This window comes from Leptodactylus fuscus, chromosome 8 (genome assembly GCF_031893055.1).
Source record: "Leptodactylus fuscus isolate aLepFus1 chromosome 8, aLepFus1.hap2, whole genome shotgun sequence".
NCBI classification, from domain to species: Eukaryota; Metazoa; Chordata; class Amphibia; order Anura; family Leptodactylidae; genus Leptodactylus; species Leptodactylus fuscus.
Window position 1 is genome coordinate 43,364,685 of NC_134272.1, and position 288,358 is coordinate 43,653,042.

The following is a 288,358-nucleotide window of genomic DNA, read 5'->3' on the forward strand; positions in this document are numbered from 1 at the left end:
GTCACTAAGACGTCAATGTACAAGCCAAAAGCATGGATCCCTAATCCTATTAATATTATAAATGTGAAAGTTTGTGGGTTTGTGAGTTTGGATGTTCGGATGTTTGTTCCTCAATCACGCAAAACCCGCTCGACCGATTTGGCTGAAAGTTTCCACAAACATAGTTAATACACCCGATTGCGCAATAGGCTACTTTTCGTCACAATAGCGCACATACGTTTGTGCCAGGACCCCCACAAACCCCAAACTCACAACACCATCTCTGCAATCTCACACACTTTGGACCATAGCAAGCCACAAAATTCATATTACCCTCTACAGCTTAGCCCCTAACCCCACACAATCACATATATATATACTTTACCACTTTGCCCCTCACCTTAACGATACTCCAGGAGGCGCTCTATAACACTCCGGAGCAGCCATGTTTGCCGACCCCCACCGCTCTGACAATCCGCGACACTGCCCACCCATGTCAATACCCCTAGGCGGTCTAATAAATACAAAAAAAAAAGTTTAAAAAAAAGTAAAAAAAATCTAAAAACAAATAAAAAGGATTAATAATTCAAATCACCCCCCTTTCCCTAGAACACATATAAAAGTAGTTAAAAACTGTGAAACACATACATGTTAGGTATCCCCGCGTCCGAAATTGCCCGCTCTACAAAGCTATACAAATATTTTTCCTGTTCTGTAAACGCCGTAGCGGGAAAAATAGTCAAAAGTGCCAAACCGCCGTTTTTTCACTGTTTTGATTCTGATAAAAATTTGAATAAAAAGTGATCAAAGCAATACCATTTCCCAAAAATGGTAGAACTACAAAGTACACCCGGTCCCACAAAAAAAGACGCCCTATGCATCCCCGTACACGCACGTATAAAAAAGTTACGGCTGTCGGAATATGGCGACTTTTCAAAAAAAAAAAATTTTAACATAGTTTTGGATTTTTTTAAGGGGTCAAAATGTAAATAAAACCCTATAAATTTGGTATCCCCGGAATCGTAACGAAACACAGAATACAGGGGACAGGTCATTGTGGCTGCACAGTGAACGCCATAAAACCAAAGCCCGTAACAAAGTCGCAGAGATGCATTTTTTCTTCAAATCCACCCCATTCTGAATTTTTTCCCTGCTTCCCAGTACATTATATAGAATAAATAATGGTGGCATCATGAAGAAAAATTTGTCCCAGAAAAATTAAGACCTCATATGGCTCTGGGAGCGGAGAAATAAAAACGTTGTGGGGTTTAGAAGGAGGGGAGTCAAAAACTAAAAACCAAAATCACAAAAATGCCATCGGCGGGAAAGGGTTAACTTCAAATACCTCTGTCCCAAAGTCACTATGTAAAGTTTCTCACAACACCGTATATATAGCGGCTCAAATACAAATGAACTTCAACACAAAAGTCTCACGTATTCTCTGAATTACAGCAACAACAAGATACAAAGTTACGTTTCATATCCCATACCTTATACACAGTACGAAAACCTTACCCACGCCTGTATATACCCACTGCTACAATCACCGCAGACGAAGTCGCAGGTACCAGCTAGTAATATATAAGTTAAAACTTAACATTTAATATGTCTACTCTAAAATTAGACCAAGAATCCAATAATTTCCAATAGAAAAGGAAAATGGAACCGTCTTACCAAGATGATGGTCAATATTAGGGAACAACCCATTTGATTAACCTGGTAATAGCTCTACCCTGACATACAGGGGTGCTATGTTCGTCCTACAGTGGTCAATGTGCGATACAGCTTCCAGCTTTCATGACACCTGCAAATACTTGTATATAAGTGTATTTGGTGCTACAATAGCTGGTGAGCCTTGAACTTTATACCCCCAGCACATAAATTAGAGAGCAACTAAACTTGACCCCATGACCACCAGGGTATTACCAAAGTGATAGGATGAGGAATCACGGGTATGAATTGATGTTATGTACCACCTGCCCTATCCTGAGCTTTGATACACACAGGACTAGGAACACTCAGGAGCAATTTTCATGAAACTGACTCATCCATCTCTCATCCAGGCTAATAAGCGGCAGCCATCTTTGTCCTCTCACTTGAAATGAAGAGCAGCCATCTCACTATACCCCCAGCTGGTACCCACTGGTACCCACCCGCCCACCCTACCGCTATTGGCGTCACGTCACTTTCCTGGTCCCGTTATATTTATCATCATTTCTGCCAGTGAATTTTACACCAGCAAGGAGCTGCTGTGGAATTCTGTTTAGGTCTATAGACTCGGAGGATGTGCCTGATTTATGACAAAGTGTAATCTTCATTATAAAGAGGTGGAAACTCCGGCTGGTGGAAAAGATTGTTCTTGATAAACCAGTACTTAAATTTTATATATTATTCTGTACTGACTGTGGCGTCTGAGGGGTTACATGACTGAGATTGTTGTTTCAGCCATTAGAGCAGACACTATCACTGCGGCACAATGGTACAACAATGAAACTACTCTCAGCAAGAAATCACAGAACCAGGACCAATTCAAACTCCACAAACAGTGTAGATGAAATGAAAGAAATCCGCGCTTACCGACCATAGTCTTGCCAATGAATCTTTATTAAAACCTTTCCACACAACGCGTTTCGAAACCTATGACCGGTTTCTTCATCAGGTGTACATAAGGGTACCCTTATGGCTGGGTGGTAAGGAACGCCCCCTCTCACAGTACAGCGCTATAGACTTTTCTGTCAGGAGGGGCGTTCAGACTGTCAGAAATGCCCTTCTGACACTGAAGAGCTACGGTACCCTTTACTGGTCCCACGTGGTATAATGCCACCATTACTGACCGTCACACAGTGTAACACATAACACACCCTTTACTGGTCCCACATGGTATAACACAGCCTTTACTGGCTCCCAAACTGGCTCCCTTTTTTGACTCCCAAATGGTCTAAAGCCACCTTTACTCACCCTCACTCAGTATAACACACTCTTTCCTGGTCCCCACGTGGTATAACGCCTTATCTCTTGGCCCCCACACGGTATAGCGTCCCCTTTTTCAAGCCCCCACACAGTATAATTTAATGCTTACTGACTCCCCAATACAGGTATATCACTCCCTTTATAGTCCTATAGGACCATAAAGGGAGGTCCCAATATAGTACAGGCTCCAATACAGTAAGTGCTCCCATACAGTAAGGATCCCTTTACAAGCCCCCATACAGTGACAAGGCCACTACCTCCTGGGGTAAAGGCCGCTATTAACTTACATATCGCTGCTCTTGCCCACAGACGCCTCCTCTGCTGCCTGTTTATTTTTCAGCCTCCAGCAGGTCCTGTGCGCTGCACATTATACTCCGACATGATGATGTCATATATGGCTTACAGGCCCCCACGAGGTTGAAGAATAAAGAGAAAGTGGTGTAAGCTTTTGTGGACAGGAGCAGTGATAGGTAAGTTAATAGTAGTTGTTACTAGCTGGAGTAATCGCCTATTAAAAAGTCAGCGGGAGCCTGGCTGGACCCCATAAAAGCATGGAGCCACCAGGGGAATTCCCATTAACCCAATGGGCCAGTCTGAGCCTGGCCTGTATAACAGATGACGCAGGAGACCTGTGTAGTGACCTCTGTAATTCTGTATTGTGTAGGCAGTGCTGCTCTTGCGCCATCTAGTGTTCACTATTTATTACTACCCTAAACAGAAGCAGCTTATCTGTAAAATTGATGCAAGTTATGTCCAGAGACATTTAAAAGGTTTATTCCATAAAAGACACTTATACCCTATTCACATGTTAGGGGTTAAGTGTCAGATCCCTGTGGGTCCATCTGTTGGGATCCCCAGCGATCGGGGGAATGGGGACCATAAACTAACTGTACATATACATGCAGTCGACGATCATGGTACATGACCTGCGCTCCATTCACCGATATGGGGCTGTCAGGCAAAATGGAAGCAGAAGCCCCATAGCGGTGAAAGGAGCTCAGGTTATGGTACGCACCTGTGTTACAGTCACGTAGAGATGGCATGCATAGGGGATTTGCAGATCCACATTCTCCGGATGAATAGGCGATAATTGTCTTTCATGGCAAAACCTCATTGAGAGCAGGGATCAGCAATCTTCTTCACTCCAGCTGCTGTGAGACTAGAATTTTCAGCGGGCTCAATTCACTTCTATGGGTAGCTATAAGAAGAGCAGAGCAAGTAGGCATTCTAGGACTTAGTTCCCCAAAAGCTGGAGAACACAAGACTGCCAACCCATGTTCTAGGGAACATGAACCAAACCCGTCATTACACCAGTCATCTGTAGCCTACAAACGTCTAACGTTGAGTCCACACCAGCGTCTGGTCTCCGTTCTGAGGTTTCCTTCTTCTGCATGCAGAAGACGCAAACCTGTCATGCCGAGTCCAGCCGTGAGCACCAGTGAGCATTTTGGGCTCTCCGTGGTGAAACCATTTTGTTTTTTAAACCGGACACAAAGTCCTGCATGTCCAACTTTGTGTCCAGTTAAAAAAAAACAAAAAACAGTTTTGCCGCGGAGAGCCCAAAACGCTCACCGGCGCTCACGGCAGGACACTTTTCAAACCCCTTCATTTGAATGGATTTGAAAAATACCTGCAGGTTTCCGTTTCCTGCCCAGTTTCAGGCAGGAAACGGAAACCTGCATAACGGAGACCGGGCGCAGATGTGAATGAGCCCTAATACAAGACATGATATCCCTATAATGATAAATCTATACAGGACAGGTCTGCAAATGATATTCTATCATAGAAATCAGTAGAATATTCACCCAAATTCTACAGTAGCAAAAATCAGACCAAATGGCTTGTGTGTTTCTAGGGGTATTTATAACATAATGTGGTGGGTGGGCCGCACATTTCACCCTATAAATTGTAAATGGTGAAATCCATGGTGATAACTGAAGAATAACTTGATATGGAGCAGAAAGAAAACCACAGATCAGGTTACACAGCAGATGTAGGAGACCATTGTACCTGTAGGAGGAGCAATCCTTTACAGATGTAGCATACAATGTATAGAACCCAGGAGTGTAGTTGTAACCACCAGGGGCACTATTACAGTTTGCTGGGTCCATTACAAATTTAATGGTTAAACCTTCCTACCGTACATAGTAAAGGCTTTTCTTAAAGGAGAAAGTGATGCTTCCGGTCTGTGTCAGTCATTGCATTGGCTGGCTATTCAATACAGAATACAATATAAACTTATCACCCCCATCCACAAGGCTCTCCCTAATGCTGCACCTCCATTTCCTGCCTCATCTCTGTCTATTGCCCAACCTGAGCTCTCCATTCACTCAATGACCTAAGACTAACATCCTGTTCTCAAAACCTCCCGCTCCCGTATCCAAGACTTGTCTCGAGTTGCACCACATCTCTGGAATGCTCTACCCCAGACAGACTCCCAATTTCTACAGCTTCAAGCAAAAACTAGACACATCTTTTCAGACAGGCCTATCACAATTCCTAATATAATCTCTTCTGCAGTTAGAATCCCTAAAACGAACCCTCCAGTTCACACTCCCACATTACCCTACAGGATATGATGTATCAGACTGTAACTTTATTAGTCCAGGCACCATATGCACATTAGAGGGCACTGACTGGTGACGGCTCATACAGCTTTATCTATGTGTAATGACAGTAACCTCTATCACATAATATGTCTGGATCACTATATAAGCCATGTTACCTCTGATGCTGCCCTGTTACCTCTTGTGTCACTCCCTCTACCTCATAGATTGTAAGCTCTTGCGATCAGGGCCCTCAGTCCCATTGTGTGAATTGAGTATTAATCTGTAATGTATATACTTGAACCCTACAATTTGTAAAGTGTTGTGGAATATGTTGGCGCTATATAAATAAAATGTATTATTATTATACAGTATTATTAACATTAGAGCGCCCCTTTAACCATTGCCAGCACACTTTAAAAATTATTTTTATTTTATAGACACCCAGGAGCATGTATTATAGAAATATTCTTTCCATGCATATTAGTAGAAAAACTATGTATATATATTAGCTATATATGAACTATGGCACTGCCAGCCATGATATACCAGTCACTTCATCCCCCAACTACTGATAACACAGCACTAGCAGTCACCATAAGGTTCTCTCTCAGTCCTCTGGACACTACAAGGTCCCCCATGATGCCAACACCACAGAGTATATGGCAGTGCAGGTCAATGGACCACTGCCTGGCAGGTGCCACCTGAGGATTCCATGACCTGACATGATGTCACCTGCACACGGCCAACTCACATTCAGTTTCTAACTGTCGACGGCGGCGATTAGAAGTGTTTCTATTTGTTCGGATTTTTTTTGGATTGTGCGAGACAAGGAGAATGGCGTCCACTGGACGAGGAGAAGATGGAGAGGAGAAGAGAGAAGAAAAGAAGAAGAGGGAAGAGGAGAGCGAGACTGGGTTGAAGAAGAACAAGAAAAGAAGAACTCAGAAGAAAGGATCAGAGAACCAGGAGCCAACCCCTGGGAGCAGCCAAGAAGCTGAAACATCAGGCCCCTACCCTGGGCTTACCATCAGCCACTACAACCTCCACAAGATTTTGGGTAGGGGCAACTTTGGCAAAGTAAGTTTTATAACTTCTAATCTCATTTTGACCTAGAAATGTCCATTTTATCTCCCTCTATTGATCTCTGTTATCAACTATTTCAGGTTGGGTAGATATTAATTGCTATGTACTTCTATGGGATGACTGGTGGGACATCTAGAATCTTCCCTGTCCTCATGTCCCATATTTCATTAGCTCTTTGTATCTTCATAGTTAGGTCTTTGGGTTTAAGTCTAGGAAGCTAGAAGGGCAATACATCCATTGTTCTATATGTCTTCATTACAGCTTTACAGTAACTTGGAACTATGAATAAGCCTCCATTTAGATTACATTTATATCCATTTAATGTATGCGAAAAAGGTACAGATAGCCGTCCGATTATATAGAGATCAAAACAAATCCATTTATTGGAAAGACACAAAAGTATGGTATGCTGTTTGAAATGGATCCATGTTTTTTTAAATATTGATCTCTATGTAAACGGATGGCCATCAGATAAACGGATGTAAGCCAAATGCTAATCCCAAACAATCAGCTCAAAAAGTAATCTTTTACATATTCTGTATTTTTCCCATATTGTAATAGTAGAGTACCCCTTTAACCCCTTAGTGACCAGCCTGTTTTGGACCTTCATGACCAAGCCAAATTTTTGAAATTTGGCCTGTGTGACTTTATCAGTGAATAATTCTGTAACAGTATATTGCATCCAAGCGATTCTGATATTGTTTTTTCGTGACATGTTGTACTTTACTGAGAAGGTAAAATTAGACTGATATAACTTGCGTAAATTTATTAAAAAACCCGCAAATGCTGAAAATTTTGAAAAATTTTCAATGTTTTCCATTTTTAGCTGCGATATCTCACATATACACAATAATACAGGGCAAAAAAGTTAGTAGTTATATATTTCCAAATGTTCCTTTTGTGTTACAAGCATATTTGAGATAATTTTAGCATATTTGAGTAACTTAGACAATTTACAAGTTTATCAAGTTTATAAGCAAATTTTGGAAATTTTGAGTGTGTGATTTTTTTTCCTGTACCAAGCTATGTTTGCAGACAGGAATAGGTGGCATAATGACAGAACTAGACCCCTTCAGGTATTCTTTGAGGGGTATAGTGAGCATTTTGATCAAACAAATATTGTTTTGCAAGAATTATTACAAATGCCGAAAAAAAATTACATTTTCATTTTCTTCAAATATGTGTCATTTTAAAGCCAGTTTTTTTGCACACAACACATCAAAAAGAAGAAAAACACCCCAAAATATATCACCCCACTTCTTCCGTGTTAAAAAATGTCCATTTTGTGGCCTTAGTCCTATATACGCACGTACAGTAGGGACCAAGAGGTAGGGAGGGCCAAATGGATTTCAAAACACAAATTTTGCTTGCAGATATTTTATGTCCATTGCACATTTAAACAAGATTTGAGTTACCAAAGCAATTGAAAACACCCATAAATGACACCATTTTATAAACTAGACCCCTTAGGGTATTCATTGAGGGGTATAGAGAGTACTTTGACCCTATAAGTTTTGAGAAAATTTGCGTCAAACAAAAAAAAATTCATATTTTTTACACAAGTGTCATTTTATAGGCCGTTTTTTTTTGCACATAACACAAGAAAATGAAGAAAAACACCCCAAAATAGATGACCCCATTTCTCCCGTGGTCAAAAATGTACAGTTTGTGGCCTTAATCCCATGTACGGACGCACAGTAGGGCCCAAAAAGAAGGGAGCACCAACTGGATTTCAAGACACAATTTTTGCTTCTAAATGTTTCAGGCCCATTGCTCATTTAAACAAGATTTGAGTTACCAAAATAATTGAAAACCCCAATAAATGACCCCATTTTATAAACTAGACCCCTTGAGGTATTCATTGAGGGGTATAGTGAGTATTTTGACCCCATAGGTTTTAAAATAATTTGCGTCAAACAAAAAATTCTCATATTTTTTACACAAAAGAGTAATTTTAAAGGCAGATTTTTTGCACATAACACATGAAAATGAAGAAAAACACCCCAAAATAGATGGCTCCATTTCTCCCGTGTTCAAAAATGTACACTTTGTGGCCTTAATTCTATGTACGGACGCACGGCAGGGCCCAAAAAGAAGGGATCACCAACTGGATTTCAAGACACAAATTTTGCTTGCAGATATTTTAGGCCCATTGCACATTCAAACAAGATTTACGTTACCAAAACAATTGAAACCCCCCATAAATGACCCCATTTTATAAACTAGACCGCTTAAGATAATCATTGAGGGGTATAGTGAACATTTTGACCCTATAGCCGTTTCACAGATTTTACTACCTTAGGGATGTGTAGGTTAAAAATTACTAAAATGTCCCTTTATCCCCAAAGTTTTCATTTTCACAAGGGGTTAAAGGAGAGAAAGACCCCCACAGTTTGTTACACAATTTCTCCTAAACACGGCAATACTCCATATGTGGCCATAATCTGCTGTATGGGGACATGGTGGGGCTCAGAATGGAATGAGCGCTATTTGGCTTTTGGAGGGCAGATGTTGCTGGAATAGTTTTCAGGTGCCATGTCGCATTTGCTGAACCCCTAAAGTATCAATACAATGGAAACCCCTCAAAAGTGACCCCATTTTAAAAACTACACCCATCAAGGAATGTATCAAGGGGTATTATCACTCTGAGCCTAAAAATGCTTCCCAAAAATTAATGTACAAAATGAAAATTGAAATTTTTAAAGAAATATGCCATTTCGGTGCCCAATACGTTGCCCCCACTTTATGTTGTCAGAGACTTGCACTCCTAAAACTATTAAGGAGCCATCCCGGGTAGAAAAAATTATATATGTGGGTGTACACTGCTGCTTGGGCACACAGCAGGGCTCAGAAGGGAAGGAGCACTGCGCTTTTTAGCTCTTAGGGTACAGTGTTAGAGGGACTTTCGGGGCGCCATGTTGCTTTTGCAGAGCCCTGTAGGTGCCAGTAAACTGGAATTCGCCAAGAAGTGACCCCATTTTGTAGGGGAAATTTTAGGGTCTCGGCAAATATGACATGGTGTCCAAAAACCAACAATCTAAATCTGCACTCCAAAAGCACATAGCGCTCCTTCACATCTGCGCCCTGCTGTGTACCCAAATGGCGGTGTATGCCCACATGTATGACACTGGTGTACCCAGGATAACGTACTTAATGCCATATGTGGGTAGAAAGGCTGTTTGGACACAGCCGGGCACAGAAGGAAAGGAGCGCTATATTGGTTTTTGGAGCACAGTTTGGTTTTAGGACACCATGCCACTTTTGCAAAGCCCCTGAATTGCCAATAAAGTGGAATCTGCAGACATGTCACCCCATTTTGGACACTACCCCACTGATGGCATTTATCAAGTGGCGTAGCGAGCATTTTAACCCTTGAGGGTTGCATTTATTTGGTTTCCAGAAATGAAATTGCAACTGATAATGAGAAGTTAAAAATGAAGTTTTCCAGAGATTCGCCATTTCAGTATCTGATATGTTGTGCCCAACTTATGTCAGCAGAGATACACACTCCAAAAACTGGTAAGCGGGTATCCCGGGCACAACAGATTTTAGAGCGTTCATCTCTGATACAAGTCGGGCACAACATATTACGCACTGAAATGACGGATTCCTGGAAAAATGGTCATTTTCACCTCTCACAGGCAGCTTTGTATTCATTTATGGATAATATGTTATAGCAACACTTGGGGGTTAAAAATGCTCTCTGTACCCCTGGATAAATCCTTCAGGGGTGTAGTTTCCAAAATAAGGTCTCATATCAGGGGATTCCACTTTACTGGCGCTTCAGCTCTGCAAAAGTGTCATGGCATCCAAAAACCAAACCGTCTGTGCTCCAAAAACCCAATAACCCTTCTTCCCTTCTGTGTCCAGCTGTGCCCTAATATCAGTTTATACCCACATATGACATTACGTCCGTTATCCTGGGTACACCAGTGTCATACATGTGTCATACATGTGGCATAAACTGCAGTTTGGGCACACAGCAGGGCGCAGAAGGGAAGGAGCGCGATGTGGCTTTTGGAGCACAGATTCAGATGTTTGGTATCTGGACGCCATGTCATGTTTGTAGAGCCTATAATGTACCAGAAAACTGGATTCCCCAAAGGAGTCACCCCATTTTGAAAACTGCACCCCTCAAAGAATGTATCAGGGGGTGTAGTGAGTATTAGTATTCCAGACATGACTGCACAGCGGATGGCAAAGGGGAATATATAAGCGGTGCGGAGAACATTGCAAACACCACATTCCCTACTATGTCCCATGATTGGGGAGTCACTCTGGGGTCACTTAGGGGGTCACTTCCGGTGTCTTTTCCCTCGTAAGCTGTAAATCTGGGGTGTCCGCTGATATTCGCTCGCACAGCTTATATATTCCCTTCCTGCTGCAGCCAGTTGTATTCTAATGATTTGGCGATTTTGGGGTTGTTTGTCTTCACATTGGTAGATGCTATATTTTCTTTATTTTTCTGGTGACGTGGCCATATAAGGGCTTGTTGTTTGCGGGATGTGATGCATTTTGTAATGACACCATTTTTGGGTGCCTACAACTTATTGAATACATTTTATTAACCCTTTTTTGCAGGATTTTTTTTAAAGAAAAATCAATCCTGGCATTGCATTCTACCTTTTAAATTTTTTGCCATGTAGCGTACAATATAAGCAACATGTGACCTTTATTCTGCGGGTCGGTACGGTTACGGCGATACCTCATTTATAGTATTTTTTTATGCGATACTAATTCTGCAGAACAAAAACACATTTAGGGACATAAATCAATGTTTTTTGCATCGCCATCTTCTGAGAGACGTAACATTTTTATTTTTCGGTTGACAGTGTTGGTTGAGGGCTTATTTTTTGCGGGACAATGTGCGCTTTTTATTGGTACTATTGTGGGGTGTATATGACTTTTTGATCACTTTTTATAGCATATTTTGTAAGGTGAGATGGTGAAAAATCACTACTTCTGGCGGGTTTTTTCCGGGTTTTTTTCCGACGTTCACCGTATACATTAAATATTGTTGGAGTTTTATTGTTCAGATTGTTACGGACGCGACGATACCAAATATGTATTGTTTTTATTAAGTTTTAGGGTTTTTTTTAATATAATTTATTTTTTATAGAAAAAAGGAAATTTTGGGGCTTTATAAGTTTATTCATTTTTATCAGACACTTTATTTATTTTGCACTTTTTGTTTTTTACTTTTACACTTTTTACTTTAGAAAACTTGAATTAGTGATGCTTTGATAAAAGCATCACTAATTCTCTATTAGACGCTGCAGGACACAGCTGTCAGTGTCTTGCAGCGTCTGGAGGAAGTCAGACGCAGGGGCTGCCTGCGTCTGACTTCCTCTTAAAGCGGCAGGATCAACCAGGTATTGGGGGTCTCTTGGAGCTTGGGGTCACTGGCCAGACCCCAGGCTCCATGTTAGAGACATCGGCACCCCTCGATCTCGCCACGGGGCCACGATTCGGCCGGCACCGTCACGGAACCGCTTCAGTTCCGTGATCATGTTTGATCACGGGACTGAAAGGGTTAAAACCCCCCGATCGGAGCCCCCTCCGATGGGGGGTAATGGAGCAGGGTCTTAGCTGTTAGATACAGCTAAGATCCGCTCCAATGACATCGGCACTGACAGGGAATCCTTCCCTGACTGCCCGACGTAATTTTACTATAGGGCAGTCAGGAAGGACCTGCAAGTGCCGACGTAATTTTACTATAGGCCGGTCGTTAAGGGGTTAAGGCCTCTCCATGCAGAATCCAGGAGCAGACAGTACATTATGCTATAGCTTAGCTTTGCTCCTGGGCAGGGCCGGTTTTAGACAAAATGTGGTGGCCCGCCTGCCGTGTTTCCATCCTAATCCCTGGAGAAACTGCATAGGGGACGACTTGGCAGCAGTCAGTTTAAAAACCCATTTATTTGAATGGGTTTTTAAAGCAAACCACCGCTGTCCGTATGCAGCCTCTCCGCGGGAAAACCATCTTATTTTGCACAGACACAAAGTCAGACATACAGGACTTTGTGTCCGAGCATAAATACAGGGTAAACATTATTAGGGGGGCTATTTATAAGGAGGATCTATCACTATAACAGCTAGGGGAACTATTACCCCCACCCAATATATAACAGATCCTCCACTAGATTTACTATTAATAGTTCCTTTTTAAACATACCCCCTTATATAATAGATTCCCCAGTCTTATTAATAATAGTCTCTCCTTACAAATACATATACAAAGATATATATATATATATATATATATATATATATATATATATATATACTGTATATACAGTATATTGTAAGCCGATGGCCGGCCAGATAATGGAGGGGGTGTAAATCTCGCCCAGACTACTGAGGTGGGCAAGATGAGGAAAGTCCAGGAATTATGTTTGTTCTCAGCAGACCACTTTCGTCTGCTGAGCATTTTGGTAAATGCTCAGTATTGGACTGGAGGGGGTAGGAACGACAGGTAGGTTGGCAGTGGGACCTGTCATTCCACCCCCCTCCAGTCCAATACTGAGCATTTATCAAAATGCTCAGCAGACGAAAGTGGTCTGCTGAGAACAAACATAATTCCTTGACTTTCCTCATCTTGCCCACCTCAGTAGTCTGGGCGAGATTTACACCCCCTCCATTAACAAGCGACTAAATTTAGTGGGGGAACTATTTTAAATATGTGCCCCCCTTTCTTTAGTAATAACACCCTTTTAATTCTCATAAAATAATGAAACCTTTACTCACCTAACCACGCTTCCCCGCTGAGCCCTGATGATGAAGCCTTTCCTTGCTTGAGGACTCCAGAGCAGATCCGGCGCACAGGGCATGATGTAGTGACGTCATTGCGCCCTCGTCTTTTACCTAGTCATCTGTGACAGAGCAGGGATTTTGTAACTCCTTGCTCTGGCATAGATGTCCATAGTATATAGCACGCTGATACACTTGTTATTAAAGCTGCCCCGATCTGGATCACCAGACCAAATGTCTGGTGCTGCAGATCCTGGGGCCCCTTAGGAGACGGGGGCCCTGGGCATTTGCCTGTTTGTCCCCCTAACGCTGGCCCTGGGTACTAGCAGTCTGACAGCCCTTCTGTTCACCCCTGCTCCTAAGGCTGATATATAACCAGACCTCATTTCTTTGTAGATGTCCTCCATTAAGCATTTTCTATTTGTCTCAGGTTTTCCTGGCATCAGTCCCTGGCCGAGACATCTACATGGCCGTCAAAGTCATCAACAAAAGAGGGGACAATATGGAAACCATCATGAGAGAGCAGAAGATACTCGTTACAGCCAGAGAATGTCCGTTCATTTGCCACCTCTATGCCGCACATCATTCTGAGCAGCGGGCATATTTCATCACAGAGTATCTGTCTGGCGGCAGCCTGGAGGCTTTGCTCAGGATGTGCGGCAGACTGGACATCGGCAATATAAGGTAAGAAAACAGAGAAAGTATCAAATAAATTAATGTGAGTTGGGTGAGAAATGAAAATTGTGGTCAGGGGTATAGTTAGAGATTTGCTAACACTAAGATTTCTCTCTTTTCTCCCTATGAGATTCTATACAGCAGAAATTGTATGCAGTCTCCAGTTCCTCCATGGACACAACATCGTTCACCAGTAAGAAGAACTTCCTCCATTCTCTGTGGTCTCCTTTACATGCTGGATTTCATGCACCCGGCTTTCCTGGGGTCCTGCCTGGCTATTCTCTCTGGTTACGTAGTGACCCATTCCTCGTCTCCTGTATAACTGTGCAGATTATCATTTTCTTCTCTAATTTCATTGCAGAGATCTAAAGCCGGAAAACATCATGCTGGATGCAGATGGCCACATCCGTGTCATCGACCTGGGGCTGGCCCAAGATGGCGTCACCACCTCCAATCAACTCTGTGGTGTGACAGGAACTTTCCATTATATGGCCCCAGAGGTGCATTTCCAGAAAGGATATGGCGCAGCAGTCGACTGGTGGAGCCTAGGCATCGTCGTGTCCAAAATGGCAACTGGACGCCTCCCATTTTACGATGGTCCTATTAAACAGAAGGCTTTTAAAGCAAAGCTCACCAAGAAGCCCAAATTTCGAACTGAGGTTGATGCCAACATCAAACATCTTGTAAAAAATCTGCTGCGCAAGAATCCTGAAGAGCGCCTGGGTGTGTGCGGGAACATTCGAGAGCATCCATTTTTTTCCACCATCGGCTGGGAGGAACTGGAACAGAGGAGAGCACAGCCACCATTTCGACCATTTCAGACAGTTCTGGAGGAGAAACATCTGCAGTGGCCAGAGGACAGGAACGCCCTTCACCACGAGGACCAATATAAGTACATGTCACCAAGCTGGACCCGGTAAGATCCTCCTATCATAGGATGTTTTTCTTACATTGTGGTCATCGTCATTGTTCATGTCTTCAACCTTTGTTTGTGTCAATGACTTTGTCTCTGCTTCCTCTTAGATGGATGAGAAGATCTAGAAGGTGAAGAAATCCACAACCAACTGGTAAGTTTTTCTTTTATTTCTTGTAGGATGTACCTGCAAGAACCTGCGTCCACCTGCGTCTACTACCCAGAACTTCATGCCTCCTCCACGTCTACATGCTGCTGTGTATGATCCAGGCTGCCTTAAACATCAACTCTCTCCAGACATCTATGTGCCGCAATTTGCCATTACGTTGCTGCCCCAGGCTGTTGACTTCTACGTCCCCAGGAGAGGCCTGTGCTTAGTTCCATCTGGTGAGCAGAGATATGTACCAGAGCGGCCATTATTCCTGAGCTCACCTTAGCACAGGCCTGGTAAGTATTACACACAACACACATCACATGTACATCACACACACTACATGATAAGTATAGACGCCAACACATAGATACTTAGTAGATATATAGATAGATTGGCTTTTGATCCAGGGATTTATTCCGATTGCCATATTTGGGGTCAAGAAGGAATTTTCCCCTTAAATGAGGACAATTGGCCCAATCCTCACAAGGGTTTTCGCCTTCTTTTGGATCAATACACAGCCTTAAATAGGTTTAGACGATAGAGAAGTAAGCTGAAAAATATAAATGTCTGAAAATGTTAATCTAAAAAATAGTATAAATCTAAGAAAAAAATTCAAATAAAATTTAAATAAGATATAAGTTATAGGTCACACCAAACACACAGTTTAGTACAAGCTTAGTACAAATAGAAAAAAAATAGCAAAATACTAAATTATAGATTTAAAGGTAGTAAAGAAATAAATAGTGCAATATAAGACACAGACCTGGTAAGAATTACACACAACACACATCACATGTACATCACACACACTACATGATAAGTATAGACGCCAACACATAGATACTTAGTAGATACATAGATAGATTGGCTTTTGATCCTGGGATTTATTCTGATTGCCATATTTGGGGTCAAGAAGGAATTTTTCCCCTTAAATGAGGACAATTGGCCCAATCCTCTCAGGGGTTTTCGCCTTCTTTTGGATCAAAACCCGGCCTTAAATAGGTTTAGATGATAGAATAATAAGTAGATCACACAGAAGCTGAAAAATATAAATGTCTAAAAATAGTATCTAAAAAATAGTATATAAATCTAGGAAAAAATTCTAAAAAATTAAAATAAGATATACCGGTAATTTGTAGCTCACACACAAACACACAGTTTAGCATAATACACAATTTTATTATTATAAATTTAAAGTAGGTAAAGTAATAAATAGCGCTATAAAAAAAAATATATATATATATATATATATATATATATATATATATATATATATATATATATATATAAAATTTAATTATAGCTATTCATGTTAATATATAGTAGTTTTGCACAAAGACAAAAATAGTATAGTATAGATTTAAAAAAAACAAACATATTACATAGGTTAGATATCAGCCTTTGATCCTGGGATTTATTCCAATTGCCATATTTGGTGTAAAGGAATATTCCCCCCCGATATGAGAACAATCGGCTCTTTTCACACAGGGGATTTTCTCGTTCCTCTGGATCAATACGGCCTAACTTAGTAAATTAGTTTAGTAATTGATATAGAAATAATTTACACGTACACATACATTTACACAGTAGTAAAATAGAACAGTAATATTGTAATAAAATGTAACCGCACCATATCTAGAAATAAGTTTAGTATTATTTAAAAACAGCTCCTAGACATAGATAGTATAATATAATAGGAATATAGTAGTAAAATACAACCCCACCCCATCTATAAATATGTTTAGTATTATGTATAATTTACATGTACACATACATATAATATAATAGGAATATAGAAATAAAATATGACCCCACTCCCGCCTATAAATAAAAATGTCCTTTTGCCCTCTTATATCTTTGTCCTTGTCTTTATTCCCATTGGGTTTATATGTAGTAAATGTTGCCTAAATGTTCTTTTCTCCAGAGCTATGGCTCTTGATAGGTTTTCAGTTTCATTTAAATGAAGTTCTACTGATAGATATCTGGTGTAAAGACCAAGTTTTGTGTGTTTCTGCTGTTGTTATGCTTAAACTGGTGGAGCAAAAAGTCCTTGGTGCAGGACTTTTCACTGATTTTTGATGGCATCTGTGGCAGAGTCTCATACAAAGACACCGATGCAGATGTGAACGTTTTTTGGTTACATTTTCAAAAGTGAGGGTTTGTTTGTCACTAGAGATGAGCGAGTAGTATTCGATCGAGCAGGTATTCAAAAGAATACTACGGTATTCGAAATACTCGTACTCGTTCGAATACTACTCCTATTCGCAGTAAAGATTCAGAACCAGCATTGATTGGCCGAATGCTATACAGTGTACAGCAGGGGTGCTCACACTTTTTCAGCATGTGAGCTACTTTATAAGATGCCCAAGTCCAAAGATCTACTACCCAATTCTTGTGGGCAGGGCTGGGACGGGCCTGTGGGCAGGGCCGAGCATGTGGACGGGGACAGCTCGGAGCGTGAGAGCAGGAGACAGCTGCGTTCTGTGGCCACCCAGGGATCCCTGCTGTCTGCTTGTTCCAGCGCAGGCTGAGAGTTATCTCTGGACACTGGCAGGCTAGGGCCCCACCTGCCAGTGTCCATAAATGACTCTCAGCCTGCACTGTGAACAAGCAGAACCCCGGCTCCCTCCATCCCTAAGAGCGGGGAGCACATCATCCCCCGGAGCTGCTGCGTCCAGGGTAGAGAAGTGCAAGACTGAACTACCTGCAGCGTCTCCCTGTGTAAATAGTAACACATGTCTGTGTGGGGTGAATGCAGGGCCGGCATTGGGGGGGCAAACTGGGCACTTGCAGGGACCCCAGCGATGGAATACTTTCCCTATTAAGATAGGCAAAGTATATGTCACAAGCACACTGCGTGTAGCTGCAGCGGCTCATACATAACAGCCAGCGCAGGAGCTGAAGGTATTGATTGAGGATGCTCCACTCACCGCTCTCAGGAGGCTTCCCCCCCACCCCCCTTCTCTGGCTGCCCTCTGCCCACCAATGAGAAGGTGAGGAGATTCCAGGAGGCGGGGCTTATCCCTACACGGATGATGGACCCTGCCGAGCTCCTGCCGTCCTGCAGAGGAGAGAAGGAAGAGAGGACAGCTCAGCTAAGTGAAAGCAAAAAAATGACAGGTACATGCTGGAGTTACTACTGTATGGCTAGTACTGTCAGGCATTTGGGGTGATTAAATTAGTTTCAGGAACTCTATGTGCCTCACATTAATAGCAGTTAACCCCATCATGTCCCTCACACAGGGTCGGACTGGCCCGCCGGAGCACCGGGGGATTCCCCGGTGGGCCCCTGAGCCTGACTATTAATTTTATCTAAATGCACTTGTCAGGGGCCCGATCGGGATCTTCAGGGGCCCGATCGGGATCCTGACAGTGCCAAAATGGGCCCCTGTACCAATCGCTGGGAGTGTGTCTCTGCTCCCTGCACTGCACACTGCCGTCACTAGCAGGAGCTGTGCTGCCCCTCCCCCACACAGATCGGAGTGTGCAGGGGGAAGTCTGCGGGCTGCTGTAAACAAAGAGCTTTCACCACAGCCAGACAGGACAGACAGGACACAGCCAAATGTAAGTACATTTTTTGGGTAAAATATGTATATTTAATGTGTGTATATTTGTGTAAAGTGTCTGATATACTGTGTGAGTCCTGTATATTTGTAGATAGGTGTGTGTGTATGTATATGAATGTATGTGTGTAAATGTATGTTATATGTATTAGGCCTGGTTCACATCTTCCCTTTTCGGGAAGTCCACTGTGGGGAATAATACAGTATGCAGGGGCCACTATGGGGCATAATACTGTGTGCAGGGGTCACTATGGCACATAATATTGTGTGCAGGGGCCACTCTGGGGTATAATACTGTGTGCAGGGGTCACTATGGGGTATAATACTGTGTGCAGGGGCCACTATGGGGAATACTACTGTGTGCAGGGGCCACTATGGGGGATAATACTGTGTGCAGGGGCCACTATGGGACATAATACTGTGTGCAGGGGCCACTCTGGGGTATAATACTGTGTGCAGGGGCCACTATGGGGAATACTACTGTGTGCAGGGGCCACTATGGGGGATAATACTGTTTGCAGGGGCCACTGTGGGGTATAATACTGTGTGCAGGGGCCACTGTGGGGTATAATACTGTGTGCAGGGGCCACTGTGGGGTATAATACTGTGTGCAGGGGCCACTATGGGACATAATATTGTATGCAGGGGACACTATGGGGTATAATACTGTGTGCAGGGGCCACTATGGGGCATAATACTGTGTGCAGGGGCCACTATGGGGCGTAATACTGTGTGCAGGGGCCACTATGGGGCATAATACTGTGTACAGAGGCCACTGAGGGACATAATACTGTGTACAGGGGCCACTATGGGGCATAATACTGTGTGCAGGGGCCACTATGGGGGATAATACTGTGTGCAGGGGCCACTATGGGGCATAATACTGTGTGCAGGGGCCACTATGGGGGATAATACTGTGTGCAGGGGCCACTAAGGATTAGGCCCTACTGAGCAAAACACAGTTAACGCTGGGTTCACACCAGCGTCTGGTCTCCATTCTGAGGTTTCCATCTTCTGCATGTAGAAGACGGAAACCTATCGGTTCGAGTGTTTTATGCTCTCTGCGGCAAAACCGTTTTTTTTTTTTAAACCAGACAGAAAGTCCTGCATGTCCGACTCTGTGTCTGGTTAAAAAAAGAAACGTTTCGCCGCGGTGAGCACAAAACGCTCACAGGAGCTTACGGACGCACACTTTTCAAACCCATTCATTTGAATGGGTTTGAAAAATGCCTGCAGGGCGGAGACCCCGGGCGCAGATGTGAACGAGCCCTTAAAAACACTTTCTATTTTTTTAAGCACACTGCCGATCGGAGTGTGCAGGGGGAAGTCTGCCTGTCTCAGTGTCTCCCAGTGCGGTCCAGTCCGGCATGTAACTACCAGCAGAACTGCAGGACCGGAGCACTGGGAACAGATGAGTGTGGGTTTTTTTTATGTGTACTTTGTTTTTCACCTCCCAGGACTAATTATAAACAAAAAAAAAAAAAATTATGCTGGACAACCTCTTTAAAGTGTGGGTCATTTGGGGGGAAAATTAAAGGGGTTGTCCAGGCATAATTTTCTATGGTTTATCGTCAGGATAGGCTATAAATGCCTGATCTGTAGGGGGCCCACACCCAGCCCTCAGACCGATCAGCTGTATGGAGCCACTTCTGGTACCAGTCCTGTACACAATACGGGGCCAGAAGCAGAAAGCTCTGTCCACTGTATATCAGCCGGCACCTTCTCTGCATCTCGGCACTTATTGAAGTCAGTGGGAGCTGAGCTGCAGTGAATCTGCCAGGCAACTAAAAGTGGATGAAGCTTTCTGCTCCCAGTCCTGTGTCGTGTACAAAACGAGCGCGGAAACGGAAACCTCTGTGGAGTTTCTGCAAAAAGCGCTGCAGGAAAAACTGATGTGTCGGCGCCGGGGGTTTTCCCGCAGCGTTTTTTTGCTGTGGGACGCTGTGTTAGGCCTTATCCTTATAGTGTGGTGTGCAGTATGTTGAGATGGTAAAGAGGAGCTCTCACCTCCTGGGGCAGGTGCGGTTTAATACACCACTAGAGAGCTGACAGTGTGATGATTTCAGCGCACTTTCAGCTTTCCCATTCTGTGCCCCCGGTGAGGAGCTATCAGTCCGTAGCTCTTCACTGTCAGAAAGGCGTTTCTGACAGTCAGTCCGGAACGCCCTTCCTCACAGCAGCGCCTATAGTGCTGTACTGTGATAGCGCTATAGGTGCTCAGCTTCATCGCTGGCTGGTAAGCAACGACCCCTCTCACAGTACAGCGCTATAGACGCTACCGTGAGGAAGGGCGTTCCTGACTGACTGTCATAACGCACTTCTGACGATGAAGATTTACGGTACCGGCACAGAACGTGAAAGCCAAAAGTGCGCTGAATTCAGGGCACTCTTGGCTTTCTAGCAGTGTATTAAACCTCATGTGCCCCAGATGGTGAAAGGTCTTCTCTAAGGATTAGGCACAACAGCGAGATGCAGCTAAAAAAACATTGTGGGAAAAAATTGCAGTGAATCCCAATATATTTTTTTCCACAGTGTTTTTCATTGAGCTTTTGTCCCCAGCACTCCGTTGTCCCCGCCTGTGTCTGTTAGATACAGGATTTCCGGAAATGAGACGTAATTGGTTTCAGTGGTCCCATGAGGTGCAGGACTCCCAGCATGGAGGCACCGGCACGAGACTGAATGGACACTGGCAGCGGACAACGGAGCAACAGGAACAGGTGAAGGCGCTTTTTATTTTTTATTTTACACCTCCCTCCCAGCACATGGGTCGCTCCAATTCCTGGACAAATCTTTAAAGGGCTTATCCATCTTTGTAATATTGATGGTCTGTCCTTGGGATAGACCATCAATATTACATCTGTGATGACACAACAGCCAGGACCTCTGCAGATCAGCTGTTCCAGGACAGCGCAGCTATAGGTAATGCTAACATTTCTAGGAGCCACGCTGTTCACTTTCCATACAGTATGTGGCAATAAGTTTAGGTAGTGCAGTGTTGCACATCGTATGGCGGGAAAGCAGCATGGCTCCTGATATGTTATTACCTTCAACCGCCCTGTCTTGGTATCGCTGGTTTGCAGGGATCCTGATGGTGGGCCCCTAGAAATAATTCCACTGGTGGGCCCTAGACACCCCAGTCCGACACTGCCCTCACATTAACCCCTGTGTGCCTGACATAAGGGTTACTGATGTGTGAGACATATGGGTGCAATAATAATGAAGATACCTAATTATTACCTCCATGTCTCTTGCATATCAGTAGCTGTTATGGTAGTTAAAGGGGTTGTCCCATCACAAGGATCCTATCTATACTGCTTGTTAATGTGGATGTAAGACTTTTCCTAAATACACTGCTTCAGCAAAACTGCTTTGTCCACTATCTTACATTATTCTTTTTTTTTTTTTACACATCCCTTGACTTATTTGGTCATAAGTCAAGTGATGTATCTGCTGCTCTGAGGGAGGAGGGGCGCGGAGGAGCAGAATAACAGCATTGCTCCTGCCACTGCTGGCTTCATGCAGGGCAGGAGCATAGCGATGTTGCAGGCACCTGTGTCGGCGTCTAACCCTCCCCGGCATCCGCCTCTCTATTACAGCAGATGCCGGGTCTGTATTCGCATTGTGAAAGCTAGACTGGTCTCACCATCTATGAGCATGCATGCAGGGCCAGCGGCATCTCGCCGCTGGCTTTGCATATGTAACCCCGCCCACCAATGACGCAACAAAGCAGGAAGACAAAAGATTTTACAGCAACGAAGACTGGTGAGTATGCGACGTGGGAATACCCCTTTAAAAAGGGGCTAATGTGAGGGACACGATGGGGTTAACTGCTATTACTATGAGGCACATGGGCCTGGGTTACTTAGGGCTCGTTCACATCTGCGCCCGGGACTCCGTTATGCAGGTTTCCGTTTCCTGCACAAAACAGAGCAGGAGACGGAAACCTGCAGGACTCTTCATACCCATTCATTTGAATGGGTTTGAAAAGTGTCCGGCCATGAGTGCCAGTGAGCGTTTTATGCTCTCCGCGGCGAAACCGGTTTTTTTTTAACCAGACACAGAGTCGGACATTCAATACTCTGTGTCCAGTTTAAAAAAATCAATTTAGCCGCAGAGAGCATAAAACGCTCACCGGCGCTCACACGGCATGACAGGTTTTCATCTTCTGCATGCAGAAGACGGAAACCTGATAACGGAGACCCAAACACTGGTGTGAACCCAGCGTAACTTGTAAAGCACATGACCATATTTTTTATCCACAATTGTGGCTAATATTGTGGACTATTATTATTTTAATGGTTCCGTACACACGGTCGTTGTCTTTGCAGTCGTGTGTCCAGGCCAAATTGAAGAGCTGCAAATTATGGAGCAAATCCTATAGCTGTCCTAGAGGTGTCCTATACCTAGACCTTTCATGTCCTCAAAGATGGGTGGTATTATATACCACTAGAAAGACTGAATTCATTGCACTGCCAGCTTCCACGGTTTGTTCCCCTGTGCTGGAGATATCGGTGCCATTAATTTCGGCAGCAATATGCTTTATTCATGGGACTGCCTGCAGGATGGAGCTGAAGCAGGCAGAGAGGATAGTGCTGTCTGCATGCAGTCCCATGTTGTAGGTGGGGGAGGGGAGAGGGGTAAAGATTTTTACATGAGACTGCATATTGGGAGGTGGCTAAAGGGAAAAAGTGAAGCTGTACATGTGTAGTGTGCGGGGATGTGGAAATTAGGGGGTATTCACATGGAGTAAAGTGGCGCTGATTCTGCCATGATAAACCGCGGCAGAATCAGAACTGATAAAAGAATCTCATTGATTTCAATGTGTTCCGCGCGGAAAACGGAACCTATTGAAGTCAATGGGAGTCTTTATTCGCTGATTCTGCCACGAGTTATCATGGCAGAATCAGCGCCACTTTACTCCGTGTGAATGCCCCCCTATTGGAGTATGTGTATAGGCAGGTGAGAGGTAGGGGAATTAGATGTATGGCTGTGGTGTACAAGGGACACTAGCTTCACACCTGCGCCGCACATTTTGTCCCTTTTTCTGTTCTTCAATAGTTGTGAGGTATGCTATAGCAGGGATGGAAGAGTAAAGCTGCCTGCTCACTCAGAGGTTACAGCTTGTAGACTTAGGCTTCACACTACTCTGCAAATGAAAATCACTGTGACAGTAAAGCAAACATTTGGCTGTCACTGGCAGGAGGCGGAAGTCCAGAACACCGGCAACATGGAGGCGACAAATCAGGAGCGGATGACGGCCCTTCTCTAGCACGCACCGGATTGGTCGGGCGAGTGAGAACCGTAACGTGCCATGTCTTTACCTTCCATTGGCCGAGCGATCCCGGAAGCACCAGCAGGAATACGCTGATTGGCTGACATTGCGCTGCTGGCGCCGACGTTGTGCTGTGTGATTTGCTGTAGCCGGTTGAATGCATGGTGTATAGGAAATCGTGAGCTGTGTGTGGAGCGCTGGGTGAAGGGACCTGTGGCAACGGCAGAAGTGACAACCTGAATCCGGAGGGGTCTCCACATACGGAACCATGAGGATCGGCCCTTTATCGCTGCACAGTGTGTGCCTGCTGCTGGTCTATGTGCTGGGGATGGTCGCTGCCGGGTAAGTGCGCTGTGACTGGGAACTAGTGCTATGTACACGTCTTCTTCTTACGGCGGCTTCCTGTGTGACAGGGCGATGTAGCTGCTGATATTACTACTGTATAGTGGACCTATATAAGTCCATACAATGCAATTGTTGGCTGGTGGTCTCAGTTGTATCTGACCTGGGCTAGATGGGGGTATTATTCGCCTACACACCTGTATCAGCTATCCTTAACCATATCAGGTGAGTGTGGTGTACACTGCTGCATTGTGTAAAATCCCTCACAAATCAGAATTTGTTACCTGCCATAGACTTTAGCGCAGAGTCGCTCCATGATAATGGGATACATGGACTAGACTGCTCCTCTCTATATGTTGTAGGGGTCCCTGCGGTCAGTCCCTCCCTAGTTTGAACTAAGAGATATGCCATAAAACGTTTTTGTTGAGAAAATACATCTAAGCATCCTACGGGACGAAAACGTCGCGATTTGCCCGTGGTGGAATTGCTGGGGGGAAAATTGCAACATTTAACAGTACAGGTAAAGTGGATGGGAATCTAGTGAATCCCATGCCCACTTTGCGGTAAAAACCACCGTGTGGACACGCTACGATTTCCAAAATCTGCGCGGTTTTGGAAATCACAGCATGTCAATTATGACTACGGAAATGCTGTCAGTTTCCCCATAGGTATAATTGTAACAGAAAGTCCACGGAGAAAAACTCTGCGAACTTTCTGTTTAAAGCGCTGCGGGAAGAGCCACCATGTGTTCCTGCCACAGTTTTTTCCCACAGCGCTCTTTTGCTGTGGAATGTCTCGTGGAGTCTTAGCTTAAAAGGGTTTTGTAAGACTTGTGATCTATTCAGAATAGGCTGTCGTCATCATCAGATTGGTGGCCCCCTGCCATAGTCCCACTGTGCGAGTGCTTCATTGTAGACTAGGAACAGCACTTGTGGCATTGCCTGGTGTTGCAGCACAATCCTATTCCGCTGTATGGGACTGAGAAAAGGCAAAGGTTACAGATCTGATGTAATGACCACAGTGCTTACCAAAGGGGCACAGCCGCTTCAGCAGTGAGCCGAACCCTCACTGATCTAATATTGGTGACATTGTAAGGATAGACTATCCAGGTTGTTAAAGGGATCCTATCATTCAAACGTATTTTTTAATGACTAACATGTTAGAATAGCCTTAAGAAAGACTATTCTTATCCTAACTTTTGTTGTCTTCTCCGCGCTGCCGTTCGCCCGAAATCCCGTTTTTTGTCGGTATGCAAATTAGTTCTCAAACAGAATTACAGGAGCGTACTGCGCCTGCTCGCGTAAGTGGCCACAAAAAAATGGCCGCCCGCATGTGAAGTTGGCCGCGACCCACTGGCAGAGCCGACTTGCGCATGCGCTGAATTTTGACTTACCGCGCGCCGGAAGAAGAAGAAGATGATGAAGAGGCTGTTGCTGACGAATATGGAGGCGGTACTGGATAGAGTTCTCTTGCAGCATTGTTGCTCCCCCAGTGCTGCGAGAGAACTCATTTGCATACTGACAAAAAACAGTATTTCGGGCGAACAGCGGCACGGAGAAGACAATGAAAGGTAGGAGAAGAATTAGCCATTCTTAAGGCTATTCCGACGTGTTAATGATAGAGAAAGAAAAAAAAAAAAAGCGTTTGTATTGTAGGATCCCTTTAAGGCCATGAAGTATATGCTATAACTAGCAGGTGATCAGTTGAATGAAGGACCTTGTGTTCTAGTAACCTACAATGTCCTCCCCCAGTTGGCTACACTTACTGCCAATATTTTACTCGTCAGCAAGTGTAGTTAATATTTACGTCAGCTGTTTGTTCACCATTTGGCCCATTCCCACCTAAATGAGAACAGAGCACAAGCAGAATGTTACAGCCTCATTGTGCAAGCATAGTGTAGCATTGTAAAGGGAAACCTCTACAGTAATGTGTACGTCACCTATATATGCAGGTGAAATGTCATTCATGTGTTAAATGCTGCTCCGTGCACAGAAGGTAATTGACAGGAACACAGTCAGGGGAGAGCTAAACCCTTTCCAGGTTAGGGGAAAAATGTCACTTGGTGACATTGCAACAAAGGGTCTGAGGCCAGTTTCACTTAGCTGTAAGTCTAGGGCTACACAGTGTTTTTGGCCATGACTCCCATCGTACAACCAAAGGTTGCCAGGCTGTCCTGTGACTCCTTTACTTGTGTTACAGAATGGAGTACATTGCAACCCCGAGGTTGATGTGACTGCAACTTCAAACCAAATATTGCTCAGCTCTTTTGTGACTTGAAATCACAGTCATGGCATTCTTGGGGTTGCACTGTGACATTCCTACAGATTAGTGAAGAAGTGGCAGGGCAACCCAGCAATGTTTGGTGGGGCGATGGCAGTTATGACCAAAATTATTGTGTAACCCTTGCCAATTACAGCAATAGTTTAGCAACTATACAAGAATGCATTCAGATGGCCATAGACCAGGGGTGGGCAATTAATTTTCCCATGGGGCCGCATAATAAATTGAAACTATACTAGAGGGCAGCGCCGTGGCAAATTTAGCTCCACCCACTTCTACATTGACTCCGCCCATTCCCAATCATCTTTCCATGTGCCCCCACAAAGTATAATCCTCCTACAGTCACCTGTACATTATATGTCCCCACATTATAATGTTCCCTTCCAACTGCCCCACAGTATTAAGTCCCTCTGTTGGTGTCCCAGTTTAAACTGGTGGAAACTAGAAGAGGACACAAAACTGGAGCAGCTGGAGGGGGACATTAAAATCAGGCAGTTGGAAGCAGACATTAAACCGTAGCGGTAGCTGAAGGGTGACATTAAACTGGGGGAAACTAGAGGCAGACAGGTCCCCCTCCAGCTACCTCCACGGTTTAATGCCCCCTCCAGTTGTCCCCAGTTTAATGTCCCCCCAGTTTAAGTGCCCCCTTCATCTACTCCTAGTTTTGTGTTCCCCCCCCTCCATCTCTCCCCCAGTTTCATGTCCCCCCCCCCCTCCATTTGCCATCTCTGCCCCAGTATAACATTCCCCTTCCATCTCTGCCCTTAGGTTACTGAGACACACACATACCGATACAGACAGACACATATAGACACACACACATTCTCCACCCTGCATCTCACAATCTCCACCCTGCATCTCACATTCCCCTCTCAGTACCTTAGGACACACCACACATCTCCATCTTCTTGCACTGTCCTGCCGGCACTAAGACACACCTCTCTAGTCAAGCTATGCAGGCCGGACTGAATCAGTCAGAGGGCCGGATATTGCCCGCGGGCCGTGCTTTGCCCAGGTCTGCCATAGACCCTACTGATGATTTGAATTATCAGCATCTAAGTATCTGCAGTGCTGTAAGTTCTAGTCATTAGAACTGTGGTCAGAAGGGGATTTGCTGCTATAATATGGCATTACTGCCGTCTGAATGTCACCTTATAGCTACGATCCTCATATTACTTGCATTTCTGCAGAACAGAACTTGAATCTTCGTAGTTTTAGTATTATAGCCATAAACTCTCACTACATATGTATATGTATGTATACATAAGTATATGTGAAACTGACCCAACCAATAAGGTATCTAGGCATCTTGGGACTAGTTCATACAGAGTTTTTTGGCAGCGGATTTTGACACGGAATTCGCCTCAAAATCCACTGCCAAAAACGGCTCCCATTGACTCATTTCTTTTTTCCGCTACCTAGTAGCGGATAAAAGAAGCGACATGCCCCTTCTTCCCGTGGATTCCGTGGTGCGAGACTCCCTTCCGATTAGGCCCATTCCTTCGGGCCTAATCTGGAGCAGAAAGCCACGACGGGATACTGGTGCACTGCATCGGCATTTTGTCGCAGCTAGCTGTGCGGTATGTTCACACGAGGAATCCATTTTCCGCCAAGTGAACATAGCCTTAAAGTAGTTTTCTGTATGTGCTTTTATGTCCCTTGCTTGCAAGTTGTTGCTAATCTTTCCATGGTCAGTCATTAATTTAGTTGGGTACTATGTAATTCTAGACTGTCCCTGCATATATATGGAACTCCCAGGTTAACAACTGGTCATTAGCATGAAGAGAACTTGTTACCAGGAAAATATAGGGCAAACTGCAGGCAGCAGGTTATAGATCAGGAGAGCAGATTGATATATAGTTTTGTGGGAAAAGATTCAGTATAACCTGTCACTTGTTTATTAATATCTTTGTTCTTTCTATGTATAGTAAGAGCAATTGAGTCCAGTGGGTGATCCCAACAGTCATTGATCGTTCTCTCTGTATACACATAGAGAGGAGGCTGTCAGTCACTAATAGGATCGCCCACTGGACTCAATTACTTCTAAGCTTAGAAAGAACAGAGAAATAGATAAATGTTATACTGAATATTTGCTCACACAGCTATATATCAATCTGCTCAAATCCTTCTGTCCTATAACATGCTGCCAGCAGATTAGACTGCATGTTCATGGTAACAGGCTCATAATGAGTTAGTATACTGCCGGGGAATTATAGATAAATAGTTAAGAAATTACAAGAATTTTTCATTGCTTTTTATTTTGCTTGTAGTAACATTTAATTTTCTTATTTTAGACGTGATTTCTATAAAATCCTAGGGGTGTCACACGACGCTACTGTGAAGGAAATAAAAAAGGCCTATAGAAAACTAGCATTGCAGTTGCATCCAGACCGAAATCCAGATGATCCACAAGCACAAGACAAATTTCAAGATTTAGGTGCTGCTTATGAGGTTAGTGACAAGATGATAAAACATTAAACTGTGATCTAGTCCTTTGGCAGGGAAAGCTTCCCTATGGATTGGTACCCAGTGAATTGAAACTGAACATTGTTACATACGACTTATTAGAGATGAGCGAGTATACTCGATCGAATACCTCGGACGCATAGCTCCCGGTGCAAAAACACTTCCGGGGCATCTAATTTTTACTGCCCCTCCCACCTTCCCTGCCGCCGGGAGCTATGCAGCTGAGGTATTCGATTGAGTATATTCACTCATCTCTACTTGTTATCACAGGCTGTGGTTGGCAAGACAGTTCACTTAAAAAGATGATCCATTAGAAATTCGGAATGACACCTTATTGATGCTTTGTAATGGCACACTCTGAATGTTATAGTAAAAGGGTTCTGCAGGACTTCAAAAACATGACTACTTTCTTCTTCTCAGAAAGTGACATCATGTCTGTTGGTCACGTGGCAGTGGCACATCTCCATCCAATTAAAATGAATGGGACTGAGATTCAGCATGGCCATGTGACCAATAGACTTGTCATCTCTTGAGAAGAAGAAAGCAGCTATGTGTTCAAAGTCCAGTACAACCACTTTATGTTGTGTTTCTAGATTCCTTCCTCAGTTCATGCATCCAGTTGTATTGCATTTTAAAGGGACTCTATCAATGGCATATATTTGCATAGCCTTTAGAAAGGCTATTCCAGACATACCTTTTGTTTCGTAATCCTCTCAGCCATTTTTGAATTAGCCCCCTTTTATTGATATGCTACTTAACCAGCACGGAACACCTGAAGTTCACTGAGCACTGTGTGCTATGTGTAAACGGGGAGGTGAGAGCAGGGAAGGCTACTGCTCATGACTCTTCAGCCTTCCCTGCTCTCACCTCCCCCTATTTACACATAGTGCTCAGTGAATTTCCAGTGCTCCGTGCTGGTTAATTAGCATATCAATAAAAGTGGGCTAATTCAAAAATGGCTGAGAGGATTACGAAACAAAAGGTATGTCTGGAATAGCCTTTCTAAAGGATGTGCAAATATATGCTTAGCTAAAAAATCACTATAGCCAATGATAGAATCCCTTTAACAATTATGGTAAAATAATTTTTTTTTTTTCTTTTTTTAAAGGTCCTTTCTGATGAAGAAAAAAGAAAACAGTATGATGCCTATGGTGAAGAAGGACTTAAAGAAGGCCATCAAAGTTCTCATGGTGATATATTCTCACAGTAAGTAGTTATAGTCAAGTAATTTTTTTTTTTCATTTACTAACATTTTGTATTCTTTGATGTCATTTTTTTTTTTTAAACTGTAATTTTTATTGAAATTTTTGAATAAAGGAACAGGAAAAACAAAAAGGGAGAGGCGGATAGCCAATCCCCACAATGTACAAAGAATCAAAAAAGAAATCAAACAGCTCAAAAAGAAATAATCAAGAAAAAACAAGGGAGGGAGACAGCCCTTTGATGTCATTCTATGAACTAAATGGCACAAATGTTTTTATTTTCTGCTTTTGAGGCTATTACACCACCTCTGACTCTCTCTATAACTAAGCCACCCTATTTATGTTATCAGATACACTTTAACAGCATGCTAATGCTAGTAGATACAAAGCATGTAAAACAGTAAGCAACATTACAGGGAGTCTGTCAGTTCCAAAATATCCCCCAAAGCCAAATATATTGCAGTTTAGAAGTCTTTAAAGGGGTTTTCCTACAAAGCAGGATAAGGGAACAGCTTGCAGATCAGTGGGGGGGTCTGACTGCTCAGACCTCACTGATCAGGAGAATAGGGGACTTTCATTTCCCGTTGCGACAGGAGCGGTGGTTGGGTAGCGTGTGCACTGCTCCATTTATTTCAGTGAGTGCACATGAGATAGCCGAAACACTTTACTTGGATAGGGAACACCTTGCTTTCGTGAGCAAACCCCTATCATAGGAACAGAACTGTGCCCTTGTATCCACAAGCTGATAAAGCGATGCAGAGATAAAGCATCTTTTTTATGGATGGCTATGTGCAGACAACAGTGATGCAGGTAGAAGATGAAATTATTATTCACATCCAAAGGTGCCACACTGGCTGGCGATTCCTGAAGAGGGCCGAAACAGTGTCTGTTTGTTAGCAAATCAGATTGTCCCTGGTGAACTTACAGACTGAGTTGCATATGTATAAAGATGATCTCTGCATTGCTTTATTGTAGATACCATATGAGAAACTCCGAGCTATAGTATACAAAACTCATTGGTGTAAATTCTTTCAATCATTTTGTTTTATTGATTTATTTGCAAAAAGAATTCCCAGGTGTTAAATGTTTATTTTTCATCTTCTCAGTTTCTTTGGAGATTTTGGTTTCATGTTTGGCGGCAATCCACGTCAGCAAGACAGAAATGTTCCACGTGGCAGCGACATAATAATCGATCTGGAAGTGACATTGGAGGAAGTTTATTCTGGAAATTTTGTAGAGGTAAATTCCCCCCCCCCCCCCCCTTTTTTTTTTTTTTTTATAAAGGGTGTTAGTGCTATTAATGGGTTAAAAGCACATCCATATACTTTTAGCAGTGATTTCTAGGGGTCTGTGGGAGCTCCTGGAATCTTCTGCATTTGTTTATGTGGTGTTAGCTCTTCTCATATCCATGGGGTGATTTATTTACTTTATTTATTTATTTACTTATTTTTTAATAGAAGTAAATTAGAAGTTAGGTGGGGGAGGAGGTTTAGTTTAGGGGATAACCCCTTTAAAGAAAGGGAGCATCTACTGGCATACACCTGACTGCTTAACTTTATAGGAATGACTGTGTATATGTCAGGAGTAAAGCAAACAACTGTGACAGAAATGCACTTGATATGTTGTCTCTTTTTATGTAAAGTATTCAGTACTTTTCCCCACTCTTTAGGTGGTAAGAAATAAGCCTGTGGCACGACAGGCACCAGGCAAAAGAAAATGTAACTGTCGGCAAGAAATGAGAACGACACAGCTTGGGCCCGGACGTTTTCAAATGACACAGGAAGTTGTTTGTGATGAATGTCCTAATGTCAAGTATGTATGGCCAAATACTGGATTAAGCATCAGTAATGTTATTCAAAATTATAACCTACATCGAAAAATATCTTGCTTCAGCAGTGCCAAAGATAGCTAAGTGAGGGGGTGCTCAGACTTGCGCCCATGTCCTCCTGCCGGGTCTCCATCTTATTCCCCAGAGAAACTTGATATAGGACAGCTTCCCGGCAGTCATTTTTAAAACCTATTCATTGGAATGGGTTTTGAAAGCAAACCGCCGGTCACCTGATGCAGCCTCTGCAGTCCTGCATGTTTGACTTTGTGCCCAGTCAAAAAAATGGTTTCCCCGCAGAGAGGCTGCATATAGACACCGGAGGTTTGCTTTTAAAACCCATTCAAATGAATGAGGTTTTAAAACTGACCACCAGGAAGCCGTCCTCTATCCAGTTTGATGATGGAGACCCAGTGGGCAGACAAGGGCGCAAGTGTGAACGCCCCCTGCAGTGTTTCTTCCATCCTGTCCCTGTTGAAAGCATCACTTGGTGCAATTGGCTTAATCACCGTGTATAAGAAGGTGTAGGTTTCGGCCATATTCACATATTGTTGATTATGTTACAATTTAAGGTTGAATTCCTCAACTGCATCTAGAAAAATCTGCAACAGCGCTCATAGAAGCTAGAAATGCTTTTAAGTTGGGTATTGCATGTGCCTTTGTTCGGTCTAGAAGAAAATCCATGCAGAGTAATGACCGCACCACTGATCTTATAACCTTATTATTGAAGGAGGTTGTGCCTCTTATTAGCCACAACTTCAGAATCCATGGCCTACTGCTAAACTTCATTGTATATGGACTTTTGTACTACTGATGTTTGCATATTGTAATGTTTTTTTTTCTTTTTAATGAAATTACATTGCCTTGGTTTTTCTCTGCACTTTAGACTTGTAAATGAGGAACGAACGCTAGAAGTTGAAATTGAGCCAGGTGTTAGAGATGGTATGGAGTACCCATTCATTGGAGAAGGTGAGCATATTTGTTTTGTGTGTTTTTGTTTGATATGTTTTCCTAATGTTCATTAAAGGGGGCCTTTCACCACCTCATTTAATAGGCACTAATCCACTGATTCTGGAACAGTTGGAATTTTTTCTCTTCCTGGTGTCTGGTATGCTATTTAGGCTGTGTATTGTCAGGAGGCTTCTGATTCTGAGCTCTGACACTGTCCACCTCTGATTGAGGCTCTGAATCACACCCCCTTCTTCCTTCTGTCTGACACGGTCACTTTACACTACAGAGCCCAAGTAGTATATCAGACACCAAAACTAACTGCACTGATTGCTCAGGAACGGTGGGGGCTAGAGAGAAAAATTTTAACTGTGCTGTAATCAGTGGATGCTAGGAACTGGAGTTGGTGGAGATGATGAAAGATTTCCTGTAAACATTTGTGTTCAATCTCTACAATTGTTTTCTCTTCTAGGTGAACCCCATATTGATGGAGAGCCAGGCGACTTACGGTTTCGAATCAAAGTTCTCAAGTAAGGTTTATATTCAACTTTTTCTTTACTGAACAATATTTTTTTTTAAATGTAGATTGTGAGCCCCATATAGGGATCACAATGTACGTTTTTTTTTTCCATTCAAGTATGTTTTTGTAGAATGGGAGAAAATCCACGCAAACACGGGGAGAACATACAAACTCCTTGCAGATGTTGTTCCTGGCGTGGGATTCGAACCCAGGACTCCAGCGCTGCAAGGCTGCAGTGCTAACCACTGAGCCACTGTGTTGCCCCTGTACTGAACAATATTTGGAGTACATTATGTACCTTCCTAGTGAATAATATATAAGATGATCGTGGTGGTGATTCTGTTACTAATAGTTGAAGACCAAATTCTATTTTATACTCACCCGGTACTATTTTACACTACCTGCCTAGTAGTTGTGCCTTTCTTATACATCAGTGTCTGAGAAGAATTCTGCATCTTTGACACTGTAGTTTATAGTTTTGATTTATTTTATCGCAGATTTTTAATTAGGATTTTGACCAAATATTCAATCACAATATTGCTTTAAAAAAGGAGGCACTTTTCCAGTTGGTATAACCTGTGTTAACTACTTAAAGATGCTGGAATTTTTTAGTGGATGACATCACTCTATACTTGTGTAGATGACATGTATTAACCATCACAGTCACAATTCCAGGGTTTTCTTGCTTCAGTTTAAAACTGCTTTATTTAAAATGATTTTGTTTGATTTTTAATAGACATCCTATATTTGAACGAAGAGGGGACGACCTTTACACAAATGTAACAATTTCTTTAGTCGAAGCCCTTATTGGTTTTGAAATGGACATTACACATCTGGATGGCCACAAAGTAAGTTAAAATGCTAATGAATAAAGAATAAAATGCGCCTTTCATGTGGTTTATCAGCGTCGTCTTCAACAGTAGGAAGTTGTTAAGAGTGCAACACAGATTTGTCCCATCAATATTTGAGAAAGGTGTCTAAGCAGTTGAGTTCACATGTTGTCAGTGACCTCACTCTTTGCTCTATACTCAGTTTGGATGTAACCATCGTGCATGGAGCAATATTATTTTATTATTACATTTTCTGTGAACACAATGAAAAACAGCCTTGGAATTATGCACTTATACATTTGAAAAGTGAACACGTTTCGGTTTTTGCGCGGCATCCATAAATGGATATAAAAACAATGCATTCAGTATTTATCTGTGTTATGCTGGAAGACAACAGATAGCACAACTGAGACAGCTGAGCAAAAAAAAAAAAAAAAAATTCCCTTAAGAAACTATAGGGCCTTTTAAGACTGTACCTGGAGCTTTGACTCCCTGGTATTCCTGAATGCTCAAACAACTATGGTGGCATAAATAAAGATAAATATGATAAAGAAAGAGCAGCTGTGCTCTGTGATATATAGATTTAACATTTCAGCATATCTTATCACAGAAGATGATAAAAACCAGTAATAAACTTGCAAATGACATGTCGCAGCTGTGGTTAATGAGCTGATAATAAATCAGATTAACGGAGCTGAACTTAAACATTATATTTACTGCTTGTTTTCTCATTTTATTCTCAGGTTCATATAATGCGAGATAAAATAACAAAACCAGGAGCCAAGCTTTGGAAAAAAGGAGAGGGCCTTCCAAACTTTGACAATAATAACATTAAAGGATCCCTCGTTATTACTTTTGATGTGGAATTTCCAAAGGAACAGCTAACAGAGGAGCAGAAAAATGGTAGGCTGCTGTTAAATTATAGGAAGGCGATTTCTGCTGATTAGATAAGGAAAACTTTTCTCTACTAATGAGAATTTCAGCACGGAAAGCCTTTGCAAAAATCAAGATTAAGTTTCTTCTGAATTAAGAGTATTGGCAATATATATTTTCCCACATTCTCATCACAAACTGTGTGGTATACCTGTCTGGAACATGGCTGCTGATGGATGTGATCAGACTCGGCCATCAGTGGCCTCCAGGTTATACTTGCTGCTTTATCACAGTGTGGACTGGATCAGGTTGACATATGTTAATTTTTTAAAACTATTACTAGATTACTTATTAAGTAATACTTATTGAAAGTTCTGTGTTGATTTCAGAATTTATAGAATGTGTTTATTAGAAGTGGACTAGATTGGATATGAGCATTTTTTTCTTCTCTACTATCCAAGGGAGAATATTTATCATTCCAAGTCCAACACTTTTCTGACTATATTTGTGCCAAAATACATAGTGCACAACATTTACGGCATACTTATGAGCAGTGGGCACCAGAAAGAAAATAAAAATACGACAGACTAGACACTTTCGAAAAATGTGCATTAGAATTGGCGTAGTTTAGAAATGTCTCACTTTACGACACATTTAGGAAACAGACGAGAATGAATATGGTGCAGATTTCCTGCAAAGTAGACCAAGTTTAAAATGTTGTAAAGAATTTACTTTGTGCGCTAAAGATTTCTGTTGTACGCCATCTATTTGTCTCATTAAGTGAGAGATGATTATGTTCTGCTTATGGTATGCCATTATGTCTTGCGCCAAATATTTGTCTCATGGGGAGACAGAATTTTGGAACTTCTAGAAACACTCCATATTTATGCAGGTCTGTATGACAGATTCATAAATGTGTCTGAACTTCTTTATATTTAGTCTTATAATTTTGTGCTTCTTTTTTGTGTTTTAGGTGTGAAGCAACTCTTGAAACATGGATCAGTGCAGAAGGTTTATAATGGACTTCAGGGCTATTAATAATATATGACTTCTAGGCAAGGAAAACTGGTTCTATTTATTCTGGGTTTCTTTTTGTGTTTTTGTTTTTTTAATATAAATAAATGTTCCATTTGATTGGTCTTAATATAGTTTGAAGCATTTTTATACTTAAACCTATGAAGCCTTCAACAGGACGCAGAATTTTGTAAGTGTAATAATGAAAAGGTGTTCTGAAGAATTTATGAAGTACATCATAGTTCACATGCGACTGCTTTCTTTCATAAACAGCACCTCACCTGTCCACAGAACGTGGGAGGTATTGTAACTGAGCCCACTTACTTCAGTGGCACTAAGCTGCAGTACCAGATACAACCAATGGACTGATATGTTTCGGTTTCTGGAAGAAAGTTGTCTTGAATAGCATGACTATTGACTAGGTGCTTTAAATTGAAAATTATCATGACTTGTATTCCTCCAAAGTATTTTGAAATTTTCTTTTTACAACTGTGTACAAACTGTACATGTTTCTTACTGGTTTGGGATGTTTTTTCAATCTTTTAGTCTGTCCTTTGCCTGCTCTGCTGAGTACAGTTGGTAGGAAATCGGAGCACAATAGAGGTCAGATTGCTGTGTTTCTGTGGCCTAACACTAATAGGCTAAAGTAATAAAGTACATAGGCAATTTTCTTGTAAATAAAAAAAAAAATACCAGCTTGGATTTTAAAGGGAATTTGTCTCTTGAAAATAACATATATATATATATATATATATATATATATATATATATATATATCAAGTATTTTTGGTGCAGTTTTTTTTATATGTTCCATGTTATCACTATTTAAAATAATTCTTAAAATTCTTGCAATTCATACTCTGGCCATGTAATATATTGGCACTTCCAGTTTTCTGCAGGTAATTTTAAGCAGCCTCCTTACTTTTTCACACAATGATGATCCCAGCCATTATGTGTATATATGAGACAGAATCCACCAGATACAAGAAGTTATTTCACAGCTTGTCTACTTCCCTCAACAAAATGACCTCTGCCCGGGTCACAGAGAATACCTACAAAACTCTCCCATAGAAGTCAATAGGGTCTGCTTCAGATGGTCCAACTACAGGACCGGATACAGGAAGTCACAAGCTACCGTATATTAGGCTTAGTGCTACGAGTTGGAATTGCAAGATTTTTAGGATTTTTTTGAAATGTAGATAATAACATAGAAATTTTTAAAACAACATCACCAAAAATATGTAATTTCCTTGTGATTTTTTCCCTTTAAGTGTATAGAATTTGGTACATTAGTGATAATCACTAGATTAAGTGTCACAATAGCTTGGTGATCCACCATGAACATTGAGTAGGAGACTACGGCTTCTCTTTGCCAAAACTTTATAATAAAGTATTTAGCATGTAGAAGTGGTACATATTAGGGATTTTTATAAACCCTTAAAGCAAAGAAAGTGATTTGAACAAAATAAATAAAAATTGCATTACCACGCTCAATAATGGTGCATGATCTTTAATTTTTTTTTTTTTTTTACAGTTTTATATTTTCATATGCATTAATAAACAAACATTTTGTTAAAATATGTCAATATAACATAACATACTACATTGTAGTATTTCATAATATAGCAATATATTCAGAAATAGGATTTTCTCAGTTTGTTTTAAGATGGGCACACACTGGAAATTTCAAGGGGACATTTTCTGAATGATCTTTTTATGGTTGGTTTGTCAAGGTTGAAATTTTAGATGATAAAGCTGTAAGTTAAAATGAGGAATTGCTGGTCAATCGCTGCCAAAGGTCGATTGCACATGACTGTGTACTTCCAGCCGGCTGTAAATTAAAGGGATTCTACCACTAAAGCAACATTTTTTCTAATTACCACGTCGAAATAGCCTTAAGAAAGGCTATTCGTTTCTTACCTTTAGACGTGGTCTCTGCAGCGCCGTTCCTTAGAAATACCGGTTTTAACCGGTATGCAAATGAGTTCTCCGCAGCAATGAGGGCGGGCCCCAGCGCTCAAACAGCGATGGGAGCTTCCTCACTGCTGCCCCAGAGCTCACTCCAGCGCCGCCTCCATCTTCAGCTGCAACCCCGCTTCTTCTGTCTTCCGTTTCGGTCCAACTTCCGACACCTGTGCAGTACGCTCCTGTATTGAACTACAAGAGCAAGAGCGGCCATTTTTGGGAGGCCGCTCTTGCTCTTGTAGTTCAATACAGGACCGTACTGCGCAGGCGTCGGAAGTTGGACCGACAGAAGAGTTTGGGTTGCAGCTGAAGATGGAGGCGGCACTAGAGTGAGCTCTCGGGCAGCAGTTGGGACGCTCCCATTGCCGTTTCAGCGCTGGGGCCTGCCCTCATTGCTGCAGAGAACTCATTTGCATACCAGTTAAAACTGGTATTTCTAAGGAACGGCGCCTCACTGTAGTATCCCTACTGAATCTGATCCAGTAACAGGGTTATAAGAATATTACTAGCCAGCTCTCTTGACAACCTATTGTATTCAGTATATACATTTTCAAAGAGCAATTTTTTGATAGGCTATCTCCATGATATGATCGAAAGGGGACAACACCTGGCCGCTGAACTGATCATGTGTACGGAGCTGCTTATGGCGCCTATACAATACACAATATGGGGTCGGAAGCTGAAAGCTCGGTACAGTGTTTTGTGAATACAATACAATACAATACTAGATGGAACTTTTTGGTTCTGGCCCCGTATTGTACTGGAGGGGTTCCACAAGCGACTTCTTACAGATAACTGGTTCAGGGGCCGGATGTAACCCCCTTTTGAGCATAGGCCATAAAAAAAAAACATTAGAGAGATTACATAATAATATGGAACCTCTTTTAATATGAATAAAATTCAGTTTCTGAAAAATTTCTCTTTTTTCAAGCCCAGCAGTATTTTCTTTTCTTTTTCCTCCTTTTAAGTATTTAGTACTGTGTCAACAGATGAGCGGTGTTGCTGCAGAGGAAGTGTTATATGTCTCTCCATTATTTATAGACAAACACAACAGCCCCCAGCTATTGTAAATGCTTATTCTGCATAACACATTAGTTACTGAGGTGGATTAGAATGTGGAAAGAAAACTTATGGCATCTTCCTGGAGTGCCCCCCCCTTTGTATGAAGACTCACTTGCATGAAAATATTGGGGGAGAATTATCAAGATTTTTTTTTTTTTTTACATTAAATTATAAAACCTAGATATTCTCAATCTGCTTCAAAATACAGCACCCTGAATCACCCCAGTGCCACTCTTCGCACCCATGACAGACACTTGATATTGCCAGGGAAATCCATGGTCAGGTAGGGGATATTTAGTATTGCATGACAGGCCACACAACTGAATGGCAGACCTTATATTACATGCTCAGCTCATGTCTGTCAGTTCTATAACGCCCCTAAAACTGCTGGTAGTCTCACAATAAACTGTACAGCTGCTCGTACCTCAAGGCTCCTAGCTGTGTATTCATGGGCCCTGTAAACTGCAGAGCAGTAGTTTTATTGTCCATAGGAAGAAGACCGCTGTCTAAGGAAAGGACGGGAACAACTACTGCAACCTGTCCACAAGTGGCTGCAGAGACAGCAGTCCTAAGGATAAATCATGTGACCACCATCATGTGGCTTTGCAACGTTTACGGAGCCCACTGAAATGTCCGCCGGTGACATTTATAATATTTATTTGTTTTTGAGACTCCACCTTCCAAACCCCATAACTTTTATATTTTTCTGTTCCCAGAGCCATATGAGGGCTTAATGTTTGTGGGACAAATTGTTCTTCATGATGGTACCATTTACTATTCTGTACAGTGTACTGGGAAGCTGGAAAAAAAAAATTCAGAATAGGGTGGATTTGAAGAAAAAGTACATTTGTGCGACTTTCTTAAGGGCTTCGTTTTTAACACTATTCACTCTACAGCCAAAATGACATGTCACCTGTATTCTTTGTTTCAGTACGATTCCAGGGAAATCATTTGATTGCAAGTCCCACAGACTGCAATGCATCTGAGAAAGTGACATTGTTATACTCTGGGGTCTCATCAGATCCCACAGTATAATAGATGGAGACCCAGGATAGGTGTTCAAAATAAAAAATTCATACTCTCCTTCCCTTACTTGTTTTGGACCTCCTTGTTCTGTCCAGTGTCCTGCATGTGATTTCTGCAGCGCTCTTCTGTAGCGTAATAGGCCCAGAGACACTGCTGAGTTCTGTGATTGGACCACCATTAGTCACATGGGGCCATGTCATCACTAATGCCCAATCACAGACCTCAACAAATCTCCATTTGTTCGGTTTCATAAAAAAATGAACATTTTGGAATATTTGGGTTGAGGCTGGCTTGGTACAAACAGGTTTGCCCAATTCTAATAGGGAACATCATGAAGATGACACCAGCTGAGGAGTAAAAACACTCTTTGTGGCCGATTAGCCCCTTAGAAGACAACATTAATAGTGATGGTGGCATCTAAGGGGATTCTTTGCATTCCCACCAGCACCCTCCATCCCCCGAAGCGACTGCAGGGTGCCGTTATGTTGACACCTCAACACAGGAGGCCCAGTGGGTCCCCACTTCCCTCTTCTAGCTATACTCACTCATGTAAGCCTTTTCAAATATTTCAATGTGCTAATGAAGCAATTGTGCCACCTATTAAGTGTGACTGAAAAAAAAGAAAAAAGTTCTAAAGTATGAAAAAAACATAAATTGCCATTTTTACAAAATATACATGCATCTGTAACAACCTATATAGAAAGTTATTTATCCCACCTAGTGAAGACCATAAACTATAATAATAAAAATAAGAACAAAATTGCTGGGTTTTTTTGTCATAATGGGAAAGCCGACAGTGCACTCAATACAGCGCATTGTCGGATTTCTAGCGGTATGTATATAAAACCACAGGTGCCTGAGGACATGAAAGGTCCTCTTTAACACAAGATGGTAGAAAAAAACAATCCCCCTAAAAGCTTCGACGATGGAAAAATAAAAAAAAAGTTAGGGCACTAAAACAAATTGTATTATGCAAAGTAATACAACATAAGAAACCAATATAAACTTGATATTACCCTAATAGTACTGATTACGGTGACGTGTCATTTATATTCCCCAGTGCAACACACAAAATTTAAAACTTAAAAAAAGCAAAAGTGACTTAGTTTTATGCCATCTTGCTACAAAAAGTCAATAAAATTTGATTAATACGCTAAATACTGTATATCCCAAAATGGTGCAATAGAAAAGTACAACTCATTGTCCTCAAATTGCTATGTCAACAATAAAAGGGTTATCTGTTGTTTTTTAACAATTGATGACCTATCTTTAGGGTAGGTCATTAATATTAGATGTAGTTCTGACTCCTGGAGCCTGCAGATCGCCTGTGCAGTTTGGTATTAATCTAATTGTCCAGGGTAAACCATTCTAGAGCACCGCTGCAGCTCGACAAAAGTCTTGGGGTCAGGGGTGAAATGTTGAGATAACAGATGTCTAAGGTCATTGGGAGAATGTAGAGCACTGTTAGGACACATAGGTGACCAGGGAGGAGATGTAGGGAGGTGCGGCACTATGGATGGAGTATTGGGTGAGTGTGATCATTTTATATTGGATTCTGTGGTGGATGGGCAACCAACACATCAACTGAAACAAGGTAGATGTATTTGTGCACTGGTTTTACAGAAAGATGACTTTGGCGACTGCATTCAGAGGGGAGAGTTTAGTAAGAGGAAGAGAAATTGGTAAAGAATTGCAACAGACAAGAGAGAATGAATGTAAGTTTTTTTTTTCCAGGTTTCCACAGTGAGAAAAAAATGCAGCTTCTGGATTTGGTGTAAAATATTAATAAACTTTCCCCAATAAGTTGTATTACATAATATCAGAGGTATCAAAACTGGCTCTGAGGAAACATGGAGTGGTCACCCATAGCAGCCAATCACAGCGCTGCTTTCATTTTCCACAGGGCTGTTGAATACCAAACCGCTCAATGTGATTGGCTCCAGTATCGGGGTTTAGTCTGGTACATTCACAAACAGCCCAAACCCCCTCTGCCCTCTATCCACAGAGATAGCCTGATATGTATAGGCGCTGATATGTATAAGTGCTGTTATGTATAAGTGCTGATATGTACAGGCGCTGATATGTATAAGTGCTGATATGTACAGGCGCTGATATGTACAGGCGCTGATATGTATAAGCGCTGATATGTATAGGCGCTGATATGTATAGGCGCTGCTGTGAGCTCCTCCAGCCAGAGAGAGCGTAGAGGCGCCCACAGTGCCCTGAGCTCAGCACAACTCCCTCCGCTCCTGCTAATGAGGAGGGGCCGAAGGTCGCTCCAATAGGAAAGAACGCGTGCGGATGCAGCACGTACATTCCAGGGTGCACTGCCTGCCTGCCTGCTGTCTGGGCTCTATGAACACGGGCTCATTCTTCTCATCGGCTGGTCTGTAAACAGCAGCTCAACATGTCCGCTGTAGAGCTGGAGAAACTGCGGATGTCAGGGGCCGGGAAGGCTATCGCTGTCCTGACGAGCGGAGGAGATGCACAAGGTCAGTACAAAGCATATTATCCTCTTATGTGGCTGCTACATCAGGAACCAGTGCAAACCAGGTTGTGTCTACAGAGGCCACAGTGGTTCAAAATACTGCAAGATACCGTGCGCAACAGGAATGTGCAAATACACCGGGCGGGGGGAACAGCTAGTAGAGCAGGCGACTACCCCCAGATCTGTAGCCAGATGTCCCCGAGTGATAGTCACAGAGTCCTGACTAACCGAAGTCTAAAATAAAGGTCCCATATGCAACTATACGTGTTTCTGTATACAAGCTTCATTAGGTTCTATTCACACAACCCTGCAGAACACCGCTGTGTGGGCTTTTTTTTTTTTTTACTTTGTAGATGTGAATTTTTTTGCCTAATTTTACTGTGATGTCTATTTATAATGTAGACACACCTTCCTTGTTATAGGGCATCTGTCACATCGATTTGGGACACGAGACCACCTAGAGGTCCCAAATTGACCTCATATGTTCCCTTTTTTTTTTTTTGAGCCAAAGCCAAAAAACGGCTACAAAATTAATAGGAACTATATGGGAAGGACTTCTACTTCTACCTTCTGTTCAATCCACTTTTAGGTTTTGGCGCAAAAAGTAAACCGCAGCAAAATCTGCCACAAAAAAAAAAAGCTGCATTTCCACAATGTGGCGCCTCAGCCGTAATGTTGTGCACATCTGTTAGTTTAGAAGCATTTTTATAAGCTACATGAACTTTGCCCCTTTTTAATACTATCTTAGGATGTGACCGGCTTGTTTTTTTTACTCCGCCCATGGACTGGAGAGCATTTGCTCTTTTTTTGCAACTTTTTTTTTTTTAATAAAAATTGCAAGTTATAAATACAGCGTGAAACGGATCTCCATTTAGACCACGCCCCTTTTCCTGCCAAAAACAAACGTGGCCAGGATCTCGGATCACACAACAGGAATCGTTGCTAAATTCTTGTAGCACTAGCTCTAATTTTTCACAGGTCATGGACAGAGATCTAATCCTCTCATTAGACAGTTGACTGTGTTGGGCACTTTAGCCATAGAGTTTACTTTGTGTCTGATTTTTAATATAAATTAAAAAAAACAATACTACAATGGTTCAGTTTTTTTTTCTTTTGTTTTGTTTTTTTATTTCTAATGTGATGTGATCTTTGTAATGGAGCAACCTCATGTTTGACATCCTTTTTCATAAATTTTTAAAAAGGACCTTTCATGTCCTCATCAATGTGTGGTGATATATACCACTAGAAAGCAGACAGTGCACTGAATTCAACGATGACTTTAGACTGTAAGGCCCGCCCTTCTGACGGTGGGGAGATATCTGTGCCGAAATTAATGGCTCAATATCTCCAACACTGGGGCACATACCAGGAAATCGACAGTGTGCTGAACTCGGGGCCGTGTCAGCTTTCTAGTGGTATATAATACTGCATGTTTATGAGGATACGAAAGGTCTTCTTTAAATAGATACGTAAAACATGATCAGAACATTCACCATTGTTTGTGGGCCGGATATATGGTCTGCACACAAAAATATTATGCAATAACATAGTTTTTCTTTTACAGGAATGAATGCTGCAGTCCGTGCTGTGACTCGCATGGGTATTTATGTTGGAGCTAAAGTCTTCCACATATATGAGGTATTTGATGGTTCCATATACAATGAATCTATATAATTATTTCAGTAACTATAAATATACTCACTTATCTTATACTCGGATGGAAGTACAGCCTGTATAATAGTCCAAAGATACTTTTACAATGCTAGACGCTTCTAGGGCTAAAATATGACTATGGCCCTATTCAGATGACTAAGTATTGTCTGAATTTGCCAGCCATCATGCAAGGCTGAAGGACTAGACTCAGACTTTTCATGGACCCATTGATTTTAATAGGGACAAACCGTGCACACTTCAGTTTTTTTTTTCACACAGATCCTCAGCCCATTTGAAAAAAAAAAAATAAATCATTACCTATTCTGATCCAGAAAAAATGGAACAGAATAGGTAATGCTTTATTTTATTTTTCCTGGATCAGAATAGCACGTCCGGATGCGCCTACCCCAATGTCACTTTTCAAGAATGTGGCAAGGTAGTGCAAAAATTACACCTAGGGGTTCCTCAAGCTAAAAGAAGTGAGTTATCAAAAAGTCATAGGTCATGTGATGTCACATTTATTGGTTATATGGCCTGTTTGCAGCTCAGTCCCATTCACGTAAATGGGGCTGTGCTGCAGTACCAAGCACTGCCACTTTAAAAGGTACAGCTTTCAGACTGTTTCAGAGTGGTAATTGCTGAAAATGCCTCATGTCAACCACCACTGGTCTGATACTGATGATCTTATTCTCCTGGAAATATCCCTTTGAATTACACAAAAAGACCATGAGTGGTGTTTTTTTTTTTTCTTTTTGTATGCGTTCATCCATTTAAAAATAAAATTTAGAAATAATCTAGCTTTAATTCTGTACAACAGCAGGGGTGTCACATCCGGAGCAATTCTATAATACCCCATGGTAAAAGGTCTGAAGCTAGAGTACAGCAATAACAGTCATCTCTTTCTTATACTATCAGAATGCACCAAAACAACCAGAATACTTCAAAACAGCTTGTTTGTCACAGTTAGAGTTCCCCTTTAGCAGAAAAAGTGCATTCATAACACTCAGGCTCCCGGATCTTCAAAGCAACAGTCCTTATCCTTCGGCCATCATGCTGCCTCAGTAGCTGCAGAGACTGTACACTGATCCCAAGAATTCAGATGTCCAGTCTTCTATTTGAGTTGCCACTCTCCATTGGGAAGTCCAGCCAAGTGTACTTATTTGGTTGCTTTTGTCGGATTATTATGTATTAAAACTGCTGCACTGACTGACTAACATGTCTCATGTAGTGTGCCGTCACCTTTCCACCTTTGTGAATCAATGTGTAGAGATTGATGGGGATCACACTGATCATAAGATGTCGTAATTGTCAAAACAAACAAAAATGTCGTAATTGTCAAAACAAAAGACCCCCCCCAAAAAAAAAAAAAAAAAATCCCCTCTTAAGTAATATAAAACTTGAAATCAGTAAGCAGCCTATACTTTTCTACATGCCCCTGCTTCTTTGAGGTAAATAAATTAAATTCCAGCAGGCCTAGTTATGGACGATTTTACGGTTTTCCACAGCAAAGAATATTGATTGGTTATACTGTATATATACAATATAGCTGGCAGAGGTAACTGAAGACAGCACATGGTTTACAATAAAAGACATTTAAGACTGTTATTGCTAAAACATTGAAGACTGAGGCATCTGCAGTTTTGTTACATAATGTAGCAGGAAGTGGTTTATTTTGCAACACTAAATTTTATTTTTAAAATCCCAAATTATCAAGGTGGCTCAGCATGTGACTTAACAGACAGTGATATGTACAAATACAAGGATAGGGCATGTTAGGTTTCAAGATGGTCACTTTGTCCAGTTTCCTTTTAAAATTAAATGGTTGATGTTTTCATTGGCATTGTTTAAGTAAGTTTATATTTTCATCCTAGGGTTATGAAGGTTTGGTTGAAGGTGGCGATTGTATCAAACAAGCAAGTTGGCTAAGTGTGTCAAACATAATTCAGTTGGTAAGTTCAGTAAAACTGAGTACGAGAATTTGCACATTTCAGCTTGCATGTGGTACTATTAAATCAATCTATCTATCTATCTATCTATCTATCTATCTATCTATCTATCTATCTATCTATCTATCTATCTATATCGGGCACATTGATGCTTTTCTAGTACACTACTAAATGACTTACTCAGACACAACATCATGTATCAAAGTCTTTTTGGCACATGTATATTGTGTCCTGTAGAGAATCCTGTTTCTAGTACCTAAGGTCTCTGTCTGTTTCCTTCTTCTCTAGAACCTGCCATTCATCTCAATGTTTAACACTTTAAGTTATTAACTGAAAATTAAAAATTCACATGAGCCGATCAGGTTTTGCTCACCTTTTGATCTAGAATATGTGTTTAGTGCTCCTTTTTGTTTCTTTTGTAGGGTGGCACTATCATTGGCAGCGCCCGGTGTAAGGCTTTTACGACACATGAAGGACGTTTGTCTGCAGCCTTTAATCTTGTCCAGCATGGTATAACAAACTTGTGTGTCATTGGTGGTGATGGAAGTTTAACTGGGGCAAATATATTTCGGAAGGAGTGGGGAGGTCTGCTTGAAGAGTTGGTTAAAGAAGGTAATTACATGTTTTTAGAAGTATAACTTGTCAAGACTTTTTTGCCTTTTCGGAGCAGAACAACAAAAATGACATTAGTGCTGTATCCATCACACTTTGGAAACCAATAGTGTCTAATAGACCACATTTACTGTAACTGGGTGCTTTGTTTTTCTGTCACGCTGCCTTATTTTCTATGCCATTTGTGATGGAGTTCCTAAATGAAGCCTCCAGTAGAGAGATATACACAGCTTTACACTGGCAGCAAAGTTTATGTGATAAAGAAGAATAATGGATGAAATAAGTAAGCAGACCGGTCTAGACTCTAGCAGCACTGATGTCATAGGCCTGTTGTGAAAGCTGGATAATCCTTCTCATAATAGTCCTGATTTTAATGTCTGTTGTGTAATCTGTATCTGAGATTTCACATGGACCCAGTAAAGTTAATGGGATCATATATGCTTTTTTTTTTTTTTTTTTTTTCCCTTCTCACGGATCCTAAATCATGTCCCATTCTGATACACCATGGAAGATACAAAAAAAAGTTACTGTATATACTCGAGTATAAGCCGAGGCCCCTAATTTTACCACAAAAAACTGGGAAAACTTATTGACTCGCGTATAAGCCTAGGGGGGAAATGCAGCAGCTACTGGAAAATTTTAAAAATCAAAATGGTCGGAGTTTTTGGGTGCAGTAAGTGCTGGGAAAGGGGAGGGGGTGTTTTGGTTGTCTGTCTGCCCCTTCCCTGAGCTTCAGGACTGTTTTTGTTCCCCCACTTGGAATTCAGTCTGGCTGAATATAGGGGATCTGCAGTGCTGCTATTAACAGGAGCACTGCAGATAACCTATGTTCAGTAGACCGGGCACTTTCAGACACAGGGATACCTAATGTGTATGTGTTTCACAGTCATTTTCTACTTTTGTATGTATTCTAGGGAAAGGAGTGATTTAGAACATTTATTTATTTTTTTTAAATCTTTGCACTATTTTATGGGAGACCCCCACCTCCTAAAATAAATAAATAATTTTTTTTTTTTTTTTTTTTTTTGGCTGACTCGAGTATAAGCCGAGGGGGGCTTTTTCAGCTCAAAAACTGGGCTGAAAAATTCGGCTTATACTCGAGTATATACGGTAGATCACACATTAAATCTGCTTTATAATCCAGACATAGATCTTGGATGCTGCAATTGTTGGATACATTTTCCATATGACATTCATATATGTGAGATACCTCTGTGGGTCTGTGTATGAAATCCTCATGGATTGTGTGTCTGAAGACAGTTATAATGCTCATTACACAAATAACTTTCTTTACTAACTTGACGTTACTGCAGTAATATTTCTTGAACGCCGTATGTTAAATATGAGTATTTAATTGTATATTTTCACCCAACTTATCAATTCTACAAAAATGTATTGTCTATTTGCAGTTAAATCCCGGCATTATGTATTTGAAGTGAGTGTTTTTCACTCCTAAACTTTGCTAACTGGGATCTTATTTTACAACAGAGAAAATAACTGAGGATGTTGCTGCAAAATATTCTCATCTAAATATTGTTGGAATGGTTGGCTCCATTGACAATGACTTCTGTGGTACTGACATGACAATTGGAACTGATTCAGCTCTTCACAGAATAATGGAGGTTATTGATGCGATCACTACTACTGCACAGAGGTAAGTGCATGTTTTAATTGTACACCTTGTGTTATTGTTTGTTGTCTTGCACATTCTATATGGAAGCCGCCTACCCGCACTTGTCTGTCATGAACGCCCACTATATAATTACTTCCAATTAAAAGCACTTGCTTATCTGTTGGCTGTGCACTGTATGTGAATGAGACCCTCTATAGCATCTAGTGAGTTTATATAAATTATAAAAGAGTTAGATAAAAATTCACATGATATTCCAGCTCTGTTCTCAAGAAAAACTGTCATTGCATAGAGCACCTCCTTATCTGTTCTGTGTCTGTCTTCAAGATCTGTTATCCCCTTCCTTTCTTTATAGATTTTTATTAATTGCAGCTTATGGCTAAAGGCCTTTAAAAGGCCTTGTTTTTTGCATTGCTGCATGGGACCTTATCATAAAGGGAATTTCCCCCAAACATATCCATATTTAAATACCCGAAATCTGCTCTACATATGTGGCAGTTCTACGAGAAACTCTGTGACAACAGTGCAGCTGACAATACTCATTAGTAAGCGTGCGGTCATCATAATCCCTCCTCCACTGTGCAGTATCTGATCCTAGCCACTAACTTCACATGCTCTGTTATATACATAGTGCATAGTATCTGATGCCTATAATATTTGTATTATTGAAAGACAGAGTTCCTTTAAAGGGGTTAGCCAGTTGCTAACATTGATGAGCTGTCCTTAGGATCAGTCATTAATATTAGATCTGCTAGGGTGACAGCCGATTTCTGGTAATGTTTGCATGCCACAAGCAATGCTGGTCACTGAAGCGCACAATCACAGACTTCATTAAGAATAGGCTATCAATATTAGAAACTAGTTAGCCCCCCCCCCCCCCCTTTAAAAAAAAAAAAAAGTTTACCTTGAGATGACCTTCATTTTGCCTAATCACATTCAGAGCTTATTATTTCTGCAGTCCAGTAGTGAAAGGGTTAGTTCCCTAGTCTGATAGCGTCTAACCCAGTAAAGCTATATTGTGTACGTGAAGAATGTGACTTTTACAGCTTTAAAACTGAGCCAAAGTTCAGAAGTAGACTATAGATTAGTGACAAGCAGAATGAATAGTATTACAATTTGTGTTTGCCACTCAGCTACATAGTAGAAGGATCTTATCCGTAGAAGCACTCGCATTTTATTATTCTAGAATCCTACCATGTCAGGAATGTATGGCTTATTCGTCAATCACCCGATATTATTTAGCACTTCATGTCCTAAGATCTACTGGGTTAGGGTTCGCACAATAGCATTGATCTGTTACTGTGCTGGAACTTGAGCAAGCGGTAAAGACACTATTACAGCCATTTAACCCCTTAGATGCCACAATCAGTAATGACTGCAAAATCTTAGGGCTTTGTAACTCTCTCTGCCTCCACATGAGCACAGTCACAACGTGATTGCTGGATGCCCATGTGTTGTCACTGCAACGGGGGTCTGCTTATTGTTTCTTAATCCAGCAGAATAAATGTATAATTTAATTCTAGGACAACCCATTTAGTCATCTCATCTGTGGGCATGCCAGGAGTCAGACTGCAGCAAAATTGATATGTTATCAATATTCTAGTTGTAACACCACTAAAAAAAAAAAAAAAAAAATCGCCCTTTGGTCAGTCATATGGAGCTTTGCTTGTTTTTTTTCACTTACTAGAATAAGATCAATCGAAATTTCCCGCACTGTCCTCAACAAGGCTGCAGATAAAGTCTGAGCTCTCCATGACAGTTGGGTATCATTGTCACGAATCACTTAGGAGTTTGCGGATTGTCAACTGTATAACACAATGACATTATGTCAGCCTCCAAGGAGTTTGTGTGATAGTACTTTAACATCTGGAAAGAAGGAGGCATTAGAAAATGCAGATAATAATAATAAATTTTATTTATATAGCGCCAACATAATCCGCAGCACTGTACAATTTGTAGGATACAAATACAGACAGATGCCGGTATTTGTAAGGGGAAATGTACATAAGAGAGGGTTTTATTATTTTTGCAAGTGGGATTATGTTTTACAGAAACTTTTTTTTTTTTTTTTTGATCGCTCTTCACTGCTGACAGATGAAGAACTTTGGATTTGTCTCTCAAGCATTGAGTGGTGATCTGAAAACATTCAGAGGGCCCCAGGGTGCTGTACTTGAAGGGACTGACTAGTGGAGATTTTACATAACTTCAGTTTCAGACTTCTCTAGCTAGTATGAATATCATCCCTACAATATAGTGCGGACAGATTTCCTTTAAACCTGTTAGAGCATAGACTCACAACAGGGCCTTGTACTCAGCTGTGAAAATGTGTATTTTATCATGGCTGATTTACATTGGAGGGTAATCTGTATCGAGGGAATCCAAGAAAACTGCTCATTTTATAACCCATTGGTCAGTGTTATCAATACATCCAATATTTTCTATGGGGTACTATAATATCCTTTAAAAAAACAAACAAACAAAAAAGTCTAGCACGCAACTGTGAAAGTCTGACATGTGAATAAACTGTTAATCACAGAAAATTTAGTAGGGTTAACAACCATAGACCACCACTACAGCTCCATGCGGGGTGTCCCCATTGAATTAACTTTCTTACTAGCCTATAACGCTTCTCAAAACTCCTAATTCAGGACGGCTAGTCTTGCTGTAGACCTGTCTTTTTGCCCACTTTCTTGATTTTGTTCCTACCTAAGGCTTGTGTAAGCCTGTTACACTTTCATACGCTGTAGCTCCTGCTCTTCATAGTAACATACTCCAAGGAATGCAAGGCACAGTCAGTAGTTAATGGGTGATGGTGCTGGAGGGCAGGGAAGCTTCTAGTTTCCAAAGATCCGGAACTTTTTTAGAAGTGTTACTCATAAATATTCATTACAGTTCTATGGCTCATAGAAGCCATTTAGAATATATGTAGAAACTATACCAGCTTTCTCTACATGCTGAGTGGCCAGTCATAGGGCCTGTCATGCCTGTCAAGCCTTTATCAGGGACGTCCTCTATTCGGTACAATAAAATCTGTTCTACAATAACATTACTTGGTCATTCAGAAGAAATGTATATGCACAAGTATTGTCATTTATAATTGTGTTGCAGCTGCTGCTTTATACTCTCTATTATAATTGTTCCTTGATATACTCCTTTTTATGATTAATTCACCATTTAATACAAAACAATTGTGTTTTTATCATTGTAGCCACCAGAGAACATTTGTCCTGGAAGTCATGGGAAGACACTGTGGGTAATGATATCATTTTTGTGCTTCTCATTTATCGGTATCATCTTGTAGTGTTTATTTAATATGGTGTCTTTCTATAAAGCGCAGACTCTGCTTCTGGAGGATAAAGGAAGTGGGTACAACATACATTATGCACATGACTACTGCAATACCCAGCACAGTCTCAACAATATGTACAGCATGCAGAGTTTACGGTGCACAAGCTTCTAAAAAATCTAATGTTAGTTAATTCACATTGGAATATTCATATAGACTGAATTTCAAAAGTAGTAGCATGTTTCTCTTTCTTTTAGGTAAATTACTACATACTATTAAAGAGAAGTATCTGAACAGCTATTGTAGATATGAGACTGTTGGTGAATAAAAAGGGGTAATGTGTCTCATTGGGGAGGGACTATTACAGGGACTTATTAGACCATGCATTATGGGTGAATAAAAAAGTTGTAAGTTAATTTGGCTGCACTATAAGATTGGATAAATACAGTCAGAGGGAGTCAATAACATTGCATTTTTGCATCTTAGAACATTACTAATATTTGCTTATTTTACATTGTAGATTTCAACGTAGACACTGTAGTCTCATGTTTTTGTAGTATGAAATGTTGACCAAAAGTCGTTTTTTTTAATTTTGTTTTTTTCCACTTGTATGGGTAATACAATGCTGTCCTACTTGACTAAACGTATAACTAACATATGCAACCTATTAAATGTTAAACTTACTTTTCTTAATTTCCTATTCTTTATTTTCTTCTTGACAACATGGGGCTGTTTTTCTTTCCAATAGGTATTTAGCATTAGTGTCCGCTTTGGCATCTGGAGCTGACTGGCTTTTTATTCCAGAATGTCCTCCTGAAGAGGGCTGGGAAGATACCATGTGTGCAAGGCTTGGAGAGGCAAGTATTTTCCAAATACAAAGTCATTACCATGATAGACCCTTTTTGCAGCGTTTAACCGGTTAAGGACCGCCGTACGTAAATTTACGGCCTGCGGTCCAGGTACCTAAAGACCGGACTATTGTAAAAATACGTCCTGTCTTTAGGTACCTATTTCGCGGGGGGAGGGGTGCGGGGAGGACGGGGGTTAGGTGTTACTAACACCTAACCCCTTCCTCAATAACGTCCAGTCGGAACTGAGTCCGACTGGAAGTTTTAACCCTTTCGATCGCGCCGTGAAACATCACGGCGCGATCGAAAGGCATCCGCCGACAATTGAAGTTGATCGGCACCCCCCGCGGCGAGATCGGGGGGTGCCGATAGCAGTAAAAGGTAGTCTGGGGTCTGGCCAGTGACCCCAGACTGCCCGGAGCCCCCACATACCTGGTGATCCTGCCAGGACCTTCTGATGTCAGGCTGTGCGTCTACACAGCCTGACATCCAGCTACGGAATGCCATGTGGGACACCTGCAGGCTGTGTCTCACATGGCATTCTATATCAGCAAAGTATTGCTGATTGAAGTGTCCTAAATGGACACATGAAAAAGTAAAAAAAAATGAAAAAAATTAATAAAGTTATAAAGCCCAAAAATCCCTTTTTCTCAATAGAAAATGAATTATATAAAAAAAGAACTAAAAAGTAATAAAAACAATGCATATTTGGTATTGTCGCGTCCGTAACAATCTGTACAATAAAACTGAAATAATATTTAATGTACACGGCGAACGCCGGAAAAAAAAAACGGAAAAAACTCGCCGGAAGTAATGATTTTTCGCCATCTCACCATACAAAATATGCTATAAAAAGTGAGCAAAAAGTCATATGCATCCGACAACAGTACCAATAAAAAGCGCAGGTTGTCCCGCAAAAAATAAGCCCTCAACCAACTCTGTCAACCGAAAAATAAAAATGTTACGCCTCTTAGAAGATGCGATGCAAAAAACATTGATTTATGTCCCCAAATGTGTTTTTCCTCTGCAGAACTAGTAACACATAAAAAAATAATATAAATGAGGTATCGCCGTAACCGTACCGACCCGCAGAATAAAGGTCACATGTTACTTATACTGTACGCTGCATGGTGTAAAATTAAAAAAGTAAAACTCAATGCCAGGATTGATTTTTTTTTTTTTTTTAAATCCAGCAAAAAAGGGTTAATAAAATGTATTCAATAAGATGTAGACACCCAAAAATGGTGTCATTACGAAATGCATCTCATCCCGCAAAGAATAAGCCCTTATATGGCCGCGTCACCAGAAAAATAAAGAAAATATAGCATCTCACAATGTAAAGACAAAAACCCTCAAAAATCGCCAAATTATTAGAACACAACTGGCTGCGTCAGGAAGGGAATATATAAGCTGTGTGAGCGAATGTCAGGGGACATCCCAGATTTACAGCTTATGAGGGAACAGACACCAGAAGTGACCCCCAGAGTGACTCCCCCAATCATAGGAGCTACGGGGACATAGTAGGGAATTTGGTGTCTGCAATGTCCTCCGCACGGATTATACATTCCCTCTTCGCCATCCGCTGTGCAGTCATGTCCGGGATACTAATACTCACTACACCCCCTGATAAATTCTTTGAGGGGTGCAGTTTTCAAAATGGGGTCACTCCTGGTACCCCATGGAATCCACTTTTCTGGTACCTTACAGGCTCTACAAACATGACATGGCGTCCAGATACCAAACATCTGAATCTGTACTCCAAAAGCCGCATAGCGCTCCTTCCCTTCTGCGCCCTGCTGTGCGCCCAAACTGCAGTTTGACACGTATGACACATGTATGACACTGGTGTACCCCGGATAACGGACATAATGTCATATGTGGGTATAAACTGATATTAGGGCACAGCCGGACACAGAAGGGAAGAAGGGATATTTGGTTTTTGGAGCACAGACGGTTTGGTTTTTGGATGCCATGACACTTTTGTAGAGCTGAAATGCTAGTAAAGTGGAATCCCCTGATATGAGACGTTATTTTGGAAACTACACCCCTGAAGGATTTCTCCAGGGGTACAGAGAGCATTTTTAACCCCCAAGTGTTGCTATAACTTTATATATATATATAACTATAACTGTAGCGGATTGTGAGAGGTGAAAATGACCATTTTTCCAGGAATACGTCCTTTCAGTGCGTAATATGTTGTGCCCACCTTGTATCAGAGATGAACGCTCTAAAAGCTGTTGTGCCCGGGATACCCGTTTAACAGTTTTTGGAGTGTCTCTGCTGACATAAGTCGGGCACAACATGTTGCACACTGAAATGGCAAATCTGTAAAATTTTCATTTTTAACTTCTCTATCAGTTGCGATTTCATTTCTGGAAACTAAATAAATGCAACACTCAAGGGTTAAAAATTCTCGCTACACCACTTGATAAATCCCATCAGTGGGGTAGTGTCCAAAATAGGGTGACATGTCTGCGGATTCCACTTTATTGGCAATTCAGGGGCTTTGCAAAAGTGGCATGACGTCCAAAAACCAAACTGTGCTCCAAAAACCAAAATAGCGCTCCTTCCCTTCTGTCCCCGGCTGTGCCCAAACAGCCATTTCTACCCACATATGGTATTAAGTCCGTTAACCGGGGTACACCAGTGTCATACATGTGGGCATACACTGCTATTTGGGTACCCAGCAGGGTGCAGATGTGAAGGAGCAATATGTGCTTTTGGAGTGCAGATTTAGATTCTTCGTTTTTGGACACCATGTCACATTTGCAGAGACCCTAAAATTGCCCCTGCAAAATGGGGTCACTTCTTGGTGAATTCCAGTTTACTGGAACCTCCAGGGCTCTGCAAAAACATCATGGTGCCCAGAGGGTCCCTCTAAATCTGTACCCCAAAAGCTAAAACGCACAGTGGTCCTTCCCTTCTGAGCCCTGCTGTGTGCCCAAGCAGCAGTTTACACCCACATATATAATTTTTTGACCCCCGGGATGGCCCACTTAATAGTTTTAGGAGTGCAGGTCTCTGACAACACAAAGTGGGTGCAACGTATTGGGCACCGAAATGGCATATTCTTAAAAATTTCAATTTTCATTTTGTACATTAATTTTTGGGAAGCATTTTAGGCTCAAAATGATAATTTCCCTTGATACATTCCTTGACAGGTGTAGTTTCTAAAATGGGGTTACTTTTGAGGGGTTTCCATTGTATTGATACTTTAGGGGCTCTGCAAATGCGACATGGCCCCTGAAAACTATTCCAGCAACATCTACCCTCCAAAATCCAAATAGCGCTCTTTCCATTCTGAGCCCCACCATGTACCCATACAGCAGATTATGGCCACATATGGGGTATTGCCGTGTTCAGAAGAAATTGTGTAACAAACTGTGGGGGGCTTTTAATTCTTAAACTATTTGCAAAATTAAAACTATGGCGCTAAATGGACGATTTATTGGGAAAAAAAGTAATTTTTCATTTTCACGTCCCAATGTTAATAAAATCTGTGAAACAGCTGTGAGGCCAAAATACTCACTCTACCCCTAGACAAATTCTATGAGGGGTGTAGTTTCCAAAATGGGGTCACTTATAGGGGGTTTCCACTGTATTGGTACTTTAGGGGCTCTGCAAATGCGACATGGGACTTGAAAAATATTCCAGCAAAATCTGCCCTCCAAAAGCCAAATAGCCCTCTTTCCATTCTGAGCCCCGCCATGTTCCCATACAGCAGATTATGACCACATATGGGGTATTTCTGTGTTCAGGAGAATTTGTGTAATGAACTTTAGGGAGCTTTTTCTCCTTTATCCTCTTGTGAAAATTAAAAATTTGGGGCTAAATTGACAGTTTGTTGGAAAAAAAGTAATTTTTCATTTTCATGGCCCAATGTTAATAAAATCTGTGAAACAGCTGTAGGGTCAAAATGCTCACTCTACCCTTTCATATGTTCTGTGGGGGGTGTAGTTTCCCAAATGGGGTCACTTTTAGGGGGTTTCCACTGTATTGGTTCTCTAGGGGCTCTGCTAATGCGACATGGCACCTAAAATTATTCCAGCAAAATCTGCCATCCAAAAGCCAAATAGCGCTCCTTCCATTCTGAGCCCCGCCATGTTCCCATACAGCAGATTATAGCCACATATGGGGTATTGCCGTGTTCAGGAGAAATTGTTTAACAAACTGTGGGGGGCTATTACTCTTTTAACCCCTTGTGAAAATGAAAACTTTGGAGATAAAGTGACATTTTAGTAATTTTTCATTTACACATCCCAATGTTAGTAAAATCTGTGAAACAACTGTAGGGTCTAAATGCTGACTATACCCCTTGATGAATTCTGTGAGGGGTGTGGATTCTAAAATGGGGTCACTTTTGGGGGGTTTCCATTGTTTTGGTACTCTAGGGTCTCTGCAAATAAGGCATGGCGCTGAAAATTATTCCAGCAAAATCTGCTGTTCAAACACCCAGTGTCGCTCCTTCCCTTCCATGCACTGCTGTGTGCCCAAAAATCAGTTTACACCCACATGTGGGGTATTTCTGTGCACGGGAGAAATTGCACAATAAACTGTCAGATGCATTTTCTCCTTTAACCCTTTGTGAATGTGTTAATTTTGGGTCTAAATGAATGTATTAGTGAAAAAAAATGAAATGTCTAAATTTCACTGCCATATTATTTTTATTCTTATGAAATGCTTAAAGGGTTAACAAACATCCCAAATGCTGTTTTGAATAATTTGAGGGGTGCAGTTTTGAAAATGGGGTAATTTATGGGGGTTTCTATTATACAGGCCTTTATAATTACTTTCAGAACTGAAGTGGTCCCTAAAAAATTGGTTTGGAGAATTTTCTTGTAAATCTGGAAAATTGCTGTTACACTTGTAAGCCTTGTGACGTCCAAAATAAATTAAAAGACAATCAAAAGATGATGCCAATATAAAGCAGAGATATGGGAGATAATATTTATTCATGTATTTGGATGGTATGACTATCTGCCTGAAAAGCAGAGAATTTCACATTTTGAAAATTGCAATTTTTTTCAAATTTCCATCAAATTTCCTAGTTTTTTTTATAAATAAATGCAAAAATATTGATTAGTGTTTACCACTAACATGAAGTATAATGTGTTACGAGAAAACAATCTCAAATTCATTTGTGTAAGTTAAAGCGTCTCAAAGTTATTGCCATTTAAAGTGACACATGTCAGTTTTGAAAAAAGAGGCCTGGTCTTTAACATACTTTTGGGCCTGGTCCTTAACCGGTTAAACATCTGTAATATTTTGGGGTTTTGGTATTTTTGGAAACCTAGTTTGGTGTAATGTGCAACTACACCGCTTTTTCTTTGCACCATTTTTAATGCAATTTCATTATTGGGCCTCTCTTATCCGGGCTCAGCTTTCATTTCTTAAAATGTTCTAAAAAAAATTGAAAGCTGCCCTGCAATTGGTTGCTATGCACATGGCCAGTTTTTCTGATAGACCTTATTGATCGGTGAGACCTGTTGAATGTTTTTACTGTTTTACTTTAGGTTTTTTTTTCCTCTATACAAAACAAATATGCATCTCTTAGGTCTTCTTTATACAAACTTGCTTGTTGCATTTAATCCCACAGAGTGACAATAAAACTCCACAAACTAAAAACCCATGTGTTCTCGTATTTTGCTACAGACTACCAACAAACATCTGGTCACAGCGTTTCTACCTCCCCAAAAACTAGTGCTCTAAACTGAGCACATTAGGTTTTGCTGCAATTTGATGGGTTGTCTGGGACTCTACTATAGTCCACCAGTTAACATAACACTGAAAAGTTTTGTAGAGTTTACAAGACAACAATAATTTGAGTATACTAGCATATCATGCGTTTTGCTGATTTAAAGGGATTCTACCATTAAAACAACTTTTTTTTCTAATTACCACGTCGGAATAGCCTTAAGAAAGGCTATTCGTGTCCTACCTTTAGATGTGGTCTCCGTCGCGCCGTTCCTTAGAAATACCGGTATGCTAATGAGGTCTCAGCAGCAATGGGGGCGTCCTTCTTCATCTGCCTCCTCCCTTTGTCTGTCGTCTTCTTTTTTTGTCATGTCTGACGCCTGCGCAGTCGTCTCTGACAGCAGAGACCCTGCTAGAGCCGACTGCGCATGCTCAGTAAGGTCCGTACAGCCCTCCGACGCGTGAGTGAACTCATCCAGGCGTCGGAGGGCTGTACAGACCTTACTGAGCATGCGCAGTCGGCTCTAACAGGGTCTCTGCTGGCAGAGACGACTGCACAGGTGTCAGACATGACGAAAAAAGAAGACGACAGACAAGCTGAGGAGGCAGATGAAGAAGGAGGACGCCCCCATTGCTGCCGAGACCTCATTAGCATACCGGATAATGAGGGATTGGTTGTAAATGAATTACCACAGTATGAAGCTGATGTAGCAGAGCTGGATTTGAGTCCGCTTGCATTACATACAGAGGTAACGGACTCCCTATCTCAGCCCTTATCAGCCCATGGCACCGGCAGCACACATGTGCAGCTAGGCCGGAGGAGAGGGAGACCTTGCTGTCAACTGCCTGAGGCAGCTGACAGCAAGGAGAGGTGATCGGAGACCCTCATAGAGGGTCTTCTATATGCTGATCACCGGTATACACTGTATACCGGTGATTATCAATGTGTAAAAAAAAAAAAAGTGAAAGTGAAATAAACATTAAAGTAAAGTTTATTATTTCTTCCCTCTCCAATCAGTCGGGGAGAGGGGGCAATAATAAACTTTACACAGGGCCCCTCACACAAAACGCACATAATAAAGTTTGATTTACAGAACTATATTTTTGGGTCAGCCTTTGCATGCTGGTTTACCTGGCCTGCATATGATATTACTAATTACCACTGTGTATAGGTACTATACATCTACCCGTGAGATTCTGTTCTGTTTTGTCTTGTCTTGTTCTTCTGGCTTCTTTTCATCTAAAGGCGGGTTCACACTTTTCTTTTTTTTCAACCGGACACAAAGTCCTGCATGTCCGACTTTGTGTCCGGTTAAAAAAAACAAAAAAAAACGTTTAGCTGCGGAGAGAACATAACGCTCACAGGTGCTCATGGTTGGACAATTTCCAAGTTTGAAAAATGACTGCAGGTTTCCGTCTCCTGTCCGGTTTCGAACAGGAAACGGAAACCTGCAAAACTGAGCCCGGGGTGCAGATGTGAACCCGCCCTAAGCTCTGCTATACTATTTATTTTGGTTTTAATTTTGATCACTAATAAATTTATATTTTTATAGAATCTGATTGTGTGATGGAGAATTTTTCCTGACCGATACTTTTTCCAGTTTTGTTTGCATATGGGGGGAGCAAAGGCTAGCTTGTCTGGTCCAATCCCACAAAAGAAGTACTGAAGCATAAATTGCTGGAAAAGCTATGCTGACTACAATACAAAGGTTTCAGAATACATAGTACTTCACAGTCTGCTGTATATGGGACAAGGGTCGTTTCATACTCACTCCTTTCATGAAAGTGATCAGTTAAAAATTATTCATGATGGAAGATGGAGGTCTTTAGTTTGCATTAGTTTTCCCTTTTTTTTGGTAAAGTTTGGTAAAGTTTCCTTCAGATTGTTTAAACAAAACAAAAACTTTTTACATCAGTTTGTGTTCACTTTGAAACGGATGTTTCAAGTAAAAAATAAAAATAATTTAATAAAACCTGAAGGCAGCTTTAGTGTGAAGCTGAGAATCGCGTTGCGACACAGCTATTTTGTTACAAATTTTGAGTCAAAGCCGGGAGTGGATTGAAAAGAAGGTAGAAGTATAAGAGCTCCCTATAGAGTTCTCAGTCCTCTTATAGCCTTTTTTTTGGCTTTGGCTGTAATAACGGCAACATTAAGGAGCTGCATTTACATAATGTGTGGCCTCAGTCTAAAAGTAACTTATTTGTGTCTATTAAAATAAGGTGAGCAATTAAAGTAGCTGTCCACGTCTTTTTTTTTTTTTTAAATAAATTTTAATCCTCTCACTCTTTTCTACATTGATGGTTCAGTGTGGTGGTATAAGGATTAATGTTTGTATAGTTTCATACTGTAGGGTCACTAACTCTATGGAATTACAATGTAACCCTTAAATTACCCCTCTAAACCATCAATATAGAAAAAAAAATGGGGCAATTAAAGGGAGAAAAAAAAGGACTGTTTGGCTCTTTAAAAAAAAACAAAAAAAACCCCAAACTATAGATATCAGTCTGTATTATGTATTTTTTCTTTTCCCTTTGTTTCATGATCATGATGTACATCTGGGTCAATTTTTTAAGTGGAAAAACTCTGTCAATTTGAATCAAAAGTTGATGCTCTGTTCACACTAGCATTGGCCTATCCATTGTTCGGGCCTGTCAAAGGATTGCTACAACAACAGTCACACACAGAGCCCAATAGACCCCTTTAGCTATAGTGGGATCAGTCAGGTGTCTGATCTTTTAAGCTGAAAGTGCCCGATGAGTAAGTTGAACTTGCAGCACTTTTACATCCAGGCATTTTCAATACACACTGCGATGGAGACTCCAAGGCACATGTGAACATAGCCTGAGGAAAGAGGGTGAAAGGATCCTGATAAGTGGGGAAAAAAGAGGGAAAATTGTGTCTCCTCATCAGTTACTTCTAAAAGTTTATTTGGTTATTACTTTTTTACATTTTTTAATTTTCCTTCTTTCCTACTCTTATGTTCATAAGGTATGTATCAAAGGAAATGCGTAGTTTCAACGAATTATACACTCTTGTCGTATAACTTCATATATATATATATTTATTTATTTAGGTGTTAGTACTTTAGTATTATAGATATCTTAATCTGTTTGGAGACAATTAAAATGTATTCCAGGACTTAACATTGATAGCTTAACCTTAGGATAGGCAGTATAGGACACAACAATATCTAGTACTGTAGTATCTAACCCCTCCTTGTATGACATTATACTGTTAATGTATATGTCCGTATTACTACTTTGAGTAGCACATTCCATAGCTGGACTAAAAACTCTATACTATATTGGTAAAATATAGTATAGCTGCACCTTTTGCTGATTATGTGGGTCAGACTCCCAACAACACTAAGGTTAGAGCATCAGTGTGACGTTCTGGAAACCCTTTAGGGACTGTAGTTGTTCACCGTCCTATAGTTGAGTCTTCGCAAATTATAAAAAGCAATTATATTTCATTATGGACAAAAAGATGTTCTACCTTTCGAGGAGCTGCATGTTTCAGCATCCCACAAGTATATATGCAGTATAGCAACACGTGTACACACAGCCAAGATGTATATATCTGTGGACACTGTAATACATGCCACACTTGGTGCTGGATTGACAAAAAACCCTCCGGTATGGGTCTGCTGCAAAAGCCTTAGAGCCAAAAGTGAAGTCAAACCGCATCCGTAGTCATGGTTTTCTTGATTAAAACATCCTTATTTATTAGTCCATAACAACGACAAACTGGGTGCCTACGCGTTTCAAGGCCGTAGCCCCTTCCTCATGGGTCTTGCCATGAGGAAGGGGCTACGCCATCTTGCTATGATGAATATGTAGTTTGTGCTAGATCTCCTATTTACATCAGTAGTTTCTCTGTAAACTTTATTATACTTGGAGGCATACTATAAACCCCTGTTTTATTGATTTTTTTTTCCCTCCATGTATTTCTACCCATAGGGACTCTACATTTTAATTTTCTTCACAGATATCAACTTTCAAGGTAGGTTGAAATAGAATATGCTTGCATAAAACCCATAACCATTTCTATTTTTCTGGACTATTCTAAACATAATATGACCCATAAACGAATTGGCCAGGATTTTTTTTTAAATATCTGATCAGTGTATAAGGGTGCGTTCGCACGGAGTAACGTGCCGCGTGATGTGGCACGTATCCGGTGTATGAGACTTTGTGCGCCATATAACGCAAAATAACGCGGCGTATACGATCCGAACTCCCATTGAAATCAATGGGAGAGTATACGGCACGCAAAGTCTCACGCCGTATACGTGCCAGATCACGCGGCACGTTACTCCGTGTGAACTCCCCCTTAGTCCGACAGCTGGCCCCTGCGCACCGATGCACAGCTACTTTCATGCCCTGTATAGTGGCCAGGGTTACTGTAGCTCAGCTCCCACCTGCAGATGGGCCATAAAACAAAATCTTGGGCAACCCCTTTTAAATTCAGTACCAGTTTTAATCCAGTTGTGGTTTTTCTTCATAGTTCTGGTTTGTTATCTTTAAGGTGTTTTCTTAGATTAGTAATGGTACATTCCTAAGATTGTGGGTAACCCCCACCAATCCTGAGAATGAAGTGCCACGTGGATGGACAGAGAACTGCAGCTGGGCCCATTTATTTGATATTTGTTCCTAATGGATGACTGGGACCTTGTAGTGCAGGGAAAAACAGTAATGGTTGCAGCCCTAGCATGATATTATTGCCATGTAAATCAGAAAATGTATTAGTTTGAAGCTTTGAGCATTTGGTTCTGTTGAGTGATACAAGGCAAAAGTGAAACAGTCACTCATGACCACCAGTACTATGCCATCTCTGAGGTCTCTTTGGAAAATACATGGAGCGACGTAATTGTACCATTTGCCCTTAGGGTTTGCTGTATATGCAGTAGAGCCATACACTATGATTGGAGCTCCACCTCTGCTTCCTTCAAAGTCTTTTTTACTGTGGATATTTCCCTTTTGCGGCGAAGGTTTCCTATCTAAAAAATGCAATTTCTTTTTCCCACACAATTTCTATTTCTAGTTCCCAAATTATTAAGCTCCCACTGTCTACTTGGCATGGTTTGTGACACCTAAGTTTACTTTCTCCTCCTTCCTCTTTGTCATTGCTAGCTGTTTTCATCAAGAACTTTGAGTTGTCACTAGCTATTATATTTGTCAACCAGATCCACTATATTCCAAAGCCAAGCAAAATCTCCCTACCCCCACAAACAATCATTTATTTGCCATCCACTTGCCTGTTCCTGCAGTCATTTTGATGCTAGACATACAATTTGTGCTTTTTTTCAAATGTCTGTTTAGGATGCGCTAAATTATTTAGATCTAGAGGGAAAAATCAGTGAAGGGAACTACTATGTCTTATGGGCTCTAGCATATACAAGATTAGTCTAATAATCAGATCTAAGCAAGAGAACTTAAAGAGGTCCCGGCACCGTAGCTCCTCACAGTCAGAAGGGCGTTTCTGACAGTCAGTCAGGAACGTCCTTCTTCACAGCAGCACCTATAGCGCTGTACCGTGTAAGTGGGGAGGAACTCCCCCTCCCCTCCTGATAATACTCGTCTATGGACCAGTACTGTAAGCAGAGGAGAGGGGGCGTTCCTCCCCACTTACACAGTACAGTCCTATAGACGCTGCTGTGTAGAAGGACGTTCCTGACTGACTGTCAGAAACACCCTTCTGACTGTGAGGAGTTACGGTATTGGGACTGATAGCTCTTCACCCGGGGCACAGATCGGGTATATAACACCACATGTGCCTAAACCCATGTAAGGTCCTCTTTAAGCCCCCTCTAAATTTCCTAAAAGCAAGCCTCACATTTTGGTGGTGCTGAATGGAATAGATTAGGGAATGATGTAAAGTGTACCTCTGAAAGTTATGTAATATAATATATATAGGATAGGAGCTGCTATAGAATCACAAATTCTGTTTGATAACATTTTTATTCTAGTTACAGGGGGACTTTTTATTAAGACTAGTGTTTTCTACTCCAACCTTTAACCAGAACTATTAAAAGCTTCTTAATAATTCTGGAATATCTCACAAGATGTCCTGTGACAGAAGGAAGTCTGATTGGCTGAGGCTTCCCCTCTCTGGCCTGTCATGGTCCCCATCCCACTCCATCTACTGTCATTAACAAATAGCAAGTAGGATAGAAAAGTAACAAAGTGAAACATATTTGAAGAAAGCTAGCTGTGTCACCCTGCGACTCCTTCACTAATAGAAGTGATTGGCATGCCCTGAAGGCACTGCGACTTCTAGTTCAAAACTAATCAAATAGTGCTTGATCTTTTTGTGACTAGATTTTGGAGTCGCAGTGTGTTCTGTGGTTTTCTTGCTCATTACTGAATTCTATATTTTTATTATGCACAATGTGAAGCTTTAGGTACAGTGGCATATATCACAATACAGTTGGACTGAAGCCGTAAAAACGTGCTCTAAAGTGCTGAACTTTTGGCAGTTTTTGACCACTCGTCACGAAATGTTGCATTTTTCACTGCTTTGTGACTTACTGTAAGTCTATGAGAAAAACCCAGCATTTCCACAGATTTATCATGCTCCATGTGTGAAAACACAGTATTTCTGCATTTGTTGTGATTTTTTTTTTTTCCTGCAATGTGTGGAAGAGGTTACACTTCTAATTCTCTTTACTGTTACTGTAAAACAGCACATTTTTTTTTTCTGCAACAGACAAAAACGCAGCTTTTTTTCCACAATGTGTGGCCTCCGCCTAAGTCAAATTTTTAGATGGATGACTATTGCCCAGACAAATACAGCAGAAGACAGCTGTAAGGTGCGGTACAAGAAGGAGGAGTCTGTTTTTCATGGTTTTGGAAACAACTTATATGGTTTCAAGATGTGTCTGTGGTCGGATTGCTCCTCTTGTCGTTTGCTGGAACGCAACAACGCTCAATTACTTGGATTATAGTGCAATGGTGAACTCCTGCACTCTCTCGGGGAAGGGAGGTCTAGAGCAGCTCAAGGGGTTAATAATATTAATGTTAGGGTGTGTTTTGTTTTCTGACTTTTTTTTTTCTGTAAAATTACTAAATCATTGTCCATGGCAAAGTGTTCAGATTCACTTTTCAATCTGTGGCCAGTTGAATTGCAGATGACTTGGTGGAGGTGTGAAAGAACTTGACTGGGATGCGCAGAGCTTTTGCTCATGACCAAACATGATTAAAAAACTGACATCACTGTTCCAGAATTTATTATATTACCTTCCCAGAATGTTTGGATCGGTTTTAGCAGGATTCAGATGGTTGTGGAGGGGTGCTCTGTATTAATGATCATAGTTTCGTTTATAGGATATTCAAGCGTGTATGGCTGTGGGATTCGGGTTTCCACAAATTCTTGCCCATATTTTTAAAATGCAAAAGGGACAGGGTTGTTTTCCAGCCCTTACTCTATTAAACCTTAGTATCTGAGGTTTTCATGTATTCCATTTTTTTTTCCTTCTACAGTTTCGAAGTCGAGGTTCAAGACTGAACATCATTATTATTGCTGAAGGAGCTATTGATCAGAAAGGAGAGCCGATTACTTCTAACTATGTGAAAGAGGTATGTTCTCTGTCACATTCACTTTTATAGCTTTAAAGGGTAGACCTGTAGATGTGCAACATTTATATTAATCCTGTGTGCTCCATTTTGTTAAAGAAGAAAAAAAAAAAAAGCTACATCCGCCTATATTTGATGTTTTCTTTGTCCTTTTATTTTTCTTCCCATTTGTTTCTCTGTAGAACTCGGGGGGTGGGGGTGGTAAATGCTGTAAAAATAAATTAAACCCCAAATTGTGGAAACAAATAATTTTTTTTGTTGCAGATTTTGCTACATTTTTTTTGAGACCACTCAGAGTGGATTAAGCAGATGGGGAGTATAAGAGCTTCCTATATTTTTCCCATTCCTTTTGTAGCCACTCTTGACTTTGCCTCAAAAAACCACAATGAAATCTGCAAGAAAAAAAAAAAAGCTGCTTAAGGCTAAGGCCCCATGGGTCATCCCACAGCTAAAAATCGCTGCGGGAAAAACTCCGGCAGCAATGCAATGCGGTTCTTCCCGCAGTGCTTTAGACAGAAAGTTCGCCGAGGATGCCTCTGCAAACTTTGTTTACAATCATACCTATGAGGAAATTGCCTGCGTTTCTGTAGGTATAATTGACATGCTGCGATTTCCAAAACCGTGCCGGATTTGGAAATCGCAATGTGTCCACACTGCTGTTTTTACCGCAAAGGGGGCATGGGATTCGACTGTAAAACCTTCAAATCGCAGCATTTACGTTCTGTGGGTTCCCAGCCTAAAGGTATTAACGAAAAAAAAAATGGTGGTGACTTGTTTAAAGGGAGTCAGTCAGCACCAAAATCATTATAAAACCAGCTCCATCTTATAGTTTTCAGAGCCATGAGCACAGGGTTATAATTTGATTGTAGAATGGGTGCTTTATTATACCATACAAATCAGCTAGGAGTGCATGGGGGGGCCTTTCTAGGGTGGCTGATAATCTTTCTCTTACGTAATATCCTTCCCAGAAATACTGTAATAATCGGAGCTTTCTCTGCCTGAAGAAGATCTTGGCGCAACGCTCCCCTGATGCATTCTTAGCTCATTTGCAAAGGAGTAAAAAAAAAACAAAACAGCCTTTTGTCAAAATGAATCAGCCATTCTTAAAGCAAATTATAGCACTGCGCTCACGGCTGTAAGCACTGTACAGTACTGAGCCTGGTTTAATAATGTTTTTAGTGCTGATAGACTCTCTTTAACGCCTCCCATTTAAAATAATTGTGAATTTTTACTCTCTTACCTTTATAACCATGTTTTCAGATGTTTATCACTTTGGAATGTCACAGAAGATTTGTCTAAATGTACATGCTGAAAATTGTAAGGTGAATGTTTTCTTTGAAGGTTTAAATCTATTCAGCTATCATAAAACTTTCTCACCTGAAACTCGACATTTAGGTATAACACATATCATGTAATATCACTGTGTGTCTGTGTAAAACACAAATAATTTAAAAAAATATATACTCTAATATAAGCTGAATTTTTCAGCACAGTTTTTGTGCTGAAAAAGTCGCCCTCAGATTATACTCGTCAAGAAAAAATTTTTATAAATTTTTTTTTTTTTTTGGGGGGGGGGGGGGGTGTCTACGACCAGCCGCAATAGTATAGAATCTTCCATAAAATACTGGGAAAAAAAAAGAAGCTTTAAAAAAATAAAATAAATAAAAGTTCTAAATTCCTCCTTTCCCTAGAATACATATAAAAGTAAAAAATTACTTTGAAACACATTATACACATTAGGTGTCCCTGTGTCTGAAAGTGCCTGGTCTACTGAATACAGGGTATCTGCAGTGCTCCTGTTCCGTCGGGAAGGGGTTAATAGGAGCACTGCAGATACCCTATATTCAGCCAGGCTGAATTCCAAGTGGGGGAAAAAAAAAAAACAGTACTCAAGCTCAGGGAAGGGGCAGACAGACAACCAAAATACCTCCTCCCCTTTCCCAGCAACTACTGCACCCAAAAACTCTGACCACTTTAATTTTTGAAATTTTCCGGTAGCTGCTGCATTTCTCCCCCCCCCCCCCCTCAGCTTATACTCGAGTCAATAAGCTTTCCCAGTTTTTTGTGGTAAAATTAGGGGCCTTGGCTTATATTTGGGTCGGCTTATACTTGAGTATATACGGCGCGTCTGTGTCTTTGTGTGTGTGTGTGTGTGTGTGTGTGTGTGTATATATACACACATATAGGCCAGACAAACTTATGAAATGACTATTACCAAAAATGTAATGTATATACATTCACATGCTTCGTTTAACCTACATCTTCTTTAATTTCACCTTATCATGGGTCTATTCTCGACCTTATTTCGCTTATGGAAGGGAGTTTATTGCCACCATAATCTCTTTCATGTGTCAAAGTACAATCTGACTTCCGAAATCCACTTTTGACCAGTTCCGGACTGCCTGTTGACTATATACATCCAGATGGTCCATCCTTGCCAATGCAGAGATGTAGCCATACTATGTAGTAGCAGCTACACAAAATCACAGAGGCACTGGCTGTAACTACAGGCAGAGTTTCTACAGAGAAGGCAGAGACTGTTTATTATAGTCCTTGTCTTTCCGCTATAAGAGCTGCCATGATGCTGCTCCTCTCTGACCTGGCGGTCACGTGATCCAGTTCAGCTCTGCAACTCATGTTAAAAGGCTGCAATACTCCTGTAACTGGGGCTAAATGTACCAGCTCCAGTTACAGGGGAAAACAACCACAATTCCTAAAAAACAAACAAACAAAAAAAAACCTCCTAAAAAGGTCTATTTATAAAATTATGGGGGGCACAATGATTAAAATGTCACTAGGGACGGGTTCTAGCCCTGTCCCTGGTGACATAACACTATATAACAATTACTGTAACAGAAAGGAAAAATTATTTTACAGGGATTCTATCATTAAAATTCCATTTTGTTTCTTGATCACACATAGGAATAGCCTTAAGAGAGGCTATTCTTCTCCTACCTTTAGATGTCTTCTCCACGCTGCTGTTCGGTAGAAATCCCAGTTTTCATCTGCATGCAAGTGAGTTTTCTTGCACCACTCGGGACGGTCCCCAGCGCTCAAACAGCACTGAGGGCATCCCCAATGCTGCGAGAGAAATCTCCAGTGCCTACAGGAACGGCCTCTCCCTGGGTCCTGGGTTTCAATCTTCTAGGCCTCGAGCAGAGCCGACTGCACTTGCCCGGCAGCCACAAGAAAGTGGACTATTTTACACAGTAAGCTGGTGTAAGTTGCCATTTTCTTGTGGCTGCCGGGCATGCGCAGTCGGCTCTGCTTGACACAGAGAGAAGCAGACGCAGGGAGAGGCCGTTCCTGTAGAAGATGGAGGTGAAAACCAGGATTTCTACCGAACAATGGCATGGAGACTTCTAAAGTTAGGAGAAGAATAGTAGCCTTTCTTATGACTATTCCTATGTGTGATCGAGAAAAAAATGGGATTTTAATGATGGAATAGCTTTTAAAAGTTTTATGGTACTACTGTGTGCTAAGATAGGCTTGAAGAACATGCAGAAATAAATATAACATAAAAATAAAGCCCTATGTGTGATTGAAAAAGGAAGCAAAAATTATGTGAATAACCTGAATGAAAAAAATGTCATAGCATTCAAAACCACATGTGCAGAAGAAAAAAAGTCTGGCCCAGAGCAGAAGTGGTTAATCTGTATGCATGAGCCATGTGGTGCACCTAGATTGTGGCCACAGAAATCTGGCCACATGTTTTTGCTTGTGACCTCCACCCAGCACTGTCCCCTAACATAAATGCCCGTGCCCATGTGCAACAGTTAGACGTAAAAAGGAATGCTCCTGCACTTGGCCACTTCCCGGTTGCACCAAACAAGTTGTTAGATATGGATTAAAATTTGGATTTCTTGGGACCAAGATTACACTTTGAGACAAAGCCAAAATATGTTCACTATACCAGTAACAACCCCTTCAGCAGTTTATACGTGATTTAGAAGAGATTTGGTAGTGGTAGCCTTTTTAAGCATACCTACACTTCTGAAAAACTTCCGACTTTGTTGCAGAGTTTGACATTAATAACTTCTAACATGCTTTATTAATAGATTTTGGCTCATTTATGTTAAAGGGATGCTATCGTTTAAAAAAAAAAGTTTTAAATCTAAAAGAACGTAGGAATATCCTTTATAAAGCCTGTTCATCTCTTACCTTTATCTGGAAGGTCCGTGCCACCGTTTTATTCTTTATGCTAATTGTGCTTCATGAGCACAAGGGGCGTTCCCCCTATGACCAGAGCACAACGTCATCATCGCTCCCAGCACCGCCCCTGTCTTCTCTTTGACGCCTACATTGTTTCCCTACTTTTCACTGCTTCAGCAGCCGATGGACACTGCTTCAGGAATCGAAATCCCGCACATGTGCAGTCGGCTCTGCCACTTTGGTTTGCAGTGAAGAGGAGGAGAATGACAACAAAGGCACCAGGAAGACAAGATGGAGGTGGGGCTCGGAGTGATGACAAAGCTGTGCTCTGAGCACTATTAGCATAAAGAATAAAAGATGAATAATTTGAAAACAGCAGGGAAGACCTGCAAAATAAAGGCAAGAGATGAATAGCCCTCATAAAGGCTATTCCTACGTGATTTTAGGTTAAAAACTTTTTTAATGATAGAATCCCTTTAAATCTTGCACTGAAATCCATTTTGTTTCTCCTGTATTTGTTCCCACATTTCTCTATTGCTTGTTGAAATCTGTATACTGCTTCTCACTGGGAATACAAAGAGTCAAGCTCTTTTATAATACAGGGGAAAAAATTCTATACGAGGGGGGACCCAAAAGTTTCCAGAATGAGGCTGCTGTGCACGCAGTTTTCGTAGTACGTGATTCTGCAGCTAGTTATTTGTTCAACCACGCCTTCTCAATCAGTGTGCCAAACGGCGTTTATGCGGAAGGTTTCATCTACCCGCAGTAAATTTTCTTGCAAGAGCTGTTTTGTCCAGCCATCATTTTTCTTCATGGAGAAGTTTTATGAGCAGCGTGCGGTTGTGAAGTTTTGCTTTCTGCTCAGGAGAAAGCATCGGAAACCGTTCAAATGTTGAAGACCGCTTACAAGGATAATTGAGGAATTCAAAGAGTTGTCTGGAGTGAGTTGGAGCTCGATTCAGCATATTTTATCTGAGGATTTGGGCATGTCACAGGTCGCTGCAAAGTTTGTGCTGCTGCTCTTGACGGATAAACAGAAAGAGTGTCGCATTGAAACATGCTGTGCCATGAAAGAACATGCCGAAACCGACCCAGAATTTTTTTCTAAAATTACGGGAGATGAGTCTTGGTGCTATGCTTACGACCCGGAAATCAAACAACAATCAAGCCACTGGAAGACGCCATCCTCACCCCGCACCAAAAAGGCTCGTCAAGTGAAGACAATGGTCATTTGTTTTTTCGATGCAAAAGGGATTGTGCACTCAGAATTCGTTCCAACAGGTCAGACAGTCAACCAGGTTTTCTACTTGGGGGTTCTCAAGAGGTTGCAGTGAGAAAGGCCCGAAATATGGCAGTCTGGTGGTTGGTTTTTCCACCACGACAATGCCCCAGCCCACACCGCCATCTCGGTGACCACTTTCATGGCAAGAAACGGCATGGCTGTCTTGCCCCACCCACTCTATTCACCCGATATGGCTTCCAGTGACTTTTTGTTATTCCCACGACTGAAGAGTAACCTCAAGGGGAAGCGTTTCGCCGACGTGGAGGAGGTGAAGAGGAAAAACGACGGAGGCGCTTGCACACATCAAAGTTGATGAGTTTAAAAATTGTTTTGAACACTGGCAGACGAGATTTGACAAGTGTATTGCCGCTAAAGGAGAGTACTTTGAAGGAGATTGACGGAATTTTGTACAGAAAAATAAATACACTCTTCAAAAACAACTTTTCTGGAAACTTTTTTTGTCACTTCAAAACGTTATATCCAAGCATTTTAAAACCTAGGACAGTGTTTCTGGTAATAATGTTTCTAGAAATAATAAAGGTAAAACTACAATCTTGATGTCACATGAAGGATGAGAATCTCCTTTTATATGACACCACTGTTCTAGGCTTAAAAATGTTTGGCAGATCACTCTTTAAAGTGATTCCTCCCCATCCAGCCTCAGCATCGTAGAAAGGGGCCAGGATCCATTAATAATGTACATTACAACATTTAGTAATGTCACACATGCTGGCACAAAAGTGGACGTTGTTCAGAAGTTCAGGTACATTTTAAATAGTTTCATTTGCTTAGCAGTAAAATTATATTTGCACACTCCAGATTTTGAAGTAAAGGGGTATATTTTGCCATATATTTAGCTAGACAGTAAATCATGTTGGATGACAAATATTGTTTTACTAACATTATCCCTTCTCCTTCATTTTGGAACAGCTGGTTGTTCAACGCTTGGGTTTTGATACCAGGGTCACTGTTCTTGGACATGTGCAGAGAGGAGGAACGCCGTCCGCCTTTGACCGTGTCTTGGTAAATGGAAGCCATAAAACTGGGGTTACCACATGCTAAAATGTAAACAGACAAACAAAAAAAAATATTCTTTTGTTTTTCCCTACATGGAAGTGGTCAAAATGGTCACTAAAGTAAAAGAACAGCTTTTGACCACAGTCATGGAGGTTTACAATTTTTTTTTTTTTTATTTATTTATTTTTTTACTATTATAAAGGTGACCTGTCACCACCAACGCCAACTCTTTTCATGCTTCAATGTGTGCCGCTTCACTGATTTCAGCGCTTTTGGCATTTTTCTCTAGCGCCCTTGTTTTTGAGCAATTAGTGCAGTTCGTTGCAGCCCTTAATATGCTAATTATATGTCTACTGTCAGGTTTGAGCTGTCAGCTCCTCTCCAGGACCACCCATCTGACTGTAGAGATCATTATTAGTATAATGAGTGCTGAAAATAACTACACTGATTGCTCAGGAACGTTGGGGGCTGCAGAAAAAATTCCAAATGTGGTGGAATCAGCGGAACGGTACCTATTAAAGGATGGTATGAGTTGGTGGAGGTGGTAAAAGTTCCTGTAAATGTATTGTGCAATTAAAAAGATTCCTATACTATTGATAACAGCAGAGCAGTGCTTTGATAAGCCAGTATAGGAAATGCCATAATCACTGTAATGTTACAATGAGGATTACCTCTATTGCAGGCTGCTAACAGAACAACGATAAAGATGACACTCGGAAACTGAACACATATCGAACTTTCACACTAGGCTCTATGACACATCATCCTTTAGAACTTCATTTTTAATGTTTCCCAACCTGGAATGATCCTAGTTTTCACTATTAAAATCGCAAAACTGGTTTGACTTTTATTTACGGGGTCATTTCATTATAAATTGGTGATTGGTGGGAACCTAAGGCTGGTCTTACACGGCCGTAATGTAAGTCCGCAAATGGTCCGCAATTGAGGGTTTTCAATTGCAGACCATTTCCAGACACATTATATTCAACGTGGCCTCTTACACCACTGGATATTTTATCTGTGATGTGGCCGGGCCACAACCGTGGTCTGCAATTTATAGGACATGTCCGTAATGGCCGTGAATTGCGGCACTGCACGGACTCGCCAATAGAACTCTATGGGCGAGTGCGGCAGGACACGGACATCTGCGGAGTCTATGTTGCCGATCAGCAACTAGTGTTGCTGATCAGCAACTAGTGTTGCTGATCAGCAACTTGTGGACCGTACATTCAATACGGTTGTGTAAGACCAGCCTAACCACTGAGATCTCCACAGATCCTGAGAACAATAGTACAGCACTGGCGTATGTAGCCGCTTTACTTTATTGTTATTATAACTTGGTCCATTAATTTTGACACAGTTGAAGTTTTTCTTTAGCACCCACCATTATTGTGCAATTATTGCTGTTAATACAGTCTAAATATCAGGCACCAAAACTGTCAGGTGTTCAGAGTCAGTCGAAAGGGTGTGATTCTGAGCTTTGACCATCTCTGATTGGAACTCTGAATCTCACCCCATTTCCTGCTCCTGCTTAATATTGCTCACCTGACAATAGGGATCCTAAGTAGCATATTAGGCACCAAGACTAACTGCATTGATTGCTCAGGATCGGTGGGGTCTAGAGAAAAACCTCCAACTGTGCTGAAATCAGAGAAGCAGAACCTAATAACAAATATGGAGGTGGTGAAAGGTCCAGTTTTAAGTCACATGTACATATTTCCTTCCACAATCCTACACTGATAAAGCACATATGATGCAGGGGAATAGTTTTTTTTTCTTTTTGTTTTGTTTTCAGTTTAATTCTTAAAAAGTAGTCTATCAGCACCAATATAATGTGCACCTCGCCATGAAGTATGTAGGTGTTTGATATCTTAAAAAAAACAAAAAAACAACAACTTTTTTTTGATAGGTTTTATAACTTTAAACGTTTCTCTTTACTGTAGAGCAGTAAAATGGGTATGGAAGCAGTCATTGCTTTGATGGAAGCAACACCAGAGACTCCAGCTTGTGTAGTTAGTCTGTCTGGTAACCAGTCAGTGCGCCTGCCATTGATGGAATGTGTTCAGGTGGTAAGTTGTTTTTTTCCATTATAACATAATGTAGTGATGTAGAGACATTAAAAATTGTTGTGTTTTTTTTTGTGGAGTATAATGTGTCATGGCATCACTTGGGTAAGTTCACACATAGGGTACTTCCACACACACTGAAAATGCTGTAGATTTTCCATGCAGATTTTCACATGAAAAATCTGCAGCAATTTACACACAAGTTGCAGAAAAAGTTTTTGGCATAAACTGACGTGGTGCAGTTTTTAAATACTTAGCATGTTGAATCTCTTGTTGGATTTTCAGTGTGAATTTTACATCTTGCACTTTATAATCAAATTTTGCAGAGTATACTACATGTAGATTTTTGCCACAGATGCAATAGCAAAATCCGCAATGGTTTTTTGTTTTAACATCCAGTGTGGATATACTTTTTACACTGTATTGTTATTTATAGATAGTTTAACCCCAAAAAAACCCTTGTCTGAAATTTTAATGTCTGTCTCATGATTTCAGGTGGACCGTATTAGTCTATGGGGTCCATAGTTTCAGCAGGTAACCACTTTTTAAGCGGATGGGATTTCTGTTTTTTTGAGTCCCCAATTGGACTCGAAGAACAAAAAAAACAAACCCTAGTGTGAACCTAGCCACATATCTATATCTATATCTATATCAGTATGTTTTTGGAATATGGGATGGAAATCCATGCAAACACGGGGAGAACATACAAACTCCTTGCAGATGGGTTTTTTGCCCTTGGCGGGATTTGAACACCAGGACGCCAGCGCTGCAAGGCTGCAGTGCTAACCACTGAGCCATCATGTGGCCCTGTAGCATATCTAATATGAGCATAAATCATTGGGCTTGCTAAATCCAACTGAAGAAAAATATGGAAGTTACTGAATTTCAAAAGTGTGTTAGATGCTTAGTATGTATATTATGTATAGTGTGTGTATAGTTCACATACAGTAATATGGTTTGTAATTATTTCAGACAAAAGATGTGCAAAAAGCCATGGAAGAGAAAAAGTTTGAGGAAGCAATTCAGTTACGTGGAAGGTAAAGCATTTAAGTTCATAGCAACTCTGTATATCTTCACATGCATACTGCACAGTGTCTGCTGACATATCCCATACAAATATTATCTTTGCATCATGGATGAATAACAAAGGAGAGATCACAAGCTGCTGAAATAAACGCATTGTCAGCTAGGATTCCGAAAAACTTTATCGGAATTTACTGCCTGGAAAAGATGAAATGTTCACTATAGAATGTTCAGAATAGGTTGGAGTTATAGAATTTGTCCCATGACTGCATGTTTGACTATTGTATATGTGAACTGTTAAGCGTGACCTATTTGAGCCTCCATGTGACATTAAATATCCCTTTAACCTTCCAGTTAATGTTTGTTTAGTATGTGTTGTGTTTGTTAATACTGTATGGGCCTTAAAGGGACTCTATCGGCAAAATGTTGCTGTATGAGCCCCACGTATGTGTGAGTAGCCTTTAAAAAGGCTATTCAGGCACCGCTAATCTTATTTTAAACCCCCGTCCCGTTTTAAAATAAAACTATAAAAACATATAGGTAAATCGTACTTGAACGTGCGCCCTGGGCGGTGATGCATGATCCGACGTCATCTTCTGGCATGCCTACCTCTTCTTATTTCAGTGACGCCCTCCACTCCTGGCTCTTCCCCGGCTTCATCTTCATCCTCTTCCAGCGGTTCAAATCCAATTGGTTGAAATCCGGCGCATACGCAGTAGCGCTCCCTCTGGAGCTACTGCGCTCCAGAGGGAATGCTACTGCGCACGCGCCGGATTTCAACCAATCGGATTTGAACCGCCGGAAGAGGATGAAGATGAAGCCGGGGAAGAGCCAGGACCGGAGGGAGTCGCCTAAAGAAGAGGTAGGCGTGCCTGATTAGCGGTGCCTGAATAGCCTTTTTAAAGGCTATTCACGCATATGTAGGGCTCATACAGCAAAATTTTGCTGATAGAGCCCCTTTAAAGGAGTTGTCCAGGCAAAAATAGACAACCCTTTTAACTCTTAAATCAGCTATGGCAATGAAAAAAATAAATTCATACTCACCTGTCCCCAATGCTCCATTGTCCTTCCACACATATCGGTTTCTCTGCTCTGATGGCTTCTCCTGGGTGTCTTCTGGAGTTCAATTGAAGCTGCTGATTAGCCTCAGTGGTCATGTGACCAATGAGGCCAATCAGCAGCCTCAGGAAGAGGACCCGTGATGTCACAGGTAGTGACATTGCAGGTCCTTCGCCGATTGGCCTCAGCAGTCACATGTCTTTCTTCCTTTCCACTTAAGCTTGCTTGGTGATCAAGGTATAGAAACCATCAGAACGCATCTAAAACAAAAACTAAGGTGGAAAGTAACTCCAGTTTTTTGGTGCAAATTACTCCAGAATTCTGGAATGTGTTCTGGCACGTTTTCTTTAGTAAATTTGACCCACTGTGCTCTGACAGCTTGAAAAATCCCCCTCCCTACCACTGCTCTTGGATGGACAAACTGATAATGGGTAAATGGTTTGAGACTAAAAAAGCATAGGGTGTTCTGGGAGGATAGAGTCCTTAGAAGAGAACAGGGAATCGGACAGATCATAAAGGAGAGTGGCGGATACTTAAATTATGCATTTATTGTGATATTTTTATTGTATACGGGGGTTACTTTATACATTTATGAAATATAATGGCTGCCTTTTATGGAGCTAAAGTGATATTGCAAACTGGGTTGTGATGGAAGTGACAGTACTTTCCTGACAAGTGTGATTCCTGTAGTCCAAAAACGCTGTTCAAGCATTTGCCTCCTTTTTTTTTTAATATAGGAGTTTTGAAAATAACTGGAATATTTACAAGCTGCTTGCACACCAAAAGCCACCCGAAGAAAAGGTACTGCTGAGTGTAGTCCAGAAAACCTACTACTCTTCACTTTTAACACCTCTTATGATTGTTTGATACACTATATTATAAATTGGCACATACTAGTACTCTGTCCAATTTTTCTAGTCCTGTCCTTTTTTCTTTTTTCTTTTTTTTTATTCTGTATAATTTCAAAAATGCGTGTCATGTCACCTACTACAAAATAACTTGAAATGATCTCTGAGTAGTTAGGCTGGGATCTAGTAACAAAACTCTCTTTAAATCCTATCAGCTCGGCCCTGCAGATAGATACAGATGTAGTAGAGTTAACCCTTGAACTTCTGCAATTGGTTAACATATCGCAGCATAATATCTTTGTCATGGGAGAGAACAAAAAGCAGTGAAAAGTCATTGGAAAATTCTTCATTAACTCTTCATTTATTTTTGTTGTCTTTTGCGATCAGTTATCATTCTGAAGCAGTACAACTTACTGCAGAAGTTTAGGTTACCTCTGCTATATATGTAGGTTAGGGTTTTCTGAATCAAGCAGTGCTTACCCCTTGTGAATTGGTGCTTCTGTTGATGAAATATTGCTCTTATTCTCATTATGCCAATTAGCTATTTGTAGCAACAATATTTCTTGGACCCATAGAGGTACAGCAATATGCTCGTTTCTCTGAAGCACTGATTTGCATGTTGACAAAAACTGTGATATCTAGGCAATGATTCACACTGTGCGTAAACAATCTATCCGTTGGGCTGATATGACAGGTTCTGGTAACAGACTCCCTCTAAGACAAGAGTACTACCATGGGGTGCCCTCTGTATTTGCATTTTGTGTGAGATGTTTCCTGACTCCTCCTTGAGTGCAGTCTATGTATTGCTTGCTGTTGTTTTATATGATACTAGCTTTTACCCGCGACTTCGTCTGCGGTGATTTGAGAATTGGGCGGACACAGACGTGTGAAACTGTAAAAGTGCTTTAAAAAGTTTGGTGGGCTAGCAAATGTGATGTGATGTGTTATATTGTGTATGTAGTGATACAGACAATGTGATGTGTTGTATTGTGTATGTCGTGATACAGACAATGTGATGTGTTGTATTGTGCATGTCGTGATACAGACAATGTGATGTGTTGTACAGTGTATGTCGTGATACAGACAATGTGATGTGTTGTATTGTGCATGTCGTGATACAGACAATGTGATGTGTTGTATTGTGCATGTCGTGATACAGACAATGTGATGTGTTGTATTGTGTATGTCGTGATACAGACAATGTGATGTGTTGTATTGTGTATGTCGTGATACAGACAATGTGATGTGTTGTATTGTGTATGTCGTGATACAGACAATGTGATGTGTTATATAGTGGAAAGCTATATGTAAATGTGAGTGAGTAGAGTGAGGGCTACTCCTGAGGAACAGTAAGGAGTGTGCAGGCAGGTTGAGGCAGGAAATGGCAGGCAGTGTGTGTGAGTCTATAGCTGGGGCTAGGAGTCCTGCTTTTGTGAGTCTCCTGCTAGGAAGCCATGTTGTTTAGTGGCACCAAAAGTAGCCTGTGACTCAATTCTAAGGGAAAACTATGTTTGTGAAAAATTGCACGCAAATCCGTCCAGGCGTTTTAGCGTGATTGAGGAACAAACATCCAAACTCACAAACATCCAAACACACAAACTTTCACACTTATAATATTAGTAGGATAAATAGTTATATAGTAGGGACTACTGCTCAGTAGCAGCAATGGTGAGGACCCAACCAGTCAGAAGACCGGGACACAATATCTGGTGCAAACAGGTTTATTTGAAAAAATAGCAAAATAAAATAGACCTTCAATTCAGGTAAAAAAAAACCTCAAACAAAAACCTGCTTGTCTGAGCACTAACTAAACAGAACAAAACTAACTATACGTGTGGCTTACTGCCAACCACACCAACAAACAGATAATGCAGTTAAGTCTCACTAGTCTCTCAGTATTGCAGGACAGACCCAGGCGCCTCCTCTCACTCCCAGGCTCTGCCCTGAAGTGCAGGCTCTTCAGCCTTTTACGGCTTTGTAACAAGCCTAGGATCCACATGTGGGTTGAGGCCTAACCAAGACCTACAAATTGTACATGGTGTGTCTGCCCATACTGTTTAAACAATGTTTCTTTTTTTTTTTTTTTTTTTAATGTAGATTGTGAGCCCCACATAGAGCTCACAATGTACATTTTACCCTATCAGTATGTCTTTTTTGGAATATGGGATGGAAATCCATGCAAACACGGGGAGAACATACAAACTCCTTGCAGATGGTTTTTTGCCCTTGGCGGGATTTGAACACCAGGACTCCAGCGCTGCAAGGCTGCAGTGCTAACCACTGAGCCACCGTGTGGCCCCAAACAATGTTTCTTTGGCTGTACTTTTGCTACTGTGTGATTTTATACTAGTTATGCTAGTAACTTTTTAAAAAATTTCTTAACTGTAGAGCAACTTTAGTATCGCCATTCTGAATGTGGGCGCTCCAGCTGCGGGAATGAATGCTGCTGTTCGGTCTGCTGTGAGAATTGGCATTTCTGAGGGCCATAAAATCTACACTGTAAATGATGGATTTGAAGGGCTGGCAAAAGGACAGGTAATTTTCTAAGCTCCACTTCAAATCTCTTACTGGTTTTTTTTTTTTTTTTAATTGTTTATTTATGAAAATTTGTAACAATAAAGAAACGCAACATGTCTACCAAGCCAGAGGAGATCACAAAGAACAGTACAATAGAAAATGACGAAATTACAAATGGTAAACTAGGTAGAAACAAAAAGAAAAGGGGAGACAGGGAAGACAAACACAAACCAGACAAGACAAGGCTGGGGAAACGGAGGGAGAAAAAACCAGAAGTTCCAGAAGGCGGTGGAATTACAGAGGCTGGGTGGGCCAGAACGAGTCCCACAGGTCCCAAACGGCGTGAAACCGCTCCTCCTCATCGTTAAGCACGGCTGTTAGGTATTCCAAGGAGCGCGCATTCCTGATCCTGCAGTATAACTCCTCCAGGGATGGGGGTGCTGACTGACGCCAATATTTAGCAATCAAACACCGGGCAGAAGTGAGAAGAAACAGAAAAAGTCGCAGGGCCGGCTTGCGCAGTTTCAGTGGAGGGAGATTAAGGAGATAGGTTTTAGGGGATAGAGGGAGGCAAATACCGAGAACCCGGTACAAAAGGTCCTGAACCTGAGTCCAGTAAGGGAGCAGGGAGGGACAAGACCAAAACAGATGAAAGATGTGTGCAGGGCGTGCACCACATCTCCAACAGCAATCCGGAATAGAGCTATCAAAGGAATGGAGGAGAGCCGGCGTGTGGTACCAATGCATCAACATTTTAAAGAAGTTTTCTTTATGAGTCACACAATTCGAGGTCCTGAAACCCCTGCTCCAGATAAGGGACCATTCTTCTGTCGAGATAGGTTGACCCAGATAGACCTCCCATCGTGTCATATACGAGTGTGCAGGCGGGATATCAGGTGAGGGGTCAGATAAAAAGCGATATATATCGGAAACCAGTCCTCTAGTTCCAGTGCTAGCTTTACAAATTCTCTCAAACAACGTAGGGACAGATGCCACAGGACCCCGAAAGATAAAAGAAGCAAGGTGGGAAATCTGAATATATGTGAACTCACTGGACCCAGGAAGGCCAAAGCGGGATCGCAATTCGGCAAAAGACAGCAAAGAACGAGTCCTATGATCAATAATATCAGCGAGCCGAAAGAGGCCCGCCTCTCTTACTGTTTCTACGTTTGTATTATTTCTTCTTTACTATAATTGTCTACTGTATGTAATATATACTATATATATTATATATGGACAACAATTTTATATTTAATTTTTTCATATAGATTAACGAAGTAGGTTGGCATGATGTTGCTGGATGGCTAGGACGTGGTGGGTCAATGTTGGGAACAAAAAGGTAAGTGAAAATATTTTTTAAAAAAAACATTTTTATCGAAAATTAATAACACAAAATATTCAGATTTTTATAGTAAATAGGGTTCTGTATATAGTGTCTTATAGTGAAGCAGCCGCTTTGCACCACAGTCTCTGGGAGATTTCCCTCTTCTCTTCTCTCCTACTTTTACCCACCGTACCCAGCGGTGTTGGCAGGTACAGTCCTATGAAAAAGTTTGGGCGCCCCTATTAATCTTAATCATTTTTAGTTCTAAATATTTTGGTTTTGGCAGCAGCCATTTCAGTTTGATATATCTAATAACTGATGGACACAGTAATATTTCAGGATTGAAATGAGGTTTATTGTACTAACAGAAAATGCGCAATATGCATTAAGCCAAAATTTGACCAGTGCAAAAGTATGGGCACCTCAACAGAAAAGTGACATTAATATTTAGTACATCCTCCTTTTGCAAAGATAACAGCCTCTAGTCGCTTCCTGTAGCTTTTAATCAGTTCCTGGATCCTGGATGAAGGGATTTTGGACCATTCCTCTTTACAAAACAATTCAAGTTAAGTTTGATGGTCACCGAGCATGGACAGCCCGCTTCAAATCATCCCACAGATGTTCAATGATATTCAGGTCTGGGGACTGGGATGGCCATTCCAGAACATTGTAATTGTTCCTCTGCATGAATGCCTGAGTCAATCTGGAGCAGTGTTTTGGATCATTGTCTTGCTGAAATATCCATCCCCGGCGTAACTTCAACTTCGTCACTGATTCTTGAACATTATTCTCAAGAATTTGCTGATACTGAGTGGAATCCATGCGACCCTCAACTTTAACTAGATTCCCGGTGCCGGCATTGGCCACACAGCCCCAAAGCATGATGGAACCTCCACCAAATTTTACAGTGGGTAGCAAGTGTTTTTCTTGGAATGCTGTTTTTTTTGGACGCCATGCATAACGCCTTTTTGTATGACCAAAATATCAATCTTTGTTTCATCAGTCCACACAGGACCTTCTTCCAAAATGAAGCTGGCTTGTCCAAATGTGCTTTTGCATACCTCAGGCGACTGTTTGTGGCGTGCTTGCAGAAACGGCTTCTTTCTCATCACTCTCCCATACAGCTTCTCCTTGTGCAAAGTGCGCTGTATTGTTGACCAATGCACAGTGACACCATCTGCAGCAAGATGATGCTGCAGCTCTTTGGAGGTGGTCTGTGGATTGTCATTGACTGTTCTCACCATTCTTCTTCTCTGCCTTTCTGATATTTTTCTTGGCCTGCCACTTCTGGGCTTAACAAGAACTGTCCCTGTGGTCTTCCATTTCCTTACTATGTTCCTCACAGTGGAAACTGACAGGTTAAAACTTTTTGTATCCTTCCCCTGAACAACTATGTTGAACAATCTTTGTTTTCAGATCATTTGAGAGTGGGCTGTCCATGCTCGGCGACCATCGAACTTAATTGAACTTGAATTGTTTTGTAAAGAGGAATGGTCCAAAATACCTTCATCCAGGATCCAGGAACTGATTAAAAGCTACAGGAAGCGACTAGAGGCAAAAGGAGGATCTACTAAATATTAATGTCACTTTTCTGTTGAGGTGCCCATACTTTTGCACTGGTCAAATTTTGGTTTAATGCATATTGCACATTTTCTGTTAGTACAATAAACCTCATTTCAATCCTGAAATATTACTGTTTCCATCAGTTATTAGATATATCAAACTGAAATGGCTGTTGCAAACACCAAAATATTTAGAACTAAAAATGATTAAGATTAATAGGGGTGCCCAAACTTTTTCATAGGACTGTATATACATAGGTGTATATCCATAGGGGAAATAAAGGTTTGGGAGGTGATTTTTCCATTACCGTAATTAGTTACTAAAATAAAAATAATTGGGCCTAACAGTAAAACTATTTGTTGCCCTTAGGAAACAATCAGATCTTAGCTTTTATTAAATTTTCCAGGAAAAATTAAAGCTCTGCCATGATAGACAGATGGTCACCGAATTGAAATTGATTATATTTGTTTCTACATTATAAATTCTTACATTGTCGCTGACAGAAACACATATAAACAAAGAAACTAATGAATTAAGCATATTTCACTTGTATGCGCGCCCAAACGACCGGGCCTCAACTCTCTCGGATGTACTGTTCCTGAGATATAGTATTCCCAAAACAATGACCTGCATTAGCCAATACAAACCTGCAAGTCTTACCAAGTACAGTGCCATGTATTGTATAGTGGCAATGCTTGGTATTGCAGGATAGGTTAGCAATATTGAAGTCCTGGAAAACCGCTTTAATAAATAGTGTAGAGATTGAAATTCTTAAATAAGCAAGACTTGACAAAATCTACATAAGCTGATGATCAGAAATTTTTAAATGCTTTGAACCCATTCCCGGCATCCGCCGTACTATTACTAAAATACTTGAACACTGTGAAACACATACACATTAGGTATCCCGGTGTTCAAAAAACTAAAATCGAAAAATGCCTGCGGTGGGAAGGAGTTAAGATTCAGACTTACATAAAAAATTTTCAACAGATTTTCTGTTCATACCCTGTTATGTAAGTAAATTTTACAAATGGTAGTGGAGCACTTATTGGCACGGATATTATACATGTTTAACTGGACTCCGGCTAATTCCATTATTTTTTATTGTTGTCTTTCTGCTTTAATATTTTAGAACAATTCCGAAGACTTGTATGCAAAACATTGCGGAAAACATAAGGACGTATAGTATCCACGCTCTTTTGGTCATTGGTGGATTTGAGGTAAATGTCTTTACTTTAGAAAGTCAGAGCATATTCTCTACACAGACTTGTATTGTTTAGAAGACTCTATAACTGTGCTGAAAAGTACAGAAAACTCACATTTCTGACTTTGTTTTTTTGATTTTCAATATTAATATCCGTGTTCATTTCAGCATACTAAAATGTCACCCATTAAACAAGGGTTGGACAAAACTTGACTGCTGTGGCAACTAAAAACCAAAAAATAACCCTAGATCTTCCGTCCTGTATTTCATTTGACAGTGGGATACTTTCCCCCACTGCTCGTACCCTGTATCATCGAGCTCCTTTTGATAAGATGAGGTGGTCTCTGACAACTCCGGCCAAACTCGGAGGACCTGCCTTCACTACTACACTTAACTTTAAGTGTAAACTAAATTTTATTGAAATTTCCAAAATAAAGAAACAGAATCACAGAGCATTACAAAATGGCAAAAGCAAAACAGTGCCCAGAACGGGCTAAACAAGAGGCACATGTGCCAGCAGAACACAAGTCAAAAGGAGCCACTACTACACTTAACTTTAAAATGTTTGTTGCCTGCTATATTTGACTCCCACACCTACGATAGTACTGATCCCCTCACCAGCCGCACTTTAGACTGTCCATTCTCATCTTTTGAACCTGTCACAGAAGAGGAAGTCTCCCAGCTACTTTCTTCATCTCGCCCCACAACCTGCAGTAGTGACCCCTTCCCCTCACACCTTCTCCAATCTCTGTCCCCTGCAGTCACTACTTACCTTACTAAAATATTTAACCTCTCTCTCTCTTCTGGAATCTTCCCATCCTCATTCAAGCATGCTGTTATAATCCCGCTACTGAAAAAACCCTCCCTGGACCCATCCTGTACTGCTAACTATCGACCCGTCTCTAACCTCCCCTTCATCTCTAAACTTTTGGAACGCCTGGTTTATTCTCGGTTAATCCGTTATCTCTCTAACTCTCTGCTTGACCCCTTACAATCTGGTTTCCGCGCTCTGCACTCTACTGAAACAGCTCTCACAAAAGTCTCTAATGATCTACTAAAGGCTAAATCCAATGGTGACTTCTCTCTTCTTATTCTTCTGGACCTCTCTGCAGCTTTTGACACTGTTGACCATCAACTTCTCCTCACTATGCTCCGCTCAGTCGGCCTCAATGACACTGCGCTCTCCTGGTTCTCCTCTTATCTCTCAGACCGCACTTTCAGTGTATCATTTGCGGGCTCTGTTTCCTCCCCTCTTTCCCTTGTTGTTGGGGTTCCTCAGGGCTCGGTCCTCGGCCCCCTGCTCTTTTCTCTCTACACAGCCCCCATTGGACAAACCATCGCCAGATTTGGCTTCAGGTACCATCTTTATGCTGATGACACCCAATTATACACATCTTCCCGTGACATCACCCCTGCACTCATACAGAACACCAGTGACTGTCTCTCTGCTGTCTCTAATATCATGTCCTCGCTCTATCTGAAACTAAATCTCTCTAAGACTGAACTACTACTGTTTCCACCATCTAACAGATCTGTCCCTGATATATCCATTGCAGTCTCAGGCCTTACTATAACTCCTAGGCAGCAGGCCCGCTGCCTTGGGGTCATATTTGACGCAGACCTTTCCTTCACCCCTCATATTGAATCACTCGCACGTTCATGTCACCTCCACCTCAAAAACATCTCCAGAATACGCCCTTTCCTTACCAGAGATACACTAAAGACACTTATTGTCTCTCTGATTCATTCTCGCCTTGACTACTGTAATTCCTTACTAATCGGTCTTCCCCTCACTAAACTCTCTCCTCTACAATCTATTCTGAATGCAGCAGCCAGGCTCATCTATCAGGCTAGACGCTACAGCGATGCCTCCGGTCTGTGCCAGTCACTACATTGGCTGCCTATTCATTATAGAATAAAATATAAAGTTATTACTCTCATCCACAAGGCTCTCCATAATGCCGCACCTCCCTACAATTCTTCCCTCATCTCTGTCTACCGCCCAACCCGTGTTCTCCGCTCACTCAATGACCTAATACTTACATCCTCTATTATCAGAACCTCCCACGCTCGTATACAAGACTTCTCCCGAGCTGCACCACTTCTCTGGAATGCTCTACCCCGGACAATAAGATTAACTCCCAACTTCTACAGTTTCAAACGCAAACTAAAGACGCATCTTTTCAGACAAGCCTATCACAATTCCTAATGCACAAAATTGTCTGAACACTGTATAAGCAATGCCGCCCCTGCTACCTCTTGTGTCACCCCCCTCTACCTCATAGATTGTAAGCTCTTTTGAGCAGGGCCCTCAGTCCCATTGTGTGAAATGACGTTCTTTGTTATGTATGTCTGTATCTGAACCCTATAAATTGTACAGCGCTGCGGAATATGTTGGCGCTATATAAATAAAATGTATTATTATTATTATTATTATATTTGCCAGTATTCTGGTCCAACAGGTAGGAGAGAGATAAAAAAAAAAAAAGTCACAAATGAATTATACGATGACTGTTTAGTGGTTGGCTCATGACATTTAGAAGCGCGCCCTATAAAGATGAAGCCTTTATTCAACTACATATAGCTTTTCATCTTCAAATCCAAACGGTGTCCAGCATTAGGGCAAGCAGAAATTATTAGCACAATTGCATTAAAGAAAAAAAAAAAGTTTTTATTTTTACACATTAACTGTAATTAACAGTTTGTGTTGCATATATATAAATATATCATAAATATAAATTTATATGTATATATCATTTTCAAGACCGCCTTGGTTTCTGAGTGGCGCGCTCCCTTTTGGAATAATCCAGTAAGCAGTGACCAATTTTTTTTAAAAAAAGCTATAATGGAACCCCCTGCTGTGGGGTCTCCCTGCGACCATTTCAGAAAAGTCTACATAAACAATATCCACATCCTTATCCAGGTCAAGGCCTGAGCATAGAAGCTGGTTTGATTAGTTTGGCAGGAGAGATTTCTCATAAATCTATGCAGATTGATATTCGTTTATTTTCATTAAGAACTTTTTTTTTCTCTTGCCTTTTGTAGGCTTATGAAGGAGTGTTACAGCTTGTTGAAGCACGAGAACAATATGAAGAGCTTTGCATCATCATGTGTGTTATTCCTGCTACTATCAGCAATAATGTACCAGGAACTGATTTTAGTATTGGATCAGACACTGCTGTTAATGCAGCAATGGAGGTAAAATAAATAATTAGACGTGTTAGATTGATATGTGAAAGAAACATTGTTAGTATATACTTTTGTCATCTAATCGCTTTTATTTTTGAGCATCACAGAAATGCCAAAATCGGGGCAAAACCCTTTGGTTTGTCACAGTGGGACTCCATTGCTCACACAGCAGATTAGTTGGTTAATAATGTCCCCTTACATACTACACTGAATTTTGATTGGTCAGAGCAATTGCTGCAGCTCCATCATTCACACTTATTCAGGCACAAGCAAACTTAGGGCCACTTTAACCACAGGGCCAATGCTGCACTCGCACCGGGCCCGGTGGTAGCGGGGGCCCCCTTTGGACAGCGGATTAGTCCTACATTTTCTGCCCCACTGTTCAGGGCTATGAGTCTGAGCTATCCAAACACTTCGGCGTCCTCTGGACACTGATGAGTTTAAGCCAGTGATGAAGCAGGGAGCTGTCCGCTCCCTGCTTCACCACCCGGCCACTTTCTGTTCTCCCGGTGTCGTGGGAGCAGGAGGCTATATTTAGTGACGTTACTTACATCGCGCCTGTTGCTTCTTAAAGACTCCGGGACCAGAGAGAGGGGGGGAATGGGGAGAGGTGAGGGAGGGACTTGAAACTGAGGGGGCAACCTGGGGGTTGGGAGAACGTGACACTGGGGACAACCTGGGGTGAGGACATAACACTGTGGGGTCAACCTGACGGGAGGCATGTCAGTGTGGGGGGAAATGATACTGTGGGGGCAACCTGGAATGAGGACATCATGCAGGTTGGGGTCTAGGCATGATACTGTGGGGGCAACTTGGGGTGAGGACATGATACAGGGTGGGGTCTGGGCATGACACTGTGGGGGCAACTTGATTGGGGCATTTCAGTGTGGGTGCAACCTGAGGTGAGGACATGAAACTGTGGGGGCAACCTAAGGTGAGGACATAATACTGTGGGGACAACCTGAGTGGGACATGTCAGTGTGGGGGCAACCTGATGGGGGCATCACACAGTTGGGGAAGCCAGGGGGTGGGGGGACATGAATTTGTGGGGGCAACCTGGAAGGAGGCATTATAAGGGGAAAATTTGCTTGGGGCCACTAGAGAGCCATTATACTGTAGGAGAGCCATTAAGGGACATTATACTATGTGAGGGCCATTGAGGGAGTATTACAATTTCTGCAGATCAGGTACTTCTAGGTGAGGGTGATGGAGAGGGGGGGATTCTGTGAAATCTTTGCACAGGGCCCACCAAGAGTTTTCCCTTAGCAAACTCAAAGACATGTTTGCTTGAGTATAAAAAAATAAGACCACTGAGGCTTTTACATCCTGACAGCCTCAGATTCCTCTCCATTTTGCGGCCCTCTGGCTCCCACAGCAGAAAGTTTGCTAAAAATGTATGATCTATTCTATTGTGGATATTCTGTTCAATTATATAATATATAATTCAATTATATAAGCTAATACTATTGACACCTTAAACAGATACACTTTAAGGCTGAGGCCCCATGTTGCGGAAATGTAGCTTTTTTTTTTATTGCAGATTTTTATTTTATTTTTTTGAGCCAGTCAAGAATGGCTACAAATGGAAAGTGAAATATACAGGAAGCTCTTATTCCTCTCCTTTCTGCTCAATCCACTTCTGGCTTTGGCTCAGAATACCGCAGCAAAATCTGCAACAAAAAAACCCTGAATTTCTGCAATGTGGGGCCTTAGCCTTAAGGTTTTATTTGCACCAGTGATTTTCACACAGTCAGAATATTCCGCACATAGCATATGAACCCATTGATTTGACTATTCAGACTGTGGATTTTTTGTTTTTTCTTTTTAAGAACCTTTGTCCCATATAATGAAAATAGAGGCATGTCTTCGTTTTCTGTTTTTTCAGACCAAACATGCCCATAGATTGCAAATGGATGCCATCTGTTTTTCACAGACTAGGAGACAGGAGAATTTGAGAATTGCATTTTGTTGAATCCTGCCCTTTTTCTGTGGGATAGACCTCCTTTTAAATGTACAACAAAAAAATCAGCTGACATACAGATGGAAAATCTCATATAGACAGAAAAAATGGACATTGTCACAGATGAAAAACAGTCATTTTTTTTCTGCAAATGAAAAACTCACATGGACATGTGAAAAAGACTTACCGTATTTTCCGGACTATAAGGCGCACATAAAATACTTCGATTTCCTCAGAAATCGAAAGTGCGCCTTATAGTCTGGTGCGCCTTATATAAGGCTTGAAGCGGCGGCACGCGAGGAGTTAAGCGGCGGCCGCCGGCAAAGTCTCCATGCCGCTTCCATACATTGCAATGGGAGCGCGCTATTCAAATAGTATTTGTTCATCTCTAACTATTTGAATAGCGCGCTCTCATTGTAATGTATGGAAGCGGCATGCAGACTTTGCCGGCGGCCGCTGCTTAAAGGGATTCTACTAGAGATGAGCGAGTACTGTTCGGATCAGCCGATCCGAACAGTACTCGCTCAACTCTAGATTCTACCATTAAAAGAACTTCTTCCCCCTAACCACGTCGGAATAGCCTTAACCCCTTAGCGACCCTTGACGTAACTGTACGTCATGGGTCGCATGGGGATGTATGGAGCGAGCTCACACGCTGAGCTCGCTCCATACACGGCAGATGCCGGCTGTATAATACAGCCAGGACCTGCCACTAACAGCAGCGGTCGGTGCCCGAGCCGATCGCTGCTGTTAACCCTTTACACACTGCGGTCAAACGTGACCGCAGTGTGTAAACGGCGCCGGCGGCATGGGCGCCGCCATGTTTCCCCGATCGCCGCCCTCCTGAACGTCACAAGAGGGCGGTGATCGGTTGCTATGACAGCCGGAAGCCTATTGAAGGCTTCCAGGCTTGTCTCTGCACTAGATCTATTAGACGATGCCAGAGGCATCGTCTAATAGAAGTGCTGCGATTTTCCTATTCACTGCAATACTGTAGTATTGCAGTGAATAGTATGAGCGATCAGACTCCCTAGGTTTCAAGGTACCTAAGGGGTCTGATCATAAATGTAACAGAAGAAAAAAAAAAGTTTTTAAAAGTATTAAAAAAATAAAAAAAATATAAAAGTTCAAATCACCGCCCTTTCCCTAGATCAGCTATAAAAGTAATTAAAGAACATTAAACATAAACATATTAGGTATCCCTGCGCTCCAAAATGCCTGAACTATTAGAATATTAAAACATTTATCCCGTACTGCGAACGGCGTAGCGGCAAAAAAAATAAAAACAGCCAAAAAACGTTTTTTTCAACACTTTGCCTCCTATAAAAAATTGAATAAAAAGTGATCAAACCATCGGATCTTTCCCCAAATGGTATCAATAGAAACGTAATCTTGTCCCGCATAAAAAGACACCACAACCAGCTCCATACATGGAAATATGAAAAAGTTACAGGTGTTAGAACATGATGACACAAAAATTTTTTTCTATTTTGCAAAGTTTATCATTTTTTTAAAAGTATCAAAAAATTTCAAATACTATATAAATTTGGTATCACCGCGTTTGTACTGACACGTAGAACACAGGTAACATGTCATTTGTACCAAACAGTGAATGCTGTAAAAATTAAACCCATAAGAAAATGGCGCAAATGCATTTTTTCTCCAATTGCGCCTCATTCTGAATTTTTTTCCAGCTTCCCAGTACATTGCACAGCATATTGAATGGTGCCATTACAAAGTACAATTTGTCCCGCAAACAATAAGCTATCATGTGACTCTGTGAACTGAAAAATGAAAAAGTTATGGCTCTTGAAATGTGAGGAGGGAAAAACGAAAATGCGAAACCAAAAAATGGCCTGGTCCTTAAGGGGTTAAAAAGGCTATTCGTCTCTTACCTTTCCCATAGCCAGCGCCGCCTTCTCCCTGAGCTGTGTTTGCGCCTTCCGTGTCGTCTTCTTTGGGCCTCATGGATGACGCATGCGCAGTCGGCTCTGGCTGCGAGAGCCTGTTAGAGCCGACTGCGCATGCGTCATCCATGAGGCCCAAAGAAGACAGAGACGTTGCTGCGGAAGAAGGCGGCGCTGGCTATGGTAAAAAGGTAAGAGACGAATAGTCTTTTAAGGCTATTCCGACGTGATCAAGAAGGAAGTTCTTTTAAAGGTAGAATCCCTTTAACTCCTCGTGTGCCGAGCGCTTCCATTCATTTCAATGGAAGCGTGCCATTGAAATGAATAGAAGCGGCTGGCACGCGGGGGGTTAAGCGGCCGCCGGCAAAGTCTGCCGGCCGCCGCTTTCAATCATATAAGGCGCACCGGACAGCGCTGCGCCTTATAGTCCGGTGCGCCTTATATATGGACCTAGGCAGGACTATAAGGCGCTTATGGGTAATGCGCCTTATAGTCCGGTGCGTCTTATAGTCCGCAAAATACGGTAAGCTTGATTCACATCTGTGCTTAGATTTCCATTTTTGTTTTTTTGCTTTTTGAGAAAAAGAAACCAATGACGATGGTGAACTTATCATATGACACCTGATGGACCCCGCTGACTAGACTCCGACACAGATGTGAAACTATCCTAACTGCTTAAGGCTAAGGCCCCACATAGCGGCCACAGCAAAAAAGGCGCTGCGGGAAAAACTGCGGCTGCAACTCATTGTGTTTTTTTTTTTTTTTTTTTTTTTTTTTTTTTCTTGCAGCAAATTTGAGATTTACTCTGCTAACTTTCTACTTCAATTATACTTATAAGGAAACCGCTTATGTTTACGAAGGGATACTGCAATGGTTTTGGAAATTGCAGCGTGTCCGCTGCATGTATTTTTCCGCCAGGTGTGGATGGGGGCATGGCCTAAAGGTTTTTTTTATTATTTTTTTTATTTAAATCTTTATGACCTGTGTTTCACATGGCCTACTTAAACTCATTAATGTAAATATGGCAGTACTAAGTACAGCTGCTACTCTGTGACCTGTTTAGCATTAAGTGAAGAAGCCGCAGCGCTCACCCAAACGCCTCATTCTCTTCAAGAACCTGATCAGTGGGGTCTTGGGTATCAGTTCTCCAACGTTCTGATATAACCTATCCTAAGAAGAGGTCAACAGTATTATAATCCCAGAAAACTTTAAGGTTGAACTAGTTTTTTAAAGATGCTATCCACTAAAGGGGCTGAGTGAGTGAAATGGCCAGCAGGCTTTTGTGTGTGTTTTACGTAGCAGGGATGTTATGACTGTGTCTGTGATCAGACTAATCCAAAAACTATTAAAAATGTTTATTCCGTCCAGTGACGAGAAAAATTACAATGCCTGAATTGACACTTTCATTGCTCCACCTTCTTTTATCACTGGAATATTAAATGGGGTCTTTAGGAATAGAAATTGGCCTGCAGAAAATCTTTAAAATGATTTTTTGATTTTTTTTCATTGCAAAGAGTCAAAAATAAAATAAAAGACTAAATCTGGCTTGGTCCTGAAAGCGTTGAGGAGCCAGGAGCAGTGTTATCTGAATGTTGCGGTCTTTTCCCATTGGTAATGGTGTAGACTCCGCTTCCTTTTGGTTATGTTGACCGAATTATATTCCCTAACCTGCTTTACGTTAATAAAAAATAAACTCTTGTAAACTTACATTGCTTACATTTGGCGCTGACCTCATACCACATCATGTTTAAGTGATTGCCATAATAATATGTGTGGACACCTGACCGGAGTAGATTTGCTGCTGAGGTCACCTGTCCATGCATATCGCTGATGTATTACAGAATATCTTTTGTTGGGAGCAGAAACTCCATGTTTACAACAGTTTATAGGAATTTATACCATTTGACTGCAAAGTAGAACTAACTTTCACTATTTTGACTGGAAATTCATTTAAAATCTCATGTCATGTATTCCAATGTCAATATTTAAAAAAAAAAAAAAACACTTCTTGGTTTAATAAGAATATTGTCTTGTGTTTAAGAGCTGTGATCGCATCAAACAATCGGCGTCTGGTACAAAGCGACGTGTCTTCATTGTGGAGACCATGGGTGGATACTGCGGCTATCTGGCAACAGTCACAGGTATAGCTGTTGGTGCTGATGCTGCTTACATATATGAGGATAAATTCAACATTCATGACCTAAAGGTGAGTTACATATTTATCAAATCTCCTACAAACCATACTGGCTTCTTCACAACTGCAAGACCTCTAAAAGAAGTAAAATACATAAATATTACGAAATTATAACATGTCAGGTTATTGAAATTGCTCCCTAAATAACTGTAAAATATTTCACCCAAAAAAGGGCGCCATGAGCCTAAATGAGGGAGTACAATGCTAACGTGTTGCCTGTGACAACTAATCCCAGGCTGTATTAGAAAATGTCATTTAATTTGTTTTCCATAGGCAGCTCCTGCACTTTCCATTTCCATTACATTAGGTTCAAACTAGTGTTTGACTCTATGGTGATGGCATAAAAAATATTATATATATATACTAGCTTTTACCCGCGACTTCGTCTGCGGAGAGTTGAGTATTGGGCGGACACAGACGTGTGAAACTGTAAAAGTGCTTTAAAAAGTTTGGTGGGCTAGCAAATGTGATTTGATGTGTTATATTGTGTATGTTGTGATACAGACAATGTGATGTGTTATACAGCCTGTGTACAGGAGTATATATGTATCAGGTACTGTATATAGCAGTGATAGGAGATACATGTAATATATAGTATATACAGCCTGTGTACAGCAGTATATATGTATCAGGTACTGTATATAGCAGTGATAGGAGATACATGTAATATATAGTATATACAGCCTGTGTACAGGAGTATATATGTATCAGGTACTGTATATAGCAGTGATAGGAGATGCATGTAATATATAGTATATACAGCCTGTGTACAGGAATATATATGTATCAGGTACTGTATATAGCAGTGATAGGAGATACATGTAATTATATAGTATATACAGCCTGTGTACAGGAGTATACTGTATATGTATCAGGCACTGTATATAGCAGTGATAGGAGATACATGTAATTATATAGTATATACAGCCTGTGTACAGGAGTATATATGTATCAGGCACTGTATATAGCAGTGATAGCAGATACATGTAATTATATAGTATATACAGCCTGTGTACAGGAGTATATATGTATCAGGCACTGTATATAGCAGTGATAGCAGATACATGTAATTATATAGTATATACAGCCTGTGTACAGGAGTATATATGTATCAGGCACTGTATATAGCAGTGATAGCAGATACATGTAATTATATAGTATATACAGTCTGTGTACAGGGGTATATATGTATCCGGTACTGTATATAGCAGTGATAGGAGACACATGTAATTATATAGTATATACAGCCTGTGTACAGGAGTATATATGTATCAGGTACTGTATATAGCAGTGATAGGAGATACATGTAATTATATAGTATATACAGCCTGTGTACAGGAGTATATATGTATCAGGCACTGTATATAGCAGTGATAGGTAATACATGTAATATATAGTATATACAGCCTGTGTACAGGAGTATATATGTATCAGGCACTGTATATAGCAGTGATAGGAGATACATGTAATTATATAGTATATACAGTCTGTGTACAGGGGTATATATGTATCAGGTACTGTATATAGCAGTGATAGGAGATACATGTAATTATATAGTATATACAGCCTGTGTACAGGAGTATATATGTATCAGGCACTGTATATAGCAGTGATAGGTAATACATGTAATATATAGTATATACAGCCTGTGTACAGGAGTATATATGTATCAGGCACTGTATATAGCAGTGATAGGAGATACATGTAATTATATAGTATATACAGTCTGTGTACAGGGGTATATATGTATCAGGTACTGTATATAGCAGTGATAGGAGATACATGTAATATATAGTATATACAGCCTGTGTACAGGAGTATATATGTATCAGGTACTGTATATAGCAGTGATAGGAGATACATGTAATTACAATGTGATGTGTTGTATTGTGTATGTATAGTGGAAAGCTATATGTAAATCTGAGTGAGTAGAGTGAGGGCTACTCCTGAGGAGACAGTAAGGAGTGTGCAGGCAGGTTGAGGCAGGAAATGCAGTGTGTGTGAGTCTATAGCTGGGGCTAGGAGTCCTGCTTTTGTGAGTCTCCTGCTAGGAAGCCATGTTGTTTAGTGGCACCAAAAGTAGCCTGTGACTCAATCCTGAGGGAAAACTATGTTTGTGGAAAATTGCATGCAAATCCGTCCAGGCGTTTTAGCGTGATTGAGGAACAAACATCCAAACTCACAAACATCCAAACACACAAACTTTCACATTTATAATATTAGTAGGATATACCGTATATACTCGAGTATAAGCCGAATTTTTCAGCCCAGTTTTTGGGCTGAAAAAAACCCCCTCGGCTTATACTCGAGTCAGCAAAAAAAAAACTTTTTTTTTTTTTTTTTTTTAAAGGAGGGAGGGGGGTCTATGACCAGCCACAATATCAATGTATAGAATCTCCCATAAAACAGTGCAAAAAAAAAAAAAGATTTAAAAAAAAAAAAGTTCTAAATCACTCTCACTTTCCCTAGAATACATACAAAAGTAGAAAATTACTTTGAAACACATTATACACATTAGGTATCCCTGTGTCTGAAAGTGCCTGGTCTACTGAATATAGGGTATCTGCAGTGCTCCTGTTCTGTCGGGAAGGGGTTAATAGGAGCACTGCAGATACCCTATATTCAGCCAGGCTGAATTCCAAGTGGGGGAAAAAAAAAAAAAACAGTCCTCAAGCTCAGGGAAGGGGCAGACAGACAACCAAAACACCCCCTCCCCTTTCCCAGCATCTACTGCACCCAAAAACTCCGACCATTTTAATTTTTGAAATTTTCCAGTAGCTGCTGCATTTCCCCCCTATTATACTCGAGTCAATAAGTTTTCCCAGTTTTCTGTGGTAAAATTAGGGAGGTCGGCTTATATTCGGGTCGGCTTATACTCGAGTATATACGGTGTGTGTGTGTGTGTGTGTGTGTGTGTATATATATATATATATATATATATATATATTATAATTTTTTTTTTTTTTTTTTTAATATGTCTAGTAGTTTGATGCCATTCAGTGTACTTGTGTGTAAACTTTCCTTTAGCACGGGGCTTTCTATGGCTGCCTTATACTCCTAAGTCAGCAGGGAGGTGTTGAATATCAACATGTGCTTTATAATTCAATAAGTAATTGTGTGCTTTAAATATATTGTAATATCCGTGTCTATTTTATCAGATTTTCTCTAGTTAATGAATGAAAATGAGAGATAAAATTATGCATAAACTTAAACTATGTTATCATGATATTATACTAATATTGTATCTTTAGTCTAATGTAGAGCACCTGACAGAAAAAATGAAGACTGATATTCAGAGAGGACTTGTGCTGAGGTACGAATTTCTCACAAAGCCTTATTGATTTATCCTTAATGGATGATTGAAACTCTCTACAAGCTTATTCTAAGGGCCGTAGGTATTTTGGCTGCCCCCAGGATTGTAATAGTAACATATTCATTGTCTGTATTTGATTCTTTATTTCATTAGTAGGACAATATCCAAGGTACAGAAGTACAAATAGGGAGAAGCTGAGAATAATACTACACTCAGTCACTCTATGGGACTGAGGGCCCTGCTCACAAGAGCTTACAATCTATGACCTAGAGGGGGTGACACGAGGTAGCATTGCTTATATAGTGGCCTGGCCATTTTTGTGCTAAAGGTGATTACATTACACATAAATAAAGCTGTATGAGCCGTTCACCAGTCAGTGTCTTTTAATGTGCAGATAGTGTCTGGACATATAAAGCTACAGTCCAATACAGCGTCATATCCTGTGGGATAATCTTCATGGACTAGTGCTGTCTCCCTCAATGAAGTTGGTCTCTATTCACATCATGTTTTTACATCTGTTTAGAGATGCAAAAAACAAGAACACAAAAACATAGTGTATACCGGCCTCCATGTAAACGGCTGGCCATCTGCTTGCATCAGTTTTTGTTATCCTTTAACAGATGTAAAAAACGTGATGTGAATAGACCCTTAGAATGATGTCTTAATTTTTAATTGTTGTGCAATATTTTCTGTACAGATAGCCAGCAATATTTGATAATGTGGTAGACCCATACACACTAAATGAGCACTTCACTTTACTACAGACACCCATCTAGTAGCATGCTCAGCCTCATTTGACCCGCAGCATTTTGTCAAGGGTATCATCCTTCAGTATCAGAAGATCCAGGATAATAAGACAATCCACTATTACTTCATATCCACCAGCCTGAACTCTGACACCTGACTTGGATGTGTCAGTCATTCATGCTGCTTGCACAAAATTCTGGCCTTTAGGGGCCACACGGTGGCTCAGTGGTTAGCACTGCAGCCTTGCAGCGCTGGGTCCTGGTGTTCAAATCCCGCCAAGGGCAAAAACCATCTGCAAGGAGTTTGTATGTTCTCCCCGTGTTTGCATGGATTTCCATCCCATATTCCAAAAAGACATACTGATAGGGAAAAATGTACATGGTGAGCTCTATATGGGGCTCACAATCTACATTAAAAAAAAACAAAACAATTCTGGCCTTTATATCGGCATGGTACAAAGCAAAGATGTATTTGTCTGAGCAGGTGATGTCTTTTCACTGCCCAAATATTTTGCCTGCTGGATTCTTCCCATATTGTTTCCCATACCAGAAATGCCATTCAGACTATTCATCTGCTGTTATAGCCAAGGAAATATACGTTGTGCATCTGAACGTGCTATTTGGAGCACCAGTATTGTATTCTGCTAAGATTTTTTTTGTCCTCTTCACCAGAATGATTTTTTTTTTATTATTTTTTTTATGTAGATTGTGAGCCCCATATAGGGATTACAATGTACATTTTTTTCCCCCCTACCAGTATGTCTTTGTAGATTGGGAGGAAATCCACGCAAACACGGGGAGAACATACAAACTCCTTGCAGATGTTGTACATGGTGGGATTCAAACCCAGGACTCCAGCACTGCAAGGCTGCAGTGCTATCCACTGAGCCACCATGTTGCCCTCACCAGAATGATTTTTGACATCTTCCTCTGACCCTTTTTTTGGACAAGTTATTTACGTCCACAGGATCACCGTTTGCTGGATGTTTTTCCTTACTCTTGGTATATTCTCAACACTGTTGCTCAAGAATAGCCCACAAGGTCGGCAGTTTTTGAATACTAGTTCTGACTAATCTATCACAGATGACCAAGCATCACTCAAAGCGATATGTAGATTCCCACTCCTGAGTCACGTATTTAATTCCCATACAAGGAGCCGCCATTTGTGAAAGAGCAGATGTCTTTAATAAAGTGGCCATTTAGTCTATAGGAGTCTTTTATCTTAAAACGTTAGCGAGTAACCACTATTATATACTTTGTATTGTATAGGAATGAAAAAAGCCATGACCACTACACCACAGATTTTTTGTATAATTTGTACTCCGCTGAAGGAAATGGAGTCTTTGATTGTCGAACAAATGTTCTTGGACACTTGCAGCAGGTATGTAAACTGTGCCATTAAACAGGTAATTTTTAGGTTCAGGCCCTTATATTAGCTTTGGCCAAACATTACCTTCTTTGTGAATGTTGCTTAGACAGTGTATTTTCGATTTTCATTCAGGGTGGTGCACCAACTCCTTTCGATCGAAATTATGGAACAAAACTTGGAGTAAAGGCTATGTTGTGGATTTCTGAAAAACTTAGAGAGTCTTATCGAAGGGGTAAGTCAACCAGAATCACACTTGCTTTACTTAAAGGGCCATGTTAATACTTTTTCTTACTAAAACAAAAAAATAATAATAATAATTTGTGTGACCATAAACTCTTTGTCAGTGGATCTGTGTGAGGGTTTGTATTTTGCAGTATGAGCTGACGTTTTGGTCACTTTTTTTTTTTTTTTCCCCCATTTTTTTGAAAGGTAGGATGAACAAAAAAGTTTTGTTTTTTTTATTTTTTATTTTTTTGGTTTATGGTGTTCACCATGTACCTAGATGATTTAATAATATTCTGGATCGGGTTATTACAGACATGTCAGTTGTGTCCCCCCCCCCCTCCTTTCTTTTTCCCCCACACAATAAAGCTGAAACTACTGATAAGAGCCATAAAAAGATACATTTTCCTGGTTGAGTCTCCAACGCATCTCTAGATGGAACACACTGTGACAATCTACAGATGCTGTGGTCACTATAGACCGCCACATCTATTTGAGTAATGCCACCAAATATGGACCCCACAGATCAGAAATTGATGGCCATTTATATGAAAAATCCATCTAAGGTCTGAAAACCCCTTCAATAAGGTTCTCTCAGTGATAAGCTGATCAGAGTATCTTGATAGTGTGACCTCCAGCACACTATCCATTTCAATCTGTTGCGGATATTGGCAGCTCCACCATATAGGAGATAAAGTATTGCACAGTAGTCTCCATGGGACATGCTGCCGTTTCTCCCTGGTTAATAGATGAAGGACAATAGACTTGCTTGTTCGTGACACTTATTCTCTTATCTGTGCTTTAGATTCTGCTATTTCTCATATTTAGTTTCCCTAAGAATGGGCTACCTTTCTGGAAAAACAAGAAGAGTTTCTCAAAAAAATGAAGTACCGCATTTAAGAAAGACTTTAGCAGACTTTGATCCTTGTTATTGTTCAGGATTTTCTCACTTGAGTTACAACTTGCGCATTTACCACATTGAGAACGTGAGGAACATTTTATCACATTGTATTGGCAAAGTTTGGACATCTCCACTGAAGAGTAACGTTATTCCTGGTTTCTGAAACCAGAGCACTGTAACACTTGTCCTGTAGACAGATTTTGGATTACTGTAAGACTGTCCTCCAGAGGTAGTCATGCATATTTGGCTCTACTAGTCACCACTGTGAGTACCCTGCATGGAATGAGTAGTGGCTGCATTCAGAACGCCTTGTGAGTCCAGTGTTTGCTTGTCATCGAATAGGAGCTTTGACTATATGGCTTATGATCACTATTATTGGTATGGCTTTACTATAGCATGAGAATTTCATCTCTTTCAACACATGAAATGAATCCTGTGAGTAAATATACTGTCTTGAGCTGGATCGTATATGCAGTATATTGCCCTTGCCACATTACCAGAAAGAGTCAGGCAGTGCAGTTTCCAACCCCTTCCCTCCATGGTTGAGTGTCATGTTCCAGCTGCTATACATCACCATTGGCAAGCTCCTGGGGAATGTCTGTCAATGGAAGGATGCCATGCTTGGCAGAAAAATGTAGTTTGGTTTTTGCAGTTAACACTAGAAATACCTGCGCATGTTATCACTGTCACCAGATAATGTTTACATTGTTGCCTATGTGCATGTATGTGTTTAAGAATATGGTTTTGTTTTTTTTTGCAAATATGCTGTGCCAGTATTGCTTAGGTGTGAATTGGTTTTGTGCTTAAAATTTTCTTAATTATTTCTTCCTATACTTTTATGGCAGAGGTAAACTATTTTCACTTATCAATTTACAAGCCGTCCCACACTACCATACCATACGAGGCTTCTCATAATTAAAAAACAAAACAAAACGAAAACCTACAGGTTGACAATTGTCATTCTGTTGTCACAATAGGAGACCAGTACCAGCACTTGAGGAAGTGTTGCTGACACTGCTGAAAGGGTAGTACATGGTTTATGGTCTGTGGAAGGCAATGTGCAGTGCTGAAATGTGTAACCAGCCCTGTCAATAATGCACTATTTCATGACCAACGACGACTCCTGCACTACCTTTGCATCTGCGCCAGCATCATATTCCCAGCAGGTCCTTTTCCTGGTCTTGTAGTGTAATCCTTCGTCTTGTTACCTGTAACTTATGGCCAAGAAGATGACAACATCTGACTATATACATTTTATAACCAACTCAACATGAAAAGTTGAGCAAATTTTTTACTACTTATTTGTTTCAACACTATCAAAGGTATCTGCACCGTGGAGCATCCTTCTCTTGTTTGCTTCCAGGACTACTCTCTTGTGACTGGACACAACTTGATTTTAGTCTCTATGCCAAGCAGACTTATTGTTATATATGTTGACTATTATAAATAGTCTATATTATTTTATTATTATTATTTTAAACTGTCTCTTTGTGTGAAACCAGAAATTAAAGGTTGCAAAGAAGAAAGTTGTAGACCTAGAGGTCAAATACTTACAACATTTGGTTTAACTGCTTTTAATTGCAATTTATTTAAGGTCGTATATTTGCTAATGCTCCGGAAACGGCTTGTGTAATAGGACTTAAGAAGAAGGTTGTGGCGTTTACATCTGTTTGTGAATTGAAAAAAACTACTGACTTTGAGTAAGTATGACCAATTAAACCTAATGAAATATATTGTAAGGTCTATTCTAATGATAGTACACTCCATAGCACTGTGCACACATTGTGATCACTCACACTTCTCCAGTGCAGCTCTATGAGCATAGTAAATCTAATTTGATTAAATTTCAATTAACCTGTGATGGTTTATTGTGAACATAACCTAGAGAGAGAATCAGGTGGGAACCCCCATAAACATAAGAAAATGGAGAATGACAGAAATCTGAAGCAGACCATGATAACATGTTTGTTTTAACCCAATATAGTTTTTAACCTTTACCCTTTATTTCCAAGCAAAGCTGTTGTCACACATAATGACCCTAACTGCATCCAACACTATCCCACAAACTCCTTCCAGCTTAATACACTTCATGTCTGTATATACACTGCTGGAATCTGGGTGACTGGCTCATGCAGCTTTGTGAGTGTGTGTGTTTATATATACACTAGCCTCTGCCCGCAACTTCGTCTGCGTTCCCACAACTCAGCAGCTCGCTGGGACACCCTTTAATTAGCGTGTTGTTGGCGTTGATGATTCCCCTGCTCTGGCGTTTCAGCAACTGCCAAGCTGGCCTGCCGCTGAACTCGTTTTTCGCACTGTGCCCGTGATTGTTCTGGTATCTTAGCAGCTTGCTGATATACAGTCCTATGAAAACGTTTGGGCACCCCTTTTAATCTTAATCATTTTTAGTTCTAAATATTTTGGTGTTTGTAACAGCCATTTCAGTTTGATATATCTAATAACTGATGGACACAGTAATATTTCAGGATTGAAATGAGGTTTATTGTACTAACAGAAAATGCGCAATATGCATTAAACCAAAATTTGACCGGTGCAAAAATATGGGCACCTCAACAGAAAAGTGACATTAATATTTAGTACATCCTCCTTTTGCAAAGATAACAGCCTCTAGTTGCTTCCTGTAGCTTTTAATCAGTTCCTGGATCCTGGATGAAGGTATTTTGGACCATTTCTTTCTACAAAACAATTCAAGTTCAGTTAAGTTAGATGGTCGCCGAACATGGACAGCCCGCTCTCAAATGATCTGAAAACAAAGATTGTTCAACATAGTTGTTCAGGGGAAGGATACAAAACGTTGTCTCAGAGATTTAACCTGTCAGTTTCCACTGTGAGGAACATAGTAAGGAAATGGAAGACCACAGGGACAGTTCTTGTTAAGCCCAGAAGTGGCAGGCCAAGAAAAATATCAGAAAGGCAGAGAAGAAGAATGGTGAGAACAGTCAAGGACAATCCACAGACCACCTCCAAAGAGCTGCAGCATCATCTTGCTGCAGATGGTGTCACTGTGCATCAGTCAGCAATACAGCGCACTTTGCACAAGGAGAAGCTGTATGGGAGAGTGATGAGAAAGAAGCTGTTTCTGCACGTACGCCACAAATAGAGTTGCCTGAGGTATGCAAAAGCACATTTGGAGAAGCCAACTTCATTTTGGAAACAAAGATTGAGTTGTTTGGTTATAAAAAAAAAAAGGCGTTATGCATGGCGTCCAAAAAGAAACAGCATTCCAAGAAAAACACTTGCTACCCACTGTAAAATTTGGTGGAGGTTCCATCATGCTTTGGGGCTGTGTGGCCAATGCCGGCACCGGGAATCTTGTTAAAGTTGAGGGTCGCATGGATTCCACTCAGTATCAGCAGATTCTTGAGAATAATGTTCAAGAATCAGTGACGAAGTTGAAGTTACACCGGGGATGGATATTTCAGCAAGACAATGATCCAAAACACCGCTCCAAATCAACTCAGGTATTCATGCAGAGGAACAATTACAATGTTCTGGAATGGCCATCCCAGTCCCCAGACCTGAATATCATTGAACATCTGTGGGATGATTTGAAGTGGGCTGTCCATGCTCGGCGACCATCTAACTTAACTGAACTTGAATTGTTTGTCCAAAATACCTTTATCCAGGATCCAGGAACTGATTAAAAGCTACAGGAAGCGACTAGAGGCTGTTATCTTTGCAAAAGGAGGATCTACTAAATATTAATGTCACTTTTCTGTTGAGGTGCCCATACTTTTGCACCGGTCAAATTTTGGTTTAATGCATATTGCACATTTTCTGTTAGTACAATAAACCTCATTTCAATCCTGACATATTACTGTGTCCATCAGTTATTAGATATATCAAACTGAAATGGCTGCTGCAAACACCAAAATATTTAGAACTAAAAATGATTAAGATTAATAGGGGTGCCCAAACTTTTTCATAGGACTGTATATGTATGTATGCCCTGTAGAGGAAAACTGATGCAGAGCTGTGGCTTTAGCCACGGATTAGGCCCAGACCCCATAGGGCTAATCATTGGTAGGCTTGCACAGCAGGTTCTGCAGCTAAATCATTTGCAGGGCCCTTCTATTTTTTCAGAGCCCTGAAAAAAAAAAAAGCTTCAATCACCGCCTCCGATTGAAGACAATGAGAGGTAGATTCCTACCTTATAAACCGCTGTGGGAGATCCTATGCATATACAATACTTATATTATTTTTATCATTAATATTATTATCCTTTCATTACATAATGGAACAGTATTAGCTTTGACAAATAAACTACTATAATGAGCAGTTCAACACTTTGAAAGGATTACTGTAACTTGGATTTATTTTCCTCCTTGACTGATTTACAAAATGCCATTTTACTCCACAAACTTATTAGATTTTTTAGAGGCCATACATTTCCTTGGAAGGAGACGCATGGTTTTTGTGTTCTTCCATACAGGTTTGGTAGCATACTGAGTATACACAGCTATGGTTTTTCCTAGAAGCAATAATTCTCAGAAAAAATTGCCCCATACTTTTGACATATGAACATAGCAATTTTCTAAATTTGATATCAGAAGTTTAGGAGGTAAAATAGTCGTCCCATGCTCTTAAGTGGGAGCCTTACCCCAAGGCCCTCACACCCTTGGCAATAGTAACATATATGTAAATGTATTATGTAACATAGCAAATGCTTGACATTAATATGTAATTTTTTTATTTTATTTTTTATATAGGCACAGGATGCCAAAAGAGCAATGGTGGCTGAAATTGCAACTGATGCTAAAGATGCTTGCTAACTATCAAATCAGTTTAACAGAATATGTTTCAGGAAAGATAGAACATGTAACCCGCAGGACTCTAAGCATCGAAAAAGGATTTTAATTGGTCTGAGATGTGATATTCTACCAAAATGACATACAAAAGTATTAATGTTTAACATAATGACTTCTGTGACTAACTCCTCCCTTGTGAAAGACTTAGTGTTAAATTCAGATTAGATAAATCCGTTTTGGACCCATTGCCCCATCCCAGTTACCATTATATACTGCCAGCCTGCTTTTAAGTACATAGACAGGAGAGATTTGTATTGATAAATAAGTGGAGACCTGCCATGTGTATGAATGGAGAATGTTCCCAGGCATTGAAGGGGGTGGATTGGTTTCTCAGAAATTTGAGTTTATTCTTAAATTTAGAATGTATTAAATCCTTTACCAAGAAAAAACTGCATTGGATAAATTACTAAAATGAAAAAAAAGTCTTAATAAATGCAAGTAAATCATCAGTTTTGTTTAATTTCTGGATAACAGATTTATGATATATTGTTTGCAGAATAGATTGTTATTGAAGTCTATAGAATTATGGCGGAACGCCATATTACTGCATACATTTCTCACTTTACCACACTTCTTATTAATTCCATCTAGTATCACAGTATGCCATTTATGTCCCCGACCAATCCAACATTTATTTTTCCTAAAATAAATCCTGTGCTCTTAATTTACATATTTAAATGCAAAAAATACTGTATATACTCGAGTATAAGCCAAATTTTTCAGCACAGTTTTTTTATTTGGGGGGGGGGGGTCTATGACCAGCCACAATATCAATGTATAGAATCTCCCATGAAATAGTGGAAAAAAAAAAAAAAAAAGCTTGAAAAAAAATAAAAATCCCTCCTTTCCCTAGAATACATATAAAAGTAGAGAATTACTGTGAAACACATACACATTAGGTATCCCTGTGTCTGACAGTGCCTGGTCTACTGAATATAGGTTATCTGCAGTGCTCCTATTCCGTTGGGAAGGGGTTAATAGGAGCACTGCAGATACCCTATATTCAGCCAGGCTGAGTTCCAAGTGGGGAAAAAAAATCCCAGTCCTCAAGCTCAGGGAAGGGGCAGACAGACAACCAAAACACCCCTCCCCTTCCCTAGCAACTACTGCACCCAAAAACTCCAGCCATTTTAATTTTTGAAATTTTCCAGTAGCTGCTGCATTTGCCCCCCTCAGCTTATACTTGAGTCAATAATATCTGATTTCTGCTTTTCCAACTTCATCCAACACACCTTTTTCCAGTGGAAATGGACTTTGAAGAGGACCTTTCATGTCCTCGGGCACACACGGTTTTTATACACCGCTAGAAAGCCAACAGTGCGCTGAATTCAGCAAACTATTAGCTTTCCCGTTATGTGCCCCTGGTGAAGAGCTATCGGTACCATTACCCTAGCTCTTCACTGTCAGAACGGCGTTTCTGACAGTCTGTGAGGAACGGCCGTCCTGACAGTCTGTCGGGGGGGGGGGGGGGGAGGAGGTTTGGGCGTTCCTCACCGCTCAGTGTCAACGCTGGGCAGTAAGGAACGCCCCCTCTGACAGTATAGCACTACAGACTCTGTCAGGAGGGGCGTTCCTCACAGAATGGCAGTCACACCCTGCTGACCGTGAAGAGCTACGGTAATGGCACCGATAGCTCTTCACCAGGGGAAAATTTGGCGCACTGTCGGCTTTCTAGCGGTATGTAAAACCATGTGTGCCCGAGGGCATTAAAGTATTAGAGGGAAGGGGGGGTTTGTTATCTGCTCACAGAAAAGTGACTCTTAAACTGCTAGACTTAGCCAACTGCTGACCACCATATAATATTACATTTGCCCTTCAGCTTCTATGGCGAGGATAACGTATGGCTGCGGCTCAGCAATTACAGCTAATAGCTGAGCATGTCGGAAGTTGGACCTGCAGAATTTAGCTGCTTACCCTGCAATTTTCAATCAAAAAGGTTTTGAGCAGTTCTAACCATAAAATGTGTTTTTGGATAAATATAAAGCAACAGAGAAATACTAGCTGGTTGACTCTATTAAAACTTATTCAGCATTTATGTAGTTAAACTAGTTCATGAAGTGTCCGAGAGCAAATGTAGACAACAGCAGAGCTTCTTGTCTTTGTCCCAAATGAAAAGGCTTGGCCAGATTTCATACTCCGTTCCTTCTTTCAGTCATGTCAAGCAGCTAGCCATCACAATTCTGTGTCTTGGGTTGTATAAAGAAGTCTTTCATCAGCTTTTAGCACAAGGATGATTGTCATATGTTTCTCCATTAGACTATTGACAGGATAAAGCCGCAATATTAACAAATGACTTTTATAAACTTCAGCAGAAAATGTCTGGGAGTTCAGTTTATATTGATACTTCTGTTCATCTATTCTTCTTCATTCAGGTGCACAGGAACCATGTTTTTTTCACAAGCTGGTAGTGTTATATTGGTAGTATTAATGCATTAACTACTTGAAAGCAATAAGCTGCAGATCAGTGGGGATCCAGATTGGTGCACCCCCTCTCCATTCATTTCAGTGTGATTGCCAGAGGTACTTGAACTCTGGAATTCAGCTATCTACAGCCGTCCAATTGAAATGAATGAACTAGGGATACACCTTTCCAACTGCTGCTCCATTGAGACTGAGGAGTTTTTGTGATCATGGGGGCCCCAGTAGTGGGCCCCCACCAATCAAGCCACAGGATAGAGAATAACTAATTTAGGCCAGGGCCCCACGAATCGTAAATGCTGCTACTTGGCGTTTTACAGCACCAGCAAAGTGAATGGGATTCTGGTTAATCCCATCCACACATTGCAGAAAAATATCCACATCGGACATGATGTAATTTACAAAAACTGTTGCGTTTTTGTAAATTGCAGCATGTCGATTATACCTACTGAAACGCTGGCAGTTTCTGTATAGGTATGATAGAAATGTTTTTCACTTTCTGTGAAGAATTCTTTTTGGCTATGGTTTGCAATGTGCAGGGCCACATCTCTAATGAGGCGAGGCTAGGCGGCTGCTGCCTCAGGTGGCACTTTCGGAGGGGGGGTGGCCATGGGACTTTTTTTTAAAAAAATTTTTCCCCTAAACTAGTCAAGGACAGGGCCGCTCTGAAAATAAACCAAGTGGCCCTATCCTGAGCTGGTTTAGACATCTGCATCTGAGCGCAGGCGGAGTCATCACGCTGCCTGCACTCAGATGCAGACATCTTTTGCCAGGTGAAGAGGTGGTGGCGTGCGAGCAGCAGTGGCAAGGGATCACAAAGGTAGGTAAATAAATACTTTTGTTTGTTTGCTTTTTTTAATAGGCCACTAGCTGCTGAAGTATCCCCAGCAGGTAACAGCCTATTTACCAACTTCCCCGGGCCTGTTCATGGCTGCCTCCGCACTTCCCCTTCTGCTATAGGACACAGGGGGTGGCCGGGAGCAGGCCCAGGCTGCAATCCCCAACTACTCCTATTATACTCGGGGATCTATTCAGTATAATAATTGGAGCCCCAGGGGAGGTGAGAGAATATAATAAACAGTGTTAGTCACCTCGCCTTGATCCGGTGTTACTCCTAGCAGGCTTTGGACCTGTATGGTAATGTCCCAGACCACATGATGTCTGGGATATTACCATATAGGCCCGAAGTTTGTTAGGAGTAACATTGGATTCCGGAACGGTAAGTAACAGTGTTGATTATGTTTCTTCACCACCCTTGGGCCTCTGATTATTATACTTAGGGGTCTAAAAAGACCCCCCCCCCCCCCAGTATGATAATAGTTCAGGGTTGGGCCGTTATGTAGCATAATAGAGTTGGGTGGGCAACTGTGGGGCATAATAGAGGTTACAGGGTCCATTGTGCCCCCTGCAACCTCTATTATGCCCCTCAATCTGGGTTACGTCACATTTTCTGGGTAAATTGGTGGGCGGGGGTTTTCACTTGTTCTGCTTAGCTCTCTTTATAACAAGTACATTGAGCAGTCAGGCTACGACTAAGAGGATATGACGTCCTCGAAACACGTCAGCTAGTGTTTCTCAGCAATATGGAAAGGATCTAGAGCGACAACTCACTACATACTCTGGATTTTAACCAATGTAAAATAAAAGCTATGTTTTAAGAGGGACCTAAGGAGTGAAGCTGGATTTCCTTTTTCCTATTTTTCTTGGACATTGCCCAGAGCCGATGGGTTCAACTTCCGTGCAACCTCCGTCCCGGTATATTTGGCATTTACCCAATGGAAATCACTTTATCTAAGAAGATCAAGTAAGTGGGCTGTGAACATTCCCCTACCCAGTTCCCTTTATTACATAGTAAGGAGAGATGGTTGTAAATAAATTAGCACAGTATCACTGGAAGATACACAATGTGAAGCTGATGTAGCAGAGCTGATGAGCTTTGATAAGTGATGAGAATTCCAAATTTACATACAGGGGTAAAATATTCCCTGTCTCAGCCCTTACCAGCAAAATTAAAATTAGCAGACTGATAACTGGGAGAGGGAGATAAACAGCTCAGAAATACAAGCACTGAGCACTTAGCTCCCCCTCCCCTATCTGAGAGCAGAGAGCTACGTCACTTGTCCTGGGCGGAGAGATAAGATCATCCCAGGTCTGTGGTTATGGAGACGAAGTGTAAACAATGAAGTGAATAATCTCAGCTAGCGGCCAAACAAAGAAGTTTTTGCTGAAGCAATGTATAAACCCACATAAACTAGCAGTATAGATAGGATTCTTGAGATGGGACAACCCCTTTACTGAGTGTAATCTTGTCTGTGTTTTCAGAGCCTAAAATAACAATTGTAAATAAGACATCACCCTTACCTATTTTGTGTTATTTTATATAGTAAACAAGTAAAATATATCATAGCAAAATACATCTTCATTGCCACACATTTTCTATACAATTGGTGTTAATTTATAAACATTTTATAGATATATAACTGTTAAAAAAAAAAATAATAATAATCCACATGGTGGGTGATACACGTAATTATTTAACTAACAATCATTCTCCAAAATACAAAATAACAGTCATGTGCAATAGAATATACCGCAGTATTGCTAACTATACCATAGCCCTTAATGTCATAGGGACATTGAATTGTGGGGATAAAAAGCGTTGCACTTAGTAACATTGGTATTTTCTATATAATTACATTACATAACAGTAATAATAGCAGAAAACATATTTGCTGCACACAGCTAGTTACATGTGTGAGTACATAAATGCAGCAATAATGGCTATGTTCCTCCCTCTGGAAAGATCATCCTTATATCATTAGAATTCAGTTTTTTAACTTAAAGGGGCTCTATCAGCAAAATCATGCTGCTAGAGCCCCACATATGCGTGCATAGCCTTTAAAAAGGCTATTCAGGCATCGGTAATGTTATATTAAACTGCCCCCCAGTTTTAAAATAATAACCTAAAAAAGAAATTGCTCTACTTACGGATCGTGCACGCTGGGCGGGCATTCAGGGTATGTCTTCATCTTCTTCCTCCGATGTCTTCCGGTCCCGTCCTCCTCCGGCGCTTGCTCGCGGACACTGATAAAAAAAAAAAATAGCCTGGGCGCATGCGCAGTAGCCGCAGTAGAAGCCGCGTGCTACTGCGCATGCGCCCAGGCTATTTTTTTATATCAGTGTCCGCGAGCAAGCGCCGGAGGAAGAAGAGGTGGGGAAGAAGATGAAGACACACCCTGAATGCCCGCCCAGCGTGCACGTTCGGTAAGTAGAGCAATTTCTTTTTTAGGTTATTATTTTAAAACTGGGGGGCAGTTTAATATAACATTACCGATGCCTGAATAGCCTTTTTAAAGGCTATGCACGCATATGTGGGGCTCTAGCAGCATGATTTTGCTGATAGAGCCCCTTTAATACAAGAAAGGCTATTCTTTTCTTACCTTTATTATTCTGATCCGTCCTGCCGTTCCTGAGAAATTTCTTCTTTATTCCATATGTAAATGACTTTTCAGACAGCTTAGGGGGTGCTCCCCTAAGCTCAAACAGCACAGTAGGTGTCCCCTGTGCTGTCCGAAAACTCTCCGCCTCTTCTCCCGTGTTTATCGTCATGTTGTCATCCAAAAGCACTGAATGCGCATGTCTGTCGGTCATTTTCCTGTCATCGAACGAGAGAGGACACAAGAAAATGGCTGACGGACATGCGCAGTCGGCGCTTTTGGATGACAACGCGGCTAACGCGGGAGTAGAGGTGGAGAGGATGAAAGCATTGATGGAGTTTTCGGACAGCACAGGGGACGGCCCCCTATGCCGTCTGAAGACTCATTTTTATATGGAAGAAAGAAGAAATTTCTCAGGAACGGTGGTGCGAATCAGAATAATACAGGTAAGAGAAGAATAGCCTTTCTTAAGGCTATACTGACATGTACTTGGTTTAAAAAGGGAATTTTAATGATAGAATCCCTTTAAGATGTTTTGAGAGTATCTGTTGGACACATTAATACAGCCTGAAGAAACCAGAGATACTCCACATGGTCCACATAGTCATTCCAATCAGCTGTTAAACTTAAAGGGGTTATGTCATAGAAATTATTTGTCAAGGTATTGCCTGCAGTCTCATTGAAATGAATGGGGTAGAACACCCTAATTCTCACGATTGGTATAGACACAAAAAACAAAGCCAAGGGAGACCGCGCTTCCTTTGAATCTTTTATAGACCGAGTCCAATATGTGATAAAGGGAAAAAAAGAGAGCTATTTGCTCAAATATGTATATGGTGAGCAATCTTGGCGTTAACACTTGTATGACTCTAAGTCAGCAAAACATACTAGGATATTGGTTTTACCAATGTAGGTAAGTGAACGCGCTCACTCGAGTAATGATTTAAAAAGGTAAGTATTTTATTCATGGAAGGATGACGCGTTTCGGGGTTTTTGGAGTATCACTATACACTCTACCCCTTCTTCAGATCTTGCATTGACTTGGTTTGATCTGAGCCCCGATTTCTTGCCTTGACCTCTTCTACTTGGATTGTTCTATTTCCACCTTCGCCAGCCCGGACTTTACCTGAGTGACCATGAATTTTCTATCAATCCTCAAAAAGAGGTCAAAAAGTGAGAGACTGTCAGTAAGTGTGCCTGATGTTGTACGAAAAATATTTCCCAGTAGTGCTGCTGGAGCCTGTGGGCAGGAGGCAAGAAGCTCAAGGCTGAGTGCAGAAGGCTCGAGGCTGGAACCTGGGGGCAGGAGGCTCGAGGCTGGAACCTGGGTGCAGAAGGCTCGAGGCTGGAACCTGGGTGCAGAAGGCTCGAGGCTGGAACCTGGGTGCAGAAGGCTCGAGGCTGGAACCTGGGTGCAGAAGGCTCGAGGCTGGAACCTGGGGGCAGGAGGCTCAAGGCTGGAGCCTTGGAGCAAAAAGCGGGAAGCTCAAGGCTGGGGGTAGGAGGCTGGAGCCTTGGGGCAGGAAGCTAGAGGCTGGAGCCTGAGGACAGAAGGCTGGAGCCTTGGGGCAGCCTTCTGTCCTCAGGCTCCAGCCTCTAGCTTCCTGCCTCCTGCCCCAAGGCTCCAGCCTCCTACCCCCAGCCTTGAGCTTCCTGCTTTTTGCCCCAAGGCTCCAGCCTCGAGCCTTCTGCACTCAGCCTTGAGCTTCTTGCCTCCTGCCCACAGGCTCCAGCAGCACCACTGGGAAATATTTTTCGTACAACATCAGGCACACTTACTGACTGACAGTCTCTCACTTTTTGACCTCTTTTTGAGGATTGATAGAAAATTCATGGTCACTCAGGTAAAGTCCAGGCTGGCGAAGGTGGAAATAGAACAATCCAAGTAGAAGAGGTCAAGGCAAGAAATCGGGGCTCAGATCAAACCAAGTCAATGCAAGATCTGAAGAAGGGGTAGAGTGTATAATGATACTCCAAAAACCCCGAAACGCGTCATCCTTCCATGAATAAAATACTTACCTTTTTAAATCATTACTCGAGTGAGCACGTTCACTTACCTACATTGGTAAAACCAATATCCTAGTATCTCACGATTGGTACCAGTTGAACCCCCACTGATTAGCAATTTATGCTCTATCTTATGGAAGAAGAATACATAATTTTGGTATACCCTCTTTAATCCATATTACCCTTTGCTTAGAATAGCACTTACCTTACCTGCTTTTTCATCAAGGTATTAGAATTAAAAAATATAAAAAACAATAACACTGAAAAATGACCACCTAGTTATTTGTTTTAATAAATTAATACAATAAGATTTGGCACTCATTTTCATCTATACTTGCATACAATGTCATATTGTGTAGTTTAGTCTGCATTGAAATGGCTACAAAACAATTATATGGTTCTATCTTAACACTTTGTTACTTTAACATCTGTGCTGCTTTCTACCTATAGCTGTGGTTGTAATGCACTATGTATTGGTAAAGATCCAGACAGCATGTAACACAACTGACTTACTCATCTTTTGTAACTTTGTGTAGGAGAGTGTGACTATGACACAAACCAGAATCTGTGTCAGTACTACTGGCCTGCCACTGCCTTCCCCTATAGTATGTTATAAATGAGGGATAGGGCAGAGTACTGATGTTCTTAAGAGCTTAATCTTCCTAATGTAATTAAATGTGCCCAGGCAAGTCTTTCACCAGAAATTCTGCGATTTTACACTGTCCATCACTGGTTGTGGGTAGTGTTACTGCCATCTCTGTCACCCTAACCGTTATTCACTAAAGTAGTGGGCTGGCACATACAATGCCCCAAATTCTGGGTTATGATCAGGATTGCAAATGCTTCAAATTCTAGGCATGTTTTCTGCTTGACTTTGTTATTATAAGGCATACCTACTGATGTAAACTGGTATGTGAAATCCTAACATTACTCCCGTTTTGTGGATCAGAGTTGACTAAATTATTTCAAAATTGTAAAATATCAAATATACTGCAAACAGCATAGTCTATTTACCCCACAGGTCAACAAAGAAATAGTAAGAAAAATATTCACTTAAGCACTTTGTGTGCACATAACAGATGTGAATTATCTGGAAATCGGATCCTAGAATTTGAAATATGACGTAACATGGTAAAATAATAAAACTTCTATGAGTCATCTTATTACATTTAATTTTTACTGGTAGATATTAGTTTTTAGTTAACACTTGAAGTTGGCACTTACAACATGTTAAATAAATGTAAACTTTAATTGGTTATATTCACAACACTTTCATATCTATTTGACACGATACATTTGGGGCTTATATTTTTGCATGTATTTCTGGCAAAAAAAAATAAATAAAAAAAAATTAACAATTCTGATCTGTTTTCATTCTGTAGCCTTCATGTATTCTAATACATAGCAGGCTGTAGAATGATATTCACATTGAAATTTGTTAGGATACACATTGTTTTTGGCTGTTGCTTATAAAAACACTGCATTTTACAACCCTAAAAAGTGAATGAGATTTTGTTTACTTTCATCAACACAAAAAAAAGTGGAGAAAAACTTTGTTTTTAAAAAAAAATGAAGCATGCCAGTTTTATCTCTGGAAAGCCCTGATTTTGTTTGGGGTTTTTTTTCTTCTGCATTTTTTATTTCTCTGCTGTTTTAATTTTTAATGAAAACCAATTACAAAATTAACTTTTTTTTTTTATAAAGTGACCCAAAGATGTCAAAGGACTTTAACTATTTGGGATTTGGGCATGCCATTTTTTAATTTCACCCTTCTAATACTTGTATTATACTGGTGAATCTATTCATGCCCATCTTTTGCAAAACAAATGTCCTGCTATTGTTCTAGGCGACATATATTTAGTTATACAACATGTAAACGTTTTTATGGTTTCTTTTAATGTTACAATTGTATACATTTTATTTGCCGAGTCATATTATATATGTTCCATACAGTCCATAAGCACTTGAATAGCCACGTCCAGCTTTTACAGCATCATTAGGGCAGTCCAGTACCAGGTGTCCTATGAGACTTGTTATTGTGAACATCTTTCCAATGTAAGTAACTATGTACACCAGTATATAATGGCTAGAAAAGAAAAAAGTAGAAATGAACTTTTTGGAGTTATTGTTACATACAAGTAACTTGTGTGACACCTTCTTCCTGATCAAACTGTAAATCATCCAAATCCCGAAGCATGCTATCACTGCTGTTGAAACCAGGAAAATTCCCAAATTCTTGATGACTCTCTTTATTCCAATATTGCTTAGAAGAGGATAGGTACAGTTCTTCTGATGTGTGTCCCATATCTACACGTGTTCCAGGAGTTTGAAGTCCCATGCTTCGATTGGATGTGCTATTTTTTTCTTCATTTACTAAGTGTCTCTGTATCTTTTTCTGCAAGTCAATTTGGAAAGTCAATTGGTGAAAATGCTTCACAGATATTTTAACGTGAGAGAAAATGTAAATATTAAATAATTTGGGTGAATTTCATGTGAAATTGGATGTTACTCTCCACTTTGTAACACAAAGTTATTTTTAGTGCGATGATGATGGGATAAACCAAAAGGATCCCTCTGACTTTGTTATACCAGTTTTATGAAGAAGCTAAGTGGCCTGGATTGTAGGCTTTCTGATCCTGAAACTTATCATTTGTCAATCACAGGTTCCTTTTCACAGTTAATTGGGCACAACTGCTGTACTAACACAAGTTTCCTAATGTAACTGTATGACATGGAGCCTTCTAACCCCTTCCCGACATCTGCTCTAATAGTACAGAAGATATCTGGTATTTATGACACCCACTCACAATCCATAGCTACGGGATCTCGGCTGTTTTACATAGCAGAGACTTGGTGGCAGTGCCAGAGATCAGTAACGTCTTTGAAAATAGATACTTACTGAATGGATCCCACACAACGTGATTAGTTGCTTTTGCTACCTAGGAGCATTCAAAAACCTCCGAGTCCTGCCACAGCAATATCACTATTGAGGCCTTCCTGTGGCCTTCTTCAATAGTAATACTGGGATTTTACCACAGACAGTAGTTTTGCAGGTTATGGTATAAGCAATCTAATGATTGCAGGTCCATATGGCTAGTATTACAAGACTTGCAAACCAAATTTCCCTAAGTTTGAAATGGCAAATCTGCCCAATTATGTTGGGATACAGGACTGCAGATGTGTGTCCATATAATATCCACTTTAGACGTTTAATAGCCTGGGAAAGCTGAGTGACACATGTATCACTCAGTTACCCCAGAAACTGGATATAGTGACGTGACAGTCAAATGTGTTATATATGATGTAAAAGCAGCATTACAGACCAACAGCTATATTTCTCTACTGGTAGAAGTGTCTTTTTCTTTCTCACCGTTTAGTTTTTCAGATTTTTTTTTCTTACTATATTACTGACGGCTATCTTTATCTAGACTTGAGTCTAGATGACTTGGAGGCACCCAGTAAGACGTTACATGTTATACAGCTTTCACTGTACTGTGTATACACCCTCAGGTTACTGATAATATCTCTAAAGATTTCATTACCTCAGATGATGGAACTGGTGGTTGAGATGAATGTGACATCATTGGTCTTTGTAGAAAAATTATTTGTTTTGTCGTCAAATTTCCTTCGCTGAAACGATAAGCAGAGGTTACCGAGATGCCCAGCACTGGATATGGAGATGGTTATTACAAATCTGATACCGTAACCTAGGGCTGGGCAATGATGACCCACATCAAGATCAGGGTCAAGTGAACATTTTACCTCGATTACAATGAATAGCTAGCCTGAAGACATTAAGGGGTCACTGGGTGATGTCTTCAAGCGCTTCATTAAGCCCCTTGGGAAATAAATAGTCAAATTTGTAAATCCAGTAGATTTCTGTACGTCTGGCGGAGAAATAAAATCAGTCGGGGTAACACGAAAGACGGTAAAGTCACTATTATGTTTATTACGCTGCATGTCTAGAAATACTGTGTTTAAGGTAGCCGTTAACCACATTGGGTCTGTGCTTATTAAGTCTGACACATAGTGACATTGTTGTCCTGACCATGTACTGTAAACCACACGGGCATTCAAGTAAGTAGATCACGAAGGACGATGAACAATCCAAATGAGCGGTGATGGAAAATATTTCCTTCGTGATATTGCTTGTGATGTGGTGGTGGATGTCAGATGGTTAACTTGTCTCAACCGTCTGGGCACCACCAAACTCTTCAGGGTCCTTGCAGCAAGCACAGATCCAATGTGGTTAACGGCTACCTTAAACACAGTATTTCTAGACATGCATATGCATATGCAAAAACATAATAGTGAACCTGCACTCGGCCCCCATTTATACTTTGCCTGCCCGGTGGTTGCCATGTTTTTTGGCCCACCGTGGCTAGGTAAGTGATTTCTTCCTGCACAATGTTGTGCATTTCATCTTGATTGAGCAATGTTGTACCTATACCTGTATTTATGTCACCATAATGAATATACCCCATTGGGGAAATCTGGAGATGTCACTCAAGAAATAGGGGGAGGTGGATATGGGAGGGAGTTAAAGTAAAGTTATCTAGGGTGAGAGTGAAGTCTCAGCAGAGAAGAAACACTCCTAAGGCACTTTTCAGACAATTTGCATAAGACATCTTGCAAAACAAGACATCTTGGGAAAGTGTAGAAGTAGCCCTATAAGGTACGGTCATCAGTTTGATACCCCTTTTCTTGCTGATAGACTGTCCTTAAATGGATATTCGGGGACTAAAATATTGATGACCTGACGGCTATTCAAACCGCTTCCTTCCATCAGCATTTACAAGACAAAAACACGAGTGGAACCTCCACCAGGAAGATATAATGGAAAGATCTGCACCTTTCTCATGTTCAGGAACCACAGGTTTGGTTTACAAATACTGACCTAGTACTGACCAACTGAAAGTGGCCAAAGTCTCCCCTGTAAAATAAATCAGGAAGGTCCTCACAGTGCAATTCAATAACCTGATATGTACAAAATGTACAGAAAAATATGCACAATAAAACTGCTGCAAAGAATATTATGTTGTTTGGGATATAGAAGCTATGAAGGAATCTAACGTATTCAGACTTCTCTCACCGCTGCCCACTGCTACTCTCACTAGTGACTGACTGTCAAATATGTCATACTTTGCCATGAAACATATTAAAATCCCTGTCTACAGACTTGTCATTTCTCACCTGTTGTGTTTTATTATAGGTGTTGGTATAACACAAGTCAGAAGCCATCCAAATTCTGCCAAAGTGTGTAACAAAGGACCGTAGTCTGTTTTAATTTCTGTACCCTAGAAAAATACATAAAAAGATTACATCTTCTATCTAAATAGAAACTTGTCAATCTAGAATGACTCTATAAAATGCTGATTATTCTCACATTTTTACTGGAGTTCTATGGACAAGCCCAAATTATGTACCGATATACTGTAATATACCATCATTACAATACAAGGAGACTTCTATTTTTCACCCCTCTCTGTTATCCACCCAAACACCACTTTTGGGGGTATGGAAGGTGTTGTCAATTTACATTGGACACTTCAACCTGCATTTTGTATACTCTTTTCTTTAAGACCATTCTTAAAGAAAAAAATTATCCATGGAGAATTTTAATTTTTTATTTTATTAAACAGCCAAAAAACTCATGCCAGTGGTAAGCGGTGACACCACGGCTATAACCATATCCAGTTCTTGGGCCGCCAATGCTTTTTTTTCATTTCTATGTAATCCTATCTTTATCTAGGTAATATGGCAAAACACAGCAACAGCAAAACTGCACAGTCTGTTATGATATCCAGCTGAAACGAAGGAGTGTTTCACCTACATAGAAGTGAAAGCACAGGAGGCCAGGGGACAGCAAGCAGTCATAGCCTGACATATACACCATGTGTCCCCACCATTGGCCTAAGGCCGGGGCCCCATGGGACGGAAATGTTGCAAATTGCCCACGGCATAAATGCTGCCAGAAAAATCGCAGCATTTTACAGTAACTGCAAAGTGGATGGTATTCTTGTGAATCCCATGCCCACTTTGCGGTAAAAACCACAGCGCAGACACACTGCGATTTCCAAAACTGGCGCGGTTTTGGAAATACCAACATGTCAATAATATCTACAAAAACACCGTCGGCTTCCACGTAGATATAATTGTTTAAAGAGCTGCGGGAAGAACCACAATGCGGTTTTTAGCTGTGGGTCGTCCCGTGGTGCCTTAGCGTAATAGTTAAACAGTGTTGGTATCAACCCCAAGAGAGTAGAAGTGCTAGCAAGTGAATGGGGAGCTGATCTGCAGAAAACTGCTCTGGCCACTACAAAGGAATGGAACGGTTTGCTTTCTGCTCCATTGTCTGTGTATCAGCTAATGCAAACAGCTGATCAATGGGGGTTCAAAGTGTCAGACCCCCACCAATCTGATACTGATGACCAGTCCTTAGTATAGGTCATCGATATTTTCTTTAAACCTGGAAAACCTCTAATAGTATATTCGGTCCTTGCTTCACATATATATATATATATGTATAGTGATAATTAGAGATGAGCGAACACTAAAATGTTCGAGGTTCGAAATTCGATTCGAACAGCCGCTCACTGTTCGAGTGTTTGAACGGGTTTCGAACCCCATTATAGTCTATGGGGAACATATACCCGTTAAGGGGGAAACCCAAATCCGTGTCTGGAGGGTCACCAAGTCCACTATGACACCCCAGGAAATGATACCAACACCCTGGAATGACACTGGGACAGCAGGGGAAGCATGTCTGGGGGCATAAAAGTCACTTTATTTCATGGAAATCCCTGTCAGCTTGCGATTTTCGCAAGCTAACTTTTCCCCATAGGAATGCATTGGACAGCGCTGATTGGCCAGAGTACGGAATTCGACCAATCAGCGCTGGCACTGCTGGAGGAGGCAGAGTCTAAGATCGCTCCACACCAGTCTCCATTCAGGTCCGACCTTAGACTCCGCCTCCTCCGGCAGAGCCAGCGCTGATTGGCCAAAGGCTGGCCAATGCATTCCTATGGGAATGCAGAGACTTAGCAGTGCTGAGCCAGTTCTGCTCAACTACACCGTGTGCCGGTCAGCCCATCAGATGTAGCAGAGCCTAGGGTGCACTAGAACCCTTATGCACACTCGGCTCTGCTACATCAGATGTAGCAGAGCTGAGTGTGCATAAGGGTTCTAGTGCATCTTAGACTCCGCCTCCTCCAGCAGTGCCAGCGCTGATTGGTCGAATTCCGTACTCTGGCCAATCAGCGCTGTCCAATGCATTCCTATGGGAAAAAGTTTATGTCACAAAAATCACAATTACACACCCGATAGAGCCCCAAAAAGTTATTTTTAATAACATTCCTACCTAAATAAAGGTTATCCCTAGCTATCCCCGCCTGTACAGCTATCCCTGTCTCTTAGTCACAAAGTTCACATTCTCATATGACCCGGATTTGAAATCCACTATTCGTCTAAAATGGAGGTCACCTGATTTCGGCAGCCAATGACTTTTTCCGATTTTTTTCAATGCCTCCGGTGTCGTAGTTCCTGTCCCACCTCCCCTGCGCTGTTATTGGTGCAAAAAAAGCACCAGGGAAGGTGGGAGGGGAATCGAATTTTTTTGGAGTTTGCCATGTGATGTTCGATTCGAATCGAACACATCGAACAGCCTGATATCCGATCGAACATGTATTCGATAGAACACTGTTCGCTCATCTCTAGTGATAATCTTGGGTAGCTGAAAGAACAACTGTATGTACATGGCTAATTCCACCCTTCAGTGACTATCACATACATGAGGCTGCCAGACTGTCTGGAGCCCTCGCAGTTGTCTCAGTGATTAGTTTCTATAACACTAAGTAAAGTATATTCATACTAATAGGGTAGAATCTCATATATTATGAAACCCATTAAGCTTAAAGAGGACACATGGGTTAGATTTGCAGCAGAATGGCCAGCAGCTAACTTGCTGTACAGTAGCAGTGTAGTGAATGGGATTTAAACAAATGGCATCCACATGCTGCAGGAGAAAACAAAGGGTCTGGTCCTGCAGGGTTTGAACTCACAACGTGCCAGTTATTACTGTGGGGTCAGCCATGGGTGCCAGCCTTTGCAATGCAAAAATCCACTATTCCTGTGGCAGTTACCTGGGAATTTCAGCCGAAAGTCAAAGTGAAAATCAGACCATTTCAGGTGTTTTTGCACATCAACCAGGTTCACTGAGGGATATCCACAACAGAAATCCTGCAGAGGACTCATCATAGGTAACCTCAGGCCTGGTTCACATCAGCGTTCGGTATTCCGTTCAGGGAGTCCACTTGGGGACCCCCCCCTCCCCCAATGGAATACCAAACGCATTAAAGAGCAATGAACAATGAAACCACACAGACCCCATAGACTATAATTGGGTCCGTGTGGTGTCCGCACAGAACAGTGCGGAGAGAACAGGGCTGCTTTTTATTTTTTTTTTTACTATGCAGGTCTGTCTATAAACAATATTTCTTCTACGCTCTTTATTCAACCACAGCATTTCTAAGTTCAGGCTGTGGCCAAATGGAATTGGTTTTTGTTGCTGAGATATTTTGGTATCTGGTGTCAGACTGAGGAGACAGCTGTTTCCTGAGAAAATCTGAGTTTAATCTGTAGAATAGAAACAACTGTAACTCGCTGTTAGATCTCCATTATGAGTAGGTATGCCAACATACAGTATAGTGGTAACATCGGAGACGGGCGCTTACCTATACATTCAGATGTAAAAATACTAAATACATTTTCGGCCTACGTTTCATATTTCTTTTTTCCTTAACATACCAGCTGTTGGAATCACACGAGTGTGGTGACATGTAAAACCGCGAGCAGCTGTGTCCTGATACAATACTGTGTATAAATGGACTTGGCTCAGAAAAAAGGAACGTATGAAACAGAGTCATATGGTGCCTAATAGTATTACTAAAGAAAGGAATAAGAGGGATAATTTATTATTATTATTATTAATATGGTTTCACTGTTCTACCATTACAGAACAACCTGCATATTTATACTGTTGGATGAACGCTTTAAAATTGCCTTTTTTTTCCATCCCCAACTCCAAAAAAGCTGCCAAAACGTTTCAATCCTTATTATACTTTGTACATTTTAATATGTCAGTTTTGTTCTGAAAATTCTTTTTACTCACGTTCTCGCCCTCACACCACTTTCTTAAAAGTGGGCCTGGTAAATTGAGGAGGGGCAGAGCTTCTATCTCCTGACACATTTAAAGGGTTTTCCAAGATCTCATGTGTTTTGGATATTCCAACAAGGAGCTGGAGCAGATTTTTGGTGTCACACTAAAAAACTGGCAGAAGTAAACTTAAAGGGGTTACCCTTCAATGTTATCAGTATCTGATGGCGGTGGGGGTCCGTCAGCCAGGTCCGCTGATTCAGCTGTATTCAGTGTATACAGCTGGAATCGGCTCTGATCCTATTCAAGTAAATGGGAGCAGAGCTGCAGTTCCTTAGCGCCACCTCTACAAACCTACACACTGTATCAATGGCATGAAGAAACTGCAGCTCTGCTCCTATTCAACTGAATACAGCAGTCAGCAGCCATATCAGCTGATCCAGTATCAGACCCCACTGATCACATACTGGTGAAGTATCTTGTGGATAGGATCCAAAACACAAGAGGTCTTGGACAACCCCTTTAAGATTACTCATGCCAGTATTCTACTGTAAGTAACACCTGAAATCTGCCCCAGCTCTTTGTTGGAGTAGATTTAATGTTCTGGTATGCCTGTGCAAAGGTAAAAACCATTTAAAAATTTCTCTGTTTGCCAATATTTTACTAGAAACTTAAGGGGAGTTTGCAGCAATAACAAGCACAAAATGCCACCCAAAGCACATCCAAATGCTGCGTGAAACCACCCTTACCCTAGGAATATACTTAAATACTGTATATTTGTTACATTATTACATAATGGCTACATGCGACTTATCACCTCAAATACTGTGCATTGTTCTACTATTATAGCATCGTTTCCTCTGTTCTTTAATGCAGTAACTCGAGGAGCTTCATCTTCATAGACAAATAATCCATCCAATGATTTTGGTGTTTGTTCCCCTGTAAACAGAAACTCATATTGAATTTTTCTCTTCTTATTTAACCCATTTATGCTTTGTGCCAGAAAAATATTCAGTAACTTGAAAGCACATTCTTATTACGACAAGGAAGGTCCTAACGGGAAGGAAAACTAGGGTGGTGATGATTTATTTTCCTATATCCTTGATATTTGCAACAATGAGTGATTAATCCTTTATAAATGCTGAAATGTTAACAATGACAATACTCTAACACTGTTGTATTATAATGTCTCCAACAACATATTAGAGAAAATAAACTTGTGCCATCTATAATCTCAATGGGATCCTATAGACATTAACGGATAAATGCCCTGTTTTACTGTGAAAAAGAGACATTAAACTCTAGTCTCAAATTCATAATACAATTCCTTATCTAATAATGATATAGTAAAGGTGGCCATGTGTTCTAGAGAACTGGTGACTGAGCAGCTATTCTTCCTAACCCCTTTATACATATTCATACTCGCACAGCTAAGCATGCATGTGTTCTCACTGATGATAAGGGATAAGCCACTGCCAAACCCATCTGATAACAGATTGTCTTCAGCAAGAACAGGATCAGGCATACTGATCTCCATTATGCGTGACCCTTCTTTGCTCTGATGTCCACCATTTTTGGATGACTGGGATATCCCTCCTACATCTTAGGGCTCGTTCAGATCTGCACCCGTACTCCATTCTGCAGGTTTCCGTTTCCTGCACAAAACAGGGGCAGCAGACCGAAACCTGCCAGCATGTTTGAATGGGCTTGAAAAGTCTCCGGCCATGAGCTCCGGCGAGTGTTTTATGCTCTGCGCGGCGAAACAGTTTTTTTAAAACTGGACACAGAGTGGGACATGCAGTACTCTGTGTCCAGTTTAAAAAAAAAAAAAGGTTTCGCCGCAAAGCGCATAAAACGCTCACCGGCGCTCACATCCGGACTCGGCATGACAGGTTTCCATCTTTTGCATGCGGAAGACAGAAACCTGAAAACGGAGTTCAGGCGCTGGTATGAACCCAGCGTTAAATGCTTGAGTAATGCAGCAGAAATTGATGGGTCCAGTCAACAATCACCTCATTAGGATAAGCCATTAATATCAGATCCATAAGGACTCAACTCACAGGACCTCCGCCAAATGAAGGGGTCTTTGGACAATTGCTGCAGCCTGTTCATATTTAATTCAGTCTGTCTGGCTGCACACTGTCCTCTTAAAGCGTAAATAAAGTATCGGACAACTTTTGATTTTCTGGCTGTATTTGTGTAAATTTTGTAATATAATTTATTAACACATTTTGTCCCCTTGCTGTGAAATCCTGCAATTTCCACTCTTTTTCTTGTTTCTGTATTGAGAGCTGTTCCTACTTCTCACTGAATGTTACTGTGTATGGGAGTACAGTGCTGTGTAATATGGAGAGAAAATGGGGAAGGGGGGACAGGGTCACTTCAAAAAGTTATATCTCAGATATTATAAAATGGACAAACTTGCTGTTGTGAAATGAAAGAGGAGATTCTCTATGAATTATTTCCAGCCCCATACTCTGTACTCAGTAACACTCAGAGGCAGGAATAGCTCTCAATATAGAAGCAAGGGGAAGAGTGAAACAATGCAGGATTTCACAGAAAGGATCCAAAGATTGTTAATGAAGTATATTACAAAATTTATTAAAGACAAAAAATGTCAGAAAATCAAAATTTGTTGGAAATTTTAGTTACCCTGTAATAATGTATTATTATGGTGTTATTATTGTCTCATTCCAGTGAAAGGCAGTTTAAGTAATGGAAACTTTAGTTGGTTGCTATGGGCTATTTTTCTATAACATGGCTTTGATAATTTCATGCCCAGTAAATGTATTAAAAAATATCCAACTCTTACCTCTGAGCATTTCCCAGTGTACAAAAGAATCAATTAAAGAGAACCCCTGCTTGTAGTAGTATGTCGTCATTTCCAGCCAGTCTGCTTCCAGGCCACTGATGGTTGTTCCCTTCCTAGACACTTTCATTGAGAGATTGCCCTCTATGTATTTGCAGCCACTTTGATCATTCTCAAATATATTAAATACAGCATATAATGTTTTGCCTAGTGAGAAAAAAAGGTTGACAAGTCAAAATGATAAGATCTATACACAGTGACAATGACAAACATTTATAATGCACTTTTCTCACCAGTGACACAATGGCCCAGACTTATTGTGGCTACAACTAGACACTGGCATAAAGGTGGTGCAACTTGGTACATCTGAGTAACATTATTTTTTATGTTTCATCACCTCCCCTGGGGCTCCGCTTATTATACTCCGAGGTCTGAAGAGACCCCACAGTATAATAATAGCTAGAGAATGTCAAAAATTGGAATATTGTTAAAGTTGGATTATTATACTATGTGGAGGGGCCACTATGGGACATAAGACCGTATGCAAGGGCTGCTATGGGACATAATACTGTGTGCAGGGAACACTATGGGACATAATACTGTGTGCAGGGACCACTATCCTACTAATATTATAAATGTGAAAGTTTGTTTGTTTGGATGTGTGTGTGTTTGGATGTTTGTTAGTCAATCATGCAAAAACAGCTGAATGGAATTGAATGAAATTTGGAACATACATAGTTTGTAACCTCGATTAAAACATAGGCTACTTTTTATTCCGGTAAATGACCTGACTTCACGACTGTTATGAATTTATGCTCACATACTATATTACACTGCTCTTGTCAGCAGCTTATCTCAGCTTCTGATAAACCCAGGTCTATTATCTCTCTATGTATACACTCAGCTAACCCTCAGTCCATTGTGTACACGTATTTTCATATTATCTGATCTGCTCCAGGCAACATGCTGACACACTGGATGGGAAAACGCCTTTAATCCAAATTGGCAGTTTGCTACTTTTAAACATGCCGGGAAAAAGAAAATCTAATTTGTTGCAAAATTCTAAAACTACGACAGCTATGAATGTAGCCAGAACTCAACAGAGTTCTCCTCAAGCGGAGCTGACGGGGATCATGGGCGCCAACAGTACACTAATTATATGGCGTCCCAACGAGATGCCAGAACAATCACGGGCACAGCGCAAGGAACGAGTTTAGCGGCAGGCCAGCTTGACAGCTGCCAAAACAATGGAGCAGGTGGATCATCAACACCAACAATATGCTCATTATATGGCTTCCCAGCGAGCTGCTGAGATGCCGGAACAATCATGGGCACAGCGCAAAGTACGAGTTTAGCAGCAGGCAAGCTTGACAGCTGCCAAAACGCCGGAGCAGGCAGATCATCAATGCCAACAACATGCTCATAATATGGCGTCCCAGCGAGCTGCTGAGATGCCGGAACAATCACAGGCACAGCATAAGGAACAAGTTCAGCAGCAGGACAGCTTAAGAGCTGCCAAAAAGCCGGAGCAGGCAAACCATCGACGGCAGCAATTTGCTGAATATAGGCGGATCATCGACGCCAACAACACGCAGACGAAGTCGCGGGCAGAGGCTAGTGTTATATATAATAGGACAAGGTTGTTTTGGGATGGCACCCTTCAGTGAAACATTTTGATATATTTTTACAATGGTGCAGGTTTAAAGCCCAGGGCAAAGCGCCTCTATTTTCTTTAGAATTATCTAGGACTTCAACAAAACCCTGCATTTGATAAGTTATCAATTTTCAGCAATGTGCACATGACTAAAATATTTCTATCCATATGTAAACCATATATTTATAGTGCGGTATCACTGCTAAGTAGAATTATTATGATCCCAAGATCATCTGCTTCCTTGCAACTCAGTTCCTGAGGATAAATATAGAAATGTGCGCACCCTCTCTGTTATTCTTCCTTCCTTCCATGTTTTCCATTTTTCTTGCTATTCAAGGTGTTGCAGGAATTCAATAGAGTTCCACTTTTGTATCAATAATAATGTGATAATGTAATGTCTTCTAATTGTAAACTAAAATCATATTCATCATGGGAAACACTTTGAAAAGGCGACAAAATCACCGTGAAGCCCGGACCCCACATGGCGTAAATGGTTCGGTGTTTTACAGTCTCAGCAAAGTGGATGTGATTCTACCCAATCTCTTCCACACATTACAAAAAAAATACACGCAACGATTTCTAAAACTACTGCAGTTTTGGAAATTGCAGCATGTCAATTATAGCAATGGAAACCCCGGCAGTTTCCCTATGGAAGCAGAAAGACTTTCTCTGAAAAATGCTGTGGGAAAAACTGTGTTGAGTTGCTGCCACGGTTTTTCCCACAGAGCTTTTTTGCTTTGGCCTACTACATGAGGAGTCAGCCTAAGAGCATCTTTTAATAGTCAGTCCTTTGTCTTCAACCCCCTCAACTGTCTAACCAATACCAGTCTATAGCTGCAGGAGGGTCTTCTGCATTCAAGATTTTGGCCAATTAAGATTCCAGTTATTTAAGATACATGTTCCCTTTTAGAACTAAATACAGTATAGAATCAGATCTTCCGTAAAAATCATCCATACAACACAGAAAGGTTCTGGAGATACAGCTAACATATAAGGATAACTCAGCATGACTGTGTTGCTCAATTAAGTATTTATTGATAGAGAGCAATACAATGTGATGTTTCGATTTAAGAGACCTTCATCAGACACAATTGCTGCTGTATTACTCTGCTAGACTGATGGTATAAATTGCGACTCAGTGAAATGTTAGAATGGAGTCTATCAATACTTAAAGGGATTCTACCATTAAAACGTTTTTTTTGTTTTTTTTTCTCATTTACACGTTGGAATAGCCTTAAGAAAGGCTATTCTTCTCCTACCTTTAGAAGTCGTCTCCGTCCCGCAGTTCGGTTAAAATCCTGTTTTTTTTCGGTATGCAAATGAGTTCTCTAGCAGCAGTGGGGGGAGGCCTCAGCACTCAAACAGCACTGGGGGCGTGCGCAACGCTGCAAGAGAACTCTCTCCAGCGACGCCTCCATCTTCTTCAGCAACCGCCTCTTCACTCGTCGTCTTCTGGCTGGGGTCACACTTTGACGCCTGCGCAGTTGGCTCTGCCATCGGGCCGCTGACAGAGCTGAGTGCACATGCCAGTGGCCATTTTTTTGTGGCCGCTTACACGAGCATGTTCAGTACGCTCCTGTAGTTCTATGGAGTACAGAGCCGTACGGCCTGATGGCAGAGCGCAGGCGTCGAAGTGTGACTCCAGCCGGAAGAAGACGAGAGAAGAGGCGGTTACTGAAAAAGATAGCGGCATCGCTTGAGACAGTTTTCTCGCAGCATTGGGGACGCCCCCAGTGCTGTTTGAGCGCTGAGGTCTGCCCCCAGTGCTGCGAGAGAATTCATTTGTATAATGACAAAAACTGGGATTTTAACCGAACGGCGGGGTGGAGACGACTTCTAAAGGTAGGAGAAGAATAGCCTTTCTTAAGGCTATTCCGACGTGTGAACGACAAAAAACAAACAGTTTTAATGGTAGAATCCCTTTAACTGAGACACACAGAAGATCAGAGGTTCACTGATGTGCATTCATTATCAGACTGGGATCCTTCTCTGGCACCATGTATCTTATTAATAGAGCGCCGCACACATGACAGAGCCATAATACTCTTGCTTAAGCCCTTAGACTGTATGTACAAAAGCATATTGTAGCTTCGTGTGAACACACCATCATTTTAGCACATGAAAGGACTGGATCTTGTCATGAGAATAAAGAAAGCAAAAGTTTTCCACCACTCCCTAGACAGGATCTGATACTGTTTTTGCTAAATACAGGATACAGCTCATACATGAAGGCAGAACACGCTTGTGGGAATTTACAACATACATCCTCCTCTTCCTTTATCTTACTCTGCCTCACTTTACAACCAGTCTCATTAAGTAAGTATCAAGGAATAAGAAATCTTATAACGTAAAAACGATTGTGCTTGCGTAATAAAGAAGACTCCAGACGCTTTAGTTTGTTTTATGGAGACCTGATAGAATAGATGCTTTAGTGTTCAGGATATTCAATGATACCAGTCTGCCTTTACAAACACTTCTGAGAGCCTGGAAATGTCATTATGACGCGAATAGAAAAGCATTCTGCTAAAGCCATGAAATGGATGAGTCTTCTAACTGAGAAGAATAATAGTCTAGTACTAATCTAACAGCTAATATGTGGCTGACTGAGATGTGACATAGCAATAAGCAAAACAGTCAGTTGCCCTCCCACAGAGCGGTCGGTACCAGAAATGTTGATTTTGGAAGTGGGAGAAGAAGGCGAGGCGCTAGGTCTCTATACTTTATATAAAAGCAGGAGAGAAGCTCTATTGTTACCAAAAGCAAAACATTCAATTCCACATTTGATAATGCGAGTGCAGTTGAAAAGAAGCGACTGGTGGAAAAGGGTGATGCCTGAAAGTGGTAAAGATGTAGTCTTAGTATGGCTGTGCTATATTAGTATTGTACAGCACCATAACATTGCGTTAATAGAGTAGCCTGGAGAATGTTCATTTGTACACTGTAAGACAAGGAAGCTGCAGGAGGTTAAAGTGAAGGTTCATTCTTCCAAAGTGAAGCACCAGTAGTTTCAGCACATAGAAGAGGTGTATGTTGTGTAAGGGACATGAAAAATTGAAACCCCATCGACTTAATAGTAGTTACACATGGAAACCCATGGACCCAGCAGACTATAATTGGGTCCAACTGGTTACCACCGAAAACTGTGAAGAGTTAAGTTCTCCTTGTAGGACTTTTCTCTCTGGCGATTTTAAGCAGAATGCGGGATGGCGTCTCGTATGGAGACTCAAACACTAGTGTGAACCTAGCGTGACCTGTATTTTTAAAAGTTTTGTTCCAGGCAGTGCACAATATGATCTCACACATAGTCACTGACACGGTCTCTGTCCTGCCAGGACCTTCCACATCAGTGACATCTCCGTATGACTAAAATCCTTGGATTACTTCATGTAGGTGAGTGGCCATTTCTGGCTCGATTCACACCACCGAGTCCCCTCCATGAAAAACAGTCCAAGTGCTATTCTACTGAACTGACAGCTTTATCAGTCATAATTGACTATGATACAGTGGGTTTAGTTCAGTCAAGTTCAGTCTGAGAAATACGGCCCTCACACAGACTGGTTTTCCCAGGTAGGACTCGTATGAATCCATCCTAAACTGTGTGTTCAGTTAGTCTTTCTCTCCTTACATATACAAGTTACATATACCCTACCACATCCTAGCATATGTTTTACCCTCACAGTTAAAGCCTAATATATCATTGCTGAAAAACAGTGGGGAACATAGAAAAATCCAGCAGTTCTGGATCAGTGTCCCAGCGCCTAATAAAATCTAATGCTAAAGAACTGCATTTACAATCAATACATTGATAAATGAAATGATATACTGAGATCATACCTTGACACTTTCTTAATTTTGTTAATGTTCCTTCGTCTGGGAATACAGAGTCCTGGAAGCTTTCATTTCCCAAATTGATTTCTTCCTCGATTCCACTTTCTGAGGATTGTCCACTGATTGTTCCCTCCGTCCGTCTTTTATAAGCATCCTCAGAGTTTTTGCTGCTGTTTTGTTCCAGTTTTTGTACATCCGCCAAAGTATTTGTAGACTGATGAAAGTGCTTTGTTATAAATCCAACAAACCTCATGCCTTTTCTGGATGCATCGTTCACCTACAGAAAAAATTTCGTAAAATATTAGACTAACAAGCTTATTATATATATATATATATATATATCAAACTGACTTTTTAACCAATATTTAAATCATTAGAATCCCTTTTGACTTACCACCATGTCAGAATAGCCTTAAGAAAGACTATTCTTCCCCTACCTTTAGAATTCTTCTCCGCGCCATCGTTCCGTTGATATTCCTGACCTCTTACATGATTGTCCGTTCGGCCATAGGAAAATGGCTGACAGACACGCTCAGTTGGTGCTTTCGAATGAAGATGCAACAAAGAGGCAATCTTGAGAAGAAGATGGAGGGCGTTGCTGGAGAGTCTTCAGGCAGAACAGGGGACCCCCTCTGTGCTGTCTGGAGACTCATTTGCATACGTCAAAAACCGGAAATATCGACATACGGCGGCGCAAAGAAGAATTCTAAAGGTAGGGGGAAAAATAGCCTTTCTTAAGGCTATTCTGATGTGGTGGTAAGTCAAAAAACACAATAAAACAAGAAATTTATTGAAAAAAATGCAGACAAAGGTTCATGTAACTTTTTTGTGTAAGAATAAAGTTGCACATTCAGTTTTTAAATGCATGGCGTGCTAAGTGTGTAGCAATTTAGTAGATTAGTCAGTGTTAACAAAAGTAAGACTATGTACTGTAGTGTATAAACATTTTAGGCAGGTGTGGAAATGCTGTATATTAAGGGCTCGTTCACACGTGGGCAAAGGGGCGGATTTTGACAGCGGATTTCGCTTCAAAATCCGCCCCTTTACAATGGTGGTCTATGCAGACCACCGGGCTTCTTTTTTCCACTAGTGGCGGGCTGCTGCTAGCGGAGAAAAGAAGCGACATGTCCTATCTTCAGGCGGAAGCCGCGGCGCGCTGGGCCGCGGCTTCCGCCTAGCAGCAGCACCCTCCTGTGTCGGCTCATACAAGGGGACATGCCCATCGTATGTGCCACATATCACCCACAAATTAAGAGAAGTCAGCGAAAATTTGTGTCTACCATTTGAAATTGTATTACAACAATGATTCCAATGTGCCGAGGATAAAGTGTATCCCATATCACTTTCCTATGGTGCAAGGCAAGGGTGTTAAATATAGAGTATAGGTACAAGATGGTATCCCTGCCAAATGCAAATCTGTTCATATTGGGAAGACTTCAGACCGTGAAGGAAATTAAATATCTGGAGTAACTTTTGTAATTTTTTACATGTTTTTTGCATCCATTTATCTACTAAATGGATGTGATCTGAATGGAAACTAAGAATGCTTATAATAGTTTTTAAAAAATTTTTTTTAAACAAAATGCAAAGTGAAAGACCAAAGAGAAATCTAAACACTGAATACTTTGTTTGGCATCGAGTCATTTGCAGAGAGGTTGGTTCAGGGTTTATCTCCATACAAAGCTCAGCAATGTAGTAATTTATGTTATGTTTTTTGCACAAAAATGCTGGTCTTGATAAATCTCCCCATCATCTTTATCTATTGTCATAAGCTAGGATTATTTCCTATTTTGTGTGTGTATGAGAGTAGGGTGTAGCCAGTGGCGTAACTACCACCATAGCAGCAGAGGCAGCTGCCACAGGGCCCGGGACATTAGGGGGCCCGGCGACAGCTACCCCTGCTACCCCCGCTCTTATCACAGACAAACTGTTGTAACTGCGATAAGATCGGGGGGAAAGCTTGTAGGACCTGTAGATGAAGGACCTTGTGTGACATCAACCATCACATGACTAGGTGGGCATGTCTTTATAGTCCATGCAGTCCTGCAAGAGATGAAGAGAAGCAGAGATGTGGTGCTAGGTACTTAGGGGGAGGGGTAATATGAGATGCAGAATGGAGAGTGTGTGTCTGTGTGTGAGCGTGTATGTATGTGTGGTCTGGAGGAGGTGAGAGGACAGTGTCCTGATGTCTGTGTATTAGGAGGAGGGGACAGTGTCCTGATGTCTGTGTATTAGGAGGAGGGGGAGGACAGTGTCCTGATATCTGTGTATTAGGAGGAGGGGGAGGTCAGTGTCAGTAGATGGATCAGTAATCTACACATTGTTTGTATTCAGACTTGCCTGCAATAATAATAATACATTGCTGTTACTAATGACTGTCTAATAGTAGTCATGGGGCGCTCTATGTATTGTATTGTATTGTATTGTACTGAAGGGAAGGGGATGTGAGATGCAGAATGGAGAGTGAGAGTGTGTATGTATGTGTGGTGTGGAGCAATTGAGGAGCAACAGTAAGCTAGGGGCAGAGATGGAGGGAAGGACATGAAAATGGGGTTAGAGATGAGTGGTGCATGAAACTGGGGGCAGATGGAGGGAGGGCATGAAATGTCATGTGACATCCGTGCGTTATTAAAGATGGCCAACACCATCAAAGACTGCAGAGGAGCCGGAGACAGGTAAGTAACTTTTTTTTTATGTCTGTATTTCCCCCCCCGGTCTCCGATTATTATACTCTGGGGTCTGAAAATACCCCAGAGTATAATAATTGTTCATGGGTGTTCATTATGGGGCATAATCCCGTGTGCAGGGCCCATAATGGGGTGTAATACTGTGTGCAGGGGTCACAATGGGGTGTAATACTGTGTGCAGGGGCCACAATGGGGTATAATACTGTGTGCAGGGGCTACAATGGTGTGTAATAACATGTGCAGGGGCCACTAAGGGACATAATAGAGCATGCAGGAATGCGGCGTGTGTGTGGGGGGGTGTCAGTCGGTCAAGGTCTTCGGTGTCTGTCAGGAAGGGGGGGGGCCATGTCAAAAGTTCGCCACGGGGTCCCGCCATTCATATTTATGCCACTGGGTGTAGCATAATATTGAACCAACTCAGCCAATCTAGTATTTGATAGCCCTTGGTTGCAAGATCCCCATTTTATTGGGGAGATTGACCAAGCTCTTTTATTTTTAGAGATATTTGTGCTGGTGGCAGATTACTTCAACTGACCATAGTCCCTCAATATACAGTAATATCTACACAAAAATACACACATAACAAGTCACATAATAATAATAATAATAATAATAATAATAATAATAATAATAATAATAATAAACAAGTGTAAGGAACATTGAAAAAGGGAGGAATACTTTTTCTAGTAGGATTTTCATGCCTTCATTTGTCAGAGCCTCATATAGTGACATCCATTCCTCTATAATAAGACTGGCCTGTTTCTGTCCTGTGGATACCGAATGCTTTTGACTGAAATAGAAAAAAAAATTATTTATTTTATTATTTAACTAATGAAAAAATATTCAATTCATGAGGAAAAAAAAATCTAATGTATTCCTGAGTATAGGAGTCATCTTAAACTATAAAGCATTTGTGTCTCTGGTTAAAATGAAACACAAAGCCACATTCTAAACAAGGGAATTTTCAGAAATCTGAGCAAGCAAACAATCAAGAGATTTTGGAACGCGTCTAATTGGTTACTATGTCTAATTGGTTGCTGTTTTTCATACACATTCTCACCATAACTAAAACACAATAATCTTCATATTGTTTGGTTTTAGTTTAGTGGAAAAAACACGACTTTTCCGGGTTGTTCACTGATTACTTTAATGTACAGTCCTGAGCACATATATAATATACTTAACATTAATGTATAGAGTTGTCCAATGTCAACTAGCACTTTGTGGAAATGTAATTACCCGTAGTAAAATGAAGCCAATTAATCACTAATTAGAGAGAGCTGAATGAACACAGACTGATTGCAGCCAGCCCTGCTTCATACCACCATCACAACTTTTGACCCTCATCATCAGTCAAGTTGTCAGCACAAAGAGTCAACACACACATTATGGCACAGTCAAAGGAAATTCCTGAAGAGGACAGAAAAAAAACATGTTGATATCTTTCAGCATGGAAATTTATCCAAAGTCTGACCATATGGATAAGAGTAGTGAATGCTTCCAAAAATGAACAGCTTGAGCAAGCGAGTAAAAGTAACCATTGGGACCCATAGCAGAACTTACAATGGGGCTCCACTCTACCATGACCAACTTAAAGGGATTGTCAGCAAAATATTCATTTATTTACCTCGTCCCGGGGCTTGATGATAGGTCCAGGGGTTCCAGTGACATCATCACAACTGGGACATGTGATCCAAAGTAGCGTTCCACTATCAGGTTACTCCACCCCCAGCTTCCTCCATCTTACAGGTGATTCATTACCTGTGCTATAGGAGTTGGCTGTCTGTAGTAAAGTCAGCCCTTATGATAAAGGTAAAGTAACTGTAAGCTAGAGGAAGGACGGGTGGAGCAAGTTGGGGGGAAATGCTACTTCAACTACTACTTGAACTGGGAGTCAGTAATCAGCCGCCCCTCCATTTTGTAGGCCACATGAGGCACAACGCCACATCGAGGAGCTATTCTTTAAAGGTAAAAACCTAAAACTCACTAACTCTTGTATCCATATGCCATTACCAAGAGAATCCCATATTTTCTACTAATCAGGCCTGATGAAGGGTTGATATTACCCCAAACGTTGCTCTAATGAAGCCCATGTAATGATTGTGGCTTTACTAAAACTTTAAGAAGCATAACCTATGTTGCTTGGATATGAAACAGTAGGGAGGTGGTCAGCCCTACACACAATACTCCAGAAGTGTGCTTCCCAACCAGTATTATGAACCAGGGACTGTGACTAGAACAAAAGGGATGTCTTGCTATGTCCAGCACCCAAACCACTTGGCACTGGTTAGAAATGTTAGTTACCAAAAACTTGTAACACAGAATTCTAGCAAGTCATCACTGATTTCAAGAGCCCTTTGTTTGGAAAGTTACATTTGAGAGATCCCATTATTTTATAGTTTTACAAATTGGCAGAAGTCTGTGCTCATGAGTCCAATGGTGTGATTTTCTGACCGATTCCTCTGTTCAATGTCAGAAGATCAGTTCTAGGTAGATTAAACTTTCATGCTGAGACCACACATTGGTGGGGGGTGGTTTTACAGTCTAGCAAATCCCATCCACACATTGCAGAAAAATACGCACAGCAGAAATGCTGTGATTTCTAAAACGGTTGCATTTTTGGAAATTGCAGCATTCCAATTATACCTACAGAAACACCGGTGGTTTCCCTATAGGTATAACTGAAGCAGAAATTCCACAGAGGAAAACAAGACAAAGGGCCTTAGCCTTAAGCAGTAATGAAATAAGACAATGATTCAAACACTAAAGTAAGTCCACCTCATAATGACTGAAAAGAAGGAACATTTCAGCATGTGCTTCATAGTGTAAGTGTTACTGCAAGCAACAAAATAATAGCCTTGCAGTAATGATATCTTTAATAGAGATGAGTGAACAGTGTTCTATCGAACACATGTTCGATCGGATATCAGGCTGTTCGATGTGTTCGATTCGAATCGAACATCACGTGGCAAACTCCAAAAAAATTTGATTCCCCTCCCACCTTCCCTGGCGCTTTTTTTGCACCAATAACAGCGCAGGGGAGGTGGGACAGGAACTACGACACCAGGCATCGAAAAAAAATCGGAAAAAGTCATTGGCTGCCGAAATCAGGTGACCTCCATTTTAGACGAATAGTGGATTTCAAATCCGGGTCATATGAGAATGTGAACTTTGTGACTATGAGACAGGGATAGCTGTACAGGCAGGGATAGCTAGGGATAACCTTTATTTAGGGGGGAATGTTATTAAAAATAACTTTTTGGGGCTCTATCGGGTGTGTAATTGTGATTTTTGTGAGATAAACTTTTTCCCATAGGAATGCATTGGACAGCGCTGATTGGCCAGAGTACGGAATTCGACCAATCAGTGCTGGCTCTGCTGGAGGAGGCGGAGTCTAAGATCGCTCCACACCAGTCTCCATTCAGGTCCGACCTTAGACTCCGCCTCCTCCGGCAGAGCCAGCGCTGATTGGCCGAAGGCTGGCCAATGCATTCCTATGGGTATGCAGAGACTTAGCAGTGCTGAGCCAGTTCTGCTCAACTACACCGTGTGCCGGTCAGCCCATCTGATATAGCAGAGCCGAGTGTGCACACTCGGCTCTGCTACATCAGATGTAGCAGAGCCGAGGGTGCAGTAGAACCCTTATGCACACTCGGCTCTGCTACATCTGATGGGCTGACCGGCACACGGTGTAGTTGAGCAGAACTGGCTCAACACTGCTAAGTCTCTGCATTCCCATAGGAATGCATTGGCCAGCGCTGATTGGCCAGAGTACGGAATTCGACCAATCAGCGCTAACTCTGCTGGAGGAGGCGGAGTCTAAGATCGCTCCACACCAGTCTCCATTCCGGTCCAACCTTAGACTCCGCCTCCTCCGGCAGAGCCAGCGCTGATTGGCCGAAGGCTGGCCAATGCATTCCTATGGGTATGCAGAGACTTAGCAGTGCTGAACCAGTTCTGCTCAACTACACCGTGTGCTTGTCAGCCCATCTGATATAGCAGAGCCGAGTGTGCACACTCGGCTCTGCTACATCAGATGTAGCAGAGCCGAGGGTGCACTAGAACCCTTATGCACACTCGGCTCTGCTACATCTGATGGGCTGACCGGTACACGGTGTAGTTGAGCAGAACTGGCTCAACACTGCTAAGTCTCTGCATTCCCATAGGAATGCATTGGCCAGCGCTGATTGGCCAGAGTACGGAATTCGACCAATCAGCGCTGGCTCTGCTGGAGGAGGCGGAGTCTAAGATCGCTCCACACCAGTCTCCATTCAGGTCCGACCTTAAACTCCGCCTCCTCTGGCAGAGCCAGCGCTGATTGGCCGAAGGCTGGCCAATGCATTCCTATGGGTATGCAGAGACTTAGCAGTGCTGAGCCAGTTCTGCTCAACTACACCGTGTGCCGGTCAGCCCATCAGATGTAGCAGAGCCGAGGGTGCACTAGAACCCTTATGCACACTCGGCTCTGCTACATCAGATGTAGCAGAGCCGAGGGTGCACTAGAACCCTTATGCGGAGTCTAAGGTCGGACCTGAATGGAGACTGGTGTGGAGCGATCTTAGACTCCACCTCCTCCAGCAGAGCCAGCGCTGATTGGTCGAATTCCGTACTCTGGCCAATCAGCGCTGTCCAATGCATTCCTATGGGGAAAAGTTAGCTTGCGAAAATCGCAAGCTGACAGGGATTTCCATGAAATAAAGTGACTTTTATGCCCCCAGACATGCTTCCCCTGCTGTCCCAGTGTCATTCCAGGGTGTTGGTATCATTTCCTGGGGTGTCATAGTGGACTTGGTGACCCTCCAGACACGGATTTGGGTTTCCCCCTTAACGAGTATATGTTCCCCATAGACTATAATGGGGTTCGAAACCCGTTCGAACACTCAAACAGTGAGCAGCTGTTCGAATCGAATTTCGAACATTTTAGTGTTCGCTCATCTCTAATCTTTAATGATTGACTGAAATAAATTATATAAAGTATGCTTTTGAAACTACAGTACTTAGCCTAAGTCTCTTCATCAGGCAAGTCCCCATGTAGCGGGCTGCAGCAAAAAAGCCCTGTGACTTTCTGCTTTCATTATACCTATAGGGAAACCGCCAGAATTTCTGTAGGTATAATTGACATTCTGCGATTTTCAAAACTGCAATGGTTTTGGAAATCGCAGCATTTCTGCTGCACGTACTTTTCTGCAATGTGTGGATGGAACTCGCTAGAATCCCTACCACTCTGTGGTGTCTGTAAAATACTGCCGTTTTTGCTCTGCAGCTTTTTCGCCACGTGGGACCCCAGCCTTAAAAAGGACCTTTCATGTCCTTGGTCACATGCGGTTTTATATACTGCTATAAAGCCGACAGTGCGCTGAATTCAGTGTCTAAGGGCTGGAGATATCTGTGCCGTTATAACGGCAACAATCTCTGCCCACTGGGGGGTTCTTCACAGCTAAGGGCTAGTTCACACGGGGCCATGGAGGAGGATTTTGACAGCGGAATCCACGTCATAATCCTCCTCCATACAATGTTAGTCTATGTAGACTGCTAGCTTTTTTTTTTCTGCTAGCAGAGAAAAAGAAGCGACATGACCTTTCTTGAGGTGTTTTCCACCTGAACAAAGCAATAGAAGTGAATGGGAAGCGTTTTTTACAAAAAACTGCGTCACATTTTTTTTATGGCCCGTTCTCTTAAAGGATGGGAAAACCGCCTGGAAGCAGTTTTAACAAAAAAATGCTCCACAAAAAGTGTGCCAAGGTCAAAACAAAGCTTCCTATTCAGGAAGCGTTTTTTTCCAGTGCCAAAATAAGCCACACGTTATTTACGTGTGAACTAAACCTTAGTGTCACCACTGGACAGAATGCCCCCTCTGATAGTACACAGCTACAGACAGTACTGTCAGCAGGGGCATTCCTCACAGCCCAGCTATACTGTCAGGAACTCCCTTCTGGCAGTGGGAAAACATCGGTAACGACACTGATATCTCTTACCCTGGGGCACATAATGGGAAAGCTGACAGTACACTGTCGGCTTTCTAGTGGTATATAAAACCACAATGGGTTACCCATTAACCCCTTAAATAACATGGCAGATCTTGGAAATTCTACCACTGCACCCTCTCGGGAATTGAGCAGCTACCATAACATAGACCCAATTGATTGCCTGCAATCAAAAACACTTATGGTTGTGAGCATAGCATTGAATAGCTCCCAGCGTGGTGGGATTGTGGGAGCAGTACAGTTGGTACTGACCTGCTGAAGGTATTGTGAGGCTGGGGTCACATGTGGCGCCGCAGCTGTGAAATCGCTGGCTGCTAACCCGCTGCAATGTACAGTAGTAGTGTAGTACAATAGATAAAAAACAAATCCCATCCTCACATTGCAGTAAACAACCTGCAGCATAAAGGGTCTTGCATTATTGATTCTGAACAGACAGCCTTATTGCCATATGTTCAGCTCTACTTTTCAACCTTAGCTGTGCCAGCCACCTGGGAATTGTGACGGAAACAAAAACTAGATGATGTTGGCTGTTTTTGTCATGGGCAGGTTCGCTGTGAACATCCTGCAGTGCGCACATCCCATGGGGCCAAAGCTTAGAGGTTTTTCCTGTATCAGCATTTTTTGATTTATCAGCAGAATAATCCATAGATTACGGTTGTCCACAACTGTGAAAACCCAGATCACTTTTTTTGTTTGTTTGTTTCATTTTCTATATTTTAGATGTCTCTGAGTCTGTGGAAAATGGATGACATAGATATCATCCTCTTTTTTTCATGGACCCACTGACTTTGAACATTGGAGTGATCAGTATCAGTAAGAGATACATATGGCATCCATGAAGAATGTTGAAGATTTAAAGGGATTCTACCATTAAAAATCTTTTATTTGTGGCTAACACGTCGGAATAGCCTTTAGAAAGGCTATTCGTCTCTTACCTTTAGATGGGATCTCCGCCGCACCGTTCCTTAGTAATACCAGTTTTTACCGGTATGTAAATTAGTTGGGGGCGGGCCCCAGTGCTGAAAATGCGATGAGGGCGTCCCCACCGCTGCCCGAGAACAGGATCCTGCGCCGCCTCTATCTTCTGCTGGATCCTCCCCTTCTTTCTTCGTCAGCTTCACCTCTGTCTGCATGCTCGGCCATAGTTCCGAGGCCGCAATTGCGCACATGCGCATTCGGCTCTACTAGTGTCAGAGCTGACAGAGGTGAAGCCACCGAAGAAAGAAAGAAAGAAGGGGAGGATCCAGCAGAAGATAGAGGCGGCGCAGGATCCTGTTCTCAGGCAGCGGTGGGGAAGCCCTCATCGCATTTTCAGCACTGGGACCCGCCCCCATCTCTGCCAGAGAATTAATTTACATACCGGTAAAAACCGGTATTACTAAGGAACGGCGCGGCGGAGATCCCATCTAAAGGTAGGAGACGAATAGCCTTTCTAAAGGCTATTCCGACGTGTTAGCCACAGAAAAAAGGTTTTTAATGGTAGAATCCCTTTAAGTCAAATGCCAATTAACAAATGAAACACAGAGAAGATGAAAAGGAATGGAATATATGGACAGCTGCGCAGTAGGGAAAAGCATAGAGGTGGTTTCCTCTGTTACAGAGTCAATATACATAGGAAGGAAAGGAACAGAATGCAATATAGTGTGGGATTGTAGGATACAGATAGAATTTCTTGTCATAGGTCATCACTGTGGTCCTAACAATTAAGACAGCTATACACTTTAGATAGGAGTCTGACCCTATAAACATCTCTGCTTAGCTTAGTCAAGCAGTACATGGCTACTGAATGGAGAGAGGCGTTAAAGGGGCTACCAGACCCTTCTGGCAGTGACATTTTCCAGAGAACAAAAGGATTGGCCAGTTGAAATCCAGATGAGAGATGTTGGGGGAGTCAGGAGACCCCCAAACACATAGAAGGTGGGTTGAAACCATCAAAATCAGCAGCTATTTTTTCAATTAGCATCTATGTATTTAATACACATCTAACGTGTATGGTCAGCTGAAGAGGCAAGTTGGTGGGCAATGAGGTCAGTAATATATTGCTAGAACTATGGGAACAAAAAGGAAGCTAAAAGATTTCAGTAAGTGCTTGGGGTTATTTGAACAAAAACATCAATTATAATGATTGGCGATTGCTGTAAAAATGTAATAAAAACTAGCAGAATTGCTATGTTTTCCTGTTTCTGACAATGTAATTGTTATTATAAATCACATCTTCAAGGCCAAAATTTTCCCTGGCTGCAAAAAGTTAACGATATCAAATGTGTATATACTGCATTATATCTTAAATATTTAAGATATAGGCAACATTTTCTAATATTTATCACAGCTTAGGTTCACAACTGCAATTGGGATTTCCATCCTCGAATCTGCTAAAAAAAAAAAAAATCATCATTTTTCGGGCAGAAACACGGCGGACCCCATTATGGGGTCTATGTGGTCAGCAGATTTCTGCGGGTAGCCGCTTTTTAAGCGGATTAGGTTTTTGTTCTTCGGCTCCCCAAATGGACCCGAATAACGGAAAGCTGAAGGCAGGTGTGAACCTAATGTCAGCCGCTTTGGTCCCACTTGGTTTTCTGTTCCCCACTGCTAGAAGGAGATCCTTGTTTAGTCTATGGTGTTAGAATATTCCTTTCAGGTTTAGACATGCTGAAGTCAGAGGAGTTCCAGAAAATATGTTACACACAAACATTCCCAAAAAGCCTTGTGAAAGGAATCCCTAATTTCACATGATTGATCCGATTGAATTGTTGCCAGGGTATACGTGACTTTTGCATTGAACTATATTACATCTGTGTGCAGGGGCAATTGGGACCTGAAAGTGGCCCTGGAAAACAATTTAAAGGCTAAGGCCCCACACAGAGAGCTGCAGCAAAATTGCAGCAGCAACACATCGTGGTTTTTCCTGCAGCGCTGTTCACAGAAATTCCACAGAGGATTCCTTTGCAGACTTTCTGCTTCAATTATACATATAGGGAAATCGCTAACATTTCCGTAGGTATAACTGATACGCTGTGATTTCCATTGTAAGTATTTTCCATGGTATACTAGTGTAACTACCAATGTGGATGTCTATGAACATTGCATCAGGATGAAAGATTTTGGTAAAGTAGCTTACCTTAATTTAAGTCGATATAATACTACTCGATACAAGTAACTAATAGGTAAGTGCCTTCTGCGACCACTAGAAACAATAATTGGATGGACTGCAGCAACCATATATCCTCTTAGGTAGTATTCTTCTACCTTGCTGGGAATATCAAGCAATGACTTAATTTTAATTGCATTGATATTTGCAGATGCTGAAAAAAATGAAAACAATATTTTATTAGTTAATCATTTTGCAATTTGATCATCATCAAATTTTAATAGATATTATACTTTTATAAAGAGTATTTAATTGTCTAGTAATACAATAAAGTACATAAACGCTTTATTCTTATAGGATTGAAACATTTTATGTTGTGTTTCAGGACTGGATGTTAAACTGGCTTTAGGGGGCTGTAATGAAGCCACAGCGATATCCCGGCCTGTCGGCAAAAGAACCCTGTCCATACAATATTTTGGAAGTTTAATTTTGTTTCAGTAATCCTGCGGAAGGTCTGGGTTTTTCCCCCATAAGGCCAAGACCTCATGTAGCGGACCACAATTTAAAAACGCAGCAAAAACACATTGCATTTTTTTCCACAAGTTTTTCGTTGCATTTTTCTTTGCAGTTTTTCTACAGTTATTTAACCTATAGGGAAAATGTTTGTGTTGCCACGGCTAAAATTGACATGCTACATTTTTGAAAACTGAAAACGCATCTTTTAGGCCAAGAAGCTACGTTGTGGAAACCCAGCTTTTTTGTTGCAGATTTTGTTGCTGTTTTTTTTGAGCCAAGCCAAGAATGGTTACAAGACGTTTGGGAGATCTATATAAAATATGTATACTTCTACCTTTTGCTCAATTCACTTCTGGATTTGGCTCCAAAAAATTAAAACGAAACCTCCAACAAAAATAGCTGCGTTTTCGCAATGTTGGGGCCTCCGCCTAACCTCACAAAATGAATATGAACTTTACATTAGACTTTGCGTCAGTGGCGCAACTAGGAACAAAGGGGCCCCATGGTGAACTTTTGACATGGCCTCCCACGACCGACTGCCGAAAACCCTAACCGATCCCCCCCCGCATTCCTGCGCTCTCTATTATGCCGCATAATGGCCCTTGCACACTTTTATGCCACATAGTGACCCCTTCCTCACAGTATTATGCCCCATAGTGGCCCCTACACACAGTATTATGTCACATAAGGTTCCCTACACACACTATTATGCCCCACTGTGAACACCCACAGACCCCAGAGTATAATAATCGGAGACCGAGGTGGGGGATACAAACATAAAAAACACTGTCCCTGGCTCCGCTGCAGTCCTCGGTGGTGTCGGCTATCTTCAATGATATCTGGGACGTCAGATGACCCGGGATGCAGGCCCCGGTCATGTGACGTCAGGGAGAGTCACAGAAATAGGCCGAAGCCTGCCCGGAGAGGTAAGTAACACTTTTTTTTTTTTTATACTTAAACGGGTTTTATTAAGGATTTTTCAAAGAAAATAATACAACACAAATAAAAGAAGACAAGCAGAGCATCAATGAAAAAAAACCAAACATATAAATCAGTAGGCTGGGAGGCCAAAAAAAGACCCCCCCGCTCATAAACATCAAAAATAAAATAGCTCAACACGGAGAAGAAAAGGAAATAAAGAAAGAACAAGAAACAAACAAACAAACAAACACAAGACGAAAACGGGGAGACCACAAACAGAATCAGAACGGGAAGCGGAGGAAAGGGAAAGCCAGAGAGAAAGAGGAGAAGAAAACAGGCGGCCACGTCACACTCAAGCAAAGGCAGTAGAAAAAGCAGAAGATTCCCGGAACATAATCCAAGGACGCCAGCTAAGCTCAAACTTGGAATAAGTGGGAGAGTCTTCCGCCACCAAGGTCTCCATTCTATGTATAAGGAGGAGCTCCTGGAGGAACTCAAGCAGGGAGGGTGGAGTGGAGCTGCGCCAGTGCCTTGGAATAACGGTCCTGGCGGCCGTAAAAAAATGTCTCAGGAGGTCCTCCTTAATAGCCGACAGCTTGCCAGGGATGACTGACAGAAGTGCCAGCTGAGGAGAAACAGTCACAGAGCGCCCACTGACCGTAGAATACAATGAAAACACCGTGTCCCAGAAAGGTCGCAGAACATCACAGTCCCACCAAATATGTAGCATAGTACCCCTAGCGGAACCACAGCGCCAACATAAGTCTAAAACTGCAGGGAAAATCCTATGAAGAAGCACTGGACACCTATACCACCGGGACAGAATCTTGAAATTCCTCTCCTGAGCACTACAAGGTAGGGCCATCTTATGAGAAAGCAGGAAGGATCTGTCCCAATCCGCAGAAGACAGACCTACAGGAAGGTCAGAATTCCAAGCAGCAACATAGGAGGGGAGTCCGGCCGTGGCATCCGAAAGGAGAGTGTCATACAACAGCGAAAGAGCGCGAGGGGGGGAGGTCCGTCGCCCAGCAAGGGATTCTAAAGCTAAGGCCGGAGGAGAGAGGTGAGAAGGGAGAGAGAACCGCGTCAAGAAGGATTGGAGTTGGGCATACTCCAACCACGAGAGGCGTAGGTCAGGGTGAGAGCTACACAACTGGGCAAAAGGAAGGAGCGGAGAATCACCCGCCACCTCCTGAAGACGAGTACGATTCTCTCTCTCCCAGCAGAGGAACCGATCCACTGAGCACCCAGGGGGGAACATGGGATTCTCGAAGAGGGGAGTCATGGGGCCCGGAACACGGGCCAAGCGACCAGAAGAGCAGACCAGATCCCACACCCTCAGGAAGTGCGAAGGGAGAACATAGAGGCCAGGAGGTTTGGGACGAAAGTGCGGTGGAATCCATGGCCAAGAGGAGAGCGAAGATGATATCAGGTCAAATTCGATGGACACCCACTGCTTATCTTGGCGACGGAATTGCCAGTCAAACAGACGAAGCAAAACCGAGGCGCGATAATAAAGGCGCACATCCGGGAGGCCAACACCCCCCCTGGACTTACGCCTGACAAGGGTGCTAAACCCAAGTCTGCTCCGAGAGGAGCCCCATACAAACTTCCCAAACAAGGATTGTACCCTAGCCAAAAAAGTGCGTGGGAGAGGGATGGGAAGGGCTTGAAACAAATACAAAAACCGGGGGAGGACATCCAGTTTAAGGGCATGGATTCGGCTGAACCAAGAAGGAAGACGAGCGCCATAAGAGCGTAGGTCCGAAGCAATGGCATCCAAAAGTGGGAGGTAATTTAGGTGGAACAGGGAAGCAGGATCAGGGGAGATATGGATCCCCAAGTATTTGAAGGAGGAAGGTTGCCACTTAAAAGGGAAAGTCTGCGCCAGAAATTCAACCTCGGAAGGAGGAAGTGAGACATTAAGGGTCTCACTCTTAGATAGATTAACCTTGAAATTACTGAGGGCACCAAAACGGGAGAATTCACGCTGAATAGCTGGAAACGACACCCGCGGTTCGGAGACATAAAGCAGAAGGTCGTCAGCATACAACGCCGCTTTGACCTCACGAGACCCCAGAGGTATACCGTGCACATCCGGACAGCGGCGCAACGCCACCGCCAGGTGCTCCATCACCAAAGCAAAGAGTGACGGCGAGAGGGGGCAACCCTGGCGGGTACCGTTACGAACAGAAAAAGGATCCGAAATCACTCCGTTCGCCCGGACACGCGCCGACGCATTCCCGTAGAGAGCCAGAATCTTGCCCAAAAATCCGGAACCAATACCGATCTGCACCAGGGTCTCCCGAAGAAACCCCCAATGGATGCGATCAAACGCCTTTTCGGCATCAATTGAAAGCAAGCAAAGAGGGACCCTAGAGGAGCGGGCAACGGAGATGGCAAGAACAGTTTTGCAAATATTATCCCGCGCCTCCCGACCCGGAATAAAGCCGACCTGATCACTGTGAACCAAAGCAGGCATGAAAGGAGAAAGGCGATTCGCCAACAATTTCGCATACAGTTTTACGTCTATATTGATTAGGGAAATAGGCCGGTAACTCGCCGGGCACACAGGATCCTTACCAGGCTTAGGAATCACAATGATCAGAGCCGACAAGGATTGCGTAGCGAACGGCGACGACTCCCCTACACTAGTAAACACCCGCGCCAGATCCGGGGAAAGCAGAGAACTGAAGCACTTATAAAAACGAGCCGTGAACCCGTCTGGGCCCGGCGCCTTACCCGCGGGCGTCGCCTGAATCGCCGCTGCGACTTCTTCCAACGAGAAGGGTGTCTCAAGGGCTTCCGCGTCACACTTTTTTTTTTTATGTTACCTTACCCCCCTGGACCTCCGATCATTATACTCGGGGGTCTGAAAAGATCCCTGAGTATAATAATGATGTTTGTGGGGCCCGTGGCGTCACCTACTAATCCCAGCCACTGCCAGAATCGGTAAGTAAATAGGGCCCGTTACTGGCTGGAGTAACTCCAGCCGGTAATGGCCTATTAAGAAAAGAAAAAAAGCAGCGGTAGCAGCTGTTGTCGGGCCCCTAATGTCCAAGGCATTGTGGCAGCGGCTACCCCTGCTACCCCGGTAGTTACACCACTGCTTTTTGTTATTAAAATATTAGAATGAAATCTTATTGTACAATACAATGTCTTATTGTTACGATCATGCTATAACCTTTTGTCTTCCCCAGATTATTTTCAAAAGGAGTAATAAAAAATGCTAAATGACAATACCTCTGTTAGGGAATTGCCTTTTGAGCAATTTCACAGTAGCTGCTGCTGAAAACTGGGAGCAAGGGGAATGACAGAGACAGTGAGTCCTAAACTTAACGAAGCCCCTGTACCTACCTACTTCCCTCTACTACCCTAGGCAGTAGAGACCGAGGTCAGCGTGGGCAGAGACACCTTGACGTGACAAATTTACTAAAACTGATATCAGAAAATTTCCATGATTTATACATATAAAATATGCCAGTTGCTGACTGTCTTAGATATAATTTTTGTCATACAGTCCAATAGTTTGAAAGAATTATTAAGATTTAGGTGCATCTCATGCTGGCGGTGAAATGGATTAAGATTGGCGTACAAAACACTATTCCTAATATATTCCACACCCTCAAATTTTTACATATAGTTTAAAGGGGCTCTATCAGCAAAATCATGCTGCTAGAGCCCCACATATGCGTGCATAGCCTTTAAAAAGGCTATTCAGGCACCGTAAATGTTATATTAAACTACCCCCCCCCCCGTTTTAAAATAATAACTTAAAAAAGAGTGTGCTCTACTTACCGAACGTGCACGCTGGGTGGGCATTCAGGGTGTGTCTTCAGCTTCTTCCACGCCTCTTCTTCCTCCGATGTCCTCCGGTCCCGTCTTCCTCCAGCGCTCGCGAACGGACAGTGATAGCCTGGGCGCATGCGCAGTAGCTGTAGTAGAAGCCGCATGCTACTGCGCATGCGCCCAGGCCATTTTTTCATATCAGTGTCCACGAGAGAGCGCTGGAAGAAGACGGGACCGGAGGACATCGGAGGAAGAAGAGGCTTGGAAGAAGATGAAGACACACCCTGAATGCCCGCCCAGCGTGCACGATCCGTAAGTAGAGCACATTCTTTTTTAGGTTATTATTTTAAAAAGGGGGGGGTAGTGTAATATAACTTTTACGGTGCCTGAATAGCCTTTTTAAAGGCTATGCACGCATATGTGGGGCTCTATCAGCATGATTTTGCTGATAGAGCCCCTTTAACGCTACCATAATTCTTGGATGGCCTAACATTCAGCTATCCCTGTGATGTCCATTAAAATGTTAATGTGAGATTTATCATTTGTGAATGGAAAGGGCAATTTTGCTGCATGATTGCGTTTCCTCTTCCTCTTTCCTGTTCACTACAGAAATATCTTCCTTCTCTCATGGGGATTTTGTTCCTTCTTACCGTGCAAATCATCACTATTTCCAGAGAGCAAAAGCTGTGCAGAGGTGCAGTATATAACCTATACATGTACATACAGTATGTACGTGGTACTCTCTAAAAAGAAACAGCCCTGGCCCTCTTACCACACAATAACTGTGATCCAGCTCGTATAAATGGTGAATGATAAAATAAATGATATTATACTTTATGGTTTTAATAGTTTTTGTTCATTTGAAACACTAAAAATGTTTGTTTGTAGTAACAAAATTTTAAATTTGAAACTCCATGTCAATCCCAAATATCCTTACAGGGGTATAGAGCATGCATTTCCTATGAAACTGTCCTCGTGAATATGTGATATAAGCAGCATGTTACAGAGCAGAGGAGATAAGCAGATTTACTGTATACCTAGTTCTGTGGGATAAGATTCAGTCTAACTTGTATTTCATTATTTTGTATCCCTGCTCATTCTGTGCTTATAAGTAGTCATCTAGGTGTGGCGGTTAGTCCTACTTACTGTAAATCAGCCCTCCATTTATAAGTGTGTGGGGTCTTTATGCTTAGTGTCATTGCTGAACGGTAAGTAACACCCTGTCTGACAGGACAATGCTATGTAAGAGTACTGTCGGAGGGGACATTCCTTACTGCCCAATGATGGCCTTCTCTTCTGACAGTGGAAACAGTGTAGCACTGGTACTCCATCACCGGGCTCATACCGGTGGAAACATATTTAGTGTTTTTAGCTATTGAAGCCTGTAACCCAGTGTTTTAAAACCTGATATTCATCTAGTTGGAAGAACTACAGTATAAAAGCCTTTTGAAATGGATGCTCCTAGGAGATCTCCAAAGGCCGCAGTTAGGCTGGGTTCACACCAGCGCTGAAACTCCATTTGGGGATTCCGTTCCCCTTTCCTCTTGAAAAATGCAGAGAGAACAATGCTGCAAGTAGTGATTTTCTCTCCACATTTTTCACCCTCTTTGGTCGGAAACTGAGCGTAAACCCGGGGGACCCAATTATAATCTATATGATCCACAGGTAACCACTTTTTTAAGCGGATTAGGCTTCCGTTTGGAGGTCCCCAAGCAGACCCCCAGAACGCAGATGTGAACTTAGCCTTATCGCTATTGCATGTGGATAAATGAATTGTTTATTCTTACATTGTATTTGCTGCCAACAATCTAGATTTTTTTTCCATATTTACACAGGCCAATTACCAGGAAGTTCTTAGGAATGGCCCCAATAATAAAGCTGTGTAAAGGGGGCTTTCAGTCCTTTCTTTATATTTTGCATGCTTTTTGAATCCACTTCTGGATTAAACTCAGAAAAAAACGACATGAAAAACTTTGAACCATAAATCTGTCCGCCATCCTTACTCCAGAATAGAAATCTACACCAGTTAGGGGAGATTGGCAAATTTGCCGCATTGTTGTATTGAACTACCTTTAAGTGGGTTGTAAACTAAAAAGTAAAATAAGATGCAAGTAGTAGAAAATAAAAAAAATAGTCATTACTCACCTCTCCATTCCCCTGGTAATCGAGTACTGCCTCTTCATTGGTCCCTCCATTCTCTGTTTATTTAGACAGCATGAGACTGTTGCAGCCACAATGGCCACAGTGGTCACATGTATTACTACCGACATTGTGGCTCAATGTCGGGAACCACCATGACAATAATAGGAGTTGTGATTGTATTGCCAATCGATTGGCTGCCGTGGTTTCGTATAGTCTACATATAAAAAGAGACTGAGGGTCCAAGCGCTGAACTGCTAGGCCGTCATATGAATATACAGGTAAATAGGATTTTTTTTTTTTCATTTTATTGTACTGCAGGTTGTCTATTTTTTTTAACCCTTGTTACAAACTATAGTTAGTTAAGACCAAAACATACAACAATGAAATGGACAGATTTTAGATGCATGAAACATCTTTGCATGATACTCCGAAATAGAATGAATAGGACGATAAATATTTCTTTGCTATTAACCCAAATTGCAGTTCCAGGAACATTCTTCACTACTTTTATGGCCATTCAGGTTTTGTAATGAAAAACTATACAAGCAATAAACTTTCTAGCCTGCGCCCAAACGGGTCTGAGTGGTTGCCTGGCAACACCAAGCGAGAGCTGGTTATGTCGTGTCTCTCCACTCTTATGCAGATGGAAATGCTGGGGGAGGGTAGAGGACGGGGAAACCTTTAGGAGAATAGCTATGCAATGACGATATGTTTTCTTTAGTGCTAATGAACCCAATTTAATGCATATTGTAAAAAAAAAACAACAATATTTTCAAGTTGTCCTAGTTCTATAGAAAGCTAATAAAAGTTTTTATAGTGATAAAATGAAGTGGCGTAACTTGGAGCAGAATCTGTAACCGGGCCCCCACATACAGCGTGCCATATAAGATACTGTAGAGAGGTCTTTAGCCTCCTCGGCCTCCAGGGCCTGATAACAACTGCTACATCTGCACCCCCTATGTTCCTAATTCTTTTATACTGTGTCCTCCCATAGTGTTCTATTCCTGAAGCCTATAAAATGTGGATGTCATAGCGATGTTTGAGTCCTATCAGCAGCTACTTGTATGTACTATTTTAGCAGTGACTGATGTGTAGCCACATACTTGTACAGTCAGGGGCATCTGTCCCATAGATCACTTATCTCTGACAGTCACATTTACGAGAGACATAGAAGTTGTTTACAACGTGTAAGAAATTTCAATGATCAAGTTATATGTTCAGTCTGCTTGACAGAAGTCATTTCTAATCTAACTGGTTGTAATAGGTTGATGTTCAGGTTATTTTATATCTAGGGCCAGCCCCAGCTTTATGCAAGACCGTGGGTGACAGAATTACTATGGGCACCCTAATTCACCACATGGACTGGGGAAACACCAGTCGCTGCGTCATTTTGCAACATTATAAGTAACATAAGTGAGATTGTTTGGAGCTGGTCTCGGTGCTAAAAAATTGTGCACCAATTTAATTGTTTTGGGAGAGTTGTAACCAGGCAGCAGTACAAAATCATGTACGCCTAGCCTAATATATACCTATCATAGCACAGATAAGATTTTTGGAACAGTTTTTGCTATTTGTATAGTTTCTTGTCATTTCTACCAAAAAGCACAAAAATTCAATTGTGCCATTTTTATTCATATAATATAACAATCACTATAAATAACACACTGCCTGCTTTATTGTACGGGTAGATGTGATTACATGGATACCACATATGTCCATGTTATTTACCGTTGTAAAAAACTGTATTTCTCTTTGTTAGGCAGACAGAACCTTCTTATGGTCAATAGTTGGACCTACATTCTTGCCTCCAATGCAGTAAGTTGTGGATTTGAGTCCAGGCAGGAACAACATACAAGGACAGTCTCAGAATTACTCACATATGTCCTCTCCTAATGGGCCCCTCCCCCACATCTCTGTGTCGGAGAAAAAACTACATGGAACACAAATATGGGGCAGCAAGATATAGACTTTTAGTATTTGATTATAGGATACAGAGAACATTTATCTGGGCAAGTGGTTTTGCTTCTCCGAGATACTGTTATTTATATTTAACTGAACTAAACAGAATGTCTGTGCAGTCTTTAAGGAGATGGCACCTTCACTTGTGTGGACTTGGACTTAAGCTGTTAGTACACCAATGAGCCTAGAATCATTTTCCTGGCATGGTGTGAATACAGTCTAGCTGCCCATCATTGGTGAAACCTGAACTGAATGTAAAACAAGAAGTGTGTCTATTGTGAGTGCTATAGTGGCTCTACTGAAAATTACCATTTTTAACATTATTTTATGTATAGATACTGCCATAGAAAATATAAAAAAATACATTGTTTCATAATATATATTTTTCTGATAACATTCACTTTTCTGATAAAATACTTTGTATAATGATAATAGAAACTGTTGGTTATTCCTAGTTTACTGGTTGTCAGGACTCATGAACTGGAGATTTCATGAATGGCAGTGATGTGGAGAGTGGAAATCCACATGTATCGGATATATTTATTGGTATATATGTTTTACACTCATTCCTTTTATCTGTAAGCACAGACATGACTATCCCATGAATACTGTTTAGGTGAGATAAGATGAAGAATCTGAAGTTATTGTGTGTGTCTGGGCTTTGACTGTCATTTCCTTTATGACCAAAATTTAGAGAGTATGGACCTGTTTGCTATTAAACTAAATGGGAAGAACTTCACTTGCTTGTAAATGTCTTTCTAGAAATGTTAGTTATGTGTAGTGAATATTACTGCTGCGTAAAGAAGGGTACTGAATAACAATCATCAGGAAAGATAGAAAAAAGCCAATATTGTAGAACCTACAGTCCTATGAAAAAGTTTGGGCACCCCTATTAATCTTAATCATTTTTAGTTCTAAATATTTTGGTGTTTGCAACATCCATTTCAGTTTGATATATCTAATAACTGATGGACACAGTAATATTTCAGGATTGAAATGAGGTTTATTGTACTAACAGAAAATGTGCAATATGCATTAAACCAAAATTTGACCGGTGCAAAAGTATGGGCACCTCAACAGAAAAGTGACATTAATATTTAGTAGATCCTCCTTTTGCAAAGATAACAGCCTCTAGTCGCTTCCTGTAGCTTTTAATCAGTTCCTGGATCCTGGATAAAGGTATTTTGGACAAACAATTCAAGTTCAGTTAAGTTAGATGGTCGCCGAGCATGGACAGCCCGCTTCAAATCATCCCACAGATGTTCAATGATATTCAGGTCTGGGGACTGGGATGGCCATTCCAGAACATTGTAATTGTTCCTCTGCATGAATGCCTGAGGATTTGGAGCGGTGTTTTGGATCATTGTCTTGCTGAAATATCCATCCCTGGCGTAACTTCAACTTCGTCACTGATTCTTGAACATTATTCTCAAGAATCTGCTGATACTGAGTGGAATCCATGCGACTCTCAACTTTAACAAGATTCCCAATGCCGGCATTGGCCACACAGCCCCAAAGCATGATGGAACCTCCACCAAATTTTACAGTGGGTAGCATGTTTTTTTCTTGGAATGCTGTTTCTTTTTGGACGCCATGCATAACGCCTTTTTTTTTATAACCAAACAACTCAATTTTTGTTTCCAAAATGAAGCTGCCTTGTCCAAATGTGCTTTTTCATACCTCATGCAACTCTATTTGTGGCGTACGTGCAGAAACGGCTTCTTTCTCATCACTCTCCCATACAGCTTCTATTTGTGCAAAGTGCGCTGTATAGTTGACCGATGCACAGTGACACCATCTGCAGCAAGATGATGCTGCAGCTCTTTGGAGGTGGTCTGTGGATTGTCCTTGACTGTTCTCACCATTCTTCTTCTCTGTCTTTCTGATATTTTTCTTGGCCTGCCACTTCTGGGCTTAACAAGAACTGTCCCTGTGCTCTTCCATTTCCTTACTATGTTCCTCACAGTGGAAACTGACAGGTTAAATCTCTGAGACAACTTTTTGTATCCTTCCCCTGAACAACTATGTTGAACAATCTTTGTTTTCAGATCATTTAAGAGTTGTTTTGAGTAGCCCATGATGCCACTCTTCAGAGGAGATTCAAATAGGAGATCAACTTGCAATTGGCCATCTTAAATACCTTTTCTTATGATTGGATACATCTGGCTATGAAGTTCAAAGCTCACTGAGGTTACAAAACCAATTTTGTGCTTCAGTAAGTCAGTAAAAAGTAGTTAGGGGAATTCAAAATCAATAAAATGATAAGGGTGCCCATACTTTTGCACCGGTCAAATTTTGGTTTAATGCATATTGCACATTTTCTGTTAGTACAATAAACCTCATTTCAATCCTGAAATATTACTGTGTCCATCAGTTATTAGATATATCAAACTGAAATGGCTGTTGCAAACACCAAAATATTTAGAACAAAAAATGATTAAGATTAATAGGGGTGCCCAAACTTTTTCATAGGACTGTATGTAGACAGTAACTTGCTATTAATCTGGTTCTGGATCATTACGAACATTTTTATTTCTTTAACTATATGTATTATTTGCATCTGAAATTGCTTAATGGGATGTAAATATAAAACTGAAAAGTCAAAGTATTGAAACGTGTCATAAAGTAGCAGAACAGCAATGGAAAAAACTATAAAGCTATAATGGAAGAGCTAGTGGCCTGTGGTGGCATGCAGGGATCAAGATTCTACAATCCTGTAATATTGATTGGTCATCAGTTTGGAGTGTGTCATCAGAGGAACTTCGTTGTGGGGACCCACCCAACAGCTTACAGCTCCTTCACTGAAATCTTGCATATGTTCTGCATAGTACTGTCCATTCTGCCACAATAGCTCCATGACTGGTTCATACACAGTACTGTATGAATGACACCACCAAGGAGAATCCTACGAAATCACATGATTTTAATGAGGGAGCTGTGATGCAGACATCAGGAATTTTGAGCCCCCCCTACAGTATAATGCTGCACATTATATAGTGCTCTACAGTGCCCTCCACAGTATAAAATACTTTTCTGAGACCCCCCACAGTGGCTCCACATGGTATATAATGCTCCACACAGAATAATATATTCCCCAGAGCCACCACATAATATAATGCCCCACAGTGACCCAACACAGTATAATATGCTCCCCACAATGCTCGCACCTCAGTATAATACCTACAGTGGCAACACAATATAATGCTCTGCAGTGGCCCCACACAGTAGAATATACTCCCCACAATGCTCGCACCTCAGTATAATACCCTACAGTAGCAACACACAGTATAATATGATCCCCACACAGTACAATGCACCACAATGGCCCAACACAGTGCAATAGGCTTCCCAGAGTGCCTTTACCCCAGTATAATAGTCCACAGTGTCCCCACATAAAATTCAAACGGCTCTCCAGAGGACCCTCTCAGTATAATGCTCCACAGTGACTCCACACAGTATAAGAGGGAAGAGGATAGGTAAGTTAATAGAGCCATTACCGGACCTACACTACCTATTAAAAAAGTAGTGGGGGACCGAAAGGGTCCCACAAAGGCATGGAGCCCACCGGGGGATTCACCAATTCCCCAGTGGGCCAGTCTGAGCCTGCATCTGCAAAAAAGCCATTTTGATGTTATTACATCTTATCAGTGCATGCAGAGCATGGCACTGACTGGCCATGTGAGAAGTCTAGATGTCAGTCAGAATTCTATCTTCTATATGTTTTCTATTACAGCTACCTTCATGGATGACTTGGAAACAATAAAATGAACGTATGAAGATACATGGGCACTGTTGGCTCTATATAATAAAGTTAGAGGTAAAAATGTCCCAGCACAGCTGGTTACTCCTTGGGGTTGCATCAATTACAAAAAGAAGTGGATTGCAGATCAGTGGCCACTGTTCATGGCATACTGCTAGTTTTAAACATTAGCTCCAAATGAGCTCTGAATTTTGCTAGAGGCATAAACATGGCAGAAGGTGATTTATGGAAGAACACCACTTTATAAACATATGGTTCTATTACTTCTGTTTCTAAGGAATGAATGAACATCTGTTTCACTGAATGTTACTTTTTGTCAATTGTTTCCAGAATTATACAGTGGTTTGGAAAAAGGCTTGCACTATATAAATACAGGATGGCTCTAATCCTAATGGCATTGTATCTTTGCATGTCTTTCTCCAAAGTCACAGGAAGGAATAACACTGGACGGATATGTAGCATTGTCTAAGCCTTAGGAAGTTACTACTTCCTAATAGGGAGCTTGTGTAGCCTAGTAAGGTACTATAGCTAAAGGAAGTATAGTATCTTATTTAATGAAACTGATCTGCAATGTAATGCCTTCTGGTCTGTCAAGATTCTTTCAACAAAATCCAGTAAGGAATAAGTGCTAGAGTCTTAAAGAACATTGAAACAGTCACCATATCAACACCTAAAAAAATTGTAGGCAAAAGCCATTGCCAACCCACCATGTCTCCTACAGTGGTCTGCAGGGAAAATATAGCATTGCATGAGGGCCATTTAGATGAATAACTGTCCAAGTGATACAGCTTCCATTCACCAGAGCATGACACTATATTACATTTAGGCTCTCTATTCTGGCTCATAGAGAATTTTGGAACGAGAGACCCCAACTAACACCTCTATATGTCATACTAGAGCATGTAGGCAGAGGTTGTCATCTTTAGACAAACTCCTTACAATACTTTATCACAAGGGGTTATGGTATCTGGAACCCCCACGATGAAATTATCTCCTGGATAACATTCAAATAGATCGGGGTTGTCTAGTGGATTCCTACTACAAGTTAAAGGGGTTATCAAGGGTTTTGTCTGAACCTCAGGTTGCAGGAATGGTTCCAACTCTGGGTCATGTGATCCAAACCAGGGCCTCAATCCACCTACTCTCCTGTAGTTACCTATTACAATAATTTATTCTGCCAGCTTCCAAATTACAGGCTAAGGAAAGAAAGGAGGAGGTGGATAGACTTGGGTGCTGGTTCCGAACATGTGACCCAGAGTCAGAACCAGCCCAGAACCCTGGAGGAAGTCAGTTTTTAAGAAGCCCTTACGTTACTGCAAAATATCTTAGCACACAATTTCCAATACAATCACATCTGATATTGAATATGCTTTTTCATAACTAGTCCCCATTTTTTACACATATGCATAGGTGATATATTAATACATTTAATACTCAGTACTATTTCATGTGGAGCATACAAAATGAGTTTAACCCCATTTAGTCCAAAATGCTATTATTGTGTCTTAATATTTTTCTTTTATCATAAGGAAGTACTGTAGTTTTCAATTTGAAAAGACATCGTTTTTTTGCCAAGACAACATAAAAGGGTTGCGAATGTACATAGAACAGAGGAGTCTATGTTCCCAGAGGGCAGCCATCTGGACTTGTTTATTTGTGTTTTCAACTTTCTGCTCTGGGATTTTCACTGGCCTGGGCATCCTAGAGACGAGGGGCCTCTAAGAAAGCATGTCTGCACAGAAAAGAAGTGAAAAGCGAGGGAAAAGGTTTTTGTTATTTTTTTCTCAGTGTTACATATATAGCCTTTACTTCTAAACTGTTTTTTTTTTAAATTGTGGTTCCACATTGTATATTTACTTTTCACATTTTATGGAGAAAGATCTAGTCCACAACATGAGAAAGTACTGAACATATAACGGTAATAAGAAATATGAGCTATAGACAGAGCTGGTCAGTAATAGGAGGTATACAGAATATGATGATACATAAAAACATAGGAATACAAATAAGTGTAAGCTGTTTTGTTGGTCATTATATAGAAAGATTTCTATATGTGATTGTTAAAAATTCATGATTTATTTGGTCCTTCACATGATTCTTCTAAAGTCCATAGAATGTAAACACACTAAGAGTTCAGCAAGAATAAATTCAGCTTATAAAGTAATGTTACTTACCTTCTAAGGAGAAGTCGAGTAGGACATACTCATATGCCAAGTCATTTTTTGTTTCTACTTGTGGTCTTTTTAACGTTGAGAAGATTTTTCCAGGACTACTGTCATCGGAATCCTCTAGCTTCCTAAGTCCACACCCCATGGCAAAACTTTCTCTCAGTAAACTCAGACAAAAGAAAATACACCTAACCACTGTGAGAGAATACTCTGAAATATACTGAATTTATTCATATTCCATCCTCAGAAGCAGCAGATTATGAAAATCTTCCCCGCTCATCTTCAGAAGCATGGCTTTGCCTTATTTCCCATGCAGACTCTGTGGGAGAGCTCTTGAATTCAGCTACACAGACATTCAAAGAGTTTAGAGAGGACTTTTCATGCCACGTCAAATTACAGCCAGCCCCCTAGCCTTTTTCTGTGCAGCAGACACCAATAGTTCTTTGTCCTTTCATGTGTCCTCCCCTTTTGGCTAGCATTTGGAAAGGCAATTAAGAGCTGACATATAAGGGAGAAGACTTTCTGTTCAGTTCTTTAGTTTAATGCCGTGAAAATCTCTTTACCTAAAAGAATACAGTGTCTTCAATTCATGTCATACCGAATAAGTCATATATATTTAATACCCAGGGCATGTTCATGGGGCTCAGCATAGGAGAATTATTGGTTCAGTTTTCCAGACAGTGGTCAATACTGCTTATCGCTTAGGTTTTCTAAGTAAATTGATGTAAAGTCCTTCTGAAAATGGAATCGAACAATTTTCTGGGACATTACTATAGAAACGGGGGGGGGGGGGGTAACTACTGGGGTAGCAGCGGTAGTGGCTGCCATTGGGCCTGGGACATTAAGGGGCCTGGCGGCAGCTGCTGCCGCTGCATTTTTTTTTTTTTTTTAATAGGCCGTCGTTACCTGCTGGTAGGTAACAGGTAACAGGCCCTATTTACTTACAGATCATGGCTCCTGCTCACGGCTGCCGGCACTTCCCCTTTCGCGGAGGAGGCTGTGAGCAGGAGAGGGGATTGGTAAGTAAGGCTGCGGGCCTGCCAACCTCACAAACACTATCATTAGACTCCCGAGTATAATGATCGGAGGGCTAGGAGAGGTGAGGTTAACATAAAAAACACAGTTACTTAAGTCTCCTGTCTCCGGAAAGCTTCAGGCCTACTTGCGGGGAGGGCCCATGTCAAAAGTTTGCCACGGGGCACCACCATTTCTAGTTCAGCCACTGTAAAGTGAACATTACATAAAACTGGATTCACATCTGCACTTGGTTTCCATTGGGAGATTCCGTCCCCCATTCTGCTTGAAAAATGCGGAAAGAAAAGTCCTGCAAGCAGGACTTTTTTTTTTCTGCATTTTTCAGGCTGAGATCCAGCGGACCTGGGTCCACAAGTTTCAGCAGGTAACTGCTTTTTAAGCAGATTGGGTTTCCGTTTTTCAGGTCCCCAAGTGGACTCAAAGAAAGGAAACCCGAACGCACGTGTCAACTCTAGCATAAGTATGATAATAGAATATGTTACTTGACTTTATTCATAGAGTATTCCTCTTTTGTGATGTATGCTTATATTTATTAATTTCACATATTATTATTACTTCTTTTTGGCCAAATAAATGAAAAAATAGTTTGTGCGTTCTCCAAAATGAAAAACAAAACCTCGTACTACATTAAAATTAATGGTAAGGGTATGGATTATGGACTATAATGAGGATAAACTAGAATGTTCTAAAGATTGAAATTAAGAGGTTAAAAAATGAAAAAAAGTTAAAACTAATATCCCAAATTGTTTTCTTGCATGTTATGGGGCTAGGGAGTTTCCAAATATTCTAAATTTAAAAGTCAGCCAAATGCATTACATGACAAGTAAATTCCAATCTTGTGATGCTTTGCTTTGTGTTTACTGATACTTCCATGACTCTGCTAGCATAAGGATTAGAGATGAGCGAACACTAAAATGTTCGAGGTTCGAAATTCGATTCGAACAGCCGCTCACTGTTCGAGTGTTCGAATGGGTTTCGAACCCCATTATAGTCTATGGGGAACATAAACTCGTTAAGGGGGAAACCCAAATTCGTGTCTGGAGGGTCACCAAGTCCACTATGACACCCCAGGAAATGATACCAACACCCTGGAATGACACTGGGACAGCAGGGGAAGCATGTCTGGGGGCATAAAAGTCACTTTATTTCATGGAAATCCCTGTCAGTTTGCGATTTTCGCAAGCTAACTTTTCCCCATAGAAATGCATTGGCCAGTGCTGATTGGCCAGAGTACGGAACTCGACCAATCAGCGCTGGCTCTGCTGGAGGAGGCGGAGTCTAAGATCGCTCCACACCAGTCTCCATTCAGGTCCGACCTTAGACTCCGCCTCCTCCGGCAGAGCCAGCGCTGATTGGCCGAAGGCTGGCCAATGCATTCCTATGCGAATGCAGACTTAGCAGTGCTGAGTCAGTTTTGCTCAACTACACATCTGATGCACACTCGGCACTGCTACATCAGATGTAGCAATCTGATGTAGCAGAGCCGAGGGTGCACTAGAACCCCTGTGCAAACTCAGTTCACGCTAATAGAATGCATTGGCCAGCGCTGATTGGCCAATGCATTCTATTAGCCCGATGAAGTAGAGCTGAATGTGTGTGCTAAGCACACACATTCAGCACTGCTTCATCACGCCAATACAATGCATTAGCCAGTGCTGATTGGCCAGAGTACGGAATTCGGCCAATCAGCGCTGGCCAATGCATTCTATTAGCCCGATGAAGTAGAGCTGAATGTGTGTGCTAAGCACACACATTCAGCACTGCTTCATCAAGCCAATACAATGCATTAGCCAGTGCTGATTGGCCAGAGTACGGAATTCGGCCAATCAGCGCTGGCTCTGCTGGAGGAGGCGGAGTCTAAGGTCGGACCTGAATGGAGACTGGTGTGGAGCGATCTTAGACTCCGCCTCCTCCAGCAGAGCCAGCGCTGATTGGCCGAATTCCGTACTCTGGCCAATCAGCGCTGGCCAATGCATTCTATTAGCCCGATGAAGTAGAGCTGAATGTGTGTGCTAAGCACACACATTCAGCACTGCTTCATCACGCCAATACAATGCATTAGCCAGTGCTGATTGGCCAGAGTACGGAATTCGGCCAATCAGCGCTGGCTCTGCTGGAGGAGGCGGAGTCTAAGATCGCTCCACACCAGTCTCCATTCAGGTCCGACCTTAGACTCCGCCTCCTCCGGCAGAGCCAGCGCTGATTGGCCGAAGGCTGGCCAATGCATTCCTATGCGAATGCAGACTTAGCAGTGCTGAGTCAGTTTTGCTCAACTACACATCTGATGCACACTCGGCACTGCTACATCAGATGTAGCAATCTGATGTAGCAGAGCCGAGGGTGCACTAGAACCCCTGTGCAAACTCAGTTCACGCTAATAGAATGCATTGGCCAGCGCTGATTGGCCATTGCATTCTATTAGCCCGATGAAGTAGAGCTGAATGTGTGTGCTAAGCACACTCATTCAGCACTGCTTCATCACGTCAATACAATGCATTAGCCAGTGCTGATTGGCCAGAGTACGGAATTCGGCCAATCAGCGCTGGCTCTGCTGGAGGAGGCGGAGTCTAAGGTCGGACCTGAATGGAGACTGGTGTGGAGCGATCTTAGACTCCGCCTCCTCCAGCAGAGCCAGCGCTGATTGGCCGAATTCCGTACTCTGGCCAATCAGCACTGGCTAATGCATTGTATTGGCGTGATGAAGCAGTGCTGAATGTGTGTGCTTAGCACACACATTCAGCTCTACTTCATCGGGCTAATAGAATACATTGGCCAATCAGCGCTGGCCAATGCATTCTATTAGCTTGATGAAGCAGAGTGTGCACAAGGGTTCAAGCGCACCCTCGGCTCTGATGTAGCAGAGCTGAGGGTGCACAAGGGTTCAAGCGCACCCTCGGCTCTGATGTAGGAGAGCCGAGGGTGCGCTTGAACCCTTGTGCACACTCTGCTTCATCAAGCTAATAGAATGCATTGGCCAGCACTGATTGGCCAGAGTACGGAATTCGGCCAATCAGCGCTGGCCAATGCATCCCTATGGGAAAAAGTTTATCTCACAAAAATCACAATTACACACCCGATAGAGCCCCAAAAAGTTATTTTTAATAACATTCCCCCCTAAATAAAGGTTATCCCTAGCTATCCCTGCCTGTACAGCTATCCCTGTCTCATAGTCACAAAGTTCACATTCTCATATGACCCGGATTTGAAATCCACTATTCGTCTAAAATGGAGGTCACCTGATTTCGGCAGCCAATGACTTTTTCCAATTTTTTTCAATGCCCCCAGTGTCGTAGTTCCTGTCCCACCTCCCCTGCGCTGTTATTGGTGCAAAAAAGGCGCCAGGGAAGGTGGGAGGGGAATCGAATTTTGGCGCACTTTACCACGTGGTGTTCGATTCGATTCGAACATGGCGAACACCCTGATATCCGATCGAACATGTGTTCGATAGAACACTGTTCGCTCATCTCTAATAAGGATATTTTTTGGGTATGTAAGCAGTTATCACTTCATATACTGTTAATGGGATACCAAGCATTCTATTTTTTCCTATTTGCAGCATTTGGTATATAGATGATAAATATAGAGATGAGTGACCACCATTCGATCAAATAGGTATTCGATCGAATATAAGGCTATTTGAGGTATTCATTTCCAATCAAATACCACGCGGCATATGCAGTAAAAATTTGTATCCCCTCCCACCTTCCCTGGTGCGTTTTTTGCACCAATAACTGTGCAGGGGAGGTGGGACAGGAACTACAACAACGGAGGCATTGAGAAAAAATTGAAAAAACCCATTGGCTGCCGAAAACATGTGACCTCTGATTTATAAGAACAGCGGCCGCCATCTTAGATTCATTTTCCGGCTTTCAGACATAGGAACAGAGGTGCTGCTGAGGGCTAGATAGGGATTAGCTTCAGATGGGCAGGGAAAAACTCAAGAAGAAGAACAACAGCACTTTTCAAGCTATATACTGCAGGGAGAGGAGTCGAGCTTTCAAACGGGGTGTCTCCCCAAATCAGGGATACGCAGCAATTCAGTCCAGCGATATACACTCAACCCAGCTTTTCAGGCAGTGTGTAACCCCAAAACAGGGAATACAGAAAAATTCTGTGCTTTTCAGGCAGTGTGTAACCCCAAAACAGAGATACAGAAAAATTCAGTCCAGCCATATACGCTCAACCCAGCTGTACAGCTAGTGTCCCCCCAAAACAGGGATACAGAGCAATTAGGTCCGGCTATGTACGCTCAATCCAGATATCCAGGGTGTGTACACCCAAAACCTAGGTGGTATACACAGAAATTCAGTCAGGCTATGTATGCTCAATCCAGTTTTTCACTGTGTGTAACCCCAAAACCTACCTGGGAGACACAGAAATTCAGTCAGGCTATGTACGCTGAATCCAGTTTTTAAGGGTCTACCCCCCAAAGCTAAGTGGGAGACACATCAATTCAATCAGGGTATATCAGCTCAATCCAATTTTTAAGGGTCTACCCCCCAAAGCTAAGTGGGAGACACAGCAATTCAGTCAGTCTATATACGCGACATCCAGCTTTGCTCCACTGAACCCCCCAATGCGAAGTGGGAGACAGCCGTTCATTAAGTCAGGCCATGTATGGTCAAACCTGTTTTTAATGCTGTACCCCCGAAGCTAAGTGGGATACACAGCAATTCAGTCAGTCTATATACGCAACATCCAGCTTTCCACATGCTGTACCCCCTGAAGCTAAGTGGGAGACAGCCATTCATTCAGTCAGGCCATGTATGGTCTAACCTGTTTTTATTGCTGTACTCCCGAAGCTAAGTGGGAGACATCCGTTCAGTCAGGCAGGCCGTGTATGGTCAAACCTGTTTTTAATGCTGTACCCCCGAAGCTAAGTGGGATACACAGCAATTCAATCAGTCCATATACGCAACATCCAGCTTAGCTCCATTGAACCCCCCAATACGTAGTGGGAGACAGCCGTTCATTCAGTCAGGCCGTGTATGGTCAAACCTGTTTTATCTGCACTCTCTCGCAACCCCGAACAGCTATTCTCCACCTTCAACTCCCTCCTCCGTCCTCCTGCCCTCCGACATCACTTATCTCTGCTGACGACTTTGCCTCTTACTTTAAAACTAAAATTGACACCATCAGAGGCAGTCTCACCCTACTCCCCCAACAACCCCTCTACCCAACTACTCACTACTCCCCATCCCTGACCTGTTTCTGCTCCATCACTGATGAAAAACTCTCCTACCTAATCTCCAAATCTCACCTCACCTCCTGCGCGCTTGACCCAATCCAGTCACATCTCATCCCCAAGCTCACTGAAGTCATTACTCCAGCCCTAACCCATCTCTTCAACCTATCCCTAGCCAATGGATCCTTCCCCTCCGCCTTCAAACGTGCCACTGTCACACCTATACTTAAGAAACCGTCCCTCGACCCGTCCTCTCCAGCCAACTATCGTCCCATCTCACTGCTCCCGTACACCTCAAAACTAGTTGAGCAACATGTCCACTCTGAACTCACCTCCTATCTCTCGTCCAACCTGCACTTTGACAGACTACAGTCAGGCTTCAGACCCCGTCACTCCACTGAAACTGCCCTAACAAAAGTCACTAACGACCTGCTAACCGCCAAAGCCAAACGCCATTACTTTGTCCTCCTCCTCCTTGACCTCTCCTCTGCCTTTGACACAGTTGATCACTCCTTCCTGTTAGAAATTCTCTCATCCCTTGACATCTCAGACCTAGCCCTTTCCTGGATCTCCTCATACCTCACCGACCGCACATTCAGCGTCTCCTACTCGCACACCACCTCCTCACCTCGCCCACTCTCTGTAGGAGTCCCCCAAGGCTCCGTCCTAGGACCCCTCCTGTTCTCCATCTACACCCTTGGCCTGGGCCAACTCATAGAATCTCATGGCTTCCAGTACCACTGTTATGCTGACAACACCCAAATCTACATCTCTGGACCAGACATTACCTCCCTGCTGGCCAGAGTTACAGATTGTTTAGCGGCCGTAGCCTCCTTCCTCTCCTCCCGCTTTCTCAAACTCAACATGGAGAAAATAGAGTTCATCATTTTCACCCCATCCCGTATGGCCCCTCCACCTGACCCATCCATCAAAGTTAACGGAACCCCACTTACCCCTGTCCCACAGGCCCGATGCCTTGGGGTAACCCTGGACTCTGACCTATCCTTCAAGTCACATATTCAAACCCTCAACACCGAATCTGCTCCTTCCTCACCCCAGAAACTACAAAGATGCTCGTCCTGGCCCTCATAATCTCCCGCTTAAACTACTGCAACACCCTTCTCCATGGACTCCTAGCAAACACCCTCGCCCCCCTCCAGTCCACCTTAAACTGCTCTTAATTCACCTACCCCCCCCCCCATCTTCATTGGCTGTTCCCCTTTGCCAGTCCCTCCACTAGCTTCCTATAGCCCAGCGAACTGAGTTCAAGCTATTAACGTTAACATACAAAGCCATCCAAAACCTGGCCCCTCCATATATCTCTGAACTAATCTCCCGCTACCTGCCCACACGTAACCTCAGATCCTCCAACGACCTCCTACTCCACTCTGCCCTCATCCGTTCCTCACACAACCGCCTCCAAGATTTCTCCCGTGCATCCCCCATACTCTGGAACTCTTACCACGACCACAATGACAGGCTTCAAGACTCACCTATTCAGGAAGGCCTACAACCTCGAATAACACTATCACCTCACTGCCATCTGTACAGTCTCCCCCTCACTTTCTGTCTCTACTCTCCTTCCCTCATAGATTGTAAGCCCTCGCGGACAGGGACCTCTACCCCACTGTGCCAGTCGATCACTGTTAGTATTATATCTACCTGTATATTTTGTGTATTGTATGTAAACCCCCAAATATAGCACCATGGAATTGATGATGCTATATAAGTAAACAATAATAATAATAAAATAATAATGCTGTACCCCCAAAGTTAAGTGGGATACACAGCAATTCAGTCAGTCTATATACGCGACATCCAGCTTTCCACATGCTGTACCCCACGAAGCTAAGTGGGAGACAGCCGTTCATTCAGTCAGGTCGTGTATGGTCAAACCTGTATTTAATGCTGTACCCCCCGAAGCTAAGTGGGATACACAGCAATTCAGTCACGCTACATAAGCTCAATCCAATTTTTAGGGGCCTACCCCCCAAAATCTAAGTGTGATACACAGCAATTCAGTCAAGCTATATAAGCTCAATCCAATTTTTGGTCAATCCAGATCTGCTACCAGGTTCTGACCATTATCACATACGCAAACATGCCTGGGCCCAGGTGCAGCGGGGAAAACCATATTGCCCTATCATCCAGGATGGCATCCCTCAATTCGGAGGCAGTGTGCTGTCTGTCCCCCAAGCTGATGAGCTTCAGCACGGCCTGCTGACATCTTCCCATGCCAGTGTTACAGTGTTTCCAGCTCGTAGCTGGGGTGGAGGTTGCAGCGCAGGAGTAGGCTTTCAGAGAACCCCTGCCATGAATTTTGGGCTGGGAGAGGAGATACTCCAGTTTGCACCCCGGGCCCAGACTCTACTACATTCACTCGGTCTGTCATTAAAGAGAAGCAGCATCCCTGATCGCAGGCGCTTGTCGATGCGTCAGTGGTCAAGTGGACCTTGCAGCAAAGCACGGAACTCTGAGCCCGAATGATGTTATGGGACACGGGCAGGCGCAAGGCGGGGATAGCACACCAAGAGAAGAACGGCTAGGCCCAGCATAGGGAGGTGTCCCAGCTGCCATCTGGTGACGGAAGGCCTGAGTATCCAGAAGCATAAACGCCAACATCTCTAGGGCCAGAAGTTTTTAGATGAGGCCGTTGAAGGCTTGGGCAAGTGGGTGGTTTGCACTGTACTTCTGCTTGCAATGAAACGCCTGGGAGATGGGGAGTGGCTGGGAAGAGGCGCATGATGGTGCAGGCAAAAAGGGCGAATGAGGGTGAACTCCCCAGAGACAGATGTGTAGGTGTCCAGGCTGGTGGTCTGGACTGCAGCACCAGCCCTGTTAACAGGAAGAGACAGTGTTGGCAACGCCAGACGACGATTGTCCTGCGTTTGCTCTCTCCCACTGAGCCCAGGGCTTGCCTTCCAAATGACAGCACACGCAAAAGGTGGTAAGGTTGCTCTTTTCAGAGCCCCTACTCATTTTAGATTTGCAAAGTGTTCAAACCGCACTAAATTTGTCATGTAACTGGTGACACTCGGCACCTCAGTGGCGGTAGTTTGGCCAGGGGGTGCCGCTAGCTTCTTGTGTGACAATGAGATCATCTGCCACTTCGCCATCCTCTTGTCCACAAGATAGGCAATTTGGGATTTGGATTGGGACTGCTTAATTTTCCTAGCTAAAAAGGCGCTAGCCCTACTGTTGTGGACATAAGCCTGGCACTGAAAGCGCCTAAAAGCCAAGTCCTGCTGACAGGCCAGAAGTCCCTGCAAACGGTAGGCTGGTATAATAGGCTCTGCACACTGTCCCCCATATTATACCAGTATAATATGCTCTCCAGAGGGTCCCCCTAGTACAATGCTCCAATGTATAATAAGATCTCCAGAGGGCCCCTCCCAATATAATACTCCACATTGGTCCCATAGAAAATAACATGCTCTCCACAGGGCCCCCTTCCCAGTATGATGCTCCGTAGTGGCCCCATATAGTATAATAAGCTCTCCAGTGGGGCCCCCGACAGTATAATTCTCCCCAGTGACCCCACACAGTATAATATGCTCTCCAGAAGGCCCCCAGTATATTTCTCGACAGTGGCCCCACCGTATATAAAACATGTTCTCCATAGCCCCCCAGTATAATGTTCCACGGTGGTTCCACAGAATAGTACACCACAGTGGCCCCAAAGACTCCCTCAGTGCTATTATTATATATTGTCTCTTCAAGGGACCAGAGGAGGTAAGGGAAAATAACAAACAGCTGTACTCACCTTGCCTTACCTCTCCTGAGCTGTTATGGATGCTTTGATAGCAGTCTGTCTGCATTGATGGTTCTGTTGTCTCTCATCTTCCTCTTGACAATACCCCATAGATTCAATTAAGCACAATGATGCTGTGGTTATTAAACAAGGTATTAGAACATTTGGCAGTGTTGGAAGATGCCAAGTTCTGCTGGAAAATGAAATTAGCACCTCCATAAAGCTGGTCAACAGAGGAAACATGCAGTATTATAAAATTTCCTTGTAGACAACTACGCTAACTTTGGACTTTACATAACACAGTGAACCAACACTAGCAGATAACATGGCTCTCCAAACCATTACTGACTGTAGAAATTTCACCCTGGACCTTGAGCAACTTAGACTGTGCAACACTTAACTCTTCCGCCAGACCCTGGGGCCTTGGTTTACAAGGCTTAAGAAACCTTGGCAGGTGTTTTTTGTTGTTTAGCTGATCACAACAGGAGTCTACAATATTCAACTTTTTTAGAATATTCAAATTTTCTGAGACTAACTTTTGGATTTTTGTTAGCTATAAAAATAATAAACATTCAAAGAAATAAACGCTTGAAATAGAACTCAGTGTGTAATGGATCTAGAGCAGCGAGACCCTAGAGGGCTGTGTGAAGACTGCCAGGGAGTTGTGAATCATTAGCGGTCACTTCTGAGGCCTGTGTTTGGGCGTAATTGGTCAAATAGGGCAGGCTGATGACATAATACTGGGTCAATGTGTCATGGCGTCAACTTGACTGCTGAGGATTAATCACAGGCCTCATCAGTGACCCCAGGGGCGCATGATGTCACAAGAGGTGGTTTGAAGTGGAGGTGAGGTGACTGCAGGATGTCACTGTACGATGGGAGCATGCTCAGGAGAGCTGGGGCAAGGTGAGTATTAAGTATTAAGTGTTACTTTTACTCACCTGCCCTGTGTCTCCTTTTATTATAATCTGGGTTCTAAGATGACACCAAAGTACGATAATTCACTGAAATTAAACCGGGGGAAGGCAAAACTCATGATTCTGAATGTTCATTGAAATTAATCTGGGGGAGGGGGGGGTTCTCCCATCTCTACTAATGAAGCATTCCAGACACTTTAGCATTATACTGTGTGGAGACACTGTGAATCATTATAATGCCTCTCTTCAGCTGCCCCCAGTTTCATGACCCCCTCCCTCTGACACTCTCTAATTTAATTGTACTCTTAATCTCCCTCAGTTTAATGTCCTCCGCCTCTTCATCTGCCCACAGTTTAATGTCCCCCTTCATCTGCCTCTAGTTTAATGCCCGCCACTGTGGACCATTATATACTGTGTGGGTCCATGTGGAGCATTAAATACTGTATGTAGCCACTGTGGAGCATTATACTGTGTGGGGGCCACTATGAAACATTACATAATGTGTGTGGCCACTGTGGAGCATTATACTGTGTAGCAATATACTCAGGGTGCTACTCAGGGTGCTTTAACCATAGGGGAAATGGTGCACTTGCACCGGGCCCTATGGTTGCGGGGGCCCTGGATCCGTGCACAAGACTTTCTGCCCAGGACAGCTCCACATTAACATTAAACCATGGGGGCAGCTGGAGGGTGTCAAGTTTGCTTCTAGTTGTCCCCAGTTTGTCCCCCTCCAGCAGCCCTTAGTCCCCCTCTAGTCTCTTCATACTGTGGGGCAATTGGAATTGGGGAACATTATAATGTGCGGGCATATAAAGTCAGGGTGAGTGTAGGAGAATTATACTGTGTGGGAGCACATAGAAAAATGGATGAGAATGAGCGGAATCAATGTAGAAGTGGGTGAAACTAAGTTTGCATAGCAGGCTGCACATTCTGTCCCTCTTTCTATCTTTTGACAGTAGGGAGGTATGTTATAAATATTAGCCCTCCTTAAAAATAAGTTTCCCCATCATAATAGTTCTCCCTTATTAATATTAGTTTCTCTTCTTAAAAAAAATAGTTCTCCTGTATAAATAAACGGGAGCTTTTATAATAGGAGGGGGCTATTAGTTATAAATGGAGACTAATGTTTAAAAGAGAGAACTAGAAGGTAGTACTATTATTTATGAAGAAGGACTATCTCTCTATATTTTAAAAATGAATTCTTGTCTGTCTGTCTGTCTGTTCTCTATGCGCGACCAAACGACTGGACCGATCTTCACTAAATTTGGCACATAGATACTTCAGGCGTCCGGGAAGGTTTAAGACGAGACCCCAACTCGCTCGGACGTACTGTTTCAGAGATACAGCATTCCCAAAACCCTGACCCCCCATTAGCAAATACAAACCTGCAAGTCTTTCACTCATATTCTAACTGCCATACACACGGTCACTCCACATGTACAATCCAACACGGATATCCAAACTGAGATACACGCATCAGAAGATTAGATACACAGGTCAGCACCCAGTATCACATGGCAGAGGATTAGATACGCGTGTCTGCACACAGTTCCACACGCCTGAGGATTAGATACGCACATCTGCACACAGTTCCACACACAGGAGGATTAGATACACACGTCTGCACACAGTACCACTCGCTGGATGATTATCTGTATACATATGCTGGAGTTAGGTGTAATTGAGGAATCCAAAAGTGAGTGGTCTAACCCAATTGTATTGATACCAAAGCCCAATGGTATTCGGTGGTTCTGCAATGATTTTAGAAAATTGAATGAGATTTCCAAGTTTGACGCTTATCCCATGCCCAGGGTTGATGAGCTGATTGAGAAGTTGGGTAATGCCAGGTACATAACCACACTGGACCTGACAAAAGGTTACTGGCAAATACCTTTGTCTAAAGAAGCAAAGGAGAAAACTGCCTTTGTTGTTCCGGGAGGTCTGTTCCAGTACAGGGTTATGCCATTTGGTTTGCATGGAGCTCCTGCTACCTTTCAGAGGTTGATGGACCAGATCTTGTGGCCACATCGTGACTACGCAGCAGCTTACCTGGGCGATGTGGTCATTCATAGCCCAGACTGGGGAAGTCACCTCTGTAAGGTGCAGGCAGTACTGGACTCCATAAGTGAGGCAGGCCTTACTATCAACCCTGAGAAATGTGCTTTAGGGCTGGAGGAAGCCAAGTACCTGGGCTATGTAATTGGCAAAGGGGTAATAAAGCCCCAAATCAATAAAGTGGAGGCAATACAGAACTGGCGAAGACCGCTAACCAAGAAGCAAGTCAGGGAATTTCTTGGCATTGCGGGCTACTATTGGAGGTTTTTGCCAAACTTTGCCTCTACTGCAGCTCCTCTCACTGACCTGATGAAAGGTGGGAAATCAGTGATGATCCACTGGACACCAGAGGCAGAGGAGGCGTTCCAGAGGTTAAAGCAAGCTCTATGCCAGCAGCCAGTGCTGACAGCCCCTGACTTTAGGAAGGAGTTCCTGGTGCAGACAGATTCCTCCAACGCAGATCTAGGAGTGCTCTCCCAGGTTGTAAATGGTGAGGAGCATCCAGTAATGTACCTGAGCAGGAAGCTGTCCCCCACTGAGAAAAATTACACCATTGTAGAGAGGGAATGTTTGGCCATTAAGTGGGCGCTGGATGCTCTGAGGTATTACCTCCTGGGGAGAAAGTTTAAATTGATCACTGACCATGCTCCCTTTACATGGATGAAAATCAATAAGGACAGAAATGTTGGGGTTACCCGATGGTTCCTGTCTTTGCAAAATTTTGTGTTTGATGTAGAACACAGGCCAGGGAAATTATTGGGAAACGCTGATGCCCTGTCAAGGGTGCATTGTATGATGGCCACAAATGCCCAGCCCTCCGGTCTGGAGAAGAGTGGAGGATATGTAAGCCGATGGCTGGTCAGGTAATGGAGGGGGTGTACATCTCACCCAGACTACTCAGGTGGGTGAGATGAAAAAACTCCAGGAGTGTTTGTTCACAGCAGACAACTTTCATCTGCTGAGCATTTTGGTAAATGCTCAGTATTGGGCTGGATTTTTAGGAATGACAGGTAGGATTGGTAGTGGGACCTGTCATTCTACCCCCCTCCAGTCCACAATTTGGGGATGTTCCGGCAGCGACTCAGCTGCAGAGTCTCCTCGTCAAGGAGGCTTAAGAAGCCAGCTCCAGCAGCAACACTTTGGCAGAGCTTGGCTGGAGAGAAAACAGAGAGGTCATATTTTTGGAGCTGTGTCCTGAATGATTCTACTGGCTTTTAGATTTCTGTTATTCTAGGTGAGGTAACCTATTCTATGTTTAGTTAGAGCCTAGCCGGGCAGGTATTTATTTTTGTATTGTTTCCTTTTGTTGCTGCACTATATTTTTGAGTGAAAATAAACTCTACCTTTGTTTTGGACTAAAGAATCTGGACTTGTGTGTCTATGCCACCCCACCTAGCAACCCCAGACCCTGACAGCTTACACAGAGAGCTAAGTATGTCCAATGTGAATTAGAATATCGTAGATAAGATAGTGCAAGGGTGTGTTGAAGTATGCATATATTATATAGTGCTATGAGATGTGACCAGTCATATTTTAACTTTTATGTTTATAGTGTAGTGTGAGTTCACTTCAAAGTGTCAATGGGGTTCCTGAGTAATTTGTACGGTAATTTCAATCCAGGTGGATATGTCATACAGGTGGTCAAGCAAATCAAATACTGAGAATTCCAGGATGTATATATCAGAATGAGACAGGGAATATCTCACTATAGGGCACTATCTAATCTTGTGTAGGAACCATTTCTTTTGTACCTGCTGCGGCTCTCTCCTCTTTCCCTGATGATCTGAGGCACATAGGTTCAGGGAATACGCGTCCGCTTCAGGAACCTCTATGGTTCCATGATAAACTTCTAACTGACTCTATTTAGATCTATAAGCCATCAGCTAATGTACAGGATTGTGGTATGTCCTTGCCAGGGCACTTCTCCACTGAAATGTCACTACATCACAGCTCCTGTATGTAAAGTAGCCATTATGTGCATGCAGTACATTTGTGTAAACAGCCACAAGAAAATTGTCGCAGACATACGCAATCGGATCTGCCCGATGGCAGAGCTGATTGTGCATACGTAACATTTAAATTCATAAGAAGCCATCAGAAGAAGACATCGCAGAGGATGCAGCGGAGAGGCGTGCCAGAAGAAGATGGAGGCGGCGTTGGAGAGTTCTCTCGTGGCACAGGGGACGCTCCCAGTGCTGTGAAAAAACTCTTTTGCATACCAAAGAAAAACGAACAGCGGCACAGAGAAGACTTCTATAGGTAGAAGAACAGCCTTTCTTAAAGGGGTTGTCCCATCACAAGGATCCTATCTATACTGCTGGTTAATGTGGATGTAAGACTTTTCCTAAATACACTGCTTCAGCAAAACTGCTTTCTTTGTCCACTATCTTACTTTATTCAATTCTTTGTGGCCACAGCCCTGACTTAGCTGTTCATGAGTCAAGTGATGTATCTGCTGCTCTCGGGGGGAGGGGCTAAGTGCAGGGAGCGAGCCTGTGTTTCTAGCTATTCCTGTGTCTACACCACACATGTGACCTAGCTTCCTGCTATCAGATAGGGGAGAGGAGCTGCTTTCATTTCTTCTGTTCTCCCAGTTATCAGGCTAGCTAATTCAGTTGTGTTCATTATGGCAGAGACAGGCAGTCTCTGTATGTAACACAGAATGCAGTTGCTGCTGCCTGTACTTCATAGTCCAATATGGGTGGGCGGAGCTACACACAATGTGGGGGCGGAGCTAAACTGCAGGTTGCATGTGAAACCCCGCCCACCAAATGATGCAAGAAACCAGGAAGAAAGAAGATTTTACAGGAGTGAAGACTGCTGAGTATGTGAGGTGGGAATACCCCTTTAAGGCTATTCCTACCTGTCGTAAAAAAGTGAAATTCTAATGGCTAATATCTTCTTTTAATATTACCATAATAAAGGTTATGTTTTATTAATTTTAGTTCATGAGAGGCTTGTCAATTAGTCCCTGGTGCTAATTCAATATTGTTAGTATGTGGAGTGTAGTAGACATTGTCAGTCAGAGCATGGATGCCCAAAGCTGATATCAAACAAAAAAAAAAAAAAAAAGACTACATCACAGCTGGGAGATCCTTTACGAATTGATGAGGTACATAAATTCCAGGTCAAAGATATCCTGCAAGTGCTTCTACCGACACAGCTACTACTACCACCAGCACCAACAGTTATATCTTTAATCTCCACTGCTGCCTCCGCTCATGTAATCTACAACAGTGGCTGCAGTCCCATAGAAGTGAATAGAGCAGCAGTCACGCAAGCGCGCTGACACAAGGAGGCTTTAGGGGGAAATTCGGACCTCCCATTCTGATGATTCCTGGGGGACCAAGCGTTTGGGCCCTCAGTGATCAGACACTTATCCCCTGTCCCAGTGGCGTAACTACCGGGGTAGCGGCTGCCACAGGGCCCGGGACATTAGTGGGCCCGGTGACAGCCGATACCCCTGCGGTTTTTTCTTTTGTTAATAGGCCGTTACCGGCTGGAGTTACTCCACCTGGTAACGGGCCCTATTTACTTACTGATCGTGGCAGGGGCCGGGATAGGTAAGTGACGCCACGGTCCCCACAAACATCATTATTATACTCAGAGGTCTTTTCAGGCCCCCCCGAGTATAATGATTGGAGGTCCAGCGGAGGTAAGGTAGCATAAAAATACTGTGTTACTTACCTTTCCACGCTCCTGGCAGGTTTTCTGCATGCTCCCTGACGTCACATGACCCGGGATGCAGTCATGTGACGTCCCGAACTTCATTGAAGAAGGCCGACACCACCGAGGACTGCAGCGGAGCCAGAGATAGGTAAGAAAGTGTTTTCTTTATGTTTTTATTCCCCCGGGTCTCCGATTATTATACTCTGGGGTCTGAAAAGACCCCAGAGTATTATTGTTCACGGGTGTCCACAGTGGGACATAATACTGTGTGTAGGGGCCACAATGGGGTGTAATACTGTGTGCAGGGGCCACTATGGGGCATAATAGTGTGTACAGGGGCAACTATGGGGCATAATAGTGTGTACTGGGGCCAGTATGTGGCATAATAGTGTGTACTGGGGCCAGTATGGGGCATAATATAGAGAGTGCAGGAATGAGGGGGGGGCTGTCTGTTCCTAGTTACCATTTCTAGTTACACCACTGCCCTGTCCTGTGAATAGGGGGATAAGTGTACATAACTGGACCCCTTTAACAAACTTTCTGGTTTTGATAGGTTATTGTGAAGATTTACATGCACTGATATTAGTATGTCAGTATTCTGCTGTGATTAAGTAAAAATAGATGGCAAACCGATTAATTGACTCCCAGTTCTTGTTATGGTTGCATAACACTGTTATGGTTAAACACTGCAAGGAACAGATTCCATAATTGTGCCATAAGAAACCAGCAGGATTCTCTGCATGGCATTACAGTGCCTTCCTTTTTTTTTTTTAAACTGTAATTTGTATTGAGAAGTTTTCCTTTTTAAACAATGTACAAAAACAGAACGACGGCGGGAGGCTACCCGCTATATCCTCAAATAAGCATGACCTACACACAAACCAAACTGCAATAAAAATAGAAAAAATAAAAAAAGGGGGGGGGGAACGGACAAGCACAAAACACATAGAAGGAGCAGGAGGGAAAAACATTTAGGGGGAGGGAAGGAAGTCATGGATCGGAAACCCTGTAGAGTGCCATATGTATCCCAAGGGGCCCAGATGGATTAGAAGGCATCTAGGGTACCTTTAAGACTAGCAGTCAGGAATTCAAGGCTCCTCACATCCTTCATTCTAGCAAAGAACTCGGGGCCAGATGGAGGGGTCACACTCTTCTAGTTCTTAGCAATCGAGGTCTTCACAGCTGTGCAAAGGTTAAAAAAAAAAAAGTCTGGATTTTTTTTTTTTTTTTACTTTGGTGTCTCGGAGGGAGGTTAAGGAGGTATATGAGAGGATGAAGATGGACCCTCTATAAAAGAAGAACATCCGTCAAGACCTCAATCTTCCTCCAGAAGCTCAAGATGAGGGGACATGTCCAAAAGATGTGATATAGGGTGCCCACCACAGTACTCCAAGGGGATTGCTGGATTCAAAGCATGAATTAGGGTAGGAGTGTGATACAAGTGCAGCAACAGCTTGTACTGGGTCCCCCTAAAGGTCACACACTGGGAAGACTTGTGAACACGAAACCATACAATCTGCCACTGTCCCGAGGATATAGATCTATCCACCATCTCTTCCCATTTAGACATATACTGGTGACAAATGGAAGAGTCAGTAGCTTGGGAGGAAAGAATCGAGGAGATGAGGACCCTAGTAGACGTGCCTGCATGGCAAATTTTCTCAAAGACCGTGGGGAGAAGGGGCGTAACTACTGCCATAGCAGCGGAGGCAGCTGCCACAGGGCCCGGGACATTAGGGGCCCGGTGACAGCCGCTACCGCTGTTATCATTATACTCAGGGGTCTTTGCAGACCCCCCCCCCCCCCCCCCCCCCGAGTATAATGATCGGCGGACCGGGAGAGGTAAGGGAACGTAACAAACACTGTTACTTACCTCTCCACGATCCTGCCAGGCCTCCTTCCTTCTTGTTTGACGTGTCTGATGTCACATGAACCCGGCCTGCTTCCTGGGTCATGTGACGTCCGACGTCATAGAACAAGGACGGCAGCGGAGAAGACAGCGTAGGAGCCGGGGACAGGTAAGAAACAGTAATTTTTTATGTTTTTATTCCCTTGGGTCTCCGATTATTATACTCTGGGGTCTGAAAAGACCCCAGAGTATAATAATTGTTTATGGGTGTCCACTATGGGTTATAATACTGTGTGCAGGGGCCACTAAGGGACATAATACTGTGTGCAGGGACCACTATGGACTATAATACTGTATGCAGGAGCCACTAAGGGACATAATACTGTGTGCAGGGGCCACTAAGGGGCATAATACTGTGTGCAGGGATCACTATGGACTATAATACTGTGTGCAGGGGCCACTAAGGGACATAATACTGTGTGCAGGGGCCACTAAGGGACATAATACTGTGTGCAGGGGCCACTAAGGGACATAATACTGTGTGCAGGGATCACTATGGACTATAATACTGTGTGCAGGGATCACTATGGACTATAATACTGTGTGCAGGGGCCACTAAGGGACATAATACTGTGTGCAGGGGCCACTAAGGGACATAATACTGTGTGCAGGGGCCACTAAGGGACATAATACTGTGTGCAAGGGCCACTAAGGGACATAATACTGTGTGCAGGGGCCACTAAGGGACATAATACTGTGTGCAGGGGCCACTAAGGGACATAATACCGTGTGCAGGGGCCACTAAGGGACATAATACCGTGTGCAGGGCTTACTAAGGGACATTATAGAGTGCGGAGGAGGGGGTCCGTCGAGGTCTTCAGTGTTGGTTGGGGGGGCCCCATGTCAAATGTTCGCCACGGGGCGCCGCCATTCCTAGTTACGCCACTGGTGGGGAGAGAGACGTTACAACGCCTTTCTATACCTTAGGCTTTATGCAGCAACCGTCTGAACCGATTGCAAGATATAAACAGATGTAGCACTGTTTAACTTGACTTTCTACAGAATTATAGCCTCCTATCTCAGAAGACAACAAAAGCATTTGAAAACACATGGCAAGAATAGTGTTAACACTGTGTGCCATGGTGGTAACGCATTATGAGTCATGATAACCTTTGCATACCACCCAACTTTTGAAGAACCGAAAGAGGGACAATATGTGCGGCGCGCATAGCGCGCTGCGGAAAATTTAGCCCCGCCCACTTTTGTGTTGACTCCGCCCACTCGTTAATTTTTAATGTGCCCGCACACAGTATAATCCTCCTACAGTCACCTGTAAATTATATGTCCAGATTCGTGTCCCCCTTCCATCTCTGCCCCCAGATTCGTGTCCCCCTTCCATCTCTGCCCCCAGATTCGTGTCCCCCTTCCATCTCTGCCCCCAGATTCGTGTCCCCCTTCCATCTCTGCCCCCAGATTCGTGTCCCCCTTCCATCTCTGCCCCCAGATTCGTGTCCCCCTTCCATCTCTGCCCCCAGATTCGTGTCCCCCTTCCATCTCTGCCCCCAGATTCGTGTCCCCCTTCCATCTCTGCCCCCAGATTCGTGTCCCCCTTCCATCTCTGCCCCCAGATTCGTGTCCCCCTTCCATCTCTGCCCCCAGATTCGTGTCCCCCTTCCATCTCTGCCCCCAGATTCGTGTCCCCCTTCCATCTCTGCCCCCAGATTCGTGTCCCCCTTCCATCTCTGCCCCCAGATTCGTGTCCCCCTTCCATCTCTGCCCCCAGATTCGTGTCCCCCTTCCATCTCTGCCCCCAGATTCGTGTCCCCCTTCCATCTCTGCCCCCAGATTCGTGTCCCCCTTCCATCTCTGCCCCCAGATTCGTGTCCCCCTTCCATCTCTGCCCCCAGATTCGTGTCCCCCTTCCATCTCTGCCCCCAGATTCGTGTCCCCCTTCCATCTCTGCCCCCAGATTCGTGTCCCCCTTCCATCTCTGCCCCCAGATTCGTGTCCCCCTTCCATCTCTGCCCCCAGATTCGTGTCCCCCTTCCATCTCTGCCCCCAGATTCGTGTCCCCCTTCCATCTCTTCCCCCAGATTCGTGTCCCCCTTCCATCTCTGCCCCCAGATTCGTGTCCCCCTTCCATCTCTGCCCCCAGATTCGTGTCCCCCTTCCATCTCTGCCCCCAGATTCGTGTCCCCCTTCCATCTCTGCCCCCAGATTCGTGTCCCCCTTCCATCTCTGCCCCCAGATTCATGTCCCCCTTCCATCTCTGCCCCCAGATTCATGTCCCCACATCTCTTCCCCCAGTGTCATGCCGTCCTCTCCATCTCTGCCCCCAGTGTCATGCCGTCCTCTCCTTCATCTGCCCCCAGTTTCACGTTCCACCTCCACATTAAACTTACCTTCTCCTCCGCTTCCTCGCCGCTGTCTGCGCGCCTCTCTTGCTGACACATATGCGGCTGAAACGAGGAGGTGACAGCCTCGCTTCAGCCGCATATGTGTCAGCGAGACTAGCGGCAGCAGCGAAGCGAGGAGCTGACACAGGTCAGCTCCTCGCTTCAGCCGCAAATGTGTTCAACTCAGATCTGCGTCCTCTGGACGCAGATCTGAGTTGAAATCAGGACAGACCTCCCTCCAACCAGGACCGCGGGACATGTCACCCAAATCGTGACTGTCCCGCGGAAATCAGGACGGTTGGGAGGTATGCCTTTGTAACAACATATGAAAACATCTTGGCGTGTATACCTCTTCTTTGGATCATAAATGGTTTGTGTCCCAGGCTGCAATGTACATGAGGAAGAGTTAAAGTGGAACTGTTGTAATTTTCATTCAAATATAAGTTGTGTAGGAGCTCCATCTGCTGGACACATGTGTAACATACAGTGGTTGTCCAGTCTTATGTATAAAGTTTAGCATGGTTTTCCTACAATACAAATAATCTGTTGGGAGGGCAACTTTTAGGTTCCCACTGTTCTTATAAGCTGTGGTGTCTGACAAAGTGTGCACTCACTGAAATTTGTGTAACTAATGAAAACACCAACCCATCCCCTACAACAGGAGCCAGCAACTTCCACTCCAAGTGTTGAGAAACTACAGTACACTTATGTGGGAGTTCTGGGAACTATGCATGCTGGGAGCTGTAGTTTTAAAATGGTTGCTGTAAAAAAAGGTTGCTGACCTCAACAGATTAGACATATTAAATTGATACACCGTAAATGGTTTTTTTTGTATTATGGCCTAAAGAAAATTGGAGCAGTTTGCAATTTCAATGTTTTTTTTCCAATTTGTTACTAGTTTTAACATACCTCCCAACCGTCCCGATTTCTGCGGGACACTCACGATTTCGGTGTCCTGTCCTGCGGTCCCGGTCGGCATGTCCCGATTTCAACTCATCGGCATCCTATGGATGGGTCCTCAAACTGCGGCCCCCGAGCCACATGCGGCCCACCAAGCACTTCTGTCCGGCCCGCCGACAGGCGGGCATTTACAATGAAGCTCCAGGGGAGATCAGGCCAGGCCAGGCCATGGAGCGCACTTCACTTTACCTATTGGAGGGCACCGCTCCTGGTGTCTGTGCGACCTGCTCTGCCTCCAGTGTCCTCCTGCCACATCGCTTGTATACGATGTAAGGAGGATATGTATCCCACTTTTTCAATAAATAAATATACATAAATATGTATAGATACATTGTGGGGGTTTAGCTCAGTAGTAGAGTAGGTGCTTAGACAAAACACAGTCGCAGGCTTCTTAACAAAAACAGCCTTCTATTTATTTTATGCAATGCAAAATAGTGGACAAACTAAGGGCTAGTTCACACGTGAACTGCCCGCGCGAGTTTTGACGCGGCGAGCCGCGTCTCTCTCTTGTCAAAACCCGCCCGCCGCGACCATCGCGGTCGCGGCTTTCACCTCCGCTGTCGGCTCAAATGAATGAGCCAACATGGAGGGTGCTGCAGCCGGGCGGCTTCCGCCTGAAGAAAGAGCATGTCGCTTCTTTTCTCCGCTAGCAGCAGCCCGCCGCTAGCGGAGAAAAGAAGCCCGGCGGTCTCCATAGACCACCATTATAAGGGGAGGTTTTGGACACGAAATCCGCTGTCAAAAACCTCCCCTTATACTCACGTGTGAACTAGCCCTTAAGCAGCTTCTTACAGCAGGTTGTCAGTAACAATCATGTGGCAAACACAAAGTCCTTACTTCAGGCAACAAAATGTCCAAAATAAATCAGTTGGTCTCACCAGCTCGGTTAGGACACAGTAGCAGACTCTGTCAGGTGTTTGTTCAGCCTGGTGAACATACAGAGCGAAGGTTCTTCTCTGTCACTCCCAGACGCTCACACACCTCTCCTCTCTGACTACTTCCACACACCTGGGGTATGTGATCAGCAGGACTGGAGCATAGGAGTGGACCTGCAGTAACTCCCAAATCCTGGACCCATACTTCAGCCACTTACTTCACTGACACTAGCAACCTCAGTGGCAGATACTTGCCATCCACAATTGCCTACTTACTATAACTATACATAGCAAGTAGCAAAGACTGGGCCCCATAGCAAACCACCCCAGATGGCATAGTGCCCCTTCTCCTGGCCTCCACGTGGTATAACTCCCAATTTACTCACACTGTAATTACCACTCTGGCCACTTCACTAAGCATAATATTGGGAGAAGAACAGGACAATTGCATTGCCATCTTTGTGTATGCAAGAAGAGGAAAGTTGTGAAAGATTGAAAGAAGTGGCGGGGGGATGGGGGTGGGACACACACACACAGGGATGCCCCTGTGCTCCCTGAGCATAATTTGCGTACCAAGATATAGAAGAAACGCTTTTTTACAGAAACGGCAGGGAGAACAAGAGAATGAAAGGTAGAACGTGCCATTACTTCAAAACGTCATTTTCTAATGATAGACTTACTTTAAGACTAAGGCCCCATGGGCCAGAAATGCCACACTAAAGCGCTGAGGGAACAACCGCGGTGGGAACACATTGCGGTTCTTTCCGCAGCTCTTTGAACAGAAAGTTCACAGAGTTTTCCTCCGCTGACTCTCTGTTACCATTATATCTACGGGAAAGCTGCCGACATTTCCGTAGATATAATTAACATGTTGCGATTTCGCTGTGCAGATTTTAACACAAAGTGGGCATGGGATACACATGAATCCCATCCACTTTGCTGTTACTGTAAAACGCTGCGATTTTTCCCGTGGCATTTCCGCTGTAGGTAAATTGTGGCAATTCCAGCCCATGTGGCCCCGTCCTAAGAGATTTAGTAAGAAGTACCGTAAGTCATTCATATATTTAAGCTTGTTGCACACTAAGCAGACAGAAGAGAGAGAACACAGTAAAAGGGACAGGAGTAGGAGAGGGGATATGTTAAATATTAGTTAGGTTAGCAGGACTTCTATCTGTGCTGGGAGAGTTGAAATTAATTAACCCCTTCCTAACATTTGCCACACTATTACAGAGGATGTCGGTTATTTAAATATGGCGACTACTCATTTATTTAAATATTTTTATCACAGCAAATACCCAGCACTGCTCACATATACCGTGTAGTGCGCCAGCAATAGGGGTTCATATACCGTGTGTGTGTGTGTGTGTGTGGGGGGGGGGGGGCAGAAAAAGGGGGTCATGTATCAAGTGGGCCAAAAAAAGAGGGAGTCATATCATGTGGTGGGTCAAAAAAAAAGTTGTATATCGTGTGTGGGGTCAAATAAGGGGACTTTTTGTTGTGCTAAATAGGGGGCCACATCGCGCAACAAAAAGAGTCGGATGGGTATCTTTTTCTTTTTTTTGGGGGGGGGGGGGGCTTTCTAAAGTTCGCCTCGGGCATTAGAGAGGCTTGGTTAAGCCCTGCTGTCTAGTACACATATAAAGGTACTGAAATACTGTGAAACACCTATACATGAGGTATTGCTGTGTCCAGATATGGCTGATTTACAAACAAAATATTTTTCCTGCTGTAGAGGGAAAAAAAAAATCACCGTTTTTTTTTTCCCACTGTTGTATATTTCATAAAAAATTACTGTGTAAGGTGCTCTAAAGGGGGGTTATACTGTGCAGGGATTACAGAAGGACTGGATGGGCAGGGTTAGTTTTGTCTTTCTTTTAGTCCTGTGGACAGGTATGGAAATAGGCCCTCTTAGTTGTTGGGCTCTATGTCTGACGACCATAGTCCTGCAGAGGTAGTGTGATTTCTTTTGGCCGTGTTTCTATGAGCACACTAGTGACAGGGATCCACTGCCCTATTCTTGGGTACATCAGTGTGTGAGGAACTAAAGGGCAGAATTGGTTTTGCACAATTTGGTGGCATAAGCAGGAGTGCTTCAGTCCCTTCCACCACTTTTAATAAGTGGGGTGAGCCCACCATGATCACACCTACATCAGTTCTTCACGTCTGGACCAGAAGACTGAAAACATTGTCCTAGTAACAGGTCCGTTGGGTGTCTGTGACTTTTCTAACAGACATTACTGCACAAAGAAGTCTCATCCGCAGACATTTCTATAGCATTACTAGAACTACAGCAGAGAAGGGGTTAATGGCCATGCCCCGGGGTATTTAGTGTCTCTGTGCTATGTTCTGACCCGGGCACATGTGGTCTTTCCTTCTATCCTATCCTCCAGCCATTCTTCATCCTCCACTGTGTGAACATCGCTGACCGGCCGTATTGAACATTCTGTCCTGGACCAAAAACCCCTTCCCCTCCACCAAACCCCTTTGTGTGTGACCTTCAACATAAATACGGACAACAGTTGTGGGTCGGCCACCGCTTTATTACATGCATATATATATCTAACCCATATGCAGTAACCCCGTTACCCTCCTCCTCAGCGAACGTTGTGGTGTGTGCCCCCTGAGTGCTCCACCTCCTCATGGGCACACGTTGGATTTTGTCTCCGGTGGGGCACGTCGTTGGTCCTCTTCATCGCTGAGAAAGGGGGCCAAGGTCCTGCTATATGCCTCCTGTGACAACACAGTTAACACACACATATACTGTATATACCGTATTTTTCGGACTATAAGACGCACTTTTTTTCCTCCCAATATGGGAGGAAAATGTGTGTGCGTCTTATAGTCCGAATGCAGCGTGCGCAGTGTCTGTGCGAATGAAAAGGAGAGCAGCACGGTGCCTGCCTGGTCTGCCCCTCCTTCCCTGTCTGTGTCGCGTCATTGCAGGAGCGAGATATGAGAGGCAGGGAAGTAGGGGCGGGCCAGACGGGTGAAGGAGGCGTGGTTTCAAGCTTGCCGAGAAAACCACGCCTCCTTCTCCCATCTGGCCCGCCCCTCCTATACTGCCTCTCAGATCTGGCTCCTGCAATGAAGCCACACAGACAGGGAAGGAGGGGCGGGCCAGACGGGAAGAGACGTGGTTTTCTCGGCAAGCTTGAAACCACGCCTCCTTCACCCGTCTGGCCCGCCCCTACTTCCCTGCCTGTGTGGCTTCATTGCAGGAGCAAGATCTGAGAGGCAGTATAGGAGGGGCGGGCCAGATGGGAGAAGGAGGCGTGGTTTTCTCGGCAAGCTTGAAACCACGCCTCCTTCACCCGTCTGGCCCGCCCCTACTTCCCTGCCTGTGTGGCTTCATTGCAGGAGCAAGATCTGAGAGGCAGTGAAGGAGGGACGAGCCAGACGGGTGAAAGACGCGTGTTTTCAAGTTTGCTTAGAAAACCACACCTCCTTCACCCGTCTGGCCCGCCCCTTTTTCTCTTCTTGCATAGCTTCACTGCAGGGTGTCTCTTTCCATCCATGGATGCCAAACCTGTGCACAAAGTGCATGAAACAATTTTAATTAAACAACATATATATATTAGCTGGTACCCGCGACTTCGTCTGCGGTGATTGTAGAAGTGGGTATATACAGGCGTGGGTAAGGTTTTCGTACTGTGTATAAGGTATGGGATATGAAATGTAACTTTGTATCTTGTTTTTGCTGTAATTCTGAGAGTACATGAGACTTTTGTGTTGAAGTTAATTTGTATTTCAGCTGCTATACGGTGTCCTGAGAAACTGTACATAGTGTCTTTGGGACAGAGGTATTTCAAGTGAATATACTTGGATATATGAAATTGTATGATTTGTTATTTTCCGCCAGTACATGTAAGTTTTGGGCACAGGATACTCTTGAGCAAGCAACATAAAGTCTGTCCCTGTGCATGACAGTTTAGTAACTCCATGCGCCTCTTATTAATAGCAATTAACCCCATCATGTCCCTCACATTAACCCTTGTGTAAGAGTTACTGATATGTGAGTACTTGGAGGTAATAATTAAGTATCTTCATTATTGAGGTCTTTTATTAGTACCTCCATATGTCTCACATATTAGTAACCTTTATATGAGGCACACAGGGGTTAATATGAGGGACATGATGGGGTTTATTCCTATTAATGTGAGGCACATGGAGTTACTAAGACTAAACTAATAACCCCAAATGCCTGACATTAATGAGAACAGTAATCCTATTCCTATGTACCTGTGTGTTTTTCAGTTTCACTTTGCTAGCAGCTTCCTCTCCTTCTCGGGGAATTTTTGCAGGATGCACACCACTATAGCAGGCACAGACCTGAGCGATTAAGCTCCACCCCCTGGGTTTCCTGCACCCCTCCCAAAGGGGAGTGTCCTTATGCCTCAGCTCTAGCAGAGCACTGAAGGGACCTCAGACTTCATTTAACTCTTGCAGGTCCTGTGCTGCTGGTGTGCCAGTGAAATATGGCAGGAGTGCCACTCTTGGCACGTGTGCCAGGGGTTGCTGACCTCTGCTGTAGAGGGTAATATGAATTTTGTGGCTTGCTATGGTCCAAAGTGTGTGAGATTGCAGAGATAGTGATGTGAGTTTGGGTTTTGTGGGGGTCCTGGGAAAAACGTATGTGCGCTATTGTAACGAAAAGTAGCCTATTGCGCAATCGAGTGTAGTAACTATGTTTGTGGAAAATTTCAGCCAAATCGGTGGAGCGGGTTTTGCGTGATTGAGGAACAAACATCCACGGATATATATATATATATATATATATATATATATATATAGATGTTCAAATCACCCTCACATCCCTAGAATACATATAAAACAAAAACATTACTGTTGAAACACATACACATTTGGTATCCCTGTGTCCGAAAACCCCCGGTTCTATTTACATTGGTGAAATATTATATTATTAGATTATTAAATATTTTACCAATTTTTTTTGCTTAAATTTTTTTTCTCCCTATTTTCCCTCTCTAAAACCTTAGTGCGTCTTATGGTCCGGTGCGTCTTATAGTCCGAAAAATACGGTACTTCGTGTCATTAACGAACAGAAAATAAAAAAGAAACCGCTAGCTGCACAGTACAATGACTTAGCGATGACTTAGCTTAGTGGTGGGTGGGAAGTTGCTTCGTTGGCACAAGCAGGGATCCAAGAGGACTTCCTCGCCCAGCGCTGCACCCCGCCCCCTCCCCAAGCTATCCAATGATTGGTAAACCAGCAGAGGGGAAGGGATTCCCATACACACACAGCCGCTCAATATCCAGCTAGCTTATGCAGCCAGCTGGCTTGCAGACCGGCCATATTGAACATTCTCCCCTGGACCAAAAACCCCCTTCCCCTCCACCAAACCCCTTTGTGTGTGACCTTCAACATAATTATGGACAACAGTTACCTTTGAATAGGTGGGTTCAGCCACAGCTTTATTTATCGCATATGCAGTAACCCCGTTACCCTCCTCCTCAGCGAATGTTGTGGTATGTGCCCCCCCCGAGTGCCTCAACTCCTGGCACGCGTTGGATTTTGTCTCCAGTGGGGCACGTTGTTGGTCCTCTTCACTGCTGAGAAAGGGGTCCAAGGTCCTGCTATAAGCCTACAACAAGGTCCAACCCCCCTAACCAGGAACAGCGCCCTTTCTATTACATCTTGGATCCCCGCTAGAAAAAATGTCCAGCTCAGTGTCATTTAGGTGTACACCATCCTTTCGCAGCAGCATCCAATTGCCCCTCTTCTAGCCGGTAGTGCCTGACTGCTACCAACACCAATCTATTGAGTGCTTTTGTTGGTCTCTCAAGCGGATCGTGCACCGTGCCACTGTAACCTTGGAATCATCTCAGACCATACAGTGACTAAGGCTGGAAAAAAGGCTGGAAACCTGTAGAAGTCCGATTGTATCCTGGTGATCAGCTCTGGCTGCTGGATGGAGACCATGTTACCGCTTGCATGTATTCCCCAAAGAAAATTGACTGAACTGTTCAGATCACTCGGACATCCGCGCCGACAAATCTGTTATTGCTTTCAGTTGGATTGACCTCTGCCCGCCGTATATGTTCCCATCTAAAATATCTACTTTTTGGGAAGGAGGCTATTATTATTATTGGAATCTACTTTTGGGGAAGGAGACTATCATTATTATAGCTATTGTGGGGGAGGTAGGCTCAGCGGTAGCAGCAGCGGACCCAGACAGTCAAGAGACAGACACCAAAATCAGTTTCAACAGGGTTTAGCCCTGTGTGTTTATTTTGCAACAAAAAGTTTAAAGGTGCTGGCAAACAAAATAAACAGGCCTTTACTTCAGGCAAAATAGAAACACAAATACCTGCCCAGCTAGGCGACTAACTACACAGAAGCACTCTAACTACACAGTCTATACGTGTGGCTTGCTTCAACCACACGGACAAAACAAATCAACAAAATACAAGCTGTGGAGCACCCACTGGTCTCACCAGTTTTCAGTTTGGATGGACAGGACCTGGCTCCACCACTCTCCCCCAGAAACTGCCCAGGACTGAAGTCTTGAGAGGCTTTATAGGCCTGTGATTAGGCCTAACTGTTCCCACCTGTGCACGCAAGCTCCTTCCTGCAGTAGGATGAGAAGAGGTTAAACTGACAGATGCCTTGCTACAGCTATATGAAGCCCTCACTCACCACACATATGAGAGGACTCTGGGGGAGATATAGCGTCCTTCCAGGACTTTTCCTGTCACTTTCTTACACTATGTATACTATATAATAAGCTTTCCGCCCCGGTAAATATGTATACTTTATAATAAGTACTCTTCCCCCCCATTAACGCCAGTGCTGGTCCCTTTCCATGGCTCCGGTGGTGACTTTGCTTCCGGTGGTCGCTCCTCTCGTGCTTGGCTACTGCCACTTATTGAGGTCGTAATATCCCGGACCTTAGGGGCACATAAATCACAATTATTGTACACAATGCAAAGTAGCCAGCACCACAAATAAATCAGGCAATTCTGCTAGTTGTGTCCTGATATTCTCTAGCTATATGAAACCAAATTGGATCTGCAATGTGGTACTTTGTTGTTTTTATAACTTGGGGTAACCCGTGATATTTAAAAGTAGACTGTGTGTACCTGTTGCCGTCTTGATGCGCGTGTGTGACCAGTGTTTTTTGAGGTTTAAGATTGCCGTGGTATCCCCCTATTTCTATTCCTAGGACACGTGGCGCCTCCTCCCTTGTTATCTCATTCTGTTATAGGCGCAACTGTACCTGCACACAGTGTGCTGCCAACTCTTGGATGTTAGCTAGATCCCTGAGTCAGTGAAAAAAAACTATGAACCAGCGCTGAACTAACTGATGCTGGAATTTCTCACCATACTTCCATCATGTATCTAGACAGGCTCATACTTACTCAGCCTCTTGATATACCAACCGTTCATGTGACTTGCTTTTTCACCGTGAATTGCCTTGTACTATTAATGATCGTGTGTCCAGACACACGACTCTCACCATATCCTTCCACATCTGTAGGCACTTCTTCCACATCTGTTGGAACATGACACCCATACCTCAGAACTTGCACTCCCAGCTGTGCTTGCTCACACGTTGTTACACCACCCAATAATTAGCCCTGACACCACCACTGGCAGGAACACTGATATCACCATTGATGGGGAGCCTTCCTTCCTAACATACATTGTCTCTGAATATCTTCCACCACCATCTCGGCTGTGGCATAACTGCGCCTGCGCCACCATCTCTAGTTTCCTTTTGCAGCCATCCATCCCACTATGGCAGGAACACACTAATGTCACCCATTGCAGGAGATCATTCTTTGCCTCCGTCATCCCCAGGGGCGCCTTCTCTTACCAATTGTCCTTTACCCCCAGCCTGTGGTCAGGCCTTGTCTGGTGCTCCCTGAGGGCACCCCCTTCTCCGCTTTACCATTGTCCTGAGGAATATCCAGCCTCATCGCCTGCAGCGCATGGCGTCATATCCATTAGTACGATGATCTCCTGTGAGACCTATGAGGGAGGAGGTCAGTCAACTCCTTAGTTGTTAATGCCCTCCTAATTGCGACTGTCAATCTAAGTTAACTAACCGCCCTAGCAATAATGGAAGGCCTCAGGAGAGATTACGGATGAGGCCCATGATGTTTTGAGACCAGCTCAAGATATTGGTATTTTGGTATGGTCTGTTTTCTCTCTTTCCTCCCCATTTGTTTTCTCAGGTAGTTTCACCTGATTTGAGGTCAACTTTGGGTCAGCTATGCCTCAGGTACAGATCGTCCAGAAGACTCCGCATGTCTGGCTAGCAGCAGGTGTCTGATTGGACCGTGTGAGGCATGAGCAGCTTCTGAGTGATTATCATATTCTGCCTAGCAGCTGATTTGAACAGCTGATTGGACTGTTGGTGAAAGTGGCGGGAAAATTTGAACTTGAATAACCGTGTCACTAGTGTGAGGTGTCAGTCAGCTTACCTCAAGGATGGAGCTGCAGCACCCTCCGCTCTATACATTTTTATAATTCCTGGACTGTCGCTTTGCTTTATTAGAGGGGCTTTTGTGCCCCCAAGCTAATGCTGTGGGGACAGTTTCAATATGGTTATTTTGAATGGTTATTAATTATTTTATTGATTTGATTATTGAGTTTATTATTTACCTCAATGAATTTGGTAACCCCTTAATAAAAGCATTGCGGCCAAAATCGTATCTACAAGTAAAGTGTATTGGTCTTTATTATTTAAGTTACATGATGATTATATATATATATATATATATATATATATATATATATATATATATATATATATATATATATATTGAGCAATTGGGATCTATAACACCATGAGGGAGGGGGGCGATTCTGCATGGGAATACGTATCTTTGCCTTACATAAGGCTTTGTTATTTAGCGATATCACAAAAACATGCCTTCTGTCCCAACAAGCTTCTAATAATTAAAAAAAAAAAACAAAAAACACTTTTGCACATTTTTTCCGCACTGTGCACCGCCACACTTTATTTTTCTCACTCTTTGCACTTTTTTTTATGTTGTTATTCACATGGTACTGTTATTTTGCATATATGTTCATACCCACCCAGGGTTACTTTCCTGTATAAGTCTGGATTACACTTGTTTGAGATTTGGTAACCTTTTGCACTTATGTCGACTTTTTTTTATACTGAATTTTCACAATGCGGATACTCATTGGTATCAGTTTCGATAGCATCCTCATTGTACCCTTTAATTTTTATTTCTTTTTTAAAAACCTTGCACTTCATTGTAGTTGTATGATGGATTTTCAGGATACTAATATTTTGCATTCTATTTATACTCACCTGTATATATTTCATACTTGATATTTTACATTTTATATCATGTTTGTTATTGCTGTTAAGGTATTATTCACATTGTGCGTTTTTGTTGCAGTTTTTAGAAACTCATGTTTTATATATTGAATAGAGTGATCTGTTAGGTGCCAGAGTGGCAATTTTTTTTTTAAGCAGTGTTGTGGCTGCCCCTTTACATTCTTATCCTGATTAAACTCAGGGGTTTTTCCACATTTCCGCTTTGATCTCAACACCCTTTATATGTTAGGCAGTATGGCTTGGTTGCGCTGCCCTCCTTAACTCTCAGAGTCCCCTGCGCACAGCCTAATATTAATCAGTTATTTATGTATGCGCAGAGGGCAGCTTCGTATCAGTTTCTCGGATACGTGTGTGGATCTCGCGGGACTTTTTTTTTTCATTCTCGCGTATGCACAGTAAGTTTCCCAGCGGCCATTTTACAAACTGGAGAATCTCATTATTCCTTCCCTTGTTCGGTCACATGTTTTTCACGTCTGGCAGGTCATTTGTTAATCACCTTCCCCTTTATATAGCTTCAGTTTTGAGCCAGTCTTTGTCCCCCTGATGAAGCCGTTGGGCGAAACGCACGTCAGGGCGTGGTAGGTGCTTTACACTATAAGGGTAAGTTCACACTGAGTAAACACTAGCTTATTTTGTAGAGTAAAATTACACTTGTAAATTTTGCTATCCCATTGACTTCAATGATATTTTTTACACGTGTAAAAATACGCTTGTAAAAATACACTTGTAAAATGTCATTGAAGCCAATGGGAGTCTTATTTTTACACGTGTATTTTGCATTCAGTGTGAATACACCCGTTAGGGTTGGTGCTTTACCTTCTATGTATATAATTTTCACATACTTCTCTCTGTTGTGCATTCTTACTGATGGGATATTTTTATCTGCTTTGGAACTGCCACACTTGCGGCAACATGTGAACCCTTATTATTTGACTGTGATATACATACTTTTTTCACCCTAGACCTATATACTATTTATTACCACACACCACCCGCCTTTTTGTGAAGCATTTACCCCATGTTGTTTATGTGTAATTTATGTTTTCATATTTATTATCACTTAATAAAAATTGTCATTTTATTTATTGTGTTGCTTCTGTCCCTTCTTTGACATAGTCATACTCTGAATATGGCAGTGGTCATACCGTTTACGTTTGATGGCTGGAACTGGTTATCCTAACCTCTGTGTGACCTATGCACCCCGCTCCCTAGCTTGTAAGCTCTGTGTGCAGCGACTAGTTCGTAGCGCATCTCTGTCTGACTTGGGGCCTACAAATTGCACAGCAGCTGTAGCATAAAGTGAATTGTTATTACTATTGAGGGGTTAAGACTGGTCTGAAATGAATAAGGCAGGTATACTATCCTGCCTCGTAGTGTCATACTAATGCTGTGCCCTGGATGGTGTGGCTATCACCTTACAAAACACTGTTATGGCGGAGTTGCTTGAACACTCCTGCTCGCCTTATTCCCTGGCAACTGCCGAAGGTCCCGCACTTGCTGTTTTAAAAACACACCAGTGCCTTTCAAAGCAATACTTATCCAAGGCCACCTCACAATGGCTTCTAATAGCAAGTGGGATGATACTCGGAGCTTGTCTGTAACAAAGAAAAGAATATCCTGGAATATTATAATAATAATAGTGAACTGCTGCAATTACAAATGTGCTAAGAGGGGTTTGAGGTATTAGATGTGGGGACGGCTGAGCATAATATAATAAACATAGTATAGCAAAACAAGCTGAGCTCTAGCTTCTCTGTGAACTTGATACTGTGCATGTGATGCAGGCCATGTACTTGCTACCATATATGTGATGCAGGCCATGTACTTGCTACTGTACCATGTTGGCCTTTACCTCCTTCCCATGAGGTTTTGGTGGGCTGGCAGCCATGATGGCTGATAAAAAAAATTATTTATATAGCGCCAACATATTCCGCAGCACTGTACAATTTGTAGGGTTCAAGTACAGACAAAAAGATACATTACAAAGAAATAGTCACTTCACACAATGGGACTGAGGGCCCTGCTCGGAGGAGCTTACAATCGATGAGGTAGAGGAGGTGACACAAAAGGTAGCAGTGGTGACATCGGAGGTAGCATTGCTTATATAGTGACAAATTTGTAATACTGTCATTACACAAACTTAAAACTTTATGAGCCGTTACCAGTTGTGTCCGAGGCTGCCATATTATTATTATTTTTATCCCTTTATTTTGCACATGCTGACCAAAAGGCCTTAGGTGTTACGCCTCCCTACGTAAATTAGAGTTCTGCTGCCTGTCTTCGCCTACACCTGAGCTATCGAGCGGCCACTGTTCTCCATGTATATAGCATACCATCAGGTCTCCTATACACTCCCTATTGTGCTCTCTTAATGGGACCAATGCCTTATAACAGAGATCTTTCTGTAAGCAACCAGGTGATCCCTCGTCATCACACCACATATCCACTACCCTTAGTCACTGACTATGTCACGTCCAGTAAACATTGCTTCACCTATCTACCTCACCCATGGATTACATCTGGAGATTGTGCAATGCACAGACCAAGTTTCCAAATTAATGTATCCCAGTACAATGAACAGAATAAATAAAGTGGTCCCATTATGAGGGTTTAATTTTGTCCCGCAAAACTTAAGCATTCACATGGTTCACTGACTAGAGGTTACAAGGTTATGGGGTCTGTGTGACAGTCTCTCACACCTTCAGCCTTCACATTGCTGGTTTTAGATACAGCATGTAGAGGGGCATTAGGGTCTTTTGCCCGTAGTGATTACAGTTAGAGTGTGAGGTACGTTGCAGGTACATGCATATTTGCCTAGAAACTAAAGGCAATGAATCTCCCTCCTGGCCAGTACAGCAACCTCCTGATTCACATCTAACCCTGATCTGAATAAAGACATTAACTGAGGGGGAGGGGGTGAGCTACACAATAGCAACAAACATGTAGCAGGGAACTAGCAGACTGCGCTACAACTTTTGTAAACTTGCTGCTATCGGTGACTTAGCAAGTTCAGCAAAGCCAATTACAAAAGTGTTTAGGAAGAGCCTCTCCTTACCACATGTGCAAAAATCCTTCCTCTCCTGCTTACAAGTTTAGGATGAACAATATAAACTATCGTCTAAGTGTTTTCCCCATTTAGAAGCAGAAAACATTAGAGGAGGGGGAAGCCAGCCAGCCGGCTCTTGGGAATCTGTAAGCTTTTGTAAGTGGAAAAGAAGCCCCCTGTACTTGAGGAGGGGGGGCAGCCAGCTTGCTTACCCTTACCTTTTTCTATTTGATGCAGCAGCTCACTGAGCTGCTGATGCCGGCTGGCTGTTCCTTGTTCCTGGTCTTGTAGATTCTGCCCAGCTCCGCCATCCCTCTGAGCAAGTCTCCTGTCCTTCAAGTTGCTTCCTCGGCTCTGGCAGGGATCCAAGAGGACTTCCTCACCCAGTGCTGCACTGAACAAGCCTGTGGGAGGCCCCGCCCCCTTCCCGAGCCATCCAATGATTGGTAAACCAGCAGAAGGGAAGGGGGAATTGATTCCCATACACACACAGCCTCTCAATATCCAGCTAGCTTATGCAGCCAGCCAGCTTGCATTATCACTCCGGCCACACCTGGGGAGGGGGCCACCCATTGTTTTCCAAGTGTAGTGTCTTGGAAAGTGGGAGGATTCCACAGAAAGAAAACGCATGTGTGATGTACACAGATACCCTATTCTAGTCCGGCCAGAGTACGCTACACTACGCGCTCAGCCAATCCTGTGAGGGGACATGTCGGCCAATGCAGGAGACAATTCAAGCGGCCAATCACATGGCGCCTTACATGGCTCTGCGCGAGCAGCAGTTTACACTGCACATAATCTGCTGTCATAGAGCGATCAGGATGCAGCCCGGGGTCCCGGTGACTCAGGAGTCGGGGCAGTCCGTCTATTTACCTGCATCCCCTTTGTCATTGGATATTCCAGCTCAATAGCTTTGTGGAGAGGGGAGCCCGCCCTACTGGCCCGTGTGCGGACCGTGCAGCTGTGGACGTGCTCCCTGTACAAGAATAGGTATGTGCCCAGCATCTCATCCCAGTCATTGCCATGCATTATTTATCACCATGCTCCATCTTCTGATCATGTGCCCCCACAAAAACTGCACCCATAGCTGTGATGGATGGGAGCATGGTGCCCTAATTGTGCCATTCTCTTTTAGCCATTACATATGTACCTAGAAGTCCTGATTGTAATAGTTTATGATTGTGTATTCAAAATCTGGAGCAGATTAAACATATAGTGACTGAGGTATAAATCTCCATATTCCTGGTGTTCTTCATCTTCTCAGCAAGAAGCATCTAAAATATGCGACAGTGATGTCTTCCATCTGTTCCCCACGCTCGGTGCCAGCGTCACACTGGTGCTGAGTGGGTTATAGTGTTGCAAACAGTGTATGAGACTTGGTCACTGTGCAGGAAATGGTTAATAGGTATTACAGGGGGATACCCTTGTAGCATCTGCAGGCATGCCTGGTCTGAACTGGCTACAAGGGTGTCTTACTTTTACTGAGATTTCTTGCCTCTAGAGAAGGATTTTCCCACCAAAGTGTCGATGGGACAGCACTTTCCACAACTTTTTTTTGCAGTGGAGAGTAACGACAGTGTTACATGGCATATTCTCAGGAATGAACAGGAACCCCACTGATGTCCTTTCTACAGATCATGAGCTGTGTGCTATTACCTATCTATATTCACTAGTACTGGCAAAGTGGCATGCCAGCATTGTTGCCTTACAGTTCAGAGGCCTGGGTCTGAATCTGACCAAGTCCAAAATATGCTTGGAATTTGTATGTTCTTCGAGTTTTTTCACTCATATACACAAATGATTTTCACAACTAGGTGTTATCAGGGTGTATAACAGATAGTGTTTGGCCTGAATAAGATAAGATAATTCTTTAATAGTCCCACAGTGGGGAAATTTCAGTATGTTACAGCAGCATAGTAATACAAATACAGGATATTACACAGTAATATATTACAGAAGTAGGCACACATATGCTGAGAAGAGAAGATATACTAGGAGTCCATAGCAGCTAAGGAAGAGAAGAAAGAAAGAAGGAAGACTTCAGGATCATTTAGTTTTCTGTGTGGAGTGATCTTTGCTTGGTCTGATGTAGATTATGTAGCCTGATCGCGGTTGGGAGTAAGGACCTTCGATAGCACTCCTTCTCACACTTGAAGCAGACGGTCACTGCCAAGTACCATCAAGGTCTCATACATGGGGTGGGATTTCTTCTCCCGCATGGATCTCACCATGCACAGAATCCTTCTGTCACCCACCACCTGTACTGGGTCCAGAGGGCTCCCCAGGACAGAGCTGGCCCTAACTGATCATGTCAATCCTGTCAAGTCTATTTCTGTCCCTGGTTGATATACTGCTCCCCCAGCAGGCCACACTGAAAACAATGGCTGAAGCAACCACAGAGTTGAAAAAGGCCCTAAGAAGTGGCCCCTGGACTCCGAAGGCCCTCAGCCTCCTGAGCAGGTAGAGTCTGCTGTGATCCTTTCTGTGCAGCACCTCCAAGTGATCAGCCCAGAATACTGACAAAGTAGGGGTATGAAAATCCAACTCATATAAAGATACTAGTATAAAAACATTAATTTTATTGATATGCGTTAAAAAATATATCCTAGGTATAAATAGTATTAAAAATATTGTGTCTTGTGTGTCTAGTGACCCAACTCATAAAGTACACCAAAGGAGGAATATTAATTTCTGCATTCACTGTCCAACCAATAATAATGGCAAAATCTGTGGCTCATTGGATCCTTGTATCCAGCCTTTTGTATGTGGCAGAGCCGTGACTACTACCTCATCACAGCTATAACGTATTCTGCTGGATACTTTAGAATATATAGCAGACCTGTTGTGATATTGGAACAGATGGCACCTCTATTTACATACATCAAACGATACCTCTTGTTATCACATCTAACCAGGGTTTGCTAAATAAAGCAATATAATGTTGCAGGTTGCAAACCAGTAGGTATAAATAGTGTTACTAAAGTATTCCCCCCCCCATTATACCTAAGTCCTGTTGTAACAATAAATCTATCTCGTCTCTATCCCGTCTCTACGTGTTTAGCTCTGCATTAGCAGATTTCCTCAGGAGACTAATAGTACAAAAACTGCATAGTCAGTAGCCGCCTATTTCCCTTTCCTCACACCTCGATGGTAGGTGTGAGCACTGAGTTGTAGCCACCGGCATATCGCCACAGCCGGTCCTACTTATACCCAAAGTGGTAGCGTCACATTGGCCAATCAGCGCGCTTTTGGCCGGGGTTGTGACCAAAGACTCCACCCCTCAGCTCCTATTAGACCGCCATCACTGACATAGTAGCTATAGCAACCAGACGTGAGGGACATGACGGGGTTAACTGCTATTACTATGAGGCACATGGAGTTACTAAGCTGTAATACACATGACTTTTTATCTGCAATGGTGGATAAAATTATGGAATATTACATTACATTTCAATGGACCTGTACACGTAGATGCTGTCACTTTTGCGGCCGTGTGTCAGGGCCAAATTGAAGAGCTGCAACTTATGTCTAGGCTTATACTCAAGTCAATAAGTTCCCAGTTTTTGTGGTAAAATTAGGGGCCTTGGCTTATATTCGGATCGGCTTATACTTGAGTATATACGGTAAGTAAAAACATGACGGATGAATTTGGACAGACACCCGAAGGCGTGCATCATGTCATCATGTAATAAGAATGATAGTGTGAATCTCCCTGAGGCAAGTAGGTCAATTCACATGTGTCATTGTCCTCATGGACCCTTGCTCTGTGCAGAGAAAATTGTAGCATGTAATACCTCATTGTGATTCTCACGCTAGACCCGCCCATTCAGGTCTGTGGGGCAGATTTATTACATCTGACCTCTTATTAAAGACCTTGACTGGTGCAAGGCGCATCTGATTAACCGAGGGGCTCCGGCCTTTTAATATAACACACAAACGCTCATGTGCCAGAGTGAAGGTCTCCACTAATCAGGAACCAGTGTAGAATTCATGCAAACAGAAAAAAAGGGACAAATGGAATACACTTGGGAAAATTGATTCAATACTAAAGGACCATTCCCTTAGGCTGGGTTCATACTGGGATTTTGGACCGGATTTTGATGCGGAACCCGGCTCAAAAAACCGCCTCCTACAGTCCTATGAAAAAGTTTGGGCACCCCTATTAATCTTAATCATTTTTAGTTCTAAATATTTTGGTGTTTGCAGCAGCCATTTCAGTTTGATATATCTAATAACTGATGGACACAGTAATATTTCAGGATTGAAATGAGGTTTATTGTACTAACAGAAAATGTGCAATATGCATTAAACCAAAATTTGACCGGTGCAAAAGTATGGGCACCTCAACAGAAAAGTGACATTAATATTTAGTAGATCCTCCATTTGCAAAGATAACAGCCTCTAGTCGCTTCCTGTAGCTTTTAATCAGTTCCTGGATCCTGGATAAAGGTATTTTGGACAAACAATTCAAGTTCAGTTAAGTTAGATGGTCGCCGAGCATGGACAGCCCGCTTCAAATCATCCCACAGATGTTCAATGATATTCAGGTCTGGGGACTGGGATGGCCATTCCAGAACATTGTAATTGTTCCTCTGCATGAATGCCTGAGTTGATTTGGAGCAGTGTTTTGGATCATTGTCTTGCTGAAATATCCATCCCCGGCGTAACTTCAACTTCGTCACTGATTCTTGAACATTATTCTCAAGAATCTGCTGATACTGAGTGGAATCCATGCGACCCTCAACTTTAACAAGATTCCCGGTGCCGGCATTGGCCACACAGCCCCAAAGCATGATGGAACCTCCACCAAATTTTACAGTGGGTAGCAAGTGTTTTTCTTGGAATGCTGTTTCTTTTTGGACGCCATGCATAACGCCTTTTTTTATAGCCAAACAACTCAATCTTTGTTTCCAAAATGAAGTTGGCTTCTCCAAATGTGCTTTTGCATACCTCAGGCAACTCTATTTGTGGCGTATGTGCAGAAACGGCTTCTTTCTCATCACTCTCCCATACAGCTTCTCCTTGTGCAAAGTGCGCTGTATTGCTGACTGATGCACAGTGACACCATCTGCAGCAAGATGATGCTGCAGCTCTTTGGAGGTGGTCTGTGGATTGTCCTTGACTGTTCTCACCATTCTTCTTCTCTGCCTTTCTGATATTTTTCTTGGCCTGCCACTTCTGGTCTTAACAAGAACTGTCCCTGTGGTCTTCCATTTCCTTACTATGTTCCTCACAGTGGAAACTGACAGGTTAAATCTCTGAGACAACGTTTTGTATCCTTCCCCTGAACAACTATGTTGAACAATCTTTGTTTTCAGATCATTTGAGAGCGGGCTGTCCATGTTCGGCGACCATCTAACTTAACTGAACTTGAATTGTTTTGTAGAAAGAAATGGTCCAAAATACCTTCATCCAGGATCCAGGAACTGATTAAAAGCTACAGGAAGCAACTAGAGGCTGTTATCTTTGCAAAAGGAGGATGTACTAAATATTAATGTCACTTTTCTGTTGAGGTACCCATATTTTTGCACCGGTCAAATTTTGGTTTAATGCATATTGCGCATTTTCTGTTAGTACAATAAACCTCATTTCAATCCTGAAATATTACTGTGTCCATCAGTTATTAGATATATCAAACTGAAATGGCTGTTGCAAACACCAAAATATTTAGAACTAAAAATGATTAAGATTAATAGGGGTGCCCAAACTTTTTCATAGGACTGTATTAGCTTCAATGGGAGCCGTTCACTTTCTTCTTCCGGAAGAAGGTTCCCGTATGTTGGGGTGTGCTGGCGGTGTGCACCTGGGCCTGTGTCTTATATCTTTAACATGGGTATGTATACTTATACTAACTTATTAGCTAGAAGCCTGTTCATGATACATTGATTTCTGGCCCTATATCACTAGGTGTAGTACTTTAGTGAATGTTGTTGGGACATTACTTAATCCTCTAACATATTACTGAGTTCCATTGGGATATTTCTATCTATTCTTTCTTGTGATAGGTGATTTGTATTATCATTAAGTAATTATATTAAGTATCCTGAATATATTCATTGTCTTATGGCATAGATTATATGTGTGCATCCCATAGCATTACTAGTATAGATCATTGTAGATATACTATTATTATCAGGCCCATTTTTGGTGGATTCCACTGGTCTGGCACCTTAGCTTTTTTACTGTATTATCTTATCTTGCAGTATTTTAAAAGTATTGATAAAGTTTATCATCTCTTATTTTCTAAAATGGTGTTTTCATTTTGAGTACCTCTGGTTTAATGTTTGTACTGGATTGCTTTCCTTATATTCTGTGAGGTACGCATCTTTGGTAGGGTACGAATGATTGTTCCCCTAACCTCATCTATTAGAGATGTAACATGCAGGGTTGGGTCAACTCTCTGGCCATGTTTTTTGTGTTTTATATCCTGATCCCTGATTTGCACAAGAACAGCAGCATAGTTATTGGGGGCTTAGGCTTTAGCTGAACCTCTGACCAAGAAGCCCAAGAGAAATAACTTTATTTAGTGCCAACATATTCTGCAGCACTTTAAGTCACACGAACAGACCATATTTGACATTACAATGTGACAAAGAATTAACATATCAAACAATAGGAGTGAGGAAATAGAGGTAAGAGGGCTTGTTTAGTACAGTGATCCAGCCATCTTTTAATAAGTAAGGTCATACAACTGAAGCGGTATGAGCCACCACCAGACAGTATCTGTGAATATACAGATACTAAGTGCAAAAAGTACAGTGTAATTTCTAGATGGAGGGGTCAGGATGTGAGTAATAGACAATAGAGAAAGGACAGCTTAAGATAAGAAATGTCAGCTTAGTTTGCGGAGGTGTAGAACAATGTGATCAGGTCATGTGATAAACCTGCCTAAACAAATGTGATTTTAGGGGATGTTTGAAGCTGCCATAGTGGGGTATCAATCTGATTGTCTGGAGTAAACCATTCCAGAGCACTGGTGCAGCTCGAGAAAATACTTGGAGACAGGAGTGGGATGTTCGGATAAAAGAAGATACAGAACGCAGAGGACAGTGGTGGGACCCAGCGCCGCACCTCCCATGAGGCGACCTGAAGTGAGCGCTTCAGGTGGCGCTATGTCAGGACCCCAGGGAGGGCGGCATTTTTGATTACCTAAGCCAGTCCAGGACAAGCTGTCCTGGACTGGCTTAGCACCGAGCGGTGGTTTGGGGAGGCCACTGGAGCAGCGCTGCTCCAGCAGCCTCCCCTCACGCTCAGGCAGAGGGCAGGTCATCTCCGTGCCTGCTCTCTGCCTGCGAACGGTGCTAAGCCCCGCCCCTTCACTCAACCACGCCCCTTCGTTTGGCCACGCCTCTCGCCCCACCCCTCCTCCCGGGGGGGGGGGTCGTCTTTCTGTAGTTCGCCTCGGGCGGCGAAAGGGGTAGGTTCCCCCACCAATCTGCAAGTTATTCCCCATGCTGTGGGTCTCAGACAAAGCTTTTTAAAGTTTGTGGGGTTTTTTTTTTTCATGCTGATTATGTATCTACATGTAATCTGCCTGGGCCTGACACCTGGACAACTCGCAGATCTCCTGGTGCCAGAAGATGCATAGTGGTGCTCCTGGAGAATTGTGGATAAGTCATCAGTATGAAAAAATGATTTGGTCCCGGAAAAACCTTTTAAGAACTGGACTGTACAGAGATGTTTTGTAAGGCAAGCAATTGGGTGCAGTTTCCATCCAATAGTTAAATAAATACTGTGAACTGCAGCTGTCACTTCATAGTTAAAATCAATCAGTTTTGCTCCATAAAGTCTCCAGGTTTCTCAGGCTTTATTTTAACTGTTGACTCCACTGTTCAATACAAGGGAAAACCAAAGAAGACATTGATCTGTTGCAGCATACTTTCTGACATTGGCAGTCCAAGGGCAATGTATATAACTGTATGTGCAGAGGCCATGCATTCATGGTATATATCGAGAGCATGTTTTGTCTATACACTGAATATTTATTATTTTATTTTTCCTACTATGACTATATTATTTATTGTTTTAAATGTAAAACTAAAGTAGAAGTACAGTAGATGTGATAGGCCCATAAAGAGGAAAGTCATATAAACTTTAAAATAATGGCTGTAGGACCCCCAATACAGTGACAGGCAGCCATATAACCCCATAACAGTGTCAGCCACAGTACCCCCATAACGACCCAGTCTATCAGAAATGATACCCGCAGCAATACAAGCATAATCCACCTCTTGCACTTGTATACATAAGAGGTCGACAGAGTGAGTCTATCACTATAGTATATATATATATATATATATATATATATATATATATAGTCCTATGAAAAAGTATGGGCACCCCTATTAATCTTAATCATTTTTAGTTCTAAATATTTTGGTGTTTATAACAGCCATTTCAGTTTGATATATCTAATAACTGATGGACACAGTAATATTTCAGGATTTAAATGAGGTTTATTGTACTAACAGAAAATGTGCAATATGCATTAAACCAAAATTTGACCGGTGCAAAAGTATGGGCACCTCAACAGAAAAGTGACATTAATATTTAGTAGATCCTCCTTTTGCAAAGATAACAGCCTCTAGTCGCTTCCTGTAGCTTTTAATCAGTTCCTGGATCCTGGATAAAGGTATTTTGGACAAACAATTCAAGTTCAGTTAAGTTAGATGGTCGCCGAGCATGGACAGCCCGCTTCAAATCATCCCACAGATGTTCAATGATATTCAGGTCTGGGAACTGGGATGGCCATTCCAGAACATTGTAATTGTTCCTCTGCATGAATGCCTGAGGATTTGGAGCAGTGTTTTGGATCATTGTTTTGCTGAAATATCCATCCCCGGCGTAACTTCAACTTCGTCACTGATTCTTGAACATTATTCTCAAGAATCTGCTGATACTGAGTGGAATCCATGCGACTCTCAACTTTAACAAGATTCCCGATGCCGGCATTGGCCACACAGCCCCAAAGCATGATGGAACCTCCACCAAATTTTACAGTGGGTAGCATTTGTTTTTCTTGGAATGCTGTTTCTTTTTGGACGCCATGCATAACGCCTTTTTTTTATAACCAAACAACTCAATTTTTGTTTCCAAAATGAAGCTGCCTTGTCCAAATGTGCTTTTTCATACCTCAGGCAACTCTATTTGTGGCGTACGTGCAGAAACGGCTTCTTTCTCATCACTCTCCCATACAGCTTCTATTTGTGCAAAGTGCGCTGTATAGTTGACCGATGCACAGTGACACCATCTGCAGCAAGATGATGCTGCAGCTCTTTGGAGGTGGTCTGTGGATTGTCCTTGACTGTTCTCACCATTCTTCTTCTCTGCCTTTCTGATATTTTTCTTGGCCTGCCACGTCTGGGCTTAACAAGAACTGTCCCTGTGGTCTTCCATTTCCTTACTATGTTCCTCACGGTGGAAACTGACAGGTTAAATCTCTGAGACAACTTTTTGTATCCTTCCCCTGAACAACTATGTTGAACAATCTTTGTTTTCAGATCATTTGAGAGTTGTTTTGAGTAGCTCATGATGCCACTCTTCAGAGGAGATTCAAATAGGAGATCAACTTGCAATTGGCCACCTTAAATACCTTTTCTTATGATTGGATACATCTGGCTATGAAGTTCAAAGCTCACTGAGGTTACAAAACCAATTTTGTGCTTCAGTAAGTCAGTAAAAAGTAGTTAGGGAAATTCAAATCAATAAAATGATAAGGGTGCCCATACTTTTGCACCGGTCAAATTTTGGTTTAATGCATATTGCACATTTTCTGTTAGTACAATAAACCTCATTTCAATCCTGAAATATTACTGTGTCCATCAGTTATTAGATATATCAAACTGAAATGGCTGTTGCAAACACCAAAATATTTAGAACAAAAAATGATTAAGATTAATAGGGGTGCCCAAACTTTTTCATAGGACTGTATATATATATACTTTTATACCTCATTAGAAAAACAGCGTATGCCTTCTTGGAATTCTGTTTGGTCCTCAAGACATCTTAAAGAGGTTTTTCTGGCCCCAAATCCATTTTTCATACTGATGGCCTATTACTGGTAAAGGTGGCTCCAAAGCTATAGATTGATAAGGTTTATTTACACAAGGCTTTTCTATTTTAGCTTCATTCTTAAGTAGATAATAAGGCAGTGAACTCTGTCGTGTCCCGTTGCTTATCTCAGGTTGTATTTGGCTCATTTGTTTTGGGCGTCCTTTCTTCTCATGGGTTCAATCTGTATGAATAATTTGACAAGAGGGTGTTTTATGTAAAAGCAGAAACTTAGTATAATCCTAATTCTTCTCTTTTCTCCAACCTACCGTGTGTCTTCACAACAGTACATGAAAAAGGGATCATTAATAAGACAAAAAAATCTTAAAGGGGATGTCCGTGATAACTGGAAATCCCTACACTAATCTAAACACCCTCCTACTTTCTAAATAACATAATTAATTAAAAATGTATATTTACCTATATTCCTGGGGCAGTTGTGTGGCCACCCAAGGGACATTTTCTGATTATCTGGTGACAATTTGTTTCCCCATTTCTGGAAACGGATCATCACTACTACCCATGCCCATCCTCTCCATTATACTTACCCTTCTCACTTCTTCCTGTGAGACGTCGCCTCGTTCTTTACTGATTCTGCAGTGTGCATGCTCTTCTCCAAGCGCTGTGCGCACTCCTGTCGATAATTCACCTCTACTGCACATGCACGCATGCACGGTAGAGGTGGATCATCGCTGGAGGAGAAGAGCGCGCGCAGACAGATTCAATACAGGAGGAGGAGCCATCTCACAGGAAGAAGTTTGGAGGGTAAGTATATAATAAGGGTTGGGGGTTGGGCTGAGTAGGTAGGGAAAGGCGGGATAGCTAAAGAGACAGGGAGGGATGTATGGGAAGGAGAGAGGAAGGGAGGGGGAGTGAGGAAGGATTGTTGAGTAAGGTGAGAGGGGTTAGGCTGTGTTCATAAAGAGTTTTGAGATGAGATCTAAATCCCCAATAGCGTTTTCAACAGTGAATCGCTTTGGCACAGTAAGGGTTAACATGAAGATCTTGGTGTCATTTTAAAAATGAGATTCTCATCTTTAAAATGAATCTAAAATTATCTTCATAGGCCAAACGAATCCTGAGATATGGGCATCAGAAGTTAAGCACGTACCTCTACGTCCTCGGCTATGCAAGTGACACCCTGGGAGGACATAGAGCTACGTGATTGGCAGTGAAAGGGTTAACAATTATCACAATAGCATTAGGTAAAAGGGCCCATAATAGGGTTTTTATGTTTTCTAGTTGTCAGCAAAAAAGTCCTTTTTAACTCTATTTTATAAATAAAAGACATGGATTGACTTCTTCAAGTAAACTTGGGACACTGGACATGCAGTCCTATCTGTAGATATCATGAGTATTAGGGGGCAGTATATTGATATGTAGTTTTCTGTGAAAATATTCAGTATAACATGTCATTTACTCAAATCAGTTTATTCTCATTCTGAATTTAGTATCAAGGGGCAGTCCTAATAGCCTTCACTCAGTGAATAGAACCGCACCTTGACTTCCCGGAAATAAGAAAGATACAAATAAATAAAAAACAAGTTATGCTACGTTCACACTCCGTTCTTTGGGTCCATATGGAGACTCAAAAGACAGGAAACCTATTCGCTTAAAAAGAGGTTGCCCAGGGAAATACGCAGATTCCATAGACTATAACAGGGTCCGCCTGTTTTCCCTCATTTTCATACTGATAATGGTGGAGAGAAGTCTTCCTTGCAGAACTTTTCTCTCTGCCGATTTTAAGCTGAATGTGCAACAAGGGCCCTCTGACAACCTAGCCTAGGCTTATACAGAATTTTTGATTGCGACTCCCATTGATGGAGCAAAGATGACTGTGTTGTCCGGCATCTCCTTCACTCATGTTAGTGAATGGAGTCACTTTGCAAATCCAAGGGTGCTTCTGTTAGTCGCAAAAAAGTCAAATGCTGCTCAACTTTATAGCCTTACCCTAAACGACTTTCTTGAGGAATGAGTGGGAAAAAAATTGAGTTTTGTTTTTACCACAATCATTGTTCTGTGTAAGTGACATGATAACTTTATTCTGCGTGTTGATGTTATTACGGTAATTCGAAGTGTGGGTGTGTGTACATAATATATATATGCAACTTTTTTTTTTGTACTACTCCAATTTTTTTTTTTACAATGAAGATGGTTGTAAAAAATTATTTTGGTGCTGCTGTGTTATTTATCTCTGTGTGACTGTAGGTCCTTGAATGCTTATTTTTGTGGATTTTTTTTTAAATTTGTACCAGTTTGGAGGAGGTATTACTTACTTTTATGTGTTTTTTTATTCTTTGACAGGTGCAAGGAATAAACCAGCAATGTGGTCATAGTTTTTTTTTATTTTTAACTGTTTTTCATATGGTATTCACTGTGCTTGTATGTACAGTACAGACACACTGGTGAATTCTCATAGGGCAAGTTCAATATATGTTTTCCTGAAGGTGCAAATGCAAAAAACACCCATAATTGAATGTTTTGTTGTTTTTTTTTCTTGCTGTGGCACACCTGCAAAAACTCAGCCATTTTTCTTTTAGTCCAGGTAACTCAGGTAACGCCATATTATAATATATTGGCATCATATCGGTAGCAAACAAAGTTAACCACACACCCAACAAACAACTGCAGTAAATATGTGCAAAGTTGGATTCATTAGCTGGTGCCACCACCAATCCCTAGAATCTCCAGCAGAGTCACGACAGTCCGACCACCACTCCATTTAAGTAATTGGTTGGTGTCCCATTAGTCCAACCCCTAACTATATGCAGCATAGTTGCTTATGCTAGGTTCACACTAGCATTTGGCCCTTTGTTTTTCAGGTTTGCATGGGGACCCAAAAGACGAAGAGCTGGTCTGCTTAAAAAAAGTGGTAACTTGCAGACACCTGCGGACCCCATAGACTATAATGGGTTTTATGCTGTAACTGGCAGAGAGAAAAGTCTTCTATGTAGTACTTTTTTCTCTGCTGATTTTAGACTGAATCTGTGGTGGATTTTCCTACAAGACTCCAACACAGATGTGAACCTAAAATTGGATGGGAAACCCTTCTTAATCTTTTACCATTTTTATGACAAGCTGAATAAATATAATTTTTTTAGGAAATATCTGGTGCCTTGGATATTTTCAAGTTGAAGTTGTATACTTTTGACAAACTCAATGTCCTACCTAGTGAAGCACCAAGTAAATCAAGTGATGTATGGAGCATTCATCGGTTATAGTATTACCCATTTTGGCTAATTTAACGGGTGTAAATGAAAGTTTGTATATTGTGTATAAGGCTGAGGCCCCACATTGCGGAAACGCAGCTTTTTTTTTTTTACAGATTTTGCTGCAGTTTTTTGACCCAAAGCTAAGAGTGGCTACAAAAGAATGGGAAATATATAGGAAGCTCTTATACTTCTATCTACTGCTCAGTTCACCCCTGGCTTTGTCTCAAAAAAAACGCAGCAAAGTCTGCCACAAAAAAAGTTGGGGCCTCAGCCTAATAAAGAATTGTGTGATTCTCTGTGATAAGTTTAGTGTCTCCAACATTATGACACCACCGCTATTTACTCCAAAAAAGGGTTAATAAGGGCATGCACCATTCGTTAGTCAGACAGACAGACCAATCTCAGAACTATCTGTGCATTGCAGCTATTAGAAAATGTGTTCGACCTCAGTAGAAAATGACTCAGAAAAGCCAGCCAAATGTGCTCTTTCAGGTTCACTGTCTACCTAGCTCCAGGGAATTGTCCAGCTCAAGCTGCGTCATAGCACACACATACACATTGCACCCGTACACTGCAACACAGAGATTATAGGGATTCCTATTCTTCATGAGCACAGAGAGACTTGCTGTGTATAGGAGGGAAAATCAATGGAGGACACACAGCTATTGTTTTCTATGCCAAGGACTTGTTCTATTTGCCAAATAAAGGGAAATATAATTTTGCCCTGTATCTCATGCTTTATAATGAAGGAGTTTTACTGGATTTATGCTTAGGGTGGTCCAATATTTATCAATGTTTTTGCATGTTAGTAGCTGAATATCATAGATACATGCAACTCTCATGTGATTCGGTTTATTCTTGTGGATTGCGACTTTCGCCCAGCAGTCACAAAAATTTCTGTGGAGCCACTGCTTTGATCCTTTTGTTCATTGTTGTACCTTTTATTTTTTTTTCCACTCAGTTTAATTTACCAAAAATTTAAATAAATACTAAATATGTGTATATTGTAAGTCGATGGCTGGTCAGGTAATGGAGGGGGTGTACGTCTCACCCAGACTACTCAGGTGGGTGAGATGAGAAAACTCCAGGAATGTTTGTTCATAGCAGACAACTTTCGTCTGCTGAGCATTTTGGTAAATGCTCAGTACTGGGTTGGGTTTTTAGGAATGACAGGATTGGTAGTGGGACCTGTCATTCCACCCCCCTCCAGTCCACACTTTGAGGATGTTCCAGCAGCGACTCAGCTGTAGCAAGTCCCTTCGTCAAGGAGGCTTAAGAAGTTGCTCCAGCAGCAACACTTGGGCAGACCTTGGCTGAAGAGCTGACAGAGAGGTCATATTTTTGGAGCTGTGTCCTGAATGATTCTACTGACTTTTGGATTTCTGTTATCCTAGGTGAGGTGAGAAACTGGACTTGTGTGTCTATGCCACCCCACCTAGCAACCCCAGACCCTGACTATATATATATAGAGAGAGAGAGACAGAGACAGAGAGAAAGAGAGAGTCCCATCTCTCAAAAAATAATGCAGAAATATTTTATTTTATTTATCATTTTTTCCCTTATACTAGCACATGCTTAAAATGACTTCGCATTGTCTAGGCTAAAAATACCTTGGTCATTAATGGGTTAATGCCCCAGTAGCTTCACAATCCAGTATTCATTTCCATGTCCCAGATTATGCAGTGTTGTCCCAAATTATCTGCCTATTGGAGAAGATGAGCAGAATTGAGATTACCCTTGGAGCTCTATTATCAATTGCTGTGTTAATAGGGGCAGTGCAGGCTAGAGTTTTTTTTTTCTGCTGAATATTAACTGACTCTGTGAAATCGCAAGCATTAGGCAGCACAAATACAGTGCGTATTATCACTGTAGGAGCGGAATAACAGCATCGATTCTGCCACTGCTGGCTTCATGCAGGGCAGAAGCATAGCGATGTTGCAGGCATCTGTGCTGGCGTCTGTGCATCTGTGCTGGCGTCTACACTCCCCGGCATCCGCCTCTCTATTACAGCGGATGCCGGGTCTGTATTCACATATGCAAAGCCAAGCGGCGAGATGCCGCTGGCCCTGCATGCATGCTCATAGACCAGTCTAGCCTTCACAATGCGAATACAGACCCGGCATCCGCTGTAATAGAGAGAGGCGGATGTCGGGTCTGTATTCGCATTGTGAAGGCTAGACTGGTCTATGAGCGTGCACGCAGGGCCAGTGGCATCTCGCCGCTTGGCTTTGCATATGTGACGCAACAAAGCCAGAAGACAGAAGATTTTACAGCAACGAAGACTGGTGAGTATGCGACGTGGGAATACCCCTTTAACTCCTTAATCAGCCATTTATTGGACCATCAAGAACTTCAAGGAGGTTCAGTTGCTCTGAAGAAGGCCTCAGTGCACTGAAGAAGGCCTCAGCGCACCCAAGAAAGTCCAGCAGTTATCAGGACCATTTCCTAAAGAGAATTGAGTGACAACATTGCTTCAACACTAGTGCTGAGCTTGCTCAGGAATGACAGCAGGCAAGTGTCTGTGCATATGCACACATAGTGAGGTGAAGGCTTTTGGAGGCTTTCCTGGCATTAAGAAAAGCAGCAAAGAACCCCCCCCCAAAAAAAAAAAATAAAATAAAAAAAAAATACCAAGGACAGACTAACTAACATTCTGGAGACAGTACAGGGATTGGACTGTAGAGGACTGGGGTAAAGCTATTTTCTCAGCCCCCTTCAGATTGTTTGTCTCATATGAACAAAAGATTGTCCAGAAAAGAAAAGGTGACGCTACCATGAGCCCTGTGTGATGCCAACAGTAAAGCATGAGAAGACCCTTCATCTGGAGGGGTTGCTTCTCATCCAAGTCAGTGGGTTTACTCCCAGTTTTTGCTTAAGAACGATGCCATGAATAAAGAATGAACAACTTCTCCCAGCTGTACAGGATCAGTTTGGTGATGTTCTTTCCAGCATGATCGAGCCCCATGTAACAAGGCAAAAATTATACCTAAGTGAGTTGTTGAACAAAACATTGAAATTTTAGGTCTATGGTCAGGAAACTCCTCATACCTTAGTCCAATCGAGAACTTGTGGTCAATCCTCAACAAGCAAGTGGATGAACAGACATACAAAATTTGTGATAAATCCTAGCACAGATTAGGCAACAGAGGGTTTCCATCAGTCAGACTGAACCCAGGACCTGATATCCAAAATACCAGGGCGAATTGCAGAAGCCTTGTAAAATAATGGTCACCACTGTAAATATTGAGTCTTCTCCTAAACGTGATGCATTTGTAATAAAAGTTTCAAACCTGTGAAATGCTTATAAATTGTACTTCAATATATACAATAGAAACATCTGACTAAAAGATCTAAAAACGCCAAAGCAGCAAACCTTGTGAAAATCAAAATTTGTGTCAGTCTCAATATTTGGCCACGACTGTAGATATCATAGAGGGATGTTCCCTGGTCATGTAGGTTTATTTTTGTCTAAATTGTTAAACGGAAGAGAACGTATTTCCTGTCTTTCATTGTATAATGCTCTTTGAGGACTGGCCTGGTCTGGTCTTTATTTTTATCTTTGTGATCTTTTATTTCACGTAACTGTGTGAGGCTTTGTGCTTGTTTTGTGGGGGTTAGTTTGAATAATAAATCATCAATATCAGATGGGTAGGGGTCGGATGCACAGCAATAATCAGCTGATATGCAGAGAATGAAGCACTGGACAGCTCCGTTCTTTGTTTAGTGGTCAAACTAGGTATGTGCAGCTCTCATTTGAATGGGAGTTAACTTGCAGTGACTTGGTTCATTCATTACACAGAGAACAGAGCTACAGTCCTATGAAAAAGTTTGGGCACCCCTATTAATCTTAATCATTTTTAGTTCTAAATATTTTGGTGTTTGCAACAGCCATTTCAGTTTGATATATCTAATAACTGATGGACACAGTAATATTTCAGGATTGAAATGAGGTTTATTGTACTAACAGAAAATGCGCAATATGCATTAAACCAAAATTTGACCGGTGCAAAAATATGGGCACCTCAACAGAAAAGTGACATTAATATTTAGTACATCCTCCTTTTGCAAAGATAACAGCCTCTAGTCGCTTCCTGTAGCTTTTCATCAGTTCCTGGATCCTGGATGAAGGGATTTTGGACCATTTCTTTCTACAAAACAATTCAAGTTCAGTTAAGTTTGATGGTCACCGAACATGGACAGCCCGCTCTCAAATGATCTGAAAACAAAGATTGTTCAACATAGTTGTTCAGGGGAAGGATACAAAACGTTGTCTCAGAGATTTAACCTGTCAGTTTCCACTGTGAGGAACATAGTAAGGAAATGGAAGACCACAGGGACAGTTCTTGTTAAGCCCAGAAGTGGCAGGCCAAGAAAAATATCAGAAAGGCAGAGAAGAAGAATGGTGAGAACAGTCAAGGACAATCCACAGACCACCTCCAAAGAGCTGCAGCATCATCTTGCTGCAGATGGTGTCACTGTGCATCAGTCAGCAATACAGCGCACTTTGCACAAGGAGTAGCTGTATGGGAGAGTGATGAGAAAGAAGCCGTTTCTGCACGTACGCCACAAATAGAGTTGCCTGAGGTATGCAAAAGCACATTTGGAGAAGCCAACTTCATTTTGGAAACAAAGATTGAGTTGTTTGGTTATAAAAAAAGGCGTTATGCATGGCGTCCAAAAAGAAACAGCATTCCAAGAAAAACACTTGCTACCCACTGTAAAATTTGGTGGAGGTTCCATCATGCTTTAGGGCTGTGTGGCCAATGCCGGCACCGGGAATCTTGTTAAAGTTGAGGGTCGCATGGATTCCACTCAGTATCAGCAGATTCTTGAGAATAATGTTCAAGAATCAGTGACAAAGTTGAAGTTACGCCGGGGATGGATATTTCAGCAAGACAATGATCCAAAACACCGCTCCAAATCAACTCAGGCATTCATGCAGAGGAACAATTACAATGTTTTGGAATGGCCATCCCAGTCCCCAGACCTGAATATCATTGAACATCTGTGGGATGATTTGAAGCGGGCTGTCCATGCTCGGCGACCATCTAACTTAACTGAACTTGAATTGTTTGTCCAAAATACCTTTATCCAGGATCCAGGAACTGATTAAAAGCTACAGGAAGCGACTAGAGGCTGTTATCTTTGCAAAAGGAGGATCTACTAAATATTAATGTCACTTTTCTGTTGAGGTGCCCATACTTTTGCACCGGTCAAATTTTGGTTTAATGCATATTGCACATTTTCTGGTAGTACAATAAACCTCATTTCAATCCTGAAATATTACTGTGTCCATCAGTTATTAGATATATCAAACTGAAATGGCTGTTGCAAATACCAAAATATTTAGAACTAAAAATGATTAAGATTAATAGGGGTGCCCAAACTTTTTCATAGGACTGTATCTGCTTGTTATTGTCTTTGAACCATCTGCTGAGGAAGATAGGTCTGAGATCTTTCAAGGGACATTGTTGGCTGTCTACCCATACATTGTACAGATGTAATTACCTTCAATTGAAACCTTTAAATCTCTGTACTTTGGTAACTTAAAAACTGTGGTAACAAAAGCCATTGAAAACAATGGAAAAAAGTTGAGTCAAAGCGACAAGCAACTGTTTACTTAATGCATCAAAAATGTTAAACTTGGTAACATTTAGGTAAACCTTAGAAGTGTTGAAGAAACTCCCTGTGACAAGATCAAAGGTGCTCAAGTCTCCCTTTATATGCAGCATTCAGAGGATTCAATGGCACACCAGATATATATCTGATGCCCGCTGATAGGACAGGGCTGCTGATATGTGTTATACTCATTACCCTGCTCCTGATCATATGGACTAAGTAGCCAAAATATTGTGCATACTGTCAGAAGGTGACAGGCAGAGTGCTGGAGTCCAAATATATGAGCCCCAGGTTTCTGACATATGTGTGGTCCAGGGCAGATCTGGAGTAGGCCTCAGCCCAGGTGTAGATCCAGGGCACATTACTGGGCCAGAAAAGACTGCAGCTCTTGCACGGCAGTGCAGTTCCATGAGGTGACAGGAGGTGTGTGGTTCTGTCCTGTAACCCTGAGTCCGGTGAGACAATATTGCTCCTGTTTTGTTCGTGTGGCTGGAAGTAAGCCACACGTATAGTTAGGTTATTAGTTCTGTTTAGTTATTTGCTCGTATGAGCAGGTTTTTATTTTGTTTTTGCCTGAAGTTAAGGCTGCATTTTTTTTTGCTCATTTTGTCAATCATTAAGTCAAGATTTATTTATTTTCCTGTTTTGTTTTTTTTCTAAATAAATCAGCTTGTTTCACATTTTCTGTCCCTGTTCTTGTGGATAAAGTTTATTTAACACGAACCTTTGGTTTTGGAAAACATTTACTGTGCCATATACACATTGGTCTATTTTTTATGAGTGCAGTCTCCAAGAATGTTCATTTGTTGTTTGGTATGTATGCCCATTTGGCACACATAAAGATAGCATGGTCAATTTCGGAGCTGATAAAAAGTGAGTTTTAGGTTGGGTCCCAACGTTGCAAAAAAACAAACAAACCCTGCGCTATACAGTACATGCAAAGTCGATGGGTTTCTGGCAGAAAAAAATCTGAAGCAAAAAGGCTGCATTTTTAAAAATGCCAATTTTTTAAAATCGCAGCATGTCAATTATACCTGTGGTATACCTGGTTTAGCTTACTATAACAAAACTACAACCACAACCAGGTCTCCAGAAAAATAGAGATGTTCATAGAGGCAATATAAATTTCGAGAACTTTCAATTTAGAACATTGGGTCAGATTGCTGGATGATAAATCTGTCACATTATTTGCCTACCCTAACTTTACAGGGGGAATACAGGAAGTGAGAAGAGACAGCAGGCAAACTGCTGAAACAGTGAGATAGGAAAATCCCTTTAAGGCCGGGGCCCCATGGACTGGAAACGATGTGATTTGCCCGCAGCGGAGATGCTGCAGGTAAAATCGCAGAGTTGTACAGTGCAGGCAAAGTGGATGGCCTTCAGCTTCTTGGAGCACTGCTCAGAGCCCTAACATCACTCAGCACCATAAATCCTTCCCATCACCCACCTTACTTGAGCAGTGAAAGTTGTGCTCTTAGGGCTGAAAGAACTGTAATGTGCTCTGTAATGAGGTGGTAGCAGAATATTCTTGGGGAAGATTTACTGTAAGAGAGCCTTCACGTGGAGTAAACGCTTCGCTCATTCTGAATGTAAAACTCATTTAGAGTGAGCGGCATTAAAACAAATCCCATTGATTTCAATGGGTGCCGGCATACGCGTGCTCCCCATTGAAATCAATGGGAGGCTTTTTTACCTATTGCTTTCAATGTGATTTGCGCATTTTACATTCAGAATGATTGAGCATTTACTCCGTGTGAAGGCTCCCTAAGGTAGCGCTCCAATTAAAACTTTTATTCTCCGGCCCATTAGAACTTATTCATCTTTTTATTTTTCACAGACGTGTGCTGTCTGTGTTCTCCATGGACGGCACACAGTCCTACTGATTTTTTTTGGATGTGTTTTGTCCGTGGTCACCCATTTTACTTCAGCAGCAAAATCTGTGCTCCTTCTGAAGGCAATGTAATTTGGTCCATGAAAAGGGATAGGGGCTACACGGTGGCTCAGTGGTTAGCACTATAGCCTTGCAGCGCTAGAGTCCTTGGTTCGAATCCTGCCAAGGGCAAAGAAACTATCTGCAAGGAATTTGTGTGTTCTCCCTGTGTTTGTGTGGATTTCCATCCCATACTTCAAAGACCTACTGATAGGGAAAATGTACATTGTGAACCTTATGTGGGGCTCACAATCTACATTAAAAAAAAAAAAAAAAAACCTTAAAAAGGGGACATGATGTAAATTGTAGAGAACCTAATTTTAACAGTGACTGTATTTGTGAGTTATTCACCTCCTTCTGGTCCTCTACTGTGTCATGTGACCAGCAATCAGACTCTCCAACTGAAACCGTAGTGACATAAATGGTAAATACTTGGTGCATCGTCTATTATTTCACCAAAGTGGCACCATTTAGTTGTTTCTGCATCTTGCTTGTCACTTTCTAATAAAGGAGGGAACAGGATGGTCTGGGGATGCCTTGGCTCTTCAAATTTACTATAGCACACACCAGAAGAGTGGCGTGAGCTATTCTTGAAATCTATGCCAGTCAAGGACTTCAGTTCTGCGGCATGGGAACTCCCACGACACGCCAGAATTAATAAGATGTCAGAGCCCCTTAATAATTCTTGTGCATCCTGCACCCGTGAGAGAACAGATTAAGACTGATGTAGGAATTCCTGTCAGTGTCTTATATCTGGGCAGGAAATTATTCTATTCATCCTCATGATTCTTGATGTGATTCTCATTTAGATCTGATACTGGGGGATATCTAACTCCTATACAAACCCTTTTTTTGTAGGTTTCTAAAGAGTTTCCAAAATTCTTTAAAGATGGAATCGATGAGGTTGCGTCAGGTGAAAATAAATAAAAGAAGAAGGCCAATTGCCTAGGCCGTTTAGTACCACATCCGTCTATTAGATACTTAAGTGTTACTAGGGAATCACTAGAGGATATAAAACTGCAGATAAACCAGAACCTGACCAGAGATGATTCATTGATGTGGTCTGGGAGAGCAATCTCATAAGTGGTTTCATACTGTATATTCTAAATTTATATATGTATATTTCAAGCCTCTATTCAATTCTATGGATAGCTATCAGAATCAAGAAACAAAGATTATGTCTATTTTCTGGATTTTTACCATACAGAGATTAGCCATGCCTTAGACCTTATGCATTTCATCATATTATGACTTCTTACATACACCTCTCAATTTTCAGGGGACTGAAAGAGGGACACAATGTATCATAAATCCTATGTTTAAGCACTTGCCACATTTGGCTCGCTCAATCCTACCCTTTGTGTTGCTTCACCAGTATAATGCCTCTTTAGTCACCTTGACATAATATACTGCACCCATACAGTTAAGATGTCCCCTTTTTACCCCCTCATTGTGACCCCCCCCCCCACTGGAAAATGCAAACTAAAGCAATACTTTACCTCATTCCCCTGAAGTCCACTCGAGTGTCTGCTGCTGGCGGCTTGGGAGCAGCAGATACAATACGGTTTGAATGATGAAGCAGGGAATGGATGGCTGCCATTTCACCACTCTACCTGTGTCTGCAGAATGCAGGTAGAATTTAAGCTGGGACATACCTCCTGCTGCCCAGAACGTCACCCAAAATATGGGATTGCTCTTCTGAATCCAGGACTTTTCAGGGGTTTGTTTTTATAACTCCAGAATTGTATAAATTCATAATATATAATATATGGAACCTTACTATAGCCCTAGTTTCATAAGGAGCTATTTTCCACCTGAATCTGAACAAATCCAACAGAAAAACAACTTGATACTATACATGTGACACCCATTATACAGCAGTAAAATACCATGATACTGCTGCAGCACAGGCTTGGGGCACCCTTATGTTGATATGTACAAAAACTATATTGCAGTCAGAGATTTTTTTCCCAAATTTGTTCTGGATTAAACAAATTGACATATAAATGGTAAAATCCTCTATAATAAGCTGGTGCTTACAGTCCATTATGCTGCATAATACATCTACTGCATGTGCACGTGGCCTTCAGGTTAATGGATTTACTGAAGGATGTTAATTGTTATCGACAATTTCAGGCTGTATATGAGCAAGCTGCAGTAAGCATGTTATACTAGATTTTATACTAGATTCACACAATGTAACGCGGTGTTGATTCTGACACATAAACTTGTGTCAGAATCAGCACTCCAAAACAGAATCCCACTGACTTCAATGGGTTCCATTTAGCGCACTAAACGGAACCCATTGAAGTCAATGGCATTCTGTTTTGCAGCGCTGATTCTGACACGAGTTTACGTCTCAGAATCAACGCCGTGTTACATCGTGTGAATGCCCCCTAAGTCAGCTGTACTAGATGGTAACATGTGAGCTGTGGGTTGATCATTTGCTAGCTTTCAGTTACGTGGTAATCTTTTTAGCCAATTTCAAATGGATCCTACTTACTGTATATGGAAACCATTCTTATCTATGGCTTAATGTATATCTTTCAGCTTGCAAAACCTTTGCAATCTTCAATGTTGTCCAAAAAAAAAAAAAAAAAAAAAAAGTCCCCTGAGTGTACAATAAGATTGCATCCAATAAACACAGTCCGTGTTTGTAACTTATAATTATTCTGAAATATAATAAGTAGAGTTGAGCGAACAGTGTTCTATCGAACACATGTTCGATCGGATATCAGGCTGTTCGATTCGAATTCGAACATCACGTGGCAAACTCCAAAAAAATTTGATTCCCCTCCCACCTTCCCTGGCGCTTTTTTTGCACCAATAACAGCGCAGGGGAGGTGGGACAGGAACTACGACACCGGAGGCATCGAAAAAAATCGGAAAAAGTCATTGGCTGCCGAAATCAGGTGACCTCCATTTTAGACGAATAGTGGATTTCAAATCCGGGTCATATGAGAATGTGAACTTTGTGACTAAGAGACAGGGATAGCTGTACAGGCAGGGATAGCTAGGGATAACCTTTATTTAGGTAGGAATGTTATTAAAAATAACTTTTTGGGGCTCTATCGGGTGTGTAATTGTGATTTTTGTGACATAAACTTTTTCCCATAGGAATGCATTGGACAGCGCTGATTGGCCAGAGTACGGAATTCGACCAATCAGCGCTGGCTCTGCTGGAGGAGGCGGAGTCTAAGATCGCTCCACACCAGTCTCCATTCAGGTCCGACCTTAGACTCCGCCTCCTCCGGCAGAGCCAGCGCTGATTGGCCAAAGGCTGGCCAATGCATTCCTATGGGAATGCAGAGACTTAGCAGTGCTGAGCCAGTTCTGCTCAACTACACCGTGTGCCGAGTGTGCACACTCGGCTCTGCTACATCTGATGTAGCAGAGCCTGCTACTGCAGAGACTTAGCAGTGCTGAGCCAGTTCTGCTCAACTACACCGTGTGCCGGTCAGCCCATGGGATATAGCAGAGCCGAGTGTGCACACTCGGCTCTGCTATATCAGACGGGCTGACCGGCACACGGTGTAGTTGAGCAGAACTGGCTCAGCACTGCTAAGTCTCTGCATTCCCATAGGAATGCATTGGCAAGCGCTGATTGGCCAGAGTACGGAACTCGACCAATCAGCGCTGGCTCTTCTGGAGGAGGCGGAGTCTAAGATCGCTCCACACCAGTCTCCATTCAGGTCCGACCTTAGACTCCGCCTCCTCCGGCAGAGCCAGCGCTGATTGGCCGAAGGCTGGCCAATGCATTCCTATGGGAATGCAGAGACTTAGCAGTGCTGAGCCAGTTCTGCTCAACTTCACCGTGTGTCGAGTGTGCACACTCGGCTCTGCTACATCTGATGTAGCAGAGCCTGCTACTGCAGAGACTTAGCAGTGCTGAGCCAGTTCTGCTCAACTACACCGTGTGCCGGTCAGCCCATCTGATATAGCAGAGCCGAGTGTGCACACTCGGCTCTGCTATATCAGATGGGCTGACCGGCACACGGTGTAATTGAGCAGAACTGGCTCAGCACTGCTAAGTCTCTGCATTCCCATAGGAATGCATTGGCCAGCCTTCGGCCAATCAGCGCTGGCTCTGCCGGAGGAGGCGGAGTCTTAGGTCGGACCTGAATGGAGAAAGGTGTGGAGCGATCTTAGACTCCGCCTCCTCCAGCAGAGCCAGCGCTGATTGGTCGAATTCCATACTCTGGCCAGTCAGCGCTGGCCAATGCATTCCTATGGGGAAAAGTTAGCTTGCGAAAATCGCAAGCTGACAGGTATTTCCATGAAATAAAGTGACTTTTATGCCCCCAGACATGCTTCCCCTGCTGTCCCAGTGTCATTCCAGGGTGTTGGTATCATTTCCTGGGGTGTCATAGTGGACTTGGTGACCCTCCAGACACGGATTTGGGTTTCCCCCTTAACGAGTATATGTTCCCCATAGACTATAATGGGGTTCAAAACCCGTTCGAACACTCGAACAGTGAGCGGCTGTTCGAATCGAATTTCGAACCTCGAACATTTTAGTGTTCGCTCATCTCTAATAAGTAGTTTGCCACAAAATATATATATATGTTTTTTTTTTTTTCTTTTTAATGTAGATTGTGAGCCCCACATAGAGCTCACAATGTACATTTTTCCCTATCAGTATGTCTTTTTTTGGAATATGGGATGGAAATCCATGCAAACATGGGGAGAACATACAAACTCCTTGCAGATGGTTTTTTGCCCTTGGTGGGATTTGAACACCAGGACTCCAGCGCTGCAGGGCTGCAGTGCTAACCACTGAGCCACTGTGTGGCCCCTAGTTTGCCACAAAATATATATGCAGTTATTCATAAGCATAATAATTATAATTATTTGCAGTGACAATATTGTAATAATTATAATTATTTGAGGACAAAATATTGGATACACAGTAATAGTTCATGAGGCTTTCACTATACCTGAAGCTATATACATATATAATAATACACTGCCTCTGACCTTTTTTTTATTTTATTTTTTACATGAAGCCATTGACAACTCTGCATAAATTACATTAAAGTTGTAGTAGGAAACATGGAGGACTGAGGCTAGAAAACCATTTTTGTATTTGGGTTCATTCAGCCGTTTCTATTTTCTAATTTTTGGCAAGCGGCTTCTAGATGATATTCAGCAACCACCCACCTTTTTCATTGATATTCTTGTCTAAACATGAGCAGAAGGGTGCAACGACTAAAAACTAATTAGCAGAGCTTGTATGTTACAAATTGCTGCTCTTATATAGGCTATAGGCTGTGCATACAGTATAGGACTGTGCAGGTAACGCTATAGGACAACTGCTACAAGTTTTAGGCTGTCAATATTTACAGTGAAACCTCTTTGAGACACCATCCAATATTGCATCGACAAGTATTCTTTTACTGGGATGGCCTTCTCGAAAAAGATGACAGGTATCCAGAACATATGGTAAAACTAATAATCTGTCATGTGTAATCTGGTTTGGATAAAGTCAGGGCTGTGTAGGGCCAGACACCATCTCCAACTCTCCTATTTTTCCACAGCTCGACTCAGACTCCTTCACTGACATCTTCATATATGGTGAGGCAGCAGCAGTAAAGCTCCTCTGATTCATTAAAATGTCAGTGATTGGATATTCTGCATCTAATTAATTATACTATTATATACTATAATTATATTATAGTATTCTCCCTGAATGGAATACTGAACGCAATAAAAAGCGGTGAGCAATGAAAGCACACAGATCCCATAGACTGTAATGGAACCCGTGTGTTTTCCTGTACAGTGTTCACACAAGTCATGCGGAGAGAAATGTACTTCAAGCACTACTTTCCTCTCCACATGATTTGTGCAGACATTGGGTGGAAAACCCACGGACCCCATTATAGTATATAGGGTCCGTGTGCTTTCATTGCTCACCTCTTTTTAATGCGTTCGGTATTCCGTTCAGGGGGTCCCCAAATGGACTCCCCGAACGGAATACTGAACGCAGGTGTGAACCCAAACTCAGATACCGTATCATAAAAGGCAACAATTGTGGTCTCGAGATATCCTACACATCTTGCTGATTTGTTACTAGTGTTGAGTGAACAGTATTCTTTTGAATACCTCGCTCCCATAGGTATGCGTGTAAGCGTCAAACACCAAGGGGTTAAGCGCAGTGAATATTTGCCGGTCGCTAACATGCATTCCTATGGGAGCAAGGTATTCGATGAATACTATTCACTCAACACTAAATTTGTTACTGCTCCTCCTATTATGACTAGTGGTGACCACATGTTGTATGCGATGGCTCCTCAGATTATCATTGGCACTGAGACTTGTGATTTAGGATCAGAGCCGCAAAAACCTTCAACAGATGTGATTCATCAACATACCCTTGGGCTAGTTACCCATAGCATTAGTCTGCGGGTGGTTTGACATTTAAGTATAAGCACCAGTGCAAACAGGCAAAACACTTTACTAAACTTTATGAAACAGACTGTACAGATAATATAGACTTTGGGTTTATAGTCTGTTTTAGGATCAAGGGGCTTATGTTTTTATGTCCCTAAGAGACATGTTGAACTATACTAAAATATCTAGGAGAGTATCTCTCTCCCTTTTATCCCTTTTAGATGATCCTTGAGATCTAGGGATTTGAGTAGGGTGATGTGAATATCTTAGAACAATATCTTACCTTTTACCTGGGATTTCATAATTTTTAATGTATACCTATAAAAAATATATGGATATTTCAACTTATTTCTGCCATTTTTGTTTGTCTTTGAATATATCCTATTAAATATATTGCTTCCTCGGTGAAAATGATATGGTTGGTGGACCAGGAATCTGTGGGATCTGCTCCAGCTTCCTTTCTATTGGTGGTCTATCTGAGCCTCCCAGGCCCTGTCCACCATAATTGCATAGCCTGTTGTGACCACTAACCAAGCTGCTAAGAAGTGCTGGGAACACAATAGCCTAGATGGTACGTAATTCATTGAAATGACCATTCTGCTTCTCTCAACCCAATGATGTGCACCGCTCAGAGTCAGTCAACTGGGCAAATTGTTTTTGAGTTTCTTATAAAGATATGTTTAGCAGTTAGCGACTAACATCCCAAGTTACCCTACTCACAAGTAGCTTCTGTCCATTTCTGTGTTTTCTTTTTTTCCCATTGAGCGTATTTAGGAGAGTATAGACAGAACGATTCCATCCCTAGCAGTCTAAGGCTCCATTCAGACTGTAGGCTAAATGTGTCAGGCAGGGGCTTAAAAGAAAGACCCCCCCATAGCTGCTATGTGTACTTCACTATAAGGCTACCAAAACATAGAGTTATAAGAGTAGTTGCCCCAGAATTGTTATTTTTTGGTGAATGCAAGTATGCATTGGTATGCTATGGTCTGTTGCTTGTTTTTATGAGTCCTTTAGCGGTTGTGTCCAGATGTTGCATTTCTGGCCTTGGAAGCCTTGATGCCTGGTTACACGTACTACCGCTTTATCTATCTATCTATCTATCTATCTATCTATCTATCTATCTATCTATCTATCTATCTATCTTATAGAAATATCTAATATTTGCATATTAATAATCATCATGTAGGTTTCCTCATGCAACTAGAGAATAATAGCACTGTGCTGGGCATAGAAGCTCGTTAATGTTTCTCTTTGGTCTGAATATCTAATCTTGATATTCACTTATAAATGATTCAGTATAGGCAGTAGAAATACATGCATGATTTAAAAGAGGAAATGGGACAGAGACTCTAACACATGACTTAACCTTGCTTCTTGGAATGGATAATCACTGCCCTATAAAAGACATATTATTATCTTAGGGTGTAAAATGTGTTATACCTCGTATGTATATCAAGTAAATATATGTTAATAAGTTTGTTAATAAGTTTGCTTACTACACACACACACACACTGACATTTAGTGGTATAATTATCTTATTAACCCCTGAACGTCCAAGCCAATTTTAATTTTTTAATTTCTTGTTTTTCCTCCCTGCCTACTAAAAGCTTAATTTTATAATTTTTTTTCAACATAGCTGTTTTTTTTTGTGGGACAAGCTCTATTTTTTAATGGTACCATTCAACATACCATATAATATCTTATATAAGTACTGTAGGGTTCGAATTCTGCCATTGTTGCTTCATTATAATTTTTATATCATTCTACCACTGTGTGGTAAAATTGACAAGCCAACGTTTAAAAAATTAAAAACCACTTTGAAAAAAATAGTTTTGCAGCATTGTCTCAGTCTGACAACTATAACTTTTTTTAAATTTTTCTGTTGATGTGGCTTTATGAGGGTTTGTTTCCTGTAGTGAACTGTAAGTTTTTTTGTACCATTTGGGGTATAGATTACTTTTTTGATTACTTTTTTTATGAAGTTTTTTTTTTTCTAGAAGAAGAGATGACCAAAAATAGCAGTTATGACCTTTGGGAATCTTGTTTTTTCTTATGTTGTTCGCTGTACAGGACAAGTAATGAGATAATGAGTTTAATAGATTAGATATTTACAGATACAGTGATATTAAATGTTATTTTTTATTGCTTATGGGCTTTTCAACATACAAATGTTGGGTAGCTAATAAAATATACTGAAATACTTGAGTATTACAGTATGTTGTGGTAGCCACACTGTTACACTCTACTTGTGGTTTCTTTAATGGCAGGACTGGGAATCTTCATTAAGCCTTTGGCTGCCATAACATTAATTTGCTATTAATTTGTACTACTACTATCACAGAAGGACTGCTCCACCTATCAAAAATGGAGTCACAAAAAATAACTAGAGTCCTAAATGAGGCTAAAACATAACTAAAACATTGATGGAATAAAAAGACCAGATAAGCCCAAACCGTTATAGGTATATAAATACCAAAAGTAAATAAAGGGATCAGTAATCAAAAATATATTAGAAAATACTATGTGTATACATCTATCTATCTAGATATAGATATACACCGTATATACTCGAGTATAAGCTGGCCCGAATATAAGCCGAGACCCCTAATTTCACCACAAAAAACTTATTGACTTGAGTATAAGCCATGGAGGGGGGAATCCACCATTGCAGATAGAAACTCTGGTCATGTGCATTACAGCTTAGTAACTCCATGGGGATCATAGTAATGGCAGTTAACCCCATCATATCCCTCACATTAACCCCCTGTGTGTCTCACATAAGAGTTACTGATATGTGAGACATATGGAGGTAATAATTAGGTATCTTCATAATTAAGGTCCCTCATTAGTACCCTCACATGTCTCACATATTAGTAACCCTTATATGGGGCACACAGGGTTAATATGAGGGACATGATGGGGTTAACTGTTATTAATGTGAGGCACATGGAGTTACTGAAACTAAATGAATAACCCCAAATGTCTGACATTAATAGGCAGAGTAACTAAAGGAAGGTCCCTGTGTGTGTCACGTTACTGTAGCTTCCTCTCCTCCATGCAACGGACATCTTCACACAATGAATCCCGGCCACTCATCTGCAGGGTAGATGCTAAATCCTAGTGTGCTAAAGGAGCTCTGATGACGCCATGACCATGTGATCGGACTCTGGTGTGGGCGGAGCTACTAGGATTTAGACTCAACCTTATCTGCAGATGTTACATACCAGTTGCTACAGGACTTTTGATGACATCACAGTCATGTGACCTCATGACAAGACAATCACAGAGCAGTAGCACTAAAGGACTTCCCCCTTCCAGGTCCTTCCAGTTTTCTGTGCACCGTGGACCCTGATTCATGTATAAGCTGAGGAGAGCTTTATCAGCATGAAAAATGTGCTGAAAAAGTCGGCTTATACTCGAGTATATACAGTATATATATATATATATATATATATATATATATATATATATTGTAAGCCGATGGCGGGCAAAATAATGGAGGGGCTGTACATCTCGCCTAGACTGCTCAGGTGGGCAAGATGACAGAAAGTCCAGGGATGACTTGTTCTCAGCAGACAGCTTTTGACTGCTGAGCATTTTGTTACATGGGCTGGATTTTTTAGGAATGGCAGGTAGGATTGGCAGTGGAACCTGTTATTCCACACCCCCTCCAGTCCACACATTGTGGATGTTTCTGCAGCATGTCAGCTGCTGTGGATTGTCCTCATCAGTGAGGTTTAAAAGGTCAGCTCCAGCAGCAAGATTTTGGACAGAGCTGGGCTGCAGGGCCAGCTGAAAGGTCACACTGTGGGAGCTGTGTCTTGTATCATTCAATTTTGCTATTGAAACTGCTATTATAGGTGAGGTAACCTATGTATGTGTGTAGTTAGAGCCTAGTTGGGCAGGTATTTATTTTGTATTGTTTTTTTTTTACCTCTTTGGTTGCTGCACTGTTTCTTGTGGAGTAAAAATAAAACTCTACCTTTCTGGACTAAAAATCTGGACTTGTATGTCTATGCCACCCCACCTAGCAGCCTCAGACCCTGACTATATATATATATATATATATATATATATATATATATATATATATATATTGAGAGAGTGAAGGGTGTGGTCTGGGAAGACAGGTATGTTCCAGCCAGGCAGCTAAAGGGTGTTTGGTAAAGACCCACACCAGGGAGGTCAGGTATGTAATCAAGGCCTAATATTAGTCTGTGTGTGAGGACTAGGGGTGTGGCATCACACTGACAGAGCTGACCTGTCCAGACCGAACCTACAGGGCAGGTACTGTGCCATTAATTGTTGTTGCCAAGGCGGGAGTCTGGCAGCCAGGTTCCTGTATAGTCAGGGAACAGTTTGCTTATGTTTAGTTAGTTCTCAGCCGAGAAGGTTTTCTGTTTTATTTGTTTGTGCCTCTGCAAAGGCAGTTTATACACAACAAGTGAATAAATACTGAACTTAAGTGTAACCCAGTCTCTGTGTCCCTGTTTCCTGCACTGCTACCGAGCATCTATCTGAGCGATTCATATATATGGTGCTATTCTGAATCACACCCTCAAACATTAATATATGTTTCCTGGCGCCCTTAGTGGCTGCCTCAATACAGGGCTCCAAGCTGGGAGAAACCTTATCTTTCCTTTCTCACTCTTTTTCTCTGTATCTTCAAAAATCCTGTAACCAAGAAAACTAGCACTATGAATTAGCAACTACAAATCGAATGGAAGACCCTGTGGAGTTTTTTGTTTCTATTGTAAAGCATGGACTCAAGACCTGGTTCAGCTGGTTTCCTGTGTCTACACATGTGCCTATTACCATCCCCCCAGGACACCATGCGGCATGGAGGAAAACCTACATGGAAGTGTGGACTTCTTCGTTCAAGGAGATGATTTTTGGCGTCTATTGCTGATGTGTGAAGATGCTACAGCTGACTGGTATTTCTTTCTATTACTGTGTACACGTGGGACTCTGCTACAGCCTGGAAACCTACCATCACCCACCTACCCCAGGACTTATGGAAGCTTGGCAAGAGAACAGCACCATGTATACCTGGATGGCTTCAGACTTCTTTGGGGAAGTAGAACACAGTGGTAAGAAGAAAGGAGGAGGGCTTGTGATGAAGGACATTTGGGGCATTTTTTTTTTTTTTTTTTGTGGTTAATGGACAATAGTGCTGATGCAAGATACCGAACTATCAGCTGTGAGCATGAGATCTCACTACCTACCAAAGGAACTGCCACATGTTATCATGATAGCTGCATATGTCCCCACCTCTGCAAAAATGTTTTTCTGCCTGTTATATCTACATGCTGTGACCCCCCTCCTCGTGTCCTCCAACCACATTCGGCTGTATTATTAACATCACTCCGCACAGAGAACTAAATGATCCTGCAGTGTGTCTGTGTTTCTTTCGTTTTAGTTGCTATGATTCCTAGGATTTCTCTATCTGCCATGAGCTTCTATGTGTTTTTCTCTTGTTATATACTACTATACCATCTATGAAACTGTATCACTGAAATTTCCCCATTGTGGGACTATTAAAGGATTATCTTATCTTATATAACAGTGATGGCGAACCTATGGCACGCGTGCCAGAGAGGGCACGCAGAGCCCTCCATGCTGGCACGCGTGCGGTCGCCCGGATCGCTCACCAACAGGGAATCCGGTACAGGATTCCCCGTTGATGAGCGATCACTGCCTTCAGTTGTATGTGCAAATGCACATACAGCTGAAAGCTGTCAGGGTAGGCCGCGGATCGCGCGACCGCGGCCTACACTGGCTGCAGAGTTTGACCTCTGCCCCGACGCGGGCGCGATGACGTCATCAGCGCCGCCAGTGACAAGAAGGTGGATGCCGGCGGCTCTTCAGGGGTGAGTATGAGAGTGGCTCACTGTGTATATGATGTTGGGGGGAGCGCTTATAATACTTGGTGGGGTGTATGATACTGGGGGGGAGTGTATAATACTGGGGGGGCTTATAATACTGGGTGGGGTGTATAATACTGGGGGGAGTGTATAATACTGGGGGGAGTGTATAATACTGAGGGGGCTTATAATACTGGGGGGAGTGTATAATACTGGGGGGGCTTATAATACTGGGGGGAGTGTATAATACTGGGGGGAGTGTATAATACTGAGGGGGCTTATAATACTGGGGGGAGTGTATAATACTGGGGGGGCTTATAATACTGGGTGGGGTGTATAATACTGGGGGGAGTGTATAATACTGGGGGAGTGTATAATACTGAGGGGGCTTATAATACTGGGGGGAGTGTATAATACTGGGGGGGCTTATAATACTGGGGTGGCTTATAATACTGGGGGGTGTACTAAAGAGCATATAATACTGGGGGGGGGGCCTATTTATAAGCACACAATACTGTGTGTGGATGCCACTGTGGAGCATATAATCCTGTGGGGGGGGGACACCTACTGCGGAGCATATAACACTGGGGGGCTACTGTGGTACTGTGGAGAATATAATATTGTGTGGTGGGCCCACTGCAGAGCATATAATACTGTCCCCTCACTATTAGTACGGTCCCCTCACTATTTATATCACACAGTATCTGTTTTATAGCAGACGTGATATTAGTACAGGATGTAAGAATATTACACGGTAACTATAAAACAGATCCTGTGCGATGTAAATAGTGAAAATTAATTGTTCAAAGTACCAAATGCCGAGACCTTTACATTTCAGTACAACGTTGTTTGTATTATTGAAAGCTCTGTAAAGCCCCACATGACTGTAATTTTTGGTCAGTAACTGTCCGCAATTGTGGATCCGCATAGTATTAAGTCTATATTGTCGTGTTGGCACTCCGCGAAAATTTTGTGGGTTTTGGGTTGCAGTTTGGGCACTCGGTCTCTAAAAGGTTCGCCATCACTGTTATATAAGATAGATACCTATTCTATACACGAGGTGTGACTCGGACTGCAGAGGGTGGCACAGGCATGGAATGGCAGTAATCTGAGCAGCCAAATCAGTGCTCCATAAAGCTGAAAGCCCACCCTTTTTGCTTTGAAGTTCACTAACTGCCTCATGTGCATAAGCCCTCTAAGTTGTTTTCTCGAAATGTAAAAAAGTGACATATATAAAAAATGTATGTTGTTTGTTACTCCAATGTGCTCTGTGATACCGTGGTGACAGCTGAATATGCTGGGGGAGGTGATAGACTCTCAGCTTCAAGATAAAATTATTGCATGTTATGTATTTTAGATTATACAGTTCTTCATATTGTATAATTTTATTAGATGGTTTCAAATTATGTTGACAAAAAAATAACAAAATTGCTGACTCTTTTAGGACCATAGAGCTGCATATTTAAAGGGATATTCCCATCTTAACCACTCATAGCTGAGATGAGAATATTCATGTCTTTGGCTGCTATGAGGTGGTTCGAATTACAGAAACAGCCTGGTCTACACTAAATAGGTCTCATAGAAGTAAATAGTGACGAGAATAGCCAAGTCTCCAGTGGTCAGTATTCTGTAGACAGCTGAGCATGCTGTGCCACTGTGTTTGCATAAATCCTGTGTTTCTGTAGCTCACATTCCCTGCTATGGGACTTACCCCCGGCTACTAGGGTAGCTGAGATGGGAACACTATTTTAAAGAGCACCTGATATGTGAGTTGTAGTAAATACATGTATTTCTTGTGAAATAACCATCCTGGAGCATATTTCCTCAAAACTCTGCATTTTACTATTCCTCTTTAGTATCCAAGAAAAAAATGGACAATTATATGTTGTCATCCCCCCTTTTCAAATAAGTGTGTCCATACACAAACTGGCACTGTCAGCGTGGCCTGCGTTGTGTCATTGTGTGTAGGTATATACTCTGAGCTGGTTACACCCAGTTGTCAATTTATTTAGGCAGTTGTCAGAGGAATAATACAGGAATGACACAATGCAGTGTCCTTGGAAAATATGTTTTAGAACTATATTTCATGGAGAACACAGGAATTTACTAGAATAGACAGGAGAGTTGTCAGGTCCTTTATCAGTGAAGATTCACTTGTTTGTATGACTAAACCTCAGCTTGGCTTTCAGCCATAAATTCTATATCATTTCTAGAATTATTGTGACATGATCTGTGGTGATATTGAGCTTTGTATACATTCCGGTAGACCCTGATGGCTCTTGATCTGGCTATTTTTGTTTCCCATCTGTTAGGCTCCATCTCTTTTTCCTGTAGCCCTGAAATAACCTGTAACCTTTTGGTTTATTTGTTCGTTATAGTCCTGTGGTTTCATTGTTTCCCTCCTGTGGCTTTGTCGTTCTACCTCCTGCAGTCTTTTTTCCATCCTGTGGTTTATTGTTTCCTAGTTTTAAGTTGTGCTTGACAGTAATGAAGTTCCCATTATGCCTGCCATTTTTCAGTATAACTGTGAAGGGAAATGTGACGTTCCACAGTAGTATTCTGATTTTGACATCTCTTTTTTTTTTTTTTTATAACAGATTGACAGTATAAATGTATTTCATGTGATTATTGTGATTATTTTGCAGACTATTTAATCACTTGTCTCTGAGAATGAATTACCATCATTGTATTGTAGGTTAATACAATGCTAACGGGCATAGCACTCATTTATTAGAAGGAAGTCTTGCTTCACACCGACTGGTTCACTTTCTAAGTAATATTCCAGGGGCTAATGTTTTTGATATATTTGTACGAGTCCCCCCTAATGTTTAAACTATCGTCTCCCTCCTGTCCACCAAAACGAAGTATTTATTTGAGGGTTTCCCCAGCTGCAGGGTTGCTATTTGTATTCACTCTCCTTTATGTTTTGAGTCTAAAGTCTATGAGGAAATGTGACATTTTGTGATGAGGAAGTCATTATGTTCCCCACCCATAGTTTTCCAACAGCATTTGTGATAATGAAAAAAAAAAAAATCCCCCATTGTCACAATAAAAAGTACTTCAGCGTAGGTTATGAGTCAGCCTGTGTAATGTCTATTGTCTGTTCTTGTTTACCTTCTCATATCTTAAAGAGGACCTTTCATGTCCTCGGGCACAAGCGGTTTTATATACTGCTAGAAAGCTGTCAATGTGCAGAATTCAGCACACTGTCAGCTTTCCTGGTATGTGCCCTGGGGCTGGAGATATCGGTGCCGTTAGTTTTGACACCGATATCTCCCCACTGTCTGAAGGGCGTTCCTCATAGCTCAGTGTTATCGCTGGGCTATAAGGAACGCTGTCCCCTGACAGTACTCGTCTATAGTCCTTTTGCTCTATATCCTCCATTTTATAACAGGTTATTCTGCACGTAGCTTCTAGACCTTGAGACAGGCAATTCACCATTTCCTTATGTTGTTTACTCAAAGTAGAAAATTAACCCTATAGTAGACACAAAATGTACATAGACTAAAAGCCAGTTTTAACTGCTTGCATCATGTAGCTCTCACTAAACATATATACCTGTGACGTGTAATATACAATAGAAGACTTTTGAATACAGCATCTGAGTGGGTCTGTGCTTATGTGTTCCCTGAGCTCGCACCCATCTTTCCCAAATTCGTAAATCGACAACATCTACCCTGGTGTGTTCCCCCAAAACCCTTTACTGTTAGAGGGGGTGTTCCTTACCAACCAGCGATGACGGTGAGCAGTGAGGAACGCCCCCTCCTCCCCCCAATACAAGTCTATCATTTCTCCTTCTCTGCACTATTTGGTCCAAGAATTGGTAACGTTCTGCACCGATTCCTTGTAGGAGTCCTTTATATCCTGTGGTGACATCTACTCAGTGAATGACAAAAGGACACTCTTTTGGTATCCGTCTAAGGAGGTATGAGCAGTTTGTAGGTTCTGTTCACACAAAGTTCGGTGCATACATAATATGATGTGAATAGATCCTAAGAGCTGATGATGAGAAATGTAGAAAAGGAACATTATAGCACAGACTGGGAAATACAGTTGCCTTCTATGGAGAGTGGTGATAACACAGATAATGTCTCTGCATTAGGCCTGGTTCATATCTGTGTTCGGCAATACATTCAGGGAGTCCGCATGGCCCCCTAATGGAATACCGAACGCATTCTCAAGCGGTGAGCTTATGAAAGCACACAGATCCCACAGACTATAATGGGGTCCATGAGCTTTCTGTGCAGTGTCCGCACGGAACATGTGGACAGAAAAGTACTTCATGATATACTTTCCTGTCCACATGACTGGTGCGGAGACCACACGGAAAGCACATGGACCCCATTATAGTCTATGGGTTCCGTGTGCTTTCATTGCTCACAGCTTGCCAATGCATTTGGTAGTCCGTTCGGGTGGTCCTCATGCAGACTTCCCGAACGGATTACCGAACACAGATGTGAACAGGGCCTTAGAGTCTTTTTAATGAAATGAGTGGCACACCCCTTCTCTTCTTCAGGTTGATCAGCCTGGAACAACAAGGCAGGTAGCACATTTCTGAGGCCATCCCTGACTGCAAAGCTCTATGTATTTCTGCATATGTTGAGCCTCATGTTTCAAAATTATTCTTGTAAAAAGTGTTATTGTTTCCTTTATGACCCATTTACATGTTTGCATCATTTTTTACATTTGTGATTTTCCTTTAACATGTGCTATGTTACATAATGCTGCAAAGATTGCTGTCAGTTTTAACGGTATCTGTCCCAGGTGCAATACGATATTGTTGCTGTTAGTTTCAGTTACAATATCGCTGCATTGTCAGAGGGGCCTGCCTTATAACTGAGTGTCATCGCTGGGAGGTGTGGAGCTTCTCCGTGATGTTACTCTTCTATAATGTTGTACTATGAGGTGGTGGTGGTGGGGGGATCGTTCCTCACTAACCAGCGATAACGCTGTGCTGTAAGTCAGGCCCATCTGACAGTGCAGTGATATTCTTACTAAAACTAATGGCACCAAGATCGTTTGCAGTGGGGTATACTAGCAAAATTATACGCTTTGCAGTGTTATCTAACAATACATATGTTAGAATACATGAAAGGTCTTCTATAAATATATATTATCAGAGAACTTTATGAATTGTTGCTTTATTTCCAACACATTTGTAGAAGAAGATGGATAATGTGATATTTTCCTGTGTGTTTTTAGAGTTCATCTGAAGATTAGAAGAGTTTGTGGCTAACAAAATCATAAAACAACTGTTGTTCAAACAATAAAGCACAGAACAGTCAAAGAGAAAAGGTGTCCCAATGCCTTTCAAAGGTACAGTACTGTACTACATTGTATCATCCCATAACTCCCCCCAAACCACCACCATGATCTCATGACCCCCAGTATCTTTATAATGCCAGCTTGCTGCTGTCCTTAGAAACTTAAAGGGGTTGTCCGGGATAAACCATTCTTTCTAATCTTAGCTATTTGCCCCATGTCTACTTTCTAAATTACTTATTCTATTAAAAACCTATATTTATCTAGATCCCTTTGGCAGCCATATGACTGCCCCAGGCACATTTTCCGGTGACAGACTGTTTCCGGAACAGAACTTCACCAATACTGACACCCCCCCTCCCCCCACTCCATCACACTTACCTGTATTCCTGTCCGGATCTTCTGGGCACAAGACGTCACTACTGCGTATGCTGACACTCCGGCTCTATACAATTGAATTCCCATGTCTAGAAGGTCCTGCCCCGAAGACAGGTAAGTATTATGGGGTGGGGTAAGTTAGTTAGGAAGGACTAGCAGTGGGTGGGCTAGCTAGGAAAACAGAGAGGGGGTGTGAGTTAGAACAGGAGGGGTGGAGGGAGTGAGAGAAGCAGGAGAGAGAGTCAGCTCTGGGTGAAGCGCAAGGCATCATGGTAGTTGTAGGAAAACAGAACAGGAAGCTACCCAGATAAACACATACAGAAGATGATACCAGAAGCTCTCAGAAATCAATCAAAACCCTGCTAAAGGTATTTGTTTGAACTTATTAACCACTTATTAATACCACTAGCCAACCTTTTATGAAAAATTATTTTTTGCTCGGACAACTCCTTTAATTTTTTCCTATAAAAGTCAGAATGTAGTGGAAGAATCAACCTCTCCACATTCCAATCCAGCCCCTTTCGTGCGATTGATGGCCCTTAGTCCTGCTGATGTCACTGCTAACATTACAAGAGTCTGAGGGGACGTCAGTCACAGCAGAGGAACTGGGTTGGAGTGTGGAGAGCTTGACTTTTCACTAGCTCTCCACCTCCTTGACTTGAAGGACCTAATCTGTGTCCAGTAGAAAAGTAAATTTTTCTGTGAATTCACTTTTTAGCACCATTTCTTAAAACATCTCCATAATTTTTATGTTCATATATGGATTTATACTAGATTAAAGTGTAACTAAACTTATGGGCAACTTTTGATTTCTGGCAATATTTGTATCCTTAAAGAGATTCTATCATTAAATAAAATTTTTGTCGATCACACAAAGGAATATCCTTAAGAAAGGCTATTCTTCTCCTACCTTTAGATGTCTTCTCTGCGCCGCCGTTCGGTAGAAATCACGGTTTTCGTCTGTATGCAAATGAGTTATCTCGCAGCACTGGGGGCAGGCCCCAGCGCTCAAACAGCACTGGGAGCGTCCACAATGCTGCGAGAGAAATCTCCATCTCCTTCAGAAACGGCCTCTCCCCGCGTCTTCTTCTGGCCTGGGTTTCAAACGTCTAGGCCTTGGGCAGAGCCGACTGCGCATGCCCACAGGCCACAAGAAAATGGCTGCATACACAGCTTTTATTGTTAATTTTTATATTATATATTTATATTATGTATCATTTTTTAGTTTTTTTTAATTTATTAATGCACTTATTAGACCCCCTATGGGCCTTATCATTAATGCATTGCAATGCTTTGCAAAAAAAAAAATCAGCAATTCCATTGCAGGCTACGTAGAGCAGCCTGCAATAGAATCCATTGAATAACAGGCCAGGGAGCCTTCACAAGGCTGCCCGCTGTCATGACAATGGGATCCCGGCCCCGGAGCTTGCTCTGTGTGCCAAAGATCGCCGGGTAAATGGTGGAGCCCACGCGCTGCCAGGAAAATGGCACATCGGTCAGCATTGACTGATGTGCCAGAGGGGTTATTGCCCGCGATCGCTGCAAGCACTGGGTGTCTGCTGTATAATACGGCGGATGTTGGAAAGGGGTTAAAGGTAGCTAAATTGTTAGGCCTCTCGAAGCAAAATGCAGTGAAAAAACGTAGCGGAATAAATGCAGTCAAAACGCATTTTTACTGTAGCGTTTTTCATTGAGTTTTTGCTGTATGTTTCTTCTTCTTCTATTAAGTATGTAGGGAATCCACAGCTAACATTTTTTTAAGAGGACCTTTCATCAGATCGGGCACATGCAGTTTTATATACTGCTGGAAAGCTGACAGTGCGCTGAATTCAGCGCACTGTCGGCTTTCCCGATCTGTGTCCCGGGTAAAGCGCTATCAGACCCGCTACCGTAGCGCTTTACAGTCAGAAGGGCGTTTCTGACAGTTAGCCAGGAACGTCCTTCTGCCTCGCAGCGCCTATCGCGCTATACTGTGGAGCGGGGAGGAACGCCCCTCCCTCTGCTCACACAGCACATCCATAGACGAGTGTTATCAGGAGAGGGAGGGGGCGTTCCTCCCCGCTCCACAGTACAGCGCAATAGGCGCCGCGAGGCAGAAGGACGTCCCTGGCTAAGTGTCAGAAACGCCCTTCTGACTGTAAAGCCCTACGGTACCGGGACCGATAGCGCTTTACACCGGGAACAGATCGGGAAAGCCGATAGTGCGCTGATTTCAGCGCACTGTCAGCTTTCCAGCAGTATATAAAACTGCATGTGCCCGATCTAATGAAAGGGCCTCTTTAAAATGCAGATATTTCTGCAGTGTGTAGATGAGATTAATAAAATCTCATTCACATTGCTGGTACTGTAAAATGCAGCCTTTTTTTCCACTGCGTTTCTGTAGCAGCCTTAGCCTTAGGCCAATTGCAGATGACCGTGCTGCAACCGGCCAGCCGTGAATTAAAAGCACGGGCGGCACACGGGGGATACGGGGATGTCCCCCCGTGTGCCGCCCCTACACTGGCCGTGCTTCCATGGCTCCTTTCTTTAAATGATTAGGACTGTTGGCCTGCACATGGAATTCATGGGCCCATAAAAAAGAATGGGTGCTATCTGTGAAATACATAGATAAACACATATTGTAGTAGTAAAAGTAGTGCTTCAGTCAGAGGGGGGCAGGGTCAGAATCACACCTCTTGTTTACTGCTGCCAGACACCATCCATCTGACATTAGGGAGCCCAAGCACCAAAACTAACATCACTTATTGCTCAGAAATGGTGGTGGCTGGAGCTAAAATCCTACTGCATCGAATCAGTGGAGCGGCAACTATTAAATGATGCTAAAAGCTGTGCTTGGTGAAAGTGGTGAAAGGCCATCTTTGTTTGACATGGATTCTCCCAAACCCATGCTTATATTCTTTTCTACATTGGTTTTGTATGCTTTTCTCCTTTTTTTTTTTTCTGTAAATTTTGGAAAATAAATTTTTTGAATAAGTAAAGAAAAAAATCTACTATTGGGTAAAAAGCAAGTCCTCCTTTTTTCCCTGCGTTTACAGTAACAGTTCTCAAAACTGCCAGATACATGAAGAGCACTGAAAAACTATTAGATTTAGATTGAAATAAGTATTTTTTTTCCATCATTGGATGAATAAAATGATATATTACATTTTGATGCGCTCATATGTTGTCCTGAAATACTTAATAGCAATAAGCTGCTTACATGGAATTACATTCTGAAATTTGGCTTTGTTACAAGATTAATGGACATGAGAAATTAAACCTCTACATGTTCATCAAAATGTAATTAATTGTGTGGCCGTGGAGACACTTACAGTAATGCAGGGCAAGAATATCTGCACGTAGTGAATGAGTTCTGCAAATAAACATACAATAAAAGGGGTTTTCTAGGAATTAAATATTGATGACATACCCTAGACCTCCACTGATCACGTGGGCTTTGTGCAACTGAATGGGCCTGAGCTGCATTATCAGCACGACTGTGCTTGGTGATTATTAAGAAGACCACATAGAACACTACAGTCTCTTCATATAGCTGACTGGTGCGGATGTCCAGACCAATCTGATATTGATAACCTATACCAAGGATAGGTCACCAATATCTTACTCGCTGAATACCTTTTTAAAATCTCTTTACAATATCTTACACTCCAGAATCATCATAGCCTTCTAAAGCCTGGTTCACATCTGTGCCCGGTCTCCGTACAGGCATTCTGTTCGCCTCTCTGCATTTTTCACCCTGTTTGGGTAGAAACCGAACGGAAACCACGCCAACTCCATTAAAGTCTATGGGGTTCGCCTGTTTCCTAAGGTAACTGCTTTTTTATGTGGATAATTTTCCGTTCAGGGGGTCCCCAAGTGAATCCCCCTAACGGAAACCTGTGTACAGATGTGAACCAAGCCTTAGACAGGTCATATAGAGAACAGTAAATAATATAATATTATATTGTTGTCCTTTATTGGTCTGTGGAAAACAGAATGGACAATACCACATAAATTGCATCCCATTGTTTTCACCGTCTGATACACCTCAAGGCATGAGCCTCAAATGCAAAATGGACAGAATGAGATCCTGTGCTGAGTTTTTTGGACTGGGTTAATGGCACCCACACAGACCCGTAAAAATCATAGTTGTGTGCATGGGGCCACGGGAATAAATGGGTCATTGTGCTGTCTGTTTACAGTGATCAGTCACAGTATTAAAGCCATTTGCGTTACATTGTGGTACTGTGCTACAGCACCATATGCAGTAAATTGAGATGCACTGCATGTTCTGACATCTACAGAACTGCAATATAATGCCGCATTGTAACCTATGAACCTGGGCAACCCTCGCTCTTCAATGCTTGTAGGTTCAAACCACTGCATACCAAGAACGTCCCAGAAGACCTTATGTTTTGGAGATGTCATCTAGCTTAGCCTTTTGTCAGAGTTGCTCAGAGTCCCCAGTTTTCTTGTTTCCAAAACAGTGTTTTTACATTACCTGTCTTTTGTTTTAAAGGGATTCAATCATTAAAGCTGCATTTTTTCTCGCTAGCACGTAGGAATAGCCTTAAGAAAAGACTATTCTTCTCCTACCTTTAGATGTCTTCTACGTGCCGCCCTTCCATAGGTATACCAGTTTTCAACAGTATGCAAATGAGTTCTCTCGCAGCACTGGGAGCGGTCCCCAGCACTCAAACAGAACTGGGGGTGTCCCCAATGCTGAAAAAAAACTCTCCAGCGATGGCCTCTTCTTCCTCTGGAACACCCTCTCCGCGACGTGTTCTTCGGATGGCTCCTTCTGGCTTTAAATGGGACGCACGTGTAGTCTGGCAGAGCCGACTCTCTTATAGTAATCTCTACGATGCTGGTTTCTGACTGCTTTTTCTCCGCCCTTCCTCATAGACTTCTATGAACTGCAGCCTGTATTCATTGTAGATAGCGCTGAGCAAGTGGTATTCAATCAAATACCTACCCGTCATAGGTATTCGTGTTAGTGACCAAACACCAAGGGGTTACGTACATAGAATATTCAATGCGTTTAACCCCTTGTTGTTCGGCCGCTAACACGAATACCTATGGTGGTTAGGTATTCGATCAAATACTACTCGCTCATCTCTAATTGTAGACAGATCTTACAGTGAATTGAGCAGTTTAGCAGGCAGGAGAGGAACTGATATCAGGAGATAGAAACATTTTTCTCTGATTTAAAATATATTACAAAGTTTCTTATATTCACCTAAATTTTTTAAACGGTTTCCCTTTAAGGCTGGTGTCACACTGTTAAATATTATATATTTACAATATTCTCTAGCAGACATGGGGTTAACACTCTACTGACATCATAGTCTTATATTTTGGGTGCATGGGTGCGGTTAGAGTAGACCATTTTAGAAATCTCCTTACATAGCTACAAGATGGAAGGTAACACCCACTCTCATGAATATAAATGAGGAAGAAATACACATGTCTGGGTCTGTCTTTGGGAAGACCAGGGGAAGACCAGGAGGTCTGTCTTTGGGAACACCAGGGTGGGTGGTCCAGGCAGATGGACATCCATGGACGTCGTAACCAGCCCAAGTCCACCAACCAGATGACAAGCATGAACCAAGCTGTAACTACAAGATATCCAGATGATTTAACTTCTCTGAAGATGTAAGCTATTGACAATTGACTGATATTTGTGTTATTTGGACATTTTCCCTGTTCCTGTGTTTTCCTTCAAGATATTAATAAACCTCTACACTGATTTATAACAAGCTGACTTCTTCCTATCGTGGACAAGGCCAGGTCCGGATATTTAACAGTGGACACAAGTCTCACCGGCAAATACAAGATATTTAACACACACCAAATCTTTTTGTAGAAGTTTTCCTTTGTTTTTTTGAGCCAAAGCCAGAAGTTAATTTAAAAGGAAAGGGAAATATACAGGACTTGTACTGCTCTTCTCAACCTAAAGCTTCATTTACAGGATTCTGTGCTGTACTTTTAAAGAGGGTTATCCAACTTTTAAGAAATAAATGTCCTATTCACAGGATTGGCCATCAATTTTACATCAACGAGGATCTGACTGTAAGAACACCCGCAGATAAGTTTTTCCGGGAGCAGACTGTTATGGCATTGTTTACATGCTTGGTGTTAGGCGTCTCAATCTCTGTACTTTTAGTAACAGCGGTTATTGGTACATACGGGACACTGTTGCAATACTGATCACTGCCCTCATCTGGAGGCGCCCCAGTAGTCAAACCCTCCCCTGATGTAAAATTGATGGCCTATCTTAAGAAGTTATCAGTTTTTAAAAGGTAGATAACCCCTTTAAGCTGCAACCAGAAGAGTGCCAAAAACACAGAAGAGGTACACACAGCTATTCTGGAAATCTGAATGCACATAAAACAGAATGTACACGGAAGATATCCTTTTTCGCCAGGTCTGTGGAGTCGGTAGTCCAAACCACCGACTCAAACTCCTCTGTTTTTTTTTTGTTTTTTTTTTTAATGTAGATTGTGAGCCCCACATAGAGCTCACAATGTACATTTTTCCCTATCAGTATGTCTTTGGAATATGGGATGGAAATCCATGCAAACGCGGGGAGAACATACAAACTCCTTGCAGATGGTTTTATGCCCTTGGCAGGATTTGAACACCAGGACTCCAGTGCTGCAAGGCTGCAGTGCTAACCACTGAGCCACCATGTGGCCCCCACTCCTCTGTTTTTCAACAGCCCATCTCCATCTTTTTCTGTGACTGAAACTCCTTCATGAATGGCTGGTCATTCAAAAGCAATAAAGAAGTATAACCTCTTGGAGTGTGCGGCTCAACCGTATTATATAAATTGGACTTGATCTAGTGGGTTGGTGGTCAGCTCCATTCTGACCGTGCAACCCCCCATGAGTTGAGTGCTGCCTGTTAGGAATCTTCATTCAGAAGCCATTTTTACTGTAGTTTTCTGTTGCAATTTTTGCTGTAGTTTTTAGGATTAAACCTGTAAATTGATTGAACAAGAAGAAGTATGAGTCCTTTGTTATATTTCCAATTCCTGTTGAATCCACCTCTAACTTCTGGCCACTTAAAGACTGTATGACACCAACTGAGACTTAGCGTTTCTTTCTTTGTCTATTATCGCGTGCGGTCATGTTCAGTGTTCTATGTACATATAGTTTATATTACACAGAATTTTGAAAGAATCTGAAACTCTATTTTCAGCTGTGGCCATAACACACTTTTGACATAGTGTATTTTGCTTTGTGCATGTGCTTTAATATTTTTCTTTTCTATATATGCTTCACTCTATACCCATAACTAACGCTGCCCCAGGCATATGAGGTTTACATGCTTTTTCTTCATTCTGAATGGTATAGGAAGAATGAGTGCACAATTTGCTGGAAGATGTAGAGCATCACTGGAAAAAGCTTGGCAGCCATGAGCAGCTAAGTATTTACAATAAATGTTTAATAGAAAGTGTTTTAGATGGTTGAGAGGACAAGTAAAGTATGAGGCTACACAAAGTAGTAGTGATGCACTGCTTTCTGGCAAATGTCACTATTCTGAGAGCATTTTGGCATTTTTACCTCAGCATGTCTCATTCCATTTTCGGATGTTTTTTCTTTCTCAATTGACTTCATTATGAAAAATGAGACTAAATTTGTACACAGTGTACTGAGCTGAAAGCAAAGCTGCCCCATGCAGACTGAGCTACAGGAATCACTGACTGCCACTACACATTACACAGAGCTGTCTGCTTCCACTTGCCCTGCAGTTGCTGATTTTATCAGTAGGGATGTTGAAAGTCAACCAATCTGATGACCTATCCTTAAAGGGGTTGTCCAGGCAAAAATGGACAAACCATTTAATTTTGAAATGAGCAGGGACAGTGAATTTATTTATTTTTTTAAATTCACCTTTTCACGATTCTCTGGTGCCTTCCAGCACGGTCCGTTCTATGCTAGGTAGCTTGCAATAGATGCATCGATATTTTGCAAGGTATTGCAATGTATTAGCATTGCATTGCATTGCATTAGTGATCAGTCCTCCCAGGCTTCAAGATCCCTATGGGTTCTAACAAATGCAAAAAAAAAAAAAAGTAAAAAAATATATATATATATTAAAAAAAAATATTAAAAGTTCAAAACACCCTCCTTTCCCTAGAACACATATAAAAGTACTTATAAATTATGCACACTTCTATTCATAATCATCCCTTATATATATATGATGCCCCTTCTATTCATAATGCCCCCTAATTGAACCCGTATATAAATCATGCCACTTACTAAAATGACTCCTGTGTTCATAATGCCCCCCGTGGCCCCTTATATGAATGGTGATACCTTATACTCATAATGCTCCCTAGCAACCCTTTATACTATTAAAAAGCCCTCATCTGCCCTATAAAAGGGAAAATAAAAGTTATACTCAATTTCCTGCAATCCCTTCACAGAGTGAATGGATCCAGGGCCGCTGCACTCCCTTCCACCCCCACTTTCTGTTAACTATGCCTCTGCTTCTAGCTAGTTTGCATTTCTATCCTTTTTAGGTTAGTTTAGTCTCCATAGATGCCAGACAGGATCACAGTGAGTAGATGTGGAAGGGTCCTATTAAGGGTGTGTTGACATGGAGGAATTTGCCACGGATTTGGGGCAGATTTTGCCCTAGAATCCGAAGCAAATTCCTCCTGGAAGCCGCCTCCCATTGTTTTTAGAGATCACAGCAGGACACGGAAAAAGGAAGCGCCTGGTTCGATCCTGCCGCAGATTCCATGGGTGAATCAGCTGTGGGGTCCGCAGCTCGAGACTCCCTCCTGATTAGGCCCATTCATCTGGACCTAATCAGGAGAGGGATACTGCGGCGGAATACTGATGCACTGCATGCTGTCACAGCTAGACCTTAGTGAAAATAACGGCGGTAGAAAATAAAGTGGAGTTCCTCTTCATTTTCCGCTGTGTGAACATACCCTAACAGTTACTCCTGGCACAAATTCATGTAAACAAACCAAACTAGTTATAATGGATAGTGTTTGTGTGGGGGAAACTGCTCCTTACTACATTACATTGTTGTACCTTTTTTCTGTACAGAAATTGAGATAATTTGGTTTGGTATATATAAGCCATGTGCGTATATTTATTCTCTTCATTAGTCCTTATATATAGTGTGAAGTTTTAATGAAGTTTGCTTTTTCAGCTAAAACAAGGATTGTGTTCGAAATATAAACTGTCATAACCGTAAGTGTTGGCACCCTTGAAATGCTTCCAGAAAATGAAGTATTTCTTCCAGAAAATCACTGCAATTACAAATGTTTTGTTCGTCTTTGATAAAAATTTTAGAGGTGCCAACTCTTACAGCCATGACTGAAAATACAAATGTATCAGAGTTATCCTAAACTTCTTCAATTGGTTAAATTCCAGGAGCATGATTTAATTTCAGAACACAACAAAAACTTATGAAAGGCAATTCGAAAAACATTTTCCAACAAGATTTCATTTTTTTCAGTTGCCTTCTCCAGCATTTTCAAAAAAATGGTTGAATTTTAGGCTATCTTAGTTACATCTGTATATTGAAATTATACAGAAAGAATATCATGCTAGACAGCTAGTTCATCATTGATATCATTGAGGCATATTTAATAACTAGTTGTTAATAAAATTCACTATACTGTAGCTGGGAGTCTGGGATTTGATTATGAAAAAAATGGTGTTTTAACAAACATAAGGTTTTAGTGGAATCTCTCTTGAACAATTCCTGTTCACAACATTAGATACAAGAGCATCTCTATAAACTAGAATATATATATATATTTTTTAGTAATTCATTTGAAAAAGATAAACACATATATTATATTGAGTCATTACAAACAGAGTGAACCTTTTCAAGTGTTTATTTATGTTAATGTTGATGAATATGGCTTACAGCCAAGGAAAACCCAAAAGTCATTATCTCAGAAAATTTGAATAACTAACCCAAAACAGCTACAGAGGATTCCTAAGCATTTAAAAAAGGAAAGTGGACCAGCCCCCTTGTAGGTTTCGGCCAAGAAAGAAACAGCACTCGCCTGATATAGATGATAGACATTCCTTTATTGACACACAACGCGTTTCTGGCTAAAAAGCCCTTTCTCAAGTGTATACATTTCTTCAATAAAACACATATAAAACAACTCAATCAAGAGAAATAATCAAAAATCAAGAGAAACAACCAAAAAACCAAAAGTAAAGGAACAGCAGATCAAGTTAAAGGACAAGTAAAATGGCAAACATAAACCATGCAAAAGTGGATGTGTCAAGAGGTAGCAACAAGTTAATAGTAGCCAATCCTTTAAAGATTACATGTTCACTACTGAGGTTGTAACCTATTGGCTATATATAAAGAACATTGGAGGTGTATAGGTAACATAATTTATGTACAGGGGTAATGCTTGAGAAGTTATTCTCAAGCAGCCCCCATCAGCTATATATTGGCAGTGTTACGCTGGGTTCACACCTGCGTTTGGGATCTCCGTTCTATGGTTTCCGTCTTCTGCATGCCAGAAGACAGAAACCATAGACCGGGTCCGGCCGTGCGCGGCGGTGAGCGTTTTAGGCTCTCCACCGCGAAACCGGATTTTTTTATCCGGACACAGAGTACTGCATGTCCGACTCTGTGTCCGGATTATAAAACCTGGTTTCGCGGCGGAGAGCGCAAAACGCTCACTGCCGCGCACGGCCGGACAGCTTTCTCACCCATTCAAATGAATGGGTGAGAAAGTCTCCTGCAGGTTTCCGTCTCCTGCCTGTGTTTTAGGCAGGAAACGGAAACCTAAGTATGGAGACCGGGCCGCAGATGTGAACGAGCCCTTAGTAATAATAATAAATGTATGTAATAGCTAAGAAGTTACTCACCATTCCACAGTGGGCCAAAGCATGGCTCCACTGTGGATGACCGCCCTCTAAAATACCCATTGGTGCTACAGTGGAAGTGTGAGCCGCGCGCCAAAACTGGCTCCCGGCTCAAACGTGTTGTCTGAGAGTCGCGTCCGGAAGAGGCCAATGCGCATGCGTGGGCTGGCGGATGGTATGAGATCAATGGGTGTTAGTTTAAAACCAGTGAACTCCTTATTATGGAACTGTGCTGCATGCCGTGAGACGCTATGTTTCAGCCATAGTAGTCCTGCGACATATTGAAGCCCACATGGACATTCTAAAAGATAGATTATGAATGCCATGGAGCAATCCAGGTAGGTCTTGACTTGGAACGTTTCGCCTGTTGAGCGGCTGGTAACCTGATTGACGTTGTTGGCTATGCAGGAACAACATTTATACCTCCTTTTGTTGCAGCGAAAGCTTCCTCTCTTAGATGGTTCAATAGGTAGGGAGCTGGAGGTGGTGTTGCTTTTTAGCCTGCTAGGAGCCAACAAACTCTTCAGGGTCCTTGTTCTCCTGAATGTGAAGCAGGGGGCGCCTGGTAATGATTTCTTTAGGTGGGGGTCATTCAGCAATATAGGCCAATATTTCCTGTTACTGACCCTTGGCTAGCTGACCTCTCATTGTTGTTGCCGTCTTGTCTCCGTTTTGTGCTTCACATATCCAGGAAGGGACTGTCTTCGTGGTTCCCGCCTATTACGTAGGTTAGGGCCTGGCAATAGGAAGGGTTAGTTGGGGGCTTCAGCTTAGGGCTCACTGTCTCTTGTGTCCCGTCCCAGGGTTCAACAGCTACCGGGGAATTGCTGTCCTAGCAATTCCCTAACTGGAAGACTGCTGATTTGACAGATGTCCACAAGACAGTCATTGACACATTCCACAAGGAGGGTAAGCCACAAAAGGTCATTGCTAAAGAAGCTGACTGTTCACAGAGTGCTGTATCAAAGCATATGAATGGAAAATTGGGTAGAAGCAAAAAGTGTGGTAGAAAAAGGTGCACAAGCAACTGGGATAACCACAGTCTTGATAGGATTGTTAAGAAAAGGCCATTCAAAAATTTTGGGGATATTCACAAGGAGTGGACTACTGCTGGAGTCAGTGCTTCAAGAGCCACCACTCTCAGGCGTATCCAGGACATGAGCTACAAGTGTCCCATTCCATGTGTCAAGCCGCTCATGAGCAAAAGACAATGCCAGAAGCGTCTTACCTGGGCCAAGGAGAGAAAAAACTAAACTGTTGCCCAGTGGTCAAAGGTGTTGTTTTCAGATGAAAGTAAATTTTGCATTTCATTTGGAAATCAAGGCCTAGAGTTTGGAGGAAGAGAGAAGAGGCTGCTGTACACAATCCAAGCTGCTTGGTGTGAAGTTTCCACAATCAGTGATGGTTTGGGGAGCTATGTCATCTGCTGGTGTAGGTCCACTTGTGTTAACAAGACCAAAGTCAGCGCAGCCATCTACCAGGATATTCTAGAGCACTTCATGCTTCCCTCTGCCGACAAGCTTTTTGGAGATTCGAATTTCATTTTCCAACAGGACTTGGCACCTGTCCACACTACCAAGACTTCATTGTGCTTGATTGGCCAGCAAACTCGCCTGACCTTAACCCCATAGAGAATCTATGAGGTATTGTCAAGAGGAAGATGAGACAGCAGACCTGACAATGCAGACGAGCTGAAGGCTGCTATCAAAGCAACCTGGGCTTCCATAACACCTCTGCAGTGCCACAGGCTGATTGCCTCCATGCCACATTGCCGCATTGATGTCGTCATTCATGTGAAAGGAGCCCTGGATCAGTATTGAGGGCATTTAATGGACAGACTTTTCATTTGGCCAACATTTCTGTGTTAAATATTTTTTTTTACAGTTGATCTTATATACAGTAATTTTCAGATTTTGAGTTTTCCTTGGCTGTAAGCCATAATTAATCATCAACATTAATAGCAAGAAACACTTGAAAAAGTTCACTGTTTGTAATGACTCAATATAATATATGGGTTTCACTTTTTCAATTGAATTACTAAAAAAAAAAAAAAAAAAACTTTTTGATGATATTCTAATTTATTGAAATAATAATAATAATTAGAGATGAGTGAGTAGTACTCGATCGAGTAGGTATTCGATCGAATACTACGGTATTCGAAATACTCATACTCGATCGAGTACCACTCGCTATTCGAATGTAAAAGTTCGATGCAGAACCAGCATTGATTGGCTGAATGCTATACAGTCGGCCAATCAACGCTGGTTCTTCTCCTACCTTTAGAAGTCTTCTCCATGCAGCTTCCCCGCAGCGTCTTCAGGCTCCGAATTCACTCTGCCAGGCATCAGGCCTGGGCAGAGCCGTCTGCACATGTCCGCTTGTAGTACGGGCATGCGCAGTCGGCTCTGCCCAGGCCCGATGCCTGGCAGAGTGAATTCAGAGCCGGAAGATGCCGTGGGGACGCTGCACGGAGAAGACTTCTTGGAGGATCCAGCCCGACCCTCACTCGTGGACTTGGTAAGTATAATTTGATTGAATGTTGCCTATCCCTGAAACGAGCATTTTCCCCCCATAGACTATAATAGGGTTCGATATTCGATTCGAGTCGAATATTGAGGGGCTACTCGAAACGAATATCGAACCTCGAACATTTTACTGTTCGCTCATCTCTAAAAATAATAAATTTTATTTATATAGCGCCAACATATTCCGCAGCACTGTACAATTTGTAGGGTTCAAATACAAACAGATACATAACAAAGAACGTCATTTCACACAATGGGACTGAGGGCCCTGCTCGCAAGAGCTTACAATCTATGAGGTAGAGGAGGTGACATAAGAGATGTACTTGTATTCTCTTTACTTATCTTCCTCTTGTCATTAGGTGGCGCTTATGAGTAGTAAAGGCTAATGTGATTTCTTGCAATGAATACAGTGTAGAACGTAAGGGAGATATTATGAAAGTAAAGGAAGTTTCATTTTCTTGTCTGTGTTTTTAGTGCAAAACCTTCCTCCAACTGCAGTTCGCTGTAAACTAGGCCCTGCATCAGATACACACTATGTCGTGTGCATGGGGCCTTAAATATTTTTCTTAATATTGTATACTGAATGTATTAAATACATAGTGTTTTGCATATGAATTTTCCAAAGTTTTTTTTCTTACTTGTATTCCAGAAATGTATCTTATTTTCTTAGTAGCCTACTTGTTATTAAATATAAAAAAAAAAAAAAAAAACTTGAGAGTCTTCAGTAGTTGATACCTTTTTTAATGGCTAACTAATAATGATGACAGATTACAAGCTTTCGTGATAACTCTGACCCCTTATACTATACCTGAGGAAGGGATCAGAGTTATCCCGAAAGCTTGTAATCCATCATCATTATTAGTTGGCCATTAAAAAAGGTATCAACTACTGAAGACTCTCAAGTTTTTTGGGTTTTTTTTTAAATATTTTATACCCACTGGCTAACATGGTACAAAAACATACTTTTTCCTTATACTTGTTATTACTAATTATACACTAAGTATAGGAGTCATAGGCTTCTCAACTCCAGAGCCCTGACAAGTTCATCTTTCTATAAGTTTTATTTGTACAAATGGTTAATATAGCCTTGAGCATGAGCTCTAAGCTGTTATTGAGCTTTTCCCTGAATAATATAGCAGGTAAGCTTTGCCCTAGAAAAGCTCACTGTGGCATATCTATAAACAGGTAAATGGTGCAGTAAAGTTTGATTACATTAATAAGAGGTGCTTTGTTATTTTCTTTCACGCATTCGATGATTATAATTGTACATCTAAATATAGAATTCTCTAGCTGCCATCTCTTATTTGGTGATGTTGCATTATCTGTACAATAGTTTACATGACTGTACTCTTTACAATACTGATCTTTTATTTGTGTTCTGACTTCGCAGGTTTCTGAGGGATAGTTATATATGATGGCCGGCTCTGCCCGGGATCATTTACTTTTTGTTCGAAGGCGTAATCCTCAGCTACGATATACTTTAAGCCCAGAGAATCTTCAAAGTTTTGCATCTCAAAACACAATGGCAGAGAACTTGAACTTTCAGAGGGCCAACAGTGACACAGACTTGGTGACTTCTGACAGTCGATCCAGTTTGACTGCAAGCATGTATGAATACGTATTGGGACACTCTCAGGAACTTATTATCTTCTGGGATATAAAAGAAGAAGTAGATCCCACCGATTGGATTGGACTTTATCACATTGGTAAGTGTAAAAGTGCATTTGATTGTTTATAATGTAGAAAACAAATGAAAACCATTGATAAAACTATTAGTTTTCACCTGTACAGTATCCCTTCCCCTGTACAGTCTCTGTTGATCCCTAGGAGAAGTGATAGAGGAGATATCTGTTCAATATTTTTTTTTTATTCACAAATATACAATTTTTAAAGTGTTTCAATTACATGAAGGCGCCTATTTTTGCAAAGGGCTGGGTTATTAGGACTATTGTTAGAAAGTAACTATATGTTAAGAAAAATTGCCACCAGTCTCAGTGCAGCTTAACCTTGTTGTTACGTGTTTTGTAGTAAATGCTCTAAATAGACCAAATGTTTTCAGGCAATTTCTGCATTTTTCTTGTACCACAGGCAATGTCATTGTTCATCTGTTTAGTGGTGAGTAATAGCCATTAAGCTTATGGCAGGAGTCTACTCACTCTTAAGGGACTTGCATTTTACTGCAACATTTGATAAAAAATGTATTTGACGTGTAACACAAAATATCTTTGTTAAAATGTTGCCCAAAGACACTCTTTGGTTAATTCAGAAAGCAGCTTTGTTGGAGAAAAAATGATATTGTCCCCATACTCTCCCCTACTCTAGTGGTTGTACGTGAGTCTATTGAAGCCTCAATAATAAATGATACGTCCCCCAAATTGTTTTATATAATACAAGCCACTAAAAACACACAGACATACACAAACATGTGTATATATATATATATATATATATATATATATATATATATATATATATACTGTATATATACTGTATATACACTTATCAGGCTGTCTCGTATATTGTTTAGATTATTTGATTTCCAAATGAACAACTTTGGAATTGAATATACTTTCTTATAAAAATGCTGGAATAACCAAAGCATCTTCTGGTATATAATTTTGCATGCACAGCTGGTATAAATTGCCATAATATACAGACAGTATGAATCAATCAGTTTCTATTATATCCATAAGAAACCCCTAATCCCAATTATACAGTTTATGTACAGCTGGCGTATATTACATTTATAAGGGTAGAAAATAACTGGTTTATGTTCATTGGAACTAAATAATGAATTCGTTTATCAAAATTGTAATATTAGGATGGTAACGCAGAGTCTAAAATATCAATTCTAAACTTGTGTTTTCCAGAAATTACTTGTCCTCTTTTGTCTCCTTAAAACTCCCCGACAATGTCTCATATTTTCATCCTCATAAGTTTAGTGAATAAAAAACATTTTTTGTTACAGTGTTGGCCAAAAGTATTGGCACCCCTGCAATTTTGTCAGATAATACTCATTTTCTTCAAGAAATCTTAAATCTTCATTTAATTTGTCTTCAATGGAAAACCACAAAAAGAATTGTCAAAAAGCCAAATTGGATATAATTCCACAGCAAACATAAATAAGGGGGTGGACAAAAGTATTGGCACTGTTTGAAAAATAATGTGATGCTTCTCTAATTTGTGTAATTAACAACACCTGTTACTTACCTGAGGCACCTAACAGGTGGTGGCAATAACTAAATCACACTTGCAGCCAGTTGAAATGGATTAAAGTTGACTCAACCTCTGTCTTGTGTCCTTGTGTGTACCACATTGAGCATGGAGAAAAGAAAGAAGACCAAAGAACTGTCTGAAGACTTGAGAAGTAAAATTACGAGGAAGCATGAGCAATCTCAAGGCTACAAGTTCATCTCCAAAGACCTGAATGTTCCTGTGTCTATGCGCAGTGTCATCAAGAAGTTAAAAGCCCATGGCACTGTGGCTAACCTCCCTAGATGTGGACGGAAAAGAAAAATTGACAAGAGATTTCAACGCAAGATTGTGCGGATGGTGGATATAGAACCTCGACTAACATCCAAACAAGTTCAAGCTGCCCTGCAGTCCAAGGGTACACCAGTGTCAACCTGTACTATCCGTCGGCGTCTGAATGAAAAGGGACTGTATGGTAGGATACCCAGGAAGACCCCACTTCTTACCAAGAGACATAAAAAAGCCAGGCTGGAGTTTGCCAAAACTTACCTGAGAAAGCCAAAAACGTTTTGGAAGAATGTTCTCTGGTCAGATGAGACAAAAGTAGAGCTTTTTGGAAAAAGGCATCAACATAGAGTTTACAGGAAAAAAAGAGGCCTTCAAAGAAAAGAACACGGTCCCTACAGTCAAACATGGCGGAGGTTCCCTGATGTTTTGGGGTTGCTTTGCTGCCTCTGGCACTGGACTGCTTGACCGTGTGCATGGCATTATGAAGTCTGAAGACTACCAACAAATTTTGCAGCATAATGTAGGGTCCAGTATGAGAAAGCTGGGTCTCTCTCAGAGGTCATGGGTCTTCCAGCAGGACAATGACCCAAAACACACTTCAAAAAGCACTGGGGCAGTTTGTCAAAGAAGAATGGTCTAAAATTCCATCAGAGCATTGTAAGAAACTCATTGATGGTTAACGGAAGCGGTTGTTCGCAGTTATTTTGTCTAAAGGTTGTGCTACCAAGTATTAAGCTGAGGGTGCCAGTACTTTTGTCCAGCCCATTTTTGGAGTTTTGTGTAAAATGATCAATGATTTGACTTTTTTTTTTTCATTGCAAGCAAAATAAATGAAGATATTAATACCAAAGAGTTTGTGCTTGCAATCATTTTCTGGAAGAAACTGAGTATTATCTGACAGAATTGCAGGGGTGTCAATACTTTTGGCCAACACTGTATCTGATAAAACAGGTAATATTGTTGTCATTCTCCTGTGGGGTATCTCCTGTCCTACATGATGTTCACCACCTACAGTCTCCCTGTTCATGTCTAGTTCATATAGGGCCAGGAAAAAATGCCAGAAGCAGTTATGGATGATGCCTGTCAGTCTTGGACCAAACCAGGAGGACTTATGCCTTAATTTGGGAATAAATTTGAGATAAATTTAAAGAGGACCTTTCACCACCCCAAACCTGTGCATCATTCTGCACCATGTTACAGGAGCTGCTGCACAGACTCTGGGGCACTTTGAATTTTCTCTCCAGCCCCCCTCATTGTGGAGTTCTGAGCCCTGTTATTTCTGGCACCCTGTATGTTAATGAAGCCCTTCACTGTCAGAAGGACATTTCTGACAGTGAAGGGAGCAGCAACGTCATTCTGACACTGTCCAATTACACTGGACAACAAAAAAACCTTTCTGCGGATATCTTGGTATACAATAATCGATCTTAGTCAATTTGAACATGTTGATTTCGAATATGCAAACCATTTTTCTCTATCACCCTCCATTCTTGAAATACCCATGATCTTATATTTTGTATTTCAATCAATTACATCAAAACATAAGAAATGTAATTTTTGCACAAAAACTTGTATTTTAAAAGTTATTGCTACTTGAACTATAAACATAAACATGAATTTGGTTATTGATGCTGAAATTACATATAACATACATATTTATATGATAAACAAATATTCAGTTTGAGGTTTAATATCTGTAAAATATGTGCAAAAATGCGTTAAACATGTTCATGGTTTAATTTTCTTCGGTGTGGACTTCTGCTTATACTGATGAGTTGACAAATCACACTGAAGCGCCCAACAGTAGTCTGCCAACATCGCTGCACTCCACCAACCCTGATAGTGTGACTCCATCACCGAAATGTCCTGGTGGAAGCGCTTGCCATGTTCATCGCTGACTGCGCCTAGGTTTTCTGGGAAAAGGTCCAGATGCGAGTCGAGTAAATGAATTTTCAGAGACATATTGCAGCCAAGATGTTTGTACACACTAATGCATTTTTGTACAACATTCACATAGTCAGCACTTTTCTTATTTCCAAGGAAATTGATTATGACTGACTTGAATGCCCCCCACACATCTGTTTCAGCAGCACTTAGAATGTCTTGAAAGTGTTCATCAGCCATGATTTTTTATTTGTGGACCTATGAATACACCTTCTTTTACCTTTTGCATAACTCAACCCTGGGAACTTGTTGCGTTGGTACCGAAATGCATCAGTGTCACTGTCTAATTTCTTGACCAAATTTTTCATAAGTCCCAACTTTATATGAAATGGTGGCATGAGATTTAAGCAAAATAAGAACATTTATTCAACAATATCTTAACAATTTGACATGATAGAGCAAAATGTTTTTCAGATTTGAAATTAGCATAAAAAACTGTTAAAGAAAAACTTACTGACATTTAAGATATCCACGGTGTGTTTTCCAGTGTTATCAGAGGACAGTGTCAGAGCAGCTTCAGCAGCATGATCCCATGAGCTCTCGCGAGATCACGCTATCCTCTCTTCACAGGACTTCAAAGAAGACCTGGAGGAGCGATCCAGGGAATTTGTGAAAAGTGGCTATATCTGGCATGGTTATGAACAGGACACATTGTACAATCACCCCACACGCCTTGACCCAATTTTTGAGGGTTATGTGATTAGAACATTTTGGTTTTAGTATAGCTTTATGCCCCTTCCCAATGCCACAGATAGCAGCTAAGTTCTTAAAAATGTGATCATTTGCAGATCCTAGCAACACCTGCTACATTGTTGAGTTGCATAACCTTTACGGCTTGGTATTACAATTACAATGGTGAGAAGTGTATATAAGCCTCTGAGAGTCTGGATGTTTTGCTCTCATAGACATATAAATTTTTGACTTCAGACATACGGGTGAGTCAGCAGGACAGTCTACCATTGAGGCGTCCAGTCGGGGGAACTGTTCTGGAGTTAAAGTGAGTGATGGGAAGTGTCTGCCCCATTCACAACACATTAGTATAACCTGTACTGCAGGGCTAGAGCATAACAAGATCCACTGAAGTGGGGATTTAACTTTGTATTGAGAAAGTGAGTGAATAAGAAAAAATATAAGGAAAAGGGGTCCATAGCAATTCATATCTTTTCCTTTACCAGTTGCATACTAACCATTTCAGGCCGTATCCACATTTGTAGTGGAGTCTCCATTACTCTCTTTCAGTGTTTGCCTGAATCTCAACTGAGAAAACTTCCCGCAGAGGACCTTTTTCCAGTTTCAGTTTTAAAATGACACCCGACAGACCTCATCATAGTCAATGGGGTCCGTCGGACTCCATGTGTTACCGCTATGTTAGGGGTCCTAATTGGAGATTGAGGATGTACCGCATATCAACTCTGTTGACTTCATATGGAAAGGCTAAAGCTCTAAGTAGGTTTTGTTGAGTACAGAAAAAAAGTAATGTTTATTAAATATGTATAAGCAATTAAAAAAATGTGGTCCGCCTCTCCGTTCTTCTGGTGTTTTGACGGACCTGAACAACGGAGAGGCGATGGTAATGTGGACGTAGCGCCAGTAAGTGTGTATTGAGTATATTCCCATGTAGCTGTAAAGCTGCATGAAAAACTGCCCTGTAAAAAATGCTTCAACTATAAAGTCTGCAAACAAAACCAAAAATTTTTTTGTTTTGATTTGTTTTTTTTCTTAAGAAAACAAAAAAAACTTGTCTTATGTGTTTTCAACCAGTTGCTCAACCATAATGTATTAATATATCTTTATGGGTGACATGTTTGGGGGGGTTGTTTTGGCATATTTTGACTTCACTTTTACTCATATCTATCCAACAAAATTTATTTTTACTTATTTCAGTCCCTACTTTTTTTTATAACAGTTTATCAGTTTTCACGAATTAGATGTAAATGATTTTTTCATTTGTGAGTTTTTTCCCCCACTATTTTTAGCATTTTGAATGCAGTTTGGAAGGTGAAATAGATAAAACCCAGTCTCTATTGGGTAAATCAAGAATCTTAGCTGCCGAGAACAACTGCTTATGACTCACTTCCGAGTGTCTTCAGTGCTGTGCTCATCTGAAAGATACCGACACTAAAGGAAATGAGCCAAAACATCCTGGAATTCCTTATGAGAGACTGAAGAAAGGACACACATTGTAATGTACTCTTTCAGTTGTGATACAGAATAAGTAATCTGTGCCAGACCTATATGAGTGAATTAAGTGACCGTTGGCAATGTGAATAATGCACGTGGCATAGCTGTGGATAAATATAAGAACATCAGTGTTATAGCGTGGTCTCCACAAATTGATCTTGTGCTTGGGGCCACACGGTGTCTCAGTGGTTAGCACTGCAGCCTTGCAGCACTGGAGTCTTGGTGTTCAAATCCCGCCGAGGGCATAAAACCATCTGCAAGGAGTTTATATGTTCTCCCTGTGTTTGCATGAATTTCCATCCCATATTCCAAAGACATACTGATAGGGAAAAATGTACATTGTGAGCTCTATATGGGGCTCACAATCTACATAAAAGAAAAAAAAATAGAAAAAAAAAATTGATCTTGTGCTACATTGCCGTCCTCTAGGGACTTTCATGTCTGCAGTGTAATAAGCTTTGTCTATATCAAAGGGAACCCCTGAAACTGAAGCTCATGAAACATGAAGATCAATAGATCAAGTTAAAAAGCCTAGTTGTGTGGAGAAGAAGAGAATAGTCAGTAGGTGTCTGAATAAACTGCATCCACAAAGAGCACCGCCAATGCAATATTCTTATCCTAAAGGCTAACTATACAAAGTTTACTGTAGGGCAGCTTATGTCATTGCTATGATTCACATTACAAATAGCCCTGCATGTTCCCATGGCAGAGGAAGGAAACTTTGAGAGGATGGGCTATTACATCCTGTACCAGCAAGAAGGGATGAATTTTAGTCCACACATGCTTTATCTTAGGAAATGACGTAGACTAGGTGTTCATGCAGACCAGTTTGTAGTGTATACATACGTATTTATTTTAGGGCTATCAAACTTCCCCCTTTTGATCCTTTCTTGTACACTAACCAGCAGAAGAGGCAAGAGCCTAGAGTCAGCTGTGAAGTGCCATAGACTAGCATGACCATGGGGAGGCTTCAGACTCATGGAGGAAATCGGAGAACAGTTCCGATAATGTAAGCAAAATGCTCAGGATGTTAAATGGCCTCTAATACTTTAACTATTAGATGTGACGGGGAACAACAGAGATTTCTTTTATTTGTGGGAATGGAACACCATAAGAAAAAACAGTCTGTAAACATTAGGTAAGTGTAAATAGTGAAATATATTATAGACTATCAGATATGAGTTGTAATTTAAACATATATTAATAGCAACATAATGATACAATGTATTATACAGTGCATTCACTTAATGCCAGATAATGCATTCCTATACTCGCTCACTCCTTTTTGGGTTTCTGTCAGTCAATAAGCTATTTTTGACTGCAATAATCGCATTATTCTTGTGAAAAATACCAGAACTCCGACTATTATAAAGCAATAGGATACACTGGGGTCCATTAGAAATTGGAATTGTCCTAGGTGTCATGATGCTAGTGTAAACAGAACCATTGTCTTGAGCGAAGACTCCAGTGCAGGTGACACTGACAATATGGCGTTTTATCCTAGAATATAACATGTAGGCTACAAGGGCCAGAAGTACAGTAGTTATATGGAACAGCAGCTGAACCTGCCCACTGGCACTTTATTCAGCCTCTATCTTAGTGCCATAGACTGATTGAAGTTAGTCTTAAAAGTTGGAGACCCACTGGACCCATGATATGTGTTAAGTTCGGGTGTTTGAACTTGTGATAAAATACTTTTATTAGTTTTGTGATTTTGGTTTTATTTATTGTTCATTTTTCTTATTTTAGTTAACAATCAGTAATAATAAAAAAATGTCCAAGATTGACCACATTTGTGTTATAAATCACATTGATAGTCTGCACTCTATTAACTGCAGATTCCCAGTAATGGATTGTGTGAAGAAAACCCTTTAGGAACCACATCCTGTGTTACTGATGCTGCCGTCGTAATAATTAGCAGTGTTGAGAGAATCTGGACAGAGTTGCGGAAATGCGTGTAAATTGGCTGTAATGTTTGTTTTATTACCTAATATGTTACGTGAGACAAGTTTATTTATCGGGTATAAGTATACTGTATGTGATGACTGATATTGGACACGTAATACGATTTTGCAGCTTTCATAGACTACAGGTATCAAATAATGAATCCATTTAATCCATTTCAATGTTTTTCACTGTTTCTAGCCAGAAAGGTCGGTATACAGTCCTATGAAAAAGTTTGGGCACCCCTATTAATCTTAATCATTTTTAGTTCTAAATATTTTGGTGTTTGCAACAGCCATTTCAGTTTGATATATCTAATAACTGATGGATACAGTAATATTTCAGGATTGAAATGAGGTTTATTGTACTAACAGAAAATGCGCAATATGCATTAAACCAAAATTTGACCGGTGCAAAAGTATGGGCACCCTTATCATTTTATTGATTTGAATACTCCTAACTACTTTTTACTGACTTACTGAAGCACAAAATTGGTTTTGTAACCTCAGTGAGCTTTGAACTTCATAGCCAGGTGTATCCAATCATGAGAAAAGGTAATTAAGGTGGCCAATTGCAAGTTGTTCTACTATTTGAATCTCCTCTGAAGAGTGGCATCATAGGCTACTCAAAACAACTCTCAAATGATCTGAAAACAAAGATTGTTCAACATAGTTGTTCAGCGGAAGGATACAAAAAGCTGTCTCAGAGATTTAACCTGTCAGTTTCCACTGTGAGGAACATAGTAAGGAAATGGAAGACCACAGGGACAGTTCTTGTTAAGCCCAGAAGTGGCAGGCCAAGAAAAATATCAGAAAGGCAGAGAAGAAGAATGGTGAGAACAGTCAAGGACAATCCACAGACCACCTCCAAAGAGCTGCAGCATCATCTTGCTGCAGATGGTGTCACTGTGCATCGGTCAACTATACAGCGCACTTTGCACAAATAGAAGCTGTATGGGAGAGTGATGAGAAAGAAGCCGTTTCTGCACGTACGCCACAAATAGAGTTGCCTGAGGTATGAAAAAGCACATTTGGACAAGGCAGCTTCATTTTGGAAACAAAAATTGAGTTGTTTGGTTATAAAAAAAGGCGTTATGCATGGCGTCCAAAAAGAAACAGCATTCCAAGAAAAACACTTGCTACCCACTGTAAAATTTGGTGGAGGTTCCATCATGCTTTGGGGCTGTGTGGCCAATGCCGGCATTGGGAATCTTGTTAAAGTTGAGGGTCGCATGGATTCCACTCAGTATCAGCAGATTCTTGAGAATAATGTTCAAGAATCAGTGACGAAGTTGAAGTTACGCCGGGGATGGATATTTCAGCAAGACAATGATCCAAAACACCGCTCCAAATCCTCAGGCATTCATGCAGAGGAACAATTACAATGTTCTGGAATGGCCATCCCAGTCCCCAGACCTGAATATCATTGAACATCTGTGGGATGATTTGAAGCGGGCTGTCCATGCTCGGCGACCATCTAACTTAACTGAACTTGAATTGTTTGTCCAAAATACCTTTATCCAGGATCCAGGAACTGATTAAAAGCTACAGGAAGCGACTAGAGGCTGTTATCTTTGCAAAAGGAGGATGTACTAAATATTAATGTCACTTTTCTGTTGAGGTGCCCATACTTTTGCACCGGTCAAATTTTGGTTTAATGCATATTGCGCATTTTCTGTTAGTACAATAAACCTCATTTCAATCCTGAAATATTACTGTGTCCATCAGTTATTAGATATATCAAACTGAAATGGCTGTTGCAAATACCAAAATATTTAGAACTAAAAATGATTAAGATTAATAGGGGTGCCCAAACTTTTTCATAGGACTGTAAATAATGCAGAAAGAACAGTTAGCCTCTGTACTGTTTTGTAAAACATGAAAGTGTATTGATGTAATTTGGGAAAAACTTAAAAGAACTTCTAGCTTTTCTAAGATCTTGAATCCCTGTTGTCTACAATCACTTAGGGGTGAAATAAGCCTGTGTGTGGATATCTTGGCTCATATAAGCTTGAGATGTACCTGTAATTTTGTATATTTAAATAGGCATTGTCGTTTCAACAAACTTTGCATAAAATGAGAATTACAGGAGATTATAAGAAATTTTGTAATAATTCTTAGGAAAGAGAAATGCCTCTTACCAGTCTGTTTTCCTGCTCACCCTCCCCTCTGCTAAAATGACTTTCACGGTGACAAACTCTGCTTTGTCTGACTCAAAAAAGATTGCAGGTCACTTTACTCGGATCACTCCTCTCTATATAAAAATCAATAGGGAGGAGGAAAAGTGAGCTGGAAATGCAGGAGATAGAGAAAAAATTAAGCCTTAGGCCTCATGCACACAAAGTATGTGCATTGTCAGTGTATTTGCCATATTTTTCATAGTTAGCACATGGACCCTTTATATTCTATGGCCCCTTCATACCTTCATGCAGGCATCATCCGAGAAGGTAGTATTCACAATAATGTATAAAAAAATAAGTTTTTAGTTTTTATATGTGTGATTTGTTCTTATAGAAGGGAATGGTTAGAGACCTTTGTCTCCAAAAGTCTCTAAATTGTAATGTATCATGATCAGACCGTTGCGTTGACCGTTGATCAGACTGTGGTTCCCAACCCAAACAGTCAAGACAGGGACACAAATATGTACACCAAACAGGTTTATTTACAAAAACATGAAAAAATAAATAAATAAACCTTCAATTCAGGAACAAAATAAACAAAAGAAAAAATACAGCCTTAACTTCAGGCAAGGATAAAACACATTCCTGCTCGTCCGAGCGACTAACTAAACAGAAGTTATAACCTAAATATATGTGTGGCTTACTACCAGCCAACTTGGTCTCACCGGACTCTTGCTTATAGGATAGACCCAGTTCCTTTCTCTCCTCCCAGGATCTGCCCTGAAGTGCAGGTTCAGCAGGTTTTTCCAATAATGAACCTTTGACCCACACCTGGGCCTATTCCAGACCCGCACTTGACCACATATAAGTCAGGAATCTGGGGCTGATATAGCGGGACTACAGTACTTTACCTTTCACATTCTCACAGTAGTCAGAGTACACAGTAGAAGGAGAACACCTTTTAAAGGGAACCTGACTCTAAGTGTGGGCCTCTAAAGCATCAGCATCTCCTTATGTAGTTTGGGTCTAGCATCCTAAATATGCCTATATCAAAACTGCCTAATTCTGCATTAAGTTAAAGAACATGTACAGTAAATTAAGTACTCACCTCTGATAATTTATACACTATTTGATATTAAGGAGACACAGAGAAGCGAGCTGTCCACAGTACAATGCACAAGCACAGAGGTGCTAGAACTGAGACCTCTCTGATCATTTGTATATTAATTACATTTACAATGCAGATACAACGATCGGCTGTTACAGGCATAGCTATTATTGTTAGAAAAGAATGTGCAATACTCTTATGACCTGTAGAACCTACTATATTTATGTCTACCATAATTGACATTTTACCAGCTTGTTGGCATGAATGATAGTTTTCTAGAATTTCTTCTTCTTAATCAAAAATTTCTAGTTTTATGCACCATTGAGTGTAATCATTATTGGAGGTGGCTTAGTAGGAATTTTACTTTCTTCTGCTTGTCTGCTTCTAGAACATTATGTATTTTTTTCAATATTGACAAACCTTGTTTAGAATTTTTTTTGTCTCCAGCTTTGATAGCGTTGTAAAGACCTATAATATGCACATGGGAATAAGTGTGTTATGGATTATGTTATAAACAGAAGCCACAATGTGAATGTTCATGAACATTCTGCAAATCATCTACAATAATGGAGTAATCTTGTGACTCCTGAGGAAAACTAATGGTAACTGAAGGGACATGGTGCACAGAATTCCAAGCTGTTTTATTTGAGTGATCTGGGAATGTCCTAACTTCCATATAATCTAACTTTATTCAATACCTAGAACATTGACTAGCCTAACTATATTCAATAGGCAGTGACAATTGTACAGATTGCACAATCTATATTATATTCAATGGTGTAGCATTATAACCTTAAAATAGGAGAAAAAACAGGGTGATTACAAAGGAATGGTTCAAATTATAGCTTCGGTATTCCTAACCGATAGAATGTAACAATTTTATTAACATAAGAATCGCTGTCTATTCCAGTTTTATCTATATACTACTTTAATTGGGGACATGGCCAATGTCTAGTCAGTAGTCCAGTTTTGTCCAGACACGAGCCAGGTTATCTGCGGATATGAACTCCTCTTTTTCAGTGATGCTTTGTCTCAGGATTCTTGATGTAGCCGCACAGAATTAAGTCGCAGGGTGCTAGATCTGGTTATTGTGGAAACCAGTGCACCATTGGTGATTTCAAGTAAAATATAAAGAAACAGAAACAAACATAAATTATGAATCGTCTATGCGTTTATTATACATTAGAGATGAGTGAATAGTAAAATGTTCGAGGTTCAATATTCGTTTCGAGTAGCCCCTCAATATTCGACTACTTGAATCGAATATCGAACCCTATTAGTCTATGGGGGAAAATGCTCGTTTCAGGGGTAGACAACGTTCGATCAAATTACACTTACCAAATCCTCGAGTGAGGGTCGGCCTGGATCCTCCGAGAAGTCTTCTCCGTGCAGCGCCCCCGTGGCATCTTCCGGCTCTGAATTCAGTCTGCCAGGCATTGGGCCTGGGCAGAGCCGACTGCGCATGGCCGCACTACAAGCAGACATGCGCAGTCGGCCCGATGCCTGGCAGAGTGAATGAAGAGCCGGAAGACGCCGCGGGGAAGTTGCACGGAGAAGACTTCTAAAGGTAGGAGAAGAACCAGCGTTGATTGGCCAAAAGTATTTCGAATACTGTAGTATTTGATCGAATACCTACTCGATCGAATACTACTCACTCATCTCTATTATACATCTGAAAATGCCTGAGTTAGAGACATAGAAAAGTATTTTTCCCAAAAGAGCTGAACTGACGTTTTTTTCACCTCCCATAAAGTTTTTATTTAAGATCAATTAAAACATCACACATTCCCCAAAATGGTATAGATAAAAAGTACATCTGGCTCTACAAACAGAAGACAAAAGTTACTTTATGCAGCCCCATTTATGAAAAGATAAATAAAAGTTAAAGGTGCCAGAATATGGCCAATAAGAAAGCTGCACAAAACCAGTTTTTTTTTCTAATTCCCCCATTTTACTTTTTTTTTCCAGCTTCCCAGTATATTGTGCAGAATTTTAAATGGTTTCATTACAAAATACAATTTGTCTCACAAAAATTAAATGGCTTTATATGCCTCTGTAAATAGATAAATACAAAAATTCTAAAATAGAAAAATGGCTGCAGCAGGAAGGGGTTAAAGAGGAGCTTTCACCAACTAGCTTTTACTAACTTTATCTAATTGCATCTTTCAAGAGATATTGATTCCAGTGCAGTTGGGATTTTCTGTAGCACTCACCATTCCCTATCACGTTTTCTGTTGTCAGGTGGGTGGTCTTTAGCTGAGGCAGATAGGCAGCGAATACTCATTTGATGGCAGATAGCGTGAGACTGGACATCCCGTTATCTGTGAGGTCCACAGGTTTCCATGAGTAACCAATTTTTAAACAGATAGGGTTTACTTTTTTTGGGTCCCCAAAGGAACCTAAAGAACGGGAACCTGAGAGCAGGTGTGAATCTAGTGTAACTGTCCAAAAATGATTGTTTAGGAATGGCGTGAGGTATAGAAAAAATTTCACCTGTGCCAGAATCGGTGGAGCAGCGCCTATTGCAAAGAGCTGGAGTTGGTGGAGAATGGTTCTTCAAAGATGTATTACCAACACCATTATCTGTCAAATTATACCACAGGGGTCGGCAACCCCTGGCACGCGTGCCAAGACTGGCACGCGAGGCATATTTTGCTGGCATGGCAGCCAGCCTGAGACTTCACACTAAATTTAGAGAGAGAGCGTCCTTTCAGTGCTCTGGTAGAGCTGCGGTGTAGGACACGCCACCTTCTCTCCCTGCCCACCAATCAGAGGTGAGCCTCTCACTGCACAGGATAAGGGCTCCCTGGATCCTGCTGTTACATGTGAGGAGGAGCTCCTGCCGTCTGCAGCCTGAGGAGGAGAGGAGCAAAGTGAAAGTAAAAATACCAGGTACATGTGTGTTACTAAGGTTGTGACTAAATACTAGACGCCGTAAGGACCTGGTCCTTACGGCGTCTAGTATTTAGCCAGCTCAGTGTGAGCTGTCTATTTCCCATTACTGGTAAGGACCTTTTTGCCCCCTAGTGGTCAGGTCCTTAACTGATATAGTATTTAGCCAGCTCACAGTGAATTGGCTAAATACCGTACTCCAGAGGGACCTGGTCCTTACGGCGTCTAGTATTTAGCTGGCTCAGTGTGAGCTGTCTATTTCCCATTACTGGTAAGGACCTTTTTGCCCCCTAGTGGTCGGGTCCTTAACTGAGATAGTATTTAGCCATCTCACACTGAACTGGCTATTTACTATACTCCGTAAGGACCTTTTCTATGTATCCTATACTTACAAGGTTTCATACCAGTGAGGTCCTTTCCAGTGATAGTATTTAGCCATCTCACACTGAACTGGCTATTTACTATACTCCGTAAGGACCTTTTCCACCTTTCATATACTTACAAGGTTTCATACTGGTGAGGTCCTTTCCAGTGATAGGATTTAGCCGTCTCACACTGAACTGGCTATTTACTATACTCCGTAAGGACCTTTTCTTAGGTCTCACACTGTATCCATGTATCATATACTGTACTTAGGAGGTGTCAGATGGTATAAGATAGTATATAGTCAGTGTATGAAGAGATCTGTGAGGAAAGAGAACATGTTGTATTGTTTGACGGTCCGTGACCCGGATATGTGAATCCCCTCATTGAATGTAAGGCTGCCATGTGATGACATTATTCAGTGTGGTGTGAATGTAGGCTTATAATATGAGTACTGTATACTGCTTATATATATTAGATACCTGCTGTATTACCCAGAAGCCGCACGGCTTCTAACATCGGCAGCAGTTTTGTGAGTGAAGCCGCTGTTTTCCGGTAATATTCAGTATTCACTATACAATTATATAGTAAACTGTGCTGAATGTATGTTAGGGCGGGTTCACACCTGTGCCCGCTCTCCGCTTTGCAGGTTTCCGTCTTCTGCCTGAGAAACTGGACAGGAGACGAAAACTGGCAGTGACTTTTCATTTGAATGGGTTTGCAAAGTGTCCGCCCGTGTGCGTCTTCTGGTCTGCGTGGCTAAACCGTTTTTTTTTAACTGGACACAAAGTCGGACATGCAGGACATTTTGTCTGGTTAAAAAATAAAAAACGTTTTCATTGTGGAAATCAGAAGATGCTCACCAGTGGACACTGAATTCCGGGTTTCCATCAGGGTTTCTCGGGCACAAGACGGAAACTCACAAAGCAGAGACCGGGCGCAAGTGTGGAGCCGCCCTTAGATCAGTCCTATTTTGTGTGGCCTCAGCCTAAAGTTACATGAAGGTATTAATTAAAGGGATTATTGGGACTATGATATTGATTGCTGCGGTCTCTTCTCTACTTACCAAGCACAGCGCCATACACTGTACAGAGGCCGTGCTTAGTATTACAGCTCATCCACATTCATTTCAATTAGATTGAATTACAGCATGGCCGTGTGACGTACAGATTCTACCTGAGTAGAAGTGGAGCTCTACAGCATATTCATAGAATACTTCTTTAGGCTAAGGCCCCATGTTGCGGAAACACAGCTTTATTTGCTGCAGTTTTTTGAGCCAAAGCCAGGAGTGGATTGTGCAAAAGGTAGAAGTATAACAACTTCCTATATATTTCCCATTCCTCTTGTAGCCAAGCTGCGTTTCCGCAACATGGGGTCTCAGGCTTAAGGATCTCCATAGTGGAGTTACTTAATTACTGCCTCCAGGTACCTCACATATTAGCAACCCTTAGGGTGAGTTCACACGGAGTAAAGTGCCGCGTGATGTGGCACGTATACGCCGCGTGAGCTTTTGCAGGCCGTATATGCTCCCATTGATGTCGGAATTGATTTCAATGGGAGCCGGCATCGTATACGCAGCGCTATTTTGTGGCCGTGATTTTGCAGCCGCAAAATAGCGCCGCTTATACGATCCTGGCTCCCATTGAAATCAATGGGAGTGTATACGGCCCGCAAAAGCTCACGCGGCACTTTACTCCGTGTGAACTCGCCCTAAGGGTTTTTAATATGTGAGGTCCGTCTCCCGTCCGTCCTCCTCCGTCTCCCGTCCGTCCTCCTCCGTCTCCCGTCCGTCCTCCTCCGTCTCCCGTCTGTCCTCCATCATTTAGGTTTAGTTTTCTGACTGAAGAATAAGTTGTGCGCACCGGACATTTTCCTTCCTTTACAAAAATAACGGAAGAAACACAAAAGACAGAAAAAGGGAGACAGAAGACGGCGCCCTTAATGGTTTATTTTGTAACATTCTAGTCAATGGGAACAGACACAGGAGGATGAGGAGGCTCCATCTATGTCTGTTGTCTCTCATCCTATAACAGATGACAGTAACGGACATGTATAACAGTAGTGTGAACGTAACCTTACTCCATCATGTTCTAGGTCTTCCACTACTGTATGCAGAGATCTTGTTGTGCCTTGATGGGTCAGAGTTGCTTTGGTGACACAAGGAGGGGGAAGGGGTTAAGTTATGGCTAATTGGCTACTAAGTTATGGCTTACTATTAAAGTTATTACACTCACAAAACACTATTTACACTTATTTTTATTAAATTTTATTTTGGAGGCAAAAAAATAAAAAAAATACATAAAAACAACAAAATAACAGCAAAACATGAACAAACTCAGAGGTCACTTTTTAAAGGGATCCTATCATTCAAATGCATTTTTTTTTTATGATTAACACGTCGGAATAGCCTTAAGAAAAGCTATTCTTCTCCTACGTTTCCTTGTCTTCTCCGCGCCGCCGTTCGCCTGAAATCCCATTTTTTTGTCTGTATACAAATTAGTTCTCTCGCAGCACTGGGGGCGGGCCCCAGCGCTCAAACAGCACTGGGGGCGTCCCCAATGCTGCGAGAGAGCTCTCTCCAGCGTTATCTCCATCTTCTTCAGCAACGGCCTCTTCATCTTCTTCCGGTGCGCGGTAGGTCAAAATTCAACTCATGCGCAAGTCGGCTTTGCCAGCGGCCTTTTTTTGTGGCCGCTTACGCGAGCAGGCGCAGTACACTCCTGTAGTTCTATGGAGTTCTTACTGTGCCTGCTCGTGTAAGCAGCCACAAAAAAAGGGCCACCTGCATGTGAAGTTGGTTCTGCCCAAGGCCCACTGGCAGAGCCAGGGCCGGCGTCAGCGCACGGCATAGTCGGGCAAGTGCCGGGGCCCACAGAGCCTCTGGGGGCCCCCCGGCACTTGCCTGTCACGATTTCAGCTCATCGGCGTCCGTCCGCCGATGAGCTGGAATACATACGCGATTAAAGCAGGAGCTGTGAGTTCAGCTCCTACTTTAAAGCTCCGGCCCGGCTTGCGTGTGTAGGCGCGATGACGTCATCACGCCTACACACGCAAGCCGGGCCACAGCTAAGCAGGAGCTGAACTCACAGCTCCTGCTTTAATCGCGTATGTGACTGGAGAGAGGAGCATCGGGGGATCGATGGAAGGTGAGTATAAGTGTTTGTTTTGTATTAAATATAAAGGTGGAACATAATGAAGGGGGCCCATGAAACTGGGGGGCAAATGAAGGGGAGGGGGGGGAACGGCATGACACTGGGGAAGATGAAGGTGGTGGGGAGAGAATGGCATGAAACTGGGGACAGAGATGGAGGGGGCCCAATGAAACTGGGGGGCAAATGAAGGGGAGGGGGGAACGGCATGACACTGGGGCAGATGAAGGGGGTGGGGAGAGAACAGCATGACACTGGGGCAGAGACGGGGGACATGAAACTGTGGGCAGATGAAGGGGGAGAACGTGATGAAACTGGGGACAGAGATGGAGGGGGGACATGAAACTGGGGGCAAAGGAAGGGTGTATATGAAACTGGGGGAGAGATGGAGGGGGGCCATATAATTTACAGGTGACTGTAGGAGGATTGTACTGTGTGGGAGCACATGATAAATGAATGAGAATGGGTGGAATCAACAAAAGTGGGTGGAGTCAAATTTGCCGCGGCGCGCAGAGCTCCTCTTTCTTCTCTTTAAAAATTGGGAGGTATGGCATTGGTGACGCCACACTCCTGCATGACGTCACTCGCTTCATCTGCGATGCAGTGTCTCAACTCCCCCACCTCCTTTACATGGGGGCCCACTGAGGCTCTGTCGCCCAAGGGCCCATAAAAACCTGGAGCCGGCCCTGGGCAGAGCAGACTTGCGCAGGCGTTGAATTTTGACCCACCGCGCACCGAAAGAAGAAGATGAAGAGTTGCTGATGAAGATGGAGGCAGCACTGCAGAGAGTTCTCTCGCAGCATTAGGGCCGCCCCAGTACTGCAAGAGAACTCATTTGCATACCGACAAAAACCAGGATTTCAGGCAAACGGCGGCGCGGAGAAGACAACGAAACGTAGGAGACGAATAGCCTTTCTTAAAAGGATCCTATCATTTAAACACTTTTTTTTTCTAGTTGACACGTCGGAATAGCCTTAAGAAAGGCTATTCGTCTCCTACCTTTATCCGTCGTCTCCGCCCCGCAGTTCGGTAGAAATACCAGGTTTTTACTGTATGCAAATGAGTTATTTCGCAGCACTGGGGGCGTCCCCAATGTTGCCAGAGAATTCTCTCGAGCGACACCTCCATCTTCAACAGCAACGACCTCTTCTACGTCTTCTTCCGGCTGGGGTCACACTCCGGTGCCTGCGCAGTCTGCTCTGCCATTGGGACGCAGGCAAGAGCAGAGTGCACAGGCTGGCCGGCGGCCATTATTTTGGAGGCCACTACGTGCGCATGCACAGTACGCTCCTGTAGTTGTATGGAGAACAGGAGCCTACTGCGTATGCGTGCGTAGCGGCCTCCAAAAAAATAGCTGCCAGCTGGCCTGTGCAGTCTGCTCTTGCCTGCGTCCCAATGGCAGAACTGACTTCGCAGGCGCCGGAGTGTGACCCAAGAGAAGAAGCAGAAGAGGCGGTTGCTGTTGAAGATGGAGGCGTCGCTGGAGAGAGTTCTCTGGCAGAATTGGGGACGCCCCCAGTGCTGTCTGAGTACTGCTGCGAAAGAACTCATTTGCATACCGGTAAAAAACTGTATTTCTACCGAATGGCGGGCCGGAGACGACGGATAAAGGTAGGAGACGAATAGCCTTTCTTAAGGCTATTCTGACGTGTCAGCTAGAAAAAAAAGTGTTTAAATGATAGGATCCCTTTAAGGCTATTCCGACGTGTTAGTCATAAAAAAATGCGTTTGAATGATAGGATCCCTTTAAATAATTGTACCCCTTCCTGACATCCGTAATAGTACATGTCAGACCTTTAAAGATGGTGGCCATCATAGCCACTGGGTCTTCACAGTATTGTATAATGGAGACCCGATACTAATGAGTGCAGCTATAACTACATCCAGGTATTATTTAACAGGTATATCCCACTGTCCCCCATGTCCCTCCAGTGTACCCCACATTACTAACAAGCACCACACTATCCCCCATGTCCCTCCAGTGTATCCCCACATTACTAACAAGCACCACACTATCCCCCATGTCCCTCCAGTGTATCCCCACATTACTAACAAGCATCACACTATCCCCCATGTCCCTCCAGTGTATCCCCACATTACTAACAAGCACCTTAATATCCTCCATGTGCCTCCAGTGTACCCCACATTACTAACAAGCATCACACTATCCCCCATGTCCCTCCAGTGTACCCCACATTACTAACAAGCACCGCACTATCCCCCATGTCCCTCCAGTGTACCCCACATTACTAACAAGCACCGCACTATCCTCTATGTCCCTCCAGTGTACCCCCACATTACTAACAAGCACCGTACTATCCCCCATGTCCCTCCAGTGTACCCCACATTACTAACAAGCACCGCACTATCCCTCATGTCCCTCCAGTGTACCCCACATTACTAACAAGCATCTCACTATCCCCCATGTCCCTCCAGTGTACCCCACATTACTAACAAGCACCGCACTATCCCCCATGTCCCTCCAGTGTACCCCACATTACTAACAAGCACCGCACTATCCCTCATGTCCCTCCAGTGTACCCCACATTACTAACAAGCATCACACTATCCCCCATGTCCCTCCAGTGTACCCCACATTACTAACAAGCACCGCACTATCCCCCATGTCCCTCCAGTGTACCCCACATTACTAACAAGCACCGCACTATCCCTCATGTCCCTCCAGTGTACCCCACATTACTAACAAGCATCACACTATCCCCCATGTCCCTCCAGTGTATCCCCACATTACTAACAAGCACCGCACTATCCCCCATGTCCCTCCAGTGTACCCCACATTACTAACAAGCATCACACTATCCCCCATGTCCCTCCAGTGTACCCCACATTACTAACAAGCATCACACTATCCCCCATGTCCCTCCAGTGTATCCCCACATTACTAACAAGCACCGCACTATCCTCCATGTCCCTCCAGTGTATCCCCACATTACTAACAAGCACCGCACTATCCTCCATGTCCCTCCAGTTTGCCCCCACACTGTTACTATCCCCCATGAACCTTAAAGAGCAGCCATTCCATTAAAACTGGTGTGCAAAACACCCAAACTCTTATCACCCCTGTGCATGATGCCCACGGGGAGGGGTTACCTTGTGGTCACCAGATAGCTCCTATAAGCCTACCCCCGCGATGCTAGCATTTCACCAATATCCATATATTTCCTGTGCACCCCCTCACAAGCATTCTACATCTCTCTAGTGCACCCCATAGGGTTCAGCACTCCACAGCTCAGAGCCCCCCAAACAAGTTTCCCAGAGCTCCCCATGTGTCTATTAAGGCTGAAGCCCAACATGGCAGAAACACCACAGCAAAAACCACAGCGTTTACAGTCCCTGCAAAGTGGATAGGAGTCTAGCGAATCCCATCCACAAATATCAGAAAATACCTGGGGAGTTTATGGACGTTGCAGCACATGGAAACTATATCTATGGAAACGCTGGCAGACTCCCTATAAGTATATCGAAAGTGGAAAGTCCGCAGAGGAAAACTGTGCATTTTATGTGAAAGGCGCTGTGGGAAGATCGCAATGTGTTTCCATAGAGGTTTTTCCGGCAGGGCTTTTTGGCTGTGGCCCCCTATGTGGGGCTCTAACCTAAAGTACATTGTCAACCACCTCTGCACCGCCAATGGAGGAGTTTCTTTGTGCCTCTTATGCAAACCTTAGGCCGGGTTCACATGGGGTATTTTGGACCGGAACCTGAGGCGGAGGCTGCCTCTGGTTTCAGTACAAATTACGGGTAGCCGCAACTGGATGTCGGTGCAATGCACTCTCTCCCCCACACTGCACCCTGCACCCCACATCTCTCCCCCACACTACATCCTGCCCCCACATCTCTCCCCCACACTGCACACTACACCCCACCATCTCTCCCCCACACTGCACCCTGCACCCCACATCTCTCCCCCACACTACACCCTGCACCCCACATCTCTCCCCCACACTACACCCTGCACCCCACCATCTCTCCCCCACACTACACCCTGCACCCCACCATCTCTCCCCCACACTACACCCTGCACCCCACCATCTCTCCCCCACACTACACCCTGCACCCCACCATCTCTCCCCCACACTACACCCTGCACCCCACCATCTCTCCCCCACACTGCACCCTGCACCCCACCATCTCTCCCCCACACTACACCCTGCACCCCACCATCTCTCCCCCACACTACACTCTGCACCCCACCATTTCTCCCCCACACTACACCCCACCATCTCTCCCCCACACTACACCCTGCACCCCACCATCTCTCCCCCACACTACACCCTGCACCCCACCAACTCTCCCCCACACTACACCCTGCACCCCACCAACTCTCCCCCACACTACACCCTGCACCCACATCTCTCCCCCCACACTACACACTGCACCCCACCATCTCTCCCCCACACTACACCCTGCACCCCACCATCTCTCCCCCACACTACACCCTGCACCCCACCATCTCTCCCCCACACTACACCCTGCAACCACATCTCTCCCCCCACACTACACCCTGCACCCCACATCTCTCCCCCACACTACACCCTGCACCCCACCATCTCTCCCCCACACTACACCCTGCAACCACATCTCTCCCCCCGCACTACACCCTGCACCCCACATCTCTCCCCCCGCACTGCACCCTGCACCCCACCATCTCTCCCCCACACTACACCCTGCACCCCACATCTCTCCCCCACACTGCACCCCACCATCTCTCCCCCACACTACACCCTGCACCCCACCATCTCTCCCCCACACTACACTCTGCACCCCACCATCTCTCCCCCCACACTACACCCTGCACCCCACCATCTCTCCCCCACACTACACCCTGCACCCCACATCTCTCCCCCACACTACACCCTGCACCCCACATCTCTCCCCCACACTACACCCTGCACCTCACATCTCTCCCCCACACTGCACCCCACCATCTCTCCCCCACACTACACCCTGCACCCCACCATCTCTCCCCCACACTACACTCTGCACCCCACCATCTCTCCCCCCACACTACACCCTGCACCCCACCATCTCTCCCCCACACTACACCCTGCACCCCACATCTCTCCCCCACACTACACCCTGCACCCCACATCTCTTCCCCACACTACACCCTGCACCCCACATCTCTCCCCCACACTACACCCTGCACCCCACATCTCTCCCCCACACTACACCCTGCACCCCACATCTCTCCCCCACACTACACCCTGCACCCCACATCTCTCCCCCACACTACACCCTGCACCCCACATCTCTCCCCCACACTACACCCTGCACCCCACATCTCTCCCCCACACTACACCCTGCACCCCACATCTCTCCCCCACACTACACCCTGCACCCCACATCTCTCCCCCACACTACACCCTGCACCCCACATCTCTCCCCCACACTACACCCTGCACCCCACATCTCTCCCCCACACTACACCCTGCACCCCACATCTCTCCCCCCACACTACACCCTGCACCCCACATCTCTCCCCCCACACTACACCCTGCACCCCACATCTCTCCCCCACACTACACCCTGCACCCCACCATCTCTCCCCCACACTACACTCTGCACCCCACCATCTCTCCCCCCACACTACACCCTGCACCCCACATCTCTCCCCCACACTACACCCTGCACCCCACATCTCTCCCCCACACTACACCCTGCACCCCACATCTCTCCCCCACACTACACCCTGCACCCCACATCTCTCCCCCACACTACACCCTGCACCCCACCATCTCTCCCCCACACTACACTCTGCACCCCACCATCTCTCCCCCCACACTACACCCTGCACCCCACCATCTCTCCCCCACACTACACCCTGCACCCCACATCTCTCCCCCACACTACACCCTGCACCCCACCATCTCTCCCCCACACTACACCCTGCACCCCACATCTCTCCCCCACACTACACCCTGCACCCCACATCTCTCCCCCACACTACACCCTGCACCCCACATCTCTCCCCCCCACACTACACCCTGCACCCCACATCTCTCCCCCACACTACACCCTGCACCCCACCATCTCTCCCCCACACTACACCCTGCACCCCACCATCTCTCCCCCACACTACACTCTGCACCCCACCATCTCTCCCCCCACACTACACTCTGCACCCCACATCTCTCCCCCCACACTACACTCTGCACCCCACCATCTCTCCCCCCACACTACACCCTGCACCCCACCATCTCTCCCCCACACTACACCCTGCACCCCACCATCTCTCCCCCACACTACACCCTGCACCCCACCATCTCTCCCCCACACTACACTCTGCACCCCACCATCTCTCACCCCACACTACACCCTGCACCCCACCATCTCTCCCCCACACTACTCCCTGCACCCCACCTACTGTATCTTCCCCCTCACTACATCGTGCACCTCACAGCAGCTCTCCATGTTGCTCTACTACACAGGATACAGTGAAGGTCCTGCTTACAATTAAAGACACGCCTATCCGGTCATGTGACCTTGTGACGTCAGAAGGTCCTTACGGTGTCTAGTATTTAGCCTTTACCGTGTTACTAACTATTCTTATTAATGTCAGGCATTTGGTTTTATTAATTTAGTTTTAGTAACTCCATGTGCCTCACATTAATAGCTGTTATCCCCATCATGTCCCTCACATTAACCCTGTGTGGCTCACATAAGGGTTACTGATGTGTGAGACATATGGGGGTACTAATAAAAGACCTATATAATGAAGATATTCACTTATTACCTCCATATGTCTCACATATCCGTGTCCCTTATGTAAAGTACACAGGGGGTTAATGTGAGGGACATGATGGGGTTAATTGCTATTAATATGAGGCACATTGAGTTGTAACCTGCAATGCACAGGACCAGACTCTTTATCTACAACTGTGGATAAAAGTACAGACCTATATATTTCAATTGACCCATATATACAGCCATTCTTTTTGTGGCTGTGTATCTGGGCCAAATTGAAGAACTGAAAACTATGGAGCAGGTCCTATATGTGTCCTATACATACCCTATATCTGTCTGCATTTGCGGCCCTGTGAATTCATTTTTAATGTATAGGTCAGTGAAAACCACATGCGTGCCATTTGTGTGCAGGAGGTGTAAGGCTGAGGCCCCACGTTGCAGAAATGCGGCATTTTTGTTGCAGATTTTGATGCGGTTTATTTCAACCAAAGCTAAAAATGGCTACAGAAGGAATGGGAAATATATAGGAAGCTTCTTATACATCTCCCTTCTGCTCAATCCACTCCTGGCTTAGGCTCAGAAAAACACAGCAAAATATGTAACAAAAAAAGCTGTGTTCCAACAATGTGGGGGCCTTAGGCTAAAGCCCCACGTTGCAGAAACAGCTTTTTTTCGTTGCAGATTTTGCTGGTTTTTTTGAGCCGAAGCCAGGAGTAGATTGAGCAGGAGGGAGACGTATAAGAAGCTCCCTATATATTTCCCATTCGTTTTCTAGCCATTGTTGGCTTTGATGGAAAGAAAAACGCAGCCAAATCTGCAATAAAAAAAGCTGCATTTATGTAATGTGGGGCCTCAGCCTTAGGGTGATTCTATTGGGTGGTGACACTGTAACTAGATGCAATTAAAGCCAAATCCAGTTCCTGGGCACCAGTGCATTCACTTTGTTGAAAGTGTGACACCCATTAATTCCTGGCTGGGGTTTTGCTGTTACTGCACCGCCAGGAACTAAAAGTGACAAATTAATCTGCGTTTCACTTAGGGAGCGTTCACACTACCGTCGGTGTCGGACAGCTAGTGTCCACTGCTAATGTCTGTTCAAAATCTTGTGCGGACATTAGCAGCGGACACTAGCTGTGTCTGTGACATTTTGCATTGATTTAAATGGACACCGGGTGCGTTCTTTTACTGTCTGTGGGTGTCCTTAAGTGTCCGTTCCCAAAGATGTCCGACTTTTCAAGCGGACAGAAAAACCTACATATCGGGTTTTGCTGTCCGCTTGAAAAGTTGGACATCTTTGTGAACGGACAGTTAAGGACACCCACAGACAGTAAAAGAACGCACCCGGTGTCCGTTTAAATCAATGCAAAATGTCACAGACACAGCTAGTGTCCGATACTAATATCCGCACAATATTTTGAACAGACATTAGCAGCGGACACTAGCTGTTGGACACAGACGGTAGTGTGAACGCTCCCTTACAGAAAACTGAAGTTACTAACGGCCAAGGACTGGATGGAGCATCCAGGTACATTGTGTGTCAGCTCTTTACAGGTATGACCTCACTCTGCTCCCAGTCACATACATTACCACTAATTGTGGGTTACGCATGTACTTACATTGCTTCTAAAGGAAAAGAACATGTGTATCCAGGCAAATAGCGGTAAGCGCATGTGGCTGGGAGCGCAGTATGACAGCACCCCTATGTTGCGGTTTGTGCTATATGACTTTAGTGTAGGTGTCGTCAGCTTTACAATTATTGACCGGCACTCCGAGGACCTAATCTTTGATTTTTTAATTTAAATCGGCACGCCGAACAGAAAAGGTTGCCTACCCCTGTTATACCACAATAAACCATAACCTCCTATAGGGATACAAATAAAGGATAATGCTGTACTAGGCTACTCTGCATCATACCAAAGACTAGTGAAATACACACTGACACCAAAAGTAATGTGAAGCAGAAACATACTGTATGTGTAGTGACTCCAAATTTAATCAGTTGCATCAGATGATTCACATGCACTTGTGCAATGCCAGTACCCAAATTCTGCTTTGTCAGGGCTACACTTGTATATGATATATATACTGTATATATACATAAATACATCTGGTTGTAAACATAATTTCATTTTGGTATTTTCACATTTCCTTAAAGATATCTTTACTTTTTAACCACAATATTATTGTCCATAAGGTAAGTATATAGGGAGCATTTACAATTTAGAGCAATAGCCACGGTAACATTTTCTTTTATAATGACTGATGCAGTTTCTTCTGGGATTTTTTTCCTTCTTTAGTATGGAGCATGCAGAGTATACTGATGTGTAATGATCTGGCACATCCTTTACATGACCTGCCACAAAGCCCTGTCGGTGACAGGTGTAAGTGTAGGATACCCTGGACAAGGGCTTGCGCAGTTCACTAAACGTCAGTATGTCCTGTACTACGGGGTTTAAGATGAAATAAATTGTCTGTAGAGAAATAAATATCAAGAATTTGTTAATCCCTACTATGTAAGATTTCCAAAATATTGCATTTATCTGTATGGTCATTTTGCATACTGATCCAGTTTACCTTTCTTTTCAGATGAAAATAGTCCTGCAAATTTTTGGGATTCTAAGAATAGAGGTGTCACTGGAACTCAAAAAGGACAAATTGTCTGGAGAATTGAGTCTGGTCCCTATTTCATGGAACGTAAGTAAAAGTGTGCAACTATGTGTTACTTGCTAGGATGGACAGACAGTATGTATGAGCTATACTTTTTTTTTTCTTTTGTACATTTTGTGGAATTTCATCGGAATGACTTGCCAACTGGTTATGAGACTCGGTTCACACATTGTGATTTCTGCATGTTTTCTTCAAATTTTATTTTATTTGTCAAAGCTTTGTACTGAAAGCAAAATTACTAAGAGAAACATGCAAGTTGCAAAAACAACCTTGCCATTTATAAAAGATTTTTATATATTTCTCTATCCATTAGTACCGATGTTTTTGTCCTGCATGAATGTAGGATGTTTCCATTACAGTGTAGTTTTTGCATATTATTTCTTGTTTTAGTAAGATTTTTAACAGAAATAACGGGAATCCAGTCTCAATTTTTAAGTTTTAATGAGAAGGTTTTTTTTTTTTTACAGCTTTTTATTTAATTTCTCAAGTATAAAATAATTTTCTGATAATAACCACAATGACCACTTCCCAGTAAATGTATTAAAAAAAGGGTCAAAATGACTTTTCGGAATATTTTCACACACATCCCACTCCCGTTTTGATAGTTCCCAAGTCCCCCTTTGGTTTCCGTTTCCTGGTCTCTCTCCGAAAATATGGTCTATACAAAGGCTTTTCTAGCCTAAACCCAAATGGGAAGCCGCGGAACTCCAAGTAACATGTTAATCTATTGACACTAGTATCCCCTTCCAGCTAGGAGGGATTTCATGGATGCTGAGGTTCTCATGTACAGTAGTTCACCTACAAAGGAGAGAATGATTCCTGCCTACACAAATTCTGGACTGGTGGTCAGATTGGCTATCACATGACCTAGCAGCCTGCGATGAAGGGACTCATGTTATCTATAGAGCTGGGATGAAAGAAACAAAACTGGTGTGGTGAATTAGCTTTATATGTCTATATAATAATTGTCTGTTCAAGTACAATATAGCAAAACCTATGTGTCTGGACACAAAAGGGTTAATGAAGGATTAGAAAAGCATCCCTGCTTGTTTCCAAAAACAGTGCAATACCTGTCTATGGGATATCTCTGGCATTGTAAGGCTAAGACCCCACTGGTTTGCAAATCGCAGCGTGTCCGCGCTGCGACTTCTTCCGCAAATTGGGGATGGGATTCGCAGTTTGCCTGCACTGTACAACGGCGCGATTTTTCCTGCATCGTCTCCGCTGCGAGCAAATCGTGGCGTTTACGCCCGTGGGGCCCTGGCCTAATTCAGTAACCCAGTAAAGTGAATGAGGTTTGGCTTCATTTGCACACACAACCTGTTGACCTGATGTGGTGTTATTTCTGATGTGCAGCAGCCATGTTCTTTACTCCTGGACAGCCCATTCAACATCAGAAAGTAGCAGCTCAGTTTTATATATGTATGTCTATGATAGATTGCCTTGATCAATATTGCTTCTGTTAAAGGGCTTTTCCTGGACCAATGTCTAATATGGCTGTGAGCTCCCTCACCAATGTGTAATGACAGTCTCTGCTCCTGTCCTGTCACCCTCCTAAACTCTTTTTCTGAGCTAATCGTGACATGCCGCCCTTTCTTTAGCCTCTGTTACTGCAGAGAATGGAGACATCAGCGGAAGAGAAGGCCCCTGAACCCAATGAAAGAGTCAGGACATGAGGGCAAAATTGGAAATTGTAGTAAAGTTGACTGAAACTGCCAAACCCCAGAAGTGACACTTCTAGGAAGGAACAATCTAGGAATTTGTCAGGGACCAAGAAGCAAATAAATGAAAAAACTTGTATCGGGGTCTTTTTGGAAGCTATATTCGGGGGTGACCTTTCTACAAAATCTGAGTTTGTTCCTAAAATTAACGCTTTAATTCTTATAAATTTACTGATTAGAAACTGTTCTTTCTTTTCAGCTGAAATAAAGATTTGTTTTAAGTATTACCATGGTATCAGTGGGTCTTTGCGAGCGACAACACCTTGTATCACTGTGAAAAATCCAGCTGTAATGGTAAGTATAACTTGTACAAAATTAAATCCTGCCATATCTTAACATTGCTTGTGCCCTTTTGCTGAATCAGCAAAAAACACAGGAAGATTCTGTGCAAAAATCTGGGGAAATTGCTTCATTTTATTTATAGTATACTATATTTGTTTTACTTTGTCATGAAAGTATTTTTTGGCAGTCATGGAGAAAAATTCCAGTTTTTATTGATAATTGTAGTGCAGCTAGTTTTGTTTCCATCTGGATAACAGCGTCTTACAGCCCCTACAATCAGCTGATCGCCATGGGTCTGGCTGCCCTAATCCCATGAGACCAGCTGTTATAGCTTTAGGCAGCTACTACTTTCCCTTGCTATGGCTACTGCTGGAGTAATGTAGTTTCTCATGGTGTACATTAATAAAAAAAAAAAAAGGTTCTTTCGTTTAGAAAAAAATCCAGTGGGCCCCTGATCTGGCTGATAGAACGGGGTCCTGGTTTATTAATCTCTGACACAAAAATGATACAATGGAATATACACTAAACCGAGGCATCAAGGACAATGGCACAGCGCTAGTGAACTAGAGATTCTCAATCAACTCCTTTATAGATACGTTCAATGTTGTCTAACAGAAATGTGACTACTCAGCACTCCCAAATTTAGCACTGTGAAAAAAAAATGTCACAAGACAGAAAGTAGTCTGTGCTCCAGTGAATCTCAATGAACATTACGGTCTGTTCTGCATGGCAGGTCATACAAGGTAAAGGACGGTCTATTATATAGCAAACTAGTTTATTAAAAGGTTCTCCTTAAGTGACTGATGTCAGATTTGTTAACTATTCAGTAAAATAAATCAATACATATATTGCTTTAATGTTGATGCTACTGCATAGTTAAAAACGTATTCCCATTTAAAGCATTTCAGACATAGCCGCAGGACATGCCCTAAATTCCTTATAGGTACAGACCTATGTTTAGGATCCTAACCTAGTTGGAAGTCTCATGGGCTTATTTACTTGAATTGACATGTACCTGTTCTTGAATGTTTTATATTACTGAAAAATGGCGTATTTGTTAGTGAAACAATGGATCACTGCAGGAGGCAGACAGGGCCAAGTGGTATACAATGGAGGCTGCAGAGATGCAAAATACTGATAACACATTCACAATGCACAAGGGGGGTGGATGCCTAGCTTTCCAAATGCAGACAGATAGGTTTTTATATAAGGTGACAGTCACATGATAGTGCCAGCAGCAAAGTACTGGCTCACATCCTATTAGTGATGCCCATACTATTAGATCAGATGGGAAGTCCGACAGCTATGTTTGTACACCCCACTAGTGTTACTATCAGCACCCCATTTTCCCAAAATAACCAAAAAAGTGCACTCAATGTCCATAAGGTATTATTTAGAGATGAGCGAACAGTGTTCTATCGAACACATGTTCGATCGGATATCAGGCTGTTCGATGTGTTCGACTCGAATCGAACATCACGTAGCAAACTCCAAAAAAATTCGATTCCCCTCCCACCTTCCCTGGCGCCTTTTTTGCACCAATAACAGCGCAGGGGAGGTGGGACAGGAACTACGACACCGGAGGCATCGAAAAAAATCGGAAAAAGTCATTGGCTGCCGAAATCAGGTGACCTCCATTTTAGACGAATAGTGGATTTCAAATCCGGGTCATATGAGAATGTGAACTTTGTGACTAAGAGACAGGGATAGCTGTACAGGCAGGGATAGCTAGGGATAACCTTTATTTAGGTAGGAATGTTATTAAAAATAACTTTTTGGGGCTCTATCGGTGTGTAATTGTGATTTTTGTGACATAAACTTTTTCCAATAGGAATGCATTGGCCAGTGCTGATTGGCCAGAGTACGGAACTCGACCAATCAGCGCTGGCTCTGCTGGAGGAGGCGGAGTCTAAGATCGCTCCACACCAGTCTCCATTCAGGTCCGACCTTAGACTCCGCCTCCTCCGGCAGAGCCAGCGCTGATTGGCCGAAGGCTGGCCAATGCATTCCTATGCAAATGCAGAGACTTAGCAGTGCTGAGCTAGTTCTGCTCAACTACACATCTGATGCACACTCGGCTCTGCTACATCTGATGCACACTCGGCTCTGCTACATCTGATGCACACTCGGCTCTGCTACATCTGATGCACACATGATGCTACATCTGATGCACACTCGGCTCTACTACATCTGATGTAGCAGAGCCGAGTATGCATCAGATGTAGCAGAGCCGAGGGTGCACTAGAACCCCTGTGCAAACTCAGCTCACGCTAATAGAATGCATTGGCCAGCGCTGATTGGCCAATGCATTCTATTAGCCCGATGAAGTAGAGCTGAATGTGTGTGCTAAGCACACACATTCAGCCCTACTTCATCGGGCTAATAGAATGCATTGGCCAGAGTACGGAATTCGACCAATCAGCGCTGGCTCTGCTGGAGGAGGCGGAGTCTAAGATCGCTCCACACCAGTCTCCATTCAGGTCCGACCTTAGACTCCTCCGCCTCCGGCAGAGCCAGCGCTGATTGGCCGAAGGCTGGCCAATGCATTCCTATGCGAATGCAGAGACTTAGCAGTGCTGAGCCAGTTCTGCTCAACTACACATCTGATGCACACTCGGCTCTGCTACATCAGATGCTACATCAGATGCTACATCAGATACTACATCAGATGTAGCAGAGCCGAGTGTGCATCAGATGTGTAGTTGAGCAGAACTGGCTCAGCACTGCTAAGTCTCTGCATTCGCATAGGAATGCATTGGCCAGCCTTCGGCCAATCAGCGGTGGATCTGCCGGAGGAGGCGGAGTCTAAGGTCGGACCTGAATGGAGACTGGTGTGGAGCGATCTTAGACTCCGCCTCCTCCAGCAGAGCCAGCGCTGATTGGTCGAATTCCGTACTCTGACCAATCAGCGCTGGCCAATGCATTTCTATAGGGAAAAGTTAGCTTGCGAAAATCGCAAGCTGACAGGGATTTCCATGAAATAAAGTGACTTTTATGCCCCCAGACATGCTTCCCCTGCTGTCCCAGTGTCATTCCAGGGTGTTGGTATCATTTCCTAGGGTGTCATAGTGGACTTGGTGACCCTCCAGACACGGATTTGGGTTTCCCCCTTAACGAGTATATGTTCCCCATAGACTATAATGGGGTTCGAAACCCGTTCGAACACTCGAACAGTGAGCGGCTGTTCGAATCGAATTTCGAACCTCGAACATTTTAGTGTTCGCTCATCTCTAGTATTATTTGTTACTTTGACCAACATGCAAGGTCTAGTGAGTCCCTGGGAAAAGATTACAAACAATAGACTGAAATAAACATAAATCACTTTGCTAAAAAAGGCTCTTTGTATGTTTCACTAGTTCATGATTTAGTACAGACCATATCTTCCTTTCCTTGTAGATGGGTGCAGATGGTATGGATGGATTTTCTGCTTCTCAGCAATGTCGAAAGCTCGCTAGCTTTACGTTATCAGGTAACACTATTTCTTAACATTAACTTGCTGTAACATTTTAGGTGTATTTGCGCCCTATACACTTATAGACAAACATTAAAAAACTTAATATGTATCAATGTAATGGTGATATAAGTAAGTAATTACATTAGAGAGGAAAGAGAAGTTTATTGGGGAAAACTACAATTGAAACAGGGCTCTAGTATCATTTTGAGATGCCTCAGGCCTGGATACAACATGAGTTACAATTGGGTATAGAGGCATACGGGTTCTATACTGTATCCTGTGGCCCACATTGGCTTGTAGATTCTATACAAACTTGTTATTAGTGTCCCTTGTATCATTACTAGGAGTGACCACCTTTCATATGCAATGGCTCCTCAGATCATCACACCAGTAGTTGGGGCAGTGTGTTGTTTCACAGCAAAGGCAGGATTGAAGTGTTTTCCACAAGCCCTCAGTACTCTTACCTGACCATTGGTAGATACTAAACAGATCCTTGATTCATCATTAAACACAATATGGATCCAGTCAGTGGCAGTCCATGTTTCTCGTTCACGATAGCATTGCAAGTGAAGGCAACAGTGGCTGGCTCTCAAGGGCAGGACACGTTATAGGCATCGTGACTCCAAATCTCCTTTTGCTAAATCTTTGGAAATGGTCCAGGCAGAGACAGGGATGTGTAGTAATGAAATACTGCATTAAATTTGTCTTAGAAAGAAATTGCACACGGTTAAGTCAGTTTTTGGTGCATTTTTTACTAGTAAAAAACAATTAAATTAATAAAATGCAAGATAAAACCACATCAAAACGGCATACAGGTTTTTGGGATGCAATTTTAACGTAGTCGATAATAAAGTTAGTGTTAGAGTAGAGAGAAGCCCATAGAGCCTCATGTAAGATGCGTCTTTCATCCTGATAGTCTAGAGCACTAGAGAATCATACTTTATTCGGTGCTGACTTTAATCCCTTACATCTGTTTGTCCTTGAAGCAGCTGTCATTACTGTCTTTTCTTTGGCTTGACCTTGTTTACAGGATACTCAGTGTATTTGATTTGTTGGCAATTCTGAATTATTGCAATTGAAATTATTATTGGCATTGACCTGATATACCACCTGCTAACCATCCCAATAACATCCCAATTTCCTTTTGTAAATGATATGAAGTTGTGAAGTAAAGTATATTTTATTTTATTGAAAATATTGGATTATTTTGATTAAACCTCCCACATTTAGTGGAATCAATATGGCTATAGTATAGTATTTTTCTTTAGAATTACAATAGTACCACCTAAAGATAGAGACTGCTCAGGAAAGACATTAACAAGTTACAGAATCTGTCTGGAGAATGAGACCTTAAAAGCAGTTATCCAGGTTATTATAATTGATGGTCTCTCCTTCCAGAACACGTGTCACGTCACATAAAAATCAGGCCCTAAAGCTGAATAAGAGAGGCATATTTGGAAACTGTAGAATTACTTTTATAAGTTACTGGGATAATCTTATATAATCTCAATTTACTGCTGACAGACTCCGTTTAATAAGATATTTTACAAAGTATATGTCCACCTGCATTATTTATATATGGAAAGGTTTAGAATAGAGATGAGCGAACAGTGAAATGTTCGAGATTCAATATTCGTTTCGAGTAGCCCCTCAATATTCAACTACCATGAATAGCGCGGCGCATACGCTCCCCGCTCCCATTGAAATGAATGGGAGCGTGTACGGCACGCAAAGGGTCACGCGGCGTAAACGTGCCAAATCTCGCGGCACGTAACTCCGTGTGAACTCCCCCTTAGACATTTTACTTTTTAGTGTCAGGCATACAATGCAAAATTTGCTCTGTTATTAACCCCTTCGCCTAAAATTACATACATGAATATCATAGAATAGCTTTAGAAAAAGTGCCGGTCTCTGTAACCTTATTTTGACACAAGTGTACGAAATAGCTCTGTAAGCAACTTACTGATATAATGTTATTAAAAATTTAGTGCTGCAGTCTCATATTCAGAAACGCTCTCTCTTTGGTCTGCACAACACATCTGTCCTTCTGATGAAATGTGAATTTACTGTCAGCCTCCTCCATTGAAAAACACTGCGGATGTGAAACTACCACATGCCCAATGTGAAGATGGAAAGACTTAAAACATTACAGCTTGTTTTCTGCTAAAAACTTTCTGGCTATAGCATGTGCAGTGTCCAGGGGATTGCAGTGTGGAAACGTTGCAGTTAGGAATAGGTCCAAGATGGCAGCTAAACTGGTCAAAGTCACATTTAGAAGAAAATCTCCTTATGAGCCTGGAGATGGGACTGTGATGAGGGGGTCACACTGAGGAGAAAGAAATGGAAGGTCATGGTGCTCTTCCACAAAAAGGAGCCACAGTCTGAGACCATCTCTAAATGGACTAAAACAGGAACAAACTCACTGGACTAGGGTTTTCTAGCAACCAGTAATCACCCCAACTTTCTAGAAGTCACTCCAGTGCCTCCTGTTTTCCTAATATGTGTTATGCCCCATATATTAAATGGCTTATCCTCCTTTCTAATATTGATGACTATCCTTAGTATAGGCCATCAATATTACATCTGCAAGCCTCTGATAGCCAGGACCCCTGCAGATCAGCTATTCCAAGACATTGCAGCTACTGGTTACATTAACATGCCAGGAGCCACGCTGCTCACCCGCCATATGACGTGCACTGCTGCAGTACCTAAACCCACCACTACACATTGTACTGTAAGTGAACATAACTCACAGCATGTTAAAGAGGACCTTTTACCACATCCACCAAGCCCTGCTCTTAGCATCACTTAATAGGTGCCTTGTTTGCTCCTGCCTGACACTGTACACACATCTACAGCAGATGTTAGGAAAGGGTAAATGAAAAATAGTCTATATGCCATGCCTGCAGCCACCACTAGACAGAACTGAATGCATACAGTTACTTACAAGATATTCTTAAAAAAAGAAAAAAAAGAGATTTATTATTCACTTTCTTTATTTTGTAGATATTAGAGCTGTGGGTCTAAAGAAAGGGATGTTTTTTAATCCAGACCCTTATCTGAAGATGTCTATTCGACCTGGGAAAAAGAGTACATTTCCAACTTTTGCTCATCATGGTCAAGAAAGGAGGTCAACAATTATTGCAAACACCACAAATCCAATATGGCATGGAGAGGTATTTCAAAGATTATGTATGCCTGGTGGGTGTCAGGGCCAGTGTTGTGTGTGGGGCGGGGGGAAAGTAAACTGATGGCTTGATTCCCAGGAGCTCCTACTGCACAGCATGCTGATAGAGTGTAATACTATGACAGAACAGGGAGCTGAAAAGTCACTGCTCTGCCAGAGAGGACCTGTTGAAACACACAAGATGTTGTGGTGCAGGTGGCCACGACCTCCTGACAGGCCACCTGATCATCTGACAGGTGGTCAGATTTTTTCCAATAAAGCTAGAGGCAAAAAAAGTGACGTGACCTATCTTTAGGCAGATTTTGACTTGAAAAGCTCATTGGAATCAAGGCGAGCTGGAAAAAAAGCAATGCATTTTTTTTCTTATGCGGTTTTGCAAAAACCACATCAAAAACAGCTAGCATTTTTAAGGCTAAGACCCCATGTAGCAGATTTTGCTGTGGTTTTGTGAGCCAAAGACAGGAGTAGATTGAGCAGAAGGGAGACTTTATAAGCACTTCCTTTATGTATCCTATTCCTTTTGTAGCCATTCATAACTTTCGACTTAAAAAACCACAACAAGATTTGCAACAAAAAAAAGCTGCTTTTCTGCAATTAGGGAACCTTAGCCTAAAGTGGTTGTTCCAGGTCCATACAGTGTGTTGGTTTAAAAAAAAAAAAAAAAAAAAAACTGCAGCAAAGAAAAAAAATAACCTGAAAAAAAGCATTGTGTAAAAAATAAACAAAACAAAAACATAAAAAAAAGTTTCCTAATTCCTGAAGCAGTTTTTTGTCACCCTGTAATAACTCTGTAATATACCCTTACCTGGTGCATCTCTGGTCCCAATGATACCAGATTAAAGAAATATTACTATTGTACGTTACTCCTGTTGAATGTTTACTTCTATTAACAGGTTTTGCTTTTTTTTTTATTTAGAAATATTCGTTTGTTGCTCTTCTGACGGATGTTCTGGAAGTTGAACTGAAAGATAAATTTGCCAAAAGTCGCCCTATCATCAAAAGGTTTCTTGGAAAACTGACTATTCCCGTGCAGAGGCTTTTGGAAAGACATGCTATTGGGTAAATGTTTAATCTTGGGGGAATCTTTTACACTGGTTTTTGACATAAAATAGTTGCAAATTGGTCATTTGTAACAATTTAATGCCACTTGCAACTAAGGTAGTTGCAACAGCATTAAAGGGGCTCTTTCATTGAGAAAAGTCATTTTTAGCTAAGCACATACTTGCATGGCCTTTAGAAAGGCTATTCCACACATACCTTTTGTATGTAAATTGCCTCAGTAGTTTTTGAATAAGTCTGTTTTTATTCATATGGTATTTAGCCTCCTCCATGCTCCCGGAAGTCTCATCGTGCACCCTCTCTGCTATTTTCTATTGTGTATGTATAGCAGAGGCTGCTGTGCTGATGACTCATCTCTGCTGTACATACACATAGAACAGACTGTGATCACAGACACTTCCAGTGCATGGTGGAAGCTCATTAACATACGAATAAAAACAGACTTATTCAAAAACTACTAAGGCGATTTACATAAAAAAGGTAGGTGTGGAATAGACTTTCTAAAGGCTATGCAAGGATGTGTTTAGCTAAAAATGACTTTTCCCAATGATAGAGCCCCTTCTACACTTTTAAGTAAGTGGGCAGGTGTGGGTGTGTCCATCATCCTTACAAAATACATTATGATGTACTCCATTTTAGTGGGGTGTATAACGCCAAACATTTATGGCAGCAAGGATCTAACATAGATTTACACCTAGGTATGAGGATTCCCAGAGGATGTATCTTACTGAAGGAATGAGAGAAGGAAATAAGCATCCTGTGTATCTCCATAAGCATCAATGCTCTTTTGCTGTTACATGGCATCTAAGCCTTTTTTTAAACTGTTGCTGCTGTGACAGCTCCTGTTTTTCACATTCACAGTCACTTGCAGTCACATTAAAATTTTAAAAACGCTCCCAAAAATGTCTCACAGCAACATGCGGGAGAGCTAAACGACGTCAAAGACAGAACTCAATAAATCAGAATTCAATAAAAGATTATGTTTATTTAAAGAGGACCTTTCACCTCCTGGGGCACAGGCAGTTTTATACACCACTACAAAGCCGACAGCGCACTGAATTTAGCGCACTATCGGCTTTCATGTTCTGTGCCCCCGGTGAAGAGCTATCTGTCCCGGTACTGTAGCTCTTCACTGCCAAAAGGGTGTTTCTGACAGTCAGTCAGGAATGCCCTTCTTTACAATAGCGCCTATAGTGCTGTACTGTGAGAGTGGGGAGGAACGCCTCCCTCCCCTACTGATAGTACTTGTCCACAGACAAGTACGGGAAGGAGGGGGGGGGTGTTTCGCCACAAAGGTTTCGGCAGGGAGAGCGAAATGCGCGTCGGGTGTCGTAGACGCATGGTAAGGCTTTGTATAATTTAGCTGTTTATATATATTCTTTGATCTAGCCTTGCCATGTGTTATGTGGTTGGAAGTATTGGTTCCCTCTTTTTTGTATATCATTGTTGTTTATGTCTGTGTAATTTTTTTAATGAATTTTTAAAATAAACATCATATTTTATTGAATGGTAGTTCTGTCTTTGACACCGTTTAGCTTTGTTGTATCGAATATACCTGCATATTATGTGCCTAGCTGCATGTGTATTTTTTTTTTCCAGTCCTACACTGAATCCTGGGGTACAGCACTTATAACAGAGGACCCAGCATTGAACCCTGGGGTACACCACTTATAACACAGGAGCAGTCTGATCTGCAGTCATTGACCACAACGCTTTGAATATGATGCATTAAATAGTTACAAACTATATTTTCCAAGCAAATGGACCTGATTTTACTAAAGATCTATTCCATTACCTAATATATAGGATATCAGGTCATCAGTATGAAATATTAATTAGGGATATTTGTTTCCTTACCTACACATTTAAAAGTGTAATTTAAATCAAACATAAATTTAGTGGTTCAGCTATGGGGGTTGTAGTTGTGATGGGTCTGTAGATCCCCCTTATTATACTAAGGCTAGGTTCACATCTGCATTGGATTCTTTGTTGGAGACTTTGTCATTGATTTTGCATAAAATTGGCTGAGAGAATTCCTACAAGGAAGACTTTTATAGTCTATGGTCCATGCGTAACAGTTTTTTAAATGGTCAGGCTCTCCATCTTTTGGGTTTCCATACGGAGCCAAACAACACTGAGCTGGACACTAGTATGAACTTGGCGTTATTCTGATCGGGCAGAACACTCCTGATCCTCTCGCTACCTGATCATAGACAACTGGGCAGCCATACAATTATTACAATGGCTTACTAAATAAAAAGGCTTAGCAGAACCTTTGCATTGAGAAGGGGATTTCAAGCAATACCTTTGCATCAGTTCCCTTGAACTTTAAGCTACATATTGTACCTAAAAGGGTTGTCGGGGTTAAGCTGTTTATGTCTATCTTCAAGATAGGCCATAAATACATGACCAGTGGGGGACTGACAGTTATCCGCTGGACTGGACATCTGTATGAGTGCTTGTCATGTACACCATTCACAGTCAGAAGCAGAAAGCTCCTTTACCTGTACAGCAGTTGGATACTGTCACTACAGCTAAGGGCTCATTCACATCTGCGCCCGGTCTCTGTTCTGCAGGTTTCCGTTTCTTGCACAAAATAGGGCAGGAGACTGAAACCTGTCGGAATCTTTCAAACCCATTCATTTGAATGGGTTTGAAAAGTGTCCGGCCGTGAGCGTCGGTGAGCGTTTTATGCTCTCCGTGGCAAACCGTTTTTTTGTAAACCGGACTCAGAGTTGGACATGCAGTAATCTGTGTCCAGTCTAAAAAAAACGGTTTCGCTGCGGAGAGCATCAAAACGCTCACCAGCACTCACGGCCGGACTCGGCACAACATGCAGAAGACATGCAGAAGACGGAAACCTGAGAACAGAGACCAGACGCTGGTGTGAACCCAGCATAAGGCTGCTTTCACACAGTCAGTGTTTGGTCAGTGATTGTCATCAGTGATTTTGTGCAAAAACTAGGAGTGAGTTAAAAACACTGAAGAGGTAGAAATATTTCTGTTATACCTGATCCCTGTGTAGTCTCCACTGGGGTTGAACAATTGGCATTGGAAAAGATCGGATTCTGATCGGCGAATCCGAATCGGCGAAGTAAATGTAAGGTAAAATAAAAAGTAAAAAAAAAAAAATTCTGGTGCCTTTTTACATGCTAAGCTTTCAATGATCATTGTAGCCTTAAACTAGTAATGTATTAAATGTTCATTAAATTAACATTGGAAAAATATGCAAATCTGACTTCTATGATGTAATTAGGATGCCAGTGCCTCAAGTATGCACACCAATAGAGGGCGCTGACTGAGTATGTGCAAGTCTATCTTCCATGATGTAATTAGGAAGACAGTCTCAATCAAGACATCCAATAGAGGGTGCTCCCTCTTGACTGAGACTCTGTCTTCCTAATTACATCATGGAAGATAGACTTGCACATTCTCAGTCAGTGCCCTCTATTGGTGTGCATACTTGAGGCACTGGCATCCTAATTACATCATGGAAGTCAGATTTGCATATTCTTCCCATGTTCCTTTGCACAGTGGAGCGCTCATGGCTTAATAAGACTCCATACACCTAAATGGTGGTCTCTCCCTATGGAGTGACGATAAATTAACATTGTGAAGACCAGGTATTTTGCGGCTACAAACAATGTATAGGTTTTGTTTGTGCATGGGAAGAAAAACATAAAAATCCCCTGCAATTCCATCTTTTTTTTTAATTTTAAGATCATTCTTTGGTAAAAAATGACTGCAAAAATAAGCAGAAAGATTTCTGAGCGATTTATACAGCATTAGGCTATGTTCACATCATATCTGCTTTCTAAAATAATAACAGACAAGATGGAACAAAGATTCAGTTTTTTTACATTACGCGATGAATGTGAGAGACAGAATGTTCTCTGTCTGCATCTGCTATTATATTAGTTTTTTAGTCTGTACTTTTGTTCCTATGGCAGAACCAAACTGCTGTAAACTGAGCTTTAGGCTAAGGCCCCACTTAGGAAGTGTAACAAAAAAAACGCAGCGGAAAAAATCATAGAAGAGACGCATTTTGTTTTTTATCAGTAACATTTTTCTTTGCAATTATGCAGAGCTTTTCTCTGTGGATATTCTGCCCTTATTATACCTATATGGGAAAAAAAACAGCATTTCCGCAGGGTATATTTGACATGCTGCGATTTTCAAAACGCATGCGTTTTTGAAAACACAGCTTTTCTGCTCAGGATTTTTGTTCTGCAATGTGTGTAGGGGATTAGCCAGAATCACATCCACTGTAGATTGTTTGTAGTGTTTTTTGTTTTTTGCAATGTGGGGCGCCGGCCTTAAAGAGGACCTTGCATGTCCTCGGGCACATGCGGTTATATATACCGCTAGGAAGCCGAAAGTGCGCCCCCTCTGACAGTATACCGCTACGGACACTACTGTCAGGAGCGGCATTCCCAGCTAGACTGTCAGGAACGCCCTTCTGACAGTTAAGAGATATCGGTAAATGCACTGATATCTCTTACCCTGGGGCACATAACGGGAAAACTGATAGTGCACTGAATTCAGCGCACTGCCGGCTTACTAGGGGTATATAAAACCACATGTGCCCAAGGACATGAAAGCTCCTATTTAAAGAGAACCTGTCAAATGTTTTTTCCACTCTAAACTGACCCCAGCATTTTTAACACCAAATAATGACCTTTCCTATCACTAAGATTTCAATATTAAGTTATAAGATTTTAAATTCTTATACCGGAATGTGCAAATTTACCTTAAAGGAGTTACCCAGCTTTTCGTGCAGGACAGTAAATGCAGACGGAGGGAGCTTCATCTGCATCCATCATTCTGTCACCATAAAAGTCCATGTTCACATTTTATCCTTGCTAAATCCAAATAAAACTATTGCTTCATGGCTGAAAATGTAGTATATGTGGCTAGTAAAAGAATCCTTCATATTACAGTACTGAACCTACTCTTGTTAGCTTTGGGATCCACTAGTTACAGTATGAGGAGAGGAGCACTTGGATCTGACTATCTTGAACACATTGTTACTTTTATCATATTTGTGAGCGTCTTTCAGTATTCTTGTAAAAAGTCACGCTGACACCATCTGGCCTCTATTTTTTCTGATTCAAGAAATGTCTGTATACTTGTGATTAAGAACTTGCAAGAACTCATTGGAGCACAAAAGCTTTTAGCTGTGCCAGGAGTATACTCTTGTAGTACAAAGGAGTAAAAGAAAGTGACCAGACCTGAAAAGCCATTGACTGTGCCTTTTGTGTCCACTCATATCCACATGTTAATGGATTTACAGAAGCATCCAGAGATCTGTCTGCTTTCACAAGCATTTCAGGATCTCATTAACACTGTTTTCTAATGTGGAACACTATGCAAAAAAAAAAAAATGATTTATGTACACTTTGCTTTTTTTGTAACTCTTGAAGATTTGTATGTTCAGATATATTTTATTCCTGAAAATCACTTTGTCTTTGTAGTCTATATATTTTCTGCTGGCAAAGTCTATATGTGAGTGAATATAGTGATGTGCATAGTTATGCAGGAGGACATACAATAACATTGAGAGGAAGTAGCCACAGCATCTTGGCACTCTGTTCAGTTCCTTGCAAAAAGCACATGCTTTTCTACATTTAAGTGATTTTTCAGAGCAGAATTTTCATTGTTACTTCTAACCACACTCATATTGGGAGTCCTCCCTGTTGACTCATTGTGATAATGTCTACTTACTTATATCCAAGCAGGATTTAACCATCTTCCACATGACTCATTGGGATAGAGTCCATTGTGCCCACACTGTTTTTTTTTAATTTTGTTTTTATAGATTTCACTTGTAGGGCCTGTGTCCACTCCCTTCTGACATTCCTACTCCAGAGACCTGGTTTGAGCTGTTGGAAAGTATGCAGCCCTTATGGCCTAACGGGCAAGAGTGAAGTCTTAAGTACCCACTCCTTAGTTG

At 42.2% G+C, this 288,358-nt stretch overlaps 4 protein-coding genes across 6 annotated transcripts in view; 3 read left to right on the plus strand and 1 right to left on the minus strand.

Annotated features, from left to right (window-relative positions):
• Positions 1 to 24,036: 24,036 nt before the first annotated feature.
• DNAJB11 (DnaJ heat shock protein family (Hsp40) member B11) lies at positions 24,037 to 36,335 on the plus strand. Its single transcript, XM_075285165.1, has 10 exons — positions 24,037 to 24,247; positions 28,822 to 28,978; positions 30,102 to 30,199; positions 31,302 to 31,434; positions 31,865 to 32,007; positions 32,907 to 32,989; positions 33,441 to 33,498; positions 34,225 to 34,336; positions 35,062 to 35,221; positions 36,165 to 36,335. Exons 1-10 carry the CDS (start codon positions 24,174 to 24,176, stop codon positions 36,227 to 36,229), a joined length of 1,083 nt encoding a protein of 360 aa, XP_075141266.1. The 5' UTR covers positions 24,037 to 24,173; the 3' UTR covers positions 36,230 to 36,335.
• A 6,171-nt stretch (positions 36,336 to 42,506) lies between these two features.
• Positions 42,507 to 105,084, plus strand: PFKL (phosphofructokinase, liver type). Of its 2 annotated transcripts, XM_075285130.1 has the most exons (23): positions 42,507 to 42,750; positions 44,311 to 44,384; positions 46,271 to 46,348; positions 46,768 to 46,957; positions 48,446 to 48,611; positions 51,796 to 51,840; positions 52,622 to 52,730; positions 62,404 to 62,418; positions 65,898 to 65,993; positions 72,355 to 72,447; positions 74,385 to 74,510; positions 75,480 to 75,544; positions 77,327 to 77,390; positions 79,826 to 79,972; positions 81,223 to 81,293; positions 83,974 to 84,061; positions 87,091 to 87,243; positions 93,143 to 93,307; positions 96,547 to 96,608; positions 98,624 to 98,735; positions 98,856 to 98,955; positions 101,441 to 101,546; positions 104,577 to 105,084. In XM_075285130.1, exons 1-23 carry the CDS (start codon positions 42,666 to 42,668, stop codon positions 104,722 to 104,724), a joined length of 2,358 nt encoding a protein of 785 aa, XP_075141231.1. In that variant the 5' UTR covers positions 42,507 to 42,665; the 3' UTR covers positions 104,725 to 105,084. The 2 variants fall into 2 exon arrangements, with proteins under 2 accessions (XP_075141231.1, XP_075141232.1); XM_075285131.1 differs by lacking the exon at positions 62,404 to 62,418.
• A 9,247-nt stretch (positions 105,085 to 114,331) lies between these two features.
• Positions 114,332 to 157,334, minus strand: RFTN2 (raftlin family member 2). The gene is made up of 9 exons (XM_075284379.1): positions 157,003 to 157,334; positions 141,772 to 141,955; positions 133,348 to 133,459; positions 129,989 to 130,259; positions 124,504 to 124,707; positions 122,509 to 122,630; positions 117,731 to 117,834; positions 116,080 to 116,167; positions 114,332 to 114,932 (listed from the first exon to the last, which is right to left on the minus strand). The coding sequence occupies exons 1-9, from the start codon at positions 157,139 to 157,141 to the stop codon at positions 114,666 to 114,668; spliced, it is 1,491 nt and encodes a 496-aa protein (XP_075140480.1). The 5' UTR covers positions 157,142 to 157,334; the 3' UTR covers positions 114,332 to 114,665.
• A 35,528-nt stretch (positions 157,335 to 192,862) lies between these two features.
• Positions 192,863 to 288,358, plus strand: part of HECW2 (HECT, C2 and WW domain containing E3 ubiquitin protein ligase 2) — a 166,644-nt gene continuing 71,148 nt past the window's right edge. The window contains exons 1-8 of one of the 2 annotated variants that reach the window (XM_075285106.1): positions 192,863 to 193,062; positions 230,341 to 230,454; positions 245,541 to 245,856; positions 272,622 to 272,729; positions 274,623 to 274,717; positions 278,102 to 278,174; positions 281,166 to 281,335; positions 282,263 to 282,405. In XM_075285106.1, coding sequence (XP_075141207.1) covers positions 245,562 to 245,856; positions 272,622 to 272,729; positions 274,623 to 274,717; positions 278,102 to 278,174; positions 281,166 to 281,335; positions 282,263 to 282,405 — 884 coding nt within the window. In that variant the 5' untranslated portion in view covers positions 192,863 to 193,062; positions 230,341 to 230,454; positions 245,541 to 245,561. The remainder of the gene's footprint in view (positions 193,063 to 230,340; positions 230,455 to 245,540; positions 245,857 to 272,621; positions 272,730 to 274,622; positions 274,718 to 278,101; positions 278,175 to 281,165; positions 281,336 to 282,262; positions 282,406 to 288,358) is intronic. The other variant, XM_075285108.1, reaches the window with a different exon arrangement.

Coding starts and splice junctions, on each gene's coding strand:
- DNAJB11 (XM_075285165.1), top strand. CDS start 24,174: ATGAGGATCGGCCCTTTATCGCTGCACAGTGTGTGCCTGCTGCTGGTC. Junction 24,248..28,821: donor CTGGGGATGGTCGCTGCCGG/GTAAGTGCGCTG, acceptor TTCTTATTTTAG/ACGTGATTTCTATAAAATCC. Junction 32,008..32,906: donor GATGAATGTCCTAATGTCAA/GTATGTATGGCC, acceptor TCTGCACTTTAG/ACTTGTAAATGAGGAACGAA.
- PFKL (XM_075285130.1), top strand. CDS start 42,666: ATGTCCGCTGTAGAGCTGGAGAAACTGCGGATGTCAGGGGCCGGGAAG. Junction 87,244..93,142: donor CTGTTAATGCAGCAATGGAG/GTAAAATAAATA, acceptor CTTGTGTTTAAG/AGCTGTGATCGCATCAAACA. Junction 101,547..104,576: donor AAAAAAACTACTGACTTTGA/GTAAGTATGACC, acceptor TTTTTTATATAG/GCACAGGATGCCAAAAGAGC.
- RFTN2 (XM_075284379.1), bottom strand. CDS start 157,141: ATGGGGTGTGGACTTAGGAAGCTAGAGGATTCCGATGACAGTAGTCCT. Junction 141,956..157,002: donor ACTCGACTTCTCCTTAGAAG/GTAAGTAACATT, acceptor CATTTTTTTCAG/CATCTGCAAATATCAATGCA. Junction 130,260..133,347: donor TGAAAATCCTACTAGAAAAA/GTATTCCTCCCT, acceptor TTTTTTCTGTAG/GTGAACGATGCATCCAGAAA.